We start from the raw sequence: 288,358 nt of genomic DNA on the forward strand, positions 1-288,358 counted from the left end.
TGACCAATTGAATAAATAAGTATACCTTATTTCTTAATGGCCAGAGCGGAAAGATTGCTCAGTTTGCTCCAAGCGACAAGCAACATTGTCTTGAATCTGTCAAGCTGCGTGGGACGTGAATAGTTAAAAAGTTTTCACAAGTGCGACATGGTACATGCGTAGAGAAATAGATCGACCTAGCAGCAGCGATGCCTAACTTATGTGGGTAACAAACAAAGCTTCCATATAAATATTTATTGTAGATGTCCCTCATCTTGTATAAGCATAGAACGCTACTTTGTCTAAAACAAGTGCTTGCCGCTGATACTATTTTGTGTTTATGAAAATGGCCCGTTTTTCGTTCATTCTTAGACGCAAATCATTTTGAGGTAGCTACAGAGTAAACGCTCATGTGGCATCTGGAAGCGTTTTCGACAGTTTTATTTTCCTTTCTGTTTTCGCATGTCTTCCAGGGCTTGGAGCAGGACTTGTTTTGATGTGCAACCTTGTGGAAATCATGCAGTACTTCCAAAGGTACCGTGGCATCGCCACCGGTCTTAAGTTTGTGGCCGACCCCACCAGCGCCATTGCGTTCCCAGCGTTGCTGTCTTACCTGAGGACCACGTATGGTTTCCGTGGTACACTACTCATATACGCAGCGCTCACTATGCACGTCACGGCATTCTCAATCGTCCTCAAGGAGCCCCCGTGGATGACGCGAGGCTCGACGGCAACCGTAACACCGGTTTCAAGTCCACCACCTAAGGAAAAGCGCCAAAATCACCGCAGCTTAGTTACGAAGATTCGGCATACTATGCAAAGCACACCGCCAGAGCTTCTGACGACCAGCTTCTATGCTGCCGTCGTGGGATCCGTGTTGCTGGACTACGTGAACGCCGTGCACTTGTCAACTCTAGTAGACTACGCCCTCGACAGCGGCGTATCTCGGGCGCACGCTGAGTTGACGGTTACCTACGCTTCAGCGCCTGAGATCGTTGGACGAATCCTACTGCCACTAGTCGCGGATGTGGGCCTGGTGAGCCGACCGGCTCTCGCGGCCGGCAACGTGGTGGCGCTGGGCGCCTTTCTCGCCTTGACGCCGGAGACCAGAGGCGCAGCACACGTGGTGCTGCGAGCAGCATCGTCAGTGGCTCTCGCTACGTTGATGACCATGAAGCACGTGCTAGTGGCCGACTACTTCGGCCCGGACGCCGTCGCCCTGCTGTCCGGCGTTTCTGGGGTCCTCCTGGTTCCCGTGCTGCTCAGCAACCCTTCCATTATAGGCCAGTGCACGCTCTTTCGTATTCCAATCATGTGCATACATTCCCTGCATAATTGCATGTAGCCATCTATATCGATACGTTCATCCTTAAATATACGTTCACTGCATTACAAGCACAAAAACAGAATGTGTGATGCCAGGGATAGCTGCTTACTACCAGACATTCTCTGTCTACTTACCCGCCATGGTTACTCAGTGGCTATTGTGTGGGGCTGCTGAGCACAAGGTCACGGCATTGAATCCGGGCCACGGCGGCCGCATTTCGATGGCGGCGAAATGCGAAAACCCCCTTGTACTTAGATTTATGTGCGCGTTAAAGAACCACAGCAGGTGAATATTTCTGGAGTCCTCTACTATGGCGTGCCTCATTATTAGAAAGTGGTTTTGGCATGTAAAACCCCATAATTTAATGTTGTTTTTCTTTGTCTGCTTTAGTCCACTTTGAGTCCGCCTACACCCATAGAGTGCCCAAGATGTCTTCCGGCTTGGACCAATAAACATGGGCTCGTGGCCATGATTGCAACGCGGTATTTTTTACACGTATATATACCAGGTATCATAAACGACATGGCATGAATGACATGGTAGACATAACATGCATGCCTCTCATGTGGCGTATCTCATGATATGAATATGAAGAACGGGACCGACGTAACTGGCATGATACAAGCGGCGCCTTTTCAGCAATACATTTATATGGCTTTCTTCTTGCTTCATTGATGTGCTTACTTTCAGTAGCACGCTCATGAATTAATCCTGAACACCCTGAAATGTTCATTCGAAATCGCTATTATTCCCGAACGTGAAGACACCCGTTCCTAGTACTTCCTTGGCGCCATAATTTCATTTACAATATACAAAAAAATTTTAGCGTACATGCAGACATGGTAAAATTGAAGACGCTGGTGGTACCTTGCGATCTGAATTGCCCCAGTTTCGAAGAAAAGAAATCAATGAAAGTGCTGTCTTTTTTCTGATATTCTTCTCGCGTAGCTGCGCTATACGAAATATTTTAAAAAAAGAAACATAGTATAGCGGCGCATTGAAGAGGCATGGACAAGAAGAGACGACACAACTGCTCTCTTTGATCTGAACCACTCAAGCTTCAATGACCCTTGACAAGCCCACGCACTCCCGCACAGACAGACACACAGTGAAAGAATTCCCGGGTTTTACCTACCGAAACCACAATTTTATTATGAGTCACGCCGTAGTGGGAGACTCCGAATTAATTTTTTTCCATCACGGGATCTTTAAGAAGCCCAGCTGCACAAAACACGGCGTTTTTATATTGCACCTCCATCGAAATGGGGCCGCCGGGGCCGGCTTTTGATCCCCGACCTCAAGCTCAGCAGTGCAACACCAGAGCCGCTAAGCCGCCGCGGCAGGTCTCTCTCTCTCTCTCTCTCGCACACACACACACACACACACACAAACACACCCTCTCTACCGCTATCGTCACGTTGAACGTGAATTTTGTAGGTGAAGGCATCTGGTCAGTAAATCAATACATGCTGTCGGAAACTACCAAAGCTTTCAGATTTGAAAACCTTGCTGTGTAATGAACGAGCAGAAAGAAAGTCAAGGGGTCCAATTATTATTATTAGTCTAATCAGAAGAAATCAAGAAACATTAGAAGGCGCTACGCGCCATTTTCTCTCTCTCTCTCTCTATATATATATATATATGTATATATATATATATATATATATATATATATATATATATATATATATATATATATATATATATATATATATATATATATATATATATATTGTAACGACGTGGGGTCGACGAGTATGCGGAGCAGCACCACCAAGCATTGCACTTTATGTGCCGTCCAAGGGAAATAAACACGTCTTCTTCGTTTGCCCCACATCACCTAAAAAACACGCGCTACTTCAGCGTCGTACCCATTGGCGTATACCCGCTGCATTATGGTTGTGCCAAGTATAGTTGTGTCATTTGCTCCCCCTTTAGGAAAGATCATCGTCCCGATGATAGAGGCTTGAAAAGCAGCGGTAAAGAACTGCGCATTCTTGTGAGTCCTCATAGTACGGCTTCATACGAAGCACGTGAACGACCTCGGGTATATGCCATCGGTGCTTTGAACAGTGAGAGCTGTCTGGAACGAATTCGTAGTTGACGTCACTGAGGCGTCAGAGAGCTATGTAGGGCCCGATGTATTTGCGCAGGAGTTTTCAGAGGGCCCACGCGATCGAATAAGTGTCCAGACCCACACTTTGTCGCCGATGTTGTATGTTACGGCTCTGTGCCGAAGATTGTAGCGTCTGGCGTCACAGTCCTTTTGTTCGGGATTCGCAGACGCGCAAACTGCCTAGCTGCCTCTGCTCGGTGTGTTATCTCTTCAGTATCCGTCTCGTTGTCGTCAAATTCATGAGGGAGCATTGCGTCTAATGTCGTTGTAACCTCACGGCCGTATACGAGACTGAAGGGTGTCTTGCGGGTGGTCTCTTGACGAGACGTACTTTACGCGGAAGTGACAAAAGGTAAAACATCGTGCCAGTTCTTATGCTCTACATCTACGTACATGCGTATCAGATGAGCCACTGTCCTATTGAGTCGTTCTGTCAGTCCGTTTGTTTGAGGCTGATACGCCGTTGTCTTCCGGTGGGCGGTACGACTTAGACGTAGAATGATATCTAATAACTGGGCCATGAACGCAGTACCTCTGTCCATGACGACTGCTGCGGGAGCGCCATGCCTTAAAACAATGGATTCCAGAAAAAAATGTGCCGCTTCTTCTGTTGTTGCCCATTGCAGAGCACATGTCTCGGCATATCTAGTGAGATAATCCATGGCGACCTTTATCCACCTATTACCAGTAGAAGACGTTGGGCTGGGGCCCTGAATGTCCATGCCTACTTGTGCAAATGGTGTGGCCAGTACGTCAGCAGAGTGCAGTAGGCCGGCTGGTTTCACGGATGGTGATTTGCGACGTTGGCAATGCAGACATGTCTTAACGTAACATTTACCGACCGCAGTAAGTCTCGGCCAGTATAAATTGTTGTGGCAGGCATGTAAGATTTCACGTCGAAGCGATGATGTAACAACGAGTAAGGAGTTCCTGCCGCTAGGCGAGAAGTTCTTCTTGTAGAGGACGTTGTGACGCAAGCATTACGATGTTCGCCCTCTCGCAAAGAGCCTCGGCATGCTGTTGGTTCGTCCTTCTAGGTAATCAATGAGCGGCAGCAATTCAGTGTCATTCCGTTGCTGGCCTCAAGGATCGGCAGTATCCACGAGTCCCAGAAAGACCGTGTCGTCATCGTCTTGCGCTGCCGGCTCAACAGAAGACCGAGAAAGGCAGCCGGCGCCTGCGTGCCGTTTTTCCGACTTGTCATCATCATCATCATCATCATCATCATCATCATCATCAGCCTGATTACACCCAACGAAGGGCATAGGCCTCTGCCATACTTCTCCAACTACCCCGGTCATGTACTAGTTGTGGCCATGTCGCCCCTGCAAACTTCTTAATCTCATCCACCCACCTAACCTTCTGGCGTCCCCTGCTACACTTCCCGGCCCTTGGAATCCAGTACGTAACCCTTAATGACCATCGGTTATCTTCCCTCCTCATTACATGTCCGGCCCATGCCCATTTCTTTTTCTTGATTTCAACTAATATATCATTAACTCGAGTTTGTTCCCTCAACCAATGCGCTCTTTTCTTATCCCTTAGCGCTACACCTATCATTCTTCTTTCCATAGCTTGTTGCGTCGTCCTCAATTTAAGTAGAACCCTTTTCGTAAGCCTCCAGGTTTCTGCCCCGTACATGAGTACTGGTAAGACACAGCTGTTATACATTTTTCTCTTGAGGGATAACCGCAAACTGCTGTTCATGATCTGAGAGTGCCGGCCAAACGCACCCCAGCCCATTCTTATTCTTCTGATTATTTCAGTTTCAAAATCCCGATCCGCGATCACTACCTGCATTAAGTAGATGTATTCCCTAACCACATCCAGTGCCTCGCTACCTATAGTAAACTGCTGTTCGCTTCCGAGACTGTTAAAGATTACATTGGTTTTCTGCAGATTAATTTTTAGACCCACCCTTCTGCTTTGCCATTCCAGGTCAGTAAGCAAGCATTGCAATTGGTGCCCTGAGTTACTAAGCAAGGCAATGTCGTCAGCGAAGCGCAAGTTACTAAGGTATTCTCCATTAACTCTTCTCCAGAATTACTCCCAATCCAGGTCTCTGAATACGTCCTGTAAACACGCTGTGACTAGCATTGGAGAGATCGTATCTCCCAGCCGGACGCCTTTCTTTATTGTGATTTTGTAGCTTTCTTTATGGAGGACTACGGTGGCTGGAGAGCCGCTATAGATATCTTTCAGTATTTTTACATATGGCTCGTTTACACCCTGATTCCGTGATGCCACCGTGACTGCTGAGGTTTCGACAGAATCTAACGCTTTCTCGTAATCAATGAAAGCTATATATAAGGGTTGGTTATATTCCGCGCATTTCTCTATCACCTGAGTGATAGCGTGAATATGGTCTATTCATGCGTAGCCTTTATGGAATCCTGCCTGGTCGTTTGGCAGAAGTCTAAAGTGTTCCTGATTATATTTGCGATTACCTTAGTAAATATTTCGCAGGCAACGGACAGTAAGCTGATGGGTCTGTAGTTTTTCAAGTCCTTGGCGTCCCCTTTCTTTTGAATTAGTATTGTGTTAGCGTTCTTCCAACATTCCGGTACGCGCGAGGTCATGAGGCATTGCGTATACAGGGTGGCCAGTTTTTCTAGAACAATCTGCCCACCATCCTTTAACATATCTGCTCTTACCTGATCCTCCCCAGCTGCCTTCCCCCTTTGCATAGCCTTCAAGGCTTTCTTTACTTCTTCCGGCGTTACGTGTGGGATTTCAATTTCCTCTAGAATATTATTTCTTCCATTATCGTCGTGGGTGCCACTGGTACTGCATAAATCTCTATAGAAATACTCAGCCACTTGAACTATCTCATCCATATTAGTAATGATATTGCCGGATTTTTCTATTAACGCATACATCTGATTCTTGCAAATTCTTAGTTTCTTCTTCACTGCTTTTACGCTTCCTCCGTTCCTCAGAACATGTTCAATTCAATACAAATTATACTTCCTCATGGCAGCTGTCTTACGCTGGTTGATTAACTTCGAAAATTCTGCCAGTTATAATATAGCTGTAGGATTAGAAGCTGTCATACATTGGCGTTTCTTGATCAGATCTTCGGTCTCCTGCGATAGCTTACGGGCATCCTGTCTTACGGAGTTACCACCGACTTCTATTGCACACTCCTTACTGATGCCCGTAAGATTGGCCTTCATTGCTTCATAAACTAAGGTCCTCTTCCTGAGTTCAAGCCGAATACCTGTTCTGTAGCTTGATCCGCAATTCGTCTATTTTCCCTCTTACCGCTAACTCATTGATCGGCTTCTTATGTACCAGTTTCTTCCATTCCCTCCATAAGTCTAGGCTAATTCGAGATCTTACCATCCTATGGTCACTGCAGCGCACCTTCCCGAGCACGTCCACATCTTATATGATGCCAGGGTTAGCGCACATTATAAAGTCTATTTCATTTCTAGTCTCGCATTCCGGCTCCTCCACGTCCACTTTCGGCTATCCCGCTTGCGGAAAAAGGTATTCATTATCCACATATTATTCTGCTCTGCAAAGTCTGCTAGTAGTTCTCGCATGCTATTCCTAGTGCCAATGCCATATTCCCCCACTGACTTTTCTCCAGCCTGCTTCTTGCGTACCTTGGCATTTAAGGCGCCCATGAGTATAGCGTATCTTCTTTTGACTTTAGCCATGGCCAATTCCACGTCTTCATAAAAGCTTTCGACTTCCTGGTCATCATGACCAGATGTAGAGGTGTAGGCCTGTACGACCTTCAATTTGTACCTCTTATTAAGTTTCACAACAACACTTGCCACCCTCTCGTTGATGCTATAGAATTCTTGTATGCTACCAGCTATATTCTTATTAATCAGGAATCCAACTGCTAGTTCTCGTCTCTCCGCTAAGCCCAGGTAGCACAGGACGTGCCCGCTTTTTAGCAATGTATATGCTTCTTGTCCTCCTAACTTCATTGAGCGCTATTATATCCCATTTACTGTCCTCTAATTCCTCCAATAGCACTGCTAGGCTCGCCTTACTAGATAGCGTTCTAGCGTTAAACGTTGCCAGGTTAAGATTCAAGTGGCGGCCTGTCTGGACAGGTCGCGGCTTGTATGCAACAATAAAGTCGAACTCTTGGAGTCGAAGACTCTAGCGTGCGAGCCGGCCCGAAGGATCTTTCAAATTAATGAGCCAGCAGAGGGAATGGCGATCGCTAACGACGGTGAAAGACGGACTATACAAATACGGACGAAATTTTAGAACTGCCCATACCACTGCGAGGCATTCTTTTTCAGTGGTGGAGCAGTTAGCCTCGGCTCGGGATTGTGTCCAACTGGCGTAAGCAATCACATTTCCGCTGTCGCCTGGCATTGTACTAGCACGGCCCGTAGACCGACATTACTAGCGTCTGTATGCAATATCGTCGGGGCTTCCTCATCGAAATATGCTAATACGGGAGGCGATTGCATGCGTTGCCGGAGCTCGTGAAATTTCCGCTGCCGTTCTTCACCCCAAGTAAAAGGCATATCTTATCGGGTGGGCTGTGTTAACGGCCATGCAATGCGCCAGAAATTCGCAATAAATCACCGATAATATGCGCAGAGTTCCAGAAAACGTCGCACGGCCTTTTTGTTTGATGGAATCGGGAAATTAGCGACGGTGGCAATTTTATCCGGATCAGGTCGGTCTCCTTGGCTACTGACGACGTGAGCGAGGAACTGGAGCTCGTGAAAACCAAAATGGAACTTCTCATGCTTCAAAGTGAGACCGGCAGAGCGTATCGCTTCAAAAACAGTTTTCAGCCTTCGTAAGTGTTCGTCGAACGTTGCGGAAAAGACAATCACGTCATCCATGTACACCAGGCATGCTAGCCATTTGAGTCCGCAGAGCGCAGTGTCCGTTAGACGCTGAAATGTTGCTTGCGCTGAACACAAACCGAAAGGGAGTACTTGAAATTCATAAAGTCCGTCAGGCGTCACAAAGGCTGTTTTCTCACCGTCTCTCTCATCCACTTCGATCTGCTTGATTTGGTCGTCTGTGTTGGACCTTACGTTATACTGGAACGCCTCAGCGAGGTCAACTATCGCATTGCACGCTTCACAAACAGTGAACGACACTCGTCCAAAACCGAAGTCACGCACGATGCCAACCTGACGCCTTACAATCCACGAGAGACTGAATGACTTGCCCACCGGGCTTCGTCTGCCAACAGAAAAATGTCACGAGTTTCGGTAACAAAGGGCAGAAGGAGAGCAAATTACAAAAAGACGGAGGGTTCTGAAAGAGGTTCAGCGGGCTAATTCTGGACCACACACGGAAAAACGCCAACCGTTTGCTTTGATCTGCCTTGCATACATAAGTAAACGGTTTTAATAATATATACAAGTATGGGGTTTTACGTGCCAAAAACCACTTTCTGATGATGAGGCACACCGTGGTGTAGAACACCTGAAATTTAGACCACTCGCGGTTTTTTAGCGTGCACCTAAATCTAAGCACACAGGTGTTTTCGCATTTAGCTCCCATCGAAATGAGGCCGCCGTGGCCGGTATTCAATCCTGCTACCTCGTCCTCAGCAGCATAACACCTTATCCGCTGAGCGACCACGGCCAGTTAAGTAACCGGTTCGCGCATACACACACACACACACACACACACATATATATATATATATATATATATATATATATATATATATATATATATATATAGTCATATAAGGAGAAGCCAACAAACACTGACACCAAGTACAACACAGGGGAAATTGCATGTGCTTAATAAATGAAATAAAGTAATGATAAATTAATGGAAATTAAAGTGGATGAAAAAACAACTTGCCGCAGGTGGGAACCGAACCCACAACCTTCGCATGTCGCGTGCGATGCTCTACCAATTGAGCTACCGCGGCGGCGTTTCCCCATCCACTTTCTTGGGTATTTATGTGTACTAGTAGAATTTTAGCAGGGAAGAAGTTTGGGCGTGTTGGTGGTATGCATTCAGACTGGGATACATAGCGCAAAAAAAAAAATTACACAGGGACAAGCAGAACACAGGACGAGCGCTCGTCCTGTGTTCTGCTTGTCCCTGTGTAATTTTTTTATTTTGCGCTATGTATCCCAGTCTGAGTACTAGTAGAACCCTGGGAGTGTTAGCCAGCGCCCCCACTCACAGACCTAGGCGGCGAACGTGGAACGTCTCTTTTGCCGCAGGCGTCACGAGAACGTGATCTTTTTCGGGTGAAGGCAACTGGTCAATAAACCCACATATGCTACCTGAAGGCATCAATGTTGCCGGATTCGAGACCCTCGTTATGTAATAAACGAGAAGAAAGGGGGTTGTTATCCGAGGGACCCGATATTTATTAGTCATATAATGAGAAGCCAACAAACACTGACACCAAGTACAACATAGGGGAAATTGCATGTGCTTAATAAATGAAATAAAGTAATGATAAATTAATGTAAATTAAAGTGAATGAAAAAACAACTTGCCGCAGGTGAGAACCGAACCCACAACCTTCGCATGTCGCGTGCGATGCTCTACCAATTGAGCTACCGCGGCGGCGTTTCCACATCCACTTTCTTGGGTATTTATGTGTACTAGTAGAACCCTGGGAGTGTTAGCCAGCGCCCCCACTCACAGACCTAGGCGGCGGACGTGGAACGTCCCTTTTGCCGCAGGCGTCACGAGAACGCGATCTTTTTCGGCTGAAGGCAACTGGTCAATAAACCCACATATGCTACCTGAAGGCATCAATGTTGCCGGATTCAAGACGCTGGCTAACACTCCCAGGGTTCTACTAGTACACATAAATACCCAAGAAAGTGGATGGGGAAACGCCGCCGCGGTAGCTCAATTGGTAGAGCATCGCACGCGACATGCGAAGGTTGTGGGTTCGGTTCCCACCTGCGGCAAGTTGTTTTTTCATCCACTTTAATTTCCATTAATTTATCATTACTTTATTTCATTTATTAAGCACATGCAATTTCCCCTATGTTGTACTTGGTGTCAGTGTTTGTTGGCTTCTCATTATATGACTAATAAATATCGGGCCCCTCGGTTAACCCCCTTTCTTCTCGTTTATATATATATATATATATATATATATATATATATATATATATATATATATATATATATATATATATATATATGTGTGTGTGTGTGTGTGTGTGTGTATGTGTCTACGTGTGTGTCTGTATCTATGCCTGTACGTCTGTTGTGCTGCTACACTAAACGCATTACAACTTATGCGGTGTACTAATATTTTTACGCAAAGACAGTAATATAAACGAAGTAACTGCTATTATTAATCATGTAATCATTTGAAAATGCCCCTAATATAAAAGCAAACGGGCTATCACTTTTCATCATAAAGGGACATTCACCTACTTGCTTGCAGAGGAGACAAAAAAAAGAAAAAGAAGAAAGGCGAGAGAAGGAAAGAAAGAGAAGAGGGCACACCGCAACACATCACACAGTCACACGCAGAATACAAACATTGCAGACGATAATCGGGTGTTGTGGTTGTTAAGGATGCAGGCACACATTTGTGAGCCTCAAAACAAGTTGAAGCATGGATTTACGGTAAGATGTCATTAAGCTCTCTGTGAACAATATTAAGCGTTGGAGATAGCATAGCAGCACATCGCGACAACTGTTTAACGTTAATCATTGCAGTAGCTTGTGTGGAAATAAGTACAGCACGTTCAGTTTAATCCAACTAAAGAGTAAATATAAGCTCTTTTAACGCAAAACACCTACCCTGACTGTGCGATTATAAAACCCTGACGTGTACCATCTCACAACACTACAGAAACACGCCATCTATCTCTCCAAAAACTAAAAACTGTAACGAAAGTGCACATTTCATTTTTCATCCTCTCTGTTTTACAAAGCGCTAATTTGTTATTGTTGCTATTATTCGCAGGACATTTTCGGGATGTCAGCGGTGCCTACGACAATCTCTACAGAATACTGGCTGGGATGGTGCTTGCTATGGCGGTCGCGCTTCTAGCATTCATCTGTTCCTCTAGAAAGTTTGTTTCACTACCCACTGACGATATTCAAGAGGACAAAATAACGTCAGTTGTCTGCCTCCTATGGGTAAAGCAGCAGTTATTGATGAAGGTGACAAAAACGCTATCCTAACCTCAGTCATTATGCGTACTAAACACTGTAGCTGGTTCACGCCATTCATGAGGACTGTGAATTTGGCTTCCACAGTCCATTTCGATTAACTTTTGCATACTTATTGAAATTTATTTTCCTGAATAACCTCCCACGCGACCCCGAGGTGGCAGAGCAAGTGGCCATAGCTATGGGAATGCTCGAGGACAAGTTAGAGGTATAATTGAGCGACTCTGGACCAGCCAGCAAAGCGTTCGAGGGAGGAGTGTATGCAACCAGGCGTTACGCGTCCTCCGCGGCGCTGATCCGAGCTCCCTCAAGCACCACGCCGTCATTTGGTTTCCCGTCCACCTGAGTTGGATCCCGGGCGCCACGCCCAACCTCAACGAGACAGCCCGCGACGATGCGCGCGCGGTTGCCCACCGCACCGTCAGCCACGGGCAACCGCGTCTCGACGAGTTGGAGCAGAAGAGGGACGCCACAGTAGCGTACAACGAAATCACTGAACACTTTTACTTGGGACGACGTCTCTTTCCACACCCCAAATTAAACAAGCCGCAGGCGCTAACGCTATGCTTGTTGCAGATGCGTACCTACCCCAATCCCTCCGCGATACACATCATCGACCCGGACGTCTACCCCGACAATGCGTTCCCCTCGTGTGGCGACACGGTGATACTCACACATGTGCTCTGGGAGTGCAGAAACGCGCTCCGCCCCACCCTACCTCAGTTAAGGGGGAGAAGACCTTACGAAGCCCGCTACTCCAAGATCAGCAATGAATGGGCCGTCCAGCAGCCCACGCAGCGGCCTCCAGGTACTCCCTGTCAGTCCCTGCGTGGGAGACGCCCACTGCGCGCTGAAGTGCGTCCTGCAGTACCTTTAATAAAGTTGATTTAATCCAATACAATCCTGCACCGATTAGGCATTTCTGACGCCGCCAGTGCGCATCCCTGCACCCGCGTTTTTCTATTCTCAAATGAAAGTAGAAAAAAACACAGCCTAAATGATAGAGGAACACCTGCTATTATAAAGTAAACTACCTTAGGTATTTAATGCCTCGAAGAGAGCATGCCACAGAGGACATATTACCTCAAGTGTGCGTGCTACGCGCTGCAATAAGAACTGTATCCACCATTACATTTATAATGTCCCCTCTGGTACGTACATGATCCCTGAGGTAAAACCATGCTAAGGTATTAAAACAGTATTGAAACTACCTATTACTTCTGATATGCGTTATCGCGATATGAGTTATCGTATAATCATTTTTCCTTGTTATATCAAACTACCCGGTCCTTGGCCAATCTCACAGAGTGGGTAGGTATCACAAAGATCTAGGGCGGGGGGGGGGGGGGGGGCATACATCTAGGAAAGCAAGCCGTTTTTGTTGTACGTGCCCTTGTCTGCCATCTTTGTTGCACCCCGACACTGGCGGATGTACTGGGTACGACCCGGTGCTCGGCACCCCTCCTGGAAGCCGTTCATCCAGCACGGATATTCTCCCGCACATCGCCAGGCCTGTGCATCATTTCAATCGTCGGTTGCAATGTCTTGCTCTCGAGCTCACACGTGTACAAGAACCTTCGTCTAAACGCTACCCATCGCCGCCCACGATTAACACCAGTGCACCAAGGAAACCAAAACCATAAGTTCGTCTAGCATGCCTCAGGTAACCCTTCTTCATCCACTGCTTCCGGATCGCTTTCACGGTGACGCCTGTGAAGACGTAGACCAGTTTGAGCGCATCGGCAAAATCAACGAGTGGAGTTCAGAACAGTAGCACCCGTCCTAAACTGGGCACGGAAGAGATGCATCGACATCATAAGTCGGTCGCAGGCCCTGGCGCAAGCACGCCATAATTACTGAAGACACGGCCAAATCAACTCACCAGAGCCTTTATCCTATGGCTCTAAAATAAGGGGAAGCGATACAGGAGCAAGTAACTAGAATGCTCGAAGACAACAAAATTGAACCGTCAGGTAGCGCCTGGGAATCGCCTGTACTTTTAGTCAAGAATAGGGACGGCAGACTGCGTTTTTGTGTCGATTACCGCCAGCTAAATCAGGTTACAAAGAAAGTTGGCTACCGACTCCCACGTTTAGATGACTCCCTCATGTGGCTTCGACACTCTCGTTAGTTCTCTTCAGTGGGCCTGAAAAGTGGATACTGGCAAATCGAGGTGGACACGAAAGACCCTGAAAAAACCGCTTTTGTGATGCCAGATGGACTGTAGGAATTTTAAAATTTTCCCCTTCGTTTTGTGCTATCTGCGCTCTACCTTTGAAAGGCTCATGGATGCTGTGCTTTCGGGGCTGAAGCGAAAAACCTGCCTAGTCTATCTCGACGATGTCGTCATGTTTCCTGGGAGAGGACTGCCAGTTTTGCTTCGAGGAACCACAGTTTCTTGGTCATGTCATCAGTCATGATGATGTTCATCCCGATCCTGACAAAATTCCCACAGTCACACAGTTCTCCATACAATCGGATAAGAAAGCGGTTAAGTGCTTTCTGTGCCTCTGCACGTAATATCGTCGGTTCATCACACAATTTGCACACATTGCGTAACCAATAACTCACCTCACTAGAGAGGACCTGATATTTGCGTCACTTGGAACACAGAAAGCTGCTTTTAATGAGCTGAGGCAACGGGTGCAAGCCCCTTGAGTACTTGCCCGCTTTGAAGAAGCAGCCTCCATGAAACTTCACACTGATGCCAGCAATGCCGGTCTGGGAGCAGTGCTCATGCAGTTGCAGGACGACGCTGATAGGGAGATTGCCTAAGCAAGCAGAACGCCCCTCACGCCCAGAAATCGATTCCACGGCAATTGAGAAGGAATTCCTTGCCGTCATATGGGTTGTTACGAAATTTTTGTCAGTTTTTACTGCCGTCCCTTGAAAGTTATCAGTGATCATCAATAACTATGCCGGCTGACAAACCTGTAAGGTTCTTGCGGCCGATTAGCGCGCTTGAGCCTCAGTCTGCAAGTGTACAACATGACGGTCATCTTCAATCGAGGAAAAGGCATTCCGACACTTATTGCCTCAAGCCGTCACGGATAGAGTCGACTACGTTATCTCATGAAGACGAAGCGCCATTCCTCGGTGTTCCCGATACAGTCGCCGTTGCACACCAAGAATGTGATGAGCCTCACTTGCTTGTCTAATTTTTTATACTGATGAACTCACAAGCAATGAACAAGTCCAGCGGGAGGTATGTTTTCAAACTAGAATCCAGTGGTTCCCGGCGCACATGGGAAAAGTACCGAATCCATATCCAACCGAAACAAGGCAGCACACGCCAAGCCGCGTGAGCTCGCGAACCACGCCGGCGACCGTCGTCCGTGGGACAGCACAAAAGACTGCTTGACCAGCTACAACGAAATTGCCAAAGCCTTCTGCCTGGCTCACGAACCTTCTCTCCTCCCAGCGACAAGCTGGACAGGCCGCAGGCGTTAGCCCTCAGACAACACCATACGCTCACGTATCCTCACCCGGCACAATACCACAGGCTCTACCCTGGCGCATACCCCACAAATATATGCACGGTCTGCCACACTGATATAGCCCCTTTAACTCATATGCTGCTCCGTGTTCTGGGCCGTCCAGCCGGCCCGCAAGGTGGCGGCGAGGCAGCAACTTGACGTCCCCACGCCAGAGACCTAAGGCCCTGTCGGCGAAAGCTCTGCAGGACTATAAATAAAGTTGTTACCAACCAAAATGAACACCCAAGGTGCCTAGAATTTTTTTCAACAGGGCTCTCATCGTTTTCTTTACGCAACGATGTTCTCTACAAAAAGAACTTCCCACCCATCGGATGCAGCTATATACTGGTCGTTCTTACACCGCTTCAGAGTAAAATACTGCAAGCTTGTCACGCCGAGGTCTCTTGTGGTCACTTCGGATACACGCGGACTCTGAACCTAGTACTACAAAGGTACTACTCGACAAGACTCACCACGGTAGTCAAACATCACGCACACATCGTATGCCTGGACTGCCAGAGGCCCAAGTCGCCCCCGGCAAAAGCAACCAGCCTGCTTAAAACCTTTCAGGTCCCATGGACACCATTCCACCAGATCGGAATGATCCTTTTGCGCCCACTCCTTGCGTCTAGTGCTGGAAGCCCCTACGCTGTTGTCACGACTAACTATCTTGTTCGCTACGTCGAAACAAATGCGATCCAGCCAAGCACAGCAGCAGAGGTGGCGCGATATTTTCATAGAGAATGTTGTGGTAAGACACGATGCATGAAGCATTCTAATTACCGACAGTGGAACTGAATTCACGGCAGAGGTTTTGCATACTGTCCTGATGCTCAGTGGAACGACTCACCACAAGACGATAGCTTACAATCCACAAACCAACGGAATGACAGAGCATATGCGAAAAGGCTCTTGAAGACGTGCTTTCAAATTGTGTGGATGTGAACCACAATAATTGGGACGAGATTCTGCCTTATATAACGTTGCTTACCACACCACTAAGCAAGAAACAACACGGACGTCTCCGTTCAGCCTTGCTAACGGACGATTTTGGAATCATGGCTCTCTCACGAATGCGATGGCGCTGACACGAATGCCGAAGCTTTACGCGGCGCATTGAAGAAGCTAGAAGCTCGCAAGGGTGTGGATCTGCCAACAGCAAGACTACAATGCAGGCCGCTACAATGCTCGCCATAGACCGGTGATCTACAACACAGGCGACAGAGTGTGGGAGTTGATGAGGACTCTTCGACATGCTCTTAAGGCGGTATTTCAGACCATATCTAGTATTACAACGCCTAAGTAACGTCACCTATGAGGTCGTCCCGGATAGTCCCTATTGCACGAGGCGCCGCCATTACCTGCCTGAACTTGCACACGTAGTACGCATGAAATCGTACGGCAGTGAACGACTGCAAGATATTTTCGAACAGTGACCTCCAGCATCGGAGCGATGCTTCTTTCGAGTGGGAGGTAAATGCCACGTATCCACTATGTCGACGACAGAGACAAGGATGGGAGCCTTCGTAGGCTTCGTCTCGTGCGCCTGCCTAAGATATTAGAAGACAAAGGAGCTCTTCGCTCGACTACTAAAACAAGCTATTTTGGTTACTAGTGTCGTCGTCTCCTATGTTCGTTGCACCGTGACAATATTGAGCCTCACAACTAGCTGGCATCTCCAGATACGAATATTTCTAGCATAAGTAGTTTTAATGAAGTGGCAAACGAACCGAAACTCATTATCGATGGTACGCCCCTGGACTCTGTGCAGGAGTACGTTGATCTAGGTCAGTTAGCCACAAGACGCTCTGACCATGAGAAGGGAATTGGCAGAATAATAAAAATGCGTTGGAGTGCATACGGCAGGCATTACGATAGTCGAACAGCGAAGCTGTGTTAGTCAGACCGAGTGTTAGACCGAGTGTTACACCATGCAAGTCAAACTTCGCAAGCAGCCTATATTGTAAATGTTCTGTTTCACCATTTTTCCCCCTCATTTTTGCTTTTACGAGCTTCGCGTGGTGGTTAGGCTTTAGGAATGCTCTTTTTTTCGGTTTTCTCAGTGTTTTTTATTTCGCGTGTGAGGTTTCCGTCTATGTTTGAGCTTGCTTTTTTCCGCGTGCAAGCTGGTGCAAGTTGGTGCAAGTTGCATATATATATATATATATATATATATATATATATATATATATATATATATATATATATATATATATATTCTTTTTTTGTACAAATGTCATACACGTTACCTCACTGCGTCATGCTTTTTACAAGCTTTACGAAATTCAATTTGGATTTGTTTTGAAGTGCTAGTGCACAATGCCAGCTGTTCTGCGGGTGACCCGGACCTTGTCAGTTTCTTGTCTTTTGTCTTAGCGCCCTCTTTTTGTTGAAAACAAATGAACTTTCACTCTAATTTACAAATTCAATTTTTAAATTAGGTCAGGGCATGTCTGGCCAAATGATCTGGCGTATATTATCGTTTAATGGTAAAAACAAAACATGAAGCTATGTAAGCGAGAACAATGCAATTGTGATCTTCTGGAAGAAGAGTCATAAATTTTTAAACATGTTTTACCATCAGAATGCGGAATCAGCAGTGAAATACAGGCAGTCGTCCTTCTTGATACAAAACTTTCTTTGCAACACGTTTTAGTAAACCAAGACATTTCCGAAGAGCCTCCCGCTTTAGAAAACCCTTGAATAATGTTGTAATTTGGCCCACCAAACAATACCACCCACCCAAATTCCTGTATCGGTTGAACGTACATGCGATAAAACGTTAATATACTTTCCCTGCGTAGCCCAGAGCGACATCTCCCAAGTTTGTTTATGTTGTCAACAGCCCGTATTGCCCTATATTTACCAAAATCAATGCATGTGATTTCACCAGCTCAGGTTTGCGCCATACATTACACCTAGATTTTAGATACATGTGACTTGCAGAAGTATTTACTGACGGTATTGGACAGAGATATTGACCGGTACATTCAATAGAACTACATTCAAGGAACTTTTGCTAATATTAGGCGACATTCGAATATCTGAAAACGAAGCTTCAAGCATTCCTATGTGTGACGGCAGTGATATTTGTAATGAGTGAATATCACTCGCAGACGCTAAGAGTGCTATGTCATCCGCATAGACATATACTTGTACGGTATTATGCAATTGAGCTTAGTAGAACATTAGACCTGTACAGTACCCAGAGCAGTCAGGTTGCCTCCATTCGAAGCAGTAATGAACAGGAAAAACTCCTCCTATAACTAGTGATGAGGTCAGGAGGGCCTTGCAAGACAGGAAATGAGCAAGAGTGGCAGGAGAAGATGGAATAACCGTCACTTTAGTTAAAGATGGAGGAAACATAATGCTTGGAAAACTGGTGGCTCTCTGTATTATTCCACAAAAAGGGAGACGTTGACGAGTTGAAAAACTATAGGCCGATTAACTTACTACCAGTACTATGTAAGATATTCACCAAGATAATTTGCAATATAATAAGGGCAACGCTGGACTTTAGACAACCAAGGGAACGGGCTGGCCCAAAGAAGGGATACTGTAGAATGGGTTCCATCCATGCCATTATTCAGGTGATCGAGAAATTCACAGACTACAATCAGCCTCTCGGTATGGCTTTCATAGATTATGAAAACGGCATCTTATTCAGTACAGATACCAGCAGTCATAGAGGCATAACGTAATCAAGTAGTACAGAGCGCTTACGTAAACATCCTGGAAAATGTGCACATAGAATCTACAGCTACCTTAATTCTGCCCAAGAAAAGTAGGAAGATACCTATAAAGAATGAGATCATACAAGGAGACACAATCTCTCCTGTGCTTTTCACTGCGTGCTTGGAAGAATCAGGCAGTTAAACTGGGCAGGCTTAGGAGTAAGGATCGACAGCCAATAGCTCAGCAACCTTCGGTTTGCGAATGACATTATTCTATTCAAGAATACTGCAGACGAGTTACAACAAATGATTGAGGACCTAAAAAGAGAGACTGCAACAGTGGAGTTGAAAATTAATATGCGGAAGACAAAGATAATGATGAATAGTCGGGCAAGGGAACAAGAGTTCAGGATCGACAGTCAGCCTCTAGAGTCTGTGAAGGAGAATGTTTCCTAGGTAAATTACTCACAGGCAACCCTGATCATGAGAAGGACATTCATAGAGGAATAACAATTGGTTCGATCGCATACGGCAGACTTGTCAGCTGCTTACTTGAAGCTTATCGTTATCATTGGAAGGAAGGCATACAATCAGTGCGTTTTCCCTGTACTGACATATGGGGCAGATACTTGGAGGCTGACAAAGAAGCTTGAGAACAAGTTAGGGGCCGCGCAAAGAAGGATGGAACGAAGAAGGGTTGGCATATCGTTAAGAGACGAAAAGAAAGTGGCTTGCATCAGAAAGCGAACGGGTATAGCCGGTACTCTAAATGACATTAAGAGAAAAAATGGTGCTGGGCAGGTAGTGTAATGCGGAGGCTAGATAATCGTTGGACCATTGGGGTCACAGAGAGGGTAGCAAGAGAAGAAAAGCGTAGTCGAGGATGGCAGAAGACTAGTGGGGCAATGAAATTAGGAAATCCGCCGGCGCTAGTTGGGAATCGGCTGGCGCAGGACAATGGTAATTCGCAATCGCAGGGAGAGGCCTTCATCCTGCGGTGGAGATAAGATAGGCGATGGTGCTGCTGATGATGATGATTAAAAAATACGAAAAAAAGGACAGCTCCCCGGCTAACTACTCTTCAGTGGTTAAACTTTTCCGTTAACTTCATCAAGGAGCAGTGCGATTCGCTTCTGTGTGGCCCCGCTCTAGAAAAGCAAATCCTGGCCTGTCCCGCGTGCCCACGACCGGGCGGGTGGTATAGATTTGCCGGTCCCGACGAGGTACTAGCTTGCAGCGCGACGAGTTCGCGTCCTCGCCGGACCTAAAATAAGGTTTCTTCACTCACTCACTCACTCACTCACTCACTCACTCACTCACTCACTCACTCACTCACTCACTCACTCACTCACTCACTCACTCACTCACTCACTCACTCACTCACTCACTCACTCACTCACTCACTCACTCACTCACTCACTTACTCACTCACTCACTCACTCACTCACTCACTCACTCACTCACTCACTCACTCACTCACTCAAAAGCCACGTTGGAAACAATAAAATGTTATACAATAAAATAAAATAAACAATAAAAATAAATACAACTCATGCTATTTAAAGCTTTAGGGATTGTGACATGCTCTACACTATCATATGCTTTACTTAAATCAATAGTCACTAAAGCTGCAAACTTCCACCTGTGTGTAGAAACCTTAATGCGCCTCACTAACTCGGCATATGAGCACTATTGGCACATACCACTCCGGGGAATTGGCCAAGAATTGGGTAGGTCAAAGTGGAAAGAGTTCCGATATTTATTATAGGCAAGTTAGAGTCTAAAGATAGAGGTTTGAGACTTTGTATGTTTTTATGAAATTGAAAATTGAACGACAACCACAAAAATAAAACAACTTCATTTGGTTAAAACAAAATGACTCGTAAAATTTTATATACAGCGTTTCAATCTCAGTGATCCTAAAAGAAAATCTTGGATGGCAGCACTAACTTTCCCGTCGCAACGCCCAAGTGTCCAGGCAGTCACAGGTAGTACATTTTGAAAAATTACATTTCATCTTAAAAAGCGCAGTTGGCTTTCCAAAGTGGGTTTTCCGAAGCTAATAAATCGTCGGGAAGAAATTGAAACAAAAATTACATTGTATGATCTTCCCTGCGCATATAACGAAAAGATATGGGTGCCAGACTAGTCCTGTAAAAATAAAGATAAGAAGAACGTATGCGGCAGCGAAGCGTACTAAGAGTTACTTCAATTTTGTGCGATTGACATAACTTTTCCAAGGGTACAATAGGTGTTTAAAGTCCGACTAATTTATTATAGATAATGCATAAATTTGTGGGACAGAGTTATAGATGGTACAGAGAGTGGTATTTAACCAGTTCTCTAGAACAGCAAATAACTTTGCGGGTTTGTGTAAGCGGTCTGAACGTCTTTTCACAATGAGAAAAAGTATGTCATCGGCATACACGAAAGTAAGCAGATAACTTGCGATGAGATGGAGCTCACTAAACATATTAAATAATTGTGGTGGTAGCACTACCCCCTGTGAAACTACTTTTTCCTGCTTATATGTAGTGGATGAAGAGACGTTTTGAAAGCGATAGAATTGTTTGCCACTTAATAATTGCGTAATCCATGCTTGTAGATATTTGGGCCGTAAGTATTCCGTGGTGCAAGGCTACTGTATGCCTTGGCGATGTGAAGTGCAACCACCAACACATGCATGCCTTGGCACCATGCAAGTTGTATACGAATTTGCAGGTCAATATGCGCCTAGAATATTGTGCACCCCGGCCTGAATATAATTTCACCTGGGTCAAAAAACGGTTTCCTATAAATATTATTCTTAAAGCGAACATGTAGGGTTGCTTCTATCAACTTTATCGAATTTGTTGTTAGGGCAAGTAGCGTTATGTTGTCCAACGTATAACGCTCTCCCGGTTTTTAAGTGCGTGAGCATGTCTATGCTTTCCCCATGAGAAAAGCTATCCATCCATTCGTCAGTTCATCCGTCCCGTAAAACGGTCGCTTTCAAGATAGGACCTGCAGCAGCGAGCGAATTCACGTTCGTGCTGTCTTTCGCTTCAACATTAATAAGAGGCGAGAACACAGCACTTACGAAGCTATTAAGACTCGCAGTACTCTTCCCTCATCACAATTCGCTTTCAAAAAAGGGGGGCGCGCGGCTCGCTTCAATGCGAAACTGTCTCCATCGTAGATCGCTTTCAAGAGAGGGCCCTCGCGGCGGCGCCATAAGCAGCCACCGCCAGAGTACGGTTGATCACGGTTCGTAATAGTTCCACTCAGATGGATAAAGCGCCAAAGAGCGATAACGGTTTATAATGATCGGAATGCCATTAGTGCACGTGGCGCCGCCACCTGCAGTAGTGTCATCGATTCACCTTGCGCCTCCGTGCGCAACAGTTCATGTCGCCGATGCGCTTTAATTTGTACTAGTCGGGCTACCGGAATAGGCGGCCTACCCACGAGTTCCACGAATGTTCTGCAAATAAACATGTTTTGAATCAATCGGGTAAAGTTTTATAACATCTATAATGACACCGGTCTGGCGTGGAGATGAGCAAGTGGCACAGTACTTACGCATACTTAGACAGCTCCCAGAGGTGTTTCAGCGTAGCGTTTTTCTTATGTAACGGTACAATCTTTCCAGTTTTCCATTCTGGTGAAATCCAAGCTCCTCTGACGAAATAAATTATGATGTTTAATGGATGTGTTTTCGAGACTTTATATAACACTTTTACTATGACCGAAGGGACTGCATCGGGGCCTGCCGCTGCAGTCAGAATTTTCCGTAAAACATTTCACAATGCGCCCACTAATATCGCCCTAAGTTCATCATTAATGGGGGAAGACAACGTAGGAGGCAGGAACACTTGAAGAGAAGCGACACTCCAGTCCTCTAGCATTAGCGTCTAGTGACTTCGTCATGTCTTGCGGAGATAAAACTAGATTCCACGTATGTAACAATTCCTTTCAGGCGGCTTTTCTTGTTTATAACCCACGAGCAATCATCATTACAGGAGCGCGAAAAGTAGTTATCTTTGCTTGAGGGAAACTCAAATCCAGCTTCTCGACTAGATCCTGAGAGACCAAATGCTTAATGCTTTTTCCTTAGAATTAGCTTCAGATATCGTATTCAATGATGGCTGTAAAATACTATGAAATTTACTGCAATATATGCACGTTATCGCTTGAGACACGGTAAATGTTACTGGGTGGACAATCTCAAAAATCACCGGAATGTCATCAATATTTCTGGCAGAGTCGACGGTCGACATAGAAGATGCGCAAGGACCTGAATTTGAGAAAGTCACATCTAGAGTAGTAAGCAGCTAGCCCTGAAACAAAAGTAGGATGGCCTGTATATGTCCGTCTTTCCCCGCATTCTTCGCGCTTAACCGGTGCATTGTGCATTTTGGAGGCCACGAGCAGGCTTCGTTGTAGCTCCACTAGATAGCGCCGACTCTTGTTAGGGAAGCGTGGAAGAGGAGTCTCCCCCCCCCCTCCCATACATAACTCGTATCTGCGGTCGCAACAAGTTGTGCCGCTATATCGAATAAATGCTAAATGCATTGCCGTCTACGGCTATTCGAGATAGGTTTTCCTAAATCTTCTATGAAAATGGGCAGCTTACGAATGCGAAAGCATTAGATGGCTCATGAGGCGGAAAATCTGGCGTCGGCGGCGCGACCACACGATGGTGCGAAAAGACTACAAACCCTACACTTTTGTTGGGAATCGAACCCACCTTCATTGTTAATTAAGGCGAAGGTAATTAAAGCACAGGCAATTAGGATGAAATGAATTAAGGAACTGGAACTGACGATCTTTGATGGCAGTTAAACCCTCGACTTTTGGTGAAGGTCGAACCCATGACCTTCGTGTTAAATAGGGCGTGGTTAATGAGGACACCTCATTTGGATATAGTTAATTATGCCACTTGTACCGACGACCGCTGGTGGGAGTCGAACTCACGACACCTGGTATTAAAGCACCGTGAAATAAGGTAGAGTCACCTAATGCACTCGAACCCACCTCTTTTGCTTGATGACGAGGCCTCAACCTTTAGTGGGAGTCGAACGCACGGCTTTTCGTTGTAGCATAATCTCTTAGCGTCGCGCGGTGGTCACAAAGCGTTCGAAATTATCCACGTAGGGATAACTAAGTGTCCCTTGAATTATTTTGGTGTCAAGAGCAAAGAAGGTAACTTTCTTCAATGCTTAAAATGAAGGGAACTCTTTAGTTTTTTTGCGTCGACGCTTGACCGCCGCGGGAGACAAGCTCAAACCATCTCACTTGCCATTTCTCTCCGCGTAGTCGTTGTGCAATGCTCGTAATGGGGCTGCAGAAATATGCGTCTCTTTCTCATCTGAAGCGCCTTTTTGACTTTTTGGTCTTGTCCCTGTTTTGAAGCGCCTTTTCCAAGATGAACTGGCACCAGCCAACAGAATTTGCAACTATTTTAAAGGGAATGAATGCTCTCAAGATGGGCAAGTTGGTAGCAAGCGGTTGTACTGATGTTTACAGCATATAATTGAAGAAAACATGCACGAAACAAAATATACGGAAAAAGGACTTGCCCGAACAATAACGTTCCATCCGGTATTTCTCAGCATATTGCGCGCTTTTCATTCAATTTTGCGTCGAAATTATGAATTGAAGCTCTAGGAATGAATCGTGTATTTCCACCTAGAAACCGCCACGAGAGCGTGGCACAGCCTTACTCTGGTTTGCTGCTGGATTTCCCGGCAGCAGCTGTTGCGCCTCCTTCCTTCTCCACTTAGGGAGTCTACAGCAACGGATACGGTTTATCTCACATTCGGGTAGGCGTTCCGGAGCCCTCTGGGCGTCCAACGAAGGAGGGGAAAAACCGCTCTTAGGCACACAAGAATACCCGCACACGAAAGTAAAAAGAAAAACGCAGCTGCTTCCTCTCATCCGTGGAGCCCACTTCGTCTAGAAGCGATTGTTAGTTGTACTGGCTTTCCACATCTACTGTCCATTTATTGTCTCGGAGGCTGTGGCAATCCCGCAAACGCGGCCAGCATTCAATCTAAGCGCTTCTTTCTGGTAATCTTCTTCATTCATCTGTTCCTTCTCGTGGTGGTTCTCTTCAGGGTTCTTCTATAGCCCAGTTTTCGGTGTGCTCGGAGCGTGCCGCCAGCCGGGTATGTTCGGTTGCATTTATATTGCAATAGCACTAATATGGCACTCCTGCTCAATTTCCGCCGTCGACGGCACACTCGGCGTTGGAGTCGCCGTGATGCACCGTGTGAAGTCCAAATACTTGAAAAGCGCGGCCGCGTGCTGTGCGCTTCAGGGGGGGAGCAAAAGCTTGGGAAGGTGAGCCGAGAACTATGGTAGCTCGAAGCGGCGGTGTCTTCTCGGGAGCGGAGATTTCAACGTGCTAGGAGCGGAGGGAGGAGACAGGTTAGTGCCCTTCTTCTCTTCTACTCGAGCTTCTATGGTTTACCTCGGCCGGGCGCGTCGTATCTTAGAGGCGATCTGCACTGGATTCGTAGGCTAATCCGTTCGCATATAGCTGATGGCTTCGTGTGCGCTGTGGTGTCTCGTGCCTTGTTCATGTTCAAGCAAGAGGCAACACGAAGGGGAATTCGCTCGGCGCTCCTTCCGCTCTTAATCCCACCAACATTCTGACACCGATCATCCGCGGTCATTGAGTGAATTGTGTTTGTGTTTAACTGTGATCGCGTGACAATGTGCTTGCTAATTTGGTTAATAACCGAATGGTTAAGCAATTTATGCAGCTTAGAGAACGACTCACCTTGCTTCGTAGATATATCTGAGAGTTTGTTATCGCAATCAATGCCTCGTCTGTCGGGCGAAAGTATGAATTTCTTTTAATACTTCACGTTGTTAATTCCCTCATGCGCTGTCGCCGAAGTCAGCTTGACATTGACGTCGTTCTCTGCACCCACATTTTTCATTACTGCTGTTATCGTCACTGTCGTATCGTTGTCGTCGTGGCACTGCCATATTACGGTTGTCGTGTCCTCATGACCATATTATAGCGGTCGTAGTGTGTATGGTCAGCTCTTCTTCTTTGCTACTCTCGCTACAACGCCAGTCCATTATCTCGATGAGATACCTAGCCCCGCGAGGCCTCGTAGCCATCTGAAGTACTTTAATTGTAGTAAAATAAAATTCGAGTAACCAACTCGGTATTTATTATTGGAATGAAGGATGCATATATAGGATATTCATAAAGGCAAATGTAATGTTACAGATGCCATACAATCTGGATGACAACCTACCTACCTTAATTAATGCTATGCCGATGTAGTAATAGCTACATGCTTTATTCCTCTCTCGCGCTATCACTCACAAGCTTTGCTTCTCTTTCGTATAATGTCAAAACAGGAATGAGATCCATGTGTCAGTTTATGGAGAAATGACCGGAAAGGTTACGCGGTGTTCATTAAGACTAACGTCATGCGCATAAGCTAAATATAGTCTCCAACGCGTAGTAATGGCCATCCTAGCCACATGCTGTGGTGTGATGAATATATAAAGGTATGACTTTACTAGATAAATACCGAAATAAATTAATGAAAAATGTAGAAGTGCACCGCATTCCCTCAGTCCTCAATATTTGGCAACAAATATTGGGTTTGGGTTCAGCTGCAACACGGAAAGAATGGTGATAGCCACAAAGACACGACCCACTGTTTCTAAGCCCAATGTGAAGGACACCAAACCCTAGATGGTGTGGTGACGGTGCTATGTGCAACCCCTGCTCGAAATCATAACCGGCTTCACGGAGCCTATCGAAACCAAGAAAACACGGACGCCGCGGCACAGAGAGTGAGATCGAAAGAAATACTGCAGTGGCGTTCGTAACGCACTGGGCACATCAACATTAGACGGTAGGTGAGTAATCAAATAGAATAACGCAACTTATCTGATTGTGAGAAGTTAAACGTGGCGTTTAAACAAGAATAGGCCTGGAGCACATGCTGTACCTCAAGTCGATTTAGATCTTGCTTTTAGGTAACGATTCCGCGCCACTGATGTAATCGCACAAGATGACAGCGAAAAAAAGCGGTGGGGTCCGACTGCATGAGCTATACCAGCGGTATTATACTTTATTGCCGCATGTGCTTATCAGAAACGGAATGTCTAAAGCTACGTCCTACGTACGCGTGAATAATCCAGCTTCTCGCCTTATGTATACGGTGTAATGGCGGATTCACAAGGAGAATGCCCTGCCGGAAACGCATTTCGTGAAACTTGCCTCGACATCCAGAATCATCATCACTATCAGCCAATTTTTTTATGTCCACTGCAGGACAAACACCTATCCCTAAGATCTCCAATTACCCAATTCTTTCGCTAGCTTATTCCAACTTGCGCCTGCAAATTTCCTAAATTCATCACCCAAACTAGTTCTCTGCCGTCCTCGACTGCGTCTCCTTTCCGTTGGCGTCCATTTTGTCGCTTTAATGGTCCACCGCTTATCAATGTTACACATTACATGGCCTCCAGAGCTCCATTTTTTCTCTTCTTATGTAAACTAGAATATGGGCTATCACTGTGAGCTCTCGGACCCCCACCGCTCTCTTCCGGTTTAACTTTACGCCAAGCAATCTTGTTCGGTGGCACTTTGCGCTGTCCTTAACTTGTTTTCTGGATTCTTTGTTAACATACAAATTTGATATTCGAATAATAATCATATTTTGGTTCGGGCAGATAAAACCCCAGGATTTATTTTACTTAGCGCAAATAGTATATGCATGAGGACAAATGTCTATATAGAATCTTCTCAGAGCAGCTACATTTGAAAAAAAATTACGTACTTTCAAAAACAAGAGATTCTAAGATGATTTGAACAAAAATCTACTTATGGTAAATTATTCTATTACTTCTATATGGCCTATTCTGCCTTACCTTCTTTTTAACCAAAAAACATATGAACAGCAGGTGTTCGCCACGCCCAAAAAATTGGTACTAATTGTTAAAGTGCATGGTATTTTTTCAAGCGAGAGCACAAGTTTTCTTTGCGATTGCTAGCCTATGCAAATTATTTTTAAAGTTCTTGAAATAATCGACTCCCGGACAGGATAACTAGTCACAAAGAGCCTCTTTTCATCTGTTTTCGTCCAAAAATTTGTGCTGATAAACACAACCTGAGTTCGCAATCGTTAATATATGCTGTTTCATAATGATGAATTTAGGGTCCATGGCTCAGGGGAAGCCACTAAAGTCCCTGTTCTGGCAGGTAAGCTCGTGGTTCTTGCTTCAAAAAGAGCTAATTGCTTCCACCTTCCACGGTTCAGGTCACTCTCTCAAGGAACAGGTGATTTTCTACGGTCTTGAAATTCATTTCTTTGGGTAGAATGGCAGTTTCAGGTTTAGTGGGCTTGTAGGAAGACAAGATCAATGTAACTTTGTGGTTTGAACGCGTTTGCAGGCTTATATTTCAGGAGCGAAGGAGAAAGACAGCTGACCCAACGCGACGCCGGAAAAGAACCGTGAGCCGCGGCTTCGCGTGCCACGACCAGGGGCCCTCTTCTCGTGCGGGGGCGCGCTATCGGGATCCTAGGCACCGCCCAAGGGAGGGCACTACAGCCAACCTCTCCCCCCCCCCCCTTAGACTGGAAGTCGAAACCGGACTAAGGGTTGGCTGTGGCACTCAAGCACGAGGTCAGGCGGCGACGCGAAGCTTCACAACCATGGCTGCCTCCACGTAACACGATACATTTTCATTCAATGCATGATGTTTTGTGCGCATTTGCTCTTTTGAGGAAATAAGTTATTCACAACTTACGTTTACCTCGCAAAAAAAATTGCAAGATAGAGAAACTTGGCTATTAGCAGGAGATGTCCCGAGCGAATGAAACATTTAAATGCTTGTTATTCAGCTTTCATTACAATACAGAGAAGGAAAATTCAACAAAGGTTCCCTCAGCATATTGACAGTCCGTCCGCATCCTAAAAGGGTAACTTTCCTTATTTGCATGCTCCCACCGACCAGAAGGAGCTTCATATTGCAGGCTATTCACACAGGCAGCTATTCTCCCGAATATTTAATTTCGGGAAGGCGTATTACGCAATTGCCTTTCAGGCCGGTTGAAAAGCACACAAAATACAGCAAGGGGGGTCATAGCGCTGGAAGTCACGTACAACTGTGAGACAACAGGACGAACTCCAACTTTCAACTTGGTGTTTATTTCCAGAAAACCGCTGTATTTGTAGGCTCGCACACTCAGATGGCCCAATCGCTGCACATAAGCACCAGCCGCTTCCACAACGACAGTTCACGTATAGTCAGAGTAACTGAAGAGGAGCTGAGCAGTTATCAGCGGTCCTCGCTGTCAAAGCAGCTTCAAGAACTTGTACCGTAACTTTATCAACATTTCTGTACAAAACAGAGTAATTCTTAAACGAGGGTTTACACCCACAAACGCAGAAATGCACAGACAGAACTATCTCGGTATCGCTTCAATTTTACAGTGGAGCTGTTAGAACCTCGCTGGGTTTATCTTTACGTCCGCAGCGTCGCCGAGCTGACAGAGAGAGATGAGAGAGTGTGAAAGCAGAGTATAAAAATGGCTGTGGCTTAGCTAAGGTTAAGCCCAGGATGCGAAGCATACTAGCCTTTATTTTAACGCGACAGCTTTAAGGAGCTCGTGTCGCAGAAAAGCCGGTAACACCGGCTTTTCTGCGACACCGGAGACGTTACTTCTGCGGGCACCGGAGACGTTACGTTCTCGGTTACCGGAGACGTTACCACTGAGCCACGAGTTCGATGCATCAAAACGGTAGAAAAGCGCCTCTAGTGAACGCGGTGTTGCCTTAGAAACGAGCTGTTTCTAAGGCTCAGGCGTGCGTCGCTTGTTCAGGCGCAAATTTCGTTGTCGCGCCGAACGCTGCGTTGCTCGACGCTCACCGCGTCCGATGCGGGGCGCGTAGTCGCTGCGCCGTAGCCCATTGTCTTACACCCCTTGGCGGGTCGACGGGAACACTGCCGCGTTCCACTCTTTAAGGCGAAGCTTAAGCGTCCGCTTTGCAGCTGTTATGACGTCAATATGGTAGCTACGTGGCCGCGCTCGGCGCAGCAAGGAAGAGCGTGGTTGTGCGGCTAGTATGCTTCGCATAAAAATAGCACTGCGGAGTATAGCGAGAGAAGGAGATTCTTGATGATGGAAAGGTTAGTGACGCGGCGAGGGCGGGTGGAGCCTAGCGGGGGAGAGAAAGCGGCGCGACGGGGCAGCAGGTGGTGTAATTTCAGTATTTTCCGATTAAAACCCGCGCACTCGCTTCAGTGGTCCCCTTTCTTGGAATGGCAGAAAATTATGCGTGACTCCGCTATCGCGAACATCAGAGACAAGTGGAGCTGGAGGAAGGCCATCGATAGTCACACTAAGTGGGAAGTTTGGCCCTACTTCACTGGCCTTCCTCCAACTCCACTATTCTCCGTTGTTTGCGCTAGCAGAGCCATGCATAAGCTTTTGGGATTTGTTTAACCTGTCATTCAGGTACCTCCCAGTCTGTCGAATGTAAAGCCTCCTGAACGGTAACGAAAGGCGATACACAACAATCTTTACGCGTGACACAAGAGGGGGCCGATGATTGTTTCTACAACTGCGCATTTTTTGGCGAATGAATCTGTGCCACAGCGAAACCTGAACAATGATTTAGGAGCGGGAAAAATCTACTGTAACCTTCTGTATAAACTTCTTTAGTGCGTGTGCTACGTTATGCAGATGCGGTACAACTATCCTTTATATATTGTCACAACTGATCATGTGCCTGTCATTCCCTCTTTTTGTGTTCAACGCGCTTTCTTCTACTGAAACAACTACATGGTCAGGGTAACCTGCGTACTATAGACGCTCTTTTTGTAAGTCAGAGCTTCTAGACTTTTTCTAGGGGCATCATTTCCGGACCACGTTGTCAATACGCAGGTTAGCGATTGCTGTTTCCGCTACCTTCGAATGAGATGAATGATGCGGACACAGCATCTTTTTGTCACGAGGATGGTATTCCCAACAAATATATTTCTTGAACAAAAAAATTCTTAAGTATAAAAACTTGATGGAATTGTTGACTCGTAATTCACCTGTTCTCATACACTGTCAAGACGGCGAGAAATAAGGTTAGCTACCTAATTTGGAGATTGAGCATAATCTAACATTCCTAGGCAATTGTCTACATATCTAAAGCTTGTCGTGATCCTCACTTCACACATACAAACTTCTATGAGCTTTTTATAATGTGCGAAAGAAATATCAATAAGTAGGGGTGCCAAACACGACCCAATGCGAACCCCCCTCTTTTGAAAATAGATGTGTCCATCACATTCCACGCAGGTTGAATTCAAATATAACGTAAAGAGTTGTGAGAACCCACTCATTGAAGTAGTAGTGATCCGTGTGCAATTGTCACCCTCAACGCATTTACCACGTGCTGTGACAGACAGCTGTTCTACTTCAGAGTGATTTTTCACAGACGAACGGAAGTTTATATTCTGAAGTGTTGCACCCTCCTTTGGTCACGCGATGTCCATCAGCTAAATCCTTAGGTCTGAGTGGCAAATGCAGGCACGCATTTAGATTTACGGACAAACTGGCTAGCCATATACAACTTCGCCGTAAAAAATTGGTGGATGCTTAAGCTTCACTTTAGAGAGTGAAACGCGATAGCATTCATAAATCCCTCACTGTTTCTTGCGCTTACCGGCAACTGCAGCACACGTAACGGTAATATTTACTGGGAAACGCTCGCAGCGAACGCTATGCACGAAGGCGGGCTTTCTGTTCCAAACGCGGCCGCTGTCATGGACCGCGACGCAACGGAGGCGAGCGCCAACTGGAAGTGTTTCAAGGAAGTGGGCGCCGCACTCCATGGACTCTGAGATATTGGCGTGCCGGCGTGCGCAAATGCCGGATGCCATTTCTGCTCTATACATTGTATAATCGCTGGAAAAGCAGTTTGAGTTTTCTCGCAGAAAAATTATGTTTTCTCGCATATTCAAATTACAATCCGAAAGATTTGTGTGCATGTTGTGTGTAAGTCATAGTTTACTATTTGTCTAGGTATTTTAGCTTGATAAATTCAATTAGTTCAGAGAATAATTTGCGTCATATGAAGGGCTTTGATAGGTGTGATTCGAGAATATGTTTGCCGAAATGACGCCGGACGTCGGCGCGGAGAGAGGATTTTCTGCGACACGGGCTACGTAACGCTATCGCATTAAAACGCCCAGGCCGTAAAAAAGAATCATCGGCACCTTTTTGTGTCATGCGTAAAGAATGTGGTGCGTCGCCTTCCGTTATTGTGCGGTAATGTTTACATTGGGTAGTCTGGAAGGTGCGTGAATGACAGGTTAAGAGAACGTAGCCAAAAATTTAACCGATACCGGAATGATTGTGTCGGGGCTTTGAATTGATTGTGGGTGTAAACCATTTTTTAAGAAGTGCTTTGTTTTGTATACAAATGTTGACAAAGGTACACGGCCAGTTGTTCCAGCCACTTTGATAGCGAGGGCCACTTACAACTGCATCATTTTCCCTTCAGTTGCCCTGACTATGAGTGAGTTTGCGTTCCTGGAAGCGGCTGGTTTTCATGGGCGGTGATCAGGCCTTCTGAATGTGCGGGCCTACAAATACGGTGGTTTTCATGAAGTAAACTTAAAGTGAACGCTCATCCTGTTGTCTCACTATTGCCCGTATGTTCCAGCGCAAGGACCCCCATTGCTGTATCTAACCAGCTAGCCCAAATAACCATACTTCTAAACGCAATGTAAAGAAGTGGTTTGTCAACAGCGCCCTTTGTCCAAAACCACGAGCAACTGTAACTCCCCTCATTTATGCTTATGTCGTGGTCATCTGGGGTCAGATACGAAATGAGGATTTTAGGTTCACGTAACATAAGTCCACGAACAGCGGCGTCCCTCAAGCCTTGTTATGTTTCATTCGCTTCGTGCTTTACTCTAGGGCATCGGCGATCGTCCATCGACAAAAGAAAGTGCAACATCACAACACATCGGAGAGAAATGGTTCGGAAAGCAGTGACGTTAAAAAGGACGAGGCTCTTTCGCTACCCTACAAATGCGCAGACAAAGAGAATGTGCGGGGCGATAATCAGCCCCAGCGCTGCCGCGAACGCTACAGAGCGCCCGTCCTGAGTGGGCACATACACCTGGCGCTACCCGAGACCATCGGCACTATTGGCGGCCGGCTACAATAAATTGTAGTTGCGGCGGCTTCGCCGAGTCAGCCGCCTACACGTGAGAAAAATACAGATCACGAAACAAAAACATAGTAAAAACAATTGAGAAGTAGCCAGAGTGAACACAATCTCAGAGGCATTATAACAAACAGTCACTAGTCTTTGGATAAAAAGGGCAGTCATTTTCAAGAAGCGCAGTTGGTCCTTCGGTATCCAAAAGCGCCGGAGCTGAGCAGGCCATGCAATGCGTAAGGTAGATAGCTGGTGGACGGTTAGAGTTACAGTCGTTGTCAAGCAAAAGGAATCGCAGTTAAGGATTTCATGAAACTAGAGGAGATGACGAAATGAGGAAATTTCTACGCGCAAGCTTGCCTCAGCTAGCGCAAGACAGGGGAAGTCACTAATCTCGCGGAGAGGCCTTCGCCTTGAAGTCGACATAAAAAAAAATCTGATGATGGTGACTCGTCACGTCGCCGTCGTCACGCTATCATTGTCATACAGTGATGATTAATTCGTATGTGACACCGCCACAGCGATGCCGCTGTGGTCTTTCAGTCGTTTTCACTGCAGCTTCGTGATCTGACTCGTCATGCTGCCGTCAACAGTCCTTCTACTCCGATCCAGTGGTCAAAGTTCTCTAATAGCTAGGACCACTAGATATGGGCGCTATAACGCTAAACTATTCCAAACTTTTGTTTTCCAATTCTGCATTCAGCCCTCCGCGATAGGTCAAACACTGTTTACGACCACCCCCACTGCACCTGTCTGTCAAGCGACGTCACGAAAACCGTAGCTTCCCATATGATATAACGTGTACACACAGATTATGTATGATTTAACGGAACAAAAGAAAAAATAGTTATTTCTGATTCGACACCTTTTCGCCATTCGCCATCGGCTATTGGTCAAAAGTTTTTGCGCCGCACCCACTTCATCTGCCTGTCACGCGACGTCACAAAACCGCAAAAGCTCCCCACGTCAAAGTGACTTGTACGCGTTAAGGATGCATTAATATGCCGAACAAAACTGAATTGTCTTCTGAATAGCCGCAAGCTGCCCCGCTCCGAAAGGAATAAGAGATGGCTGCCCGCAATCCTTCCGGCACTGGCTACTTCCACCTGCCGGAGAGCTTGGGTTTATTTGCGTATAATAAAGCTTCTTCAGTGGCCTTGTAACGTTATCGAGCACTTTCGGCACGTTTACGACGTCGCTCATCGAACTTTTCTTTGCTGGGGATCCTTTTTAGCGGCATTCTTAACTTTCCGTTGCATGCCGCCGCGATTTTCGACCAGCCACCTCAAGCTAAAAGAACACGGACCAGCCGCAGGCGCCGGCACCACCCTCTTCATCCGGTTATCGATTTTCAGAGCAGTGGCTTTGCCCTATCGAATCCCTCTACACTTGAGCGTGCTCCTCGCCTATTGTCAGCCAATTAGATAAGTCAAGCCGCTCCGTGTAAGCAATTTTATTCGTTTTGCAAGCAAAGAGAAGTGACGTCCTAAGAACTAGGAGAGCATTTCATTGGTCTGTTCAGGCAATCCCGCGGGTGACCGCCCGATGCTTGCGTCGGCGGTTACCCAATGTGACGTCACGAGAATGGAATAAAAACATATTGAAGTAGTTTTACGTTGTAGGTCCCATGTTCTAGGCTGTGATGCTGTCGTAGTCGCGTCGTTGTCATTCAAGCTTATTCACCCGACTCTCGTCATGCCTTCGTCGTAACGCTGTTGTCTTATCATTGTCGTCACTCCAGTACCGATATCCTGTCGTCGTCGTGCAGCCGTCGTCTTACAATCTTTTTCCATCGGCATGAATTTTTCTTCATCATTGTAATGCAATCATCCTGGCGTCATTCAATTGGATTATACCGCTCTTTTGCTCCCGTCATCTTCAGATAGTCACGCCTGCATTGTGAGACCGTCGACGTATTGCCATAGTGGTTGTGTCATTATGGTCACGCCACCTTCGTCTTCCGACGGTCGTCGTGCCGTTGTCGTCACATCATCGTTGCCGTACAGGTTGTGTGACACAGTAATTGACACTCCGTTGTCATCATAAATTATTCGTCATTGCATTGTCGTCGTCATTGCATATATTGCGTGACCATTGTCCCCAAGCTTTTGTCATGTCATCGTCGTAACTGCATCGCCGTCATACCATCGTGATGCATTCGTTGTCATACCGATTTAGGGATGCCGTCAAGGTGGTTTTATACGCATGAATGTAACTTCGACAACTCACTGTCGTCCTGCCATCGCCGTCAGGTTGTCATATTGCTATTGTGACCACTTACCCCTCGTCATCCCATCAAAGTCACGCAATCGTAGCAATGCCACTTTCGTCGATACTTCGCCGTTATTCCTTCTTCGTTATTTTGTCGTAATGATGGTGCGTTCATTCAACCGCCTTTACGCCACTATTTTCACGGCATCATCGTCATTGCGTCACCGTAACAAAGGCACTATCATGCATTCATTGTCAGACCGTCGTCGTCGTGCCATCTCGATCGTGCTAACCACGTCATTCCCGCATTTATGTCCAGTTATCGTCGTACCGTACTGGCCATCTCATTGTCCTCATGTCGCCGTCAAGTTGTCATCGCTAGGCCACAGTCAAAGTTTGAAGAACTACATCTTATTGCCATCCTGATGTTTTCGTTACACGCCTTTGTCATTCGATGGATATCATAGCCTCGTCATTCCATCATCACGGTGTGGGCGTCATACAGCCGTCGTCATGCCTCCATACTCGTGGTTCACTTTGGCATGCGAGTACCATAGTAAAGCGGAACAATAATGGAGTATGTGGCATATCGCTGAAGAAACGAAAGTTTGATAATTAGCACTAAACGTGCCTAACAAACATCCATTTAAGAATACAATTAGTCTGCTCGCACCATGGATGTCAATGATATTGTGAGTATCAGTCCAGCAATGTAGAACGCTATTTCTCTAGCTCAGTTATTTCTTCCTCATTTCTGCGTACATCTTTGGAGAGCCGGCATGGTTCATGGCCCGGATGCAAGTTGACGTCCCCGTGCCTCTACCGGGAATGGCGACTTCAGCGGCGGCTGCGTCTAGAAAGCGGACAGGCCTCCAGAGCGACACCGACGGCGATGACACCAGCCTCTACTCGCTCAGCAGTGAGGACTTCTCTGACGACACCTTCGAGCTTGTGTGGAGCCGCAAGGCAAAACGAAGAAAAATCACTAGGGCATCCATGTCTTTGAGCACGCCAATGGTGTTACCAACTCAGAATACCGCATAACTCGCTACCGACAACCTGAGGCGACTCAACGGACAGTCCCTATCGGTGCAACTTCAAGCGGTGGCGCCAAACAGATAGCAGACGTTAGATTCCACACACGGAAAAATGTGTTGGCTGTCGACATCACACATGAGACTGCGCTGAGAAGTTTGACTACAGTTACAGAACTAGGTGGCGTTAAGCTCCGCTCGTACATCCCCCACAACAGTGGTTCAGCTACTGGTGTCATCTACGACGTGGACGTCTCCATCTCCAGCACCGACTTGCCGATCCTAGTGAAGCCTGCCGTTGATTGCGTCACCATAGCACATGTGTATCGCCTCGGCACATCCCACTGTGTAAAAACTGTATTCAAGGGCGAGACTCTCCCTCCGCACGTCAAAGTGGGCCACTTTAGACACCCTGTGCGACCATTCATCCTAAGGTCACTGCAATGCCGCGATTGTATGAGGCTGGGACACGTGAGTGCCGTGTGCGACAACACGAGAGTTTGCTCACGCTGCAGACTCTTGTGCAGCCACGGTTCTCAAATGCACCAATTGCCTTGGGTCCCATGATGCTTCCTCGAAGGACTGCCCCAAAATGAAGAAGGAAAAGGCGATTTTAACACAGATGGCGAGAGACCATTCGTCTCGTCGGGAAGCTGTAGCGGCCGTTAGAAAGCGACGCTCCCGACGCCGACGGACTTCAAAGAATGCTGATACTTCTATGAAGAGTACGCCCCATCTGACATAACCTCCTCCTCTGCACCCTAGGCCTGGGGCAACTCAATCTAAACCGGACAAGGCCATGGCGGAGAACAATACAACTTGGTCCTCACTACTAAAGCAACAGCCAAAGCCAGAACAACAGCGGAAGTCACAACCGAAGCCACAGCTGATGCCGCAGCCGATGTCGCAGCCGATGCCACATTCGGTGGTACTGCCGATACCACAGCCGGAGGAGATGCCACAGCCGGAGGCGATACCGCAGCTGATGCCACAACCGGAGGCGATGCCGCTGCTGATGCCACAACCGCAGCCGGATCCACGTCAAGTGATAGAGTTGCGCACGGCTGTAGAGCGAACAGCGCGGGTTCCTGACAAATTGCCCGAAGACTGGCAAGTCGTTATGATGCTCCGGTCTCTGATGAATACCCTTCGAACACTCTTAAATAACCTGCACAATCCGTCAGCGCGAAGTGCAACGCAAGTGCTGGAGGCTCTCAATTCAGTATTTGCAACTCTTCAGTAAGCATCATGGCTCACCCGCATTATTATATTCGCACTGAAGTCACAACGGCTAGGGTTTAGTTTAAAAATATACTGCCACGCACTGCAACGTACTGCTGACGCCCACCGGATCCTTGGTCTTCACTGGTAACTTCAACGTGCATCACCAGCTATGAACCACCAAGATTGACGGCAGCCTAACATATCGACGGAGCACTTGCTTTGACTTGACTGATTTCCAAGCACTTTGCTGCGTGCACAGACAGTGTTCCCTCTATCCCGCTTTCCTCTTTCTGTTCCCCCTTTCCGTTCCCCCAGCGTAGGGTAGCAAACCGGACGCTCGTGTGGTTGTCTTCCCTGCCTTTCCTCTCTTTGCTATCTCTCTCTCTCTCTCTCTTTCTCCATGGTGCGAGCAGTTCTGCCGCAAAATTTGGGGTTAATTTTGTTTTCAGAAAGCGATAATGCTATATCTGCAGTCTGAGTTGTTGTCTCGTGGCTTTAGATATGGGTTCAAATAAACTCTTGAATGAATGGATGTCTGATTTTCCCTTTATTAATTTATCCATTTGTGTCCTAGAGTAGGTGCAAGCAGGAAAATGCTCGCACACACAAACACACACTGTCGCATGCGCCCCCATGCACGCAAACACACCTTCACACGAACGCTTTGTCGCACATGAACAAACATATTTTCTCACGTTCATATTTACACGTGTGCCCACCCATGCACGCACGCTTAAATCTTCATGCACGCATACATCCACACGGAAATGTGCGCATATACAAACGTGCCTCTAATTCCGCATGCATGCACACACACGAGCGCATGCAAATAAAAAAAACGGAGACACAAACACCCGCCCACGCGCGCATACGCGTACAAGCGTGCGCAAATGTACTTAAAGCATGCACATTTATAATCACTCTCTCTCTCTCAATAAGTGCTGGTTCCGAAAGACTTGCATCTTCTGACAGACATAACGGCAATCGCTTCACCATTACCACTCCAAGGCCAGCTGTAACAAATCGCGCTATAGTTCGAATGTGCCCTGTGCCGGGAGGATGCAAAACAATTTGCACCACTCGTGTAATTTCACTGCTCATCCTTGACCAAAAACATTGCTTTCACGCAGCGGCAATGTTGCGACTAAGCACCTTAAATGTCTATTCTTAAAAGTGCGCCGTCAGCTTTTCCAGTTGAAACTTGTCGCTACTCGGCAAATATTTTCAAATATACTTTCCTAATAATTGGGCCGATTCATTTACGCTTGTGCATTGCCGTCAAGTTTCATAGAATAGGGAAAAGCTAACATCCTGAATTCCTAGGTATGGCTAACCTAAGGTGGGCTATCGGTGTTGCTGTTTACCTGCCTTAAACGTGCCCTGAAATTAGTTGCTTCATCGTTGCAGAAACGTTACTTGAGACATGTAGTACGCATTTATTTCCATATGTTTATTTAATATTTATGTCCATCCGTTTTCATTGTGTCGGTAACTTATGATGTCAACGGGTAATGTTGTATCGGTGACGCGAAAAGTTTTCTCCGCAATGGAATATCTACAAAGATCAGTGAAGCTTCTGAGCCTCCCTTGCAGAAGGGCATGTTTAGGTCAGCAGCTTCAAAGGCATCAGATTTATTCAGGTCGATAGATAGCTTGAAGCCGCCATTGTCGAAATGCTGTATGCTGGTTGCTATTTAGGGAGCTGGCACCAATCCCGTCTTGCTCCAGAACACAGCATGTCCAAAATGCAAGCACATGCAAGCCAGTGCCAAAACCTGTTGAAAGGAACAACAGAAGTACTAACCAAGTTTATAAATTAGCCAAAAAAGCTATGAACTTATTTCTTTATGTCACTTACTGTAAATCTATCATGGGTTTATCTCAGGAAAGGCAACTACAACGTTAGGAGTAGCGAACAACAAAATAAATATAAATAGTGCTTAATTAAAGGAGTGTTATTGCAAAATTTTGTTCTTAGGCTGAAAAATTAGAATATGAAGACACCAAGACATGTTCCAGGTATGAATACAAGGTATGGTTACCTCGACGGAACTAACGTGAACAAAGAAGAAAACTAGTAACGTTATGTCATAAATAAGGTGTGATATACACGATAAACAGAAGGCACTCAGACATATAATGCGTTGTATAAAATCTCAGTGTTGCTTGAAAAGCACTTGTGGAGAGAATGAACAGATTTCTTTAAAAATAGTAATAATTTGTGGGTAACCAGGTATGCAATATTCTATACAAAGAGAGTGTTTAAAAGGAGTATGACTACAATGTTGATAACTACGAAGCCACTTAAAGAAAGTAAGGGAAAATGCTAGCCTTGCAAGATCATTGACAAAGCTGCAGGGTGCCTAGATTTTTTTCTATAGACCCAGAAAATGCATCCAATGAGCTACTGCTACTCCTATACTTCCTCAGGTTATTCTACTCGTTTGTCGATAAAGGAAAAGCATGGAATATACAACCAGTCCGTACAAATATGACATAGATTTATTTTTTTCATACATGTGGCTCGTGAGGTGTTCCAGGTCTGGATATGAGTATAGAGCTATCAATGTTAAACCGATTGTGAAGAAGCTGGTACACAAGTTTAGAACGGGCTAGTACTGCTCGGTTTGGTAAAGTTAAGATTCCAGCTTCCTTAAGCTGTTCGGTGCGCGAGTCAAATTATTCTTGCTGTATGTATGGCCTAGTGCTTTCTTTCTAACGCTTTCTAGTTTGGTAATTGGTTTTTAAGTTTACGCGAACCAAACATTTACGTACTGAAGGATTGCCCTGACGAAAGTTTTGTAAGCTATAGTTTTTGTAACGGGTAGCGATAGTCAGAAGTCTCTTCAAAAAAAGAAAAGGCTTTTCCCTGCACTGGAATTAACTTCGGTAATAGGTAATCCCAGTTCCATGTTACCACGTATGGCAAAGTTAACCAGAAGTACTTGTGTTGTTTAATGTGCTCCAGCGGTACGTCATGAACGGTAAACATACATTTCGATTTACTTTTTTTCGAGTGATTGACAGAACAGCAGATTTATTTTGGTAATGATGGTCATCTCATATTCGACACACTAAAGAAATAATGATTTGAAGTCGTTGTTTATAGTTATGTGATCAGTTTGCTAGGTTATACACAAATAAACAATTAAGTTGACCGTAAATATTATAATGTACACAATGATTTTTTTATTGTAGGTAGTCACCGAATATAAGAAATCATACTGTAACCAGAGCGCTTTCCTTGTGGTAACTACGGTGCTGAGAAAAATTTGTAAGAATACAGATTTCATAAGAAAATTCCCATACGATTATGATAATCCGTAATCCCAGTTTTGAGTGCAGTTATTCGTAATTCGCGATATACTGTAGCCAAGAATTTGATTCTCAACGACAAGGTCCTCCCGGCGACGGCGCCGCTAAAGGTGCATTCACACGACCGGACGGAGGAGGAATTTTCGCAGCGGATCGCGCATCACGTGACGCGCGCGTCATCAAAACTTGCCGCCCTCGCCTTGTCCGGCCTCCTCCGCTCGCGGTCCGGATTGAAAATGCTCGCCGGTATTTCCATCCGTCCGTTCGGCGGTCGTCTGGCCTCAATTTAACGTAGTCAGCGTCAAATCTGCCAACATTGGACGGGTTGGCGTGGCTACGATGGCGTGTTGTCGGCTTGATGCATCCGTGGCTTGATGCCACGTGTGTTTTTGTTGTGCAGGAGTCACCGCATGTGCTTTTGTTGTGGTGCAGCGGGAAAGGCGAGTCGTGGTTGCGCGCGCATTTCTATTTAGACCGCGCAGCCTGCGTGACCTCAACATGAGTGAGGTGCACAAGAAAATGCTAAGTGACGAAGCAACCGGTACTTTTTTTGCTCTTTTCGATGGATTCGCAGCGCTATTGAATGTAGAGCTCACCGCTTATGCAAGCGCGCAGCTGCGTAACAGGCTATGGCAAGAGATCGCTCTCGAAATGGCTCAGCGGCATGCAGGATCAGCACCTTACTCTGTCGGCGTGTATTATTAGCTATAACGTCATTTCTGGGATAATGACGTGCTGCGTAATCAAAAAATAAAGAAAGAGAGAGGGCAGGGCGCTCTGTCATTTCTGCGCTCAGCCCTGTCTCTCTTTTTTTTTTCTTTTGTGGTCAGCAGCATGTTACCAGTTGAATATGAACCATGTAGCCGAAACATTTACTTCATTTTTGGGAATGCTCTTCTAGATTTGACCCATTGTTTTCTTCATCTGATTGAACCTCTGCAGAGTTTCTAAAAACGGTTTTCGCGAACAAACGCCGCACCTTCAGGAATTTTCACCCAGAGGAAAAGCATCATCTCCTACAATAACCGGGGGCATTTGAAGATCCGGCGAACTTGCCACTTTTACGGTTTTGGGCCGTCCCGCATTTTATTTCATCAATTGCTTTTCGCAGAGGTGTTGACTGCCAAATTCCGCCATCACCTTGTGAACCAGGGGCGCCAATGTCCAAATAGCGAAACCTATAGTTCGCATCAACAAGCGCAAATAGCACTATGCTGAAGGTTTTATTGTAGTTGAAATACAAAGAGCCTGAATATTTGGCTTGATGATGCACACATGTTTTCCATCTATAGCACCAATACAATTGGGGAACTGCCACTTTTCTTTGATGTCTTGCATGGCTCTAGACCACTCTCCGTCAGTCTTGGGGGTCTTCAAGAATTCGTCTTTCAGCTCCAGGCAGATTGCCACACATGTCTCTTTTATGAGCTGGTTGACAGTTGAGTGTCCTCCCTGAACTGTCAGCTTAAGAGTAGTGCGTTTCTCCTATTAAAAAAAGAAAAACAAGAAATTGTTGGTTACGCTAAAAATTAACAAAGAAAGACAGAACTCCACATTCGAATAAAATATGCACATCTGATATTCACACTGGAATCTGTGTAAAGCGGATCTCTTATAAAGCGGCTATTTTCATGCTATAAAACTAAATTTCATACACACAGTTGCCTTTATTTCACCATATTTCCAACATTCCTATGCAACATGTTTATACGATGTTCATGCGCCATAGCATTTGCTATATCTACGCCGAAATACACGAACTGTTCATTGCGAGAGGTAAGGGCAGTCACGTCACAACGAAGATGCGTTTGTCATTGTACACACTGCATAGAGATGTAGGGCGCTAAAGAGTGGGTTGGTTCTTTTTTTTTCGTTTTATTCCTGCGTCCGCGGGCTAACGGAAATAAGTGCACGCGCACATTACACGCGACGTGAAGCGCGCACTTCCCAAGAGAGCGGCAGCAGTCACAGTCGAGAAAGCTAGGGGATGCCTTCGCTTTAAAAGTCAGCGCGCCTCATGAAAAGTGACACTTGATACTTGAAATTGAAGCGAACACTAGTGCTTACCTGCGGCGAGAAAGCGAAGAGTGATTTGAAGCCGTGTCTTCGCTGGCACAGATGGTCTCACGATGGTTTCTTGCCACTCGATTGTATGTTGAACGCGGGCGAGAAGTTCGAAAAACTGCGTGCTGCTGACGCGCAGTAGGCGCTTGTATTCGTGCGGATCACACTCGAGCAGATCTTCACAAAGCAAGCTCTGAACACAAAGTGTATTCTTCGACATCCGTAGTTTCTTCAAGCGTAATCGTTTTCTTTTTACAACCTACACCTAGCTGTCTTCACTCACTTCGAGTAGAACAGCCAACGCGGACAAACGCCGCCTCCGATAGCTGTCTATCTTGGAATGCGCACTCGTACCCAGCAGTTTGGCAACGTGCGTGGCGTTGGCGTCGAGAATAAGCACGCGGATTCCGCAAACGGTGCTCCGGCTGTGTGAATGCGACCTAACTCGGCTGCGCCGGATTCAAGTGATGACGTCACTATTTGTCCGCGGAGCAGGCGGGATTTTGCCCTCCCGTGTGTATCCACCTTAAGCTTCTGCTCGGGCGGCTCGTTTAGCGGCAGCGCCAGATGACGCATTTCTACCGGTTGCGTCACTGATTGTGTAGAAAGAAAGCAACGACACAGGAATGCGTGGCTTGCGCGGAGCGAATTTTCCAGCAGTGACGCCTCAGGTGAATTAGCGCATGCGGAGTGGGTCCGAAGCTAATGCAAGCCCCTTGTTTCCGCGCTCGCCGCATGCCTGGTCGCCGCCAGCATTCCACTTTTCTCAATACCCTTCCGCCATACTCTCCTCCTCCGCTTTCTTCCTCATGCTTTTACTTTGACCTCCTTCTCTGCTGTTGTCATCACGCTCACTTCGCTACAACCTTCTTTCATCTTCTGCTACCCTCCGCGTTGCGGTACATCCTTTGCTGTGTTCGTTCGTTCAGTTACGAGGGACAACGTCGACGCTCACCGCAGGAACGTGCGCCTAGGGGCTGCGTTCGAAAAGCCTGCAAAGAACTTTTTTGGGACTGTTGGTCATTGCTAGAAGCTGTCAATTTCGCAGGACAAATACGGAAAGAAGGCACATTCAGCTGTTATTCCCCGTTTATCATAAACGGAATTATCTGCGTCAAGCTAGGCGTACGGCGGCATGTGGGCAGTCTCGTGTTTCACCTGGTTTCCGGCCCCACACCTATATATATATATATATATACATACATATATATATATATATATATATATATATATACATACATATATATATATATATATATATACATATATATATATATATATATATATATATTCGGCTTCGTTACGCCCACTGCAGGTCAAAGGCCTCTCCCATACTGCTCCAACAACACCGGTCATGCAGTAATTGCGGCCATGTTGTCCCTGCAAACTTCCTAGTCTCATCAACCCACCTAACTTTTTGCCGCCCCCTACTACGCTTCCCTTCCCTTGGAATCCAGTCCGTAACCCTTAATGACCATCGGTTATCTTCCCTCCTCATTACATGTCCTGCCCATGCCCATTTCTTTTTCTTGATTTAAACTAAGATTTTATTAACTCGCGTTTGTTTCCTCACCTAATCTGCTCTTTTCTTATTCCTTAACGTTACACCCATCTTTCTTCTTTCCATAACTCGTTTCGTCGTCCTCAATTTCAGTAGAACTCTTTTACTAAGCCTCCAGAGTTCTGCCCTGTACGTGAGTACTGGTAAGACACAGCTGTTATACGCTTTTCTCTTGAAGGATAATCGCAACCTGCTGTTCATGATCTGAGAAGGCCTGCCAAACGCGCCCCAGCCCATTCTTATTCTTCTGATTATTTCAGTCTCATGATCCGGATCCGCGGTCACTACCTGTCCTAAGTAGATGTATTCTCTTACTACTTCCAGTGCCTCGCTACCTATCGTAATCTGCTGTTCTCTTCCGATACTGTTAAACATTACTTTAGTTTTGTGCAGATTAATTTTTATACCCGCTCTTCTGATTTCCCTCACCAGGTCGGTGAGCACGCATTGCAATGAGTTACTAAGCAAGGCAATATCTACAGCGAATCGCAAGTCACCAAGGTATTCTCCATTAACTCTTATCCCCAATTCTTCCCAAGCCAGGTATCTGAATACCTCCTGTAAACGCGCTGTGAATAGCATTGGAGAGATCGTATCTCCGTGCCTGACGCCTTTCATAATTGGTATTTTGTTGCGTTGTTTATGGAGGACTACGGTTGCTGTGCAGCCGCTATACATATCTTTCAGTATTTTTACATACGGCTCGTCTACACCCTGATTCCGTAATGCATCCATGAGTGCTGAGGTTCCGACTGAATGAAACGTTTTCTCGTAATCAATGAAAGCTATATATAAGGATTGGTTATATTCCGCACATTTCTATATCACCTGATCGATAGTGTGAATATGGTCTATCGTTGAGTAGCCTTTACCGAATCCTGCCTGGTCCTTTGCTTGACAGAAGCCTAAGTGTTCCTGATTCTATTTGCGATTACCTTAGTAAATACTTTGTAAGCAACGTACAGTAAGCTGATTGGTCTATAATTTTTCATGTCTTTGGCGTCCATTTCTTATGGATTGGAAATATGTTAGCATTCTTCCAAGATTCTGGTACGCTCGAAGTCATGAGGCATTGCGTATACAGGGTTGCCAGTTCTTCTAGAACACTCTGCCCACCATCCATCAAAAAATCTGCTGTTACCTGATCCTCACCAGCCGCCTTCCCCCTTTGCATAGCTCCCAAAACTTTCTTTACTTCCTCCGGCGTTACTTGTGGGATTTCAAATTCCTCTAGACTATTCTCTCTTCCATTATCGTCGTGGGTTCCACTGGTACTGTATAAATCTCTATAGAACTCCCAAGCTACTTGAACTATCTCATCCATATTAGTAATGATATTGCAGGATTTGTCTCTTACCGCATACATCTGACTCTTGCCCATTCCTAATTTCTTCAGGCTTTTAGGCTTCCCCCGTTCCTGAGAACATGTTCAACTGTATCCGTATTAAACCTCCTTATGTCAGCTGTCTTATGCTTGTTGATTAACCTGGAAAGTTATGCCATTTCTATTCTAGCTCTAGGGTTAGAGGCTTTCATACATTAACGTTTCTTGATCAGATCTTTTGTGTCCTGTGATAGCTTACTGGTATGCTGCCTAACGGAGTTACCACCGACCTCTATTGCACTCCTTATTGATGCCCATAGGATTGTCATTCATTGGTTTAACACTAAGGTCCTTTTCCTGAGTTATATACGAATACCTGTTCGGTAGCTTGAACCGGAATTCCTCTATTTTCCCTCTTACCGCTAACTTATTGATCGGCTTCTTATGTACCATTTTCCATTCACTCCCTCCTCAAATCTAGGCTTATCTGAGTTCTTACCATTCTATGCTCACTGCTGCCCACCTTGCCGAGCACGTCCAAATCTTGTATGATGTCAGGGTTAGCACAGAGTATGAGGTCTATTTCATTTCTAGTCTCGCCATTCGGGCTCCTCCACGTCCACTTTCGGCTATCCCCCTTGCGGAAGAAGGTGTTCATTCTGCGCATATTATTGTGTTTTGCAAACTCTACTAATAACTCGCCCCTGCTATTCCTTGAGCCTATGCCATATTTCCCCACTGACTTGTCTCCAGCCTGCTTTTTGCCTACCATGGCATTGAAGTCGCCCATCAGTGTATTGTATTCTGTTATGACTTTACCCATCGCCGATTCCACGTCTTCATAGAAGCTTTCGACTTCCTGGTCATCATGACTGGATGTAGGGGCGTAGACCTGTACGACTTTCAATTTGTACCTCTTATTAAGTTTCACAACAGCTGCCACGATCTCGTTAATGCTGAAGAATTCCTGTATGTTACCAGCTATATCCTTACTAATAAGAAATCTGACTCCTACTTGTCGTCCCTCCGGTGAGCCCCGGTAGCACAGGACATGCCCGCTTTTTGGCACTGCATATGCTTCTTTTGTCCCCCAAACTTCATTAACCCGGACTATATCCCATTTACTGCCCTCTAATTCCTCAAATAGCACTGCTAGACTCGCCTTACCAGATATCGTTCTAGCGTTCAACCTTGCCAGGTTCAGATTCAGGGATCAGGCCGGGATCAGGCCGCACTCCAGACCTGTTTATCCAATTTTGTGAACACGCGGAAATTTTTTTAAACCGGTAGATAATTGCGCGACACCGGGATTCGAACCACGGTACTCTTGCACGCGAGGCGGAGGCTCTACCTCTACGACAACGCTTCACACACACGCACCGCCCCCCCATGTATACATATATATATATATATATATATATATATATATATATATATATATATATATATATATATGTGTGTGTGTGTGTGTGTGTGTGTGTGTGTGTGTGTGTGTGTGTGTGTGTGCGTGTGTGTGTGTGTGTGTGTGTGTGTGTGTGTGTGTGTGTGTGCGTAGGATGTTAGGATAAAACCAGCATCTCCAGCGAAATGGGCGCTGCTCTACGAATTGGTCCACAGGATTACGCATACTTCTCTCGTTCATGCCTCCACTAGCGTTTTTGGACGGTTGGTGCGTCAGCAATGTTATAGCGCAAACTTTGTTGTAAAGTTCTTGGAATTGATACCGAACATAAGCGATCTGTCCGCTCATGCACATCAGTCTTTATGCGATCAAACATACGCCAAACAAGCATACCACGCTGATCAAGGACGTCGTTGTCTTGAAAGGGTTCATCCCAATGGAGACGGCCAATATCGCAGACACCAGGTACACAGTCGCGGCGCCATAGTTGAAGCAGACATACTGTGAGGAGAAAATGAAAACGTTTTATATACATTTTTTGGTAAGCATACATAAATAAAACAAATTGGATTAAATGTGATACAGAAACCATCGGCAATATTTGTCAACGAGACCTAATAGCGCCAATGAACCAGCGAGCGACATTCCCAACATTCCTGACCGCCATCCCAGCAAATCCGCTACGCTAAAGCATGTGCCCTCCCCTTCGGCGCCTTCTTATTTACGCCTCATGGTTCCATGACGAGCGAACCCGTTTACTTATTGCTCTCCTTCGTGTGCCAGCGTGAGCACTGTCAGCGCGCGACTGAACGCGTGCCTCCGCCTGCGATGCATTTTTCATTGGCGAGAATCGCTAGGGATTCTTCTCCGCCAAATAATCCACAATTGGCTGGCCGCCGCAGGGCTGCCAGCAAGACGGCGAAGAACAAGCGAGCGCAAACTCCCCTACTCATGTCTGCGGTTTTCTTCCTAGTGTTAAAAGCGCAAAACGTAGACGGGACACGAGATGAGAAGACGACACCACAAGACGACACCACACGCAGTTACATTACAGGGCTTGTGGTGTCGTCTTCTCGTCTCGTGTCCCGCCTACATTTTGCGCTGTTAGCACCAGGGCGGAAAACTGCCAAACCCAAGCTGCTATTCTAGCGATTTTCTTCGTCTTTAAGCCACGAACGAGCGACAGCGTGCAGCCCCTCCTTTCCGCCCCTGCCCGCTGCAGTACCTCACCCTCCCTCCAGCTTTCCTCCATCATCCCTCAGAATACGCACCTTTTCCCTTGGCGCGTCTCTTCAGCCTCAATCCTACAACTCCGACCTGTCATCGTACTACTGACTTACCACGAAAACTGCCAAAAGAACCAAAGAAAGCTTTTCGCTCTTAAATACCGTATTTGCACAATTCTACCGCGCATCCGGATGTAACATGCAGTTACATTACCGCCCAAATATCCCCCAAAATAACTTGGCGCTGATTCTACGGCGCACATGAAGTAACGAAACCTTATTCGACTCGTACCGTGTCGAAACACTTTCCAGGAAGATGAAAAGACGAAAGCCTTCGTTTTAAATCCTGCCACTGGGTTACCTCGACAAAAGGCGGTTGAGCAGAATTATTACGACAGGCGTACAATAAACTAGGAAATGGCGACTGTAGTCCAATCCATAAAAAGCAACGTTCCTTCGATGGCAGTGTGGACAGCTACCTTGCATTGCGCTTTCTATTTTTATAAAGAATCCACTTACTTTCATTTTGGGGAGAACTAATTGCGATTGTAACGCACATGTAAATTTGAACGCATTTTTTATTCAAGAAAGGTGCGCGTTAGAATCGTGTACATAAGGTAGCACAATATTTTAGCAGACATCGGCAGAGTGAAATACAGGAAAAGGAGTGACAGCATAAAATTTCTCCGGGTCTCGTAGAATACAGCAAGCGTCGACGAGGTGGCCCAACACTGTAATCTGCCGACGACCGAAGCGACACTTCGATGAACTCAATTGGAGCCCAGCCTCGCGGAAGACTTGAAGAACAGCTGTTAAGCGCTCAAGGTGTGTCTGAGATGTAGCCGAAAATATGAGAACGTCGTCGAGGTAGCAGAGGCAGGTTTACCATTTAAACCCTTGAAGCAAAGAGTCTATCATACGTTCGAACGTTGCTGGGGTGCTGCACCGAAACCCACCGAAGACCGTAGCCGAGTTCCTGACAGAGGCAACGATGATTCAGAAAACTTTAGAAATGCGCACTAGGCAATATAACCACCAAGTGCTCACACCTCAGTGCGCCATCCAAGCACTGGGCTCTGGTGAGCTCCAAGAGACCATCAGCGCCATTGTGCGCGAAGAACTGCGCAAGGTCTTGCCTTCGTCGAGCCTCAAGTGGCCTCGATCGCTGACATCATGAAAGCTGAGGTTTAGCGATCGCTTAGAGTTCCTGAGGTGCAACCTCAATCAACGCAGCCCTAGCCAGAAGCGATGACCTATGCCGCCGTCGCACGCCGTCAAGGTCCCCAACACTCCGCGACCGCGCCAGGGCCCTGTCACGCCACAATTCCTTCGTCCGCAGCCGCCACCACCAGCACGCCCACCCGTCGCCCAGCGCACCTACGTGAGGAAGACGCACATTTAGCGCGCACCCCACCACCGCCCGCTCTGCTACCACTGCGGTGAAGGCGGCCATGTGTACCGTAGATGCCCATACCGCGACTTGGGATTGCGAGGCTTCGCCGTCAACGCAACGCACCCGAGGGAAGGTGAACGGCCTCGTGACATCGCCGACTACCTCACCGCTACTCAGTGGAGCCCTCGATGACCGTCCCGTTCGCCGTCACCAGGCCACTACCTGTCACTGACCGAGCCCAGGGCCAGTCCGTGAGCCCATATCCGGAAAACTAAAAGCAGCAACCAATGGAGGTGCGGTTGCTCTGCGTCGAACTGACGAAGATCCTCCGCCGCCTACGAAGAGGACATAAGGACACGCCAACGTCACGACGAAGTCTGGAAGCAAAGAATAGACAGACGAAAGACCATCTGAAGACGCCACGCACCAGCCGCACGTCAACGCGACGTAGCCGTGATATGACGCCAAGGCCTAACTGTAACGCAAGACAAAGAACCACCGACCTCGATGGGCTTCTCGACGGCCACGAATCACCGCCTTAGTAGACACAGGAGCCGATTACGCCGTCATGAATGGACCCATCGCCGCCAAGTTGAAGAAAGCTGAGACTGCATGGGAAGGCCCTCAAATTCGGACCGCTGGAGGACACCTCATCACGCCGTCTGGAATCTGCACGGCAAGAACTACCGTTCCTGATCGGACTTATCATGCCACATTCGTTATCCTCCAACAGTGTTCACGAGACGTTATTCTCGGTATGGACTTCCTGAACCAACACGGCGCAATCATCGACCTGAAGTCGAAGTCGATAACGCTGTCGGAAGATCGAGCGATACCGCCGGAGAGCCGTCGTAGTCACCATGCCTCAAGCGTGCTAGAAAGTAAGTCAGCATCCCGCCTCGCTCTAGCATTGTCATTTCCGTGGGCACCAAAACACCTGCTGACTTAGAAGGCGGCATCCAAGGCGACCAACGTCTTCTGCTCGACCATGAAATTTGCGTCGCAAGAGGGATCGCCCGACTGCGCGGAGAAAAAACGAAAGTGTTGCTGTCAAACTTCAGCCAGGAGTTCAAGCACATCAACAAGGGCTCGACGATCGCATACATCGAGGAAATTCTGGAGACCAGCAATGCGTTTGTTCTCTGGGATTCTGCCGCATCTACCCCGACGACCGTAATTCCCGAGCCAGACTTCGACATAAATCCAAGTCTCCCTGTGAATAAGCAGCAACAGCTCAGAAGTCTGCTTCGACGATACAAAGACTGCTTTTCGATATCATCCAGAATTCCACAAACCGAAGCACCGCATAATAACGGAAGAGTGCGCTCGACGACTCCGCCCGAGCCCTTACCGTGTTTCGACGCGAGAACACCAAGCTATAAGACAACAAGTCGACGAAATGCTGCGCGATGACATCATCCAGCCATCGAAAAGCCCATGGGCGTCTTCTGTTGTCTTAGTGAAGAAAAAGGATGAAACCCAACGTTCCTGCGTTGATTATCGTCGACTGAACAAGATCACGAAAAAGGACGTATAACCCCCCCCCCCCCCCCCACGGATAGACGATGCATTGGATCGTCTCTGCAACGCTAAGCACTTCTCGTCGAAGTATCTCAAGTCTGGCTAGTGGCAAATTGAAGTCGATGACAGATGACAGGGATCGCGAAAAGACCGCCTTCATCAGCCCAGACGGCCTCTATGAGTTGAAGGTTATGCCATTTGGACCGTGTTCGGCGCCTGCAACGTTCCAGCGCGTGATGGACACGGTTTTGGCGGGATTGAAGTGGCACGCCTGTCTTGTTTACTGTGATGACATCGCCGTCTTCGCCGAAAATTTCGACTATCACCTTAGGCGGCTTGCGACAGTACTAGAGGCAATCAAGTCATAAAGGCTTACTCTGAAGCTGCAAAAGTGCTTCTTTGCTTACGATGAGCTTCTGTTTCTAGGCCGTGTCATCAGCAGATCAGGAGTCCGCCCCGACCCGCAGAAGACAGCTGTCATCGCAATGTTCCCACAGCCCATCGACAAGAAAAAAAGTGTGTAGATTCCTTGGCATGTGTGCCTACTACCCACGAAACGCAGAACCTCTTAAAAATTTCTGGAAACGGCTGTAGACGTATTGGGCTATGATAAGACTGAAAATAGAATTTCTTCTAAACATAACCTCAGCACTTGGAATATACTAGTATATATTCTATCAGCGGCAAAACCCACTACTGGTGTCACTAGAGTCTGTTTTGGTAGACACATTCAGAAGGTCTAACTCAAGAACGATCTTTTTGTCTAAAAGTGCATAAAATGCCAAACGACGTGTTAAAAGTGCGGTAGCCGTCTGCTGCCGGCGTTAGCGAATAAAAGACGCCACAGACAAATCGAACTCGTTGGAAGCAACATAAGTTAATTGGCTTTACTATTAAATAATTTCACACCAGAACTTCAACAATCAAATGCGTGTTATTATTTTCCATACGGGGCGCGCACACGACGTGAAACCAATCTATGCTCGCGCAGCAGGTATACTGACAGCAGCAGGAGCGAAATGCCGGCGTTGCACAAAGGTGTCACATAGCCACCGCGCTGCGGTTACTTCGGCGGCACAATCTAAATTTGTCGGACATCTCATTCTGTGCTGGAAACACTGGGAGGCAAAAAGTTTGAAAAAACGGCCACTGCCGCCCGCAATGTCTTGGTCCTGGGTTCATTATCTAGTTGTGCGTCATTCTAAGCCGTCCTGTACATTCATATTGGATATTAACTGTAGTCATTTAGCTGTGCTGATACTGTTTGCCAAGTGTTTTGCATCAGGGCTTCGTGAAATCGGCTGTATTGCGTCTTTTCGTCGACGGCTTACTACCACAATGGCGGGATCTGCGCTCGCCGCCTTCATGTCTCGGTGCGTCTTTGTACGTCGGACGTTCGGATAACACTTTTTCCGGTAAGTGAAATTGATTGCACTTCGTTTTTCGTCAACAATGTGAATATTTTTAGGTGTTACCTGCGACAATTCTTGATATATGGGCTCTTCTGCCCTGCGAGTTTTCGTGATTACTTTTATACGAGGGTTCTGCTTGTGTTCAGCAGTTAGCACTACCACGCTCCACGACTTCCGCAACACCAGTCAGAACATTGCCCTGCTGGTTAGTTTTCGTGGTTAACGGAGCACGAACCAACCGAAAGGAGTGCATTCGAAGACGACGCGCTGGCTGTAATGCTGAACCATACTGAACTCGCCCTATTTTGTGTCTTTTTGTTCTTGCGTGTGCGCGCGTGTGTGTCAGTGACTATGCAGTTTGTAGCGTTTCCACTTTATAGCAAAACAAAAATATAACTGCAATGTTTACTTCATCTCTACAATTCCAAATTAAATCGTCTGCTGATGTACAAATTTTACTTGTGTTTTGTTCTAAATCAGCAATAAAACTTTTAACCTAGTAGGTGCTTCATCTGGGAGAGAAGTCACGACAGCTTGGCATTTATTAATGAATGACTGTGACTGGGTAACCTTATTTGTAATTGCAAATCTGCCTTTCAACTGACTTGATGCTCTCTTATTTTGTTTCTTTCACTCTATAGATGGCTGGACATCCTTCTTGAACCTTGGCGCTAGCTGGATGACCGGACCTCATCAGGAGAAACGCTCAAGAAAGCGGAATGAGGGCTTGATCTCCTCGATTCCGCATGTTTACATTTCGTTCGTTTGCGCTCAATCACCGCGCGAGCCTTGGTGATTGCTTGCACTTAATCCCGTTTGCTCTGTTAATTATTTCGCTTGCAAGTGTGCTGCGTACCCATAGCGGTTACCTTGAACGAAGAATTCGTGTAAAAAAAGAAGGCTGATAGTCGCTTGAACCGAAAAACTTTCGACATAACGTCGCTGAAACGTGCGACCCTCACGGTAACTAAACATCTTGTGTATGTGTGTGGAAACGAGTGCGCCAACAGTCTTCTTGACACTGACTGTGTCTGTCGTGTAGCGATTACACGACAACTATTGTGTCTTGCGGTTCAATGCTACGAGCCAGTGCAACTGTCGTGACATTCTGAAGCGGCGGTATCGTGTCAGCGAGTCTCCTCGATCATGTTCGGGCTGCCAGAGCGATCTAATCTCGCGGCACACCAACATCGAGCGTAGTGTGTGCGCGTGGGTGAATGCGGTTGACTGTTCTCGTGAACCGTTTGACGTCACCACGTAAACTTGAATCATGACGCGCATTGTTATGTTTATGCCTTTTCGCCTCCGTGCACCACTAGAGCTCCGTAAGAAATATAGGGCCCTTATACGAAACGCACGCGGATTGGCCAAGCTATTACTGCACTTTGTTTTGCTGGCAATCCGTGTATTGGTTCTGGCGTTTTTCTTACGTTAATTTGCAGTTGTGTATTCTTCAGCAGTAAAATTAATGGCTTCGCCGATTATTGAAACATCTTCGAGTGTAAGGGAGACTTGGAAGGAACGAGCTCGCAGCTTTATGTAATGTAATTTGATATATTGTATTACACTTTATCATTTGATGGCCGATAGCAGTGGCTATGCAGAATTTGTTCTCAAAAGCAGAGTAATGCAGGCACTTAGGAATATATTTATCCACATATGCAATGCACCAAATACGATTAGGATATGCAGAGTTGGATGACTTTTTGGACATATTGTGAAGCGCAGTTGATAACGCACGCACAAACACAGGAAAGTATAAAAGTAGAATTCGCTGCTGAAATTTGCTAAAATGCGCACGTAACCCCATCCGGATATTTGTGAGGGAGTTAATGCACTTCTGCCCCACTATTTACTTGCATGCTAGGTCATACTGGACTTGCTAAGTCAGCGGGCTCATAATGCAGTAAAATCAATAATCTCCACAAACTTCGGCCGTCAACATTCGTGCGCATGAATGAAATACTATCGCGCCTCAGCGCACGCACGTGTATAGTTTCTCTCGCACCTTCGTATCGCTCTACGTTACTTCCCCCGCATAGTCGTGCAGTTACCGACGGTCCAGTCTTTCCGTCCAATTCTATGCGAACACATTTATCTTCTGGTTAGGTTTTGTTTGCCGCGCGGGATGCAAAATAACTTCTTGCCGTCCTCCGTCTGATCTCGGCACCCACCCGCACAGCAACAAGGCATTTCGGTCCTTCGCATCCTAGGTCATACTGAGCTATTCAGCGGGCTCATAACGAACTAAGATAAATAATCACCACAAATTTCGGCCGTCAACATTCATGCATGCGAGTGAAATACTATCACAGCTCGACACACGCACGTGTATACTTTCTGTCGCACCTTCGCATCCTTCTACGTTACTTGCCTCGCATAGTCGTGCAGTTAGCGACGGTTCAAATTCCTTCCGTTAAATTCTGTGGAACCACATTTTTCTTCTGGTTAGGTTCTGGTTGCCGCGCGGGATGCAAAATAACTTCTTGCCATCCTTCGTCCGGTTTTGGCGCCCAAGCGCACAGCAACAAAGCATTTCGGCCCTCCCGGAACGAAATTATCGTATACGATAATTTCGTTGCGCATTACTTTCGTTGCGTTGTACTATGCGCTGTTACGTTTTGGCCGAGCAGGGCTCCGAGCCGAGACAGGAACACTACGCCGAACGAAGAACGACGTTACTTTTTTCCGGCATAGCTGCTGCCGGTTGATACAACAAGCCACTACGGCGTGGCTGCGCTGGCCTTTTAACCAGCCTCGCCTTCACAAAGGGAGAGGGAAACACAACCCTCCTCACGAGCAGAACCATGCGCGACAGCACCTTATCTCACAGAAAGGCTCGCCGAGCTTCGGCACTTGGTGTAGGCAGACGCATGCGCGTGAGCGCAACAGCGCATTGCTATAGCAATGCGCATAGTACAACAGGCGAAATGCGCGCACTTCGCCCAGCGCGCAGGAACTTTCATGGCGGCAAAGGGGTGGAGCAAGGTCACATGTCACCGTTCAGCCTATCACTGGCGTTGTCGGCTGGATCAAAGCCTGTCAATACTTTGAAATTATTGAGGGACTTTAATCGGGCTCCACTTCAGACGCCTCGTCACAGCATTAAGCGCGTGCGGACGGGCAGTTTGCGCGTGTTTTAGGCTCGCTGGCGTTCTCCCTTGTCCGAATTAGTGATACCACGAGAAAGCGGTATCCACCTAGAGCAATAAGATTTATCGTGCCAGTTCGTTAATACTGAAAGAGGGGTAAACTGCACGAAAGGAAGAAACGAATACAGCGAAACGCAGAAGCTGCGTTTCTAAATGTCGAGTGTTTCTTCCTGTCGTGTTAAAGTTTCGGGCAGTTTAGGCTCACGAGCCTGAATATCTGGCCAAAGTGCGCGATTGTAGGATGATCTTCATGCCCACCGAAGCTTCTGACCACGCCAAAGAAGAGCTACGAAAAGAAAGATGAGGTCGGTCTTTGTATACACAAGCCAAAAAAAAAGAATCGGATTTTCATTCCGTGAAGATAATTATTAAGCGAAGCTGAAACGTGCGGCCCCTGTTTCTATCACTGGGTTAATCCCAAGGGTTCATTAACGTATTTCTCAGTTATGAGGTTACACACACAATCGGTTGCGACGGAGATAACGACGTCACTGACGGTATGCCCGCAGTGCGCAGTTGTCGCTTGCGTTCGATGTCACGAGTTTGCTCGGCGGCGTGGTTAGCAGCCTTCGCCTGCAATTTCACGCTTCTGATTCTTCGAAATTAAATTTCCTCAAAATTAAATTTTTCCGTTACGTAAGACTATGAGTGGCTCATACTACCTTAAGCAATGGCTCATACGCCCGTAAACGCGGCCTCCCCATTACGACGACAGAAGTGGAGTGAAATTCTACGCTGGAAATATGAACGGCCACGCAGGCAGCTGTGGAAGACGACGACGAACGCGGGAGCAGTGGCACGAGCGCGTGCCGTTGATTTCGCAGAGAGTTCCCGGTCGGCATGAGGAATCGCTCAGTTTCACGCCGAGCGAAGCGTCGCACTGCTGGGAGCACAGAAAAAGTGGTGCGCCGAACTGTCGACATCGTTCCGATAGCGGCTTATGCAGCCAGGTACGCAGCATGTCGTCATCAATTGCTGATATTCTTAAGAAACTCGGCGAAGGCTACAGTTCCACGGATGACATGCTTGCTTAAATTCGCTGTCAACAACGAACCACAGAATACACCAACGCTGCATCGCGTGCTTAGTCCGGCCCGCCCGCATAGCCGGCTAGTGAAGAAGTGAAGCCGGGCGTGACTGCAGCGGCACGAAGGCGCGGGAGGGTGGCGGTTCTGCGCCACGGCGCCGAGTTCTAAAACAGAAACTTGCCTAGTAACGTTGCGTTGGACCCTTAGGGTAACAGAACGGGTACCAAGAGACCGCAAGCGCAGTCGAGGACGGCAGAAGACTAGGAGCGATGAAATTGGGAAGTTCGCGGGGGCTATTTGGAATCGGTTAACGCAGGACAGGGGTAACTGGAGATCGTCCTGCAATGAAAATCAAACACGCTGCTGCTGCTGATGATGATGCTGGTCGTATCGTAATCGTCGGTGAATTTTTTAGATATTGTCTAACGTTACAGCTAGCATTGTTGCTGTGATTTATGATGAATCCGAGTATTCCGCCAAGGTCATCTTTAGTATCGGTTTGCCTAATAAGCTGTGTTGGCGGAGTGTTTGAAGCCCGCTTCGCCTGCGCAGCGGGTTGGCCCTGTATTGCACAATCTCTGGGATCGGCCCACGCATTCCTGTCCACACAACATGATACCGACGTAAGCCGGCCAAGGCATTTTTCCTGGAAACACATGCGGGCGATGCATACGGAGGCTAGAGGTAAACAGCGTCGCTGAACAACACATTTTAATAGTTTTACGTTATTTCGGTCCATTTTTCAACGATCGACGTATGCGCTCATCACTATCGTTCTGCCCGAGTGGAACTTGTTTTTGTGGGAACATCTTCGCCCAGTAAAGAGTTAGCTTCGTGACTCTTGTATACGGCTCTCTGTTCTTCACCGTCGAAGCAACGTGCCAATATAAGAGATAATTTTTCTGTTGCGTACGCTTCGGTTCAAATAAAGCGAAGAACTTGATAACTCGATTGGCAGTAGCTTGGCCCTGGCAGCTCGTTGGACAGTATATTTGTGCGACAATTTCGCGGAAATGAAATGGACAATTCTTTATTAATTACGCGTGTTCAATACTTGTGAGACGCACTTTGTCGTCTTCCTATGGCATAGAGTTTGACAACTTAGAACAGGAAAATGAGCCAGCCAAGGAGCGAACAAACGGGTGAACCCACGAAAAAAAAAGACGTTTTTCTTGCGGAGCGCCATACAAACACATCTAAACGTCTAAACATTCAAAAACATTATAGCTCAGTCGCAATAAAACTCGATATCCCAATACGATGCCCCCAGAGCGTAAGTTGATGCTCACTTCGCACCGATATTCAAGGCCGTGCGTCGACCCAGCTCCCACCGAACGCGCTTGGCTGGTTGCTCCTCTCTCCTTCCCCGAGCGAAACCAACCAGCGCTTCAGATATTCCTATCTTTGACTACATCTTGCGGTAGTTGCCGGCTGCATGACACGCAGAAATGACGGGGATAGAAAAAACTGACTTCAATCGTAGACGAATACATCGAAATAAAAATAATTCCTTAGAGAGTATACAACGTAAAAGTGCTCACGTATATGGTATTTGTAATGACGTAAGTGAACTGTTCGCTGATGAGTCCTACGCAGAGCATGTGCAGGCCTTGCAGGCTGTACGTGAAGGACGCCAGTTGCAGGACGCTCAGGTTGCTGTAGCTCGATCCTAGAGCACTGATCAGCAGGAAGAGGCTGGCCGCGAAAATCTGCGAGTAATGAAAAAAGTACAATGTGTTTATTTAGTTGTTTATTGTTGTTTAGTTTACCAACGCTTTACAAATGGCTTGGTCCAGAACATTGTTTCATTCATAAATAGGGCATCGAGTTTTAAGGAACGCCGATGAACGGTAGTTTTTGTGTGCTGGCATGCCCGTGTGGAATAAAGGTGCATGAACAGTTGAAACTTTATTTATTGTTTGTATAAAAAAATTAATGCAATAATGTGCGTAGTCCTAGACAGCTTTGATGTGACGAAGCTGCTAAACTTTTTCATCCAACTAAGTAACACACCCAAAATCAAATGCATACTACTACACAAAACAGGTGCCTCTTAATTGCAAAAGAATACAAACTAAATGTAGATCACAAGAATGTAGGGCTGTGGACTTTGTTTAATGGGAAAGCGGCTCGTTATATGTAACACCGATGTGGTGCTCTGTTATGTTCGATGCTTTAGCTAAAGCTGGCATCGTGACAAGGCATTATTTCCTGGCACTGTAAAACACGCTGTCAATTTTGCACGAGTTCACGTCTCATAAAACATTTTTAATGTTTATAAGAAGGCTTTACTAGCATGTGTGTCTGATACATAATAATATCATAAGAAGCCAACAAATACTGACACCAAGGAGAGCATAGGGAAAATTACATGTACTTAACATATGATGTAAAGAAACGATGAATTAAGGGAAATGAAAGTGCGCGAAAAAACAACTTGCCGCAGGTAGGGAACGATCCCACAACCTTCCCATTTCGCGTGCGATGCCGTACCGGTTGAGCTACCGCGCCCCGTTTGTGTAGCCTAATGTTATCTGGAACAGCGCAATAACTACTGCTTATTATGCGTACCACTTCGAGGGCGTTGAGTGCTCCACTGGGGGATGTCACGTAGGCACTACTGATACCCACTTGGGACCAAACGTACTGCAGGCTGGACGTATTCCCGGAAAGGATGTGTTGCAGTGTGTCAGCCATCGCCTCAGTTTGCTTCCTTGCTTTCTGTATGATAGAGCGTACCCACAACGAGAAATCGGCCAAGAAGCCGGTGTTTTAACGGGTAGCGCAAGGCGAACACTCAGTTGATGATGATGATGATACCTGAATTAAAGGCAGAAACCCGCTATGGGGGATAGGCCATGAATCGGGTGGTATTAGGATGATGATGATGATGATGATGATAATGATGCCCTTGATGAGTTTCATGCATACCCACTCACGGGGATCGGCCAAGAATCGGGCAGACTTTGCTTATGTGTTCAGATAATGAATTTTAAAATTTTATAACGCTGTTTCACAAGTTGAAGCAAGGAAATTTCAAAATAATTCAGTAAACTATCGCTCAATCAAGAGAGAATATTATATGTAATATAAATGAAGCAATAAAGGAGGAAGGAAAAGAACAATACGGTCAATAATGAAATTGGTTTGATTCAATAATGAATTTTCTAAGGCCATGCACACATTTCTGTGTTAGTGTCTAAGCACAGACATTCAGAAAGACAGCAATACCAGAATATTCAATGGCAGGCCGAACTCTTGCACTGTAATTTCAAGTGTCATTTTTCTCAGGCAGGAGAATGGCCGGCATTCCAGTAAGTAGTGTTCGATCGTCTTTAGTAAGTTGCAAAAACAGCTCAAAGGGGATATTGCCAGATCAGATCGGTGCATGTATAAATTTAGAAATGGGACTCGACAACGCAGTCTCGTTAATTTCCCTTCCGTTTGTCTTGTTTAGCTAAATTTCCTCCTCCAAGGAACTTGTAAGTGGCGTACTTCCTAGGTTGATTTAAGATTTGATTTTGATGTTACAAGGATGTACCTTCTTATCCTAACAGACGTGATATAATCCGTCATTGGAAGAAGGGTAAATACCGTTCTACTGATAGAAGCCTTGACCAAGCTGTCTGCCACCTTATTCATAAATATGCCGGGTGCAGTTTAGAAAATCATAATGTTCAATTTACTGAAAGAATAATGTTTTTTGTCTATTCCTTGCAATCACTGCCCAGTAATGGCAAACATAAGGGGTTAAAACACTGCTTGGTACCTACAAAACGGGATGAAATCCGCCCGACACTTAGCCAAAACCCCGAGAGCTTATTGTTGCAATACGAACCAGACGAACGGCAAAAACCTTTTCTCTTCTTCGTCGACGACCTTGTGTCGTGGTGGCTACAGGTCTATAATATCTTCTTATTTTGGTGGCACCCCACCACCTCGCGGAAAAGCGTTGCTCTGTTAGTCATGAGAAAAAAATGAGAAAAATAATTTAGGATTTAACACTCCCTAAAAAGGCGCCCTCGTGCATTCTTTCAAACAACGACACAAATAGGTTCCAGTAATATGTGGTGGGCTTGGTACGGTGGGCCTCTTCGACGCAATATATTAGAGGTGCGCATTCTATAAACTGTGGAAAGGGGCAGAGGTATTCGAGCTGCCATTGGAACTCAGTTATCTCACTTTACTTTGCGTTGTACTTATTATTGGGCCTGCATGAACTTGCGGGAGCAGCAAACATGGCATGGCCCTTCTCTAGCTTAAGAACTCGTTCTCAAAGCGCACATTTGTGCAAGCTTTTATTGGCACGCCGACAACTGACCAGCGCTTGGGTAACCACACCACTTCGCAAGTATAGGAAGTCGATGCAAGTGCGGTAGCATGAATAGTAGTTGGAAACAGAGGACTTCATGACGACAGTTGCAAGAAGTTACTTTCAGATTCCAGCTGTGTTACACATGTTCTGCACATCGGAACTGTCACGCACATTGGCTGCAACACATGTTCCCAGGCTCGGCGCAGATTACTGAAGCTATAATAGCTATTATCACGGTGTCATAGTGTAACGCTAAACCCAGGGTGTGGGAATGCGAAAGCAATATGAATTTGTACACATCCGAACGTCACGAACGCGTTCCTTCTATACACTCCAATCAGTCAAATGTGTATTATAATGCCCTGCAAAAGCAGCGGAGCGTGCGTACTGCTGCACTTTAAAAAGTTATACACGATAAAGAAGTACGAAGAAGAAAAATGTGTTATACAAAATAATGCGAGATAAGGAAACAGACGCAATTTGGGAACATATTCTTACGTGGATGCACAATGGGGAACCTATTTACAAGGTGTATTTATGAGAAGTAACAAGCAATGGTCAACATTCAAACCACCTATCAAGCAAGACACGTCGTCGTCCTCAGATCAGCCAGATGCCGATTATAGGTACGTCCCATTATGTCCAAAGGGCAACATCTTCTTCGAGTAGTCCGTAGCGCCTTCCTGGCGTCACTAAGGATCCAGAGCAGAGGACGGATGGCAAAGCTTGAGTCGCGAAACATAGATGACGTTACTGGACAAAGGGGCAAATGATGTAGTGGGAGTGCCGGACGCAGTCTCGTACGTGCTGTCGTCACTCTTCCAAGGACGCAGTATGGGCGCGTTTATCAAGAAAGGAGCTTTTCAGAAAGGCCCACAAGTTGGGAAGAGGTCCAAGTAACGTTCCGGTTCAAAAGCATGTCGGTGATGGGGCGAAGGACATATATTCACTATCAGGAATCTATGGCTTTGTGGTCAAAGCGATGTACGTGACTGCCTCAGGTGACAGACGCGCATCCTGATGCGAACACAAGTGCGTGGAAGTGGTGCTCGGAGCATCGGCGACTTCAGGCAGTTCCAACTGAAGGACGCCGGGTGCGCATTCGATGAGAGAGGAATGATTTGATAAAAAGTCCAATCCAAGGATAACGTCGTAAGGGCAGTTGTCGATCAAAGCAAAGAGAACAGAATTAGGGTGGCCGGCTATACTTAAACGCACACTACACATTCCAAGAACCACCAGCACGGAGCCATCAGCCACACGAAGCACTCGGGGAGCTGCTGGGGTGAGGACCTTTTTCAAACGTCTGCGTAGCCTATCACTCATCAAAGATACGTGGGCTCCAGTGTCGACGAGTGCTTCGACAGGTACGCCATCTATTTTAACGTCAATTACACTTCTCCAGGAATTCTCAGATCATGAAATGCAGGTTGCCATTATCCCTCACGAGAAAAATGTATAATAGCTGTGTCTTACCAGTACTCACCTACGGGGCAGAAACCTGGAGGCTTACGAAAATGGTTCTACTTAAATTGAGGACGGCGCAACGAGCTATGGAAACAAGAATGATGGGTGTAACGTTAAGGGATAAGAAAAGAGCAGATTGGGTGAGGGAAGAAAGGCGAGTTAATGACATCTTAGTTGAAATCAAGAAAAAGAAATGGGCATGGGCAGGACATGTACCGAGGAGGGAAGAAAACCGACGGTCATTAAGGGTTACGGACTGGATTCCAAGGGAAGGGAAGCGTAGCATGGGGCGGCAGAAAGATAGGTGGGTGGATGAGATGTTTGGGTGGGTGGATGAGAAGTTTGCAGGGACGACATGGCCACAATTAGTACATGACCGGGGTTGTTGGAGAAGTATGGGAGCAGCCTTTGCCCTGCAGTGGGTGCAACCAGGCTGATGATGATGATGACACTTCTCCTTGTGGGCACAGGCAGAGTATTTGCTGCAGTAGTGGGCTAAGCAGCACCACTTCCGACGGCTGCATTTCTCAGTTTTCAGAAAGGGTGCGGCCAAAAGTCGCAGGGTACGGAAGGCGACGTGGGTGCGGTGAACGGGATGATGGGCGACGCGCTTGCGGTGAACGAGACTGGTGTCCGCGCGGTGATGGTGACTGTACCACGTGTTCCTACCAGAGTTGTCGGCGCTGTTAGACTCGGCGGGAGACGAAACACTGCGGGAATTTCCATTAAAACTGCTCAGGTTGATCGGCGTGGGAGGTCTTGAGGGCCACGAGTTGCGACAGTATCTGGCGACATGACCAATGCAGGGACAAGTGAAACATATCGGCTGGTCATCCGCGGTTGTCCATTCAGTCGGGTTGCGATAACGCGGCGAGAAGCGTTGAGGTGGCGCGAAAATAGTAGAATGGTGTTCGTAGGCTCTGGGGTTGGGGACAGCACTGACAGAATTGAGGCCAATATTTTTAAGTTCCTGTAGAATAATGGCTGGCACGAGGGGGAATTGAAAAAAGGGTAGCATCAGGGTTACGCGAACAAGAAGCTTCGGGAGCCATCGCGTCCAGTTCACGTAGAGTGATTCGCACCACGTCCTCTGATAGTGACGCATGCTGCTGGGCGGGCTGATCTTCACACGTCGACGTTGCGGCAGTGTTGGGAAATCTGGCGAATGCGTGCAGGACGCGTTGGCTTTTGGCCTGCTCGAATTGTCGGCACTCTTTGATGATATCACCAACTGTAGATTATGGTTTGCAGATGAGTAGATTAAAGGCATTGTCAGCAATTCACTTGAGTACATGCCCTATCTTCTGAGCTTCTGTTATGTCGTGATCGGCTTTACGACAAAGCGCCAGCACGTCCAGGATATGCGAAACAGAGGACTCCGTGGGGGATCGGGCACGGCAGGCCAGTTCCTGTTTTGCGGCATTTTTACGGCCGGCTTCTCTTTTCATTGGTCCCACTGGGTCAGCTCCTCTTAATGGTTTTCGAACAGCACCTTTGCCGTGCCTCTTAGGTAGAGCAACAGGTTATCTACCATAAGCTTACGGTCCCATCTGTTGATTCCACTCACACATAGCAGCCGATTCCTCAACGACGGTGCCATCAGTCGCGCAGAATGTTCCAGGATCCTTGGGTTGCACAACCACAATCGCAAGGGACAGCGACGTAGCAGGAGATGGTGACGTTGGAGGCAGCAACGGCATTCATCTCGAATGCCCACCGTCATTCATGTTGAGGACGGTGATGCGACATTTACTGTGGTGCTCCGTTCCTAGCCGTTGTACCCCGCACCTCCCACCAATATGTTACGGGGATGTTGGGAGTATAAAACTGTATTTACAATGTATATGCAAGCAGAGTCAATGAGGTTAAGATGGCTAACTAGTAACAACGCGCAGCAGCCAGCGTCTCACGAGATTCTTCTTGTTCCTCTTCTATGCTTGCATAACAATATTTTGCACTTTTAGAAAACAAAACCCGTCCAAATTCCAGAATCGTATGTACATACATACGCTAAATTGTGATTAGTGTGTCACTTCGAATGCCAGAACACCGGTTACTGATTCTACGTACTATGCAGACTGCCTCGGGTCTCTTTAGTTGCATATGGTCTCTGTGAGAACACCAGTTGAGCTTTCCGGCATACGTGCTACTCAGGTACTTAAGCCACTCTACCTCGGGAGTGGGTCTTTCATCATATATTAAGGACAGATGTATCGGCACAGCAAGCATTTTTGCTTAAGTTTTGCGAAAGGTGCCGATTATGAAGACACGCCTCGAGAGTACACAAGGCCGGCACGTTTTCTTAAGTTTTGTGAATGGTGCCGATTAGGAAGCCATGCCTCGAGAGTACAAAGGTATGCTTGCAATGTCTGGTAAGCGGGATAGATGCCCCTCGCTGCCGCGAAAAATACGATGACTTCTTCATGAGCATACGGACGCACATCCTGACGCCTTGGAATTGAACGCAGTAGCTGGTTAAACAGTACAGCACAGTCCCTGTGGCTCCCCTCTTGTGTGCTTGTACTTTGTCGATTAAAAGGTACTTTATCAATAAATTATAAAAATAAATGGAAACAACAACAATATCTGTCTTCAAAACATTAAAAATTCCATGCTTGTAAAGATCTAGTACTTGATGCTATCACAAGCTTCCGATATGTTAGCAGTCACTAATGCCCTAAATTCTTTCTAACGCTCAGGAAGTTGAATACGACACTTCGGGTCTATATGTTGCACAAATAATGGAAAGACCTAGCCAGAAGTCTATCTGACTTAGGCTTAGCAATGCATTTTTATGTATATGAACTCCACCGTGTGGTGACAGACAATTCTTACAATGAGATTTACCCTACTAGCTACACGAAAAATGGGTCTAATACGGTCACAATTGCACCCAGTTTCTTGTTGTTTAAGTAGGGAAAATATTATGGTGGTTGCCCATTCTGGAAGAACATTAGAATTTCTTTAAATAGTTTATTGTGTTCAGAAAGTCCTTAAGTGAGATCGCCGAAAACGTTTTTAGCATCATGTTTTGGAATGCCACCCGGGGCTGGAGTAGAGCAAGGCAAAATGTAATCATATTTAAAATCTCAGGCACTGTGACTTCTTCAAATCTTCGATGATACGGAGAAATCTTCGATGAAATACGGAGAATTGGGCAATATCGAGGGCAAGCGTTCTTCTACAACTTACCGCAAAGAATTTAGTAATGATATTCACTCGTTCGATAGTCAACTTTCGCGGCCAATTGGATGTGAACACTCCTTTTTGTTGCTGGATAAAAAGTCATGACGCTTCTTGATTACACTAAAATTTGGCATTCGACGCAGTTCTTTTTTTTTAAGTAGCGACTTTGAACTTGCAATGTCTGCAGTTATTCAGGTGCTTGCTGTAAAAAAGCTTTTACGGAGTGTTTTTTCATCATCTATACTCTCTCGTGTAATCCGAACTCTATCAAAGAGAGGAAGTACTTTTATCCAACCTAACCCAGGCTTTTTTCGGAAGTTCTTAAAACAAAACAGACTCATTTGTCTGATCTCATTCGGCACCGTTATCTTCAAGGAGCTCAGGAATACTGGTCATTGACGGAAGTGCATAAGGGAGATTCTATAGAAATAGGAGGGCATACAATATCAGTGATGATAGATAGATGGCCACCGTTTTCGGTAGAATCGATTATAGACCGAAAGTGATAGAAATCCCCGAACTGGCAAATGCTAAATTCTACACCAATTTAGAAAGACCTTGAATAAACACAACTGTTTTGTGTTGCACCAAAAAAGAAGTAGATTATTGCCACTGTCCGACAAGCGCTCTCCACATGAGTGCTTTCGGAAACCGCATCACTCATGATGGAAATTAAAGTCGCCAGCAAACCTAATTTCTTGCATGCAGGTCTTGAGAGCAGTATAACGGTAACGAATGTCTTAAATGCCAGGGGAAAATTATACATCAAGTACGGAAAATAGTTACCAACCACGATTATTTACACATCTTGCTAGTATTTCACATTTTGCAGACATCTACCGTAACGACATTTTTGCTTTTAGCGTACTTTAGTCAATGCGAAGAGGGGCAAGTCTTTTGTAAAACGCAAAAGAATGAACAGTTTGGCGAGTTGGAATGGTAGCATATTCTTGGTTTATAGCGCGAAGCGACACAGACGATAACTAGAAGCAGACAGGACGAGCACTATTCCTCACCTAAATCATTATTGCAATGATCAACACATTTAACTGATAGCAAACACCGTAGCAAAAAAGCATCTCATTGTCTATAAGATATCGGTTAACAGAAGAACTTATCAGAATGTAGGGAAGCCATAAAAAAGTAAAGAAGAAAACGCACTGCTTGCGATGGACGCGTGTCCACAAGTTGTACCATCACCATACTCTACGAGATCACCTCATCCCCCTTCCAATTTATGTATCCCGTCGCATTGATCATAAGTACAAAGTTGGTATTTTGTCATGCAACACTAAAAGTTTTTCACAATCATTCCTGCCGCGAACCTCGCGTGACTGGAACCATCTCCCCGCCGAAGTTGTAAGCCTTATTAATTATGAACAGTTCCGTGAAGCCTTAGCTAATATTGTATATACAGGTGCTATTCAAACACTCATGTAACCAACTGTCTTTGTGTTCTTTTTGTAGTTACCACTCCCCCTCTGTAATGCCCTTGGCCCTGGGGGGTGTAATAAATGAAATGAAATAAATTAAATAAATGAAATAAATGAAATGTGCTTAGCAGACATTGAACTTCACTGCCTAAGAGTGTTATTGATGCCTTGCGAAGGCATGTCTCGCCTAATCATTTATTATGATATTCGCTTCGGCTTTGGCAATCACTTATATATTGTGATGTGTGGTGCGGGGCATGGGGCGGTGATCGAGACGGTCAGGAGCAGACGACAAGGAGTGCGCGCGCCGAGGCGGATTCCATGCTGGAAGAAGGAAAACAACGACACCGGAGAGCGTCCGGCACGAGAACGCGCGGCGCATGAAAAACAACAAAAGAAAAGCAAACCAATTAGAAAAGACCACGGGGTGCCAGGCAGCCAATCCGAGAATGCCTAATCGGCAAGAGAGAAGAAAAAGCGTGGTGCGCTGGCAGAAGGGGGGAGACGCAGAGGAGACGCAGGGGAGACGCCAGGGGAGTCCCAGGAAGCGACGGCAGGAGGAGGTCAACCACCGGAGCGGGCGTTGAAGACGGGCCGTCGGGTTCCGGACCCAAGCCACCAGGACTTCACCCGACCGGGGCCTCCTGCCAACTTCTTCCTGTGCGTCGCCCATCTACCTGACCGGGCCGCCAGCTCCTCAAGACCGGTGAGCTTCTGCACCCGTGGGCAGCACGAGAACAGTCGGGCTACGGGCCCCAGTTCTACGCCAGCTGCCCGGCCAGAACGCCGCCCCCGTCTGTCGTGCCGCCTGCTGCCCGAGGCCGGTGTTCGAGCTTCTGTGCCCGTGGGCAGGAGAAGAGCAGTCGGGCTACTGGCCCGAGCTGTACACCCAGCTGCCCGGCCAGAACGCCGCCGCCGTCTGCTCGTGCCCCCAAGCCGCCTGGTTTACCTCTCCAAACCAGAGCTGGCCAGCTCCGATCGCCCGGTCAACCAACTTAGACCACGACCTTTGGTGAGACCGGCGCCGCTCCTTTCACCAGCTTCTCGCAGCGTCGCAGCTTCGAGACTGTTATGTATCCCAGCCGTCGTGGCAAGCCCGGACTCGCGCACTACTTAGCTCCATACTAGCCCCGAATGTGTCTTGATGTGTGAGTGTTTTTTTAATGTTTGCTATTTTCTTCTATTTATTTTTTAGCCTTCTTTAGTTCCACAAAACGTTTGTGTGTGTGTTCGAAACCAACGGCTTTGTCCTCAAGTTGGCTCTCGGAGGCTCCGCCAAAGAGAACCATCAGAACCTTTTGAGTACTCGAACCTTTGCCCCCATATTAGGGTCATCACACACACACACACACACACACACACACACACAAACACACACACACACACACACACACACACACACACATATATATATATATATATATATATATATATATATATATATATATATATATCAAATGATCATTTCGAGAACGACTTAATTTACTGACACTCGTCCTGTCTGCTTCTGGTCTTCCTTTGTGAGTGCACTAGCTTAGGTGCACCTCTCTGTATTTACTGTCACTAAATTCTATCTCGATAGCTGCTTTGACAACAAAACCTGTCTTCAAAAGGGTGTCCTTAACGCATATTTTGTTGTTGAGTTGAGGTACAGAGCTTGAAGAATTAGCTTTACGGGATCTTGTGCGCTTAGGCGTCCGAGAATCCATTACATCCTCGTTGTTTTCCGAAATTGGTCCCGTACAGCATTGATTGTCTGGTTCCTGAGCTAAAGTTGACGGTCTGGTACATTCAGACGAAGAAGCTATTCCCGGCTCAGCCTTTAATGTTGCGAGAAGACGGACAAATGGTGAAATAACATTAGAACTCGCTATAGGACTGAAAATATCAGCTATTTGGAACGTCGATACTTGGGCAAGCGTCCTCGAGAGGCTTTGCGTAGTTGTACAATAGCTTTTGTCATCGCTTTTTTTGACAGCAATCGCAATAGCTTGGGGAAGCATCCTTGGACCTCAACAATAGCATCACCTCAAGCGCAACGTACCTATTCAATTACTTATACGATTGCAAGTTCCCTAAGCGTGGCAGGACCATTTGACAAGTTGGCAGGACGACAATCACAGAAAATATAGCATTTCTCTTCTTCGGATGAATAATAACTCAAATTTTTGCTGTCACCGAAAGCACGGCAGCGGGAAGTAGATCTGTAGCCCCTTAAGCTGAACGAAAGCGCCTACATCTGGCACAGTGTAGAAGGCGTGCAACCAGAGCTTCAACCTTATACATTAAACATCACGCTTTAAGTTCTCTTACGAGGCGTTGTCCAGGCAAACGCATATATGGCCGATTGAGTTGAAGTATACTTATTGGCAATAAATTGGTTACACTGGTACACAAATACAGCACCAGCCGTGAATTTCTGCTGGGGTAAAACTTATGTCAACATCTAGGATAACGCCTCAAGAGCGTGCGAGATAAGGTTGGCACCAAACACCTTACCACATGAGAAGCGAATGCTGGGTCAATTAGTTGTTTCTCCACCAAGTTCTGGTTTGAGGAGCGACTTAGTATGAATAGATTATTCGAATAAAGCAGAGAACTGTACTCTGAAATCTTTATTTCACAAATATGTTATTTGGCAGTTTTACCTCCATACGTATGCTTCAAAATAAGGAAAATGTGCACATCCCCTCGTTTCTAGCACGTCTACATGAGATGAGGGAATCCTTCTTTTGACACCTATTAAAAAGTCACCCATCACGAATTTGAGCACCGGTTGTCATGTTTTGTGCCACGTAAAGACAATGTCATATATTCCCGTCCACCAAGATATCGCAACAGGGACCTTACCCGTTTCACATTCGAGATACGACGCTCCTAAACATGTCTGTGTACATCACGAAAAAAAGTGGCATTGCCTTTGTATAAAAGAACGTATTGTGGAAACATTGGAGGCAATATTGAAGTAGGTGTCAAAAGGCGTTATCTAAGCTTGCTAGAAACAGCGATATGGCTACATTTCATTTACTATGGATCATACAAAAGAGAGATAGAAATGCAGATGAATAACGTTCGAAAATAAAATTCTCAGATCAACAGTGTGAGTGTTTCTTGAACATATATAACAACAGCCGGTCTCCTTTGCCGAACTGGTGAACTTCATTTATTTGCCGGAAGTATGCCAAGGCCTTTAGAAGTTCCGTCTGAATCACCTTCGGTTTCTCCATATTGACTGTCGGTAGTCATCACGATGATGATGATCGGTAGTCATCGGTAGTCTTCACGATGATGATGATGTGGTTGTTTTATTGAAAGAAAAAGGGGAGGGCAGTTCAGGGTGGTCAGATTCTTATTCCTGAATTCCGTTGGCTAAGGCCGCCGCCCTAGCTCTTTCAACGAGGGCTCACTGGTCCTCGAGAGTTGAGCTGGACAGGGCTGTCTCCCATCCTTCTCACGTTGGCTGTTGTATAGTTTCTAAAGCACCAATAGCCTGGCAGGCCCATACCATATGGTAGAAATCTGCTTTATGCCCGCAGAATTTAAACTCGGGCAAAAAGGATTATGGTTCAATAGCATATAGCTTGACGGTGTTATTAAATGACATGGTTTGTAACCTTCCTAAATTACCTTCTTCTGATTTATCTAATCTCTTGGCCGGGCCCGGCTATCTTCGTCATGATAAGTGCAAGTGCGGTAATACATAATTTATTATTGGAACTGGGAAGTCCGAATCTTCGGGGAGGGAGACGGAGGGACCCCGAGGGAGAAAAGCTCGGGTGGCAGCATGTGCACACTTATTTCCCTCTAAACCCTCGTGACCTGTGACCCAAATCAGCTCTTTCCTCGAAGCGAAGACCAGATTGTTTGAGGATCCTGCAAGCTCGCGGTGCAATTCGGCTCGTGTGCAATTTCTATATGCAGTTAGGGAGTCTGTAATGATGTATTCGGAACTAGGATGCGAAACCGCCATGGCGATCCCCACCTCTTCCAATTCTGCAATTTCCCTGTGCCGAACAGAAGGTCCATTGGTCGTCTGCCCTTGATGCACTACCGATATTGTGGAGACTCCTCCCACCAGACCCGCAGCATCCACGAAAAAGGCTCCTTCCAATTTAGAATAGATCTGGTCCATCTTCTTGGCTCTGGCCCTCCTCTTTGCCTGATGATATTCTGGCTGCATGTTTTAGGAAGGGGCAATGTCGCGAATCGGCCCCGCCACACTTTCGGAATGTCTTGTCTTGCCGTGTACTAAGGACAGCTGATATTCAAGTCCTCCAGTACCTGGAGTCCCTTCTTTGTTGCTGCCAGTCTGACATATTGACTTGCTTCATCATCATCATCATCAGCCTGGTTACGCCCACTGCAGGGCAAAAGCCTCTCCCATATTTCTCCAACAACCCCGGTCATGTACTAATTGTGGCCATGCCATCCCTACAAACTTTTTAATCTCATCCACCCACCTAACTTTCTGGCGCCCCCTGCTACGCTTCCCTTCCCTTGGGATCCAGTCCGTAACCCTTAATGACCATCAATTATCTTCCTTCCTCATTACATGTCCTGCCCATGCTCATTTCTTTTTCGTGATTTCAACTAAGATGTCATTAACTCACGTTTGTTCCCTCACCCAATCTGCTCTTTTCTTATCCCTTAACGTTACACCTATCATTCTTCTTTCCATAGCTGGTTGTGTTGTCCTCAATTTTAGTAGAACCCTTTTCGTAAGCCTCCAGGTTTCTGCCCCATAGGTGAGTACTGGTAAGACACAGCCATTATACAATTTTCTCTTGAGGGATAATGGCAACCTGCTGTTCATGATCTGAGAATGCCGGCCAAACGCACCCCGGCCCATTCTTATTCTTCTGATTATTTCCGTCTCATGATCCGGATCCGCAGTGACTACCTGCCCTAAGTATATGTATTCCCTTACGACTTCCAGTGCCTCGCTGCCTATTGTAAATTGCTGCGTTTTTCCAAGACTGTTAAACATTACTTTAGTTTTCTGTAGAATAATTTTTAGACCCACTCTTCTGCTTTGCATTTCCAGGTCAGTGAGCATGCATTGCAGTTGGTCCCCTGAGTTACTAAGCAAGGCAATATCATCAGTGAATCGCAAGTTACGAAGGTATTCTCCATTAACTTTTATCCCCATTTCTTCCCAATCCAGGTCTCTGAATACCTCTTGTAAACACGCTGTGAATAGCATTGGAGAGATCGTATCTCCCTGCCTGACGCCTTTCTTTATTGGGATTTTGTTGCTTTCTTTATGGAGGACTACGGTGGCTGTGGAGGCGCTTAGGTTGCTTAGGTGGGTCTAAATTATCTCACCTGTTGTATTGTGCACCCCCAACTCCAACAAGCGCTATGTAGATGTTTTGACCGACACTCCTAGGGGCTTCTTATGTCGTGCTCTGAGCATAACATCAAAATGATTTAAATCGCACCTCCTCATCCGGAGGTACACAGCCACGTACATAATTTGGCTGTGTATAAAGGCTTTCATCAACCGAGGAATGTCGTTCTCCATCATCCCTCTCGCCTTATTGGTGATACGTGTGATAATTCGCATTACTTTTTCGCATGATGTGCGAAGTTGAGTTATCATCCCTGCGTAGACACCCTTGTTAACCAGTAGCCCCAGGATACGCACCGTCTCCACTTCAGGGGTCGCAGCGTTGTGCACCCTAATTTTGACCAGGGCTTCATCTTCTCGTCTGCTCATGATTAGATGTGGCAACTTTTCCGGAGAGCAGCGCAGTCCGCACTCCTCGACATATTTTTGGACTATCGAAGTAGCCTCCTGAATCGCCTCTTCCATCTGCCCTAGGCTGCCCTTCGTCACCCATACCGTGATGTCATCTGCATAGAGGGCGTACCAAATTCCACCTATGCAATCTAGTTGTTCAGGCAAATTTATAAGGGCAATATTGAAGAGCAGAGGGGAGAGCACTGCTCCTTGTGGCGTACCCCTAGGGCCCATAGGGATTGGCTGGTACATAACATCTCCAATTTTTAAATGAGCCTATCTATATAGCAGGATATGTCTGAGGTGTTCAAAAGTGATTCGTCCACACTGCGTTTTCCGCAGGTTCTCCAGGATCTTTGAGTGTTTATCGAAAGCGCCCTTGAGATCCTGGGCTAAGATTGCTCTGTTACTACGTTTGTTCGGTGGGTCAATAACTTCCATCTTGAGCTGCAACAGTAAGTACGTCTTGCGTGGATAGGCGCTCCGTGAAGCCAAACATGGTGTTGGGCATGCAATGGTTTTCCTCTAAATACGCTGAAAGTCTGGCATGCACTGCTTTCTCCAACAGCTTACCGACACATGAAGTGAACGAAATCGGACGGAGGTTGTTATTATTTACCTCTTTGCCCGTTTTAGGGATAAAGGTGACACCTGCCGACTTCCACGCTAGTGGCAACTTGCCAGCTCTCCAACACTCATTAATATAACCCGTCAGTTGGGCTAGCATCTTCTTGTTCATGTTGGTGAGCAAGCGGACCATAATTTTGTCCCGTTCTGGCGTCCAATCTCTTCTCATTTCTTCTACTTAGAAGTCTCTGTCGAGTTGTGAATTATCTTTACCTTGATACTGCAACACAGGCTCGTCATCTTTGGTCGTACGCAAGTATTTGCTCGTCCGGGCTGCCACCAGGTGCTTATTCATACCCTCAGCCGTGGAGGGCTCTCTTGAGGTTCCGCTTCTGCTCTGCGCTCATCTTGCTCGGCTCGATGTGGCATCGCAGGAGTCTCCATGTGGACTTGATGCCAAGCCCGCCTCTCAATTAGCCCATTGTTCTTGGCCAAAGTCCACGCGTATTCCTCTGCTTGTCGTGTGATTTCAGCGATCTTGATTTTAAGCTTGTGATTGCATTTTTGCTTCTTCAACCTTCTGGTGAGGCCTCTCCTGGCCTCCCAGAGGTAGAGCAGGTGTTTGTCGACTGCCGGGTTATACTTTGAGGTATGCAGCGTTCTCGTGACTCTCTCTCTCTGGCAGCTAGCAGCGACTCATCCAATTTCTCATAATCTTCAATAGGCGAGGTGTGTTGAGGTCCCTTGGTCTTTTGAAAAAGTGACCAATCCGTAAGCCAGGTTTCTCCCCTGTGTTTATGATGCTTGCTTTAGTCTACCCGAATCCGGAGTACTTAATGATCACTACCTAAGGTTTCGGGTGCATATTGCCACTCTCAAGTTTTAACATTTTTGACTAGCGTTAAATCGGGGCATGTGTCCCTTGAAACGCTATTTCCTATTCTGGTAGAATGCTGCCGGAGCGTCAGAATAGTAGGAGCCATATCCGATATTGCTGCTGCCAATTTTCTGAGTTTTACGTTCTCGTTCTTGTAACCACAAAGAAAGCTCTGCACGTTAAAATACCCCACTATAATGAGGGGCACGGTTTTTGCAGCCTACTTCACTTTCCCGAAAATTTCGTCTAAGACTTCTGTCCTGTCTTTCCGGCGGCTGCATTTGTTAAGTACTTGTTAAGCATTTGTTAAGCATTTGGTGGTGGTGGTGGTGGTGATGTTGAAGCAGGCGGGGTTAGCCTTGCATACATAGCCGGTAATTGTTCCGCCTGATCCTCCATCGAGTTGAGATCAGGGGTGTGTCACCAGGTGTCGATGAGCCCCGTGTCTCACAGGAAGGCTATCAGCAGTCGTTGCGCTCTCTTCCTGAATACCGCGGGTTCTCCGGAGAAAACAACGTCTTCAAAAATCCTGTGCGCAAGACCGCTCTTTTGTAGGTTGTCGACCGTCACTTTTCTTTCTGTGTCAAACTGCGGGCATAGCCAAATGAAATGTTCGATGTCGCCAATGTCACCAGAGAAAGCAGAGAATGGGGAAGCGTGAAGCCCAGTCTTGAATAACCAAGCTGGGGTGTACGCGGAGTCGGTCCTGATGCGGTATAAAAGCGTCGCTTGTTCGCGTGTAAATTCATGAGTCACACAGGATTCATGTGGATTCTTGTGCATCTCTCTAAAGTGAAGGCGGATTGCACCCTTAGGGTTCTGAAAAGCTTTGGAACTTTCACTTTTGGGACACATGTCAGCGCTAGGCATGCAAGGGCGTCAGCTTCCTCGTTTCCATCAATTCCTACGTGTGATGGATTCCACCGAAACGTTACGTTAAATCCTTTGCTCGTAGGTCGTCAATCAGTGCCAGAGACTGCCTTGTATATTTCTCTAGAGGTAGGCCCCGATGTAATCTCTGTAATGCTGACTTGGAATCCGTCAGCACCATGACATCTGGTGCAGAAAAGGCCCGTAGTTTCCGCAAAGCCGCGGTGATTGCGGTGCTTTCTAATGTTGTAGAGCAAGCTGCGCGATCCAGTCAGCCAGACCCTGACACATCAAGGGATGGTATGCAGAATGCCGCTGCACAGCTATGGCTTTGAAACACAGTGCTCAAGTGGTCCAGCACAATAAACTTTGCTTCGGCTGTTGAAATGGTGCGTTTCCGCGGTAGGTGGGGTACTTTGAGGCTGCAGGTAACGTCCGAAAAAGACCATGGCGGGTCAAGGCGACTTCGCTTATGCCATTCCAATCCTAAAAATCAGAAGTGTTCACCCCCGCATGGAAATGTGAACGAGTTCTTGGTCTTAGCCGCCGGAGAAGTGCCGTGTCTGCGCGTGACTCGCCCAGCCTTAATAGCTGCATCACAAAGGCCTGAGATTCCAAGAGGCGGAATGGAAGAGACTCTGCCTCATTAGTGACTATCTTGTTTGAAGTCGCCGTTGGAACTCCCATCGCCAAGCGAAGTCCCTTTCTGTGCACTGCCTCCAAGTGCTCGAACTGACTCGATGATGGTGATATCAGAGGGAGGTGATAGAGAATGCGGCTTGTTATCAGTGCAGCGTTAAATTTAAGCATGGCTACAGGATTGTTTCGCCAATGTACACCTGCCAATCGACGAAGTACGTTGACTCTTTGCACTGATGCAGCCACAACACTTTTGACCACACCACGTCATAGTAGCTTGTTGTCGATGGTGACGCCCAGGAATCGAACATGAGTTGCACGAAGAAATAAATGCCCTCTGATATTCAGCGTCAGATGTGCTGACTTGCGTCTCACGCCCGGAAAAAGCATGAAGGCAGATTTTGCTGCAGATAAAGATGGGCCAAGCGTCGATAAGGGGCGATCGATAGCGGAGATTGTGACGTGGGCTATCCGGGCTAAACGTTTGTGTTGGTACCCCGAGATCCAAATGCAGATGTCATCTGCGTAGATAGACAATTTAACTGCCGTCCGGCCTACTTTCAGGGCATCTGGAAGGCTGGTCATGGCAACGTTAAAAAGCAAAGGAGATAGGACACTTCCTTGTGGGACGCCGAGAGAAATTCGTCGCTTGTCACTCATTATACTTCCGAGCTTAACTTGGACACATCGATCACTGAGAAATTCATGGATGAATCGAAGAGCATTTCCCGAGACGCCCATGGCTCGGAGTCCGTTGATGATGCCTGTATGAAGCACACAGTCGTATGCCTTGGCAACGTCCATAAAGATGGCGAGTGTGGAAAGGCCGTCTATGCGATGGTGCTCGATATGGCTTAGCAGATCCAAGACACTGTCCTGGACACTCAACCGTGGACGAAATCCGGTCATGCATGATGGCAGTCTATTTCCTTGCTCAAGATACCATGTTCATCATCATCATCATCAGCCTGGTTACGCCCACTGCAGGGCAAAGGCCTCTCCCATACTTCTCCAACAACCCCGGTCATGTACTAATTGTGGCCAGGCCGTCCCTGCAAACTTCTTAATCTCATCCGCCCACCTAACTTTCTGCCGCCCCCTGCTACGCTACCCTTCCCTTGGGATCCAGTCCGTAACCCTTAATGACCATCGGTTATCATCCCTCCTCATTACATGTCCTGCCCATGCCCATTTCTTTTTCTTGATTTCAACTAAGATGTCATTAACTCGCGTTTGTTCCCTCACCCAATCTGCTCTTCTCTTATCCCTTAACGTTACACCTATCATTCTTCTTTCCATAGCTCGTTGCGTCGTCCTCAATTTGAGTAGAACCCTTTTCGTAAGCCTCCAGGTTTCTGCCCCGTAGGCGAGTACTGGTAAGACGCAGCTATTATACACTTTCCTCTTGAGGGATAATGGCAACCTGCTGTTCATGATCTGAGAATGCCTGCCAAACGCACCCCAGCCCATTCTTATTCTTCTGATTATTTTTTTTCTGTAGACTGTATTTATTTATTCATTTATTTATTTATTTATTTATTTATTCATTTCCTCAAAGGTCTCTGTTGAGACATTACATGAGGGAGTAGTGTCTCATGATCCGGATCTGCCGTCACTACCTGCCCTAAGTAGATGTATTCCCTTACTACTTCCAGTGCCTCGCTGCGTATTGTAAATTGTTGTTCTCTTCCGAGACTGTTAGACATTACTTTAGTTTTCTGCAGATTAATTTTTAAACCCACTCTTCTGCTTTGCCTCTCCAGGTCAGTGAGCATGCATTGCAATTGGTCCCCTCAGTTACTAAGCAAGGCAATATCATCAGCGAATCGCAAGTTACTAAGGTATTCTCCGTTAACTTTAATCCCCAATTCTTCCCAATCCAGGTCTCTGAATACCTCCTGTAAACACGCGGTGAATAGCATTGGAGAGATCGTATCTCCCTGTCTGACGCCTTTCTTTATTGGGTTCTTGTTGCTTTCTTTATGGAGGATTACGGTGGCTGTGGAGCCGCTATAGATATCTTTCAGTATTTTTACATACGGCTCGTCCACACCCTGATTCCGTAATGCCTCTATGACTGCAGAGGTTTCGACAGAATCAAACGCTTTCTCGTAATCAATGAAAGCTATATATAAGGGTTGGTTATATTCCGCACATTTTTCTATCACCTGATTGATAGTGTGAATATGATCTATTGTTGAGCAGCCTTTACGGAATCCTGCCTGGTCCTTTGGTTGACAGAAGTCTAAGGTGTTCCTGATTCTATTTGCGATTACCTTAGTGAACAGTTTGTAGGCAACGGACAGTAAGTTGATCGGTCTATAATTTTTCAAGTCTTTGGCGTCCCCTTTCTTATGGATTAGGATTATGTTAGCGTTCTTCCAAGATTCCGGTACGCTCGAGGTCATGAGGCATTGCGTATACAGGGTGGTCAGTTTCTCTAGAACAATCTGCCCACTATCCTTCAACAAATCTGCTGTTACCTGATCCTCCCCAGCTGCCTTCCCCCTTTGCATATCTCCTAAGGCTTTCTTTACTTCTTCCGGCGTTACCTTTGGGATTTCGAATTCCTCTAGACTATTTTCTCTTCCATTATCGTCGTGGGTGCCACTGGTACTGTATAAATCTCTATAGAAATCCTCAGCCACTTGAACTATCTCATCCATATTAGTTATGATATTGCCGGCTTTGTCTCTTAACGCATACATCTGATTCTTGCCAATTCCTAGTTTCTTCTTCACTGTTTTTAGGCTTCCTCCGTTCCTGAGAGCATATTCAATTCTATCCATATTATACATCCTGATGTCAGCTGTATTACGCTTGTTGATTAACTTCGAAAGTTCTGCCAGTTCTATTCTAGCTGTAGGGTTAGAGGCTTTCATACATTGGCGTTTCTTGATCAGATCTTTCATCTCCTGTGATAGTTTACTGCTATCCTGCCTAACGGAGTTGCCACCGACTTCCATTGCACACTCCTTAATGACGCCCACAAGATTGTCGTTCATTGCTTCAACACTAAGGTCCTCTTCCTGAGTTAAAGCCGAGCACCTGTTCTGTAGCTTGATCTGGAATTCCTCTATTTTCCCTCTTACCGCTAACTCATTGATCGGCTTCTTATGTACCAGTTTCTTCCGTTCCCTTCTCAGGTCTAGGCTAATTCGAGTTCTTACCATCCTGTGGTCACTGCAGCGCACCTTGCCGAGCACGTCCACATCTTGTATGATGCCAGGGTTAGCGCAGAGTATGAAGTCTATTGCATTTCTAGTCTCGCCGTTCGGGCTCCTCCACGTCCACTTGCGGCTATCCCGCTTGCGGAAGAAGGTATTCATTGTCCTCATATTATTCTGTTCCGCAAACTCTACAGAACCATGTTAACCTCGTACAATATTAGTCTTTCCATCAACTTTGATACGCATGATGTTAGCGATACTGGCCGATATGAGGTGAGGTTTGGAGGATCCTTGCCAGACTTGAACACTGGCACCAACCATGCTGTCTTCCATGCTTCTGGGATCTCTCCTGTGCTCCAGATGTGATTAAACAGGTCCAGAAGGGCTTGTTTTCGTTCATATGGCAGATTTATCAGCATCTGATTGGTGATCAAATTGGGACCCACAGCACAGCGTCTTCTTAATTTGCTAAGTGCCAAATCCAACTCACGAAAGGTGAACGGCGTATCCATGGTATGGAATGCTTCAGACAACAGAGGGTTAGATACTCTTGCTGATCTGCCAGATGTGTATTCATCTGCAAAATCTTCTGCAAGCGTTTGCAAATCTTTTCCTTGCTTGAAAGCAAGTGCTTCGAATGGCCTGTGCAGGCGAATCTTTCCGGATAGGCTATTCATTACTCCCCATATCCTTGTCATGGGAGCAAACGCCGATAAACGACAAACGATAAGCAGCATCTGCGGCTGCAACAAGTTCCTTGCCTCGCAAATCTGCAGTCTTATCTCCCCAAAGCGAATGATGTGTGTTAAAGTCGCCACAGATTATTCTAGGAGAGGGGAAACTAATGCAAAGGTCCTTTATTAACGCCTCCATGGAGACCTCCCTGAGCGGACTTATATACACCGACACCACACTGAGTTTTCGTTTTCCTAGGCGCACTTCCACAGCGGCGACCTCCAAGAAGGTAGAACAAAGGTCTTGCATTGGTAAGGTGACGCGAGGTATTTCTCGCTTGATGTAGATCATCGCACTTCCATTTGCAAATGATGGTATACTCGGATTTCCATGTCTGATGTACCCTGGGATCGTCGTTCCATCTGGGAAACCGGCCTCCGATAGGGCTAGAATTGGTACAGTTATGTCTCGAAGGAAAAGGCTGAGTTCATGGACCAAGTTGGCGAGAAATTGGCATTATGCTACTGAGGGTATGTGGAAGTAGAGCAGAGTATTACTGACTCAAGAGCCAGCACTGCTTCCAGCATATCCTTCGTTGAACTAGCAGGCATCTTCGCGACGTGGTAACATAGTGCCGTGATCAAAGCGCGTATCACATGCTGGCAGTTTTCCTGCTGACTGTTTCCAAGTGGTACTTGAGGTCGGTTTACTGCGGCCGCATAGGTGCGTTTTTCGGACTCTTTTCGAACAGGTTTCGCAGCGGCTGTGACCATTTGCGTTGGCTCAATAACTTCGTTTATTGGTGGGAAACGCGGGAAATGAGATGCGTACTCTGTTTCCAAACCAGTTAGTTGTGGAACTCTGGATGTCTTCTTTGTGTTCGATGGTGCGCTTGCACTTATTGGACTTACGACTTACGTACGTATGCCCCTTTACTAGAACGACTGTAAGGGAGGATACGAATGATGATGACAAAATCTATTCATTAAGGGATGGCGCGAAGGCCTATAATGGGGAATAGGAAGGGGAGGGGGGAGGCGTACTCAGAGCCGTCCAAGAAGCTGCGCGTCCTTGGCGAAAGCCAAGAGTGAGTCCAGAATGGCCCTATCGGAATCCATCGAGCCAGTTGCCGGTCTGATCCACTCCTCGTAGGACGACACTCGCACCGCCCTCAGGTGGTGGTCCCGCTGTTGAGCGTGTCGCTGGCACTTCCAAAACAGATGGGCTGCGGATGGCCGTGTAGCCATGTCGCAGTCAGGGCACCTGTGTGGCGTCTGGAGCGCTTCTTGGTCCGCGGAGGCTGCGGGATGGCCGGGTTCCTGCGATGGAAGGGAGTTGGGAGACGGAGATGGAGGGCGTCTTTCCCGGCGTGGCCGGTACTGTCGCCACCGCTGCAGCACATCCGGTGTGAGGACGAAGCCGGAACGGAGCCTATGCAGCAGCACCTGCCCCGACCTGGGAAGACCCGCTGGAAGGGGGTCTGGGTCTGAGGGCACACTCGCACGGAGTTCCCTCTTGCGTCGGTTGGCTGCCGCTCTCAGAGCTCTGTCTGGGTCATACGGGGCTCCATTTGTCGTGTTGCTTGCGCTGGTTGTGAGTGCTTCTGAAGGATCCCGGGAGACGACGCGGTTGGAAAGAAGGGCGCGCGCCGCCTCCTGGGCTCTCTCATTTCCCTTGATGCCCTGGTGACCAGGGATCCAATGAAGTGTTGCAGTGACCCCGTGGGCCTCCGCACGCCTGAAGGCCTGCTTGACGAGGAGTACTACCGATGATGATGTGTGGCGCGACTTGCAGGCATGCAGCGCATACTGAGAGTCGGTGTATATATCGATGTGTTTTGCTTGCGTGGTGCTTGAAACTCTATCTAATGCCCAGACTATTGCGCGGAGTTCAAGGTCCGTTGGGTCGTCAGCATCAGCAGTTGTAAAGGTAGAATGTGTCTCACAAGAACCCACTACGTGGTAGGCGACTGCTCCCTCGCTGGTGCGTGGGTCGAAAGCTGCGTCAGTGTACACTTGTTCATGGCTTGGCGGTGCGTCTGCCAATGTCTGCACATGACGCACAGCAAATGCTGCTCGGCGGTGCGCATGTTGGGCACCCATGTTTCGGGGCGTTGGTGTAGTGTCGACGACAGCAATTTCATCCCACGGTGAGATGTCGGATGGCAGTTGTGGCAAAGTTGATATATCCTTTCCCATGTAGGCCAGTAGAGTCCTGCCTTGTCTGGTGTGCTTCAGGCGTTCCTCGTGTCCTGCCTTCGATGCTTCGATGGTTGCACGGAGGGTAGGCAACTTCGCATAGCGATGTAGCTCCTCGACACGTGTGTGTTTCGGGAGCCCTGTGATAACACGGAGAGCTGATCTGTGGAGTACCTCTAGCTGTGTCCAGTGCCGAGCCAGCAGGTCATAACAGCGCGCTCCATATATCGCTCGGGATGTCAGCAAAGCACTAACAAGCTTTCGGCATACGTCGGTACCAGCACCGCCCATGCGGAAACAGATTCGTTTTATGAGGTGCAGAGTGTTATGCCATGTCCGACGAAGGTCTGCGAGCCACGCATCCGCTGTGCCTTTGTGGTCAATAGGTATACCGAGAACGCGCACTGATTTTTCTGCTCGCTGCAGCGTTTTGCCTGCGAGAGTGAGCGTGAGGGCTGCTTCGTCCTGCGTTGAACCTCGGATCACCATATAGGGTGTCTTCTCTGGAGATGGCCGCATGCCAGTTTGTGGCAGGTAGTGGTCAATAACGTCAAGTGCCGCCTGCAGTGTCTCCTGCTGCTCATCAATTGGTCGTGATGCAGTCCATAACGTGATGTCATCTGCGTAAATTGTGAAGCCCAGTTCGGAAATAGCCTCCAGTCGCTCAGCCAGGCCTATCATAGTCAAATTAAAGAGGAGGGGTGATAGTATGGAGCCTTGTGGGACTCCCACTATGTTTGGGTAAACCTTCCCGGCGTCTTCGTCTACCCGTATGGAAAAAGTGCGATCTTGAAGGAATATAAAGACATGTTCTATTTCAGCATTAAGTTTGAGGCCTATATTTGAAACCGTGCTGTCATTATGTACAAGTATGCAAGTCGAAGTGTTATTTTTATGCATATTGTACGACATGAGTTTAGCTGCCACCTTAACGTCCTGTAACGCGATTGCATCCGGCCTCTCATCTACAGAGTCCCCATACTGTTGCAGGGATTCCGGCCTACGTTTAAAACCCCTGCAGTTTGATCGTAATATTGTTAACTTCATTTGATAAGCCATATTGCAAACTGGAAGATGTCATTCCTTGTTCTATGCTCAGGTCAAGCTCTTCATCAGACGCAATCTGCCTGGTGCCTATTTCTCCTGTCAATCTGGGTGTCTTAGTGCACGAGCATTCAGCGAATTTTTTTTACCTTACGGTTGATTCTAACCTGGTAAGCATGGAGTTTTGAGAGATGCGGCTCTAAGATTTTATGAATTTTCTGCTGTGTCATTCTTTATAAGTTCTGCTCAATTATTTTTGCTTGGCATCTCTTCAATTCTTTCTACGCTAGCCTGTAGGCTGGGTAGCATGCGACATTCCATTTTCTCTATTTCCTCCCGCATTCCCTTTTCCATGCTTTCCATGCATGCACTGAATATCTTTGTAATTGCGTCCACATCTGCGCGTGTCGTACACTCCTCTATCGAGGGTGCAGCCGCCAACGCTACGCCGCCGCCCGACGCTCCTTGGCCGGTTTCTAACATGCGAGGGGGTGACTTAGTTGCACTACCTGACGGCAGCGGTGGACGGTTGTCCTCCTCCATCGCCTGCGCTGAGGGTACCTGAAGTTCTCTAGAGTTTCCTGGATAGTTAGCTGCCGTCTTCTCTCTAAATTTTTGTATTTCTAGTTTGAGCCTTTCGTTCTCAGCCCTAAGTTTCTCATTAGACACCGTGAGGGGAGGGGAGGCAACCACCCATGCCCAGCTCACCTTGTTGCTGCTCCTTTTGTTTCCGGGACAGTGTTCTGGCTCAGGTCCATCGCGCTTGCCGGTTGGATGACCGCCTCCCCTAGGGCCCCCTCTGAAGGCTCCCGCACGCGGTCGAGGCCAAGGGGTCCCCTCTACGTACGAAATTGCAGATCGGGGGCTTCGCTCCCTCCAGCGTTCCGGGAGTGACGTTGCCGATCGGCTTTTCGATTAACGGGCCGCCGCCTGGCTTCAGTTCCAGCTCCGCCTGTTCTGTACTTTTTTGTGCCCTCAATTGACCCCGTGGCATAGGGGCACCCGCAAATGAGGCAGCTTCTCCCCAGTATTAAACATTGAAAGGCACCTTTCGGTCCTCGAACGTGATGGCTGCTATGTTGGTCTCTCTTAATTTTTGGACTCCTAGTACTGGAGCCTCTGGCGAAGAAATGGGTTAAGTAATATTCGCTTCACTGGATCTGGGATCACTTGAACAACAACACGGCTTGTTTTGTTCGATGACTTGAGGTAGGCTTGAACCACTCGGGCCTGTCCTCCAAGTCGAACTGTCTGATCGAAAGGACCTCAAAATAAGCTGGGTGTTCTTGATGCCAATAATAATAATATTCTGGTCCCAGGCCGGCCGAATAGCGAGCGCCTGCGACCTCCGCGGAATGCCGGCCGCAGCGTACATCGCTTTCCCGATCTGGTTGTCGCACTTAAATTGTGCGAGGTTTAGAGTTCCCTTTGGCAGGCTGATGATCACCGCATGTTTCGCTCCAAATTTGGGCATAACTTGTGGCTTCCAGTGTTCACATTGACCTTGCTTGCCAAGAGCCGAAGCGGTGACGTGGCCGTCACTGCCGCCACCTTGACGTTCGGAACGGGTGCGCATCGAGGTTGCTCGCTCCCACTGTTCTAGCTTTTCCTTGGTGGTATACTCCGTAGTTTCATCAAAAATGGCGTCTCCGCGGTTGAAAGCTCCATGTATCGCATGCTGTCTAGGTCGTAGCCCCGTACGAGAGCTATGGAGAGCGCGGGTGGCGCGTCCGCGGCTCCCGCGCCTATATATATATATATATATATATATATATATATATATATATATGGGGCTCGCGTGGTCAAAGAATAAATTCCCGTAGAACTGCTAAAAGTAGACCCACCTCCATAAGAATGGCGTTCACTGGTTCCTGGTGACTTCATGGATGTAATGCAACTGGTTTCGGGCGGTGCTTCGTGCATATGGGAACGTTGCCCCTACCTCTGCCGGTGAAAACTCGAGTAGTAGCGCCTCGGAAATGACCGAAAGTAACCCCGGGGATATAATATGGCGTGGTGGGGATATCGATGTACGCTGGTGTTCACAAAGTTAAAAGCACCCAAGCGTAATTGCTCAAACGGAGAAAGAGCTCCACGAAACAAGAACCTAATGCATAAATTATATACCACCGGACACTTGATCGAACCCCCAAAGCAGGTGACGCCAATACAGAAACTGAACACAGAGACGGACGTGTCACCTCGCAGATCCCAGAGATTCATCGCTTCCACAGACTTCCACAAACAACGACGAAATCAAGTTCACGGAAACTTTCTTTTCCGTGAAAGTAGATTCTTCACGCTACTGAGAATGTTTACTACAGCCAAAACTGAAGAAATCAATTGAAAACTTACTGAATATAGTATTGCGCCTACTATAGAGCCACGGTTTTTCATTCGTGTGCCCTATCGTGTACTGCTACTGGAATTACTTTCTGCCATTTTCAATGGGGTTATTATCATATAGTCGGGCAATTACCGCCCAGTTTATATTCTATAGATTCGCAAGGCTGGACCCTCCCTCTAAAATTATGACAGAAAATTCTATATCAACTCTTGAATCACGCCGAAAGCCGCTGACGCTCGAATTCTTTTCGCTCCTTCTCAACAAGAAGCTTGCAATAAAACCATCACGGCACACAAGACAGTATCATCCTGACTCACTAACACCCTATTATGCTCGAACTGACGCGTGTAAGTTTTCTTTTTTCCCCGAACAATATCGGACTGAAACGACGGTTTACAGACACAGTGTGACTGAATATTGTGTAAAGTTGTACTTCCGTGTTCCTGATTGGTTCACTATTGTTTGTGTCTATTCTATTGCCCCTCCACTTGGACCGAAGGGTCTGCAGTATGTACTACATAAAAAAAAATAAATTAAATACATAAATAAGATACTTCACAATCAACTCGTCTTAGGTATTCGACAATGCGTATAACGGAATAGGAATAATATACAAGCTTTATAACACCCGATGTTCCGTAATAAAAAGTGAAATTTCGCCTTTTTTTAACACATCCTCCGATAATTTGTTTTGGTATGGCTTGGTTTCTCATTTACACATTTGTCTGTATTTTTTAGTATCTTTGCGTTCCGTGTCTCCTTGCAGTATTTGTTGCTCTATATGCTCCCTCCTAGCACACCGTTTCAGTCCTAGCTCACTGTTCCAGTTCTAGCTTCAGAAGTGGGTGCACACCACAGCTTAAGACAGTCTTCACATCACGCTGATGACGTGTGCATAATGAATAAAGTCAATGAAGGAGAAGAAGCCCTTGGCGTAAGCAAGCGCGATTCTGCAGTCCTGGTAAGTGATTTGCTATTCCACCGGTTTGCCTCCCCTCTGATCTCGATGGCGCGACAATTTCCAATGATGCTTCCTTCAAACAACCTTCCAAGTTGGCAACTGTAGTGATTGCTTGCCATATGGACACGATGCTACTTGCGACCAGGCAGAGTTCCGCGCTCCCTCGTGTTCTTCAAAGGGGACCTTAAAGGAAGAAGTGTTTTTCGAGCAAGCGCTTAAGGATTACAGATTTCATTTTCAGAAAGCATCTCTTATGGGCTCGAACTGCCGTGAGTACGCGAACAGGTTGCAATTTTAGCATTACTTTACGCAAATAGAAAATTAAATCTCAATCAACACTTCTTTATTGCTACTCACGACGACTGCGAACCATTCACCGTCGTGCTGCCGATAGAACAGGACAGCGTGCGTTCTTTTCCTGTATAAGTGACACTTTGTAATATCCTGTTTGGTTCATTGCAATAAGCATTTTTATATGCTGCTTGCCGCACTTCTGATGTCAACTGGGGAACACAAATCATGTTCTTCTGCAATGGTTAAGCTTACCTGAAAAAAACAACCTTCCTTAACGTGGTTGCCTAAATATGCCAATCACCGAAAAATGCAATTTTTGGTATTTTGACATACTCGACCTGATTTTGAGGTTGAACAGTTTGATGCTCTGTGCTATTTATTAGGCCCTTCCTGGTTTCGGAAAGCTGGTGTGCATGCTGTCTTGGTGACTTATTTTCGACTGAAACGGCTCCTTTTTGAAGCTTTGTACATAAGATGCCATTCGTTATCGCTCCGCAATTATCCTGTTATAAAGCCTCTTATTTGTTCACTTTTACCAAATTATCCTGCCAATCTTCTATTAGACTAATTTTACCTGTTCTATCGTGAAAATTAAGGAACCATAGAAAGCAACAGCTGTGATTACTGCAACTATACTGCATGATGGGCTTGTTTCTACCTATCCATGACAGAGAACAAATCAGCACAAAACCACTGGAACGAGAAAAACAACTCGACAGCACAAGCGCTGAACTAAGTATGACTTTTTTTGTTACACATGTATTTACATATACGTGCGGCTGAGGATAAACAAAAAGACTATATATATATATATATATATATGAATGCATTATGCTAACTGAAATAAAAAACGAAGCACGAAATGGACGAGCGCACCTGTATGCAAGGACGGGCGTCTAAAAGCAAGATAGAGAGTGTGCACAAGCGCGCACCCCTTAACGAGCATTAATCATCACAACAATTTCCTTTTCTCCAAAAGCTACGGTGGCTTGGCTACCATAGTGGTGGCCTTCAACGGCAGTAAATTACGTCTCCTATATTTGTTTTGTCAATTGTGCTTTGTTCTCGTACCTTTCAATTTATGTCGACCTAAATGGGCGTTGCGAAGACACGTCCTGGACTGCACGGCCAGGTGTGATCCTAGTTGCTTCGTGACACTGCGCGAATGCTTCTCAAGACCAGGTTTTCGCATGTAAAGAGACCTGTTGGTGGCTTTGCACATTGCGCATCCTACTTTTAAACATACATTTCCGCAATACACATGATCTTGTCAATTGCGTGTTATATTTTTTGGTTAATATTGCGATACCATTTAAACGGGCGACATAGGCGCATTCATGCCGTCGCCGCGGCCACCGCCGTAGTCATGCTGTTTCGATGCGCAGCTACCGTGCGAAGCGTTGGATGTTTTTGAGAAGGGTGGATTTCGTTAGCTACGAACACGACGAAGCGCGATGCAGGCACTGTGAAGGCTACGCCTAATCACCTCGGTGGCATAGCCATGGGCGTTATTCCCCGGATCACTATTTTAAATTTTTTTTGTAATTTCGCAAGATGGTTCTGCAAATTCCGCTGACAGGATTCATGGCACTTTGGGAACATAGTGAGCTTGGCAAAGGCCTAGAAATTTGTGAAAGTAAAGATATTGACTAAAGTGATGATCTGACAATACGCCCTCCCTTCCGCTGGTGGCGAGAGCCCTCTAAGTACGCACACTATGATCAGGCTTACTTTCCGGCTAATGTGCATCGTATGCCCTGGTGTGAGCGATAGCGGCAGTAAAGTCAAGCTGAGTTCATCTAATACGTCACTGGATCCTAATTAACACCCATGGTTTCACATCACTATCAGTCCGTGCACCGTCGTGGAGGCAGTACGGCTATGTCATCTAGTATACACCCCAGGCAAACGGGAATTGCATTACGAGCCCCGATTTATCCCCTGTTGCTTGGTAGGCCAAAGTTTCAAGACGAAACACATAGAAAAACTCAAAGATGCAGCCACGGCAACAGTTTTCCTCTTTTCCCGTTTTTTTTTTGGATGTACGAGGGGGGAAACACCATGCCACTTGTCGTTTGCTATGCACTCGACAAGGTCGGGCACCCGACTTTTTCAGCAGGCCCTAGCAGAAACCAAGACGCTTACATTTATTTTGCCACATTTCCCAGGGGCTAGTGGCTGCCTTACCACAAGGACACCCGTCAATACCTTCTTTTCCGATAAAGTCATTAGTTACTCACTACATATTTTTTTAATCCTTCAGATCTTCTTTTAAATACCCTTCTGCTTCTGATTTTCTTGTCTAGCTCACAGTATTTGATCAACGCATCTCTGTTAAAACCTAGCTTTTATCCTCCATGCTTCGCGAGGCAGCTCGCCATGGCACACGGCTTTTTTGTTTCGGCGAAACATAGACAGGCAAAAGAAAATGTGGTTTATTCATTGACTTCATTGCGATAGCATTTAAAAGGACACTCCAGGTGCGGTTCTGTTGCATCGTCACCATGAGGTTCCGTATAAAGTCCATAGGCGATAACACCGTCACCAAGCGCGGTATGCTGTATGTGCGTGTCAAATCAGGCGAGGGCACAAGACGATCGCGGCTCAGTCTCGCGCGCTCGAGGGATGAAGGCGGCGAGCAAACGCGCCATCTTCCGTCGTGCGAAAGGCCGTGCAGGGATGCGAGGGACGGGGCTGGCGGCGGCGTTCTGCTCCGGCCGCAAGTGCGTACCTAGGAGCCGGGCGCTAGGGCCCTAGATATGATCGTCGCTAGGGCCCTAGATCGTCGCGATTGAGCCGCGACGATTGCGGCTAAATCTCGCCCACCGAATGGTCGAGAGTGGGGAATAGGGCTGCTAATATCGATGAATGTTAATCGATTATTCGAATAAATGTACCCTGCAAAAAGGATTGTACTTCATCAGCGTACACCTTACACTTAACCAACTTAACTGATTAGGCCGCGGTTCGATAAATTGTTTTCGAGTGCTCAACAGTAGTGGCACGAAAACTTTAAATTGAACTGGAATGGCAGCGCACAAGAAGTGACTGCGACTGTGGTAGCGCGACTGCTTTCCCGTGTGCGACCGAGAGCTTGCTCTCTTCCCCCACGCCACCTGAAGCCGCAGGCTTCAAATGCATTCGCAATTCGAGGCATACTATAGCAACCTAATACTTGATCGTCTTGCTACTACCAGTCCACTACAGACTTGGAACATCATGCGCGCCGGTTCGGAGCCTGTATTTGACATAGCGGTGGAGTTGATGTCGATTCCAGTAACTCTATATATAGATTCACTGGAATCCATGCTGTAGTGTGCAAGCGTCTATTCCCGCATGCTGGTTATGTGCCCATTCATAGAACCTGTATGTTTCACCCAAACATCTCCCCCAATTGACATTCCGTCATTCTGTCGGAAAGAACATATGGTTTATTATCCTAAACCAGCAATTTTCTTCTTCCTTATGCGCACTGCAATTTCTTGCATATCTTAGTAGATATTAACCTGTAATTATTGCGATTATTTTATTGCTTGTTTAACTGTAGTGTACATGGATTCACTCGTGCCTTGCATCTGATTTAATTCTGCAGTAAGCGCCTTTTTATGACATATATTGTTTACATTTTCGAAAGCTACTGGATCCAACTAATTTAGTCCTTAACGAGGTAAATATTATCCTTTATCGAAAGCTTCATACAGTTGTGTTTCTAGCTTGCTTCCCCCTCTCAATCACTAAATTAGGTTCCTAACAAATTATATAACTGTGTTTCAAGCTTTCTGAAAGTGTCTGGCGAAAAATTAGATGAATAACTTAATCGATAACAAATCCTGAAGCGAAAGCGAATAATTGATTAAAGGCTAACGTGGTGAATGATTAATCATTAATTGAATAAAAAGTTGTTGTTTCGCCCGAAAGGCCCAGCTATGATTCCAATACCAAATTAATGGACAGCTATACGAAGTAAGGATTGTGGTTTTATCGACCGTATGAACTTATAAACATAGGTACACTAAATAAGCTAACACCCATAGGGTCAACACGTGCACAAGCAAAGACGAACACATCTGACTCGATGACCGCGCAAACACAATGTTAAAACGTTCGCGGGAGGAAACGAGGCAACAGCAGCGATCGAAGTGGCGTTCGTCTTTTGATCGCTTCAATGAAAAATTGGAGGACGCTTAAGCTTCGCCTTCAAGAGTGGGACGCGACAGCGTTCCCGTCGACCCGCCAAGGGGTGTAAGACAATGCGCTACGGCGCAGCGATCATTTACGAGGCGCCCCGCATCGGACTTTACACCCACCAATCACGCGGTGAGCGCCGAGCAACGCAGCGTTCGGCGCGGCAACGAAACATGCGCCTCAACAAGCGGATCAAACCAAAGAACTCGGTGTCTCGGAGGGGGAAACGATCTACGCCAGCCAAACATCGTGATCGGCACGGACAGCCAGGCCGCGACGCGCCTCGCACCGGTCCCCGCACAGCCCCAATGCGCTCAAACGAGACGAAGGTGAGAAGCGGGCGAGTGGCATGCCACCTGTCGGGGCAGCACCGTACATTGCGAGCAGAGGCTCTGCTGTGTTTGCTGCAAGATGGCTCTGCGTGCGTGGTAAACGCAGAAGAAATGTAGCGGTCACGTATCTCGCTACGCGTTTAACTGCGACTTCTGTAATTTTCATGCTCATATTTACCGATATGCACCGCAGTATAACTTTCTAAGGCTCGTTTCTAAGGCAACACCGCATTCACTACAGGCGTTTTTGTCCCGCCTTCAACCATTCAACTAATGGCTGAGTGGTAGCGTCTCCGTCTCACACTCTGGAGGCCCTGGTTCGATTCCCACCCAGACCATCTTGCAAGTTGCTTTTATTTATGAATTGCCTTCCCGAATTTTTCGCTCACGGCCAACGCCGCCGACACTGGTTTTTCTGCGACACGAGCTTCTTAACGCTGTCGCGTTAAAAGTGAGCGCCGAGAACACACAGCACGGACAAACCTACGAACCTCCGACGCACCTAGACTCTGCCCCCAACGCAGACCTTTCTCCAGATACGGCCGGGCGACCGCGCGCAGCCGCCACATGCGCAGTTGCAGCCAGGTGTATCATGCCGCCCCTCCTCCTTCACTTTTCCCCCTCTCCCCAGTGGCTCCCGCACGCCACGAGACAGCGCGCTTCGTGCCCACTTTCGTCTCATTCGCGCGGGCGAAATGGAGCCGCTATCGTCGGCTCCCCTCGCAAGCCTTCAGTCGAACATAAAGTGTAGGGCGCGCGGCCACGGTGTTATCGCCCTTGGACGTTGTGCGGGACATCACGGTGATTCCGACGGCGGAAATGCGCTTGAAGTTTCCGTATAGTTGCTGTCGCAATAAAAGTTAATCGACCATCCCTAGCGGAAAGGCAATGCTGGAGAGACAGGGGACGGTTTAGACTCTGCCAACAAATGCGCACTTTGCACGGTCGCGCGTGGTCGCACGCGCCATATCTTTGAAAGGATCTGCAGATGGCTCAAACGTTTGTGCGCGCTGTGTTCTCGCCACTCTTGCGTTGAAGCGATAAACCGCCCGAAGGACACTTCGCTCGCCGCTGCTGCCGCGCATGCTCACACCAATGTTTTGACAGCGAGTGTCCGCGCCAATCAAGTGTGATGCGTTCATGTTCGCTTGTGCGCGCTGATACCATGCTGCTAACTCAGTAAGTGAACGTTTCTAAGTTTATGTGCTCTATAGAGCTACTACCTTACTATTTGTAGCTGTCGACTAACTTGATATTGCAATCGGCACTTCGCCTTCCGGGCGAAACTGCAACTTCTTTATTAGCAACCTATGACATTTAGTTATGTACAATTGAGTATGTCATTACTCAGTACAAATGGGGGAACTCTGTACTGCGATCATACATACGTAAGGTAGCTTCCTACATATTCTCATAGACAGGAAAATACTACAGAAGCCAAGTTTTTGCTGTGTACAACACAACTCTACCGAAGTCATTGTTCTCACATTTATTTATAAAGAATCAACAGCTTATCAAGAGCCACAGATCTAGACCTTTCGCATTTAAGTAGACAGTTCTTGTTTTATTCCGTACAACGAGTATACTTGATAGTCAAGGAAAGATACTATGCGTATTAAATTTTCTGCATAGCTTTCCTTGTGCTAATGTGACAATACATATTCACCAAATTAAATTGAAATTGTCTACAGTTCCTTTTCATATTCTGTTGTTTCGCGATACAACATGCAAAACCAGTACAGTTTCATTCAGAGATGTAACATTACTAACAAGCTATCATTACAAAAATCCTCACAAGCATATTCCAGACGTTTCTTAAAATTTGTATATGCACTTTGTTCCATTATCATCTAGGCATAAATGACACATTTGCAAGGCAACAAAAAATATCACCTATTTTTAGTCGATAAACAGTAAATGCAGGAGAAGAATGTGTCAATCGGTGGTTAATGGTCAGTTGAGATTGAGTAACGACAGGGTGATGTACGATGGCATGAATGAAGGCTTACTTTCGGGACATGGACGCTTTCAAAAGTACCTTTTATGGGCTGCATTCAATGCATCACGGCAACCAGCTCAGAATAATTTTCTTAAAGTGTTTCTGAAGACCTTACCCCAAAACGCTGAACGTACAGTCGCCCAAATCTTTAACTGGTGTGCGGGAGCGGCGACTTTTCCGTGCGTCAGCGCCGTTTGACGGGGCGAGGCTGGAAACAGTCTGAGGCTAAGCGCATGCGGACAAAGCGCGCTCAGCTGGGCCCATCGTCTACTAGGCTGTTTCCAGCCTCGCCGCGTCATACGGCGCTGACGCCCGGAAAAGTCGCCGCTCCCGCACACCAGTTAAAGATTTGGGCGACTGTACATTAGCACTTGCTTTAACAGAGCCCATGGACTCAGTTTCGTGCGACCTGTTTGAAACATAGGACAGCTGTTATAGCTGTTTTTTTAGTTTAATCATTACCTGGAGGTAATTTGTCAGGATAAGTTGGATGTCGACACAATGAGGAGGCGAAAGTACTTCAACTTTTCTAGAACGGTTGTTTCTGGCACAGCATGCTTCTACCCCTGTCACAATGGGAGTTTTAATCTCATTCGAATCAAATGGCATTCGGTGCAACGGATATCATTCTCCCGCGGTTGTGCTACACTCGAAAAAATTAATGTCATTCGGTGGCGATATCAATGGCGATCATACCGAAAACAACGCGGCAACTAACGTAGAACAAGGCAGTTATAAGGTGCTTGCATAAGCAATCCATATATTTCAATACATTTTTGAGACGTCACTTCACTGAAAAAAAAAATATTTTAGTAATGCGTATAAAAAAGTTGTTCTATTTCAGACTATGTGGCCACTATAAGCTAAAACAAGGCTTAGCCAAATGAGTAGCATAAAAATTGAAAAAAAACAAAATGGCTGACATGGTGACGGTGGACGACAACGCCAAGATGCAGGAGGTGAAGCGATTAGTTGCTGCGTAATTTGCATTACGAGCAAGGCGTAATAATCAGACGAAGCGATTAGACGTTCTATGGCCGACGAGCAGAGTGGCGGCGGCATGGGCGGCGGCCAGACGCTGCTGAGCTGAAGAGTAAGAACATTTTGCGACAGCCTGCCACACAGATTTTGTCTCTTTAAGTAACAAGTCCAATAAAACACGCAAACGTTATTATTTCTATACGCTTATGGTTTTCAATTTGCAAATGCTCTGTCCTGTTTTTCTTTGTTTCTGGGGTTGAGAGTACACATTCGCTCCGAGTGCGAAGCCGAATGAGTTTCTCGAACTCATTCGATTGCGGAAGTCATTCCGTTCTAATGGCAATAAATATCGCTGTGTAAAAACCGAATAATGTCATTCTATGCAAATGCCATTCGGTTCGAATGACATTTGAATGCCCAGTGTGAGAGGGGTATTACGTTGCTTATTAAGGTTATTCATGGCTTTGCCGGATGCAGCCTCCCCACACGCACACATACACACACACTTTTGCCATATTAATGACAATACTGAAGTGAGGAGTTTCGAGCAACATTATTACTGACACAAATTTACCAAAGTAGGCTCAGGAAGGTTCTTGCCTACCAACATCCGTGTGTGGTAGCTACGTAATAATTTTCATTGAGGAGGGTGCAATTTTGGGAGCATTGACCTTCGTATGCACAAAGACAATACGCTGCACGATGTTTATGCAAATATCAATATGTGATGAAATATTTTGTAAGGACAAGCTATTGAGGAGACCACCTTAAGAACTATGAGAATTGCAAAACAGAATAAAACATCTGTGAGGAAATGTTTCCAAATTTTCCAGCTTCTGGAGCTTTCTTTACGCAGCGGACTTTCACGCTGTTTTTTGCGATCCAGATTGATGCATTTATGTAACGCATAAGCCATGCATAGCAGAAGAGCTGAAGCAGGTCTGTGCGATACTTATTAGAGAAACAGATTTCTTATAGTAGAATGCAGTTTAGGTTATATTTCAGTACAGTGGTCACACCACTCAATTGCTTGACCACGCCAAGCTGCTCTAGAAAACATTTCTCCGTGTCCTTTTCTTCCTCTAGCGAGTGTAGGTACAACTCTGGGCTCACATGATACATCAACTCCTCTAGTGCATGCTTCCCCCGTGGTAATATTTTCGCAGCAGGTTATCTTCACTGACTTGCGGTGCCTTTTATTGCGATAGTAATTATAAGGGCACTCCAGGCTCATTTTTCCCGTTGGCGTCGGCGTTGCCGTCTCTGCGACGTGCTGTATAAAGCCGGCATGGCGGCTCCATATGGTGCGCGCGAAGGCGAAAGCGGAAACAAAACGCGCCGTCTTCCGTCGCGCGAAAGACCGTGGGGGTGGGGGGCTTGTAGGCGGGAGGGAGGGTGCGGCGTTGTGCCCCGGCAGCAACTGAGCACTTCGCGACCGGGTGGACAAAAAAAAAACTGGCGATCGCGGCTCAATATCACGCGCAATATGTGGAGGAACACGGGAACGCCGCGCGGGAGAGGGGAAGTCGGGTGTGTGCTTTGCGCACCATATCTTGAAAGGGATCTGCGGATGGCTCGTACTTTTTTGTGCGGTGTTCTCGTCGCTCTTGCGTTGAAGCGATATGAGGCCCGAAGGTCACTGCACTCATTGCTGCCACCACCCTTGCTCAGACCAGCCTCCAGCGCATTGCAGCGAGCGTCCGCGCTCATCGAATATGGCATGTTCATGTTTGCTTGTGCGACTTGACACCATGTTTGTTCAGTTAGTAAGCGAATGTTTCCAAGTTTATACTGCCAATAAAACTGCTACCCCTACTGCGTATAGCTGTGTACTAATTTGCTGTCGCAATCGATGGTTTACCTGTTTCCGACTTTATTTCTTTCTTTCTTTTTTTTGTCTCACCTATCGCATCCCCTTGGCCCTCCCCAAGGTACAGGGTAGCCAACCGGAGATAATCTCTGGTTAACCTCCCTATCTTTCCTTTGCCTTTCTCTCTCTCTCTCTCTCTCTCTCTCCAACTTTTTTCTATCATTGCTGAATCGTTTGATGACGCCTGCGGTGTCTGGTTCGTATATCTTTGCCTCGGCCTCGGTGCGGTGGTGTAGAACTTGTGAAGAAAGATACATCATTATATCGTGTTGGCCTGATTAGCGAAATTTCGCCATAGTTGCAGGCTCTGTCAAAGAATACTACGCACAGGCAGGCAGCACAAGCGCAGCGTGCTGTCCATTCTTAAGTGTAATGTTCCATTGTAAAGCGAATTTCATTGGCGATGAACGTGTGCCATTTCACATCGCTTCACATTTCTGGAAACACGACAGGAAAAGCCTGTATATTATCAAATTTCTAGCTCACGTGAACAAAAACGATCTTAATATGCTGTTGAGGTACCTCTAAGAATTTAGGGTTAGGTTCAGGTAGCTGTTATCATCATTAAAGCCAGCGTTGATACAGACAGAATTTCATGATATGGTCACTTTTATCAAAAGTAGCAAGAGACGGCCAGCGTTCGCATATGGGATATTTTCAATCATTGTTTGTCACACATATGCAAACTATTCCACATAGGACATGTGATGACGCTGGATTATTTTATTGTTAAAATCATAACGTAATAACTTTATAAAAACCAAGGAGGAGACAGAAGTACCAGATCTATGAAAAGCCGACAGCAAAACTAGTGTGCGTGCTTGGTTTTTCCTGGCCGAATGCTTCCGGAGCCACCAACCGCACTTCCCCACTGCTGTCTGCAGCAAGACCATACGGTTTCGGCAAGGGGAAAACACGGTGAACTGGCCTTTGGCTGGAGTCTATGAAAAGACAGAATATAGCGCTACAGGTATTCATATTTGCTCAGATGACATGCAATAGTTTGGGGAAACAGCACCAACATGCGTAGAATTAACGGGTGCAATTCTGTTGGGCTTTAGTGTCCAATTTGGGGTAGTTGAATATCAGCCCACTTATTACGTGAACTGCTGATAAAGAATTAAAATTTTTCCTCTTTTGTTGAAAGAAAGGCTGGGTATAGCTTCTTTCTGCACTGAACTTGGCTACTTATTCATCAATGAACAATGAACTGAAATTTTGCGGCTCTCGTTGTGGGAGTCTATTCTGCTACACTCACACACACACGAAAAAAGAAAGCTCCATGCATCGTTGCTGAACACCTCGGACTAGCGAAAACGAAGCAGTGCAACCAAAATAGTATTTTCTATCCATGCAGGCCAGTTTTCAATATATTTGTTAACAGGATTTCAACTAGAAATATGCCCCCAAGTTTCAAGTTCTAGAGCTCCAAAACTTTCGTGTAACATATTAAGCATTGCGGGTTTATCAATAGCTGGCGGAAAATACTGGCCATCAGTTTGTTAGGCTAGTTTTCTTGATCGATGAAAGTTTTGGAATCATATTGTTACAAGCACGCGAGCGTTCGTCGTTTGCGTCGGGGCGCCCGCATTCATCGTCCGCAAGAAACACGCAATATGCATTTTTGAATATTGTTATGGATTACAAAATTTATCATTTTATTTACTTTGGCTTCATTTCTCTGCAAAATCTCGGTCACAGGAATACTGACTTCCGATGCTTTACAGCTGCTGGGCAACTGAGAAATGCAATTTTTGCTCCCACCAATTTTCGCTAGAAGACGGCAAACCAAACTTAGGGAGAAAACGGCAGCACGCGGCAAGAACTGTCTTCGCCCTATCGTTTGCTGTAACGCCAAACGCGGCGCAACGTATTACGAACGAGGATGCACTCATTGTCCGCGAAAACTGTTCGGCTCTTTAGTTTAGCCAATAATGGGGAGCATCGCACCCCGAACATAAGTAAACGATAAAGAAAAACAAACAAGAACGCGGTTTCTAGGCGCTCGCGGAACATATTTGGCTGCGTAACGTAAGGAGGCACCCGGCGCCTCATGATCCGACGTGGGAAAGACAGCGGTCGCCGTGCTCATGGCACTTGCGCCGTGTCCTTTATGTAAATACAGGAGGAACGGTTTCGGTACAAAAAAAAATGTACTACAGAAGCACAGGTTCGCAAGCAATAATAACTTGTTTTGCTTGGCTTCATCGACTGCGGATTGCTCTTCCACTCCAACAGTCGACAAAGCCGACCACAACAGTCTTGTTTAGGCCGGGTCGTCGTAGTTCTTTTTTTGTGAACTGGACCGAGCAGAGGAGGTGGCCGTTGTACAAGGCCGCCCACTCTTACTATGAACAAAGCACAGTAAGAGTGGACGATGCTGTACATCTTCCCCAATGTCAGCCCCACCAGGACTCACCATTCAGCGTAATTTCGCCATAAGTCACATCTGTAAAAATATGGACAAAGCACCGCGCGGTCGTGATTAAAGAACACCTAAAGGGAAACTAAAGTTTAGAGTACGAAGAAGAGATGAAAAAAATTCTGTCCTTCTAGGCACAGGTTGAAAAGTGAAGCGCACCTCGGTTGTCGCGCATCTAGCTCGAACTTCATAATGTAATTAAAAGGGGAAACGCTGACTACTACGTAACTGATATGTTTTTTCTTTTTCTCTTCGGCAGTGTTGGTGAACATTCAGTGGTGATAATATAGCGACCAGAAACTGGTCACTGGAATACTTTCCAGTGCAACCACCTTGTGGAGCAAGCAGTCACGTACCTTCGGAAAATATACATAGCAAATTTTCTACTCATGGGAAAAATGAAGAACAACCATTAGCATATATCAAAGCGCGATTTCGATTCCACGTCAGCTAGTATCCATCGGCTCATCAGCAACTATCAACCAATACCTTCAGTTTCTTACAACACTGCAGGAAATTTGGGCCACACCAAACCGAAAAAGATGTTCACAAGAAAGCAACCCCGGAAGATCTTTCGTTTCATCCTGTATATAGCTGTTTTGATAAGGACGATACTCGTTTCTTTATAAAGACTGCAACAAAAATGTACGCTTGCCCGTTTGCCCTTGGGAAAGGGGGAAAAATTTCGCTCTTCCGTTCCTCCACGAGTCGCCACACCACACAGCCGCGCAGCATGCCTTCTGCCCTATCCTCAGTTTTTCCGACATTGCCGGAGACTTCACGGGCACATGAAAAAAAAAATGTTCACCTGCAGAATGTCCGAAAAGAAAGACGTGCATGTGCGTAGAAAACAGCCGAAGCGGTATTAGTGAAAGCACCATTGTTTGGTGCAACAAATAAAGTGACGAAATAAACATTTTGGATGCCGAAAAACGAAAATAGCCGAAAGCATATTTTATTTCTGCACATAACTATATCACTTAACATTATTACTGTGTAGGTTGAAAACATAAGGCTACATATACAAACCTTATGAATTTTCCTTTGGCTGCCAGTGATATGGCGACTACTACTTTGATGATATCGAAACAAGCCCTAGTGTCCAGGCACACGTGTTACACCCGCAACGCAACTTCCAGCGCTTCTTATGACGCAAGAGCCGTGTAAGAAGCCTTGTAGCTGCCGGGGGCACTGTTACTTCTGCGAGGTCGCAATGGCCTTACGTGCAGGCTTGCGTGAGGTAGTCGGAACAGCGCATAGCTAAAGCACAGAGGAGCTCAACAATAAACCTTGCTGTCGTTGTCAATGCTTCAGCGATCGGGCAAAACTGCTATTTTTTTACAAGTACATTTATGTATGCCTCGGTTCATTCCAGAATAAACAACTTGTTGCGAGTTTAGCGCTAGTGATGGGTACTTTTTATTTCTCCCCATGATGTCCTCTCTTTCTTTTACATAAGCATGGACACCAGGGCGTTACCCTTCCTAGCACGTGTAGCTTCTGTACATATATAGGATCAGTCGAAAGCAAAAAATCTAATCTTTTTTCCATGTTTGGTTGTGCCTTGTCCATTTGATTGTGTAATGGGAATGCCCACGAACTAGTGACTTGCTGCAGAAAATTGTAAACACCAAGACTTTACTCGTGTCCTGCTATAGTGCACCAGTACGTCTTTAAGCCATAGCCAATGCTTTTTGTGACAAAAGCATATATTCCTTCAAAGCTCTAAATTATCATAAGTGATGTTAATGTGTACGGAAACAAAAATGAAATGAAAAAACAAGGAAGTATAGAGGTGTATTTTAGTCAAAGAAGCGCTCGTTTGAATAAGGTGTGTATGTCTAATATGCTCGCGGGTGCCACTGGAACTGTATAAATATCTACAGAGCTCCTCAGCCACTTGAACTATCTCCTCCATATTAGTAATGATATTGCCGGCTTTCTCTCTTAATGCTTACATCTGATTTTTGCCTCATCATCATCATCATCATCAGCCTGGTTACGCCCACTGCAGGGCAAAGGCCTCTCCCATATTTCTCCAACAACCCCGGTCATGTACTAATTGTGGCCATGCCGCCCCTGCAAACTTCTTAATCTCATCCGCCCACCTAACTTTCTGCCGTCCCCTGCTAGGCTTCCCTTCCCTTGGAATCCAGTCCGTAACCCTTAATGACCATCGGTCATCTTCCCTCCTCATTACATGTCCTGCCCATGCCCATTTCTTTTTCTTGATTTCAACTAAGATATCATTAACTCGCGTTTGTTCCCTCACCCAATCTGCTCTTTTCTTATCCCGTAACGTTACACCTATCATTCTTCTTTCCATAGCTCGTTGCGTCGTCCTCAACTTGAATAGAACCCTTTTCGTAAGCCTCCAGGTTTCTGCCCCGCAAGTGAGTACTGGTAAGACACAGGTATTATACACTTTTCCCTTGAGGGATAATGGCAACCTGCTGTTTATGATCTGAGAATGCCTGCCAAACGCACCCCAGCCCATTCTTATTCTTCTGATTATTTCCGTCTCATGATCCGGATCCGCAATCACCACCTGCCCTAAGTAGATGTATTCCCTTACGACTTCCAGTGCCTCGCTGCCTATTGTAAATTACTGTTCTCTTCCGAGACTGTTAAACATTACTTTAGTTTTCTGCAGATTAATTTTTAGACCCACTCTTCTGCTTTGCCTCTCCAGGTCACTGAGCACGCATTGCAGTTGGTCCCCTGAGTCACTAAGCAAGGCATTATCATCAGCGAATCGCAAGTTACTAAGGTATTCTTCTTTAACCTTTATCCCCATTTCTTCCCAATCCAGGTCTCTGAATACCTCCTGTAAACACGCTGTGAATAGCATTGGAGAGATCTATCGCCCTGCCTGACGCCTTTCTTCAATGGGATTTTGTTGCTTTCTTTATGGAGGACTACGGTGGCTTTGGAGCCGCTATAGATATTTTCAAGTATTTTTACATACTGCTCGTCTACACCCTGATTCCGTAATGCCTCCATGACTGCTGAGGTTTCGACAGAATCAAATGCTTTCACGTAATCAATGAAAGCTGTATATAAGGGTTGGTTATATTCCGCACATTTCTCTATCACCTGATTGACAGTGTGAATATGATCTATTGTTGAGTAGCCTTTACGGAATCCTGCCTGGTCCTTTGCTTGACAGAAGTCTAAGGTGTGTCTGATTCTATTTACGATTACCTTAGTAAATAGTTTGTAGGCAACGGACAGTAAGCTGATTGGTCTATAATTTTTCAAGTCTTTGGGGTAAATGAATACATCTACTTAGGGCCGCTAGTCACCGCGGATCCGGATCATGAGACAGAAATAATCAGAAGAATAAGAATTGGCCGAGGTGTGTTTGGCAGGCATTCTCAGATCATGAAAAGTAGCTTACTATTACCCATAAAAAAAAGTGTATAAAAACTCCATCTTACCAGTACTCACCTATGGGGTAGAAACCTGGAGGCTTACGAAGAGGGTGCCACTTAAATTGAGAAATACGCAATGAGCTCTGGAACGAAAAATGATGGGTGTAACGTTAAGCGGTCAGAAAAGATTAGATTGGGTGAGGGAACAAACGCGAGTGAATGACATCTTAGTTGAAATCAAGAAAAATAAGTGGGCATGGGCAGGACATGTATTGAGGAGGGACGATAATCTATGGTCATTAAGAGTTATGGAGTGGATTCCAAGGGAAGGGAAGCATAGCGCGGGGCGGTGGAAAGTTAGGTGGGTGAATGAGATTGAGAAGTTTGCAGGGACAACATGGCAACAATTAGCATATCAGCGGGGTAGTTGGAGAAGTATGGGAGAGGCCTTTTCCCTACAGTGAGCGTAGCCAGGCTGATGATGGTGATGTCTAATATGCTCCGCCTGTACATAAGCATGAGTTCATCTGGAAATTAAGACATATCTTTAAAAAGAGTACAGTGGGGCTCCAAGAACATGCCCCACAGTAACGCCACATTTTTTTTAATTTGCAGCAATAATTTCCTGCCCCTTGATCGTGGCAATGGCCCACTGGGATATTTCAATTACGATGGTGGCATATATTTTCGAATTCTCAGGCAGTCAAATGCACCAGAAAGCATGCGCCTTCTGTTTAGACTCAAAACCTTCAATGCAAAAAAGTATAGGAGTTATAGTGCAGTCAAGATGTTCAGTGCAGCTACTCTTGACGCTTGACCTCTATTGCCTGTTGCAGTCGGTCGGCCTCAAAATTGGCGACATTCATTTACCGGTCCTCGTGTCAACATCGGCTATATGAGGGCTACGTTATGATTAGAAATCTAAGATTGCTGCTGCTCGCTGAGAAACGTGGGTAGATATCTCGGGAATTTTCGGCAAACAATTGACGCCCTCTGGTTTGTACTTTCAGGAAGAGATGAGTGAAACCACATTCGAAGATGCACTAACCGAGACCCGAGAAGGTGGGCATCATGCTGAGGAGTTCTCTACGGCCACTGCTGCCATTTTGGCTCTTGCACAACCCACAACCTCAGCTGTTGACGGGGTGAATTACGTAGACACTGCTGTGGATGGGTACAAAGTGCAGAGGCCGAAGTCCCAGCAGTGCCCGACCGTCCGCCAGTGGGTAGAGTGCGCTTCAGCCTTGCCAGCGACAACCAGACTAGGATGGTCACGTCGTGCAACTGCTCCGGTACGTTGGCCAGTGGGCTCAGTCAGCATACGTGGCAGTGGTTCAAGTTGTGGGCAGTAGGAGCTTGTAAAGAAATGTCCGAAAAAGCTGAGAGGATTTTCGTTCAAGTAGTGAGCCGAGCTCATATGAATCTTCTTTAATCTGCACACTAGAATGCCTTTCTATGGTAGCCTGTTATGTCCGAAACGGCAACGAATTATATATGAACATATTTATGGTAAAACTATACCTTTTGTTTGAGTTATGGTAAAATTATGAGTTGTCGTAAAAACTAGTAGGGGTGTCGCTTGGGTTAATCATGGTTCCAGTAACCAACCTCGGCTGCTGCAAGTAACGGTGGCAACAAAAGCTGATATCACGCTTTGTACATTTCAAAGGCATGGTCCCAAAAGAACAAATTTGACCATAATGAAGTGAGCAGCTGCCAAGAAAGTCACCAGTGAAATATCATAATGGCCATTTTTAAGAATATTCTCGTTGCGAAAAATTCCGCTTCCGGAGGTGTTCCATAGAGTGTCCTAGTGATTCTGATTTGTAAAGTGAACAGAAAATTGCTGCAGTAATGAATACATACCACAAACAATGAAACTGTTTTTACGGCGAAGCTGTATATGGTTAGCCAATTCGTCCGTCCGTCCGTCTGCCGGTCGCTCACTTGTACGCCGAAAACTGTCCCCGCGCGCCGCGTCGGCGGCGGGCGCGCGGGCACAGTCAAGCTGAGGTGGTTAGGAGGGAGTTGAGAGGGAGGGCGAAGGAAGAGAACTTGTGGGGGAGAGGGCACGGCCACATAGAGTGCATCGATGCGCCCCTCCCCCCCATCGTTCCCTTGATCCATCGTTCCCTTAAGTACATTGTTCCCTTAAGAAGCCTTTAGGCAACAAGAGCACAAAGTGCTGTCCAAGCTTAAAAAAAACGCCCTAACCTACGCTCTTGAAAAAAAAGCTTGCTAACGTGCCATTCGGCCTATAACTTAAAACTATTCCAGTATGTTTTTATTCCAATATTCTGACATCAAATTTGCGTAACCGCCGACGTAAGCATCGGGCGGTCACCCGCAGGGTTGTTTGAACAGACCAATCAAACGCTCTCATCGTTCGTAGGAGGTCGCTTTTGTTTGCTTTAAAAACGAATAACATTGCCTCCACTGAGCGGCTTGCCTTAGCTAATTGGCTCACAAGAGGCGAGGAGCGCGCTCAAGTGGAGAGGGTTTCGATAGGGCCGAGCCACCGCACTGAAAATCGATAACGGAATGAAGAGGGTGGCGCCGGCGTCTGGAATTGGTCTGGTTTCCCTTACTTTGCTTGCGGTGGCTCGTCGACAATCGCAGCGGCATGCAACGGAACCTAAGAATGACGCTAAAATGGATCCTCATCAAAGAACTGTCGGCAGAACGAGGTCGTAAAAGTGCCGATAGTGCTGGAGAACGCTGCACGTCCACGCAAGAAGTCTTATTACACGCAAATAAACCCATGCTCACCGACAGGAGCGAGTAGCCAGTGCGTGAGCGATCGGCGGCAGCCATCTTTTATACCTTTTGAAACGGGGCAGCCTGCGGCTATTCAGAAAAAATTCAGTTTTGTTCAGCATATTAATGCATCTTTATCGCGTACACGTCACTTTGACGTGGTGAGTTATTGCGGTTTCGTGACGTCGCATGAGAGGCAGGTGAAGTGGGCGCAGCCCGAGAACTTTTGACCAATAGCGGAGGGCTAATGGCGAAGAGGGGTCGAATCAGAAATAGCAATTTTTCTTTTGTTTGGTCAAATCATGCATAATCCATGTGTACACGTTACATCAGATGGGGAGCTATCGCGGTTTTCGTGACGTCGCGTCACAGAGAGGTGAAATGGGGGTGGTCCAAAAAAGTTCTTGACCAATCGCGGAGGGCTAATTGCAGAATTGGAATAGAAATGTTTGGAATAGTTTTACGTTATAGCGCCCCTTGTTTCCGAACGTATGCGGTTCACCGCAAGCGGTAGCGCATTTTATTTGATTTGATTTGTTGATTTGTATTTACACACACACACAGACACACACACACATGTACAGAGGAGTGGTAAATGGAGGTGGATGAGGGAAAAAAAGCCGCAATGACGTGGCTTGAGGTAACCTCACCCCCTTAAGTAGAATATGGCGGCATGCGGTGACAGATCAAGCTCCATATAAATTACATTTATATAGTGGCCATAAAACACTGCAGTTATGCAATAAATGAAAAAACAGTGAAGCATCTCCACAATAACGATGCAAAACACACTTCGGCATTGAAATAAATGATATAGACTTGATAACCTAGACAAAAAAAGAACATAACATACATTATTAATCATTAACAAACATGCTCTAATGAGGTGAAAGCAACAGAGTTTTAAATTCTGACAGCGATAAATCCTGTAAATTGTAGCCTGCTCTGTCATAAGAATTCAGTAATCTTGGAAAGTTGTTACACAACATTTGACAACCGTAGTTAGTTCTTGAACACGGAACCTTCCATATTTTAGGTGTACGAGTTGAATAACGGTATGAATTGGCGGATAGATTTGCTAGCTCTACAAGTAAAGTATTGTTACGTTTGGTACTGAAGTAGTACTCGCGTAATAGCCTGCATTCATTGATGTTATGGGCTGTAGCAATGTTGTATTTCTCGAACAGGTTTTCAGTATGGGCGGCAAACGGTACAGTAGCGATGACACATATTATTTTCTTCTGCATATGAAATAATTTACTCAAGTTACATTCAGTTGTGGTGCCCCATACAAGATGCCTATAATTTATGTGAGACTCAAATAAGGCATTATAAATTAATAATTTTACACAGACGGGTGAAGTATATCTGTAGCGATTTAAAACACCTGCTATGCGGCTAAGTTTTTGAAGTACAAAGCTTACGTGGGCGTCCCATTGCATAGTACTTGTGAAGTGTACCCCTAACGCCTTTGCAGAAATAGCAAGTTCAATATTTGTGGATGCATAGGCGAATGTTAGATCTGGAGGTAGACTCATGACTCTGGTATGAAAAATTACGGCTTTTGTTTTTACCGTATTTACTTTTGAACAGTTATCAGTGGACCAGTAGGATAGGCTGCACAAGAAGTCATTTGCCATAGTAATTAACTTGGTGGAAGAACCGGACGAGATGAAAACGCTTGTGTCACCTGCGTGAATTATAAATTTCGCCTTTTCGTAGATGGAAGTAATATCGTTAGCATAAAAGGTAAATAGAAACAGGCCCAAAAGGCCATCCTGTGGGACACCACAAAATCTTTCTTTGGTTACCGATGTATTGTGGCCTACACAAACAAACTGGCGTCTGTTATTAAGATAAGACTTTAATAATTTAAGTCTAATCCTAATTCCTAATCCTCTAATCCCTAATTTCTCTAGTTTGTAGAATAAAATGTTGTGAATAGTATGATAAAACGCCTGTGATAAAACGACAAATATGCGTACTTGTAATAGCTTATACTCGAAGTTCTGCAATATAAATTATTTTTGATGGAGAAGAGCTAATTAAGTCAACCTGTTTTTACGGAAACCATATTGAGCATTTGAAATTATCTTGTATTTTTCACAGAATGAAGACAACTTACTTAGAATAATTTTTTCAAGACCTTTTGAAAAAAACAGAGGATAGAGATTGGGCGATAATTTTTTATATCTAATTTATTACCCTTGTTAAATAATACTACTACCTTAGCAACCTTCATAATTTCTAGAAATACGCCTGTGGAAATGCACAAATCATAAATATGTGTCAAAATAAGGGCTGTATTATATATCACAAATTTTATAGGTTGAATCTGTAAACCATTGGCATCGCAGCTGCGAGATGTTTTGAGTCTTAGGTATACAGAACATACATCCGAAGGCATAAGTTGCTGAAAAAAATTGTGTTTTTGTTTGGAGTAGTCTGCACATAGTGCGGCATGGGATGACTCAGGTCAGCATCTGTGTGTGAGAAATAATCATTGAAGGCGCTTGCCAAATTCTCCTTTATCAACAATCTACCGTTTAAACTAACTTGTTCAATTGGATCACCCCTCTGATTTCTATTCATACACGCATTTAGTCTATTTCATAGTTTCTTTGAGTCATTAAAACAAGACGAAAACATCTTCAGAAAATAAGTATCACGTGCTTTCCCTAGCTCTCTGCTTAATTTGGTACGAAACATATTGAATGTTTTTAAGTCCAGAGGCTCTCATATTTTGATAAATTTGGCATATAGCTTGTCACGCTTCTTCATTTTTTTACAAAGAGCATTCGTTAAGCATGGCTTTGTGAGGCATTTTTTTCTGCTGTTAACTTTGTAAACAAGATGTTTTTTTATACACGGCAACAAACCTGCTAAGAAAAATTCTGTACGCTGATTAAGCATCACGTTCCTGTAAAACGTCATCCCAGTTAATTTGCTTCAGCTCTGTATGAAAAGATGTTAGGGTATCCTCGGTTACTTTCTCGAAGGTTCCGCTTTTGTCTCTGTGCGAGGTGCCAGCTATTCTACTTTTGACAAACATGCAAATTGGCATATGGTCACTTATAGTACTACTCAAAACAGCACTTATGATACACTGAGGAGAGTAATTCGTTATAAACAAATCAAACGTAGTTCCCGCATTTTCTGTTATTCTAGTGCTGGAGTGAATTGTATTTATACAGCCATTTGAAATGAATACTCTTTCAAAATCGGACCGGCGTACCATATCCGCGCTAATATTTACATTAAAACCTCCTCCAATAATAACTTTCACGCGCTTTTCATTAGCAAATAATAGATCATCAAAAATTTCAGGAAAATGGGCACGAACACCATCAGGAGGGCGGTAGGATAAAGCAAAGAGGTCTTTTTCTTAATGAACACATAGCACTTCGTAATCACTCGAACTATGCGAAAACATAGGAAGTATATCACAAGGTATATGGTCAGACATTGATAGGGTCACGCCTCCCCGCGTCTTGTTAACCTATTAAGGTAAAATGTTTTCATCTGCGGAAGCTGAAAAAATGATACTGTCATTCGTATACCAGGTTTCACTTATCACAACAATGTCACGCAGCTTATCTATCCCCACAAGAAAAGCTTTCCAGTTGTTCTATTTTGCTAGAAACGGATTGAGCGTTAATATGAACACAACTAATTCCCTTTTGTTCAGCTTCTACGTGGGCAAATAATTCTTGTTTAGAAAGCGACCCTAAGTGACTCATGGTGCTGAAAAAAAATCAACAGCAAGGACATTAGTAAGCAATTCAAAGTAAGAGTCGAGAGCTCATCCTCGTGCTTAATGTCTACAGCCTGGGCACCATTTTCCTTGCGTACAAGCACATGCCCATTCGCGTGCCATGCATACTTATACCCGGAAGGTTTTGCTCATTCCTTAGCGGCAGCCAGAAGCTTTCTGGATCGAGTTGTCATGTTCTCGGCAATGAAAACTTTCATCGAACTATCTCTGAGTGATCGTTTCTTAGCAAACCAGACATTTCGCAGTTCCTGACGCGCGAAGCGCACAATAATGCCGTGGGTCCTGCCCGACCTAGCTAGTAGCCTGTGTAAAGCCACAATGTCCGGCTCCGATAAACATTCGATGTTAAGTTTCTGTGCTATTTCGTTCACCTGAGATAACAACTTCTCGCCCTCAGTCTCAGGAACTTCATGAATTTCTAGGTTCAGGCACCTGCTGTGCCATTCAAGGGCGTCAATTCCATCCCAAAGCTTACTAAGGTTCTCAGGGGCTCGAGCCCCTTCCATCTTTCCCACCCTACGCTTCACAATGCTGATGTCTTTTTCGCGACAGTCCAGACGTCTCTTAATTTCATCAAACTGATCAGACAGCATTTGGATAGGTTACTCAATGCCACTTACTTTATTTGGCAAGTCCAAAAGCAAATGAAGCGTCTTATCCAATTCTACCAGCTTCACCATAATTTCCGGATCTCTTACCTGACCCTGTACAGGCGCGACAGTTTTGCCTCCTTTCCCTTGACATGTCTCGCACTTCCAGTTTTTCTTGAAGGCTCCTCGTTTGGCCTCATTCACGCCCGAACACTGACCAATATGAAAACGAAATCCGCAGACGGAGCACGTCAGAACTGAGCCACGCTCCCGGATAACTAAACGGCAGGTGCAACATCGGGACATTGTAGGCAGCTTTTACGTGCAACCACAATCGCATGCCACCCAGCTGCGGCGGTCGGCGAAATGGTAGCCGTGATAGCCGACGACGCGGACGTCCTCGCCCTCAGTGGCGCGTGCAGGCATCAAGGCACCTTACGGCCAGCTGGATCGACGAGCGCCCGCGCGTGCCGATCTAGGAAGCAGTGCAACACAAGCGGGTCAGCATTCCCCGCTCGCCTGATGGATGGCGCCAATTAGCTATGCCCCCTAAGCGGCGGAGATTCTGGGGCCGGGCCGAGCGCACCAGGGTTGCTATATTAGCCTATTATTAGCCAAATTGGGCTACATATTATGCACGTTGCTGGCGAAAAGTTTGAGTTTGCTATATGGCTATATTTGGCCTATTTTTGTCTTTACTACTACTGAATACCGAGGACCACGTAAGTCTGCTAATTTTTGAAACGCCGGTTTACAAAAACCGATAACTCATTGCTGTTAGAACACAGACATGCAGCCGATCCTGAAGGCTGTTTTAGGCACTGTAGGCGCTGGGAGCAGGGCGTTAGGTTATGGCTGCCATGTTTATGTCATTCCAGTGCCAAGCTCTCTTCTTTTTGGCGTATTTTCCAGTTATGATAAAAGGAAAAAACTGCATTTGATATACAGAAGCGGTGCTTGTAGTACTGTTACATTCATATTTTATTATTTTTGAAAGCATTGCAGAACTGCTTGGAAAAGATTTCGTGCCGATCTGTAAATTGTATTCCAGAGACGTTGCGGAAGTAACTTTCGTCATTTTTTCAAGAGAAGATCGTACACCTCGCTATAACGTAAAGCTATCCCAAGCTTTTCTATTGCAATTCTGCACTCACACCTCCGCGATTGGCCATAAACTTTTTTCGCCCACCCCCACCTCGCCTGTCTCTCGTGAGACGCCACTAAAACCACGCTGATTCCCAACCTGACATGACGTGCACACAAAATTGTGCACGATTCGACCGAACTAAACAAAAATAATAATTTCTGATTCGACACTTTTTCACCATTAACCATATTGTATTAGTCAAACGGTTTCAGGCTGCACCCACTTCCGCTATCTGTCACTCGGCGTCACAAAATCGCGACACCCCATTGTGTAAAAGTGACATATACACGTTAAAGTTGCAATAATAGGCAGAACAAAACTGTATTTTTTTTCTGAGTAGCCGGAGACTACCTCGTTTCAAAAAGAGTAGAAGATGGCTGCCGCCGCTTGCTCAGGCACTTGCCACTTGCACCTGCCGGACAGCATGGGTTTATTTGCGTATGACAAAACTTTTTCCGTGGCCGTTTAACGTTATCGAACCCTTTCGGCATGTATACGACATCGCTCAGCCAACTGTGCTGTGCTAAGGATCTGTCTTAGCGGCATTTTAAGCGGTCCGTTGCACGCCGCCGCGATTTCATTCAAGCCACCGAAAGCTAAGTAAGGGAAAGCGGACCAATCGCAGACGCCGGCACCTCTCTCTTCATCCGCTGATCTGTTTTCAGTGCGTTGGCTCGGCCCCATCGAAACCCTCTCCATTTGAGCATCGTCCTCGCCTTTTGCCAGCCAATTTGGCAAGAAAAACCGCTGATTGTAGGCAGTGTCATTTGTTTTGAAAGCGAACAAGTGATCTCCTATAAATGAGGAGAGCGTTTAATTGGGCTGTTCAGGCACTGCTGTGGGTCATTGCCCGATGCTTGCGTCTTCGTTTATGTAAATCTCACGTCAGGAGATTGGAATAAAAACATATTGGAATAGTTTTACGTTATAGGGCCGCAGGTCAAACAATCGCCATAAGAATTCGCGCCCGTTGCTGGTTGACCGGCGGAAGGAGCGCCAGCGGAGAACGAATGCCGCATGCATAGAGCGCTGAAGAAGACAGAGTAGCAGCAGACTGGCGTCCTCGACGTTGTTCAAGTACAAATTACGATGGCAGACAGACGTATTCTGACAACGTGTTCTTCAATGTAAATGCGTGCAGTTATCCGGTATCAATGGGTGCCTGTTCCCTGTCAAAAAAGAAAAAGAAAAAAAATGGCTATGGCTTAGGTAAGGTTAAGCCCAGGATGCGAAGCATACTAGCCTTTATTTTAGTTGTTGAACCACTGTTTAGCCTGGTGAACTGCTGTTGCTTGGCTATATTTGGTTCGGCTAGACGAAGAAACAACTCATGCATTACTTCTTCGCCTTCAAGAGTGGAACGCGACAGCGTTCCCGTCGACCCGCCAAGGGGTGTAAGACAATGGGCTACAGGGCAGCGACTACGCGTCCCGCATTGGACGCGGTGAGCGTCGAGCGAAGCAGCGTTCGGCGCGGCAACGAAATGTGCGCCTGAGCAAGAGACGCACGCCTTAGAAACAGCGCGTTTCTAAGGCAACACCGCATTCACTAGAGGCGCTTTTGTACCGCTTTGAAGCGTTGTACTCGTGGCTCAGTGGTAGCATCTCCGTCTCACAATCCGGAGACCCTGGTTCGATTCCCACCCAGCCCGTCTTGCAAGAGTTGAGCCAAAGCCACTTCTCCTCTGTCGTGACGTCACGGTGTCACGTGATTTCATGGTCACCGCCGCGCCTGAGGAGCTGGGTTGAGCCCTCGTAATATGCTTCGCATAAAAAAACTGCCAACAGTTTGGCCGACTCTTGTTTTAAAAAATGCCTCGGGTAAAGCTAGGCGCGATTTAACGTTAGCTCAGAACGTGGCTCAGAAATAGCAACAACGTCATGAGCAAATTGGAAAAGAAATCCTTTGGCTCATTGTCACAATGAGTGGCGTTCAGATACACGTCTGATTGGCACTTCCCACTAGAATTTTTTACGTACACCTTGAGGCGAGTGTTGTGCTGGTGACATGCGGCGGAGTAACTCCGGAGCCGGAAATACATCACCTGCAGTACATCGTCAAACCTTTTGGCTATGTTTTAGCTACATTTCGCTGACTAAACATTTGGGTGTGGCTTATTTTGGGCTACATATTGAGATCTTTTGGCTATTTGTTTTTGTTTAGCTATCTGGCAACCCTGGAACGCGCGCGCTGCAGTTTCTCTCCGGCTCTGCAATGGGTAGGCCACGTGTCATACGTGAAACGGAAAAGAGCTCGTGTACACCATGCCGATGCCGCAGACCTGGCACAAGAACAGGCTCATGCAGCCGATTGCAAGCAGCAAGTGCGTACTGAGGATCCGGCAGCCTATGAAGCCGTCGTTTAATGAATCATCGGCATTAAGCCAGTGATAAACACCGAGCCGCGCGTTTCAGCTTCGCTGGTTAACCATCTGCATGGAGGGCTTGGGAGGTGATTTTTAAAACTTGTACTTTACCGTATGTTGAAGAATGCACTTTGTCTGTATTATAATATACAAGTGCTAGCACAATAGACTAGAAAGAAATTGTAAGGTATAAATCATAAGCAAAGGCGCTTCTTTTAGAAGGAACATAATGCATACTTTGAATATGCGTTTCATGGCACTCGCTGTCGTTCCAGTTTCGATGTCGGCAGTGAGATAGCTATTGCGCTTCACTTTATACTGCGATATCCGTTTGTGTCGACGTACTACATACTTCGTCACACATAATAAAATTGAAGGGAAAATGGTGCTGGAGTTGATAATCGATCTTCCATGTCCTTCATTTGTGCGTACGGCTTCACTAAAAGATGTCACAGTCACCTGTGTCTTTCGCTGTATCAGGGCCCGCGTATACCTGAGTAACCACCACTCACCATCGACCTGTACCAGTCACCTTGCTTGACACCGGCTACAGATGGTTTCTACTTTATATTATTTATTCACAACACCAGAAAACACATCACTTGGGCACAGGGCGAAATACTATGGCAATCTAGCGTACGAAGCAATGTTATTTGCCGTAGTTCTGAAAATACAAATTTACGCCATCCTGCCAATGCAAGTCAGCCCGTCGTTATTCCATCATGAGTGGATCCATCGCAACAGAGTTGAAGAAAGTTCAGACTGCATGGCAACGCGTTCAAATTCGGACAGTTGGAGGACACCTAGTTACTCCTACTGCAATCTGCATGGCAAGAATTACCGTTCATGACCAGACCTACCCTGCAACCTTCACTATCCTCCAACGGTGTTCACGAGGCGTCATTCTCGGCGTGGACTTCCTGAACCAACACGGCACAATCATCGACCTGAGGTTGAAATCGATAACGCTTTCTGAAGATGAAGCGATACCACCGGAGCGCCCTCGTAGTCACCATGCCTTGAGTGTGCTCGAAGATCAAATAAGCATCTCGCCTCGCTTCGCATCAGCATTATCATTTCAGTGGGCACCGAAACAACCGCAGACAAAGAAGGCGTCATCGAGGGCGACACACGTACACTGATCAACCGTGAAATTTGCGTCGCCAGAGGGATCGCTCGACCGCATGTAGGAAAAGCAAAAGTGATGTTGAGAATCTTCAGCCAGAAGTTCAAACAAATCAGCAAGGGCACGACGACCGCATACGTCGAGGAAATTGTGGAAACCAGCAATGCGTTTGTTCTCTCGGATTCTACTGCATCTACTCCGACGACCATATTACCCGAACCAGACTTCGGCATGAATGCAAGTCTCTCCACGCACTGCGTCCTGAAGTGAATATTATGTTGTTTTTTTCATAATTGATCTTAATCACGTAAATAATTAAGCGAAATATAAAAAATACTATAAGAAGAGCCACATGGCGGCAAACCAGATGCCGTTGATTTCATTCAGCTGTGGCTAACCACTTTTTTCAAATCTTTGGCTCAATTTGCGGGAAACACCCTGTAGGTATACGACGAGTGGCAGACGGTTTCACAACATACACCCTATCAGAGAAACATAGTGAAATGACGTGTGCAGGAATATTTAGCAGTGGCAGACGCATGAGAAAACACATGCGTGCAATCACGTGGAAAGCCAGGCTAAAGAAAGGAAAGGAGGGAGGGCAGTCGACGTACACCGCACATTGATACAATGCCTTAAGTAGTTTCAAAAAATAAATCAGTGGCGTTGCAGACAACCGTCAAAGCAGGAAATATATTTCATTCCCTAATGGTTCGGGGAAAATCTAAATTTCTAGAGGCTTCACTATCGCAGTAGTAATCTTTAGGAAGCTTAGAGCTGCTATACCGGTTTGATCAACAGGTAAGTGGTTTAGTATAAGTGTCCTTGTCTATGGTTAGTTTTCAGTGCTAAAGTATATACCTGTACTTTAATCATTCTATATACCGCCATTTTGGTAGGGTAACTAGTTCTTCTGTTTGGAGTACTGCACTTGGTGATGCATACCGGCTAAAAGAATTCAATGCAGATCTTATCACCTTTCTGTGAAACGTTTGTGCCTTTTTTATGTTAATATCGCTATGTGGATCGCAGACGGCCCACCCATAGTGAGTAATTGGAAGGACGGAAGTTTTGTAAGCTAGTAGCTGAATCTCACGGGGTGAACTTTTAAAGCAACACCTCAAGTAAGTAAGCTGCTGCGTGGCTATCTTTTTTTTTCTATCTATGAGACGTGCTCATTCCAATCTATGTCCGAACTGATAACTACGCCCAAGTATTTGCAGATTGTGACTGTACTATTAGACAAAAGTACACCCTTTGGGGTGTATATTTACCACACAACAATAATCGTAATCTGCCTTGCTTGCGCTTGCTTTCTTGAAAACACCGCGCCCGCTACATTCCTGTCGAGATACGCTGTCATGCTGATAACGCGCATGTCTTTCGTGACTTAGACGTACCGGGCTCGCAGCGTTAAAGAAAGGAAATGCGGACAAGACAGATGACGATTATTGTTGTGTGGCAAGATACGACCCAAAGGGTGTAATTTTGTTTAAGTGCGTAGGTGTAAAATTTGTCCATCGAGTGTATACGGATTGTGTAACGGGTGTCGTTTCCGCGTCATTGTCATTACAACAGTATTTTTCGTGTTCGATTTTTATTTGCCGTACACTGTACCACGATTGCACTGTAGACAGCAAGGTACGTAACATCGATTTGTCAGCGGGACTACGGATTTTCTTATCTGCAACACAATCGTCAGCAAACAAATTTATTTTCAACTGGCAAGCCCTACGTTATATCATTAATAAATATTGAAAAAATAATGGCCTAAGCATTGATCCCTGTGGGATTCCGGAAAGTGCAGTTTTTTTTTTTTCAAGTGAATGTGTTCTGTCGATTTTTTCAGTTTGCCGTCTTGAAGTGAAGTATGCTTAAATCCAAGGTAGAAGGGAGTAATTTTTAAGTATAGGCTTGAATTTCTCATGAGTTTGGTGTGAGATGCTCGATAGAATGCTTCCTTGGAATGTAGAAAAACATATCAATTCTCCCCTTGTTCATCCAGAATAGCTGGGAAATCATGAATGGTTTCTAAAAGCTGAGTAGCGTTTTAAAGGCCTTTCCGAAATCCCTGATGCCTGGGGTGAACAAAAACATGAAGTTTAAGAAAAAGTGCCTACTGCTTAAAGATAATGTGCTGAAGAAGTTTGGAATGTGTGCATTGTATCGAAATGGGTCGGTATGAAGAAACCAGGGATGAGTCTCTTCATTTTGTTATGGGAACAATATATCTAAATTTCCAGTCATGAGGCAACTCGGATAGGCATAACAAAGCATTAAAACTCACACATAAGAGTTTCGAGCACCACTCGGGAGAGGGGATAAGAAACGCGTTGGCTATTTCATCGACGCCAGAAGATTTTTTTTTTTTATCAATGTCAATTGAATGTATTAGAACACCTTCTCCTATTATTGTAACCACAGTAAATGGGGGAAAGCTCTCCAGGGCCGAAAATATGGGCCTTCTGTGGTACATACCAATATTGTGATAATGCTGTGAGAATCATTGCTGAATTTAGGTATAAACTTGCATCGCTTTACATTTTAAAGAAGAGCTTTCTTTGCCTACTATTACATAGTTTAGCCTGGGTTGGTTGCTCGGTAGCTTGTCGGCTTCTTGCCAGTCAGATTCGCATTCACTTGACAAAATGGAAGGCCATACGGGGCTGCAGTTCGACCCTCGCCCCCTTCACCCCTTCCCCCCCCCCCCCCCCCCCGCGCGCGTCAGACCGGTGTTGTGGCCATGAGGTCAATGGCGCATGGAAAGCGCGTCTCCCATGCAAACACCAACTAGCACTCTAAGATGGTCATCACGTGTTCCTTATGATGATGATGATTTGCGTGCTATGACACATACCCAGGAGAGGGACTTGACGACGAACGGCCGGTACATATAATGCCTTCTACATTCTAAAGAAAAGTGGCACCCATTGAGATGTATATTTGCCACACCGCAATAATCGTCATCTGTCTTGCCCTCATTTTCCTTTCTTTAACGCTGCAAGCCCGGTACTTCCTAGTCACGAACGGCATGCGCGTTATCATGATGACAGAGCATTCTCGACAGGAATGTAATGAGCGTGGCGTTTTCACAAAAGGAAACCGAAGCAAGACAAATGACGGTTATCGTTGTGTTGCAAATATACACCCCAATGGTGCAAATCTCTTTAGTGCACACTCTAAAACATTTGCACTTCTTCAAAATTTTAAGGAAAACGCTGCGATCGCGACTTTTCTGTCGAGAATCCTCTGTTATGCTGATATTTCGCTTGCCGTTCGTGACTAGGAAGTACAGGGCTCGCAGCGTTAAAGAATGGAAATTCGGACAAGGCAGATGATGATTATTGTCCTTTGGCAAGATACGACCCAAAGGGTGTAATTTTGCTAGGAGTGTAGCTCTTTGAAATAGCTGCCTTAAAACGGTTGCCCCTTTGGGGTGTATATTTGTCCTACAACAGTAATTGTCATCTGCCTTGCTTGGGTTTCCTTGAAACTCGGCGCTCACTACTTTCTAGTCTAGAATGCTGTGTCATGCTAATAACGCGCATGTCATTCGTGCCATGGAAGTGCCGAGCTCGCAGCGTTCAAGAAAGGAAATGCGGGCAAGACAGATGACGATTATTGTTTGGGCATAAGATACAGCGCAAAGGTGTAAACATTTTTCGGGTGTATATTCTAAGACGTGTGTTGGATCTGCACATTTCTTAAATCTTCCTTGCGAGGTTTTTTTTTTGTGAAGACCAACCGGCAAGTTATTAAAATATACCTCTCAGCATTTACTCTTTCTCTCTTACTTATGCAGAAAACACAACTCCCTGCACTCACATCGAGATACGCATTTTGCGTATGGATGTCATCTGTTCTACCGACGACGTTGCCACTCGCCAAAACCATCAGAAGGTATGTGAATGGTTCTACTGCACTATTTTACAATACGCTCAAACTGAAGAGCGCAGCACACCAACACACAAGCAATCTTTTTTTTCCTCTCACACTTCAGCAGACTCCACAAAACATTCCATATTCAACCACATTGGTAGCCATCGTATGACCTCTGTCAGGAAGCATACAGAACGGTAGCATTGCGTGACATGTAGCGGGAGCGAACAATGCTGCGCAGCGAAGGCGAGGATGTAGTGCTTTTAAGAACCGGTTCGAGCAACATGGGGTCCACATTTGTCGATTATAAGATCGCTGAAACTGATTACTTGTAGCAATGTTCTTAGGTAAGATAACTAACCCATTTTTTTTTATTCGCTAAGTTCCCTGTATTTTGTTAGTACTATTGTATATTAGTCCTCCCTCGCCCCATAGTTTCTACTTCTGGACCTTTTTTTGTTAACCTTTTTCACGCAGATATCTAATGTGTTATTGATCAATAAACCGAAACCGACATTTATCACTACCCAACAACAAGAAACACCAACAATAAAAAATAAATAACAGAAGATAGGTAACGCTTCTAAACAAAACCATCTGTCAAAGGCGGCTACGGAAAAACTGCATATTTTTTCCCCAGATAGCTGCTATGCGACTGGAACCTCTCGAAAGTTTTGCACGCTAGTTTTCCCAACTTTGCGGAAAACGTTCGTCAGCTGACTGAGTTTATATATTACTGAAATTGGTCAATTGTAATTGACATTAGGGAGACGAATTTTTAAGGGCTTGTGCCTGTTTGGGCTAAATGAAAAATTCCTAAACGCTCGTTGCTGGCCGACAAAAAGCGTTATACCAAACACTTCCCTTCACTTCACTTTATTTCCTTAAAGACCCCACAAGGGGGTGTTACATAAGGGGTGGGGTGTACAGAGATGCTACAAATGCCACAGGTTGTTAACGAGACAGGTATATGGATACACTTTGAATAAAATGTGATGGACAGGTGATTGAAACAATGTCGTGGGGAAGGCCATTCCATTCTGAAGCTGCGCGGCAAAAAAATGATGCAGAAAAAGTAGTGGTGCCGGAACGGGGTCGGGTGACTTGAAGTGGATGGCCCGTGCGGGGGGATGTGCGAGCGGCGGGAGCGATGTAAGGTGGATGGCTGAAAGAACTGTGATAAAACTTGTGGTAAAGTGATAGTGTGGCGATCCTGCGGCGAGACGAAAGAGTGGGCAGACCAGAGTCATTCTTAAGGGATGACACGCTGATATCATATGAATAAGAAGAATGAATGAAGCGAGCAGCACGATTTTGCACTGCTTCGATAGCGTTAATCAAATAGACTTGGTGAGGGCTCCAGATTGGTGATGCGTACTCAAGTTTGGGTCGAATTAGCGATTGGTAAGCCAAAAGTCTTACGTGGTAGGGTGAGTGACGCAGATGACGTTTTAGAAATCCTAATGATCGGTTAGCCGATGAAATGATATTCGTGACATGGGTGCGCCAGGAAAGATCAGGGGTTAGTGTTATACCAAGGTATTTATAGGATTCACTTGTTTCAACTGGTATGTTAGCGATTTTATAGGGAAATTGGAGCGGGTTTTTGCGGCGGTGGAAGGAAACTAATTTACATTTGTTAGGATTAAGGGTCATTAGCCAGCGGTTACACCAGTCGAACACTTTATTAAGATCATTCTGTAGGGCTGTTTGGTCAGATATGTTAGTTATTTTGCGGTAGATAACACAGTCGTCAGCGAACATGCGGATGTTACATGATAAATTATTAGGCAAGACGTTGATATATATTAGAAATAAAAGTGGGCCGAGGACAGATCCCTGCGGCACGCCGGACGTTACAGGGAGCGAGTCAGACTTGACATTGTTAAGGGAAACAAACTGAGAGCGGTTAGTCAGAAATTGGGCGATCCAGTTTAGAACGTCCTGTGGCAGATTTAGTTCAGAGAGCTTCATTAGTAGACGCTTGTGTGGTACTTTATCAAAAGTCTTGGTGAAGGCAAGAAAAATAGCATCTGTTTGTAGGTTAGTGTCGAGGTTAGCATTTAGGTCGTGAAGAAAAAGGGCTAGTTGGGATTCGCATGAGAGGCCTTTTCGAAATCCGTGTTGAGAGGGATTAAAAAAGCTGTTAGAATCAAGGAACTGCATGACCTGAGAGTATATGATATGTTCCATGAGTTTGCAGCACACACTGGTTAGAGATATGGGGCGGTAATTTAACGGACAGTCTCTGTCACCTGCTTTGTGAACTGGAATGACCTTCCCACACTTCCAGTCGTAAGGGAGAATTCCTGAGGAGAGTGACTGGGAAAACAGTAGCAGTAAAAATTCGGCAGATATGGGCTTAGTGTTTTTTAAGAGCTTGGAATTTATTTCGTCCGTAGAAGATGACAATTTCATTTTTTCAATTAAGGACAAGATACCAGAGAAACTAATGCTTATGGGTGGCATTTCAGGTAACCTAGCGGAAAACAGTTCTGTTTCAGTAGGGTTAGGGTCATTTGTAAAGACAGATGAAAAGACTATATTAAATATATTGGCACTTTCTGAACAACTTGCTTCTTGACCAGATTGATTAGTAAGGATAACAGGAGGGGTGTCATGTGGGTTTAGAATTTTCCAGAAACGTTTGGGTGAATCAGCAAGAATTTTTGGTAGCTCAGTGTGAAAGAATGAGTATTTAGCGTTGCGCACTTCTGTTAAGTATGCTTTTTCTGCAATGTTGTATTTGTCCCATGCGCAAACACTGTTTATAGTCTTGGCGACACGAAAAAGACGTTTCTTCTTGTTTTCAAGCGATTTTAATGACTTCGTAAACCAAGGTTTTTGGCGGGTGGGACGGAAAGTTACCTTAGGGATGAAGTCATCAGCTAATCGGTTCATTTCGTTTTTGAAGAGTGACCAGTTTTCGTTAATAGTTCGTTCCCAAAAACCGTCTTGAAACGATGGAAAAAAGGCATTGTGTTCGCTAATGATGGCCCCATAGTTCCCCTTGTCATATAGTCGAATTGTTTTCCTGCAAGCTTGGCGTATTTCGGGAACAAAGGCAAAATTAGCATGAATTACTTTGTGGTCACTTATTTCTTTTAGAAGTGTTATAGAAGACAGGCTCCCTGGATCTGTTGTTAAGATTATGTCAAGAATATTGGCGGTATCGGAAGTGACTCGTGTAGGTTGTGATATCAGCTGAGTAAGATTAAAGTTTAGGCAAACGTCAAGAAATTCGTTAGCTTCTTTCGCATTGGGTGCTGACGAGGTTAGGGTCATCCAATCGATATTCGGAAAGTTAAAGTCTCCAAAGAGAACAACGCGAGCATTACGGTATTTGGTCGAAAGTTTGGTTAAAATATTGTTAAGTTCGCGTGAAAAATCTGGATTGTGTCTAGGAGGCCTGTAGCAAACACCTAAGAGCACCGACTGTGGTGCGGAACGACAGATTAACCATAAAATTTCAAGGACACAGGGTATTTTGATAACAGAGCACGAAAGCTGTTTGTTTGCAGCAATCAGGACGCCCCCGCCGCGTGTGCCGAGACGATCCTTTCTAAAAAGATTAAAGTTGGGCAAGTCGGATAAAACTTCGCCATCGGTGACGTCAGAGGTCAACCATGTTTCAGTTAGAATAAGTAAATTGCTACTGGATGAAGATACAAGGCTTGACACGTGGTGGCGTTTAGAAAGAAAGCTGCGAATGTTTGTGAAAATAATCGAAAAAGAGAGATTAGCTTTGTGACCAGGAACGGAACTATTTAATGATTTGGGGTGGGGAGGGGGTAGCTATGATTTTTCTTCGACAGTTTCGGTTGCATCGTCGAATACGTAGCGTTTGAAGCCCATAAATAATGTTTTATATCGTAAAAGAAAAGGGCCAGATTTTTCTTTAGCAAAAGCGAGAAGGTGCTTCCGTGCGTTCCGAACGTGAGGCGAGAAATCTTCCCCAATGCTAAAATGTGTATTTTTGAGTTGAGAGCCATTAGCGAGAACAGTTTCCTTGGTTTTAAAAGAGGTAAATTTTACTATTATGGGGCGGCACCGGTCTCGCAAGTGGCGACCAAGACGGTGGGCACGCTCTATTTCCTTAGATTCGATGGCTACATTGAAATGGTCCTTGCAAAACCCAGTGACTAGTTGCTCAGACTGAGTGTTGGTCTCGGATGGTGTGTCGTCCGCAATGCCGTAAAACAACAAGTTGTTTCGTCGGGAGCGGTTTTCCATGTCGTCCAGACGAGTCTCCAATACCGAGACCTGTCGAGTAGTCTGGGAGGTGGTGGTTGCAACGGCGTCTAATTCCTTTCGAAGCGTTTGAAGCTGGTGGTAGTGCGATTCTAAACTGTCGATTCTTTTGCCTAGTTCGGAAATGGTTTTATCGGTGCTTGAGAGCTGGCTCTTTAGGCTCTGCACGTCTCCAATGAGCTGGGCTTGACCAGAAGACAAGCCTTTTAGTTCATTTAGTATTTCATTTAGGGTGGGGGGTCCTGGGTTAGTTTCAATGTCTCCGGATAACATAAGTAGCACAGAACAAACACTGTTAATACAATCAGACATGATACAAACACAGCACTGAGGGCTCGGTACCTGGAAAAGGCATCTATTGCTCGATTGTGTAGCGAAAATGCGACAATGGTTACTGACCTGCATGGTGAACAGAAGTGGGTTAAGCCGTGTCGTGGCACAGCTACCGAGCCCACAGAGCGCGCCCGGCTGGCGGGGATGATTTATACGCAGTGTGCCTGATGAAGTCGATGACGGTGTGACCTTGAATTCCTCTTCGAGCGTCCAGTTTCCAGGTTCCAGCGCCGCAGAAACTACAGTGACCAATGCTGGAAGTGGGCGCCAGTTGTCCACGGTGACGAGGCTAGCCGGGAAAGGGTCATGCACGTGGATGGCTGATACCGGGCCCAGAAGAAAGGGGACCAGCACGCAGGAGATAGCGCAAACGAATTCCTGCATGGTGAACAGAAGTGGGTTAAGCCGTGTCGTGGCACAGCTACCGAGCCCACAGAGCGCGCCCGGCTGGCGGGGATGATTTATACGCAGTGTGCCTGATGAGGTCGATGACGGTGGGACATTGAATTCCTCTTCGAGCGTCCAGTTTCCAGGTTCCAGCGCCGCAGAAACTACAGTGACCAATGCTGGAAGTGGGCGCCAGTTGTCCACGGTGACGAGGCTGGCCGGGAAAGGGTAGTGCACGTGGATGGCTGATACCGGGCCCAGAAGAAAGGGTACCAGCACGCAGGAGATAGCGCAAACGAATTCCTGCATAGTGAACAGAAGTGGGTTAAGCCGTGTCGTGGCACAGCTACCGAGCCCAGCTGACTGGGCTCGGTAGCTGTGCGTACGAAGTTTCCTTGCTTCCGTGCAGATTTCATATTTAGAGCAAATGGGGCACACGCATTGCTGGACGTGAGCTGAAAGATCGGATTGTGTAGGTTAATTATGGGCTTTTAAAATTTCAAAAGGATGCCTGAATACTATTTACGTCGCAGTTTTTATTCGTTCTGCGAAGCAAGCATAGTTGCTTTTACTTGGTCCAGGTTGATGGCCAGGTTGATGTAGGCGGCCATGTTGATGTTATATTCCTTGATTTCAGCAAAGCCTTCGATAGGGTCTCTCATTTTGGTTTGATAACAAAACTAAGCAACTATGGGTTTCCACCTAACATAGTAAACTGGATCTGTACATACTTGAGCATGCGCAGACAATTCGTCGATGTTGAGGGCCATTACTCTGGATGTCTCCCCGTAAACTCGGGAGTGCCGCAGGGAAGCGTGCTCGGACCGCTACTTCTTCTAGTATATATTAATCACATAACAGCATGCATAGACGATAGTGTGAGTATTAAATTGTTCGCGGACGACTGCTTACTTTACAAAGAGATTAAAGATGCCAATGATCAAGTGATCCTGAATAAAAGTCTTACTGCGATTTTAAGAAACGGTTTTTATGCGCATTACCAACAAAAAACACCCTCTAACATATCAATACACTATTAATCTATCCGCCGTCTCTGAAACAGACTCTTTTAAATATTTGGGATTAACTATCAACAATCGTCTAACCTGGTCGCAACACATTGATAATGTTTGTGCGTCTGCTCCACGTAAACTCGGCCTACTAAGACACAAGCTGAAACATTCCCCTCCATCCGTGAAACAGCTGGCATTCAACACACTCGTAAGGTCGCGATTAGAATATGCTTGCCTCGTCTGTGACCCATTCACGAAAACAAATATTAAAAAACTGGAAAACATAAACAGGCTTGCCGTCCGCTACATATATAATTTTTATGGACGTTATGACTCCCCCTCTCAATCGATTAATGAAAATAATATTGCCACCCTAGAATGCCGAAGAAAGGTAGCACGCCCAACATTCCTTTTCCGCCTTTGGATAAGGGAACTACAACTTGGTCATACACCCTGTCTCCAGCCGCTACCAGCTAGAGCTACCAGAAATTATCACCCCGACAAGATAACCCCTATTTTCGCGCGTACAAATTGCTTTAAATATTCTTTCTTTCCTAGAACAATAAATGATTGGAACTCTCTGCCGACCGATGTATTCCTGTCCAATAACATATTACATGCCATTGAAAAACTGCATTTCAAATAAACGTGTGACCGCATGAGTACTTTAATGCGTGTTAGCATGAAAAAAAAACAACCTGTGTAAACTGTTACTGTAAATATTTCTTTCCTTTCAATTCAATCCCTTGCATTGTATGCTTGTAGAATGTGTTTTTCTGTATTTATATCATCCTTCAATGTACCTCATATGATTCAATGTATTTCATATTTCATATGCACTTCTTTTCTTTGAACGCATTTAATTACATTACTGTATGAACATTTTCCCTCCTGCCTGGGTCACAAGTTAGCCTGCAGTATTCTGTAAATAAAAAAAAATAAAAAAAATATGTGAGGCACGTTCTTAATATTGTGGGCATTTCTTATGCCCTTATTCATCGTCTGCATATGATTATCATCACATCGCGTTCTTCGCCTTCGTCGCTTGTGGTGACTTATCTTGAGATTGATCTGTGCCTATAGTGTTACCGGTCCGCCATGACGTGGGGACCTATTAAAGGACCGATTAACTGCTACGTCACACGCTGGGGAGGTTGCTCCTCGGTCCCCCGTCCTCTTCTTGCCCGCTCTATCTCCTGCAGCTTCGCTCAGGTCGCCGTTTGTGCAAGCTTCCCACCATCATGCCACAGGACGAGCCTTCCGGCACTTCTACATCTACAATCTTGGCTAAGCCGGCCGCAACCTCTCCTTCTTAAATTGTTAGTGGGCCCCAGCGCAACCCCCATCTCATCGATGGCCTTCGTGAGGAAGATCGAAACAATTGGCTCAACAATTACGACCGGGTGATTGCTGCTAACCGTTGGAACGAGGCGCTGAAGCTACACCACGTATCCTTCTATCTCACGGGCGTGGCGAAGACTTGGTTTTTCAACCACGATATCGACTTCATTGACTGGAGTACATTCAAACAGCGGCTCGGACAAGCTTTGGGTACACCAGTGGTTCATTCCGCCCTCGCAAAGAAGACACTCGGCACTCGCAAGCAACAACTCGGCGAATCCTTCGTAAATAGAGGAGGTCCTCGCTATTTGTCGACGCGTCAACGTTTCCATGACGGAATCAGGCAGAGTAGGACACATATCCAAAGACATTGGGACAATAGCTTGCAATGCGTTGCTGGTATTGCTTGCACGTGCCAGCGCCTTGACGAAGTCAAATGTGTCCGATTGCTGCCGAACGAACCTGGAACGAACCCTTGGGCTTTTTGCTCGCAATGGTCCACGCAAGCATACGAGAAGAGCTGCAGTCTCTTCGCTTCTCGGCAGGTTCGATTCTTTCCGTCGCCTCAACTACCATATTGCGTGACGTTTTCACGGAGGAGTTGGCGTCCATGGCTGGTAGTGCGTGTGCGGATACTCTACCCCACAGGCCCCTATCAACATATGCGAAAATACCCGCGGTTACCCCAGCCTTCGTTACATCGATGCCTCCAAAACATACGCCGGACCCTTGGCTTCGATATCTACCAGCGCACTTACCCAACCTTACCATCCGCCAATCTGTTACGGTTGTGGATATTGTAACATCGTACGTTTTTGTCACAAGTGTCAGCAAGCCAAGCGTTGCCGATTTGCTGTATACGAGCGAAAGAACTTTTCTGATGGGGCCACTTTTCACCGCCGTCTTTTGCTCCGCGTCTCAGCCGCTCTCCACCGCCGCCTGCAATGTCCAAAAAGGCTTCTAGCTGTCGTCGTGCTAGACGCCGCTTGCCGTCAACCCTTCGCCGCTCTACGTCGCCAATTTGACCAGCCTCTCAATTTGCCGACAGTCAACAGTAAAGCTAAATTATGCAGCTTTTGGAGGAAAAGCTGCATTGAACGACAGGACAGAAATTCCTCTAGCGTGTTCGCATGATATGCTATCTGTTTTAGTGGAAGGAGTACAGGAGGAAGTATTAATAGGCGCTGGTGCTATCTTGTCAATTACTCACCTTAATATGTATTCGCGTCTCGGGAAAGTTACAACTCCATTTGATGAACCTGCACTACTCCCTGCTAAAGTGGACGCCATTCGACCTTCCGCCAGGTGCACTGCTCGTGTCTAATGCTGATGGACATCTGCATTATGTGCAATTTCTAGTGCTAAGTTTTCGTGTGCAACAGCTGGTATTAGTATTGGATTTTTTTTTCTACAGCGTGAGCTTCCATTTGCTACCAGCAACGTGTTCCCGACATGACCGATACCGCCTATTCGCTTCATGCAGATGACGCACCACTTCGTTTGCTTGCAATGGTTCCGCATTTGTCTGTGCTACATAACCGACATACGAAAAAAATCTGATTCCAATGGGCACTACGTTGGCTTGCGTCACTTATTCATAGCCTCTCTCTGTTGTTTCCGTTGAAGCTGCTTCCTCTGCAGCTCCTTCTCTTGGCCGTTCCTCATCTCTCTATGCCGTTGCAGCTGCCATCAGTACCGACCTGTCTCCTTCGCAGTCAACACAGTTGTTTCCTTTACTTAAAAAGCATGAAGCTTTGTTTGACGCCCGTTCCACTTCATTGGGATAGACTTCCGTCACCACGCATCGGATAGGCACAGATGGCGGGTCCGTCATTCACCGTTGAGCATACCGTGTATCCCTAGCCGAACTGAAAGGCATTGATAAAAACGTATATGACATGTTGCAACCGAAAATAATACGCTACTCCGCTAGTCCTTGATTATCCCCCGTCGTTCCAGTTCTGAAAAAACAGCTGTGTGTGGTTTTGTGTAGAATACGGGACACTCAACATGATCACGCGCAAGAATGTCTATCCTATGCCGCGCATAGACGATGCCTCGGATGAGCTACTGGATGCCGAGTACTTCTTGAGCTTCGATCTGCGTCCAGGCTACTGGCAGATACCTATGCAATGAGGATGATAAAGAAAAAAAACAGTGTTTTCAGCACAAGATGAGGTATACGAGTTCAGTGTAATGCCATTCGACCTCTGAAACGTTCCCGCAACATTCGAACGCATGATTGACACCGTTCTGCGTGGTTTGAAGTGAAAGACCAGCTTGTGCTATCTGGACGATATTGTTCAGTTCGGTTCAGTTCAGTTTTAATACCTTAAAGACCCCTTTGCTAGGGGTATTACATAAGGGCTGGGTACAGTTAATAATGCAAACAGAAACACAGGTATAGAGAAAAATTTGTACAAGAAAGCCCCGTTTCCGCAAGTGCATAAAAACCGAACAAATAATGCGTGAAAAAGCAGGTTATCGATTAGCCAAGAAAGACACATTTCCAAAAAACTATGTAGGGCAAGTGATTGCAGCGACGTGGTGTGGAAGGGCGTTCCAATCTGATGCTCTCCGGGGAAAAAAGACGAGGAAAAGTATTTGCGTGGGAGCGTGGGCGTAAGACTTGTAATGGGTGCTCAGTTCATAGTGATATGCGTGCGGGTGGTGTGATATATCGCTTGTGAAATAAGCAACTGTAAAAGAACTTGTAAAAGAGGCAAAGGCTGGCAGTAGCGCGGCGACGCGCAAGGTGCTGTACATCGGATTTTGCTCTTAACGGTGATACGCTTACGTCATATGAGTAGGATGAATGGATGTATCTGACGACACGGTTTTGAAAGGACGCGAGCTCGTTAACTAGATAGATTTGATATTGATTCCAGATGGGTGATGCGTATTCAACTTTCGGTCTGATAAGGGATTTGAAAGCCAGGAGTTTTACGTTCTGCGCGGCGTCACGCAAGTGTCGTGTCATGAAGCCAAAAGTTTGGTTAGCTCATGAACGTATTTTGGAAATATGCGCACCCCAACTGAGATCACGAGAAAATGTGACGCCCAAGTACTCAAATGATCCTACTGATTATTTGGGTACGTTTACTATTGTATAAGAGGACAGGAAAGGGTTACGGCAGCGGGTAAAAGATATATGTTTACATATGTTGGGATTCAGAGTCATCAGCCAATCTTCACTGCAACACTGCACGTTGCTAAGACTTTGATGTAAGGTGTTTTCGTCAGTAGCATTAGAAACATGATGGTAAATCACGCAGTCATCGGCGAAAATTCGTTTCTTACCATCAACCGAAATTCGTTTTCTCATCAACCTTCTCGCAACACTTGCAACGTCTGGACGAAGTTTTCACGTGCCTTGCCAGCGCTGGCCTATAGCTAAGCGCAAAGAAGTGCCATTTTGCCAGAAAGACAATTCGGGTCTTGGGTCACATTGTGAGCAAGAACTGCATTTGTCCTGGTCCTGACAAGGGTTCAGTGGTTCTCCACTTCCCCGGCCCAAAAAGGTCCAAAGATTTGCGCAGCTGCCTTAGCCTCAGTTCTTATTTTCCCCGATTCATACGAGATTTCGCCTCAGTAGCGGTGCCTTTGCACAAATTGCTCTGTTCTGGTGTTCCCTTTGATTGGTCTCCTGAATGCGAGTCGGTGCTTACCCATGTAAAAAACCCCCTCACATCTGAACGAGTACTTCGCTAGTTCGATGAAATCGGACCCACACTCCTGCATACGCACGCTCGTGGTCACGGCATCGGTGGTATTGTCCTACTGCAAGATAAGTTTTTAGTTGAGAGTGTCGTCGCGTAGGCAAGCAGCGTACACACAAACGCCGAGTAGAATTATACCATCACTGCGCAGGACTGTCTAGCTGTGGCTTGGTCGGCACAGAAGTTCGACCTTATCTTCACGGCGACCATTGCACCATCATTTCGGACCACCACGCCTTATGTTGGCTTTCCACTTGTCTGGAAGCCTTGTTCGCTGGATTATCCGTCTGCAATATTTGAACTTGACTCTCACTTACTGGTGTGGCACGAAACACCAGGACGCAGATGCGCTTGCTCGCTGCCCGATTCCTACGGCACCATGCCATGGTTTCACTACTACTTTCCGCTACAAGCATTCCGACGGTCCTTCCACACCTCTGTTGTCTTCAACCGCTCTTAACCAGATTTCATCGCATGATAGTCGATCGCTCATATTTCGCCAACTTGCTGACTCTTACTGTCGACGCATGCTAGATCACCTTCAGGGAACTTCGCAACCGTCCAACGCTCGCCTTCGACCACAGCTGACGCAATACAAGATCGAGAACTGCGTCCTCCACCGCCCTGTCTATCACGCTGAATGTCAACGCTGGGGGCCCGTTCTGTCTCGCTCTCTTCGCGTTTATATTCTTCACGCCTGTCATGACGGCAGGACTGCTGGTCACCTTGATTTTCAGAGAACATTGGACCGCATCAAGCTTTATTTCTACTGGCCTGGCTTATCCGCTGGTGTAGTGAGGTACGTAGCTTCCTGTGGCTTTTATTAGCTCCGAAAGCTAATTAATTATGGGGTTTTACGTGCCAACACCACTCTCTGATTATGAGGCACGCCGTAGTGGAGGACTCCGGAAATTTCGACCACCTGGGGTTATTTAACGTGCACCTAAATCTAAGTACACGGGTGTTTTCGCATTTCGCCCCCATCTAAATGCGGCCGCCGTGGCAGGGATTCGATCCCGCGACCTCGTGCTCAGCAGCCTAACACCATAGCCACTGAGCAACCACGGCGGGTAGCTCCGAAAGCTCCCAACATCATCTCAAAGCGAAGAGTTGCAACAACTCCCATGTCCGCCGGTACCATTCGAAGTCGTTGACATTGACCTGTGCGGTCCCCTTCCCATGACACTCACCGGTAATCGATAGATAATAGCAGCCGTCGACCACTTGACACTTTGCGCCGAAACAGCTTGCGTGACTTCGGCGTCGGCTTCTCAAGTGGCTGCATTTATACTTCAAGCATTATTCTTGCGCCGCGGTGCTCGCCGTGTCATCCTGAGCGATCATGAAAAGGCATTCCTATCACAAATCGTACGCGAATTGCTGTGAGTCTCTGGCTCCCGCACTCCGTCACGCTGTCACGCACACCGCGTCGGTGGGTGGTTCAGAGGCACGAGTAAGAGAGGAAAAGCAACGGGAGCAACTCGTTTTCACCACCCCGTCAAATGTGCACAGTGCCATCTGGAGGGCCCTGGCCGTCGCCACTTTAGCCACTTGACAGCTACAATTATCCGTGACTCCCCTCAGAAGCATTAAAGAAACTGAGCGATTCCTTTCAATTAACGTGCGAGGCCAGAGGAGGCAGAGGTGGAACTGTAGAGAGGAGAAGAGTAGAAGATGGAAAGGGAGGAGTAGAGCCAGTTCCCATACAAGGAAGGGGGGGGGGGGGGTGACGTGAGAAGCCAAGAAAACCCCACTACTATAGGACAGCGGTTGCAGGGAAACATGATAAGCTTTTCAAGGTACGATACAGTACATTGCTGCTATTTCTGAAAAATGACCGTCACGCAAATATGTCAAGCGGGCAACTTACGCAGGGCGCGCAGAAGCAGAACCGCATTAATTCAAGTAGGGTCCAGGAGACACTATGGAAGCGGTCGGCCGTCAAATCAACACTTCTGTGCCTGCCGCATTAGCTTTTCGGCTGTGACATTGCTAGAGGCCGTGGATTTGATCCTAATCGTGGCAGCCGCATTTTGATGGGGGCGAAATAGAAAACGCAATTTACGTGCGTGCACGTAAATTGTGGGACATGAACATCTCAATGTCACAATTATTCCGGAGTCCACCACTACGGCTTGCCTCATAATCTGAGTGTGGTTTTGGCACGTACAGCCCCATAATCAAATTCAAGCTTAATACTGCTGACCCAATGCGATGTGCCATGTGAGGAAATGACAACGCTCAACCCTCTCGGAGGTTATTTATTCATTATTTAGTCAAATAACCGAAAAACCCGGGCAAGCATTACATAGGCGGGAGGGGGGGGCGACAACAGTAAGTATATGCAACACAGCATGACGATGTGTACAGAACTCGTTCACCGTTAGCTACATGTTGAAAAACAAAACTCAAAACATAGAACAGATAGCAACACGCATGAACAAGCATTCAATTTTTACAGGGAGTAGCGTTAGTATATATATATATATATATATATATATATATATATATATATATATATATATATATATATATATATATATATATATATATATACACAGAGGCTCCACTCAAAGAACAACGATAGCGGCGAACACACTCGGCGGTCGTCGAAATTCTGATCAGCGGGTCAAGAGCGTCGGCTTATATAAATCAGCCGTCGAATGTTTTAGAGTAATCGCTGGGACCTAAGAGTCTTCCACAAAGTTCAACATTATTCGCGTCGCGCATACAACCAATCATATTACACAATGTTGGGTGACAGACAGCAGATGGAGCCATCGATAACATGCCAGAAACGTTCGATACTTCCGGGAGAATCCGGCGCTGTCCCACAACATTTGTTAGGCGGTGAAACACTGTCGCCCGATAAACATAAAGAAGTACACGTGTCAATATATATATATATATATGTGTGTGTGTGTGTGTGTGTGTGTGTGTGTGTGTGTGTGTGTGTGTGTGTGTGTGTGTGTGTGTGTGTGTGTGTGTGTGTGTGTGTGTGTGTGTGTGTGTGTGTGTGTGTGTGTGTGTGTGTGTGTGTGTGTGTGTGTGTGTGTGTGTGTGTTGTTACGTCCAAGCGCGTAAAAGGGACGCGGGGATCAAGAAGAGAAGCGAAGAGGAAAACGATGACTGCGCAGTGGCCTTTCCTGTAGTTCGTAGCCTGCCGTTCCTGCTCTTGCACGCCTAAATAAACCCATTTTCCCCACGCTTGTAACAAATTCGTGGACGGTGCGGACTACGCCTCCTAATCGCGGAGCCTACGCTGCTACAACTTTGCCGAAGCCGTCGAATTGCTGGACTTCCGCCACCCTCACCCCACATGCCTGAATACGCCTGCTAGATTCCTGAAGCATCTGACGCGGCTTCAAGGCCAGCACCTGGTCTTCCGTAGCAATACTACCGGGTGCCACTCACTTTCGGAGGAAAAGCCGGAGAAGATGTCGACGAGTGGCTCACGAACTACCGAAGGGTGAGCCAGCATAACGGTTGCAACTCGACCACACAGTTCTCCAATGTTGTGTATTCCCTTACCGACACAACGCTCGTCTAGTATGAGAATCACGAAGTCACGCTCACTTCATGGGAGCTTTTCGTCGAGGATCTCCGAGCGTGTTTTGGAGACTCTAGCGCAAAAAAGAAACGCGCTGAACAGACGCTTTCGCAAAGAGCTCAGATTCCCGGCGAGACCTGCACGATTTATATGGAAGAAGTGCTGAAACTCTGTAAACTAGTGAACATCTCAAATGTCTGAAGATGACAAAGTTGGACACTTGTTAGAGGAATAGCCGAAGACGACTACAATTTTTTGATCGGCAAGGAAAGCGTGTCTGACGTCATTCGCCACTGCAGGACCTTTGAGACGCTGAAGATGCGACGGATAATACCGAAGTTTCGTCGCCTGGCTAATGTCACAACGGTGGCAAGTGTAGACCCGATCTCGTGTGTTGACCTTCCATCAACAATACGGCAGATTGTTCGCGAAGAGTTGCTCTATCGGGTAGAGATGTACCGTTGCACACCCGGCATCGCTGGTGCGTACTTACCACCCGAGATGAGAAACACGGCCGTTTCGACCGCATGGCAGCCCACGGTTCACTCAGCGACCGTCGAGTATAGGTCTACCCCACAAACGAGAGGGACCCTGAGCTATCAAGATCATCACTACGAATAATACCCTCGCCGCTCGCACGCCTCCCGGCGGCAAGTTCCTAGCCATGATGAATATGACATACCTGCTGGCTATGCAGTCGGCAGCAACATGTGTGAATACGTGGAAGAACAGCGAAATTTGTGGCATCCGCTGGTGTGTTTCCAATGCGGTGTCGCGGGCCACATAGCGACGTTTTGCAAACGTCGCCCAACAACGTGGAATGGTAGATCCGGGTCTTCAACAAGGACCGCACTTCCTATGAGGACATTCAACAGTCGTACGCCACCTCTTGGTTATCTGGCGTCGCTCCCGGCAACAATAACTGGCAGAGAAGCTTTCGGAGCCGCTCGCCGGCATCTGACAGGAGTTTCACGCCACCGCGATCTTCTCGTGCACCGCTTTTACGTCAATCTCCATCGCAAGTGCGCCGCTCCGCCTCGCCTTCACAACCGGAAAACTAGCTAGCGTGGCCGATGGGGGTGAGGTCGCACGACACGTGCTATCGCCAGAAATTCCACCTGCACTTGCTATGATTAAGAACAAAGTGCATGTACTTGTTGATGGTGTTCCTACAATGGCTTTAGTGCATACCGGGGCAACTGTGGCCGTAATGAGTCTCGGTTTTAAATGTCGGTTAGGGCACAAAGGTGTATTTCCGTGGGACCAGGCTGCAACGTTTTGTGGAATGAGCGGCGAGCCGTTGCGCCCCGTTTGTGTGTGCACTGCTGAAGTATCCTTGGCTGGTGGAGTTTTCACGACGGAGTTTGCAGTTACTCCCCGATCGACGCACGAAGTGATTTTGGGCATCGATTTTTTGCGACAGTGTGGTGCGACCGTTGATTGCCGCACGGGGGAAGTTTGCGTCGATGGTCATGTTTCGTCCGGGCTATTATAGGAGACTTGCAGTCAAGGTGAACTTTGTGTGTCTGCAGATACTATTGTGCCTGCGTCCACCACTGTGTGCATGTCCGTTGTATGTCGCACTGAAGTTCCAGACAGTTTCGATGCCTCAGTATAACCAATGCATCTAAATTGCGTGAAGAAGAACGTTTTTGTAACTCATTATGTGGTATTCATCGGCAACAGGCGTTGTGGCTTGTGAACGGCTAACTGCTTGGCAGAATTCGTCCTGCTTCCAGACGGCTTGAAAGTCGCCTACGTTACAGAATACACGTCTTCGTCCGTAGCCGTACTAACACAGCCGCCGTGTGAACCTGCTCACCTTTGCCACGTCTCTGACAAAAAGCTTCTGTCTCTGAAAAACAAGTCGCTCTGCAAAAGGGAGTGCCATACCTTGGTGGATATGCTTTCTAAGCATCTGTCAGCGTTTGACTTTGCGCAGCCGGACAAAGCGTTCTCGATTCCCGAGTCACGAACACGCCATACTATCGATACGGGATCTGCGCACCCGATCAGGCAAAAGCCTTATCGCGTGTCGCCTAACGAGCTCAAGATAATCGGACAACAAGTGAGTGACATGATGAAAAATGGGATAATACAAGAGCCCTCGAGTCCTTGGGCAGCTCCGATCATACTTGCCAGAAAGTATGTTTATTATTAAGTTTCTTCTATTTTTATGCGTTGCATACTACAATCACTCAGTTCCGCTCTTGGGCGCGGCCGGGCAGCCACCATTGACCTTTAGCGCAATCTCGTGACCTGACATCACGACAGCCGGAGGAAAAGCTGGGCCCCAACTCGCGCAATGTGCAACGCATTCTTGGCTTAACCCTGCTAAGCCTGGCCATTTTTTACCACCACAACAATCCTACACTGTTCGATACGCTATGCCTCGCTGAAGAGGCTCGGAGACTTGCGCGTCTGCTGACTTTGGCATCACAGGAAAACTCCAAAGCCCGCTACGACGCACGACATCGACCTGTTACATATCACCCTGGTGATCTCGTTTGGCTTTGGACTCCCACAAGGAAACGCGGTTTGTGCCGATAGCATCTGGCAAACCACGATGAACTATATATTGTCATCGAGAAAGTCAACGAAGTGAATGAAGTGAACGCCTCACGAACACTAGCAGACGTTCTGCTAGGACACAAGTCGCGCATGTCGCACGGTTGAAATCTTGCACGCCACGACAAGCTAGCTGACTCGCCCAGTGAGCTTTGTCTGCGAGGAGAGGTATGCTACGTCCAAGCGCGTAAAAGGGACGCGGGGATCAAGAAGAGAAGGGAAGAGGAAAACGAAGACTGCGCAGCCGCCATGCCTGTTGTTCGTAGCCTGCCGTTCCTGCTACCACATTTCCCCGTGCTTGTAATTATACATATATATATATATATATATATATATATATATATATATATATATATATATGTATGTATGTATTGGATGCAGGTTACAGCTCAAAGTGACGTTTCAGGCTTGTTATAAACGCCTCGTAATCAATGACAGATAAAATGGTGCCAGGCAGAATATTCCATTGACGGATGGCGAAGACGACAGGCGAATGAAGGACGAGATTAGTGCGAGCAAAGATGGATACGACTTAGCTGGTTGTCAATGCGTGGCAATATGCGATGCGCAGGCGTGATATGGGACTTAGCAAGGGAAGAGTGCCTGCGATATAATTTAAGGAAAATGGATAGAATGGAAAGTATTCTACCCCCCGTATTCACAAACGCACCTCGACTTGACCCTCCACTCGAAATGCTCCTTGAGGGCGGTTTTTCATTTCACAAATCGCCCTCCACTTGAAACGCGCCTTGAGTGAAGGAAAGCTCGAGCGCTTTACTCGAGAATCTCAAGGTAGCCTCGCAACTACCTTGAATCGCTCCTCGAGTGAAGTTAGTGCGTAAACATGGCTGCCTTGCGATCTGTCGCTCGCCTCGTCAGCATTTTCCGATGGACGCCAGTTGCCTCCGTAGCTTCTCTTGGGTTAACCGTGCTGCGCATTTTCGAGGGCTTCGTTTTAGGGACCGTTGCAGTCCTCTGGAGCGCTTCGGCACCGGAATTATTCCACTGCAGCGCCGAGACAGATCGGCCGTCCTGTCAAGAAGACTGCGAGCTAGCGCAGTGATTGTCGTCTTACTCCGTGCATGAGCCAGTTGATGACCTGCAGACTGGTATTCTTCGTGCCAGTGCTCCGAACCTACTATCGGCGTCAGTGCATTCACGTGTTTCTTGCGGCTCATCGTAGAAAGCCGCATCAGTTCAAGCACGGCGCGATACATAACTGCAGCGGACTTCGAACTTGCAAAAAGAAAACAGCTACGAAGATTCCTGTCACCAGTGGGTGTGTTGCCTGTGTGCGTGTGTCGCTTGCGCGAGCGCCGGCCGTCGGCGCTGTTTGTACTCGGGCAGATCGTCACTGCCTACGCTAATCCAAGGACGGCGAAACACACCGCAGCAAAGCGAGCATCTTTGTAAACGAGCAGGTGCGTTCACTTTAATTTTTGCAATTTTCTTTAATTTGATGCGGCTAGTTGCGCTAACGAAAATAAGAAATGGACTGTAATTTCGCGCGGACTGTGTGCAGTTGGTGCAATGTAAAGTCATAAGAAAAAATTACGTAATCCTTGCTTCAAACCATTCAGTTTTATTAGCTTGTCATCCCTATGAAGACCCAAGCTCAACGAGGAAGTCAGCAACCATGAAATGGCATTCAGAATTATACCTGCACACACACAAAGGTTAATGTAATGTTTTGTTCGAATAAAAGAGACAGAATAACAATACAACAGAGTAGAGTTTTTTGCATCACATTATTTTTTATTCCGATAAATAAAGGTGTAGCAATGTAGTGACAGCACCTAATACAGACAGTGCTAGCAAGTGGTAGCAGATATATCTCGCACACCTTTATTGCGAACATCCTAGCTCTCTATAGGGTTCATTATGTAAGTGTTAAATCGCTGTTGTCGGTCTTGCTGAGCAAGCGGTAGACCAGCTGAAAAATGTTTCTTTGCAAATAAAATAAATAAAAACAGTATGAGCTAATTATGGTAAAAAAATCGTGCTCTAGAACACAAACTTCTTAAACTAATGTATTATTACGAAATGTAAACTGAAGAAAACGAATACAGTACCTAAGCTAGTTTCATGGACCTTCTTTAACATCGTTGTATGTTTATTACCAACCCCTTCTCTTTGCAGGAACCAGGTTGCCAACACACGCACGAAGAGCAACTGCCTTTCCAACTGTGCTGTGTGTGCTGCGCTTGCATTGGTGTGCAAGTGGAGGAGAGGTCCAATTAATGTCCTGCTGCACTGTAATAGCCGTCGAAATATTCTGCTTAAGACACCTATCATTTTTCCGATATCCTACCAGCTCAAACGTCACCACTAAAAGCAGTTTGACTGCATGTATTTGCCTTCATAGACACGTTGTAGCTGAAGTCACTGTATTTTTCATCCAGATGGCCTTTCTTCAGTCATACTTATTAAGTCAGTATGTACCCCTTCATAATTTCTGGTCAATTCAAGTGCCAATTTTTTTTCTCAAACAATAAATTAACATTATTCTCGCATTTTTGTACTTTCATAGTATGCAATGCAGCGTGAACTCTGATCCTACAAACAGAAGCAGTAATGAAGGACAAGAAAGGAGGTTGACCGAGGGGCGCGATTTTTATAATCATATTATTAGAAGCCAACAGGCCAAGTCACCAAAGACAACATAAGGAAAATTACTTGTACTTACTAATCGAATTAAAGAAATGATAAATTAATGGCAATGAAAGTGGATGAAAAAACAACTTGCCGCAGGTGGGAAATGATGTAGTTCTAGTAGTAGCAGTAGTTAGTTCTAGTAGTAAAATATAAATACACAAGAAAGTGGAAAACGGTGCCGCGGTAGCTCCATTGGTTAGAGCATCGCACGCCTATGGCAAGTTTTCTCAACCACTTTCATTGCCATTAATTTGTCATTTCTTTAATTCAATTAGTAAGTAGAAGTAATTTCTCCTCTGTTGTCTTTGGTGTCTTCGCTTGTTTGTTTCCAAGGATATAAACAGAAGTAGTAGTACTGCTGACAAATATATTCTAGAACAAAACACCATCTCTCTTCAAGACAGTAGTCTGTAGGGTGCAGCCACCCGACGGCATGCAGTGGTAAATTCTTGTAGAATATATGCTGTTTCTACCCTGCTTCTAGCTTCAGCTTAAGATAATTTATGATGGCCCGAACAATGAGTTTCTTCCATTGGATGCGGATGACAGTTGGCTTCAATGGGGCTTGCAGAACTTCAGCAATTGGCCGAGGTACAACACCCAGGGTAGCAGCGTGTCTTGTGGAATCCCAAAATAGGCCAAATGGTGATGCAGACTGTCACAATGGCAATGCTGGAAAATACAGTATAGAGCGAATTACTACCGTTATTTCAGAAAAGCTGAGATCAACCATCAAAACTATGGCATATTTTTAATCTACACTTGCTCATGCTAAAGTAGCTTCAGCATGCCACAAAATACTGAAGTGCTGGCTACAAGTACTACGAAAGTGTTGCTTCACAAATTGTGCGCAGCAAAAAGATCCTGTCGCAGCTGCAAAGCACCACGGGCAACTGATGACCTCGCCCATGATATTCATGCGATTTAAAACAAAAATTATATGACAGCTGAAGGGGAATAAAAAATTAATTCGATTTCATTGACATGGCTGTTTCATGTTTGTGGTTCTAAATAACAGGGTGTCCATTTCGCCATTTTGTTAATGTGGGGACACGTAACATGAATATTTTTACAAAGTTTATAAAAATAAGCACAGACTAATTACCGGGTATGCTAGTCAAGTACTTCTTCAGCACCTCGCTTCTTTCAGGGAAGCGAGCTGGTGCAATTCCAACAGGCAGGCACCATAACTATCGATGCTTTCAGGTCTGCCAGAAGCCTTACTGCGCAGCACAGGCGTTGATTTTTTCATCAGCTGGTCCTTCCAAGGCCCACATCCTGCACCAGAATGCCAAAACATTTAAGTAGACAGGGCGCTCGCGAAAGCCCAGTTTATGGAACGTGCATCAGCTGCTACCACATAGCACACTGAAAGAGTTAGGACGAAAAAACAAATGGCGGTGATGAAGCATTGACAAGTGAATTTTCGGAAGATTAAAACATTGCGTAGCGTATACACCAGAACACCGTGAATTCAAAGGGCGCCGCCATATTGATGAGCGCCGGTCGCGCCATCTATCCCAAGCGCCGCGAAGTAGCAGGCCTGGGCTGCCACGCCGGGAGATGCGACCCGGCGCGAAAGCGAAACTTGGGCTTTTTAGCTGGGCGGAAGGCGTGTTTCGCGTTTTTTCTAACCTGTCATTTTCGCTGTCTGGATTCAATCAAACTTCAAGACCTCATGCAAGTCCGCAATGGCCACACTGAGTGCTGTGCAGACTGCAGAAGCGAATACATCGGGTAGGTACGCTATTACGTTTGTACAAACCGCGCGCTATATGCTAGAACACGTGTGAGCTTTTTGGCACGTAACCTGTGAAGGAATTTACAGCACTGTGTTGGTGCCATATATTATTAAAGCACGCAGAACACTGTCATCTGCACTTTCAGTTTGGTCTTGTTTGTCATGGTGTCTACTGGGTTGGCCGCGTTTGGCAACCAACTGGCGAGGTCGTTTGACTGCCCGGTTAGCAGGCGCCTGCCCTTCACCACCTGCACATTGAAAACAAAATAGATGTTATAGTAAGAAGGGCTGTAGTTCTTTCCCATGCCATCACTGTTGCGAAGATATAAAGTCCTCTCAAAATGAAATAGAAAACACACCAGGCCAATTGTATCGTGCAACCACTTAAGAGTACTACATTCAAAACAAAAGCCTAGAGCACTCGAACAAGCAGCATATGATGCTAAACCTGCACTCATTGGAAAACGAGGTACTACAGTAGTTATAATTTTCAACTACATGTGCAGTCAAAGCCCGTATAACAGGGCGAGCATGACAGATGCAGGTGTTGTACAGTTGCACAAACCACGACAGGGCGCGTAAAATTACCATCCCTACTTAAAGCTGCATCATCAGGACCCCTTTGGTACAAGACAACAACCGCACCTGCATTCCAAGAAATTAGCCCCACCAACTGCAGCTACCTGGTACTAGACCTGTTTCGCTTGTGCGAGGCCATCGGATTGTTGGCGCTCCTTTAGAAAAGAAAACAGTAAAAAATGAAAAAAATAGTGAGAACGATCAAAATTTTGTTACAAAATACAAGAATAATTAAGCACCTTATTTTCCTCGCCATATGAACGAAATATTTTGCGCTTTGCCCCGCATAACAGCCCGCACGCAGTTTAGAGCTCAGGAGGCTCAAATGAATTCGTTACGAATGACACCTGCAACACCAGCTCGTAAAGGTAGGTGCGCTGCAAGAACACCTTCGGCGACGAGTAGTCGTCGTTCACGTTTTTGTGGACGCATGCTACGTGACGAGACTTCGGTTTACTTTCATTAGCAATAACGCTCACCAGCAAGGCCTACAACTTGTCGTTCACGCTTAATGGTCATTCCGTGCACCAGCTGCAAGTACCGCTAACCGCAAACTCAACTGTTCCGCTTAACCGTCGGGAGCTCTGCCTGAATGAAAACACGAAAAGGCTTGCCTTTTTGTTATAGCCAAGGCGAAGCACCGGCGCGGGATTCTGCTCTGTAGGCTTGTTGCCCAGAAAGTGCTCGGAGCAAACCTGCGTGTTACACGTATTACGTTTGTAGGGCGCAAAATTGAACGTGGCACCAAAATATACACAGATCGAATACTCACTCGTGCATTTTCACTGGGTTGGTAGTTCTTCCTATTCACTGCAGCTATCTACCGGTGGCGCAGCTTGGCATTCTTCGTTGCGGATGGAAATCGGTGCAGGCAGAAAACACCGCACCGGCACGATTCCCTACGTGTGTTGTGCTCTTCGCAAACAGCGCTAAACAACCTGCTCCTTTTCCGCTGGTTGTTTTGGCATCCGAACACGACGCAATGATGCCCAGATGACTTCTTCTACTTTGGATCTGTGTGAACGGGCACATTTCCGCACTTTGGAGCCCTAGAGCTGGCGCTTGCCATGTCTATTGGTAGCCGGCGAACACACTTTGGCAGCCCAGTCATCGGTCGACCGGGCAACCCGGGTGCGAGAGTATGCGTTCGGTTAGCCTGGGTGCGAGACTAGCGTGTTCTGGTCTATATGTGAGGTGAGGAAGCACAGGAAATGCAGGCACCAGTGCTGGTTCGTTGACCATATGTGCTACAAGTTGAGCAAGCCGACTGACCACCACGGCTTCTAAAACAAAGTACAGGACTCAAAAGTTGCTTGTTTTTTTTTTCTACCTGCCGTAGCTACGCACTCAACCATATACGCATTCTGCCACGTGTATACTATAACTGCTTCTCCTCTACCGAAAGATTTCAAACGCGATACTGGAATGATCGTTGGATGCAGGCGCCGATCCATACCTTCTATATTATCGCTTAAAAAAGCGAAACCAACAACAGATTGTCGTGCCGAATCTTCCACAAGTTACCATTAGCAAAAAAAAAATAATATATGTTTTGGACAAGCTTATGCTGCCTCGAATATATTTCAGGTACTAATTAATGCCCGCAGCATGAGCAACTGGAGTCAATCATGCTTGTGTACATCTGAAACGGCTTATCGACAGCGCAGCGGCAACCTCAAGAAAACCGCATTGACATACTATGCTTCCATGAAAGAATGGCTCACTCACCCATATTTTCTGTCCTGTTGTTGCTTTCAGCAAACTCACAGTACCACTCGGTCTTGAAGGCAAACAAAGCTGCCCGTCGACCGTTCCATCTGTGGCCTCAGAAGTCATTCAGGCTCGGTCACCATACGCACAACGAAAAAATCACCCATCATAACCGCGATTATCAACCGCAACGTCAGTCACCAATGAAACACTAGGAAAAAAAGAGCAGCGGACAACTGCCGGCGCAAATTATCTTGGTTCTCAGCCATACGCCATGCTCTCAGCTGTTGAGATGCGATTAATGCCAGACCTCAAACACAGCTCCCGCTTGATCTATCAGTCGAGCGCTCACAGTGGCAGCGTTGCCGTGCTAAAGTTGTGCATTGCGCCGTGTAGTTGTTTGATTAGGAAGACGAATGAACTGAAACACATATTTGTCTTAAATAATGGGTCTTTTAAAAAGCACATTGAAGAATAGTCTCGATATCAGACGCTTTTCTCGGTCGATACACTTCACTTGAGTCGAGGGCGCATTTTCAAGGCGTTCCTTGGCGGAGGAAAGGTGAAGTAGTGTTCATGAAACACAACGGAGCCTTGAGTGAAGGAAGCCCCGTCGCCTCGACTTGGCTGAGTCGAGGAGGAGCTTCAAGTGAAGGCGTGTTTAAGAATACGGGGGTACGTCTTTCAAGAAAAGGTATCTTGAGAGCTTTCTTTATTTTAGTCCAACTTGTCGTACGCGAGTAGTTCTTTGATATGAATCGAATGGCATTATTTTGAAGAGACTCCAATTTTGTTATTAAGTATGCCTGGTACGGGTTCCAAATGAAAGAGGCCTAATCCAAGTGCGAGCGCACTAACGTAGTGTATGCTAAAATTTTTGTGTCTGCATTAGGTAAACGCAGATTGCGTCTGAGAAATCCGAGTGTTTTAGAAGCTTTGTTGATAACCGTGTCTATGTAAATGTTCCACGAAATGACGGATGCTAAATGGATACCTAAATATTTTATGACAGGTACTGATTCTACGGTCATGCTGTTTAGAGTGTAGTGTCAAGGTTGTGGGTCAGATGTTATGGTAATCCTCACCAATTTACTTTTAAAGTGGTAATTTCCGTTTCCCGTTGCATGCACTAATTGTTAATCCTGTCTATGTCCGACTGTAACTGAAGTGAATCAGAAGCCTCATTAATTTGTCTGTATATCACGAAATCATCTGCAAACAATCTGACTGTAGAACTCTGAGTATAGTTTGTCATTATATAAACTAAGAATAATATAGGTCCGAGTACCGACCCTTGTCGTACTCCAGATTTAACGTGGGAGAGGGTTGATGAATGGCCATTAATAAAGACTGAATGGTAGTAATTGGCCAAAAAACTTCTTAGCTATAAAATAGCCTTCGAATTAATGTTCAGATTGTCAAGGTTTTTTATTCGACGTTTGTGCGGTACATTATTGAATGCTTGGCGAAATCTACAAGTATGGCGTCTATTTTAGAAGCAGCATGGACAGCGCAATGAAGGTCAGTAAATAATTCGAACATTTGAAATAAAATATGGCCCACAAAACTCCTCAAGCAATGACCTCTCCCTGTGTGTTCTGTGTACTACGCAGACAAGCAACAGTGGTGCAGGTAAAGTAACATTTAACATCAACTCATCACTCTTCTCTCAGCCTAAACGTTGAAGAAATTAAGCTTTAGCTGTCAACGTCACCGATAATTATCATTAATCAAAGCATCCAGCATAGAAAGCATCGCGTTCAACGATTCCCAGAGCACGTGGGATCTGCATAACTTTGTTCTTCCCTTGATTACAACCGTGCTAAACAATTACTTCACCATTTTTTTTCTTTTCGGGTATTAAAGGTTCTCAGTTGGTATCTCCTGTGTCCTCGCTGTTAAAGACAGTGACCGACGTCCGTTGCATGCGGTTGATTGATCCAAGTGTTAGGTTGGAGCTAGCGCAAACCTCTGCCTTATGCGTTCTCGCCTTCTTTCTCTACAGTTTTGAGCACACCCGCACGTCCAGGTTCCACGTGTGCACTTCCAGAAGGTAGAGATGATGCTCAGGATTTTGTTTACGGTGATTAACAGTACTATCAGGATGGACCACGTAATACCGTCTATTCCTGGAAACACCTTAACGACACGGCTGCTCTTCCATGTCTGAGGCGGCGCCATTATTTCTTCCACGACAATAACTTCAGGCTGTTAGTTTAAACGCACCATCGGCTTGGTGCGTGGAACAGAGCGTAGAAACAGGAAGTGTCCCTTCTTCCTCCGTTTCCAACGCCGTCGAAGAAGCTTTTCTGGATGCCGGACTCGTCATTGTAGGCAGCTGCATGTAGTGGTCCCTCTCAGAGATAAAATTGCAATCCCTTCTCAAAATCGTCGAGATGGTGAAGTCGATACCACGGTTCCGAGCACTGCGTCCCTTTATTGTTTTGTTTTCTTACTGCGGTGGCGGTAGGAGGAGGAGTGATGATTTTGCCGCGCCGATTTCTGTTTATCCAACACTGTGTTCACTATGTAACTGGGATGCATGTACTTCTCAGCACACAGGTCAGCTGGTATAGGGTGACTGGCCGTTGACGCAAGATCTGCGAGCGTTGAGCGTTGACTGTTTTGCTCTCGTGTAAGACTGTAAGGGTAGCTGAGCGGTTCAGCAACTGGTCTCTTGGGCATCCTCGTCAACCGTGACCTTTGTATAGGTCATGACTCAGGTGGCCTCGCTCTCTTCTAAGAGTGTTCTACGTCACACTCACTGGTCCCTCGGCGGTTTCCGTTCAGCCTACTCTCTTGCTCAGTGAAAATGCTGTTTTCAGCAATGGTTGATTTCATCGTGGGCCTGTGGTTGTTCTCTATAAGTCTGAACAAATGGTTTACCTTGATGCACCGTATTGGCAACTCGTTCAGATGTCGCTTGTCGTCGTGGCAGATGGACAGTACGGACTCAAATCTTGAGCACGGGCTGGAACGAGACTGACTGGAGTCGTCGACGCTATTGTGCCGGCGTTGAGGCCGGCTTCTGTTGCGACTGCCTGAGCCTAGATAGAAGTGGCATATTCCTTTGCGGCGTGGTCACAATCATTGCACATTACAAAGCAGGGATAGTCCTTTGATGCCGAACCTGCGGCCAGCGCTTATGGGGTAGACAAAATTCCACGGTGGAATTTTTCGGCAAGCACCTTGAACGGGAGACCTGGCTCTCTCCTCTGCCCTCGACTTGCACCTGAACGAATTTCCACCTTGTCTTGCCGCGACCTCGGAGTAGCCCACTCATCGGCCTCAGTTTCGTTCATGCGTTAACGGCAGAGAATATCGATATCTCCCGCTGGCGATCACATAAGGCCACGAAGTATGACCAAGTTCTGACGCGTGGACTCTGAGGCTGTCGAGGCAGTCTGTATGAAAGTGCACCTCCTAGTAGAGTTCTTGCAGCTGCGATACTTGAAAAGAGCAATCAACGGGCACGATGGCATGCAACCTCTTAATAAAGTCATGGACAAGCGTGATTGGGCGACCGAATCTCTCTCGGAGGATCTTCATTGTTACCGGGTACCTGGCCTCCGCAAGGCACACAGTTCGATTGCACGCTTCGCTGTACTGGTTAAGCATGTTCTTAAATACGAAAACATGTCTATGTCCTTTCTTTTGCAGACAGCGCGAATAACGGGACACAGAAAAGAGACACACGACACAGTCACTGAGCTTCAACCTGCATCCCGTTCTTCGCGCTGTTCGGTAAAGAAGGTGTCCGTACGAGCAAGCCTGACTAGCCGCTATTCTGAAGTTTTCTATGCCGGACAGCTCGCGGTTGCTATGGATCCTGGCCTCCAAATGTTCCCAGAAGCCCTGCCACTCGCGAAGTTCCCCGGAAAAAAGGGGTACCTGTAGTTTCGATAGCGTAACTCGTTCTATCGGTGCTCGGGAACTTGCTTGCATGGAGACATCTTGTGTGGCGGCTTCGTTCAGAACGCTTGGGTGGCTCTGCCCCGGGCCCATGCAGTGGAATTCAGATAGAACCCGACCCGGCTCATGGTGTTGCGAATCTAGTCGCGGTACTCGAGAGCTGCGGTGGCTTTCGCCTCGTACTCGTCAATGTCGTTCATGAGGTTGGCAATCTTCTCTTTAAGCGCTGCAGGCGCAGAGCCCTTGTCCTGCAGGTCATCCAATATATCTTTCAGGTAGTGCGGCAAAGGATGCTCGGTTGTAGTGCTTCGGTAGCGGAGGAGATGAGCCTTGTAGCAACGGCTCAAAGCACGCCCCTGCTGCGTCGCAGTTGATCCATCATTGATGCAAGATGCCAGTCCTCTCCCGCCTTTCGGCATCAGAGACTACGTTAAAGAGATACTCACGTCCTTTGAATGCGCTTGATTGATCGAACTGCTTACATAGCGCTAGCGCAAGCCTTTTCAACACTTGGTAAATGAATAAAGGCACCTTGCTCATATTTGTGAAATATTAGAGGCTTGCTTTTGTGTGGACGAAATTAATTGTGCGTCGACAATACATGAGCATCAGATGAAAATTGCGCATGCCATTTATCCAGACCGTATTAGGTGCGTATTACAAAGTTCACTCTGGAAGCTGCTTTCCTGTTGTAATTGCAAGCAACAGAAAGATCACTTTTAGTGACAGTTGGGAGACGTTACGGCCAACGTTCACACGAAGTAAAATTCGGAATACCTTGGTTGAAATACTGTCTTTATAAAATTATTTAACAAGTGGTCGAAACTGTTATGTACGGGGAAGGCTTCAAACGGATCATTCATATAGGGCCAATGTTTAAAGAATGCTGTTCATTTACAGGCTACACGAATTCCTATTCCAACTATCTGCAACATATGCAGCTACCATGTAGATAGAGAAAACCAACTAAATGTTAATTGCCTTCGAATAGAGATACTGACATTAGTTGTTTTGCTATATGCTTCATTGCATAATTACTCTTCATTATTTCATCAACTTCTCAAATATTATAAATGGATGAGAAGTGTAAATAAAGAAATTGTGGAGCAACATGAAAAAATACCGATACAGCTTTCTGTTGCTCAATGCTACATAAGAGTGCTTTTGTAGGCATGAGAGTAGCCCGCGATTACACTCAAAATCGTCCCGCGACGGGCCGTCGCGGCGCTTTGTTTGTACTCACGGGCTTCTTTCATGCTTGGAAAAACAATTTTATGCAGCGCGTATTGAGCAACTGAATCCTTATCGGGAGTTAGTTCTGCATACTGCTACAAAATTTTCTTAATGGTAATTTTTATCGAACTATAGTATATGAGAAGTTGTATAAGGCCAATTACGTAATTCAATGCAACGAAAATTATAATCCGAATATGTGCAAGCGATGGCAATGAATATTACCTTGGTGTAGTCCACCTGCATGGCTTCTGCATATATTTAAAGTTTGGATAAAGTTACACCTGCATAACATCCAGCTTTCGGAGGTCACGGCTGGCTTGTGTAACACGACGGTTCCAATGGGCGCGCAGTCATTCGCCCAATGGCTGATGGATGATGATCATGTCGAAGATCACCTGATGTTCCTGATCAGCGTCGCCTTCGCGGGCAGCATGATAATGGCGCTCACGTTCGCCTGGCTCGAGGTTGACGTGGCATTGGCGAACGTGTCCTGGCCGCTCGCCGCGCCCGTGGTCCTGTTGCTCGCCACGCAGAGCTGCTTGTGGGGCCTGGCGGCAATCTACGCGCTTTGGTAAGCTCACCATTGGCGACTAGTTCGGCTATAGACCGTTTTTTCGTAGGCGCCGCCATATTGTGAACGCAGTGGTGCCGCCTATGAGCAGCGCCATACTGGCTTGGGTGAAAGAGGTCTTTTGCATGGCAGGTATACGCTCGGCGGTAGGTTCTGGCATTTTTTTCCATAGTCGTGCGGTCTATTTAGTATGACGTGCGTTTTCTACGTGGTAAACGGTTCTATGAGGCGTGCTGAAGTGGTTAAGGCGTCATGGCCTGAACTTCTGCTGGCGTTGAGGTGGATGGAACACGCAGCGCGATAAGTGCGCGCATATTTGAGCCTACAATCAGCCTCGGAGATCAATTGTGTATTTCTGAATGTTCCAATCATTAACGTGACCTTATTTCAGTATTATCCTCTATTTCTAAGCTGCGGTTTAGGAGCCATGAAACATACCAGACGATCTTAACAGCGTGGGTACCATTCTAGCTACGATAGGAGCTGTACTGTTATACTTTGACAAGCGTTCAAACTGTTCGCTGCAGGTTACAGTGTGTGACTACTTGGTTGGATGGACTAGGTTTCCACCCATGAATAAAATAGATTTGGCGAGTAATAGGAGCATACCTTACAGTCTGAATTAAGCTTGTCCAGCAAAGCGACCGTTTACGAACTGCGCGAGCGTCCTATTTAAGTAGTAGTAGGTGCTTGATTACAGATATATTTGTTCTATATAGCGCGTGGTCCAAGCATACGGCATCAGCGGTTATATATTTATAAACGTTGTGCGTCATTAGCCCGTTTTCTCTTGCTTTTTAAAGAGAATGATAACCGAATTTCTTTTTTCGGTTTTGTTCGTTCAGTTCTCTACGACGCACTCACACGTATTACGGAAATTTTGCGCTCAAAAATAGCCATCGCATTCTTTTTATGTGAGCCCTCTCATATATTATGGCTGTATAAGGCCACAAAGGCAATGCTGAAGCACACAGCTTATATATGTATCGTGCTGGCTCACCAACTGCAGTGATCGCTGTGCTGAGCAGCGCCATGGGCCTCATGCAGAAAGGCTAGCGTAGACATATAGTCATTTCAAGCATACTAGACTTGATATGCGTGAGAACGATGCCAGTGTATCACAAATATTTGATAGCGCCTGCCGCTCAGATGTTTCGTGGTTGCCTTAGGTTGGCCGTGCACGAGCATGTGCTCTTATATTTTATGTTTTACTCCCTACGCCAGTCGATCAGACAGTGAGCTGATTTACAATTTATTGCTGGTAATACAGAGACGCCGGTCTTCTTTGTTGAATTAAAATCGATATTAGCAAAATAGTAAACAACACATACACGCACCGCGACTGATAATACGCGCACACCGCGGCTGATTTTGCGCGTCACATTTTTGTGCCCCCAAGACATATTGCTGCCTACAGTAGTTACCGATGCACCGAAAGGCTTCCCTGACGCCCTTATTTGAACGAACATGGCGTAAATTTCACAAAGTAAGATCTAAAACATCTCGAAATCGTTCCGCAGCACGCAAAAGCATTACTTTCAAGCAGCGCCGCGCCGGATCGCCCAAGCCAGAGAGGAGGAAAGGCTCTCCGGGCGCCCTATCCTCCTCGCCCGATGAAACGGTCTATAGCTAAGCGTTACTAACTGGTCTAGCCACCTCGAGTAACGGGAACTGAATATTAGAGGTGCGGACAAAGTGCACTCCTCCTTGCTCAAGCGGGATACTGCAAATAAATCTTTCAGTGGCCTAGAAATTCGGAGATTTCAGATAAAGCTTCTATTAGCCCCGCAATTCAGCCCTGGAATTAACCTTACCGACAAAATCACCCCCACCATCGCTAACCAGGGGGCTAATAGGTAACTTTTTGTAGCCATTTTACCTATATATTTCACTTTCCGAATACACCTAGCTATATAAGAACCATTTGAAGTCTTCTGCTAGTTTTATGAATGGGCCTTTTCCCCGAATGAAATCTTCTCTAGTGGTGTGAACTTCGGCACAACCCAATCAACAACTCATTTGTTTCAATCTGCCAACGAACAGTGTTCAGCGTGTCTACCAAGTTCACATATGGAAATTCCCTGAATTTTCCTGGTTTTCCCTCCGTACCTTTGCAAAATTCCCCGAGTGACACAGAACTTTGTTTTATGTCAAGACGGGTTGGACATCGTGTGGACTGATGCTGTCACTCTCTAGTAAGCATGTTAAAAATTAGTAAACGACTTAATCTAGTTACAATAGTAAGGGGTACTGTGTATTCTCTGAAAAAAGAAAATAGAATGGCAGGGTTAGTAAAATGCCCAGCGAATATATTACCAAAAATGGTAATACCCATTGAAAATTGAGTCGAACATTCTCAAGTACAAATAAAAAGAAGATGCATACAGCAGCAAATATTTTCGAACTTGATGTATTTCTCTGAATTTAAAGCAAGCTCATCGGTATGAGTTCTGAACATTGTCACAAGTGAGATCCTTTCTCAACAGCTGGTAAGTCAACCTCTACTGTCCTGCGATGCTCTCAGCCCGCGCACAACGCTTGAGTGTTGCATTTCACTGCTTTAAAGTGTTTATTTTGGTTTGGCTAAGAGACACTGCATCTCAGCGTCAGCCAACACTTTGTTTTTTTAGCTGAAGCTCCTTCAAAGAAGCGGCGGCACGCCTCCTTTCCCATGCATAGGTTCTTTCTGTTCTCATCATCCTTCCGCCGCGCGTTTGCCCCACGGACCAACTGAAGCGTTCTTTTAGCAAGTTGTACAGTCAAAGTCCGCTTTTTCGGACTTCCTAGGGGCCGTGAAAGCGTCCGAAAAATCGGGCAGTTCGAAGAAACTGCCCTTAACGGCTCAAACTGCCACAGGAACATCCGAAAAAGCTCTGAAGGCCTGCCAGTACACCTATTAGGTATATCGGCGCTTGAACTGTGACAAGAGATGGCGGGTTCGCGCGTGTATAATTAAGGAATACTTACTGTGTTCCGTGACAATGGCCCCTTCCCACGATTTTTATGCTTCGCCGAATACTTTTGCGTGTGCTTCACCAAGTAACATTGCTAGATTGAGGTGAAGTTGGCTTTCGGCAAACGGCATTATGCAACGCGGTGTGCTTTCCCCAGCTTTGAAGCCAATCGCGAGGACCACAAAGGCGTAGTCTGTGTAATTTCTGACAGCGGGCGCCTACATGGCGGTTGGCGAACGGGCGCTCACGCGTAAGGGTTTTTACCTTTACGACTACCGTGTACGCCCACCGTGTACGCCGACATTTCTTGGTGCAGCTAAAATAACAATTACAGTTACAAGTTCAATGAAAAACGAGGCACAGAATGGCAAAAAGCTTACTAGCTAATGTTGAAGCAGTACGTCAAGAGCATTGTCGCGGTGGTGACTATGGCTGCCAGCGGACCTGCGTGCTAGAACACCGGTTCGAGACAGCAAGTTAATCAAAATGGCGGTCGTGGTGGCTTTCATCAATGCCGTTTCATGCTGCGATCATGGCGAAAAGTCCTGAAAATAGGATGGCGATGGATTCTCGCGGTCGAAATTTCAGGCATTCTTATACATTGACTCTATGGGAGTGCGGGGGGGGGGCAGGGAGTGCATGGCGGGGCCGCCAAGCCGTCGAAATTATCGGGTTTCCGGAATGTCGGCCGTTGACTGTACACTCGTAACGTTTCTTCTCCGTTACTCGAGCCAGCATTGCCGCGACTTTCCTTCCCTTTCAACAAAATTACAGCTAATTTTCCCTGATAGAATCACATATTCCCTGAGATTTCCCTGAGTATTTCCAAGCTATTCAAGATCCTTGAGAATTTTTAGTTTTCACGATTGGTAGGCACACTCGGTTTTGTCAGTTCTTGATGTGGCTTGAAAACATACTAAAATTTCCGATGCAGCCTCAAATTGGACCCTTTAAGGGGAAGCTTTAGTTCGTGCCCCATTCCGATGCGGCCTATTCAAATACATGTAAAACGCACAAAAGCTTTTCTGAGATAACCCATGGAACAATTTTAACCACATTTGTCGCATTTGAGGCAGAAAGTTAAATTTTAGTGACTATAGGAAGCAGAATTTCGCTTAAGGGTTTAAATGTTGTTTAAAAAAATTTAAAGGATTCGCATGTTCAAAAAAGATAGACGCACGAAGTTTATGAGTTAGTATCTCTGCATCAAGAACAGATATCGCGGTTCTGTAAAAGGCATCTATTAGATCAGTCAAGGCAATCTTACGTGAATTTCTTGCGTTGTGTACACGGATTCTGCAAAAGCTGTATTTACATATTACTAATTTTATTTTTATATTAATGTGCAACATACCAATTTTGCCCGCTTTAGATGTACTATTAGGCGCAATTCACAGAATTGTGACATAATTTTTGCTTGCTTAGTTAGAACTGTAAACTTGATAGTTGTGTTTTTTGAATATTTTTGATGTTTGCCAATTCTCAATAAAGATTGACAATATAAATCAAACGTTCAAAACTAGCAGTCACTAGATTCAATGTTTTTTCTTTCAAATGCAACAAACATCGTCAACTTTTGTGCAGTGGTTGCCGAGAAAAATGAATTCTCCTTTTACACGTATTTAGATAAGAGCACACGAGCTAATGTTTCCTTTTAATGCAACTCCACATTATTGGTCCCCACATTAATCTCCAATGTAGGCTGGTATGGGGGACCTTATGGATAGATGGACGTATTCAAAGTTACTAACGATGTCCGCCACCGCGGCGAAGATATTCATATTTGTAACTCTTAAAACCTATTGCTGCATCACCTAGACACACTGCTGAGGGTTTTGTGATCTTTCAGAAGATAATTTTTCTGTCAAAGGCGATTACCAGTAAAAGAAGATGCAGAATTTGCACGTGGATGCCGAGGTGGGTCTGTTTATCCTTTCAATCCCGAATTTCCCGTGACAAGTGTCCAGCACTCAGGGAAAGAGCGACCGAAGCGAAGAGCTGCCAACCTCCAATGCCGGTTCTTCCCTCGTTTGGATAAAACGCTTACTTAGATTCTTTTAAATTTTTTGTAAAAAGTTGTTCGTAAATTGTTTGTCAATACGATTTCTCAAAAGATAAATTTTTGTTTGTATAGGGAAAGTATTACAAATATTATAGCTGAAATTTGTTTGTAAACACGTTAAAAATGTGATGACACCTAAGCACTTTGAGCTGTTAATTCCAAAGACGTAATGTCCAATTCAACGGCGCTGAGTGGTGCTTCGAGTTCTGCCTTGCGAGTAATCTGCCACAGCGGCGCGTGATGCCCAAGCCAGCAAGCCTGTGGTGGCGACGCCGCATGTCAAGGTCGCAGCGACTGCCTCTCCCTTCACACAACACCTGGCGTGCTATTGTACAGCTTGTGTTTCCAAGATCACCGTCGAGGCGCAGCTCGTGATGTGGCATCGCAGCCAACGGCAATGCTAGTTTTGTTGCTGTTTCGCTGCTGCAGACGACAGACACTTTCGCTTAATGGGCCATTTGGCAATCTTGCATCGATATTGGAATACTGAAGTCACCGCACTCAAGCTGAAATGATATCGAAATGCAAATTATTTGCTAAAAAGAATTGCTCTTGTTTAGTTTTCAACAATCACGAAAGAACATGACAGCACGACTATTTTTGCTGTTTTCCAAACTTGTATTGTAGGCAGAGCAGGGTGTCAGAATTACGCGAAAATTCTTTTGAAGAAACTTGGGCAACGAACGACCCATGCAGGATGTAGCAATGTGAAAAAATGTGCCAGTGGACAAAGCCATTGTAAATTGTGGTAATTTTTTTCGCATGCCGCGTACTATGTGCTCTCACGTCATTTGCAGCGAATCGCGCAGGGTAGGCGGCAGCCAATTTATTATTTTCTTTTGAAAGGAAACAAACACATGATAATTGGTACTCTGTCCAAGGTTCCTTTGCCTCTGGGTGGTTCTTGGTAAATGTTGGCATACGTGTGCATATAGTCGGTGGCTGAGCGCTACGGCCACATTGTGGTGCTCGGTGTTAGGATACGTTTTCTGTTACCGCCTTCCACCCAGAATCCCCCGTGCTTCGTGCTTTTTTAGTGTTGCAGCAGACGTTTGATTCGCCAATTGCAGATAACGTAACCCTTTCACTCGGAAAGCACAGGGATCGAAAATACAGCTAGAGGTACGAACACTGGAACTGGAGTACGAGTACTTTGTTAAAGAGCCCTGTGCATCTGCCGCCATTGAACTTGGCAACATGCGCGCACTGCGCTGCGGTACAATCAAACGTCATACATTGCTAGCTAATGCGAAGGCAATTTGCAGTAAGTGACATAAAAACACTGCTCTTACGTCAGCCGTTGCATTGTTTCAATGTGTCAGTGCCCAATTTCTCTCGATATGGACAAATACTCCCTTTCTCTAGACAACGCCTGAAGTCTCTAGATATAGAGAAATTGCACTATATTTGGCAGCACTAAGCTAGGGGTCACATGGGATAGGTCGTGTATAGATAACTGCACAAAACAGAGTCTTTGGTGTGATTCAATTGCAACGAAAAAAAAAACAATGACTAGGCCGATTTGAAGCGGTTTATGTTCATTTACTAAACTAATTTGAAATATAAGTAGCTGATTTGCCAACCTAAAATATTTTACAACTATCTGCAAGAAAGATTACACTTTCATGCCCAACTCAGCAGTAATTCCTTTGCACAATTGCTTATTTCTTACGCCCGTACTTTAATTTATAATTTTGTGTGGGAGAAGCGACCGCTGAGCAAGGAGTCACTTTTAGTTTCAGCGGTTGTTTATGTCTCCCACCACTAGACAATTCATTGGCGGTCGCCAATTATAAATGTTCGCACTCCGTTTGCTCCTACGCCTACATCCCGACCCGACACGCTGAAAACAGTAGTAACGGTGCTGTCAGTTCTCAAATGACAGCAGCCTCATGTAAATTTACGAATAATGTAGCATGGTACAGTTTAAGGTGCAGTCACTGCATCGATGAAAATATCTCAAGGAAGTCAACCTAAACCAAAAACAAATATTTTTCTTTTCTATTTCGTTCCAGAGTTCGACTTTCGGCACTCGCAGGTCGGATGGAAAATCTAGAGCGTCCGTCCGTCCTTTTGACGGTGGTCTGTCAAACCATAGCAGCGTCAAGCCAGTCCACAATGGCTTGTTTGTTGAGGCTCATTACGCTAGCCTATTGGTGGGAAATCACACTTGCGATCTTGCAGGCGTTCTTTTTTTTTGCTTTGCATTCTTGATTTGCCTTTGATGGACACGTGCTATAGTCGAATTACACGGCCTGAGCATCCAGCGCTGAAACTTCGCGTGCCAGGAGTAGTGCCTTAACACTGCGCCCCGTGAGCGGAGGAGACAGCTTTCAGTAGCACGTGCTGCAATTTCATGTCCGCATATTCAACGAACATCTTCAGACACGTGCGTCCACCTTCTGAAATAACAGGGCTTCGACGTGTAGAACATAAGAGAGCATGCGCTTCTCGCAAGACGCATGGCCACAGACTGAGCTTGGCTCGACGCGTCGTGCTAAGGCAGTTGTTGACAAAGGCTCACACGTGTTTTTCTTGAAAGTGACGTGCCATATTCGTTGCCTCGTGGCATCAAAATACTTAAGTTGCGAACTCACTACCTAGCGCTTGCTAACCAGCGCGGGTTCCACATGTCAGCTGGCGCCATGAGCGACATCCAGCGAACAACACTCTCGGCTCTGGCGCTTCAGCGACATGCATAAGCGTTGGAGTCGAGTGTAGGCATGGCAATTGCGCAAGCACCATCGTGCCGTGCAAATGTAACCTTGCCCGATGGCACCTGCATGAATTTATTACCGGACTGTTTAGCCAATAGGGCAGGCTAATGGTTTCTCCCAGATGTAAATCCAGCTTTGCAGGTGTCGCAGGAGCTTTCGTGCTTTTTTGTAATGGTATGCTAAAGAAAGCACACAGTCTGATTGGTCTAGTGACTCGGGCTTCCGGCGACCATCATGGCAAAGCCGCCTACTTGTAAAGCCATTCTATCACTTGGCCGTTGAACCGGGAGTAGCCATAGCGTGCATTAACTCACTTTATGTAAAATCGTAATAGTCGGGCAAATATAATGTATATTAGTTCGATAAAGCAGGCCTCTGTTGTGTAAAAGCAAACAGGGGAGGCATTCTGGTATAGCCTATAAGGTGTTCCCGATGGCACCGTTCGTGTTTTCTTCCTTCTCAGGCTTTACCCGAAGGCTTATCTCCGATGGAAGAGGGAGCCACCGCACCGACGGACTCATTCAAGTGCCAGGCGCAGGAACCGCCGTAGGCGTCACAGAAGGCGGCGCTACAGCGAAAGAAACAGTCCGCAAATAGTTGACCGATGGCCACACTCTGCAAGCAGTTCAATGCACACTCACAGCCTGCAGACAGTCTGAACTGACAAGGCCCGTTGCGTTCGTATGCACCTTGCAGTGAACTACTGCAACGACAACAGCGTTCGAACAGGAAGCTTGATTAAGTGTATATGAAGGTGCCCAGGAAAGAAATCCTTATGGAAGTTGTTATCAGAGAAATCGCGAGACAGATATCTCAAGACATATGACATTGTTTCGATGCAATCTTCCTGAACAGTTTCCACATGAAATGTTACATCAGATTGAACACCCCATTCAACCGATGTATATTTGTAGGATAGCGTAGTTTTTTTGTTAGTGCAATAATAAATTATTGAATTTCTAGAGCGGTGTTTCAATGTTAAAGGCAATGGGGATGCGCACGAAACTATGTCATGTATTGATAATTGTGCAGGCTGACACGTGTACTTCTTTATATTGCTCCGGTGACCGCTTTTCGCCGGCTAACAAATGTGAAACGCTCGGCGCAGGACACACCTGCATGTAATCGGAATGTTTCCAAATGTTATCGATTCTTATATCCACTGTCTTTTTTCACCGAACCTTGGGGACAAATGGTGTCGTACCTTCTGGATGGCATATGGGCACATGCCCATATGCGATTATGCTGGAACTTTCGAAGAGTCATGGATAAAAGCCCACGTGCTTGACCCGCAGATCAAATACAACATCACCCATTGCGCTTGCCGCGTTCCTTGTGATTTGGGCTATTGTTGGGATGAGTGTGGCTTGTTGTTTCTGGACAAAGCTTCGCCCAATAAAGAGTTGGTTTCACACAACTTTTGATATTGTGTTCTTCACTCACTACGACGTGACATCTGGTGAAGGTGTTTGGTTGTGTAAACGTAACCCCCTGCAAGCCCAAGCCATGGTGACGTTGGCGATCTCTTCACGGACCATCAAGCTAGCTACTGGCTGGAAAAATTCCTGCCGGAGCACGGACTTCTGCCGGAGAGTTTCCGGAAGATCAAGACCAAGCCAACAGCAGAAATCACCGCACCCGTGTTTACTACCATCATGCCACAACACAGGGAGCCACTGTCTATTCGCGGTTTATCGACAGAAGATCCCGAAAGCTCGCTTGACACATACGAAAGGGTCGCGACGTTCAAAAAATGGACCTCTCAGGACATGTTGCGCCATGTGTATGTCTCCTTGGAAGATGCCGCGAGGACCTGTTTGGCGAACCGGGAGTCAACCCTCACCACATGGCACTTGTTTCTAAAGGGTTTCTGCCAACCTCTAAGAGCGTCACGTGCAAAAAAAGGGCAAAAGCTCTCTTTGAAGCCCGAGTGCAGCTCGTCCACATGAATACTGCCTGTCACACGGGAGATACAGCCCGTCAATTCCGCCATGCTGGCGCCAATATGCCTTAGGAGAAGAAAGTTCGTTTCCTCATTTGTTTCATTTCGTGATCGCCGGGCTAATTCGAGATCCACCGAAGATCGTCGCGAAATTTTTATCAGAAACAATTGCCATCGGAAAGACAAAGGAAATGTGTACCAGAGAATACGATCATTAAATGCTTAAGCCTAAATACGAGTTCAAAGCACTTGGTACCGATGACTTGAGTGAGAGCATCCAAAAAATGTGCTCGAGGAGCTACAGATGATGTTTGCAACATTGCAGCGTTAGGTGACGCCCATCACTGACCTTGTGCGAGAAGAAATTTCGTGGTCATTGGGAGTTCGCGAAGTGCAGACAGGATCACACAGCCCTCAAGCTGAAGCGATAACGTACGCCACCGTTGCTTGACGTCCCGGTCACCTTCCAGCCCGCGCCAGCGCACTGTCATGCCGCAATTCTATCCCCTCGAAGGAACGTAGGAACAGTGGCTGTATGGGTAAAGGTAGACGGGTAGACGAATGTGTAATTGCCACAATGACCTCGCTGTATGTAATTGACTCCCCTTGCTCAGGTGTTTGTACTCCTGGCGGAATTTGTCGACATTACTTTTGCTCTCCCTCCATGCAGTCGAGCGATTCCTCTGGTGGCGCAAGCTTCACCGTGTAGCAGTTGGTGTTGGTCGCCTTCCCCGACACCTTCTACGTCTGCTGCCATTTTTGTGCCCCCTAAAACGATGATACTGTAGCGAGGCAGGACATTGACTTGATCTTGAAGCACACTCAAGGCATGGTGACCCATATAGCTTTTCAACGATATCACATGGTCTTCGGATAGAGCAATCAACATGACTTCAATTCAATGAGTGAGCCGTGTTGACTAACGAAGTCTGTTCGGAGAATTACCTTTCGCTAGCGCTGCTGGGGGACAACGAACGTCGAAGGGTATGTCCAGTTATGAACTCTAATTTTTGTCGCGAAGACTACAGTCGGTGTTCACAGCTGTCCTCCAGCTGTCCGAATTAAAGGTGCGTCCCATGAAGTCCCAATTTTCTTCAACTTGGCGAGGAATATTCCATTCATGACGGAGTATTCGGCTACTCTGTCTACAAGAGCGATGATTTCGTGGCCGTCGAGAGGCACGTCGAGGGCGATGGTTCTTTCCCTTGTGTTGCAGTTATTGTGCGGCAGCATGTCTCGGCTGCGTGTCTTTGTTCCCGTGGTATTACATCGGGTCATCATGTCCTTGGCTGGCGTTTTCCTGCCTTAGAGCTTCGTTCGCGGGGAGTCACCTCATCGTTGCTTTGTTGGGAGGTGTTCTTTTAAATCTTTGTTGGCGGCACAGGGTCTTCGGAATTTCGACGAAGAGCAAGAGCACCTCCGTTGGTTACTGCTTTTATTTTTCTCGATATGAATTTACTGGTCGCCCACGGCCTGTTGCTCTGTGCGGTCAGCACTGTGGTGTTAGGCAACGTCCTGGTGAAGGCGAGCGGAGAGGACGTCGGGGACTCCACTGCACTGCGGCGGTGTAGTCAACGATATGATGAAATTCTGCCCTTGCCTATACGGCAGACCCTTCATAGTCCTAAGCGTCCCCCATGCAGTGTGTTGGCTTGCAAATTTAATGGAACCTTGAGCATGCTTCACACGATGAAGTTGCAGACTCCAAGAATTTCACATCAGTGAACTCTAGAAGTCCGGAAGGAAGCACTATGATGCAGACTGCATATCACGCGCCTTCATTCACTCGCCACCGCAAGTGGACAGAGATGAAGACGCTTTCCTGGGATCAACAAGAGCGAAAGACTTCGCCGAACAGCAGTGAGTACACCCAGTGCTGAAAAGACTCGTGGAGTACTTCGAAGGCAACGCCGACGTTTGTCCCAAAGACATTTAGGCGAAACTTGTCTTCGTTTTCCCTGCACTACCACGTCCTCATAAAGAAGAACTTCTCACCAGTCCTTGTTAACTACCTTCTTGTTGTGCCCTCTGCACGGCGTTCAGAAGTTCTGCACGTCTTACATGAGGTTCTGATGGCTGACGATTTCGGATCCTCCCGTACGCTATCGAGCATTCAAGAGAACTATTACTGGCCACGCCTCAGCGCCGACGTTGCCCACTACGTCAGGACATGCCGAGACTGCCCGCGACGGAAGACATCACAATAAAGGCCAGCGTAATTGGTGCAACCAATCGAACCACCATAGCGACAATTCCAGCAGATAGGAGTGGACTTGTTGGGGCCACTGTCGACATCCACACCAGGAAATAAGTCAATGGTCGAGTCTTACCACTAGCGCACCGAAGAAGCCCGACAGCTCGCGCTCCTGCGTATTGAGATCCAGCTGATAGGGTTCCGTATCAAATCCAAGGAAGATAAAATCTTCGCCGGGCACCGCATGCTGTATGTGCGAGGGAAGGCGTGCGAGGGTGATCCGGCGAAGGCGGCTCAATCTCACATGCGCGAGCGAGGAATGCGGACCGGGAGCGCGGCCTCTCCTGTGGAGCGCTGCGTGGCGGTGAGGCGAGGGAGGGCGATGAACTCCTCCGACAGCCGACACTACAATCTTCGACGGCGCTGCTTGAAATATCAAACCATCGACCGTGTTTGAGCTCGGACACCGAAGCGCCGACGAGACTTAGTGATGAAGCTATGCGACGCTATTTCGGAGCCTACGAGATCATCAGACCTATTGCGCACTGAACAATGAGGTCGTGCCAGACGACATTTCGAAATCAGAGTGGCGCCGCGCACGACTTGACGTTGTGCAGGTGCTGTGTATTAAGCTTTTTTTTCACCCGCTTACGAACTTCAGTACTTAGTTTTTTGTTTGTTCCGTAGGACGCGTTCTGCCAAATATTTCCTAGAGCACAACTCTTAGGCGCCCGTTCCAGCGGTGAGCGTTGGCGTCGGAGGCGTAACCGAGCGATCGAGCACAGCGAAAGACGGAAGAGCGAACACGGAGCAGAATATGAAAGACGCGAGCCCCATACGGCGGAGACCACTGATTGCAGTCCCTTCAATGACGTGCGCGCGGGAAACTGGTTTCATGCGTACTACCCCAACAACCAGTATCGCACCATATCGTCTGCTCGCGTCAGCTCTCGCTCGCACTTGTTTGGTTTGCATTGTTTGATATCTATCGTGCTTGTTTCGATTGTCACAGTTTGCGATTTTTCTAATCCGATCGCACGCGTTAAGCGACTTGTTTATAACATTCTGGAAGCCACGCGCACACCCGCGATTGTGCTCGAACTTCGACGAGTCATCTATAAAAGCCTACGCGCTCGACCCGCAGGCCAGATTTCCGACGATCGCCGACTCTGCTGATCGCTATTGTTGTGCTTGAGATTTAATTGATTTGTTTCTAAGACACTCGTCCAGATTTGCCTCGGCACTCAAGGCCTTAAGGGCTTTGCTGAAGTTTTTAAGGACATGCCAATTGTGCGGCCGTCTTTGAGTGTTGTAGCACGTAGTATCGCGTTATTGTGTGAATTTTCTGGTTTCCATTTTTCCCCTCTTCTCCTTTCTTCTTTTATTCCCTTTACCCCTTTCCCCAGCACAGGGTAGCCAGCCGGTACTTACACTGGCTGACCTCGCTATCTTTCTTCCCCTTTGTTTCCTCCTCCTCCTCCTCCTCGTTGGTTTGCTAGATACGAGTTCACCCAATGAAGGGTTAAATGTTAAATGACAGTTTCGACGCTGTGTTGTTCTCTACTGTCACAACCACGTGACAAAATAATCGTAATAGAATATAGGGTCAGCTAGTTCTTTCTGAACCATGTGCGGCGCAATCGGTGAATGTGCTTCGTCATCGGCGGTGTTTCGTATGCCACAACAGCTAAATTAGCTACCCGAACAAAGACTCATCCTGGTCTCGCAAACTCCGCCGCTTCGGTAGCAGAGGTAATTTGCTCCATCCATGAGGACGGCGGGAAAGTAAATACGCGTAATACGCGCCTGCGTGCCGATTCAGGACGCTGCGTTCTTTCGCCGCCTCCTCTCAACTCCTCTCCCCTTATCCTCCCAAACCTTCGACTGTCTCTGGGCCCGCGCGCCCGCCCGGCGCCAGCTTTACCCGCTGCATGGAGTTTCACGTTTCCTTACCTGCTGTTATCGGGAAGCGCACGCTGATGGGCCTGTGCCGGAGAGTGAAGTTTCGTCAGTTTCGTGGTCCTCGATAACTGCAGGCTTGTGCTCGCGATGTTTCAGCCTTTTCACGACTCTCACCGGTCGTGCATCGTGAAGTCCTACAGGAATACCTCAAAAACAAGCCCTGCAAGGTTCTCCCGGGTGACTAAAGACAACATGTGAGCGCAGAGAACGAAGGACATAAGAAGGCGCGTGTACACGAAAACGACCATTGTCAACATGTGTGTACCATGAGTCTCCGGACGTCGTTGCGCATTCATTGTGCTACACTTCCCTCTTACCACTTGTGAAACCTGACAAATAGAGGTTCCTCCTCATTGTCACTTGGTCTATGACTTGTGTTTTTCTGTGCCAAGTCTCTTTTGGCAGCTTCAGTAACTCGCCCAGCTTTCCATTCCGCTCTCACTTATTTTTTGTGTGTCACCGTTCTAGAAACGTACTAACAGCTCATATTCCTGTTCGTGTTTATGTATTATCTCACTAATTGCCGATGGAAAAACCGTCCGAACAACCTTCATGTGTAGGCATGATACGCTTTCTTTTTTCTTGACAGCATGAGCATTGCAAGTGTCCTATATGCAGATTTATGCAGTTAGTGTTTATTGCACAAAGGAGTGCCCAATAGGTCTGATGTAGTGCCTTAGGTGACATAATAAACGAGTTTTCCGCCAGAACCACAAACACAAAAATGAGACAGCATGGGCGCTTTCGTGTGTGTGTGGTTTTCGTACAAAACTTGTATATTATTAAAACGGACGTTTGGGCGAGTTGGTAAGACATATTTCAAACAGAAGAGCGCGGTGTTCACGGGGACAAGCAGCGCTCGTTCGTGTCGTTTCTCCCAGATTGTCCCCGCGCACACCGCGCTGTTCTATTTCGTATATCATGCCGGTTAACCAACTAGCCCAGCAGTTCACTTTCCTTAACTTACGTGATTTTACTGCTAAGCATTGCATTCGTGCTGAAAAAAAAAAGTGTTGTTGGCTTATTTCACGTGGTCTAAGATTGAGGAATAGGCATTTCTGCGAATGCTTTCTATGTGCTGCTGCAAAAGCTGACTACCTCCTGCTCTTCCTTACCATCGTTACTCAAGCTGCAGCCAAGTGGACAATAATCTGATAATGTGCATTTCCGTTTTTAGTACACGGTAACTTTTGTTCTGTCATGTCTTCTTCATTTTGTTGAGTAGTAATAAATATGCCACGCATTTTGTATACTTTTGTGCGGATATATAGGTAAGTTCCTTTTTTTATGGTTGTCAATGAAACAATCTAAGCATTTTACTCTAGTTTTTGTTATTTAGCTTGTCATTGTTTTTGCCAATACCAGTGAATTTTCCTTTTCGTTAGTTGGGATGACTATGTCATACACGTCGTCCAGTTTTGTACAATATCTCAGTGGGTATATGAGAAGCTCTAAGGGCGCATAGCAGCAACACTTCTACACTTTGGTCTTGAGGGCATTATATAACATGCTTTTTTTATATTTGTGTACATGCAACAGCCTTCGTATTTTGTGGAGTTTTATTTTATTAACTTTTTCCATGAAATTTATGAGGCTTTACGTGCTAAGACCACATTCTGGTTATGAGGTATAAAGTTTGTAAACAGGGATAAGATGCCTGAGAAAGGCTGGCCAACGTTTCGATACGATGTCCTATCCTCGTCAAAGGACCTATGTTCGATGGGAAGACCTATCTTCGCCTTTGACGGAGATAGGTCATCCTATCGAAACGTTGGCTAGCCTTTCTGAGGCACCTTATCCCTGTTTACAAACTATGTACCACAGTGTGCTATTCCATCTGTCAGCCGCCTTCTTGATTTTGGACTTTCTGATTATGAGACACGCCATAGTGGAAATTTTGACCACCGGGTGTTCTTTAACGTGCACCTCAATCTAAGTACACGGGTCTTTTCACATTTCACCCCCATTAAGATGTTGCCGCCATGGCCGGGATTCCATCCCGCAACCTTGTTTTTTGTGGTTTTATGTCTGTGAACATTCATGTAGTTTTGTTGTCATGTACATGTCATGCATTTTTCACTTTTGTTGATTTTCCCAGTGTGTATGATACCAAGTTATGCTAAAATCTTTGTTTTTGGAAATGGAAGTCAATAAACCAAGACCGAAGATCTGTTGTGTTGGAAGTTGAATTTATATAGGTTCTGGCATAGGCTGGCATACTCAAAGTATGGAAAACATTGCGTGCGTGCAAACACATAACGAATCCACGGGGCACCACGCGCCAGTTCACAAGGCCAATCAATGTCTGGCGTAGCGGCAGCGCGCGCGATAAAAAGAATAGGCACCGTGGACAGGCACAAACCAAGCAAAGTAAAGGTGCGCGGGGCATAAGGAAGGGGCGAAAGCGAACGTAGCGTGTTGTCATAAGAAAGAAAAAAAGAAGAAAAACACAAAGAGCTAGGGTGCGGAGGCGCCGCGCAGCTGCGGTTCCTGTAGCCATGACAACGTAAAAAAAATTAAGGGGTTTTACGTGCCAAAACCACTTTCTCATTATCAGGCACGCCGTAGTGGAGGACTCCGGAAATTTTGACCACCTGGGCTTCTTTACCGTGCACCTAAATCTAAGTACACGGGTGTTTTCACATTTCGCCCCCATCGAAATGCGGCTGCCGTGATCGGGATTCGATCCCGTGACCTCGTGCTCAGCCGCCCAACACCACAGCCACTGAGCAACCGCTGTGCGTACAACGTAAACCATCGCGCTCAACGCCATTTTACCAAAGTGTCGGCCTCCTGCTAAGGCTGCAGCTGACGGGGACATTGGCGCTAGCGTCTAAAGAGTGTCAGCTTAAAAACAGCCAATGGCAGCCATGCGGAGATTCACCCCTGGGGCTCAGCGCCGGCGCCCAGAGTACCCTGTCGTTCAGGATCAGCTTCTTTTCCACATATCTCGCGAAGAAAAAACACTTGCACTCAAGGTTCACATTAGTGAGTACCGTAATAATCGATGACTTTCTTTCGCTCTAACGTTTATTAGAACCATCGGGACGATGCTTCTTTAGGATGAGGGCATTTACACGTGTAGTTGTTTTTCTTGCTCCGGTGACCGCTTTTCTCCGGCTAACCAATATTGAACCCTCGTTGCAGGACACGACTGCATGTATCTGAACTTTTCAGAATGTTTCCCACTGTTGTATCAGTTGTCACTTGGCACCGAACCAACACGCGTTAACAAAAATCGGGTAATTTAATATGTAGAGAATTTTTTGGTACCGTAAAATAAATTTTCTGTGAATGATTCATGAGAGACAAGCGTTAAAAGAAAAAGAAAACCGAAATTTTCTGTTCTCGATCTGCAGCCTATAGAGCGAGTCAACACTAAAATATAGCCGCTCTAAATTATTGTAATTGCATCAAAAACTATAAAATAAAATTTTAGTTTTTTTTTCATACACGCCTTTCCTTCCCATATACTACGCACGACGCGCTGTTTGCGGTAATGCTTTGACGCCCCGTGCCACAATCAAGATGGCTGCTCTTCATGTCAACGCATTTCAGCACTGCTCCATTTCTTTCGAAAATCGTAAGAGATGAGTTGTTTTTCTTTCAAGTACATTACAAACAACACACAACGTATTCTTTTACCCAATGTTTTCCACGTGCTCCTGACATACAACAGGACTAAAATGTAGCCTGCAAGGAAAGTTCAGGCTTACAGTGACAAAATTTAGCAACTACGCGTCCCGACATTTCAGCGTAGGTAGCGCTCTGTGAGGCAACGTCGCATTTGGTTATTAAATTTGACTTTTGTTTTTTTGTTATAGCACACCTAAGGGCTAGCAGTGGGCTTGACAAATGTACTGTTATCTATTCTCGCCTTTTAAGAATGTATTTATTGTTGCTGTGGATGCGAGAAAAAAAACGTATGTGTGTGTTCTCAACAAAGCTCAACCAGCGACGTTAGCTCTTAGTTACGATCAAGTTTCTGGTTTATTGAAGTGACCAGAATTTAAGATTTTTTTCTGTTCTGTAATATTTCATTTTGATGCTGGCACAGGAACCCGCCGCATATGAGGCCACATGGCCGCCAGTATTGATTTTATTGCTTCGTTAGCTGCGACTCGAGTGTTTTATTGTGTTACCTTCAGGAAATGATTTCGCCTGGCCACGGACCACGTCGTTTCATTTTGAATAAAGTGAGCGGGAACACTGGACTGCGCGGCATGGTGTACTATCTTCGCATTTTAAAGGCACAGTGCAGAAGGTCATAGTACACTGAGCAGCGGAGATATGCTATCGTCACGCTCGCGGCTGCAAATAATTTCTCGCACGTCGTCTGCTAACTCCACTCCCTGACTCTGACAAAGATTAACTAAATCTATGATTTGCGGACTGCAAAAATACGAAACAAATGGTCAAAATATGCATGAACTGAACTCCAGAAAAACACTTTGTAAAAAAAGTGAAAAGGCAGCAATGTGTCATTGTTGCACGTAACTAATATACAGTTAACGTAACGTGTCCGCCGCCTTAAATTATCAGGACTATTTTCTACCTTGTCATATTCTGCTTCACACTGTTACAAAAATAGCTGATATGTGACTCGTTTTCAGCGTGCTATTGTCGGCAATATGAGCGGGAACACGCGAACACGTGGCAAATAGCCTCGAAACCGAGTTACAGCGATACGCGGATGCCGCAGCCTAAACCAGAGAGGAAAGGGGGGCGCTCTTTCGCTAACTGTTGGCACTCCCACCCCACCTGCGTTTGTCGAAAACGACAGCTTACGGCATATTTCTGGCCACCGACAGCCGGTAAGACGGTTACGTGCGCAGTGACACTCAGCGAGTCATTTAATTTTCTGTCCTGCTTTTCCTTTTCTTTTTTGGAGCGCAGCTATTAATCGCCTATTCCTGCGTTTAGTGTAAGCTATTTTCATATATGCCCCCATAAAACTTCATGTATATCTCATGGACCGCATCATGTCACGCGTTCCAAACAGATGCACAGATTTCCGAGGGAAGTAGCTCTCGAATGTTCACGCTTCAGAATAGTGCTGCTACATGGCCACGCTTCGGAGCACATAGTTATCGGTAACCGCCATATCCAATAGCTTTATCAATGTGCGCTGGCGATGCGATGTTCCGCACATTGTATAAACAGACGCATGGTGGCAGTGGCAACAGCTATTAGAACAGCGTCCTCCTTTCCACTTTGTTTCTGACGGCGGCCTCCGCATGTCGCCAATAGTTGGCTTCGAGGCTATCTGACACGCGCTTCTTTGTTCCCACTCATATTTATTTAGAATCTCAGAGTTGCCACATTTGGCAATAAAAGTAGCCTCTAAAAGTAGCCAAATTGGCTACTTTTAGAGGCTCCTGGTGACCGAAAATTTTGCTTCGGCGACTTGGCTACTTCCTGGCTACTTTTGGCAGGCGTAGTCGGTATAAGTAATGGCCGAATCACGCCCCCCCCCCCCCCCCCGACGGCACCACCGAAACAACAGCCCCAAACGCCAGATATACAAGGTAACGTTTTTGTGTCTTGGAAACTCGGGAAGCAAATTCAAGAGCTGAAAGTATATCATAGCCGCCACATTGACAATGGGCCTCGGTGACTTGTCATCGTCGGCTGTCCATTATTGAGATGGCTAATATGTAACGCTCGTTGGGTGACATCAACGCATCGGGCAGTCGAGCAGCCCAAGCCCAAGCCCATAAAAAATATAACTTGGGTCTTTAGTGATACTTGTTTTACCATTAATACATAGCAAAACAAATAATAGGCCTAGGATACTTCCCTGACGGACTCCTGAGGTGATATTCTGGTAAGTAGACACGTGGTTTCTTATCGCCACGCACTGATATCGTAGGTAAGATTTTAGGAGGAGCACTGCGATTCCACGAATACCATATAATTCCACTTTTTCGAAAAGTATTTCATGGTTTATCCGATCGAACGCCTTCGAGTAGTCTACAAATGCACCGATGCAGAATTCTTTGCTTTCAATGGAGTCAAGAAATAATTCTTTTTGCTTTAGAAGAGCTGTTTCTGTGTACCTGTTAGGTAGAAAGCTAAACTGCGATGAAGTAATCAAGGTAAATTTCATGCAAAGCTTCATTAGTCATTTATAAATTACTTTTTCCAAACCGCTGGAAAAAATGAGTAGAATCGAAATTGGCATATAGTTAGCCATGTCATTTCTGTCATCACTTTTAAAAAGCATACTGACTTTAGCTACTTGCATCAGTTTCGGAAAGCAACCTGAAGATATTGATAAGTTATATACATAAGCCAATATTCGGGCTATTATTTCAACCACGTGTTTAACTAGAGTTGTCGCTATACCATCAATATCACGTGCTTTGCTGTTCTTAAGTGAGTTAAATCGGGCACATATATTGGCCTCATTAGTTGGTTCGAGATACATGCTAGAAGGGTTGCTATCCATGGCATGTTTAGGCCTACCTGACCTTTGCGGACCTGACACAACATCTCTGAGAAACGTATTAAATTGTTTGGCAAGCTCGAATCCCTCAATACCACTCCATGATGGTTTAGCTCCGTGACTGTTGCCGAGACTGGTGTGCGATTTAGCAGACTGTTCAGCTAATTTCACATCTGCGCACTGTCCCTACATTGCCCTTTACTGAACTGATCATAGAGAAAAGAGCGCTTTTCATTTTTAGAAAGGTGCTAAACTTATTACGATATTTTTTATAAATATCGAGATCTTCTGCTCATCTGGTCTTAAGAAATTTTTGGAACAATCTTGCTTTCTTTTTTTATTCTGCTCAGGCACTCGCGGTTTATGCACGGCTTCCGGGTTTTGTTACATTCTCGCAATAATTTTCCCTAACCATGTTCGAAATAAGTACGTTTGAAAGCCGAAATGTAAGCCTCGTATGCGGCGGCGGCCGTTAAAGAATGGTAAACGTCAGTCAAATTTTCCCTTTCAAGGGACACGTAGAAGGCGTTTAAAGTTGTAGGAATGATATTTGGTACCGTCTTTACATCGTTCATTTGCACATATGTAAGCTTCTCTTCAGCCCTGATAAACAAATAAATGGGTAAGTGGTCACTGATATCACAATTCAGGTCAACAATTGTCAAACTTTCGGTATGTATATTTGTAATAAGGAGGTCGATGAGTGTCTGTGTGGGATGTAACGCGCGTTGCCGTATCTTTTATGATAGCGTGACCAGATGAATCTACTGCTTAAAAAAGTGTTTCGTTAATGCGGTAAGACTGCAAAATATCAATGTTTAGGTCTCCGCAAAAATTTGTTTCGCGTTTGTCGAATTAACATTATTTAGAAGTTTTTGAAGGTATTCAATGAAATGTTCGATTTGTGCCTTCGGTGGCCGATCCATGACAGTGAAAATATATTCGCGCGATAATAGTGTCAAACATTCTATGTCCTCGGATATAACGGAAAACTCGGTATCTATTTCACATTCTAGCTCACGTTTCACGAGAACTTCTAAACGGCCACCTTGCTTATGTTGTCTAACAAGAAAGAAGCCTTGATAACCTCCACGGTTGAAATTTACAGTATTTCCAGAACACTATGTCTCTGTGAACATTATCACATCGAAATTGAAAACAAATTCATCCAAGAAAACTTACAGTTCATCCTCCGTGTCTCTCGGGGACTGCACATTTAGGTGAAAAGACGTACAAGGGTTTTTAGAAAGGTGAAATACATTATTAACGTATTCTGGGGACGTAGCCATTGCAAAACCACTGAATACCAGAAAAAATATGTGCAGTTGACGCAAACTAATTAATCCTTTCTAGATCACGCTCACTGCGAGTGTGCACAATTGGCGACGTTTCATCTTTCCTGGCCGAAATCTTGCCAGTGCTTCACCAAACAAATCACCAGTTTTTCTCTCTCTTTTGCGCAAGTGCCATGTCAAGAAGATGCTTAAGCGTTGGACAAAGGTGCTCGTTAACATACAGTGGTGAATCAGGGGAAAAAAACCCGGTTCCTGAGTTGACAGGCGTGATTTTTTTTGCTTTTTATAGGACTGAATCGCGTTTGGTACGGCTCTTAAACTGCACAATTATGTTTGGGATGGCATCAACATCCATTGCAGGCAAACGATCGCCCACAGCAATGTCTGTTTCCATGATAGTTTCATTTAAGATCACACTAATTTTGTACAAAGCCTCAGGAAGGCTTTCACTCTCAGTCAAGGGTACACCTTTTATCTGGACATTGCGGTTTCTTGAGTACTGCTCAGACACAGTACACGGTTCTCGAGTTGAGAGACTTGCTTTGATAGCGCAGAGCAATCACTTCCAAGTTTTGTGTTAATTGCCTTGAGCTCCTTGTTTTCTATCGCGATTTCATCTTTTTCATGCCTGACCTTTTCGAGTTCGGCATAACAGAACGCATGACTTGTCTTCAGCTCTCAAAGTTTTTTTCTGACTTCGCGTTCCAATTTAGATTTGATATCTGACATTTCCTTCCTGAGCTCCTCACGAAGTTTGACGGCATCAGCCATAACAAACACAATACAAGAGAACATACAAGCACTGGTATCGGCAGCAGCTAAATCATAAAACAGAGTATTTTCTGTACTAATTATGGAAAATAATTCCAACTTGCAAATATGCAAAATAGCTTCAGCAGGTTGTCGGGCTGCCCTCACTGCTGCCAAGTGGTTGCGGCTCGAAGTTGTTCGAGCCGCAAGCTTGTTCTTCCACCTGGTAGGCTTGACGTTTCTAGCAGTCACATGTAGTCACTGCAGGTCAGCCTTGCACTTGCTGATATCACGGCGTCCCTTAAGCAGCTTGTTTAAACAGTGGTCCAAGTTGCATATATACAAAGCAGATTCAGAAGGTTGTCGGGCTGCCCTAGCTGCTGCCAAGCACCACGCGATTGCCCACGCGACGGCGGATGCCTAGGCCGCCGGCATCTCTGCGCATGCGCAGGCTGTCCTCCCTCCACTTTCAGCCCAACGGTTCCACTGCACTTCCCTCCTCCGCTATCGCAGTTTTTCGTCCCCCGCTACGTCTTCGTTTTCATTATTTGCCGCGCACGTTCGCTCGATTAGGCCACACCGTCGGACAGTGCCGACGGTCGCTGCAAGAAAGGTCGCCTAAGAGCTAGGTTCTAAAAGGGGACTACGAAGTTCCGCCAGATCTGTCAGTACGGGAAGGGAGGGAGGGGGGGCTGTTTGCGTGAGACCGGTGCCGAAGGGGTGTGTTGCTTCCACCGAAAGGCTATAAAGCTCCAGACGTCCGGCATACGTTGAAACCCCAGGATATCTGTTTACAAAGACATGGCTAAGCCATGCATGCTTATACGCAAAATGGTCCGACTCCCATGTTCGGTGGTCGTTATCGCCACACACCAATCACCTGCGGACGCAGACGCCCTGGCGGGATATGCCTAACAGCACCGTACCAAAATACGTGTCGTGAGCCGGTGGAAAGAAATATTGTTTATGTCAATGTGCGAATGCCTAAATTTAGGGAATCAGAATTTGTTTATGTAGAAGGTCGAACTTGAGCGACCTTCGCAAGGTTGTTTGAGATGCAAGGAATGTTTGATCGTATTTTTCACAACACGATCAATGAAGGGATGCTACTCGTTGTAATTATACTAAAAAAGGGCCATGGCACGACGGGTATTTAGGTATATATCGGAGTACCTTCCAGCACGACCAAGGTAGAGGACTGGCTTAAATTAATTCATATCAAGCTATAGTTTTTCGCGATAAGACAATGCTACAAGGGAATCGTCACTTGCTTTTTTCGTTGATGTTGTCGACTTCGAGATTCTATTCTTCGAGAATACATTCTCTGCCGTGGTGCTTTTCGAATGTTTATTGTCAATTGACCCGTTACATTTGAGAACGCGGCTGTTGCATCAGTCGACAATGTTGTAGAAATTCAAAGCTTTTGTTTTCTTGAGGCAAAGCGCAAAAAAAAAGAAACGGTACCAGAAGGCAACGAAGACACAGCGCAGTGTATTTGTTTCTTTCTGGAGCCCTCGTGTTCTTTCGCGTTTTGCCTCAAGTTATGCAGTACCAACTAGCCGACCAGTCTGTTCTTTTGTTTCCTATATTGCACCATCATCATTCGCAATAACGAAGCTTTCATGGAAAAAAAAAGAAGACGCATAGAAGTGCGCTTCGAAGCCCACGGTTGAAGCGAGCGAGACATTAAGTTCCCGGATGATGGTCCTGTAAGTGCTTATTGTAATGCCACTCTGTACAATTGTATTGCTGTGAATCGCGTTTTAAACTATTTGAACCTTCTGCATTGGGTCTGAGGTCTGCCCAGATACGTCAAAACGCTCATTTTTAGAGAGTTTATATTCGCAGTGTCGCCAGCCGGATGATGAAAGTGCTGATGGTGCTGATAATTTACTAGAATCCCCTTGGAAACGGCGCGGGGTCAAATCGTCACCTAGATTGCTTTAGTTATTCAGGTGTGCTATGAATGCTTTTCCTTCTAGCATTCTTGTATAATTTTCTTTAATTTTCTCTATCCACCTTGTACCGCTGCCTATGCATGTAATGGATCTGTCTGTATGAGTCTCTTCCCTGTTTTTCTTTTCTGCCAATACTTTAAACGTCTCTTGCTTATTTCCAGTTCTGACCAATTCATACCTCCGTCTAATTTAAGTCCAATCCATAGGGAAAGTCATACATTACGTACGGGCCTCGATAGGCGAATCCCTTCGCATTCCATGAGGATGTATGGGGTGGTGTCCGAATTTTCGTTGCATAATACCTATGTCTTACCTAAATGCGAATATTTGCTCAGGTATTTTTTTCTTCTTAGGCAACCAGTTCAAGTCTCAAATAGCAGTGCACTTTCCTTCATGTCATCGGGCAAATTTTCAGTTGTACTTTTTTTTCTCATTCATGTAAATCTTCATAGTCTTTTTTTTTTTATTCCCATTCTTTGCATCCGATTCATTGTCTGTGTTCCTCCCACGCACTTTCTGATAACCCGTGGTTGTCTATGTACACTTTCAATTACGCGGTACTTGGTTGCTAAATTTCTTGACCTCTTTTTCCATTCTGTGTCCGCGATTCTAACGTACAGATACTTGTGCACTTTAGCCGCCCATTTATTTTTATCCGTGTTCCTCAGCCTTTTTTCAAAACTAGCTTTGCTTTGCGGTTCTCTGGATTCGAGCAAAGACAGACCCATGTCCTCTTAAACTGCCTCATTTGTGGTTTTGCCTTGGGCTCTCAAAGCCAACCGGTCCACCGATCTTCGGTTACCTTCCACGCCCGACAATATATCTCATTTTAGGCACAAAATAGCATTTGTGAACATCGGCGTTTGCACCATGACTTCTATGCAGATTCCATGTGCCGCCTTATGCTTATTGATCCTCAAAAGTGTCCTATGTATAGTGATTGCTGCATTCCTCTTCCCTTTTGTTTTGAGATTATCTTTGTGGGCGCGTGATTAAGTCCCTCCTACGTTTATGTGTATGCCTAGGTATATATTTTGCTTCACTATGGGTACGACTTGCTGTTGAATTGATATCACGTAATTACTCGCACCTTCAATAAAATCATTAATTCCGATTTCTCTGTGCTAAACATAACACCTAGATCTGTCATTGCTTTGACGCATAGGTTGGCCAGCGTTTGTAAATATCAGGCATTGTCCGCTAGTAGCACTGTGCCATCCATATACATCGTGCAAGCTCCTTCTCTTGCAGCATTTTTCCATTATTCGTGCATGGTAAATTAAATCCTAACTGACTGTTTTCAAGTTTTCTTTTTGTGCATATAACCTAAAGTGTGAACAACGACGCAGACAGAGGGCCTCATTGCTTCAGCTCTTGCTGAATACGCAACACTTCGTTGCAATTTGGGCATTCTCACACAACGTTTACTCCGTTGTCTGCATATATGTCCCTGAGCAGCTCCACGAAATCGTAAATGTGCCTTCGTGCTTGAGAATACCCTATAACCACCCCCTTTCAACGTTCTCGTAGCCTCCTTTAATGGCAAGAAATGCTGTCCATAATGCTCTACTCTGAGCTACTGTATTGTCTGTGCATTGAGTTACACTAAAATTATTATCGTCTAAGTGACTGTTTAGTCGAAACCCAACATACAGTTCCCCCAGTACATCCATTCTTTCTGCCCATTTCGACAGCTCTAATATTAAGGCTTCCATTGCCATTCTTTATATCACGGACGTTACTGTAAGTGGCCTGTACGAGCTCGTCCTACCCTTATCGCCTTTGCCTTTGCAGAAGAGGGTCATCTCGCTTTCATGCCAAGCAGCTGGAAATTTCTTCGTTTTATTCACTTGTTCAATGGCATTAATCAGCAGTGCCTTGCTCTTTGAACTGAGGTTTTCGTTTAGCTGTATTAGGATTTCATCGGGTCCTGCAATGGTGTTATAAGAGATATTACCTTCTGCTTTTAAATTTAAAAGCTTGCTATGGTAGATATTGATATCTGAGGCTTCTCTGGTGATGCTAGATCTGTTTGGATTTGAGCTATTCTTTCTTTTGTGCCGAAGTTAGCTCTAACAGTGTCTTTCATGTACCGCTGCGCATCATCTTCTTTGAAGATGTAAACGTTTTTATCCATTATAGCCGACTGGAAATTTTTGGTTGGAGCTCCACGTGCTCTTACAAAGTTCCAGAATTCGTGCGCAGTTGTATTTTCTGCCAATGTTATCCCTTCAACCTTAACTTGTGTATTTAATTTTCTCGTGCATGAGCTCACTAGCCACCCTTTTCTTTCTTCAGTAATTGCTCCATCTAAGGAGTACCTATTTCTGTAATCCCAACTTTTCGGGCTTCTCAACGATTCCTAGACACCAGCTTGCGCTCTTCTATAGCTAGCTTTACTACCTTGTTACAGCACTGATGTGGTTTCTTCTTTGCAATCCACACGATTTTTTTTCCTTGCGCTTCTCATCTTCTTTTGCATAACTTCTACCAGTTCGTCATATTCCCATACTAATGTAGGAAACACCTCTATTTTCTTCTCTGACCACTGGCATGACCGCAGTCGCGCCAGGTCGCGCTGCAGAGCAGTGATTGTGAGAAATGCTTCAAGGATTATCGCGACAGCGTTTCTATAAGCGTCCGTATGCGCAGGCGTTTTTGCCTTTTTTTATGTGTTTTATAGGGACCAAGTGCGTGGTTTTGATGTTTGGACACGTATCTACGCCAGGGAATATAGCAATAAAAACCAACTGGATGTGTTGCATAGGTCACTTCAAGAACGCAGCGGCAAAGTCCCGATTCCCTTCCGACGGACACGTGTCATCACAAGTTGATGATGAAGATCTTCAGAACGGTTCTTCGCCATGAAGCATCATCTGATATGGTACGATTCTTGGTCGGTAGGCTGAAGGAATGTATTTATTTTCTTTCAGCGCCTGTTACCCGCACTCAGCACAGTACGTGGATGATGCTCAGTGTCTCGCTATATTTACCGCAGATAAGAGGTTCATCCTCCATCAACTGGCCAAAGTGTCTCTAATATGTGTGGCCTATTTTAAGTTGCTAGACAGTGATTTCAGTTCACCGTATTTTCGTAATTGCAGGCCAATTTCTGAAATGCAGCCTAATTAAATGCAGATTATTTGACGTTTCACTGTTTCAGGTTCGTTGTCAATGGCTTATTATTTATTTTACTTAGCCCAAAAATCACATGGTAGGAACGGCTAAGGAAGTGTTGCTAGATTTCTTTGCTATGGACCTGAACGTTGCATCTGCAACGATGTCGCCTTCGATGCCTCTATGACATGACAGTCAGCATAAAACAATGTTTAAATTAGATAAATATGTAACACAAAGCAACAAATGAAAATTATTTATTACAACGCTCTCGCGTTTATGCGGTGATATAATATCTCCCATTTTAATGTCTAAAATTTTACACATGCATCTGCTGTGATGTTGCTTGTGTAAGGGTGGAAAAGGTCGGATTACAAAAATGAGGTATCCACTCCTGCATCTGTACGAAATTCAGGACTGGATTGCATTGTCTGAAGTTGTAGATAGTTCTACCTTATGCGTGTCTCTGCAGTATGTTTGTGACCTCTACAAACGATGTTTTCTGCTCTGTGACATGTCACTGCCGCGGTGGAGCTATGAAACTACGTCCACGCAGTGGAAAACTAATTTCTTTACTGAGGGGCCTAACACACAGACAGAAGCGCTCTCTCGGTGTAGGTCGGCTACGAAGGAGTGTGGCTGGGGTTATGTCGCTTATTGCTGAAATATAAGGGTGTTCAATGTTCCTGTGTGCTCTCTCAATATATGCGAAACGGATATATTACCGTTGCAGATGAAGAGGCCACACAGTGGACTATACGTATTTTCTTCTATATTAGACACGTCTTAAAGGCACCAGTGGCGAGACGGATACCAATATTTACAGGGTCTAGGATTTCACACAATAATAAATTATAGCACCGTCACCCAAACGTTAGATGACAAGACTCTTATGCAATTACAAGATGCATTTCTCATGCCTACCCGTTGTTCTGCGCAACAGAAGTTTTAATAGGTTGGTTGTATTCGAGTATTTCGTCCTCAGATACTTAAAATCAGGGTTAACAGTGAGCTTAGAGTCCAGAACAGTTCCTATAGATTTATGTTCCCTGCTCACACAGAGCACATCTCCTATGATTGCAACACTTGGGACACGTTTTTTCGCCTCCCTTGTTTGTAAACATTACGCCAATGGTTTTCTTGGGGTTTACCGGCATGTTTTTCTTGACTTTTGCTGGAAACCCATTTTCATTCTCCCAACCACACAATTTATTTCATTTCACCCGCCGTTCAGATAGCAAAGTTACATAATTTAGAACCTGTCTGTACATCGTCAACGTATACGGAATACAATATTGTGCTTCGAATGACTGCATCAACTGCATTCATGCTAAAACAAAGAGTGTGCGATTAAATACGTGGCCTTACAGTACACCAGTCTCCTGGATAAAGAATCTAGACAAAGCGTTACCCCCTCTTTCGCTCGATATGTGCTCGGGCTAGTAGCTTTCAACGATACTCAACGTGTTAGAGCAGAACGCCCCGTGCTGACAGATCTCGTACAGTTTCTAAACATCAAGTAGTATGTGTAGCATGTTTGTCTGTGCTTTCACAATGTATGTCTAAAAATACAGATAAGAAGTGTTGACAATGAATGAAGGCAACTCTTATATTTGTCGCAATGCGGAGTAGGTGGTTTGTTGTCGATCTCCCTTCCTGATACCACACTCGTATGGGTCGAGAAATTGTCTGCTCCTAAGAAACTGCAAGAGGCACTGATTTGTAATATTCACGAACTTGTAGATGGGGCTTGTTATTGCTGTCGGTGTTTACCTAGTGCATAAAGACGGATTCTTGCCCTCTGTAGGTGTTGTGATTATCACAGCTTCTTTTCAAGCAAAGAAATGATACCGTGATAACGACGTTGCGTTGAAAAGAAACAGGATAGTTTTCTGGGTTTCAGTGTCTATGTGCTTCATCATTTCTTAAAAGAAGCCATGCGATCCTGGAGAAGGTTTACTACAGGAGTTCTGGATGCCTGGAACTCTCCTAAGTTAAGGGGCCTGATGTATGCGTCATTTGGGGCGCATTACTGTGCCAAAGGCTGTCCTTGTCGTTGTTTGTACCTAATAGATGTTTCACAATCGTGTCAAGGACTAGAGGTGTGTTAAAAAATTAAGCAGGTCCCACGCACGTAGGACGAAGTAAGGGAAGCTTTCTGGGCTTTTCGTTTGGATTGGTGATTATTTGCCGGTAATTTTGACGAAAAATGTTTAATAGCCTCCTCGATCACCTGCACCGGTGCGCACCGGGGCGCCTTGGTGCGCACTTTCATCCTCGATCAACTGCACCGGTTTGCACCGACCATCCTCGATCACCGGAAGCGCACCCTGTTGGGGCGGCTTTCCGTTGCCCGTCTCGCACCGAGAAAATCGGCGGTGCGCCGGGGGCCAATCCCAGCAAGCACTGCGGGACGCGCGACGCGCGCGCGCACAGCTGACTGCAGAACTGCAGACGCTCTGGCCCGATAGCTTGCTGCGGTTGCAACCGAGTTGGCGGAGTTAGCTAGAGGAGATGTCGGCAATGAGAAAGGAAGCGCCAGTAGTTGCCGCAATGGATGAGCTTTCTTCAAGTTTGTCTGGCAGCGAAGACGACGTACATGCTGATCGACCTCGTCCAAAAACAATGTGGTGAAGAGCGACCGAAAGTGGACAGGTTCGTTCAACGGATCGTCAGGATTAATTATAATATCCATTTGTGTTTGCTTGCAACCAGGTATGTCGGAGCGCGCCATTTGACAAGGTTCGAGCGCTTGCCGCGGATGCTCAGCACCTGCAAACAATATAATGTGCGCGCGCGCGTGTTCACACACGTTTTGCGCGCCAGGGGTAAAGTGGCGCTGCATGCAAGCAGCCTGCACGTGGTGCAGTTTTGTCCTCGATGTTGATCCCCCGCAGTGCACCACCACCGCGGTGCAAAGCGCACCTTTTTGGTTTCGGGGCAATCCCGGGGCAAGGTGATCGAGGACGCTATAAGCTAGTCAATATGTAATCTGATAGCCAAGATGTGAGTTGATGTAAAAGGTCACCTTGCGTGCACCACTATCATTTGTCTATGTAGTACACAGAACACACCACGAGACGGCTTTGCTTAAGGTGATGTTGTGCGTCGTTGTTCATAAGTTCCGAGAATGTTAGCATTGTCTTTGTCTTAAGCGGGGCATTGCATCGTGGCAGAAATGTTAAACTGATCGAAATGTGGGGCTGTGTATGCGAAACCCGCAATCGGATTATGAGGCGGCGCGCCGTAGTTGTGGTCGCCGGACTCCTGGGGCTTTTTACATGCACCTAAGTCTAAGTACACGACCATTTTTTTTATTATTGTGGCCTCGTCGAAATGTGGCTGCCACGGGTGGGTTTCAACCAAAAACTTCGAGCAATGCCTTAGCCGGTAAGCTACCGTGGCGGACACCGCAGGACTGATTTGACGTGCGACCTCTTGCGCGGTGTCGCTCAGACGCTACGGTTATTTCATGCAGATTTGCGTCAGCGCCATGCGTAACTTGTACACTTGACACAATAGCATGGTATTTATTTTTCAGAAATAGCACCAACGTGCCATTCCTTACCTTGAAGTTAAATTTATCCGGTTAGTCTGCAACCGATGTCGTGTGTAGTAGCAGCGTTTCCTCGCCCTCTCTAGTCGCCACTGCGAGCGGAGAGTGACACGGCTTACAAGCGATCATGAAGCTGTGGAAGCCAGCATTGTGAATCCGAAACCGAACATCCCTGTGCCGCGGCCTCGAAAAATTTACAAAATTGAAAGAGCATATTCTGATAATAATATCCTTGCGATTCAATGTGAACTTGGCAGCTTTGTTCAATATAGCACTACCCGAAATGTGGATGAATTGTGGTGTAATTTCAAACATAATATTCTGCACTTAACTGACACTTACATAGCTCAACAAATACTTTCCATAAAACGCAGAAGGTCAAAGCCGTGGTTCACGAAAGAAGTAAAGACACTTATTAACAAAATAAATCGTATGTTCAGAATCGATAGAGAGCAGAATAACTCGCCTGCTTTTTTGAGACTTGAGCAGTTGAGCGCGGAAATAAACTCTAAAATCAAATTATCAAGAATACAGACGTTCTTCCTTTCCTTGGGCCACGAATCGCAAGTAATCCAAAATATTTATGTAATTTAGTTAAGCCAAATAATAAAGATGAAGCCGGGATCCCACCGACAACAGTTGAAAGTAGCATTCTTATCATTGATAAAGACAAGTCAACCTGCTTTAACCAATATTTCGCTTCTGTTTTTTAGGACCCGACCCCAAGGTTTACCCAAGTTTCCGTGGGTGCCATTTCTGAGATCACGCCTGATATTACAATCAATAGGTCCAGTATTCTTAATTTTCTTCGGAAGCTACAACATAAATCTGCTCCTGGCCCTGACGAAATACTGAAATGTGTTCTTAAATCTTGGGCAGACATCATATTTGATTATTTATCCGTACTGTTGGCGAAATCTCTGGGCACTTCTGAGCTTCCCAAGCAGGGAAAATAGGAAATGTAGCGCTTATTCATAAGAAAGGATTGAGGGACAGCGTCTCAAACTACCGACCAATTTCTTTAACTAGCGTTCCTTGTAAGAACATCTTTAAGGGGCTGCGCAAGATGACGAAGACAGACCGCAGGAACACACAGGACAGCGCTGAATTCACAACTAACTTTATTCGAAAGCATACACAAACTTATGTACTACAACCCATAGCCACGTGCTCTCCCATCGATAGCGTCATTATTGGTGCGCAGGCAAAAACGAAAAATCCTGTAAACTAATGCTACATTATGAGGCGGTTTAAAAATCTAAATTTATTGTCATAAAACTTTGACGGTGGCATGCTTACACAACGCGATCCTTTTTTCCTGATATATTATTGCTCAGTGCGGGGCGCACTGAGCAATAATATATCCGAAAAGATAACCCGAAAAGATAACTAAGTAGATGTGTCTGTATAATGTATTCGCTGACCATGCCAGTCCCCCACATGACGACCGACGAGGGTGACATTGGCACCAGTGGCGTCACCATAAATTTCTTCCGGGAAGGGGCTCAAGTCGCAGCTCGGCCTCCTCCTTATAAGATTTGTCGAAGCATCATATACACGATTAATAACTGCATTGCCGTTGCCGAAGATGCTGCAAACGAATTCTTGAACGCTACGCACTGTCAAGACAAGTAAAATATGTAATTTGTGATAACAGCGCCGATTGTCAGCTTCCTTCGCCTGCTTTCACTCGCACATAAAGCATACGACGCGTGGCGACGGTGTTATCGCCCTCGGACATTATAGGGAACATCTCGGCGATGGCAAAAATGTGCTTGGAGTGTCCATCTAATTGCTATCGCATAACAACAGCCTTCCAGAGCATTTATACGTCTACTCAGGAGTACCCCAAGGCTCGGTTTTAGCACCTTTCTTGTTCCATTTTTGCATTGATGATATGCAATTTTGCATATATGAATACATTTTTTAGAAGACAGTTGTGTGCTTTAGACATCTGTAAACAATTTGGATCATCAAATCAGACTTCCTAATTCTCTAATAAACATACAAGCGTAGAACTTGATATACGGTATCAAACTGAACGCTGTTACAACAAGATGTGTTGAAGTCACTAATAAAAAAAAACAACCCTATAGGTTCACATACAAACTGGACGGAAGTTAAATTTCAGTGTACAATGAGGTGAAATATTTAGTAGTCACGCTAACAAGTAATATGAACTGAGAACCCACACATTATTTCAATTTGTGAGCGAGCTCTTAGACAATAATTATTGTCCTTCCTCATAAGAGAACCGCGTGACGCTGTCCGTGAGTGTTTTGTGCGCCTACTAGGCTTAATAGAGCGTATCTTTGCTCACTGTTTGCAATCTTTGACGCTGCTTACATCAAAAAGCGCAAAAAAGAAACATTTGTACCAGCTGTGTACCAGCTGGTCCAGCTCATGAACAGCAGGTTGCCATTATCCCTCAAGAGAAAAGTGTATAACAGCCGTCTATTACCAGTACTCACCTACGAGGCAGAAACATGGAGGCTTACGAAAAGGGTTCTACTTAAATTCAGGACGACTCAACGAGCTATGGAAAGAAGAATGTTGGGCGTACCGTTAATGGAATAAGAAGAGAGCAGATTGGGTGATGAAACAAACGCGAGTTAATGGCATCTTCGTTGAAATCAAGAAAATTAAATGGGCCTGGGCAGGGCATGTAATGAGCAACGAAGATAACCGATGGTCATTAAGGGTTACTGACTAGATTCCAAGAGAAGGGAAGCGTAGCAGGGGGCGGCAGAAATTTAGGTGGGCGGATGACATTAAGAAGTTGGCAGGGACAGCGTGGACACAATTAACACATGACCGGGGTAGTTGGAGAGATATGGGAGATGTCTTTGTCTTGCAGTGGGCGTAGCCAGGATGATGATGATGATGATGATGATGATGATGATGATGATGATGATGACCAGTCGGTACTGGTACCGCTGGCAACCCATTGGATTTTCCACTGGGTAGAGACGACCACCACTAGGGTGCTCGGCAGCTTGTTGGGCTTTCTCATTTCTAGAGAGGCCGCTATTCAGAGTCTGCGAGACATCTCGGCGGGCCTTCTACAACAGAAAATATTTTAGTGCAGCATCGCTTGTGGTGGCACGAGGCAGGTGAGAGTTCATGTCGGGTACCTATACCTACCTGGTGCAAGCACGCTCTCAACCAGGTGCTCAGCAAATACGGTACTTCAATGATTTAGAAGAATACTCATCTGATAGAAAATTGCTCGCAAGGGACCGGCAGACAACCGTTTTACATTTGCGTCAGGCTTGGTTTGTCTTGGTTCATGTACAGCAACCATAGCAGTCTGCGTGAACTTCTACCAAGCAACACACCACTGGAAAGACGGACGCTTGGCCAAATCGATGCTCCTACCCATTTTATAAGTCGCTGTGTGTTTGGCTTTGGGGATTGATCAAAGCACCCACCACAGCCGCTGGTTCTACCCATTGGGCAACGGCTACCAAAATATACAGGCATGCACTGCCACAACAGAGTTGAATCGTAATAAAATCACGTTTCTGGGCTTTTTTGCCGATATCGTTACATGTCAATAGTGTAGCAATGTTCCTTTCACGTCTGTACAAGTCTAATTACTGCTCTTAGTATGTGGTATTGTAACAGCAGACCTGCGTGGATTCAGCCTTATACAGAAGAAGACAATCACCATGAAATACTAAACAACACAGCTTTATCCCAAGAAGACACTTTATCTGAAGCCTAAACCTAACAGACATTTCAAGATACAAACTGTTACGCACACACAAAACAGTAATGCTGGAAAAAGCTACGTTTTTAGTCCTGCAGTTTATCAATAGAACTTCGAATACGTATATTTGTCAGCACCGATGGCATTATCGAATTCCTATATCTTGTAGACGTTATAAAAGTTGAAAGGGTACAGCAGATCTTACCACACGTAATAAATTATTAAGACGATCTGCGCACTAGTTTATTTACTTGGACCCATAGATGCACATATGAATTAGGTATAGGTTACTTTTGCATTTCTCACGTTTCGTAGTTCACACCAGTAGTTACTAAATTTCCTTCTCGCGCGTTTTTTCCTTACTTTTGTTGTTTGCTGGTGCGTAGAGCACGAAAAATGATGTGAAGAATTTTTATGTGCAACAGCTGACGCGCACAAAGAAGGGTATAGGCAGCGAACAAATTCGCCAGCTCAGCGTTTTGTTATCGTTACTGTTAAGAGGTGCGGTCAGATCGTTGATTTTATTTCATTAACCTTTCTGGCGTGTTCAACTGTGGAGGTTTACAGAAATCCTTTATGACGGACGCCGCCAAACGAGTGCTCCTCGTTATCTTACTGAATGAAATTATTAGCGCTCACCGGCCTTCAAGGGACACTAAAGGAAGATACTAACTCGACGTGGACTGTTTAAGTACCATTGCAGGAACCTTGAAACGCGTGTTTCGTTCGAAGAAAACATTCAGTTTACAAGAAAATTGCGTATAAAGAGTCCGAATACCTCTAACGCAATTAAAATCTCCCGTCACCCAAAATTGGAGTGGTGACGTTGCGTACGGCATCACCGCGCTTTGGGGCCATCGGTGAGTAAAACAGCGCTCGACAGACGGCGGTACGGTGTTCTGCACAAAACGCAAATGCCCGGCCATGGAGAAAGTCGAGCCACGACCGATTGGTGGATTCGCCACTGCAGCTGCTTTTGGTCAAGAGGCGCGCGCCATTGGAGGATCCGGCGACATCGCATGGAAGTGGAATTTTCTGCTACTTCAGTTTGTGCGAATTTCGCGAGCCAGCAAAGCGCAAGCATCACAACGCGATAACTGAACTACTGAAACGTGAAAGCGCGGGCGGCACAGAGTCGAGCGAAAACGAAACCTTTCGGCCGCACTCGTCATTGTCAGGGAGCATTAGGCGTTTTGTGAATCAGTTCCTTTTTTGTAAAGAGGATATAGAAATGGGCAACTAGCATTTTGTTTTGTCCTATAATGCATTACAATGATGTTTTTATAACGAGTGGTTGAGTACTAGCGACAGAATTTGAATGAGGAGTGTCTCCGTCACCGGGCAAGTATTACAATGATGTCCTATAATGATGTCCTATTCGTACGTCCCGGGGAATCATGTCCAGTGTTTACATTAATACTCGATTACTAAGGCTCTATTCACGATAATATTGACACCTTAGAGATTCTGGAGCACAAGTCCATCACTTTAGATTGACTTAATATTTGCCTTTAGTGTCCCTTTAAATGCTAGTGATTCAAAAGCTTAAAATAAAGCTGCGTGTTGCTTTTCTTTATCGCTTTATGGGTGGCTTCTTCAAGGTACAAAGGAGTAGCTCTAGCCATCTATGAAAATGAAGGTTTCTTTGTGTTCAGAAAAAGTTTATTTCAACGAGAGACGATACAAACAATGAGTCACAATCACGGCACAATTCTACCTGGACAATAACATCTACAAAATCGAAGCATTGTATAGATGGCACGTTTTCAAAGCACTGTCCGAGTCTTCACTAACATATAATCACATAGACCTACGGAAAGGCACAGTTACACATAAACTAAATGTCACATGTGCAAAATGATGTTCCTTATATACAGTATACACAATGCTTCTGTGCAATGATGATTTGACAGAGACACTTTACATAATTTTGAAGTTATGTGTATGAGATTTGTATATAAAAAATGATCGCATATACGAAAGCACACATACACAGAACTCACGGGGGCCTACTTTCTATGTGCAATAAATGAATGCTTCTGATGGCCTGGCTGCAAGAACCAGGCTTGACGAAAATTAAGTCGTAGGCGTCCATCAGCCACCGACAGGAAATGGCATGATCACTGTTGAAGGAACTCTTCTTCTCTAAGGAAGAACAACTCCTCTGACAGAGACGACAAGAGCTCGAAGTGGAGCCTCCCCAGAAGTGGAAACAGAGCGCGGCGACGATGCCCCGCGGCAACTGCCTCGCACCGGTTACGCCATAGACAAAACGCCGCCGCAGCAATTAGAAATCGCGCAAAGCGGCCACGTGAGCAGCGACCAGATGTAATAAAGAGGTTAACTCCAAGGCCACGTATGCGCGGCCCTCCGAAATATCCTGGCAACGACGTGTTGAAGCAGCACATGTTTATTGGATTCCTGAAGGGGGCAATTTGGGACGCAGCGAAGAAGGGACTACGCCCCACCTTATAGCCTGTCACAAGTTGGAACCATTTGCCACTCTACACGGTACATAATGTCGCGTAGGTATCCAGACAGAAATAACGCGTTATCGCATCCCACGACACATTGCTGGAACGTGCGAGTCGCGCTGGGGGGTCTAGAGGAAGCAGTAGGGCTGGCATAGTATCTACAACATGGTTTTCGAGAACGTCTACATCCGGACATGCCTGTTTTTATGTGGCGATAAAATGCCACGGCCGCACAGTAAATGCACGTGCGTTTAACAGTTGTGCTCCGCGATTTATGTGCATGCCCGGTAACATGTAACGAATTTTCGTGCCACGGAAATAGCAGGCGAGTTCACGCGCAGGACACGGATCATTCTGCAGCAGGCAGAACAGAAATTGAAGAGCAAGCAGCCGGCAGCGGACACACATGGATGGGAACGCAAACCCACCGCGAGAGCGTGGTTGCCCAAACTCCGCATGACAGACCAGTCCTTGACTACCCAACCAGGAGGAGGAACCAAGAAGGGACTGCAAGGACTTAGTAAACCGTAATGGTGGCTGTAAAACATTACAAGCTTACCACACTCGGCCGCAAAATACAGACTGTGCTAAGTACCTACTTTCTAATAGGGGTAAATCATACCCTTGAATATCTTGAATATTTAGCCTTACATCTTCAAGAATTGAGACCCACACAGAGCCTGATATGCCATCATAGGTGTAATCAAGGCCTAAAATACTAAGCAAATCGCTCTTTTGAACACGGAAAAAAGGAACATGGGCGTATCTGTGGAGAATCAATGAAAAAAGAATGACATTTTGAATAATTTAGTGCAAAACCTGAAATATTTCCGTACTGAGTGGAAATTCGAAGGCCACGGGGTATGCTATTTTAGTTCCTGAGATATAATGTGATGTCATCGGCGAAGGCTGTCACCTTCCCAACACCACTACCAGGGAGTGGGAGAACGCATACGTAAGGGTCTCTCACTACTGAGCGCAGAAACGGCTCAATGCTGAGCACAAAGAGTACCGGGGATAGAGGGCTCCTTTGGCGAGCACCACAAGTAAAGGGAAATGGTACACTTTCACTACCATAAAGGAACAGTCTACTTCGGATATTTGAATAGGCGGTCCTAACAAGTTTAACAAAATTAGACGAAAAGCCGAACGAGATCCGTACACTAAACATGTAGCTATGTTCAAGGCGATCGAATATCTTTTCTTGACCTAGTGAAGCTAAGATACCACGTGCTGACCTGGTCAGCATGCATGTCATTATGGGCGCTATAACGTAAAACTATTCCAAGCTTTTCTATTCCAATTCTGCTATCAGCCCTCCGCGATTGGTCAAAAACTTTTTTTGGACCACGCCCCCTTCACCTGTCTGTCAAGCGACGTCATGAAAACCGCTACACCTCCCCATCTGAAATGATGTGTACAGACGGACTATGCATGATTTGACCGAAAAAAAGAAAAAACTGTTATTTCTGATTTGGCGCCTTTTCGCCATTAGCCCCCGGCTATTGGTCAAAAGTTTTCGGGCTGCACCCACTACACCTGCCTGTCACGCGACGTCAAGAAACCGCGAAAACTCACTGCGTCAAAGTGACGTGTACGCATTAAAGATGCATTAATATGCCGAACAAAACTGAATTTTCTTCAAAATAGCCATGGGCTGCCCCGTTCCGAAAGGAATAAAAGATGGCTGCCGCCGAGAGCTCAGGCGCTGGCTACTTGCACTTGCCGGAGAGCATGGGTTTATTTGCGTGTAATAAAACTTCTTGCGTGGCCGCGTAGCGCTTTCGAGCCCTTTAGGCACGTTTACCATCTCATTTTGCCAACTTTTTTTTGCTGAAGATTCGTTTTAGCTTCATTCTGAAGCTTCCGTTGCATGCCACCGCGATTTTCGACCAGCCACCGCAAGCTAGGTAAGGAAAGCGGACCAATCGCAGACGCCGTCACCGCCCTCTTCATCTGGTTATCGCTTTTAAGTGCACTGGCTCTGCCCCATCACATCACTTTCCACTTGAGCATTCTCCTTACCTCTTGTCAGCCAATTAGATACGACAAGCCACTCAGTGTTGGCAATGTTATTCGTTTTTCAAGAAAACAAAAGTGACCTTGTATGAACGAGGAGAGCGTTTGATTGGTCTGTTCAGACAAGCCTGCGGGTGACCGCCTGGTGCTTGCGTCGGTGGTTACGCAAATTCGACGTCAGGAGATTGGAATAAAACATATTGGAATAGTTTTACATTATAGGCCCTATGTCACGCATAACGTACGAGATAGTGAGTATCTCTCTGCCAGGGACTGAGCATGCTTGATGGTGTCCTATTAAGAAAGGCATCAGGCTTCCCAAGCGTCGGGTGGTAACCGCTGTGAAGGTAATGTAGTTCATGTTGAGAAGCGTCAATGGCCTCCATTCCACTGGACGAACTGATGATGGATCGTGCTTAGTTATCAGCACAATACGACCGTTTCGAATACTAGACGGGAGTTCAAAGTTTTCAAAGCAGCGACTGATAACAGATACGAAAGTGGCGCCTATATCTTTCCTGAACGTTAGATAAAACTCAACGGGTAGCCTGTCTGGCACTGGGGCCGAGCCAAGCTTCATGGAAGATAATGCTGCCTTCACGTCTTCAGCTGATGGTCGTACACAAAGACGGTCAGCAACCTCAGGTGGAACCTGAGGCAGCTCGCTAAGCATTGTACGAGATCCTCGAGAGCCAAGATCTTTTTGCATAATCGTACGCGCCAATATGTGTTTGCAATATGTGTTCAAAAAAGCGAATAATCACGCGCGGGAGGTGACGTAACAGGAAGTACTCTTGGGGCCGCAGAAGACAATGCATCCGGCTGCCTATAAAGCGAGTTTCTTGCAAAATGCAGAACTTCCGGTTGCGCACACGGATTGCGTCTTCAGCGCCAAGCAGCAGCTGACAAAGACTATGCTGTGGTGAGGCGTTGGAAACTCATCCGTAGCTCTAGCTGCTATGACCGCATCAGCGGAGTCAGTTGATTGACCCGAAGGGCAATACGGAGTTTCGTGGCAGTATCAGGAAGCTCTTGCGACATACCTTGTCTGAGTGCGCGTCCTTCAACAGAACAATGCAGACACCACTGTACCTTGAGCGCGTCCCATGACTCTGGGTTAGATATAGGAAACAGAGGCGCGCAGGTCTCTTGACAAACAAGAGCGCGAGCGCGCTTCAAGTAAAACGCAGATGTCTAGACGCGAAGGTTTTACAGATGAGGAAGCAGGGAAGCGAATTTCAAGTATAACTGCTCTGTGATCTGATATATAAACAGGGAATGAAGGTATCGCATCGGGTGACACAGTGAGCTTAATAGCTTGGTACATAAGCACGGTCTAACCTGCTTTATGACACGCCGCGTCAGCACGTGCAGGCAAATAAAGAACCATGACAAAGTCGTTATGTATCCAGCAACTAGAAGTGCTGGACGAGGCGACGCAACTCCCGCGCGTTCCAATCAGGACGACCCCAGCTGGGGCCTTGCATTTCTGCTAGTTTGTAGTTTGTAAACACAGTTTGTGGAAGTGAATGGTGCGACATCCGGAGCGTTGCCTGTAACGTCAGGAGTCCCTCAGGGATCGGTGCTGGGCCCTGTCCTTTTTCTCAGTTATATAAACGACATTGCAGACCAGATTAACCCCGTTATCAAAGTTCGACTTTTTGCAGATGACTGCTTAATGTACACCGCAGTATCCAGCCGCAATGACCAGATAGTCTTAAATTCCGCATTAAAAATAATTAGCGACTGGTGTAATAAGTGGAAAATGAAAATAAACTACAGCAAGACTAAGTATATAAGGGTAACCAAGAAGATAAAAAATATACACTCCTTCGATTATGAGATAGATGGTAAGGTCGTAAGCCACGAAAATCACATTAAGTACCTCGGAATTACCATATCCAGTGACCTCAACTGGAAAGCACACATAACGAACATATGCTCATCAGCTGAAAAAAAGCTCTGGTACTTGAGGCGAAAGTTAAAGCTTGCTCCTCAGCAAACTAAATTAGCTGCATATTTAACGCTCGTTCGTCCTACATTAGAGTACGCAAGCGTCGTGTGGGATCCGTTTAATAAAACCCTGGTAGATCGAATTGAAAAACTTCAAAGAAGAGCGGCAAGATTCATCTTGTCAAAATATCGTTCAACGGACTCCGCAACTGAAATGCTTAGGAAGCTCAACCTACCGCCACTTTTCGAACGCAGAAGGATAGATAGACTGAAATTTCTTTACCTGATTCGCCATAACTGGTTTAACCTTAATACACAGCAGTACATAAAACAGCGTCTGTCTCGAACAGTACGAAGCAGCAACCTAGAGCAAATTCAACCCATTCCAGCACGAATAGATACACACAAGTACTCGTTTTTCCCCAGAACAATAGAGGAATGGAACGCGCTACCGCCTGAATTACTAGCAGTAGACAATGTAAATAAATTTGAAACCACACTAACAAAATTCTTTACTTCGGCTAGAAGTACATAACTACTGCTTTAAATAATGATACTTGTCTTATGTTCCTGGTTCTAACACACACGATAATTCCAGCGGCAGTGGTACAATTAATACCACCCTACTGCAATTTGTTTTTGCTGCTTCTTGATTTGCATTGTGCATTTGCCTGTGTGTATGCCTTATTTTGTCTATTTTGTCTGTTCTACACTGCGGCAGTGCTGCTATCTTGTATTGTTTGTCTTGAAACCACCCTGTAACGGCCTTCGGCCAACAGTATTGTTAAATAAATAAATAAATAAATAAAACGCAGTTTAAATCCCAAACAAGCTGGCACGACGTGAGGACCGTCTAGGAAATACACGTCCAGATCACGAAAAAAATGCTGGAGTTAATGGCCTGCGCGGGTCCATATATGCACAAAATCCGTGGCCTAAATTAAGGCAGTACACAATCAAATGCCAATATCCATCCTGTCCTATAAAAAAATACATGATGATCTCACAAGAGAGTTCTGTTGAAAATGATACCAACTCCACTGGAGCGTGATGTCGCGGAAGAGAAAAAACAGCCTAGGATAAAAGTGCGTTTGAAAGTAAGAACCTGTCGATTGGTGAAAAAATGTGTTTCTTGCAAACACAGTATGTCACAGTTTTTAGCGCGGGCCACGGTGATAAGTTGACTGTTGGTCTAGTTGGTCGTCCATATTTTAAGTAGTGGCTTAGCGCGAACAAAACCGCGGAAACAAGAAAGACGGAGAAGGACAAGCGCTTGTCCTTGTCCGTCTTTTTTGGTTCCGTGGTTTTATTCGCGCTAAGCCACTACTTCAAACACGGTGATGATTTCCGCTTGTTTTATAGGACTTCAGAACTTCTCTGCATCTAATAAAATAATGTTAAGGGTGTCAGCAATATTTAATTAAAATCATCACCAAACTGACCTGGTCGTGTTGTTAAAGTCGGCGCCCAGGGAACAAGTCCAGGGGATATGCAGTAGACACCTTACTTGTTCGACCCTCTCGAAGAAGAGTTTTTTGGGGCCGCTGTAACTCGGCGCGGCGAGATCCGGGCAGCCGTCTGAGCCAAAGGCTAACGCATGGGCACGCTTTACGTCTCGTGGGGCCGCCATTTCTATGTCGAGTCCATCCAAGCTTGGCGAGAGTCCAGCGCTGCTATCAGCTCCGATGCTGAAGCTCTATTCTGGTGAGGATAATGACGGTAGCGGTAGGGCGGCGGGGTTGATTTCATCACGGCCGACAAGTTCGGCAGCCGGGGGCTCATTCAGACGTAATGGATGTGGCCTGGTAGGTGGCGCAATTGAGGCGGATGAAGTCACAGCAGGTTATGTAGGTGTATCCACTGTAGTAATGGCAGGGCCAGGTGTTTTATCTATGTTTAAAACCTCGATGCGATCAGTAGGACTGATGGTAGCCGCCAAAACGTAGGCGCTGTCAGCCGCAGCATGCGTGTTCTTCGCTGCTTGGAAAGCCAGCGAACATGGCCTTATCATGGTCTTCTTTTCCGGTAGAGGAGGCCGCCGAACAGGGCGCGTTGTGATTGCCCGAGCTGAGGCTGAATCTTATAACGGTTCGGAAGGGAACCAGTTCACATGTACATTGGCCCATCTGACTGGTCAAAATATTGCTTTCGTCAGAGGCCGTCAGAGACAGCGAGGGAGCTCCCCAAATTACGATCACGTCACGCATCTGTCAATCATTCCCAAAGCGAACCCGTCTTTGGCTAAGAGTGGAACCGGCGAAGGGGTAGTCCGCTTTGGGCTCAGTTGCTGTGGCTTAGCTGTTGGCTCGCGACCCTAGCTGTGCGGCGCGGCTGCGCGCGCCGGTCGCGTGACCTCGAAGACGCGGGCGTCGCGCGCGTGTCCATTGGTTGCTGCGGAGGCTATTACTTGCCTTTTTCGTCTGCTTGGCGTTGCACTCTCGGTGTCTACCACGGCTGGAAGTGCGATACGTGTTCGAAGAAGTGACGGATAATGAGTTGCAGCGCTCCTGTCGGCCTCCTTAGTAGACCTTTTGCAGCCTACGCTATCAATTGGACGAGACACGGGTGCAAGTGTACCAGTGGTCATTCCTCATTCCACGCAGAGGAAGGAATTTTACGCTGCTGTTCATCCCCACCGGCCTGCAGCTCCCAGAGGTCAGTTGGATGCGAAGCATTCATCGGAATGGCCTAGATCTCTGCTGCAGACATTGTCCACGAAGTTGCTCCCGTAATTACTGTGTTGGCCGGTAGAAGGGTTGGGTCAGCGTTCCCGTGACCTTCGCTTCAAAGCCAATGCTAAAGACATATTTGCATGTTGAGATCGAATTCCAAGTGCTCTCGCCAGCGTGAATAGTCCGCAGATAGCCGTTCAGCAATCAGAAGGGTTCAACGTAGGCTGATCCAGCACTTCCTTCGTTAGGCTGATAAAATTATACAGTGAGGACGGGACGGTATTGTCGAGATGTCTTATTTGGGTGGCCTTTCTTCTCTAGTTCGGGAGTGCCGCACTTTGTTCAATTTCACGGCACATCATGCACCGTCAGCACCACACTCTTCGATTTTACTACGCGCAGGAAATGCAGGGCCCGTATATCGTAATGCTCGATTTCAAGTTCCATTGCTTTTTCTATCACGCAACGCGCCGTGGGGAAGATCGCAGGAATAGTGGTAGCGCAGCGGCGAGCGACTCATGTCTGAGATGATGACGAAGGGCGAAAAAAGAAGGAAAATTTATACAGTCGGCTAGTAAAGGGGACCCTGAGAACCATTTCATGGTTTTGTTGTGCTCGTTACTTAGGAAGTGTTGGCAGTGCATTCATGTTGCGTGCAGCGTGCAAGCTCCTGGTAGTAGACGACATAGCGCTGCGCTCTGCCAACTCATTTACGCTTGCGATACCGTCTGTCGGCTGCAAATGAGAAAGAGGGACATTAATAAATTACTTCATCATTGCGTAAACGCCCGGCACCACACGTTTATACTTTAGAACTTGCCGTATAATATTTAATTATTATTTTACATTTATTTAGCTAGTAGAAACATTCTGGAGTTTCTCAATTGGCCCGTCATATAATGGCGTAGACTTCAGAAGTTGCACCCTCTCATATATTGGTCGCGTCCTCGCCTTCTTTCACTACCGGCTTGGGAGTGGCACATTTAGTGACGTAGGCGGCGAAGTGAACGGTTGGTTTTCCGAACCTTTATAAGATTCCGCCCCTGCATGCGTCTTCTTTTTCACTTGGCGACGCTGGTTGATGTGGTGTCAGGGCAATTTCTTTGCTTACGGTGTCACGCATGGTTGGAACTGCAGCGGACGCCAGTAGTAAGGGGGGAAAGACTGCAGTCGCAACGTCTGAGTACCTGTATGAACGCCGCGCAGGGCACGCGACCATATGGTGACCATCCCCTCAAAGCCGACGAGGACGGTCACATCCGTCGCTTTGGTGCAATGAATAAAACAACGGCCACAGAACGCTGCAGTGTACTGTGCACGGTAGTGGCCGCTGGATCCGCTCCGACGATACACACATTGCAAACCTCGGTAGTCAAACGTCACACGATGACGACATACTCGCAAGTAGTTGGGGACCGGGGTTGTTGCACTCATATCCATGCGAACGAAGTGGGTGCCCGTGAGCACGCCAGGTCGTCCACTAATAGTACCAGCTTTGACAGACAGAACCTTGCGACGAGATGTAATAAACGCCCGGACTATGGCTTTGCTCACAAACCGTGTAGCAAGCATGGCGGAGAGCATTACCGTCATTGCGACCTAGATGGGTGTCTAGGCTGCTGTCGTTTTCTTCTGCAGAATTACTCAATGATCAAGCAAATTAACCCTAAATATTTTCATTGCAACAAATATACGTCGTCAATATTACAATTTCTTTATTAAAATAAAGCTTTCTAAATTTTCTACGCTTACGTTCCTAACCAAAGGACCACAATTGCGAGTACACTTCTATCGTGCCAACGCGAACAGCCTCACTGAGGCGATCACAGCGCCTGGACAATGACGCCTATTGGCATACTATGACACATACGAGAAGGAAGAAGTGGCAAACAAGCAGGCGGTACATTCACAGTAACTAAAAAGAAGTAAAGAAATACCAGATAGGCAATCTACACCTGCAAGTACTGGTAGGCGAAGAAGAAGATCTCCACTCGGTGTGCAATACGCTTGGTATACTGATAGTTGTAGTCAAGCTTGTCGTAGCTTTCGTGGTTAGGAATGACCACCAAAAAAGATTTCGACAAGCTCCGGGAGAACGTCGTCGAATACCAGAGCGGTGAGCCAGGGGAAAGCACGAATGTTCCCTGCGCTGCTGCCACAGAAGAGTGCGAAGCACCAAGAAAGCTCGGTGAGTGATCTCGGCGCATTGAGCGCACTCATCCCACCGTATGGTTTATTGCAAGTTTAGTGGATACAGTTTTACCAATTGTGATGACGTGGCTACCTTCAAGGCACTACTATTCGTAATATTATTTACAATATACGCCTCAGAAAACGAAGGTGGGGTTCCACGTAGCACTGTTCCTCTGGAAATAAGAATTGATTTCGTGAACCAGAACGATTGGAATAGCATAGCGATTCGCTTGATGTTTTCGGACTGATACCGCGAGAAGCACGTTAGTCCTGTGATACCCATTTGTAAACATTATTGTGCTTTCATCGCTGACCAGTGCAAATAATTCACTTTCAGCCCCTTTTTGCTAAATAACTTGTATGCCATATAATACGCGGATTGTACGCAATCGTAGAGTTGATAGACAATTATTCGACACCTTATTAATGCTACCACCATCAGCTAATAAAGTTTTACTGAGGAAATTTCTGCTTAACCTTTACAGGTGAACATCTAGCGAATACGTAGTCCACGGCATATTTAATTCTTTCCCCTGAGTACGTTTAACAAATATTCTATTAGAAAGTGCTCGGCCACACAGCTCTGATTCCGCTAAAAGCATTTAACATTTCTAAAAAATATATATATCAAATATGAAAGGGTAAGTCTAGTGAGGACAAGAAACCTCAATAGAGACACAGCAGAATAATTTTTCTAAGAATTTTCGTTAGGGGAAAAGAGGGGGCAATATCGTTATGGAGATCAGCCAAGAAAATATACCACAAAGGTGGGCGGGATGTAGTGACTCCTCTGCAGTCGCCAGGCGGTAGAGCGCTGCAGAGCAAAATAACAATATTCGTTCGCACGTGTGTTAGCTGCATAATAATGGCATAAAACGACAGTGCTTACGAAATATTAGTCATATATACATGGTCTTCTAGCTTTCATGATCATCATCATCAGCCTGGTTACGCCCACTGCAGGGCAAAGCCCTCTCCCATACTTCTTGAATTACACCGGTCATGTACTAATTGCGGCCATGTCGTGCCTGCAAACTTCTTAATCTCATCCGCCCACCTAACTTTCTGCCGCTCCCTGCTATGCTTCCCTTCGCTTGAAATCCAGAGCGTAACCCTTAAAGACCATCGGTTATCTGCCCCCCTCATTACATGTCCTGACCATGTCCATTCCTTTTTCTTGATTTCAACTAAGATGTCATTAACTCTCGTTTGTTCCCTCACCCAATCTGCTCTTTTTCTTATCCCTTAACGTTATACCCATCATTCTTCTTTCCACAGCTCGTCGCGTCGTCCTCAATTTATGTAGAACCCTTTTCTTAAGCCTCCAGGTTTCTGCCCCGTAGGTGAGTACTGTTTTAGCGAACACTTTCAAAAATTCTTAAAGGTCGTCTGTGACAGATAGCACTATTCTACTTCATAAGGTGGTCTACTCGAAACGGCGCCCACTAATTGCACCAAAATTGGAATAGATTGTCGACGAACTAACAAAAGACCAGGAATTAGGTTACTAATTACCTTATAGCCCATATTTCCATTTACAAATTCTAGCCATGGAGTTCGCAAGGCGGATGCACTTTGAACGAATTCTTAGGTTGATGCCAGTTTCGAAACATTAATTACCGAACTCTGCGGAGAACTGCATTGGCTTTCCAGTTACTTTCGCGCTTAAATGCATGAACCGACATTTGTTAAGTAACTGCAACGCCAGTGCATTTCTCCCTAAACACGGGAATGAATATCTCGAAACTGGTGTCATCTTGAGAATTCTAGTGCATCCACATTGCGAACTCCACGGCTAGAGTTTATAAACTTCAATACGGGCCATAGGTAACTAGTTAAAATCTTAATTTGTGAAGTATTTAAATTTGTCGATTAGTCATTTGACATTTTTGTGCAAGTAATGTCGGCCGTTCAAGTAGACCAGCTCATAAAGTAGAATTGTGCTATCTGCCACACGCAACCTTCAAAAATTTTGAAATTGTTCGATGAAACACCCGGTGTGTCAACTGAAAACTGTACTCGCAGCACTCTTATAGGCAGGGCATCTTTAGTATTCTACCTAGGATGTAGCCGCACACCAGATTTTGGCATTGCAAACAAGTTCACTACGTAGATGCTGCGGTGACAATCTTGTCTGGAAAGTATTGCAACAATGTACGCATAGAAAACCCCTGAAGACGGGAAAAAAAACCTGGAGCTCTTAATAAGGCTTACCGCGTCCCACGCTAATGGTGATGGCAGATGCATGACGCTGTCGAGTCTTTCTCATTTGGCCTGCGACGCGCAAACAGTTAGCAGCAGCCGTTGTAACTCCGAGACTGCAGCGCGTGAAACGCAGATAGCGCAAAATAACCTCTGGTATTGAACTGCGCAGTAACAAAAATAAATGTTTGTAAGATTGATAATGATGATGATGTTGCTAGTACTGGTGACGATGATGATGATACTACAGGGTCTCGGGCGCGCAGATCGCAATAAAAGAGCTGCGCCTAGAACAGTGCAGAGGAATATTTTACTCGCCTGGATCGACCACAAAAGTAGCTTGGGCTGCTGCCCGAGCACCACTACGTGGTTTCAAATGTGGGCTAGCCCTGTTCCGCCCATTAAACCTCAAGCCTAAACAAAGCTTCGTACAGTTCTTGCTCTCTGTGAAGTTGCCAGCCGCACACATATTACTTGCTAGAAACGGATTTGAGCGTCAGGGTATATCAGGTCGTTTCTTAGTTGTTGACAAATAAATGAACAGGTACGTAAGAAAGATAACGTCCCCTTTATTATGCATTTGTGTTGAAGTGTCATATGAGCGCCCGTGTTAGCTTGGCTAAATAGGTGTACGGCAACAGAGCGAATGCATAATATCTAAACACAACCAGCCATTTTCTCTGACTTTCAAAAAAATTGTGAATGCAAACCACAATGCGAAAACTTCCACAAGTAAACTTCACAGGAATATAAATTTATATACGCGGGCTGTAGGAGTTCAGAATTCTATAGTACACTACCACGAGATTATGAGTCGTTGAGACGGCACGTATTGCTGCACAGAACAAGTCATTTTTATTTGTTTGTTCAGCTTCACTAAGTATACAGTTTAGGCATTCCCGTTTTGTGATGGGAGTGAGCTCGGGCTTCTGTACTTTTTTCTCGACATGTAAGATGTTTACCTGAGTACATACAGGCTGTAGACAGCAGTTTCTTTATTTTTTATGATTCCATACTTCTTCGTTTACCAGTAGATCCGTTGAACCACCGTATTGCTAGAAATGACAAATATAAGGCAGCGCAGTCTTATGCATCAAACTTTGTTCAAAAGGAAACAGCATTGTGAGGTGAAAATTTTCTTGTTCTATATTACTTCGCACATCCCTTCTGCCAACGCTGCAAGGTTTTGCAGCAGCTGCATTGACACGAAGTATTTTAGGATGATTGACAGTTTAGAGACTCAGTTAATTAAGCCATGTTTGACTAACCCCGGGGGAATACTACATTATATTAGTAAACTCACTTGAACATAGAACGAACAAATGAAGTTGAAAGCAATGGCGAGATGCACTAAGCCCAATCACGTAATTTAGTCGGGGAATGATTAATCCAGAAGGTATATTTTACTATGGTAATTAAATATTTTCAGTTTTCAAAAGAGCCGCCACGGGCGAGGCAGGCAGCTCCAAGCGGCCAAGGGAGGACGTCAAGCACGAGCCACTTTCAGAAGACGGTGATCTGTGTAAGTGCATGTGAACTCATTGACAAATTTAAGTCCTCATGTTCGACCGTGGCATGTCTAAATTCCTTAACTTCACATTCATTTTTGCAGAAGCGTGCGTATATGGTATGGTTGATTCTCAAATTCAGTAGCAAATCAGCGCCACGAACTGTGCATGGACAAGTGGGACAGTCTTTGTCACGTCCGGTTCATTGCGCTGTATTTCCTGCTATTGCTCAGGTTTCTTAATGCGTTCGTTACCGCGATAAACAAACTCATTGTCGGTGCTTTTAGGTTTTAACATTTCAATTCAGGACCTACTAGTCGAAACGCATAGTGCGATACAGAAAATCATAACCTGATCACAAGTGTTTTCAATGAATGTGGAGTAGTCATAATTGCTCGATTAAAAAAAGACTATGTTCAACATTAAAGAAGCACTTCAAGGAACTTGAATGAAAATAATATGTAGAAATTTTTAGCTTAATTACTGAGAAAAAAGAAAACAGAAACATACAAACTGTGCACCCGGATTCTAGTTACCAACTATTGTAAGTCGGATTACAAAAAATTTGCGTAGAAACTTTTTTGTTTACTTCTCTGCGTCACTACTAGCAATTGTGATGGGCAGGCTACGCGGGAGAGAAGTAGCTTCCTAAATGTGAATACAGGTAACTTTCTCTTGTGCAGGGAGCATTTCTTTTTACTCATTGTAGCAGGCCCCTGGTTTGTTTTTGCTGAATTCTTTGGGCTCGCAAAGCATTAGTTGCCAGGTCAGAGAGCATGCAGGTACCTCTTCAAACCTAATTATTGCGTTCGATGACCTTTTATGTGCAAAGTGCGCGCTCAACTGCTGATGGAGCCTCCACATGCTTCCTTCACATTCTCTGCAAAGCTGTAAAGTAATGTGGACTATAATATGGTAGTGTAATGAATAAGGGCACTTGGACAGGCGGTGTTCAAAATGGAAGAGATTAGAAAGCTTTATTCCAGGTGTGCTTGAAAGTCCGTCTGTAATCGAATGCGTCCTCATATACGAGTGAAAACCCACACGACGGGAAGGATTCCTCGTAATAGTTCGTACATAAGCTGAAGGAACGTTGATGCAGAATAGCAGCCTACGATGGGGAAAATAAAGTAACACTTGATAATGTACGAGCACAATTATCAACATAGCACGCAGTAATGAGGATCTACCATCTTTGGCACATCGTAAAAACAGCCTATACGTCGGACCGGAAAATTGACAACCCTAAAAGTGCTTCTGTGTTTTTCGCGCTGCTGTCCATTAACATTTACCTTGCCGAGATGACCAAAGCACAGAAATTGCTTTTTTTTTTAAGGGGCTGGAGGGGCCAGTGCTAGGAGCAATGGAGGTGAGTTTCGACGATACACCGAGTAAAAGTTTTATTTTGCTACACTACCCAGTCTGCCAAAAATTGCCAAATTTGATATTTCGTTAAATTTCACTCCTTAATAAAAATGGTGCATGATCTTCTAGTTGAATACTTCCAACAGAAATACTTAACAACGAGTAGAAGGACTGTCAAATAACTTGATCGACTTACTTGATCGAAATACTTGAAGTGCTTTGCAGCAAATAGCTTGCATCGCTGACTGGAATAACTAACAACTATAAAGTACGCCTGATAACTGCAAATATAGAAAAGGCACTGAATATAACATGCCGATGACTGACTGCACAAGACGAAGCGCAGCCCCGTCCGTCTACGTCCTGTCTGTCGTGTGCGGTTCCATTCGGTATGGATTCCGAGATGGTCGTTCGCGTATCCTGTCAAGAATCAGTGGCGAAATCATCGTGGCTGGGTTGATATGCAACTGCACGCGAGCGTGTGGCCATCCCATTCTTTAACAATAGGCAATTTCATTCGGGCGCGCTCAACAGCTCTGCGTGCGCAGGGGACCCTAGGAAACAGCACTGCGCAGGCGCTGTGCACAAGAGCACGCCTGGCGTTCTGCGCGCGGCGATACGTAGTGGCCGCTGCAGGCAATAGGGGATCTGCGTGACGTCTTCGCCTCCTTTTGCGTGCCCACACGAGCAAATTTTTTCGAGCTGAAGGCGCGTGATTTGGCTACTGCAGCTTCGGGAGATGGCGTATGGCGGGCGCTCAGCAGCAACCGACTGGAAATCGCGCGTGGCAATACAGAATTTCAGTTGGGCGTCCGCAACCACCCACGTTCGCAGCGCGCGAAGTTGTGCGTACGCAGTGACGCGCGTGCGCGCGAAACCGCCATAGTTGGCTGGAGGCAAAAAGTTGAGAAGGGGATTGCTCACTTGCACGCGCAGGAGCTGGTAGTGCGCTCCTAAGCACCGCCATATGCCAGCTCCAGAAATTCTGTAGCGAATATTAGCCACTACGAGGTCAAAACACAAGCAGGAGTCATATCTTCGGCAAGATCCATACCAAAAAATGCACTCTCGTGGACACGCGAAAACACACGAGAACGTCCTGCAAAACCCGTAGGGCCTGCAGCGGACTTTACGCAGCTTTTCAAAAGCTGCGGACGCACGCGAGCGACCGTCCATGCTCCTGCGCGCTGCGCATGCGCCCTGTCGCCTCCACTTGTTTCCTGCGTAACCAGAGCTCCTCGGAACGCGCAACTAAAATTGTCTATTAAAGCGTATAGCGTTACTTTCGCGTAGTCATGATGCAGCATGCCTTAGCTGTGCGCGAGCTGTTTCGTTTTCTGATTCCACTACGGAACAATAATTTTGCCTCGCAAGTGAGTTAGCCCGAATCGCCTATAGCGATGTGATGTGTATAAAATAATGCGTGCCGGCAGCCGCCTATTCGTACTAACGTGATAAAGGTGCTGCCACCTGTAGTTCTATCTCGCCCTCACACTGTATCCACTTCCTTTCGTGCGCCTTTGTCGTGTAGCGTTCTTCCTACTTTAAATAAAAATTTGTAAGTCGAAATGCAATAAAATACATTTACTTGGAGGCAAGATCTACTGTTTCCTGCCTACTATTGCTTCATTTCTGAAGAATGGCCAATATTTTTCAGTAATCGAGAGCCAATGCCAAGGCGCTTCGATCAAATTAATGGACAGTGAGAAACAATAATTATCGTGGTTAAGCAGCAGATAATAAAATGGGAAGCACAGCTCCATAAAACCACAGACGTGTTTTACTGTGCAAAAGCCACATGACTTGCTGTTTCTAGCAATGACTTTTGGGTGACGATAGTATTTTGCTAGCTTGTCCAACAGACAACAAAGACAACAAAAATTCGGGATTGTAACTCATGGCTCGGAAAACACGGGGAAGAGGCGCAGTAAACATGACGTCGGCTTGAAAGTTTTGACAAAACGCCAGCGACGTTCCAGCTCTCGCACATAGTCAACATAAGAAACGCAGACACTAGAACGGAACGTGGCAAAAGGTAGTGCCATCGCAACCATGTACGTTCCTATGTAAATGGGCGCGCTCAAGGTGAACATTATATTTTCACCTCCCTACATACGTGGTAGCGCGCTTTCTTACGACACATAACATGACTAGTACGTATTTTTCATGCACCATATCTAGAATTCTAAAATGGTGCTTATTGTCGTATTATAAAAGCACCGAGAACCGACGTCCGCTGTTGCCACATTTAAAAGCTACGCACGCCTTCAACTAAACACGGTTTGCCTTACATAGTCAGAAATTATGGTACCAACTGCACTAACCGTGTCCTGATTTAACTGAACCTTGTTCATCACAAGTTCCTGCTCAATTAACCAGTAGTTGTGTGGACATCTGGGGCAGTTCTCTTCGTTTATGCGAGCAAAACACTTTATTGACATCGCGGTCTGCGCTCACCTTGCAGCTCATTGAAGCGCACACCTGTTTTAATTACCACTATTGCTGAAGCAGGTGTGCGTCGCTCCTACTTATACAGGTTGTCCCAGCTAACTTTAGCCAGAGTGTAAAAATATGCAAATCCCACGTAGCTGGACAGGAGAAGTGCGATGTTCTTTACCGTCACTTGGAGATACACCGAATATTTTGTTCAATATGCCTGATTAGACAAAAACCTTAATTATTTAATCAGCTTCTCAATTGTTGTAATTATAAAAAGTGTCAATGAGAAAATTGTAGAGCGGCAGAAAAAACTCAAGATTCATTTTTCTCTTGCTGAATACGTGCTACATAAGTAGTTTTTCTAGCGTGAAAGATACGTGCAAATACACGCAAAACCACCACGCGTGATGTCGGTTGAGGCATTTTGCGTGTTTTTGCTGGCTTATTTAGTGCTCGGGAAAACACTTTTATGTAGCACATATTGAGCAAACAGAAAGCCCTATCGGGAGTTTTTCATGTCACTTTACAATTTTCTCATCGACACTTTTCATTAAAAATCTCTGAATCCGCGCAGGCCGCCAATGCAAACAGACCCTGGCAACATTTACCACCCGAACTCTCTCGAGTTAAGGTAGTTTAGCTAGAACCTTTGATGAACTATCCGGCATTGTTTGCAATATCATTGGCCTTAGTAAGAATAAAAGAAGTGGTGAGGCTTATACAGTGCCGACAAATGACCAGGTCTTCTGCAATAGAGGACTTCAAGATAAGAAGCAGTACGCAGAAGCATTCCTAATCCACATGTGCATCGCGGGCAACAATGACGAATTCTAGAGCATTAATGAAAGGCTAGCAGTATTCATAAGAAAACTGAATAACAGGTATAGACTAAAGGCAGCACAAGCCACGCTCCAACCTCCTGTCATGATGGTGATAATACATCAGTTTTATGAACATGTTGAATGATCGATGAATAAAGTGCAAACTCAGTATACTGCAGTAATGGGTGACTTTATTGCTAAAGTGGGGGAAAAGGAGGCTGGTGAACAAGCAAGTGGCAACTGCGGCGTCGATTCTAAGAACGCTAGAAGAGAGATGCTAGTAGAATTCATGGAAAGAAATAAGCTGCGAATAATGAGCCCCTCTTTCAAGAAGCTTAGCAACAGAAAGTGTACCTGGAAAAGCCCTAAGAAACAAGAAATGAAATTGATTTCCTATACTTTTGCGGATTCCAACATTGCGCATGATGTAGAATTGTTAGATAGGGTAAGTTGTAGTGATCATAGCTTAGTGAGGGCTCGGATTCACCTCAATCTCAAGAGATAAATAATAACATTGTTCAAAAGGAATCCGGCCAACCCAAATGCCTCAAGTGTAAAAAATTCAGTCAAATTCAGGCTGGACTAGCAAACAAATATGGAGCCTTACAACACGGAAATAAAGCAGACATAGAGGTTATGAAGGAAACCGCAACGGGGCTGGCTTCAGAGGCAGCAATTGAAGTGGGAGGTAAAGCACCAAGGCAACCAGTAGGCAAGCTCTCCCAAGTAACAATATACATAATAAACAAACGACGAAAAATGAGTCTTCAACTCAACAGTGATTCAACTCAAGAGTGATCAACAAGGAGGAAATAAGCGATATTCGAAATTATAACGTGCGAAAGACTGATGAACCCCGAAAAAAATGTACACAGGATATAATCAGTGAGAAGGAAACTTGGCATAGGACGAACCAAGGTGTATGTACTGAAAGGAGGATAATTTCAGTAGCAATCGCGAAGGTATAGGTATATTAATAGCAGCGGAATGTTCTATACGGACCAACGCAGTACCCAAAGGAGCCTCGATGCCTCCATTCGAAGCAGAATGAACAGGTTGCAGAGACTCCTCCTATAACAACGATTGCGTTAAAAGGGCCTTGAAAGGCATGAAACTGGGAAAAGTGGCAGGAGAAGATGGAATAACCAGCGATTTAATCGAAGATGGATGAGACATAATGTTTGTGGACTTCAAAGATCCCAGAGAACTGAAAGAATAGCAACATTATACTAATCGACAAAAAGGAAGACATTAAAGAACTGAAAAAGTATAGGCCCATTAGCTTACTCCCAGTATTATATAAAGTATTCACCAAGATAACTTCCAATAGATTAAGGTCAACACTGGACTTTAGACAACCAAGGGAGCAGGCTGGCTTCAGGATGCGATACTCTACAATGCCTCACATCCATGTGATTAAGCCGGTAATCAAGATATCCGCAGAGTGCAATCAGCTTCTCTATATGACTTTCATAGAATACGAAAATGCATGTGATCCAGTAGAGATACCAGCAGTCATAGAGAGATTACGTAATCAAGGAATAAAGGGCGCCCACGTAAACAAGTGTGAAAATATCTGCAGAAAAGTAGGAAGATAACTACAAAAAGAGGGATCAGACAAAGAGACACCATCTCTCTATTGCTGTTCACTGCGTGCTTGGAAGAAGTATTCAAGCTAATAAACCGGGAAGCCTTAGGAGTAAGGATGGACAGCAAATATTTTCAGCAACCTTCAGTTTGCAGATGACGTTGTCCTGTTCAGCAACATTGGAAACGAGTTACAACAAATGATTGAGGACTTTAGCAGAGACAGAGTAAGTATGGGGTTAAATATTAATATGCAGAAGACAAAGATAACGATAAATAGCCTGGCAAAGGAACAAGGGTTCTGGATCGCCAGTCGGCGTCTAGAGTATATGATGGAGTACGTTTACCTAGGTCAATTAATCACAGGGAACCCTGATCATGAGAAGGAAATTTACAGAAGAATAAAAATTGTTTTGATCGCATACGGCAGACATTGCCAGCTCCTGACTGGAAGCGTACCATTATCATTGAAAATGAAGGTGTACAATCAGTGCATTTTATTAGCGATGACATAGGGGGCAGAGACTTGGAATGAATGAATGAATAGAATTTATTGATAGGAAAGACAGACAGGTCGACCTGAGCCAGTGCGCTCTAGTCTGCTACTCTGTACTGGGGAAGAGGGAAGGGGAGTGAAAGTATTGGGATGGATGATGATGATAAGAGAAGTGGTGAGTGCTTATGTACATGAGACAGTTGCCTCGCTAGAGCCGCTCGTCCAGCTTGGTGTCCTGCAGGAACTTCAACAATGCTTTTGTGGCACGCATTGAAATTGCAGTGTCAGGCCATGGACCGAGAATAGCTTCCTCCAACAGTAGTTGTCTGCCAACGTTGGCTAGGAAACTCTAGAGACTTGGAGACTAACAAAGAAGCTTGCGAACAAGTTAAGGACCGCGCAAAGAGCGACGGACCGAAGGTTGCTAGGCATAGCGTTAAGAGACAGAAAGAGGGCAGTTTGGATCAGAGAGCAAATGGGTATAGCCGATATTCTAACTGGCATTAGGAGAAAAAATGGAGCTGGGCAGGTCGTGTAATACGCAGGTTAGATAAGCGGTGGACCTTTAGAGTTACAGAATGGGTGCCAAGAGAAAGGAAGGGAATTCGAGGATGACAGAAGTCTAGGTGGGGCGATGAAATTAAGGAACTAGCAGGCGCTAGTTGCAATCACTTGGCGCTGGACGGGGTGATTGGAGATCGCAAAAGAGGCCTTCCTGCTGCAGTGGACATAATATAGGCTGCTGATGATGATGATCATGTACCAACTGCATATGCTCTGGTAATTTTTGAAAAATACAGACAGGATTAGGTCCTGTTTAAGATTTTAGCAATATTTTGCCGGATTTCGAAGCGGAAAATTGATTTTTAAGGTGCAGCGAGAAATTGGAAATCATGTTGCCTGATCTTGCGGAGAGCTGCATGTTTAGCATCAACATTTTATCAGCTGCTAAGCCGAGTTACAACGCCATAATGTGTGTCTCAGTTTCTGCGACTGGAACGACGAAAATCGGGCAGCAGCAAGCGTCGCAATCCGATTTTTACGGGACCCATTTCACATAGATGCTATTTCAACAATACGACCGTTGCCATGTCCGGGGTTGCTTGGTGCCAAGTGTTGTGGCACATGCCTGCTTGTTTTGAGGACGCAATGATGGTATCTGAAGTTTAGTGCGATGATTCACAGTGTACCTAAACAGCAGTGGTTGGCAGCTGGTTATTTAGCACTGTGTGTTGTCTCGTGGGCCTTCTGTGTCCGGGTTGTTCTGCCTGCGCTACAACAACCTACAAGATGACCTATCAGCAAATTCATATAGCTACACTCACCGCATATGCAGAGTTCGCAATTCCACTGCAGTGAGGTTGCCGTGTCATCCCAATCAAATCATCGTGCTACCCGTGCTCAGCGTCAACTTATGGAAAAATTATCTGTGCATTTGCTCGTGATTGCGCATAAGTGGTTCTACCTCCTAACCACATCCTTGCACGAAACGCAACAACAAGTACCAACCAGAAAGCCCATGTCTTCTCCTGAACGAAGGGGCTAATCATCTGTTTGTGATTACTGAATGTGAAATGGAAATTGTGTTGTGAAAGTGAACCTCTGGTCTAGCCTGGTTCGTCCGTCGCGGTGGATGTGCTGTGAATATATATACGTGTGCTCTATAACTATTTCTAAAGGCGCAAAAGCAACACATGAATTTTTATGAGCAGCTACCGTCACTTGTGCAGATACCTGCACGTCACATCATAGCATTCTAAAAGCATTCATCATAACATCATTGCATTTTAACATTCTGGGTTATGTCCTGAGCATTTGTTCGCATCCTCGAGTGTGCGTGTTTGTATCAAGTTCTGATGTTGCAATCGCCGTGATGTACGCATTTGTAAAAATATGTTGCAATAAAGTAATTTATTGAACTTTATTTCCAAATCTACAAGATGTCGCCACGCAGTAACGATGACATTATTAAGCAAAAAAATTCAGATTCATTGCACGATTTGTAATTTATGCGAAGTGAAGTTTGTGTCGAGTGGCCACTGGTGAGGTAACTCCGATATATACAAGTGTCCTTATTTTCAACAATCCAATTTGTGATCTTCTTCAAAGTTTTTTATGCAGCGCATAGGTCATACCTTAATGTCACGTAATCTTTATGCACTACACTGTTCACGTGCTATACCAAAATGCAAACGGCAATGAACGTGCATGCAAGCTTCAAGAAATAAACACAGTGTCGTTTGTTGAGGGAGGGATGGTGAAGGTTCCTACGGCGAAATGAATCACATGTGCTTGTGGATATATTTCTTTATTCATTTATCTACCTCGCAAGCTGCAAGGTTGGAGTATTAGGTGAGTGAGAATAAAAAAAACAGACAGATAGATTTCTTCCTCTCAATACAAAGTACACAATCAGAGAGGACGGAAGGGAAAAAGCTGCCAAATGGAGCTTGAGGACTGCCTACGTCCCACAGAGCAGTAGTGGGGTAAAAAAAAAAGCAATGAGATAGTTTGTAAAGAATACACAACCACAGGATTCATATCAGTAAAAACATTCTCAATATCCGTAATCTACTCCATAATTGTGATTTTGCACAATTAACGCAAGTGCACAAGTAGACAAATTCATGGCAATTCCCATTACACAATTCTAACGCCAGCGTAGACAAAAATGACCCCAAATACAATTCATTACAGTCCCTTACAATGCATTGTCAACCAATTACACAGGTTAGTTATACGGTCGAATGCTCGAAAGCAGTTATGGATTCTATGAATGAATGAATTTATTGAGAGGAAAGACAGAGAGGTCGACCTGAGCTAGTGCGCTCTAGTCTGCTACTCTATGAATTCCATGAAAGTTCGTGTAGAAAACAACCTAACAGAAAGATCATTATCTCGGAGAATATTTCAATAATTCGACGTATTATACGATAAAGATTGTGTCTGGTACTTGGTGCGACTCAACGGTAGGGTCCACGATATAGGGTGCCATACGTCATACGCCGTAGTCGTAACCGCTCTCGCTACTGAACCGTCGCGTCTTTCCCACATCACCTGTGTCCTCCCATGCTGATCATTCCCCTGCGCCGGCCTCAGAATCAGACCTCTACTCGGTTCGTCCGCCTTCTCCTTAGCTCAAAAGCAGCTGGGCGATGACTCTTTGTACATAATTAATTGGGCCAAACGGGGGCGCTTTCAGCTACTCCAAGGCCTGCCGCTGTCCTTCCTTGGACGTACCTGCAAGCTATCCGCTTTCCGTTCGGAGCTGGCACTTCACTCGGCACCACTTCAGGGGCTCTCCCACCCGCTTCACTAGGCGCAAATTTCACTCCCGCAGGCATGACGACGCCACGAGCGCAACCTACGCGATGCCTTCAGTGACCACGGCAACCCCGATGCCATCAGCATTCGAGATTTTACCGCAAGCAGCAGCAGGCGAGCCTTCCGATGTTCTGTGCTGGCACCTTCCGCGGATGCATGGCCTACAGAACTTTTACAGGAACCAGCTCTGCCATCTGGTTTGTTCAGCTCGAGCATCAATACCACGTCTACATCGTGAGTGACCAACGCTCAAGCTATCTCCATGCAAGTTCCGAGCTGCCAGACGGTCTACTTTTGGAGCTTTTACTTCTACAGGCCCGGGCATCTACGAGCACCTGCGGCAGGTCGCGAATTCGCTCTACGACATCACTGCGACTGCGCCTCCATCACTAGCTACGCTGCCGGTGCTGCTTGGTAAATCTCTCGCAGATTACGCGAACCCGACACTACCAACGACAACATCTGCCCACTCTACCTGGACCGTACCTTTGAACTTTATTTCAACCACGCTTCGCACTAGGAGGCAGTGGGAGGGGGACCTCGCAGGGACGCGACTACCGCCTCCAAAGCAGACGAAAGAGAAGATTGGCTCACGGCAGCTAACGCCAGACTGAACACGGGAGCCGCCTCACCTGAGCGGCCGCTAAACAATGGCTGGCCGGCGTAAATAAATCTGGGCTAAGATGGCTGCGTGTTCGCGCCACCTGCCATAGTTTCAATATCGGGCGCCTGTGCTAGAGGTTTTGCGCTCGAATCTTGGCGTCGGATAATTTTAGTATAGTTTATTTAAATATTTATTGCGCAGTACATTGTTGAAGATGACCAGTTTACAAAGTCACGAAGCCATATAAAGCCAGAAATTCGAAGTTTAGGCAAATCCATGCACTTCTCATAATTCTCATCCTGTCTGAACCGGCCCCATTGCAGCTTCTGTGCACACTAGCACCATCGTTTCCTCCAGTAGCTATTGTATGAAACTATATGTCCAAATGGGTCAACGGTGCGCAGTGCAATCTGCGCGGCGGCGTTCCTTTCTGAACAGCTTGGCCTGATTACATGCTAATGGAACCCGCTGACTGAATTAATCTGATCTAATATTGCCCTCCAATGCCACATTTTTTTTCTATTTACTTCATAGAAGCGCAAATTGGCATTAAACGGGGGACTGGCATTCAGCCACACAGTCGCTGTTTCTTCAATTTCTCGGAGATTTGTGGGTGCATTTCGCTGGCGTTGCGTCTTCTCCGTCAATATAAATGCGCCTGTTTTCATGTCGCATTCTCTCCAAATCTTGAACCGGTGTTAGAAAGTCTGCGTTTCTGTACAAGAAAGTTAAAACAGCAAGGTTATGCGCAATCTACATTGCCAAATAATGCGTAGTCTTCGTTCCTATCCTTTCTCTTTCTTTCTCCTCTGTGAAATGCAACCAGTTAATGAGTTCACCTGGGCAAGCTAGGCTTTGTTACTAAAACTACGTCAGTACAACAATCAGGTTGCTTCCTACCAGAATATTTTCATCGCCCTCGGACAGTTACGCGCACGACAGCGATTTTCGAAAGTTGTAATTATTTGAGGAGCTAAATTCACAACGTATATTTGTTTCGGGTAATACTGGTTAATGCCTTGCATCAAGCTAACGACACCACAATGAAGATCATAGCAAATTCTAGCAGCCGCCTTCCCACTCAGTGGTATGACATTCTCCGTCCAGAGACTGCCGTGTCTACATAATCGCCGTTTAATACCCTACGGTAGCTTGCCTCGCAGCAGCGAACCAATGTACAAAAGCGCATGATTCAATTTTGAGGCAAAAGTATTTCACCATAGTGAACAGAATCACATTGTAAACGAACATCTATAGCCGCCTAACCACTACGTTAGAGTCACGAAATGATCGCAATTATCGTAATTCAGTTATCCTATTATAATGCGCATGACGCAATGTTTGTCTATTTTTTATTGAAAATGCCTCAAGGAGCCTGTACCAATGGTTTCACATGAGGGGTGGGCGGAGTCGATGGATACAAAGTTAGTTTATGTGTACAAAGAGAAACTCAAAGGCGGCATTGAACTGAACAGGGTTGACGTGAAGGATGATGTCAGAGGGAAAACTTTTCCAGTCGATCCCTGCTTTCATAAAGAACAATGGAAGGTACGTGAAGGTGCCACCACGGGGAGGGGGGAGTGGTTTTGAAGATTAATATGCAGAAGACAAACATAATGTGAATAGCCGGGCAAAGGAACAAGAGTTCGCCATTTCCAGTCAACCTCTAGAGTCTGTGAAAGAATGCGTTTACCTAGGTGACTTACTCGCAGGGGACCCTGATCATGAGAAGGAAACTTACAGAAGAGTAAAAATCGGTTGGAGCGCATCTGGCAGACATTTTCAGATACTGGCTGAAAGCTTACCGTTATCATTGAAAAGAAAAGTGTGCAATCCATGCATTCTACCGGTCCTAACGTATGAGGCAGTGACTTGGAGACTTACAAGGAAGCTTGAGCACAAGTTAAGGGCTGTTCAAAGAGCGATGGAACGAAGAATGGTAGGTGTAATGTCAAGAAACAGCAAAAGCGCGGTGTGGAGCAGAGAGCAGGCGGGGATAGCCGACATTCTAATTCACACTAAGAAAAAAAATGGAGCTGGGCAGGCCATATAATGCGTAGGTTAGATAATCTGTGGACCATTAGGCTTACAAAATGGGTTCCAAGAAAAGGCAATCGCAGTCGAGGATGGCAGAAAACAAGACGGGGCGATGAAACTCGGAAATTCGCAGGCGCTAGTTGGAATCGGTTGGCTCTGGACAGGAGTAGTTGGCGATCGCAGGGAGAGGCCTTCGTCCTGCAGTGGAAATAAAATATGATGATGATGATGATGATGATGATGATGATGACGGCGACGACGTATTTGTGGCACCTTAGAAGCTTTAGCGCGCCAGGCAGGGCTTGTAATCGCACAGGCATCGCCTATACTGCCCGTATCTAGCCGATCCAGTACAATTACACCACTCTATGGTTTGAGCACTCATAATGTATTGCCATTTTATTATTTGCTTTTAGTCTGAGAAGACTTCAGATAAAGGGCATGTGCTGTGAATGGCATATTTCGTGACTTTCTTGCGGGACGCCATTCTCAAAATTACGCGGAACTACTTAGTAAGTAACGTAAGACTTTATTTGAGTGACAGGGTGGTTAAGTAGTAGAACACTCACATACGGCATGTAAAGGCATTCAGCATGCGTATACCTAAACATACACTGAACCGCACGGCAACCCTGACGGTGACGATCACGGCAAAAATTCGCCTGTAGCATCCTTATTGCTATCGCAATAATACAAAAAATAGCCGTTCCGCCCAAAAGGCGAAGCACCAATTGCGATAGCAAATTAGTAGATAGCTGTAAGACGTAAGGACAGGAGTTTTATCGGCCGTATAGAGTTCTAAACATTCGCTTACTAACTAAAGTAACAATGACAGAAGGTTTAAGTTTGACTCAATGACTCAATCAGGACGTAGAAAGCAACAAACACACAGACCCAGGGTTGTCTTTGCATGTCTGCTTCTTCCTACGTCCTTGTTCAATCGTGCTTACCCATTCTATCATGGATTCAAACCACCTAACTCGTCAACGTGTTCTAAATGAATTAACCAGCACAGCGTCACGCGCGCATAGGTAAACATGTACACATGTCGCTCATTGGCAGCGGCAGCTGTCTGTGAAAACTGTGGAGTTATGAATCATGGTAGCAGTAGCGTGCCAATTGACCTCCGTGTATCTGTTGATTCACCACGAACGAAACCTCGGAAGCACAACGCATCCGAAGCTACCGGCACTACGCGCACTGTGCCGTCATCGCAGATCGTTTTTTAGATGCGGCCCGTGTGGGCGTGCACTTTCACCCGTCAGAGACTGCTTTCAAGACACACGAGCGCCGGCAATACGTCCTTATGGCTACCGCCAAGGACGTCTACTACGTCGTCAGCGTCTCGCGTTGTCAACGCCGTACTAGACGCCGCAATGTCTCCACTCTGTGTGGAGCGGCGGCGTGGAGGACATCGAGGCGCTGTGCCGCCTCTATGAAGAGACAGTTCCCCACCTACCTGTAGCAGTTGTTCTTCCTCTTCCCCATCACCGACCTCCGGACGTGCACCTCACCTTCAAAGGGATAGCCAAGCGGAGAGCACCAGCCACAGCCCCGCAGCAGGCGGCAGCCTGCAAGCTCCAGGAGGAGTTAAGACGACACCTGCTGGTGCTCACGGATGGTTCAGTCCTCACCAGCGAGTCGGCAGCAGCGGCGTGCCAGTCACAGGCAGTGTCGGTTCCAGTTTACAACGAGTTCTACTGCAGCTGAGCACGCGGAGCTGCACCTGAATACCGACCTCCGTGCTGTGCATCCTCCCTAGCAGCAGGTGGCGGTGGTGTGCGACTCTAAGCCAGCGCTCCAGGCCCTCGTCAACCCATGGCAGGCAGGACTTAGAGTGCTGCTGCTTGCCAAGTTAGCGGATCTAGCCACCGCCGGAATCCCAATATACTTCCACTAGCTGCCCTTACGTGTCGGGGTAGGCGGTAACGAGAAGTCGGATACCTACGCCAAAGCCGCCGACCATGATGTAGTCCCGGTTACCAGAGCGGTAGCGGCTTCGTACTACACGAGATATCAGCTACGATGCCTGTCCTCCTCCATTCACCCGGACCCCAGAGTGGCTAGTGGCAGGGCCCCCAAGCTGTTTCCAGAAAACGGCCTCTCCAGAAGAGAACGTTCCCCGCTCCTGCGCTTGCGGACTGGCTGCGCCTGCAATGCGGCCCAGCTGTATGCCAAGGGCCGCCTCACGTCACCTGCGCGCAAGAGGTACGGGGACCTCGAGACTTTAGATCACCTTCTCTGTGCCTGCCCATCCTTGGCGCAGGAACGCTCCAGAGTGATGAACACTTACAAACGCCCCGGCATTCCAGTGGCCACAGAGAGTGACCGTTGCGTCCCCGGCTCCCTGCGCTACGAAGACTGCCGGAGTTCATAAATTCCAATGGAATACACACTCTGTGAGCGCCCCCTACAATGCTGGGAACTTTACTGAGGACTGCCACCTGTCGCGCATAGTGGCTATTATGCCACATCCTCCTTCTTTCTCTATCATATTTCCCTTCCCACTCCCTCTCCCCTGACGATGCTTCCCCATGCTCCCTCACGGTTTGCAGAATCAAGCGTCTGTCCTCTCTTTAGATCACTATCGTCGTCGAGACGCCCTAGCAGCCGCCGGAGAAGAACGCCCCTCCTCCTGCTCCCGACTCCCATTGCCTCGCACGCCACAGGAAAGCGCACGTATCCGGGCCGCGTTCCTCGCGCGTACGAGAGATTGAACCGCGTGCGCCGGCTCACCCTCACACGCTTTCATTCATGGGTAACCTCACGGCCACGGCGATGCTACGACAGAAATACGACTGGAGTGTCCATATAATTGCTATCGCAATGAAAAGGTTATCGTCCATACACTAATATTTAGATTGGAAACAATTCTTAAGAGAAATTTGTCACGGCGCGGCTTCAGTGGGCTGTTTTAGGGCTATGTGAAGTCATCAGGCGCTATTTTTGCACTCTCTCATTCACGTACAGACCCACACACGCACCCACGTAAGAACACCCTCAAGCTCCCCCCAACACACACGGTGCTCACTTGTCTGGGGATGCCGTGCATGAAAAAAAACGTGGGGTTTTACGTACCAAAACCACTTTCAGAATATTAGGCACGCCGTAGTGTGGGAATCCGGAAATTTCGACCACCTGGGGTTCTTTAGCGTGCACGTAAATCTAAGCACATGGGTGTTTTCGAATTTAGACCCCGATGAAATGCGGCCACCGTGACGCGGATTCGATCCCACGGCCTCTTGCTTAGAAGCCCAACACTATAGCGACTAAGCACGGTGTGTGTGTGCGTAAATTCAAGTGACAAAGCTGCGCATAATTACTTTGTGGAACCACGAAGCACAGCTAAATCACAGGAATTTTATTTGTAAGTCCCTTTACTTGAACTACTCGATCATTTTTAACTCCCCTTCCTCGTCTATTAGGCGTCCCCCATTATTCGCGGATGTATAAAACCAGAGACGCGCCTGGAGTGGAGGTTCGCCACAGATGACTTCGCTCCGCCCCCTGCGTACAAGTGGCAGCGGTCGTTTGAAGAAGTGATCAGATGGAGGGGTTAATAATGGGAGCGAGTTTAATCTTTCCGATCGGAACTGTGTCATTACGCCCATTGTGCAGGATCGTGAAATAGTGCTCACAACCTTTGATGGCGGGAAAAGAACTGCCGTAGCGGGGCTCAAGAGATCGACGAGGCGTGTCAACACCGACAAAACCTTGATGATGTTTGCAAGTCTGAGGGTAGGAAAGTGTTGTGCTTTTTCGTGTGAGCTGAGGTTAGCGATGCGTGCATGTTTTGCGTGATAATGCATAGACGCTGGATGAAAAAGATGAAGCCAAAACATTAGGCGTAGACATGGTGTTGACGAGGTCAACAGGCAAACGGAGGACGCAACCATAAACCACCTCATCTACAGAGCAAGCGCGTTCTGTTCGGAGTGCTGACCGAAGGCCGAGCAGCACAATTGGAAGGTTCGATACCCAATGCGTCACGGGATGCCGAACGGCGAGTGCTGCTTTCGCGTGTCTGCGTAGCCTCTCGATGATGCCGTTGAATGCAGGATGGTAAGCAGTTCTGCGAATTCGCGCACAACCCCGAAGGGATGTTACCGGCGTGAATAGGGCCGAGTCAAACTGTCTGCCTAGATCAGTGGTCACCGTTGATGGCCTACGAAAACAGCTAATTCAGGTTGACAGAAAAGTATGATCGACTGTATCCGTCCTTATGTCCAGGCTGTTTCAGGCTACCATGCGTATCGATCAATTCACGTAAGCAAGTACATATAACCACGGCTTGGTGTTAAATGGTCAACAATGTCCGAATTATTGGTGTCGAAACGAGCATAGGAGACAGGGAATTCGCCCAGTGGAGGCTTGGTATGTCATTGCACCTTGATGCACGGTGTACAAGTGTGGACCCAGTCGCGTATATCAGCACGTATGCGCAGCGGCCAAACGTAACGTTCGGTGATAAGGTGTTGCGTAGCACGTACGCCTGAATGGCAGATTAAGTGCAGTGTATCAAAAACAGCAGGACGAAGAATAGCAGGAAGCTAAATTTGGGTACAGGTAGGTAAAACATCGCACCACAGGGAGACGTCGTGTTAGGGAACGTTGACTTGCTCCAAGCAAAGGGATATAGAAAATCGGAGTCATGGAAGTTTACCATCCGATGCTTGATCCATCGCGAGTGGAAACAAGGAAAGGAAAGGTGGCCTGAACTGCCGTGCCTTTGATGGTAATAAAACTGAACGCGTAGGGCTAGTAGGGCTGCCTTTGACGTAGCGTATGTCTTTCGTGAATTCAGCATTAAAACAAGACGCCGGAGTTCTCTAGGAGTTCCGGCATAACGTAAACGGCCTAACGTAAAGCTCGAACAAGTGGTCTGTGCTCCGTAAGAATTATAATCGCCGCCCTTCCAAGAAGTGCCTGAAATGCTTCACTGCGAGATAGGCCGCGAGGAGCTCCCGTCTGAAAGTGATATATCGGCGTTCAGTGTCGCGTAACTTGTGGGAAAAGAAGGAGGTGGGAGCGCACGCATCAGTAATCCGATGACTAAGAGCGGCTTCCGCGGCTTCTGAAGAAGTGTCCACCATAAGGCTAGTGGGAGATGTGAAGGGTGACGCAGCAGGGTGGCTTCTGTATGTGCTGCCCTTATGGTGGCGAAAGCTTGATCAAGGACCGTGTCCCAAGGAAGTGCGGTAGACTCTGCTTTCGAAATGGAAAGGAGTTCTTCAAGAGGCTGCACCAGCTTGGAGCATGCAGGCCTGAAACGATGATTAAAATTTGAGTCCGCGAAAGCATCGCAACCTAGGTGTGAACGTTGGGTGGCGGTTAGTCGATGATGGCCTGACCACTGTAGGGCACCGGAGTGATTGGTAATTTGATGTCTAAGAAAATCGATCCCTGGAACCCCAACTGACATTTATCAATATTCATGACGAGATCGTAATGATGAAATCGAGTGAAAAGTTGACCAAAATGTACTTTGCAGGCACATTTGACAAGCTGCCATCTAGCCCGACAGCTCGAGGCCTGTATGATGCCAGCCTGCCACCGCGATAGAACAATCCCAGATATCGCGTCTGCCTGAAGCTCAGAATTTATAGATATGTTAAGCTAGCGCTTGCCACTTCATCTTCTGCTACTAATCGGATTCGGATTACGCAAAACGTGCCTGCCATTTCTTTTGACACATCTTGCAGCATTCATCGGAGCTGACCTCTGCGAGGGATCCAGCTCGAAGCCAGTGCGACAGAACGCCAAAAAGGAGCCGCCTTCAGGTGCCCATCCTCTATGTGAGTGCATGAGTGATCTTTTCGTTATTCGCTACCTTCTGGCATTTGCGATAACTAGCCAAAAATTAGTTGCGCAATGGCCGAACTTCTAAATACATCGCAAATATGCTTAGCACGCTGACTGGATGAGATAAAAATAACCAGCCACGCTGTATATAGCAACTGATTATAGAGAAAGGGTATCACCATGAGCGCGTTGATCTGTTAGCATTATGCCTTTATTCAGCAACCCTTGAAGAGCCTCGAAATTTCTCTATATTGGTCAGGTGGTGCGTAGCCGCAAAATACCCTTCTCACATCTCTGTCTCTATGCATATTGTCACGTGGTAGTGACGTTAAGAACACAGTAGCAATACTGTGATAGACAAAACTAACTTTTATTGGGCGAACCTGTGCCCACAAAACAGGCTACACTTATAGCACAATGATAGCGGCGAACACGGTCGGCGATCGTCGAAAATCTGATCAGCGGTTCAAGCGCGTTGGCTTTTATACACAATCGTCGAATGTTCCAGACTAATCGTTGAGACCCGCGTGCCTTCCATAAAGTTCTACATCACTCGCGTCAGGCGAATAAATCAGATAACACAAGGTTCGGCAACAACAGACTGCGGATATGAGCATCGATAACTTTCCAGAAACTTCGGATACATGGAAGCGCGTCCCGCGCTGTGCTATAAGATTTGTTAGGCGGTGAAACCTTGTCACCCGATAAATATAAATACACGTGTCAATACCCCCCTCTTAAAAAGCATCGTCCCGATGCTACAAAGAGAACGAAACACAAAGGGACACTTATTAAACATAAGGAACAAAACAACGAAAAGAAATAAAGTCCAAAGGTCAGTTACGCGAAGTCCCAAAGTTCGTCAACGCTGGTGGTACGGCTTGAGCCGCACAACGTGGACAATTTCAGGTCGTGAGCGGCGCCGCTGTGACAGCGAAATGCCGTCTGGCACGACCTCGTAGTCCAGTGCTCAATACGTCGGATGATCTTGTACGGTCCAAAATAGCGACGCAAAAGCTTCTCGCTCAGTCCTCGTCGGCGTATAGGGGTCCAAACCCAAACACGGTCACCGGGCTGGTACTCGACAAAGCGTCGTCGGAGGTTGTAGTGTCGGCTGTCGGTCCTCTGCTGGTTCTTGATCCGCAGGCGGGCGAGCTGTCGGGCTTCTTCGGCGCGCTGGAGATAGCTAGCGACGTCGAGATTTTCCTCGTCAGTGACGTGGGGCAGCATGGCGTCGAGCGTCGTCGTCGGATTCCTGCCGTAAACCAGCTTAATCGGCGTGATCTGTGTTGTTTCTTGCACCGCCGTGTTGTAAGCGAATGTTACGCACGGCAGGACGGCATCCCACGTCTTGTGTTCGACGTCCACGTACATCGCTAGCATGTCGGCGAGGGTGTTATTCAGCCGCTCCGTAAGACCATGCGTCTGCGGGTGGTAGGCAGTTGTCCTCCTGTGCCTTGTCTGACTGTAGTTCAGAATGGCTTGGGTGAGCTCCGCTGTAAAGGCCGTTCCTCTGTCGGTGATGAGGACTTCTGGGGCACCATGTCTCAGCAGGATGTTTTCGACAAAGAATTTCGCCACTTCGGCTGCGCTACCTTTCGGCAGTGCTTTAGTTTCAGCGAAGCGGGTGAGGTAGTCCGTCGCCACGACGATCCACTTATTTCCGGTTGTTGACGTCGGAAAGGGTCCCAACAAGTCCATCCCGATCTGCTGGAATGCTCGGCAAGGAGGCTCGATTAGCTGTAGTAATCCGGCTGGCCTTGTCGGCGGTGTATTGCGTCGCTGACAGTCTCGGCATGTTCTGACATAACGGGCGACGTCGGCGGTCAGGTGCGGCCAATAATACTTTTCTTGTATCCTTGATAGTGTCCGGGAAACTCCTAGGTGTCCAGTGGTCGGATCGTCATGTAGGGCGTGCAATACTTCTGGACGAAGTCCTGACGGTACAACAAGAAGGTAGTTGGCGCGGACTGGTGAGAAGTTCTTCTTCACGAGTAGATTGTTTTGAAGCGTGAAGGAAAATAATCCGCGCCTAAATGCCCTGGGGACAACGTCGGTGTGCCCTTCCAAATATTCGACGAGGCATTTTAGCTCCCGTCTGCCCGTTGCTGTGCAGCGAAGTCTTCCGCGCTTATCATTCCGAGGAAAACGTCGTCATTCTCGTCGTCTTGCGGCGGCGGGTCAATGGGGGCGCGTGATAGGCAATCGGCATCGGAGTGTTTTCGTCCGGACTTGTAGGTGACAGTGATGTCGTATTCTTGTAGTCTGAGGCTCCACCGCGCGAGTTCCTTTATATTCGCTAGCCAACACAACGCGTGATGGTCACTGACGACTTTGAATGGCCTGCCATAAAGATAAGGGCTAAATTTAGCTGTAGCCCAAACGATGGCGAGGCATTCCTTTTCGGTCGTAGAATAGTTGCCTTCCGCTTTTGACAGCGACCGGCTAGCGTAAGCTATCACCTGTTCGACTCCGTTTCTCCTCTGGGCTCGAACGGCACCGAGGCCTAGGCTACTGGCGTCAGTATGGATTTCTGTATCGGCGTACTCGTCGAAGTGCGCAAGTACCGGCGGCGACTGCATGCGTCGTTTGAGTTCTTCAAATGCGTCGGCCTGCGGTGTTTCCCACTTGAACTCGACATCACATTTCGTTAGATGTGTTAGCGGCTCCGCGATGCGTGAAAAGTCCTTGACAAAGCGCCTATAGTAGGCACACATGCCAAGGAATCTACGCACTGGCTTCTTGTCGGTGGGCTGCGGGAACTTTGCGATGGCAGCTGTTTTCTGGGGGTCGGGGCGTACTCCGGATTTACTGATGACGTGGCCTAGGAACAGAAGCTCGTCGTAAGCGAAGCGGCATTTTTCTGGCTTCAGAGTGAGCCCTGATGACTTGATGGCCTGTAGTACTGTCGTAGGCCGCCTAAGGTGATCGTCGAAATTTTCGGCGAAGACGACGACGTCATCCAAGTAAACAAGGCAGGTCTGCCACTTTAGTCCTGCTAATACTGTGTCCATGACGCGCTGGAACGTTGCAGGCGCCGAACACAGAACGAATGGCATAACCTTGAACTCGTAGAGGCCGTCTGGCGTGATGAAGGCGGTCTTTTCGCGATCCCTTTCGTCGACTTCTATTTGCCAGTAGCCAGACTTGAGGTCCATCGATGAGAAGTATTTAGCATTGCAGAGCCGATCCAATGCGTCGTCTATCCTTGGGAGGGGGTATACGTCTTTCTTCGTGATTTTGTTCAATCGACGATAATCGACGCAGAAACGTAGGGTTCCATCCTTTTTCTTCTCCAGGACAACAGGGGATGCCCACGGGCTTTTTGACAGCTGGATGATGTCGTCGCGCAGCATTTCGTCGACTTGTTCTCTTATAACTTCGCGTTCTCGCGGTGAAACTCGGTAAGGGCTTTGGCGGAGTGGTCGAGCGTACTCCTCGGTGATTATGCGATGCTTGGCGACTGGTGTTTGTCGAATCCTCGATGTCGTCGAAAAGCAGCCTTTGTATCGTCGGAGCAGACTTCTGAGCTGCTGTTGCTTAATCACTGGGAGACTTGGATTAATGTCGTAGTCTGGTTCGGGAACCATGGTCCTCGGGTAGATGCGGCGGAATCTGAGAGGACAAACGCATTGCTGTTTTCCAGAATTTCCTATGCGATCGTCGTGCCCTTGTTGATGTGCTTGAACTCCTCGCTGAAGTTTGTCAGCAACACTCTCGTGTTTCCTCCGTGCAGTCGAGCGATCCCTCTTGCGACGCAAATGTCACGGTCTAGCAGTAAACGTTGGTCGCCTTCGATGACACCTTCTACGTCAGCGGGTGTTTCAGTGCCGATCGAAATAACAATGCTGGAGCGAGGCGGGATGCTCACTTGATCTTCGAGCACACTCAAGGCGTGGTGGCTACGAGGGTTCTCCGACGGCATCGCATGGTCTTCCGACAGAGTTATTGACTTCGACTTCAGGTCGATGACTGCGCCGTGTTGGTTGAGGAAGTCCATGCCGAGAATGACGTCTCGTGAACACTGTTGGAGGATAACGAAGGTGCCAGGGTAAGTCCGGTAGTGAATGGTAATTCTTGCCGTGCACATTCCAGTCGGCGTTATGAGGTGTCCTCCGGCGGTACGAATTTGAGGGCCTTCCCACGTGGTCTTAACTTTCTTCAACTGGGTGGTGATGTGTCCACTCATGACGGAGTAATCAGCCCCTGTGTCGACTAAGGCGGTGACAGCGTGGCCGCCGAGAAGCACGTCGAGGTCGGTGGCTCTTTGTCTTGCATTACAGTTCGGTCTTGGCGTTGGATCACGACTGCGTCGCGTTGACCTGTGGCTGGTATGTGACGTCGTCAGGTTGTCTTTCGTCGTCGCATTCTTTCCTTCCAGACTTCGTCGGAACGAACGGCGGCGTGTCGTTGTGTCGTCGAGGTAGTTTTTTCGGCGTCTTCGTCGGCGGCGGAGGATCTTCGTCAGTTCGACGAACAGCAACCGCACCTCCATCGGTTGCTGCTTTTAGTTTTCCGAATATGGGCTCGCTGACCGGCCCCGGGCTGGGCCAGTGTATGGTCGGCGCTGCGGCGACAGGTAGCGGCCTGGTGATGGTGAACGCGACGGTCGTCGAGAGCTCCACTGAGTAGCCGCGAGGTAGTCAGCGATATCGCGAGGGCGTTCACCTTGCTACGGGCGCGGAGCGTTGACGGCGAAACCTCGCAGTCCCATCTCCCGGTACGGACATCGTCGGTAGACGTGACCCGCTTCTCCGCAGTGGTAGCAGAGTAGGCGGTGGTCAGGAGCACGCCAGATGTCCGTCTTCCTCGCGTAGGTGCGCTGGGCGACGGCTGGTTGTGCTGGCGGCGGCGGCGGCGGACGACGAAACTGCGGCGTGACAGGGCCCTGGCGCGGTCGCGGAGGGGGTCCTTGACGGCGTGCGACGGCGGCGTAGGTCATCGCTTGCGGCTCACGCTGCGGCGATTCAGGGGCTACTCCAAGTTGTTGTCGGAGTTCCTCACGCACGGCGTCGGCAATCGAAGCCACTTGAGGCTGTGATGATGGGAACAGCTTTTGTAGCTCCTCCCGCACGACAGCTCGGATAGTCTCGCGTAGGTCGTCGGCGGCCAGTGACTGAACTCCGGCGTAGTTTGTCGAGGTCGTGCGGCGGCCGAATTTCCGGTTTCGCATCTCGAATGTCTTCTCGATGCTGGTGGCCTCGTGAAGAAACTCATCGACGGTCTTCGGTGGGCTTCGTACCATTCCGGCAAAAAGTTCCTCCTTCACACCACGCATCAGCAGGCGGACTTTCTTCTCCTCGGGCATTTCAGGGTTGGCGTGGCGGAAGAGACGGCTCATTTCTTCCGTGTAGATCGCGGTCGTCTCATTAGGTAGCTGCACCCGGGTTTCCAATAGCGCTTGGGCTCGTTCTCGGCGTACGACGCTTGCGAATGTCTGCAGGAAGCCGCTTCGGAAAAGTTCCCAGGTCGTTAGGGTGGCTTCTCGGTTCTCGAACCACGTCCTGGCCGCGTCTTCCAATGCGAAGAAGACATATCGCAGTTTGTCGTCGCTATTCCAGTTGTCAAACGTAGCGACTCTCTCGTGCGTCTCAAGCCAGCCTTCCCGGTCCTCGAAAGTTGAACCACGGAACGTCGGAGGCTCCCTGGGCTGCTGTAGCACGATGGGCGATGCCGGGGCTGCCATTGGGGTGGACTTGGTGGCAATCTTTCTGATCGTCTCAGGCAAAAGTCCGTGCTCCGGGGTTAGTTGTTGAAGACGGCGGCTTGCTCGATGGTCCGGGACTGCGTTGGTGTTGTCTTTGCGTTCCGGGCTTGGATCACGGCTTGTCGGGGGCGTCCGGTACATGGACCAAAAGCACCTCCACCAGATGTCACGTGGTAGTGACGTTAAGAACACAGTAGCAATACTGTGATAGACAAAACTAACTTTTATTGGGCGAACCTGTGCCCACAAAACAGGCTACACTTATAGCACAACGATAGCGGCGAACACGGTCGGCGATCGTCGAAAATCTTATCAGCTGTTCAAGCGCGTCGGCTTTTATACATAATCGTCGAATCTTCCAGACTAATCGTTGGGACCCGCGTGCCTTCCATAAAGTTAATTAAATTAAATTATGGGGTTTTACGTGCCAAAACCACTTTCTGATTATGAGGCACGCCGTAGTGGAGGACTCCGGAAATTTCGACCACCTGGGGTTCTTTAACGTGCACCTAAGTACACGGGTGTTTTCGCATTTCGCCCCCATCGAAATGCGGCCGCCGCGGCCGGGATTCGATCCCGCGACCTCGTGCTCAGCAGCCTAACACCATAGCCGCTGAGCAACCGCGGCGGGTTTTCCATAAAGTTCTACATCATTCGCGTCAGGCGAATAAATCAGATAAGACAAGGTTTGGCAACAACAGACTGCGGATAGAAGTATCGATAACTTTCCAGAAACTTCGGATACATGCAAGCGCGTCCCGCGCTGTGCGATAAGATTTGTTAGGCGGTGAAACCTTGTCGCCCGATAAATATAAATACACGTGTCAATATACATTCTGTGCACACGTCCTTGTCAGTGTTTTCCTGGATGGAAAATGTTCTTATGCAGAGCCTATTGTGTGGCCCTTATAATGGCTTCACAGGCTGAATTAAGCGGGAAATAAGTGTTGTGCCTCTGAAAAGCAAACGCAACTAGATATATGTTTTAGCTCTTTTGACAGAGAACACACAGGGACAGTTTGTACAGACGAAGACGAAGCGCTCATGTGTGCTAAAAGCTGAAATTGAATACCAACATGTCCAAACAAACATTCTTTCAAACTACATATATAATTTATTCATTCCTTACAGTTAATGGCGCAACTCTCATGAGAACCATCTTGATTTTTCCATATCGCACCATTTTCCTCACTGAAGGCTGTGATGAAGGCTCATCTTAATTCATAACGTAGTCCTAAGGAAATGCGTTGGTGGATTAATTTGTAAGCATCTTCGAAAATGACAGCAATTCTTCTTTGCATACAGTCATAAGCACCCTCATCCAAATGGATTGCTTGCAGAAAGCGAAGCAATAAATAACAAAGCCAAAATGTGATTCGCTTCTAAGCGCTTGAAACAACTATAAAGAATAGAGTCCTCATAAGCATAGTAAATGGAAGACACAGCATGAATAAGCAAATCACTTTTCTCACAAGACGGACGAAGATGCTGTGGTGATGCTCGAGACAATGGAGCGATGGGTGGACGAGCATGATGCACGAGGACATCTTGTCGAACAGTTTCTTTTTTCTTCTGGTGCTTGTCTGTTGAATAAAAAGGAACACACATATTACTCTCTTGCAAATAGAACCTATTCTTCCATAGACCTTAGCATATTCTCCCCGTCTGTACTGCCTGAACTTGAATGGGAAGTTACCGACAACCCTTACGGCAGCGACCACTTCCCTATACTGCTAAGATCACCGAAAGAAAATGAATATCCACCACACGCTCCTAGATGGAAGATTGAGACAGCTGATTGGGAGAAATTTCGATCTCTGTCTAGTATCTCATGGGCTGACCTGTCTTCGTTAGGAATTGATGCTGCAGTCGAGTTCTTTACAGCGTTCATAATAGATGTCGCATCTAAATGCATATCAGAAGTAAAAGGCTTGGCCTGCAAACGGCGTGTCCCATGGTGGAACGGCAATTGTAGGATCGCTCATGAAAAACAGAACAGGGCGTGGGGGTTGCTACGCGCTTCTCCCACTGCGGATAATCTTAGTAACTTTAAAAAAGTGAAATCCCTAGGCAGGCGAACCCGCCGACAGGCCAGACGAGAAAGTTCGCAGAAGGTTCTATCGAGTATTAACTCGTTCAGAGATGAGCCCAAAGCCTGGAACAGGGTCAATAGGATAAGAGGACGACAAGTATATGCACTCCCTTTGGTAAACACAGAAGGCGATACCCTACAAGATCAGGCGGACTCACTTGGGGAGCACTTTGAGAGCGTGTCAAGTGCCAACCATTACTCGCAATCCTTTCTGAAATATAAACAAATAGAAGAATGTAAGCCACTCATGAGAAAATGCCAACAGAATGAACCATGCAACTGTCCTTTTAGCATTGCCGAGTTGAGAGCTGCCTTGAGCGCATGCAAGAGCTCTGCACCGGGATCTGACAGAATCACCTATGAAATGACCAAAAACTTACATAAAGACACCCAAGCTACTAGAAAGAAGCCATTGTGATCCCGGTTTTGAAACAAGGCAAAGATCCTTCCTCAGTGGCAAGTTACCGCCCGATAGCCCTGACAAGTTGCTTTTGTAAGGTATTTGAAAAAATGATCAATCGCCGTCTCGTGCATCTCCTAGAGTCCAGTAAAATGCTTGACCCATTTCAGTGCGGTTTTCGGGAAGGGCGATCTACAACCGACCATCTTGTGCGCATCGAAGCAAGCATTCGCGATGCCTTCGTGCAGAAGCAATCTTTCTTATCTGTATTTCTGGATATACGAAAAGCGTACTACACAACCTGGCGGTGCGGAATCCTGCGCGATCTTTCCGCGCTAGGTATCCGCGGCAATATGCTAAATACTATAGAGAGCTACCTAGAGAACCGTACATTTCGAGTGAAAATAGATCCTGCACTGTCGCGTACATTTATACAGGAAACTGGGGTACCCCAAGGAGGCGTGCTCAGCTGCACACTCTTCATCGTGAAGATGAACACGCTTCGCACTTCATTACCACCAGCAATCTTTTATTCTGTCTACGTGGACGACATTCAAATAGCTTTCAAATCTTGTAACCTCGCAGTCTGCGAGAGACAGGTACAGCATGGCCTGAACAAAGTCTCAGTGTGGGCAGACAAGAATGGATTTAAGATCAATCCTAACAAAAGCTCTTGCGTTCTTTTTACAAGAAAGAGAGGCCTGGTTCCGGATCCTTCCTTAGAACAGTGTGGACAACGAATACCTATCAGCAAAGAGCACAAATTCCTAGGTATCATACTTGACTACAGACTCGCTTTCATTCCACACATTAAATATTTGAAAGAAAAATGTCTAAAAACCATGAACTTAATGAAACTTCTATCCCATACTACATGGGGTAGTGACAGGAAGTGTTTAATGAACGTATACAAGAGCCTAATTCGGTCTCGATTGGATTATGGTGCTGAAGTATATAACTCTGCCGCCCCGAGCGCGCTAAAGATGCTAGACCCAGTCCACCATCTAGGTATCCGTTTAGCCACGAGCGCTTTCAGGACAAGTCCCGTTAAAAGTTTATACGCAGAATCGAACGAGTGGTCACGTCATCTCCAGAGAACATACATCAGCCACACATATTTTCTGAAAGTGCACTCTAATCCTCAACATCCGTGTTATAATACCGTTAATGACATGACATGTGCTACACTCTTTCATAATCGTCCCTCCATAAGACAGCCTTTCTCACTGCGTGTTAAGGAGCTTAGTCATGAAATGCTTGTTCCACTCCTCGAGCTTCGCCTAATGCCTCCAGCTAAGCTGCTACCTCCTTGGGAGTGGCAGATGATACAATGCGATATATCTTTCATGCAAGTCACAAAACACGCTCCAGAGATTGAAATACAAATGCATTTCCGGGAACTCCAATACAAACACTCCTGCGCGGAGTTCTACACAGACGCATCGAAGTCACGCGAGGGGGTGTCCTATGCAGCCGTCGGCCCATCCTTCTCGGAATCCGATGTACTGCATCCGGAAACGAGCATCTTTACGGCTGAGGCCTACGCACTGCTGTCGGCTGTAAAGTATATAAAGAAATCAAAACTCGAGAAATCAGTTATATATACGGACTCCCTAAGTGCTGTGAAGGCCTTAATGTCATTTTCTAAGCACAAAAACCCAGTCATCAACGAACTCTATTCCGTCCTATGTAAAACGTATATATTGTCACGGCTCACTTGAGACAAGAGCGGAGAGCGTTATTTTAATCTTGACAATTAGAACAAGCGTTCAGTGTTCGCTTCTTCTTCTCTAGCACGCTCGCTTGCCCCCACGAGGTCGTCGTCCTCGTCGTCAGCGTGGTTGGGCACAGATGGCGTCGCGGCATTTGCCCCCCTTCAGAAGGAGCATCGTCCCGATGCTTGGCGGGTAGCACCCGGTGTCCAGCCCACCAGCAAGTGTCCATGTCATTCAGCCAAATAAGGTTTCATGCGCACCACGTGCACAGTCTCAGGCAGGTCCTGACGGCGCCTCGAGCAGGATTGGCTGTCAGGAATGACTTCATAGTTGACGTCGCTAAGGTGTCGTAGAACCTTGTACGGTCCGAAGTATCGGCGCAGAAGTTTCTCCGCGAGGCCTCGGCGGCGCACTGGAGCCCAAACCCAGACTCTTTGGCCGGGCTGGTAGACGACGCATCGATGGCGTTGATTGTAACGTCGCGCATCACGGTCTTGCTGGCTAGTTATGCGAACGTGTGCGAGCTGTCTTGCTTCTTCGGCGCGCTCTGTAAAATCTGCGGCGTCATTCTCGGAATCGCTGGAATCATGAGGAAGCATAGCATCTAGCATTGTAGTCACTTCTCGACCGTGGAGGAGTCTGAATGGCGTCATTCTTGTTGTTTCTTGCCGAGCCGTATTGTAAGCAAACGTTACGTAGGGTAAAATTTGGTCCCAGTTCTTGTGTTCCACATCGACATACATGCACAACATGTCTGCAATAGTCTTGTTGAGGCGCTCCGTAAGTCCATTGCTTTGCGGGTGATAAGCTGTCGTCCTTCTGTGTGCTGTGCCACTGAGCGTGAGCACAGTTCACAAAAGTTCAGCCGTGAATGTGGTTCCCCTGTCGGTTACGATGACCGCTGGAGCACCGTGCCTAAGGACGACGTTTTCGATGAAGAACTGCGCGGCTTCGGCTGCTGTGCTGCTCGGAAGTGCTTTGGTTTCTGCATAACGCGTAAGGTAATCTGTCGCAACTATGATCCACTTATTTCCTGCAGTTGATATTGGGAATGGGCCCAAAAGGTCCATCCCAATTTGTGCAAACGGTGTTTCCGGCACTTGAACGGGATGTAATAGTCCGGCAGGTTTCGTAGGTGGCACTTTTCGTCGCTGACAGTCAAGGCACGTTCGAACGTAGTGCTTCACGTGTGTTGCGAGCCATGGCCAGTAGTATTTCTCTTTGATCCGTGCTAATGTTCTTGTGTAGCCTAGGTGGCCCGACGTAGCTTCATCGTGACAGGCCTGCAAGATTTCACTGCGGAGAGTTTTAGGGATGACCAGTAGATATCTCTTCCTTGTTGAAGAGAAGTTCCTCTTAAAAAGAACACTGTTGCGCATGCAGAATGATGACAAGTTCCTTGAGAACAATCTGGGCTTGTTTGTGGTGCGGCCTTCTAAGAAATCAATTAGTGAAGCGAGCTCGTGGTCATCTTGCTGTTGTTGAGAGATGGTAGCTGCACCAACAACTCCTAAAAAGCCTGCGGATTCGTCATCATCTCGGCCTGACGACTCTATCGGTGATCTGGAAAGGCAGTCGGCGTCTAAGTGCTGTCTTCCCGATTTATAGACCACTGTCATGTCGTACTTTTGCAGCCGTAGGCTCCAGCGTGCCAAACGTGCAGATGGATCTTTCATGTTGGTCAACCAACAGAGAGAATGATGGTCACTTATGACTTGAAATGGGCGGCCATATATGTACGGGCGGAACTTGGTAATGGCCCATACTACAGCCAAGCATTCCTTCTCTGTGGTGGAGTAGTTCGACTCGGCACGTGACAGTGTTCTACTCGCGTAAGCGATGACTCGCTCAGCGCCGTCTTGCCGCTGAACAAGGACGGCACCTAGACCCACATTGCTGGCGTCGGTGTGGATCATTGTCGGCGCATCCACGTCAAAGTGGGCAAGAACAGGCGGAGTTTGTAGACGGTGCCGCAACTCGTTAAATGCCGCCTCCTGTTCTTCGCCCCACATAAACGGGACATCTTCTCTGGTTAGGCAGATGAGCGGTGAGGCGATGCGTGCAAAGCCCGCAATAAATCGCCGGTAATATGAGCATAGGCCCAGGAAGCGTCTGACTGCCTTCTTGTCCGTAGGCCTTGAAAACTTTGCGACGGCTGCGATTTTCTCAGGATCAGGTCTGACGCCTGTGTGACTTACAATGTGGCCCAAAAACTGTAGTTCTTGATAGCCAAAGTGGCACTTTTCAGGTTTTAAGGTAAGCCCAGCGGACCGTATGGCTTGAAGAACTGACCGTAGCCGACTGAGATGTTCATCAAATGTGGCAGAATAAACAATCACATCATCTAGGTACACTAAGCAAGTCTTCCACTTAAGGCCTGAGAGAACAGTATCCATTAGTCTTTGGAACGTGGCTGGGGCGGAGCACAAACCAAAAGGAAGAACTTTGAATTCATAGAGCCCATCAGACGTTACAAACGCAGTCTTTTCGCGATCCCGCTCATCGACCTCTATTTGCCAGTATCCACTTTTTAAGTCCATCGATGAGAAGTAACGTGCTTGCCGTAGCCTGTCGAGGGAATCGTCGATGCGTGGTAAGGGATACACATCTTTTTTCGTGACCCGATTGAGCTTGCGATAGTCGATACAAAACCTCAGGCTGCCATCCTTCTTCTTAACGAGTACCACGGGCGATGCCCAAGGGCTTTTCGACGGCTGGATAACATCATCGTCCAGCATTTTCTTGACCTGCTGCTGTATTGCTTCACGCTCTTTCTCAGCCACGCGATACGGATGCTGTCGGATGGGTATTGCTGTTTCCTCCGTAATGATGCGGTGTTTCGTCAGTGGTGTTTGACGCACTCGGGACGTTGTAGAGAAGCAGTCTTTAAAATGGTCAATCAGTTCTCTGAGCCTCTGTAACCAGCATGTCATCATATGCTGGGTTCCCGGTCATAGGGGCATCGAAGGCAATGTTCTGGCGGACCAGATGGCCACATCAATTGCATCGTATTCTGTAAATCCTACCGCAGCAGTCCCTGTCACAGATTTGAGGCCCTACTTGCGCAGAAAACTGCGGAACTACTGGCAACGCTCGTGGGGCATGGAAACAAATAATAAAGTGCATGTAATAAAGCCACAATTAGGTTTCTGGCCTCCTGTAATAAAATCCCGCCGGACAGATGTCCTATTCTGCCGTCTAAGAATAGGACACACTTTTGGCACACACAACTTCTTACTCACGGGAAACGAGACTCCAACCTGTGGTAGATGCGGGGAGAGGCTGGCGGTACTCCACGTCCTACTGGAGTGTCGGGAAGCCGAACCCGAAAGAAAAAAACCTTTTCCCTTAGCATACAGGCACCACATCCCCCTTCATCCTATATATGTTACTTGGTCCAGAGCCACTCTTTGACACCAACGCCATCTTAGGTTTTTTGAAAGATGTTGCGCTGCGTGTTATTAGCCCCGCACGTTCGTAGCGCTTCCTCTCTTCAGACGATGCCACTGCGATAATTATTTTGAATAGCACATGCCTCTAGGCCCTTGTGGTTCAAGGGCTCTGGCGAGGCAGTAGTGCTGTAAGCAATTTAACGTCTCGCTTATTTTAAGCAATGCATCATTCTTTTACGATGGATTTTAATCTTCACAGTCTTCGTCATTAGTCATTGCCATAATTTTATAGCACGTAGATTTTACGCACTTTACAACGACTATTTTTAGGCCACTTTACAGCCAAGTCACATCTTCCATAATACATCGGTAACACCACCATTTGTCATGGCGCCCTTTTGCCGAACCTGGCCCTTGCGCCACAAAACACCACACATCATCAATTTGATGTCGAAGAAAATCGATCCCTGAAACCCCAACTGACATTTATCAATATTCACTACGAGATCGTAATGACGAAGTCGATTGAAAAGTTGACCAAAATGTACTTTGCAGGCACATTTGACAAGCTGCCATCTAGCCCGACAGCTCGAGGCCTGTATGATGCCAGCCTGCCACCGCGATGGAAAAATCCCAGATATCACGTCTGCCTGAAGCTCAGAATTTAAAGATATGTTAAGCTAGCGCTTGCCACTTCATCGTCTGCTACTAATCGGATTCGGATTACGCAAAACGTGCCTGCCATTTCTTTTGACACATCTTGCAGCCTTCATCGGAGCTGACCTCTGCGAGCTATCCCGCTCGAAGCCAGTGCGACAGAACGCCAAAAAGGAGCCGCCTTCAGGTGCCCATCCTCTATGTGAGTGCATGAGTGATCTTTTCGTTATTCGCTACCTTCTGGTATTTGCGATAACTAGCCAAAAATTAGGTGCGCAATGGCCGAACTTCTAAATACATCGCAAAAATGCTTAGCACGCTTACTGGATGAGATAAAAATAACCAGCCACGCAACTGATTATAGAGAAAGGGTATCACCATGAGCGCGTTGATCTGTTAGCATTATGCCTTTATTCAGCAACCCTTGAAGAGCCTCGAAATTTCTCTATATTGGTCAGGTGGTGCGTAGCCGCAAAATACCCTTCTCACATCTCTGTCTATATGCATATACATTCTGTGCACACGTCCTTGTCAGTGTTTTCCTGGATGGAAAATGTTCTTATGCAGAGCCTATTGCGGGACCCTTATAATGGCTTCACAGGCTGAATTAAGCGGGAAATAAGTGTTGCGCCTCTGAAAAGCAAGCGCAACTAGATATATGTTTTAGCTTTTTTGACAGAGAACACACAGGGACAGTTTATACAGACGAAGACGAAGCGCTCATGTGTGCTAAAAGCTGAAGTTGAATACCAACATGTCCAAAGAAACATTCTTTCAAACTACATATATAATGTATTCATTCCTTAGACTTAATGGCGCAACACTCGTGAGAACCATCTTGATTTTTCCATATCGCACCATCTTCCTCACTGAAGGCAGTGATGAAGGCTCATCTTAATTCATAACTTAGTCCGAAGGAAATGCGTTGGTGGATTTCTTTGTGAGCATCTTCGAAAATGACAGCAATTCTTCTTCGCATACAGTCATAAGCACCCTCACCCGGGTGAATTTCTTGCAGAAAGAGAAGCAATAAATAACAAAGCCAAAACGTGATTCGCTTCTAAGCGCTTGAAACAACTATAAAGAATAGAGTCCTCATAAGCATAGTGAATGGAAGACACAGCATGCATAAGCAAATCACTTTTCTCACAAGACGGACGAAGATGCTGTGGTGATGCTCGAGACAATGGAGCGATGGGTGGACGAGCATTGACGGGCACCAGGTTATTACGCACAAATGTATACTCGATAGGACCTAATTGCGTTTTGTTCGGTGCTGCTTGCAATTCGCTCAGCCCTTAGCGGAAAAACTTTCACAGCAAATACCAGCACGAGGGGACCGCAGCTTGGCGTAAACATCGAATCAAAATCCCACAGAGAAGTCGATTTATTTATGTAACGTAATTGCTTTCTCTACATTTAGACAGCTAACTTGTAACTCATTGCTGACTGAATAACCGTTTAATTGAACGTCGTGCTGTTTACATCACTGCTAACTAAAATCACGATATATGCTCGGAGAAATTAGATCAACGAATATAAGCAAACGTAGAAAGTCGTCTAAAACGCAGTGAGAGGCGTGTTTTCAATAAAAGCATTTGTGTGAGCTTTCTCCGCGGAATTTCACTTTTGCGCTCACGGAACTGCGGGACAGCAAATAGGACGCTGCCAATACAAACAACATGGACGTTGGTTTCCTCACTGCTTTATCACAATTCTGGTCTAAATCATGCGCACACCAAGGGGGCTATAACATAAAGCTATTTCTAACTTTTCTATTCCAATTCTGCAATCAGCCCTCCACGATTGGTCAAAAGCTCTTTTGAACCACCCTCACTTCGCCTGTCTACATGCGACATCACGAAAACCGCGATAGCTCCTCATCTGATATAATACGTACGTACTGATTATGCATCTTGAACCAAAAAAAGGAAATCGATATTTCTGATTCGACGTCTTTTAGCCATAACCCTCGGCTTTTGGTCAAGCGTCTTCTGGCTGCACCCACTTCAGCTGCCTGTGATGCGACGTCACAAAACAGCAAAAACTAACTACGTCAAAGTGACGTGTACGCGTTAAAGATGCTTCAATAAGCCGAACAAAACTAGATTTTTTTCTGAATAGCTGCAGGCTGCTCCGTTCCGAAAGGAATAAATTATGCCTGCCGCCAATCGCTCAAGCACTATCTACTCGCACCTACCGGAGAGTATGGGTTTATTTGCGTACAATAAGCCTTTTTGCCTGGTCGTGTAACGTTTTCAAGCACTTTCGGCACGTTTAAGACCTCGCTCAGTCAACTTTTCTTTGCTGAGGTACCTTTTTAGCGGCATTCTTAACGTTCCGTTGCGTGCCGCCACGATTTTCGACTAGTGACGTCCAGCCAAATAAGGGAAAATGGACCAATCGCAAACGCCGGCACCGCCCTCTTCATTCTGTTACCAATTTTCACTGCACTGGCTCGGCCCCATCGAATCCCTAGCCTCTTCAGCGTGCTCCTCACTTCTTGTCAGCCAATTAAATAAGACAAGCTGCTCACAGTAGGCTATGTCATTCGTTTTTAAAGCAAACGAAAATGACCTCCTATAAGCGAGGAGAGCGTTTGATTGGTCTGTTCAGACAACCCTCCTAGTCACCGCCGGATGCTTGCGTCGGCGGTTACGCGAATTTTACGCCAAGAGATTGTAATAAAAACACACTGGAATAGTTTTACGTTATAGGGCCCCAAGTTACCAAACAACGCCTAGTATGCCTGCCTTGCGTTCCTCCTTACATAGAGAACGTTGTACTGTGGCAGAATATAGGCATCGTTTGTTTCACAGTGGATTCGTTAAAAAATGTCTTAGTTCTGCTGTAGTAAAATTGTCACTGTGACACTCTGTATTTTCAGTATGCGACGACTGCAGGATTGACTACCCCGGTGACTGCCCCATACATGGACCGCTAACACACATCAAAGACACTTATGTAAGAAAGCATATTCGTATCATGATGAATATTATTAACATTACCTTAACATTATCATTGACATGCAGCGCTAATAAGTGCAAAAGGTTGTGCATCACCACCCGCTTCGCCCATTCATTATGCACCGCGCTGCTTAACGTCGGCAGCGGCTTCATTAAAATCAGCTTGATTTAAAATATGATATGCGTTTCTCTTAAAATTTGTCTCTTCGTAGTAGACACAGCCACACATTCTTCAGAATGTGCTGTTGAATGGCCGAAAACAGGGTTCGTCTAGGACTTCGCACAGCGTGGCGCCTACACGAATACCGTGAGATAGATTTCTTTTTTTTTTCTTTTTGAAAGTGAGTTTGTGTTTCGGTGAACCATTGCAAAAAAAGGGTGCCACTGTTTCTGTGAACAAATGCCCACAGCACCATTTTCAACGTTTGCGCAAAAGCTTTAAACGTATCAACAGTTCTTATTTCTGCATTATTTGAATGTTAACATATATAGGAACAATGCCCCATTTTAGCCAGGGCTGGGCAAAGATACTTTGCATTTGCATCATGATACGACACGAGATACTTGGGCAACAAGTATTCGCCATGGAGATACAAGATACTACCGCAGTTATCATATCCGATACGATACCTTCCATTTGTATCATAAGATACTTCCATAAATTCTCAAGTTTCTTATTATAGATCTAAGTAATGTAGCAGAAAACGTGTATGCGCAAAAATGCTTGCTTGAGAGTTTATTAACTCCGACCACTATTCTTTTATTTGAATGAAATATCTGTTAGTATCTCGAAATATTTGTCTTAATTGCTCGAAGTATAATATTTTCATTCCGAAACAATTTATTGGGGTAGCGTTACTTCCTTAATAACAAAACTCTTTATACGCTGCGCTTTGAGCAGTTTTTCCTTGTCGCTTTTCTAATTGATTGGAGGCGCTGCTCAGATTGCCGTTTAGCTGGCGTGTCGCCATCTAATTACAAGCGCATTAATAAGAAGCCTCTGCACGATGGCGCAAATAACGCTCCGCTGTTCAACCTTGTCCGCAAACGTATTACCCTTTACGCAATACCGGATCACCCTACATGTGTACAGCAGCAAGAGCGCTCGTAGCGGCACTTTTTTCTTCAGATTTTTTTAAAAATTTTTGATGCATCGTATTGCAGAGAACACATAAAAGAATTATGACCTTTCATATTGTACTTAGACACCGGCGTATAGCGTTCGTTAGGGACATATTCGTTAAAGTGCAATCCTTTTACGTTTTTTTTTTATTCTACGAGAAAACTTGCACAGCCCCAACACGTTTCACGTGTATTGCAGGGGCACAAAGCGTCCCAGGATACCACCACTGTTCACACTGCTGCCACTCCTAGCTCCGATATCCTGGCGATTTCTAACAGTGAGAAACTTAAGGGTGAACTAAAAAAAGAAAAATATACCTAAGCAAGATATAACGGTGGTTCCGTATCACACAAACACAGTGAAAACGTAGAAACACGATACAGGCGGCACCATTAATAGTTATGACAATTAGGCGTGAAGAATTTTTAACTTACCTGTTAAACTGCACAATAGTAAGTTAGCGCCTGTGGAAATTCAGGTGGCTTAGCGAGAGAAGAATCGGCTTGAGAAGCGGAGTACAGCCGGCGTTTATAGTTCCGTCCAGTGATGTTGTGATAGCAGTATCCTGTATCTTACGATGCACAATACATTCTTTCATATATCTGAAATACAGATACAGATACACGTCTTGTCATACACGTATGACAGAAATAAATGATACCCAAAAAGTACCCCAGATACCATCTGAGATAAAAGTATCTTCGATGTTGCCCAGCACTTCTTTTATCTCAGTACTTCAGGAACCAAAACACTGTGTGGAAAAACACAGGATTCGTTCGTCGGGGTCTGCGCGGCAATGGCACCTGAAACCATGGCGTTCTATGGTCCATGTTTTGTTTTGTGCGATACGTAAGAAAAAACCACAACTATATTAACAGCAGATGTTCCAAATAAACTGCTAATATGAATTGAATCATAGTAAAAAATCACATTTACCTTTGTCCTCAATGCACGTAGTTTCACTAAGTGCACTGACGTGTTAGTCATTTGTCTCTCTTTTGTTTTCTGACTTCACGGTCTATCATGGAAACGTTGCTTCTCAGAAAGCACAAGCGTGACGATCAGCGACCGTACCACTAATTCTCAGTCAGCGAGAAAACCCCCATAAACAAGAGTAAACAATGCCAGCAAGTACAAAGAAAGTGCCACGAGTAAGCAACGCCGACGCACTTGAGCTAACGTATCCTTCTGCGAAGGCGTCGCATGTGATAATAGAGATGGCATTCCCTCTTGAGCTCGTGAGCAAAGTTGGCTTACGCAAGAACGTCGTACGCCAGCGTTATACTGGCCTGTTAGCCGGCATATTGTTACGTTGCAGAAGTTATATATAAAGATGTATTTACAATATCTACACGAGAGACAACGATGCATAAAGAAGACGGCTGTTGAGAGCGAATCTGCCTCTACACGCCTAATCGTCTTCTTCTGACTGGCGCCACTCTCGGTTGCACCGTAACATAGCCCCCGCCTGTATAGGCGCCGTCTTAACACAAACTATAACGGAGGTGAACTCGCATCAATGTAAGGTTTCAGCCAGGACACATGCACAACGTCCGTGGGGACACGCGATTCCAGCGGAGTGGTCTCATAGCTGACATCGCCAGGCTGAAGCAATATCGTGTAGGACCCTGTGTAGCGCGGCAGCAGCTTTTCAAGCAAGCTGACGCAGCTACATGGTGTCCATAGGACAAACGATCTAGGAGGAAATCGAATGTCCTGATGTCGGCTCTCGCACCTCATCTTCTGCTCGGCCTGAGACTCAGTGAGCCGGGAGCCGGCAATCTGGCGTGCCGTGTTAGCGCGGGCTAAGACGTCTTGAGCATATTCAGTGGGAGTGCTTGTCGAGGAAGGAAGCACTGTGTCGAATATTAAAGAAGGGTGGCGGCCCATCAGAAGGAAAAAGAGCAATAACCCAGAGGTCTCGTGACGAGACGAATTATAGGTGAAGGTAAGGAAAGATAACATGCTGTCTCAATCACTATGGTCGTCAGAAACGTACATAGACAATACCTTTATATACTGGGTGTTTCAGCAAACACATTGAAAAATTTAAAAATTGCCTCAGCCAGATAGCACAATTCTAGTCCACGATCTTTTCTGCTCGATCAGGCGAACATTACCAGCACTTAAATTCATATGCATATTCGACTAATTAATCAAAATCGCTAATTAAGTTTATAAGTGCTTATCTGTTGGCACTTATTACAATCTACAAATTCTAGCCTGGAGTTCACAATGCTGATCCACTCGGACGAATTCTCAGAATGACACCATTTACGAGATAGTCATTCTCTAACATTATCGAGCATGGATTGGCGTCCCAGTTACTTTCGTGCTTCATTGTACAAAATGACGTTTCCATAAGAAAGTGCCATGACGAGACATTTTTATTAAAAGTTTGAAATGTGCATATCTCGCAAATGCTGTCATCCACACAATTGTTTTCATGTGGCTGTGCCGTGCAGTCTAGCATTTCTAAATTGCGATATGTACCATAAGATAATTAGTTAAAATTTTAATTATTACATAAGTTGAGATTAGTCAATTATGCATTTCATGTTTTTTTCGATTAGCTCAATGATAGCATGTCACAAGGCACGTGTCAAAGTTCCCGCCTGCAGGCAGAACCAGCAGACGCACTCGCAAGCGAGACAGGGTAGTTCCTAACACCGGCCTCAAAGAACGTTTGTCGAGTCTTACATGTGAACAGAGAGTCACTGGCAGCGGAGCAAAAGAATGACGTTTTCCTAGTTAAATTGCATCTAACATCTAAAGAAGGGATCGCTAGGTGCAACGTGATGATGCAAGGTAAATACGGCTTGTTATATCGGCACCACAGAGACAGAAGGGCCAGAAGTCTACATCAGATAGTCATATTTACTAAGCAAGCATAGGGAGGAGCTTTTGGGTCTATGTCATGGGAATGGGTGGTCTAGCGACATAAGCATAAACCTAGTGAAAGATTGCTTATGGAATAGTACCAGTCTGTTTCAAAGAAGTGGAAATATTTGTGAGATGATGCGACGCCTGCCAACGCTCAGTTAGACCAGGCGAAACATAGAAAGCTCCTCTTAAGGTACTGCCTTTGTTATCAGAATCCTTCAGACGACTTGTGAGAGACAGGGTAGGGCCTCTGCCGAAGACCAAGTCGTGGGACAGGTACCTGTATACCATATACTTAATGATTCAAATATTCACGTGAAGGAATGCAACTCGCTGACTTCACTGCATTGTTTTACCCCATACCCCTTCCCCCAGTGTAGGTTAGCAAACCGAACGTGTGTCTGGTTAACCTCCCTGCGTTTCCTCTCTTCTATTTATCTCTCTCTCTTGCTGCCTTGTCATTTGCCCTTGCCGAGGTTGAAATTATTATGAGTGCCTCCGTGCACGCGATTTTTGCATGCTACTCAAAAAAAAAGAAAATTGTGACGACCCCACAAGGCCATGTCGTCTCGTGGGGATCGAACACCTCGTCGTATTGACAACTGGCAAAAGCCTACGAAGCAAACGGGAAAATGTGCGTCACATTGTCACGTGGAGTGACGTATGAAGAACACAGTAGCAATACTGTGAAAGACGAAACTAATGCCATCTTCGACTGGTCGTTTCTGAGCGCTCTGGAGCGCTCTCGCGAGCGGCGTTGTCTTCGGCTGGTTGAAAGAGGGTGCCCGCCCTGCGTTCGGCTGGTTCTTCTCGATTGCTCTCCTCCACCTTCGAGCGCTCTGAGGCGCTCCGAGCCCTGTCGTCGGAGCAGTCGTCGAAATTGAAACGTCATCGCAGAGCCGCGTTGCTGCTGTTGGCGACGGCCCACCGTAACCTAGGCAACCTCGGCCACTGCGACGAACGCTCGTCCCGCCGGCGCGTCCGCCGGTTTTCCCGGCAGCGCCGGGAGCTTTCGATAAGCGAAACATCGGACGTTGGTAGTAGTCACGTGGTTTAGCATCTGCCATTGCCTCCTCCGAGAGCGTGTCGCACGTTTTGCTTGCGCGCTCGTCCTCTACCTCTGAGCTCGGGGAACGCCGGATCTGCCCGACTCTGCTTCGGGGGATGGAAGCGACCAGCCGAAGATAGCATAAGTTTTATTGGGCGAACCTGTGCCCGCAAAAACAGGCTACACTTAAAGAACGGCGACAACGGCGAACACAGTCGCCAATCGTCAAAATCAGATCAGCGGGCCAAGTGCGTCGGCTTTTATACAGCAGTCGTCAAATGTTCCAGACTAATCGTTGGGACCCGCGTGTCTTCCATAAAGTTCTACGCCATTCGCGTCACGCGATGAAATCAGATAACACAAGGTTCAGCGACAACAGACAGCGGATAGAAGCATCGATAACATTGCAGAAACTTCGAATACATGCAGGCGCGTCCCGCGCTGTACGATAACATTTGTTAGGTGGCGAATCATGGTCGCCTGATAAAGATAGGCAAGTGCACGTGTCAATATGCTGCGAGGCGTGTTAACGAACGCATAGAAAATGGAGAATGCAATCTGTCTGCTGTACAAGTGTTTTTATTCTCCCTTCGCGTACCTACTAAATTCCACAACCCACGTCTCGGTGCATTGCAACTTGTTGAGCTAAACGCCATTTTCTAAAGTAAACCGACGAAATAACTCTCCGTCTAATTTTGACGGAAAATTGTAGCAATCGCTGATACGGTGCGAATGGGCGATCAAGCGTTTGGTCACAGCCGAAAACAGGAAAGTCGTTACTGCGACGGCGATTTTCGTCTCAAATGACGGAAGTCACACTTCGGGTGCGACGAAATCGCATCATGTGAAGCAGCCTTAAACCGCACTGCGAAGCAGTCAGGGGTCATCGAATGCAATCGGGTAGTTCCCCTCTTAAAGGCGAACCTCAAGCGTCCTCCAAATTTTGATAACTATTCCATCATACGCAGTGTACATGCATATGTATGTATGTATGTATGTATGTATGTATGTATGTATGTATGTATGTATGTATGTATGTATGTATGTATGTATGTATGTATGTAGGTATGTATGTATGTATGTATGTATGTATGTATGTATGTATGTATGTATGTATGTATGTATGTATGTATGTATGTATGTATGTGTGTGTATGTATGTATGTATGTATGTATGTATGTATGTATGTATGTGTATGTATGTATGTATGTGACGGTTCAGCTTGTCGACGTGACCAAATCGAAAGGCGCCAAGCTTCACAAGTCGCTCCCTAACCCACGATAAATTCTTAAGGGGAACGTTCAGTTCGGGCTAGGGAGCCTACATGCAAGCTCTGTTTTAGGGCGGCGGCAGCCTTTGTAAGGGTACTTGCCGCCGCCTACTGAATTAGTGGGTTAGACTTGCCGACGAATTATATGATGTGGGAGTCAAAATGGTGAAAGACCAGCCAACAGACCAAGTTTCCCGCAACCTTTCGTGACGTGAAAATTATTAACTTTTCTCAATAAACTTTGGCTTCAGCAGCCTGCGACATATAGCATTCTACGTTTTACTTAAACAGGCTAGTAAGCGCAGCCTTTATGACAGCACACGCTGGAAAACACCCTGTATATATTACGTTCAAGTGCAAAGCAGCGGCAATGCATAATGCAGCTCACATTCCTGGCGTGCGGTAATACTACCCCGTGCACGCCTGCACGCTTTATAAGTTGTTGCTTTATACGTGTCGCACGACATAAAGTAGAAAAGAAGATAAGTTTAATGTGCTAAAATAAAAGGAAAAGGCAACTAGTATAATAAATATGTACGGAGATTTTGTGTGCGCATTGGTAGAAACGAAATCAAAGAAATTTATTCGCTCACGTGCCAGCATGGATACATCAGAGCGTGACAAAAAAAGACAAAAACAAAAGCAGGAATGCGCTCCGACTTCTAGCGAGATTGGGAATCAAAATGACTACTCACAAAATTCGAATGTAAATATCGCTCAAAGTTTTGGCATTGTCACCCCCCTAAAACAGCTTCCCCCATGTAGGTCCCTATTTCAGGCCTTACGGCAATGCCGCCTACTCAAATGCCTTTCAAATGCAGAAACACTTTTCTAATGGAACTTGTTATACTTGAGATAGGTTGTTACATTCTAAAGACTGTTGGAAACGGAATTTAGTTTTAGGGCCTGGATTTTCTCATGACAGATTCAAAAAATTTGTCAGTTTGAAAAAAAAAATATAGTAGCATGAAGTCTACAAATTCGTAGCTCTGTACCTAGAACAAATATCTCAGTTCTGTGAACAGCGTCCATTCGACCATCCGAAGCAGACAGATTTCATATGTCAACCTAAATGTTATATGATTGTTTTACATTGTTTGCAAGGGTTTCGCAAACGTTCTACTCGCAAGTTAGAGGTCTATATGAGAGCCATGTATGATAAATAAAATTCGTCCGCTTTAGGCGTATTATTATGTGCAATTTATAGAATTTTGATATCATTTTTCATTGCTGAACTACAGTTGTAAACTTCATAGCTTTCTTTTCTGAATATTTGTGATTTATGGCAATTAATATAAAAACATTTCCCCACCTAAATGAAAAATTGCCAAACAATCACTAGACTTTACCTTTTTGTCTCAAATGCAACGCCTACTCATCAACTTTGGTGCAGCGGTCCCTGAGAAAAACGATTTCTCCTTTCCCAGTGTATTTAGATTGGAAGCCCCGAGCTAAAGCTTCTTCTTAAGCTTGTCAAGGCATGCGTCCGTGGCGTAATGATTTCAATATCTGGCTTTTGCACTAGAGGTCCTGTACTCGAATACTGCTGTCGGGTAATTTTACTATTGTTTACTTAATTTTTTGCACCGCAGTACTTTGTTGAAGATGACAAGTTCACAAATTAATAGCCTTTAGCGCGCGAGCAAACGTACGGCACGAGAGAAGGCACTCAGAACACAGTGCTACTTTGTTGCGTTTACAAAGTCACGAAGCCGTTTGAAGCGAGAAGGACGAAGTTTAGGCTAGTCCATGTACTCCCCATAATTATCATGTTGACTGAACTGCCATCATGGCAGCTCCTGTAGTCACTAGCGCCAGAGTTTCGTCTAGTAAATGTTGCATGAAACTATATTCTTGAAAGAAGCCGTATTCCACGTCGACGCTATATACTGGAAAGGAAAAAGAACTTAGGTGATGCACGGGATAAGCATAGCTGCTGAGGACGATGCGTTTCCAAAAAAAAGGCGGCCTTGAGTTCTTTCCGTCCGTTTAGCTTGTCAGGATAGAAACCAGAGAATACCGACCACAGAAATATTTTAATGCATTTCTTTCTGATAAAGAGGAACGACATATTTGATGATTTGTGGTTCGGAAAGATGCGTTCCTTTTTCTTCTATCTTTTCCTCAACCATGCTATAATAAATCGATGTTACTATTGGGCGTCACTGACAATAAGCGTTGTTGTGCCTGACTACGCGTTGGATATTTTGTGTACACACTCCCTAACCATCGATTAATGGGATGGCATGTCAGCTTCTTTGTTGCAGTTGAGAACTGATTCTCTGTGACCAGTTGGCAATACCAGTGTTCTCTCAGAACTAAATCTCTTTTTACTTATTTAGCTGAACAAAGGCACGTAATCGTCATCGTAAAAGATATATGCCGCAATCAAACCGAAAGCAGCTTCTTTTGCAGGTGTCCATTGGGGATCCGCAGCGGGCAAACAAAACCTTGCCCGACGGCCTTTCCATACGTCGCACGACGCTGAAAGGCACTCAGTATGGCGTGTTCGCCACGAAACCGCTGCCCAAGAGAATCTTCTTCGGGCCTTACGAAGGCGTGCGCCGGGAAACACTGCAAATGCCGGAGACCAGATTCCTGCGCAAGGTACGGACTCAACGTAATGAACTATTTACTGCTCCTCAAACCATAAAGCATACCTTTATTGCGTGCTGATGTAGCGAATAGTCTTCGAAGCAAAATGTCTGCACTTGAGCGCGAGCTCGCCAAGTTCACAACGAAGCTCCAGTTTCGTGACATCAACTTTTGTGCCGCACGTGTGCGAAATCGAGAACGCAGCATGACGTTGGTCCCACTGCCCTTCCTTGGCATCGTAGACAAAATTTAAAGGGACAAGAAAATATGCAGAGGCCATGTAGTACTAAATGCGACGGAAATGCGTTAGGTTTACGTGGCACCTTTTTGATGTGCCGCACACATGGTTTAAACCGCCTCAATTATCATCATCATCAGCTTACGTTTAAAAGACACACACACACACACACACACACACACACACACACACACACACACACATATATATATATATATATATATATATATATATATATATATATATATATCAGTGGCGTAGCCAGAAATTTCGTTCGGGGGGGGGGGGGGGGGGCTCACGTTGCTACTTGGCCTCCTCCTCAAGAGGAAGCTTTATCTCGGATGCTCCTATCTAAATACATGTGGAAGGAGAATTAGTTTTTCTCGGCAACCACTGCACAAAATTTGATCAGGTTTGTTGCATTTAACAGAAAAACTTAAGTTCCACTGTCTTCTGGTTTCGAATTTTTTTATTTAGGTTGTCAGCTTTTTATTCAAAATTGGCACAAATCTCAAATTTTCAGGAAACTAAACTATCATGTTCAAAACTCTGTAACTCAAAAATGAAATATAATATCACAATTCTGTGAATCGCATCTAATAGTACATATACAGCGGACAAAATTGATATGTTACAAATGGATCTCAAACAATTTAGCACTATCGAAATACGGCTTTTGCAGAACCCTTGTGCACCACGTAACTAATTCACGTAAGATAAAAATGGACATACCGAATTTGTCCGCTTTGACTCTTATAATAGATGCCATTTGAAGAACCGCTATATCTGTTTTTGATGAAGAGCTTTTAATTTGTAAACGAAGTGCGTCTATTTCTTCGCACTTTCAAATGTTTAAAAATATTTTAAACTAAATGCAGGCCCTAAATCGAACTTCCGCTTCCAACAGATACTAGAAGTTAACTCTTTCAAATTCAACAAAGTTCATTAAAAGTGATCCCGGTGTTATCTCAGAAAAGCGTTTCTGCGTTTTACATTTATTTGAATAGACCGCGTCGGAGTTGGGCCCGAGCTAAAGCTTCATCTTAAACAATTTGTCGAGAGATCAGATACATGAATAAAAACTGCATTGCCATTGCCAAAGATGCTGCAAACGAATTCTTGAACGCTACGCACTTTCAAAACAAGTAATATGTGTATTTTTAAAATGAAAAGATATACTCGTATGTGCCAGAAATTGTGCTCAAAATAACTGATATCAATGCTTCCATGTTTTTCGTCTATTTAATAAGTAAAGAAAATATCACACGAACCTTAGAACTATATTAGTTCGCAACAAGCAAAGCAGTTCATGCCACTGATATGAAAAATGTAAAGGCCATGAAATTAACAAGCTGAGGACAAATATGTTAATGAAACTTTGTGATTCAACTGCCTTGTTTACATTTTTGTACATATGCAACGGCCAGTGAAAGATCTCAATGACGCTGTCATTTTTTCCAATGTATTACACAGGAGCAGCATTCACCGGTCGTGTATCCTGAGTAATTGCATCGAAAGTATTGTTCCAACAGAGAAGAGAGCACCTATATAAAGCCGTTCTGCAAAATATACGAGGGCGAGTCAAATGAAAGTGATCCAATGCAAATATATCACAAACGGGGTACTTAATTTAAAAGTAGTCTTCAAGAGCATTTCGACATTTATCCCATTGAATAACGAGTCGGGTGATTTCCATCTCACAAAACTCCTTAGGTTGCTGCTTCAACAAATCTGCAACTGACTCTTTCACGTCATCGTCCGACGCGAATCTGTTTCCCTTAAGCTGTTTTTTGCATTTGCCCCAAAAGGTGGAAGTCGCAAGGCGACAGATCTTACCTGTATGGCGTATGTCGCAGCGTTTCCCACTTGAACTTTGTCAGTTTTGTATTACCCACTTCAGCGACGTGGGGACGGGCACTGTGGAAAAATTGAAAATTAAATTAGGGGGTTTTACGTGTGAAAACCACTTTCTGATTATCAGGCACGCCATAGTGGAGCACTCCGGAAATTTCGACCACCTGGGGTTCTTTAACGTGCACCTAAATCTAAGTACACGGGTGTTTTCGCATTTCGCCCCCATCAAAATGCGGCCGCCGTGGTTGGGATTCGATTCCGCGACCTCGTGTTCAGCAGCCCAACACCATAGCCAGGTCGTGGAACAAGATGAACCCATTCGTCAATTTTCCGCGTGGTTTGTTCTTGATTGCACCGCGCAGCCGATCCGGCCTTTCACAATGTCGGAAACGATTGATAGTCTCTCCGGCTTTAGAAAATTATATCAGTAATAGCCCCTGACGATCTAAAAAAACATAGTAAACAACACCTTTCCGGCGGCAATGACGGCCTTTGCTTTTTAGGGGGGCGGTGAATTCCAATGTTTCCACTGTAAGCTTTTAAGAGGCTCAATGTGTTCTCACGAATAAAAGACAAAGTAGAAAAAATAAATAAGAACGTAGTTACCCTGACTGGCTTTAGTGTCTTGACATGGATGCTTTGGCGTACGTGAAAAAAAAATGTCGTGGCATCGAATCCCGGCCACGGCGGCCGCATTTCGATGGGGGCGAAATGCGAGAACATGGGTGTATTAATATTTAGGTGCACATTAAAGAACCCCAGGTGGTCGAAATTTCCAGAGTCCCCCACTACGGCGTGCCTCATAATGAGAAAGTAATTTTGGCACGTTAAACGCCATAATTTAATTTTTATTTTTTTTTATGCGACATGACGGCAAAAATGAACCACCACAATGCTTCGTCTCATCGTATCTCGCTGCGTGTTTTGTCAACTTCTCTGAAAGTGTGTTGATTTCGCTTGCCTCGTTGTATGTCAAGTCAATGCACCTTTGGCGTCAATTGTTTATAACAACATTAAGCCCACAATGTTCCGGGATTGAACATCTAAAGTACGACTTTGGAAATATCAATACATATTTCGCATCAAAAGTTTATTAGAACTGTATACCCATAAAGGGTCAGAATTGAGATCCAAGCGCTCCCGATTCCGCGGCCTCAGCGAGATGCCGCGACAAGCCCGCCTCCCGCGCCTTTGGAACTTTCTGCTCGGATGGAGCTCTTTGTGTTGCGATATGTGACTCCCGGTGCATGGGCGTTGCCGCGAAATGCAGCTCGATTTCTCAATGTTCACGCTAAAATGTTTGTTTTTTTGAGCGTCAAAAGGACATTCTAGAAAAAATCAAGCATGATTTCCGGCGCCGTGGGTTGTTTTGGCCGGCGGCGCATGGAGAGCACGAAAAAATTTCGGGGGGGGCTGAATCCCCATAGGCCCCTCCCCCCCCCTTGGCTGCGCCCCTGATATATATATATATATATATATATATATATATATATATATATATATATATATATGTATGTATATATATATATATATGCACACTCTTCTAAGCCCTCCTATCTTCTCTCTACCGATATCACCTGACCGGATTCCCGTATTTTACAAAGTTACACATTTTTTCCGCATTGACATCCAGTAGCGTCTCAACTGCCGATTATGCAGTAGTTTCAGAGATTTATTTTGGCAAACAAATCCTGGTGCGTGATAACGTGACTGCACAAGGAAAGTGTTTTTCGACGACACACTGATGAGTGAAAGACGGAATTACTAATTCCTTACTATCTCTTTACTGACCCTCTTGAATATTGCAACCACGCTATAGTAAAAAGGCAAAGAAATAACAATGCTGGGCGATGAGCCTGCAATGGTAACTTGTTTAACCATTATTTGACCGCTTTGTACGTCCCGGCATCTTCTACGTTCGTCCCTTGTTTCTCCTTTTCTTTTCCTTTATTTTAGGCACTGTATGTTGCCGTTTAGTCAGCGAAACGATCCGCCTGTACAACAAGAGTAAATACAGCGCTATTTAGCGGCCTAGAGCCGTCCCCTTCCTTAAAATAAAGGCTTTATTCATTGATTCATTCATCTGGCTCCTTTTATTGCTTTAATGTAAAGGTTATTATTTTTATTTATTTATTTATTTATTTACACATGCCGGAGGCCAACTTGTTGGCCCAAGCGCGAGGGGTTGTAAACTAAATGGCAAATGAGTAACAGACAATTTATAACAAATAAAACGTCAGATAATACAGTACCAAAAATAAGAAAAGCTTAACAAAGAGAATGATCGCATAAAAGTACGTTCCGGCTCATTTACACAGTTATGTGTAACCAACCATAACCAACGATGCTGTCCGGCAGAAAAATGCACTCTTCTACAGTTCTCAGAAAGAAACTGTACTTGTGCGTGTTAGTCCTACCAAAAACAGGACGTAACGAATGCTGCTTCGTATATCTTGTTCTTCTGGTGCTAGTCAGCATCAAACACACGGGTGAAGTTACATTAAGTTGCCCAGAAATGTACTTATTAGGTAGTGTTAATCGGCGAACTTTTCTTCGTGTTTCCAATGTTTGAATGTTGTTTTAGTATCAATAAAGTAGTTGATGAATCTTTCCTTATAAATTTCCCATAAATACAGCGTACAGCTTTGCTCTGAACGCAACCTAATTGTTTAATGTATTTATTAAACTGTGGGTCTCATACCACTGCGGCATATTCAAGGTCCTTATACAGACATTAGAGGCTGTGATTTTTGTTCTGATAGGCATCTTTCAGTTTTCTTTTCATCACCCACAGTTCTCTTAAAGGCGGTGTGGTGGTGTGAAGGATGGTTATAGACGAGGTAAGTTTATTAGCTAGCATAATGCCTTGATACCTGCACTTCTCAAATTTTTCAATAGAACTATTCGCTAATACATGACTGCAGGGCGTCGAACCGGAACCGAAACTGAACGGAAAACAGGAACCTAACCCGTACTTTTTCCGCAATTTTGGAACTGAACTAGAACCGGAACTAATCGAAGGAAGCATTCCTAACCAGTTCCGGAAACGGAAATTTCGAGCACAGAAGCCTCGTGGGGGGGGGGGGGGGGCGGGGCACTGAATAGGGCGCTTTATTTGCTCGAAACAGTGTTGAGAAGAAAACCGGGACACGCTGCAGCCACGACATGATGCGGCAGCATCGTCCGGCCATGCTCTGCACTCATAACCCGCACCACGCTTGCGATGTGGACCGCACAGATTGGCGTCGAGAGCGCATTTTCAGGGCTTAAGTACATCCTCATCTAACGAGGTTGAATCTTCCTACCCTTGACGACCTCCTCTTCCTTCGCTCTTTTTATTCTGCTAAATAAAAATTTTCAGCATGGACTCAGCCCTCAAGAATATGTTTGGTGTCACATTATGCTTATTGCTAATCGTGCAATACAACACTGCACTCGAACCTAAGAGTGGTCGCGGTAAAAGAGGCGCGGGAAGGTTGTTCAAAGTGCTTGAAAAGATAAGAACGGAACAGCATTGAAAAAAAAACCTAATAACCACGCAATAATTATGCCATACATCCAATAAAATTCTGCAGGACAATTTTACGCCAAAAAAATGTCCATTAAAATATCCGAAACATATGCGTTGTGTCCGCTCGAAGTAGAAGAAATGCACAGAACTGATGAAGGTAAAGCGATCAATGAGCATGCGAATATATTTGCTTAAAGACCTTGTATTTCGCAAGAGGGGGTAGTTTATTCTCCTTAACAGAGATTAAGAACCGATGAATATGGATAGAATGTAGCATGAGTACAAATACTGAATTGCGCCGTTTGCTTTTATATTTCAGGTTTCCTAGCTCCTTTATTCCCGAGCATAAATTTCATTTTTCTTTTCATTTATATGCCTTAAAGACCCCACTAGGGCATATTATATAAGGGGTTATTACACAAACCGTTTGCGGCTCTTCAAAACTGTTATTTGTTTTTTTTTATTATACTGATGAATCTTGCATATGAAGATAATTTTACCACTCGGCCAATAGCACCACTAAATATTATGCTAATCCGTAGTTCCACAGCCCATCAGGTTCTCTTCTTATTACTAGATTCAATTTATAGTAATGTACATAGGATATACTATCCAATGGCGTAGCCAGAAATTTCAATTAGGCGGAAGGTGGAGAGGCCGGACTCACGTTGCAACTTGTTCTGCTCCTCAAAGAATTTCTCGAAGGAGCTAATATATGAATAATAACTACATTGCCGTTCCCACAGATGCTGCAAAGTAATCTTTGAACGCTATGCACTGTCAAGATGAGTTATGTACGTATCTTTTCATAAAAGAATGCACTTGCATGTCAGAAAAATGGTGCCCGAAATAACTGATATCACGGCTTCTACATCTTTTGTATATTGAATAATAAACAAAATATTAGGCGAACTTTAGAACTATGTCAGTTCGAAACCAGCAAAGCAGTGCATGCCGCTGATATGAAAAATGTAACACCGTGAAATTAACCAGCTGAGTTCAAACGTTTCAATAAAACTTTGAGATTTTTCCCTGGCCGTTGCATACGTACAAACATCTCAGCAAAGTTCTTGTATGACAAACTTTTGTTAAAACATTATGACGCTGTCCTTTGTTACAATATATTACGCAGGAGCAGCTGTCCCCTGTAGTGCATTGTGAGTAATTGCACCAAAATTATAGTCGCAACAGATAGCCCATATAAAAAGCAGGGGTTTTGCAAAATGTACCAAGGCAAGTCAAATGAAAGTAAGCCATTGCGAGCGTATGACACACAGGGTACTTTATTTAAAAGTAATCTCCATGAGAATTTAGACATTCGTCCCGTGGGCTAACGAGTCGCCTGATTCCTGTCACATAAAGGTTATTGGGTTGCTGCTTCAAAAAGTCTGTAACTGACTCTTTTACGCTATCATCCGGTGGAAGTCTCAAGGCGACAGGTCTGGGCTGTATGGCGGATGTTGTAGCATTTCCCACTTGAACTTTGCAAGTATTCTGTTGACCTCATCAACGACTTGGGGACAGGCATTGTCGTTGACGCATTCGTCAATTTTCCACGTCATTTTTTTATTGCTACACGCAGCTCATACAGCGTTTCACAATATCGGAAACGATTGATAGCCGCTCCATGTTTAATAAGTTCCATCAGTAATGACCCCTGACGATCGCAAATAAAGGCAACAGCTTTTCGGTGGAAATCAGGGCCTTCGCTTTTATTGGGGGTGGTAAACTCAAATGTTTACACTGCAAGAATTGCAGTCTTGTTTCAGGCTCGTGATTGTGGCACCATGATTCGGCCCCGGTGACAACTGCAGAGAAGTCGCCACCCTCATCGTGATACCAGATCAGATGAGTCAAGGCCGCGCCGAACCTCTCCATCATCTCGCGATGGTTCAACATCTTGGGCATCCATTGCGCACAAAAGAGCAGATAAACTAAATGTTCGTGAATAATAGTGTGAACCGATCCGTGACTGATGTCCACACGCCCTGCCAATCCATCGATGCTTATCCTCCGTTCTTGCCCGATCACCTCATGAACCTTTCCAGTTGTGTTGGGGGCGATTCCACGGTGTCTTTGGTCCGGTTTTGTATCGTCTTTGCGACTTTCACGTCCTTCTTTAAGCTGTTATCTCGAACGCTTCACAGTGGCAATTGAAATGCAATGTTCAGCGTACACTGCTACCATACGGCCACCAATTTCTGTTTGGGAAACACCTTCAGCTGTCAAAAATCTCACGACACCAGGCTGTTCCAACTTTTGGAACGTTCATTATGTCATGCAACCATGTTCAACCCAGTGTATGAGAACACTAAAGAACATTTATCCTCACACCTGCGTCTCTCTTTTGTAAATGAGAGACGTCTGTGTGCTACGCGCATGCCTCAAAAATAATGAGCCGAACCATTCTTGCATAGGGTGGGTTGGTTCCATTTCATTTGACTCGCCCTCGTTCATTACAAATGCAAGGATACAATGGAATATAAAAATGCGAAGATACAGCTTTATAAAAGGCAAAAAATTGTCACTAGAAACAAAGTTCTATACACCTATGCACAAAACCTCGCAACAGGGTATTTGAATATACGTATGAGTTGCCAATAAATCAACGTTTGTAAGAAAAAGCCGCTGTATGTAATGCGTCAAACTAAACAAACATGTTCGGCAATCACACATTCACAGATCCCAGATTCCTAAGGACCGCACCCCTCCCTCCATTCCCCCGGATGTATCGGGCGCCACGGAAGGAGAAACGCTTCCTCCCCGCTTTTCTCCCGTGCGCACACAAGACTGAGCCACCATCGTCGGCTCACCCATGCCACCGTCTCTTCCCACTACGCTTTCACTCGCACATACAACAAGCGGCGCGTGGTCACGATGTTATCGTCCTTGGACTTTATAGAGAACATGAGGCCGACGGCGACGGCAGAAATGCGTCTGGAGGTTCCATATAATTCATATCACAAGCACACACACACACACACACATATATATAATATATATACATATATATATATATATATATATATATATATATATATATATATATATATATATATAAAGGTATCCGGCAACTGAAGCGTCTCGTGGCCCATTACTTTCCGCAAAGTAAAAAGTAGTAACGAAATCTAACTGTCATAATGCGGCACTTCATTGCGCCGCAACAATGTCTTTATTTTTTCTTTCGTGGGGTTGGAGCAGCGAATTTAAACAAAGAACGCTAAGGAAAGCACGTTGGCCACCATCGAATGCTTACTTTGGGCACCTAATGTAGCTACCGAAGGAATATCGAAGGAAACGTGACACGCTTGGTCCACAGAGAACCATACGCATACTGTTGGTATCCTAAACCGGCGGGACAAGACTTCCCGGAGAGGTTGCGCTCAAGCGAACGTGTTTCAATCCATCGTGTCCCCAGACTGATGGCGGCAAGCGACCATTTTTTCATTTATTCGTCTGCTATCGAGAATGCGTCCGAAACTGCCAGACGAAAATCCAGTCGGTCAGACAAAGACGAGCGCGTCCCCAAGGGCGCCGCACGGTATTTGGGCAACACGAGAAAAACGCATGTGCTCTGGCTCGCTATGTCAGCACGCGGCGAGCGAGAGCAAGAAAATTGACGAGGCTCAATGTGTCCCCGTGAATAAAAGTCAAAGCAGAAAAAAATGAATAAGAACATCGTTACGTGTGCTCGTTTTAGTGTCTTGACATGGATGCTTTGGCGGAGGTGAAAAAAAATGATATTCTTTTCTGTGACATGACGGCAAAAATTAACCGCCAGAGCGCTTCCTCTCGTCGGAGCTCACTGCATGTTTTGTGAACTTGTCTGACACTGTGTTAATTTGGCTTGTCTCGTTGTATGGTCCGACATAGGACGCTAGAACAGTTGATACACTTTTTCGTCAAATGTCTATGGCAACGTTAAAACCACAATATTGCGGAAGTGAAAATCTAAAGCATGACATTGGAAATGTCAAGGCACCTTTTGCATGAAAAATTTATCACAACTTTATACCGATGAAGTTTCGGAATTGAAATCCATGTGCTTCGTAGACCCCGCGGCCTCTCCGAGATGGCGCGACGAGCCCGCTTGCCATCATAACGCCCTTGAAACTTAATGCTCCGATGGGGCACCTTGTATTATGTTACTCCCTTTGCATAAGCGTTGCCACGAAATCCAGCCCGAGTTTGCAATGTCCGCGCTGAAACATTCTTTCGTACGTGAAAAAGTCATTCTAGACAAAATCCAGAATCTTTTTGGCGCTTGAGGTTGCTTTGATCGGCGGTGCCTGACAGAAAGAAAAATAATTTTTTTTTTTTGTGGAGGGCAGGGGCTGAACGGTGCAAACGCGGGCTAACAAATTTGAAGTCTAACAAATGTAAACTTGTGTCCTGTCACTGCCGTAGCGTCCTCAATTTATTTATTCACTCATAAATGTTCCAATATAATCATTTCAATCATTCAGTTATCTCGCATTCAATCTGTCTTATGATCTGTCCTGCTGCCTGCGCACTAGTAACATCATTTCATCTGCTAATACGTCACTCGGATTTCCTAAGTGAAAATTTCGTCATACACTGCAACATGACAAAGTTATGGCCTAAAAATGTTTCTTACGATTGAGACTTGAGTACGAATCTCTTAACTGGAACCCGCATCAAAGTTATATGATCAAAGCACTCGAGTCAGTATGAAACGCTACTGGGTTTATTCATTTTATTGCGTCAACAATCACAAGGATACTCCAGGCGCATTGCCACCGTCGTCGTCGGCGTGATATTCCGAATAAAGTTCAAGTGCGATAAGATTGTGACCTCGTGCCGCACGCTGTGAGTGCCACTGAACGTTTGTGTGGGTGAGCCTAGGATGGCGGCTCGATCTCACGCACAAGGTAGTATGGCGGGGAGGAAGTGCACCCTGTTCCATTGTGTGCAAGGCGACGGGAGGCGAGCAGGTTTCACTCCGGCGGCTGCTGCGCATGCTGAATGCGGGCGCGCGCGTCGTATCCTGACAGCCATCTGCGATGATGTCATGCATCACATGATACGATTATCCGAGGCAGCACAAAGGTGGATTAGGTCGCTGCTGCTGCCGCTTTTCTTCTCGCCACCACTGCGACAGCGGCTGTCTTCCTGGCAAGGAAACAAGAGTTCAGGAGTGCCAGTCAGCCTCCAGAGTATATGAAGGAGTACATGTATCTAGGTCAATTACCCACAGGGGACCCTGATCACGAGAGGGAAATTTACAGAAGAAAAAAAAAGTGGATTCTACTGGTGCTAAATTGTGGGGCAGAAACTTGGAGGTTTCCATATATACTCGAGAAAAGTTAAGGACCGCGCCAAGAGCCATGGAACGAAGAATGCTAGGCGTAACTTTAAGAGACAGGAAGAGAGCGGTATGGATCAGAGCGAAAGGGGATAGGCGATATACTAATTGACATTAAGAGGAAAGAAATGTAGCAAGGCAGGTCATGTTATGCGTAGGTTGGATAACTGGTGGACGATTGGAGTTACAGGATGGGTGCCAAGAGAAGGGAAGTGCAGTCGAGGATGGTGGATAACTAGATGGGGTGAAGAAATAAGAAATTTTCAGGCGCAAGTTTCAATCGGTTGGTGCAGGACAGGGGTAATTGGAGATCGCAGGGAGAGGCCTTCGTCCTGGGGCAGTGTACATAAAAGCTGCTGCTGCTGCTTGCTGCTGCTGCTGCTTGCTGCTTGCTACTGCTTGCTGCTTGCTGCTGCTTGCTGCTGCTTGCTGCTGCTTGCTGCTGCTTGCTGCTGCTTGCTGCTGCTTGCTGCTGCTTGCTGCTGCTTGCTGCTGCTTGCTGCTGCTTGCTGCTGCTTGCTGCTGCTTGCTGCTTGCTGCTGCTTGCTGCTGCTTGCGCTTGCTCCTGCTTGCTGCTTACTGCTGCTTGCTGCTTGCGCGTGCTCCTGCTTGCTGCTGCTTGCTGCTGCTTGCTGCTTCTTGCTGCTTGCTGCTGCTTGCTGCTGCTTGCTGCTGCTTGCTGCTGCTTGCTGCTGCTTGCTGCTGCTTGCTGCTGCTGCTTGCTGCTTGCTGCTTGCTGCTGCTTGCTGCTGCTTGCTGCTGCTTGCTGCGGCTTGCTGCAGCTTGCTGCGGCTTGCTGCTGCTTGCTGCTTGCTGCTGCTTATGGCTGCTTGCTGCTTGCTGCTGCTGCTGAATTTAGCAAGTGCATTTTAGGAGATTATATGACTGAGAAAACTGCTATCGTTACTTCCTATGGATATCTAATTATTTGCTGCCGCCGTCGATGCTCTGCCATTCGTGCGAAACGGATACTGTCTTTCATATTCATACGGTATTGCTTTTTCATCATTGAAACGCTTGCTTTCCGTTGTCACGTTGCCGCAGTCTCTCGCTCTCGCTCTCTTCTTGCGATTCTGCTAATGATCCACCGTACCTCGCAGCCCCTTCATACATATCTCGTGGCATCGGTCATCAGCCTCGATTTCCACATGAACGTACCCCATTTTCAAGCATCATTTTTATTCGCGCTGCAACAGACTAGAGCGACCTTCCACACGTTACCACAGCCATCACAAGTACAACTGCCTTTGCCGTAACTATTGCAACCCATATTGCAAGTTGCAAATTCAGAGCGACTGCCTATGCTTCGTTTTCGAAACATCTGTTTTAATGCGTATTTGATTATCTATCCTTTATGTAATACCTTTGAAATGGTTTTTTTGAAAATAAAGTGAAGTGTTGCGATGCCACCATCACGAATAACCAATAAGCCTGAACTTCAATTATTAAAAAAAGAACAGTGAGCGTTGATTTGAAATTCTCGTGGAAAAAGCCCATTTAAAATTTGCACATGCCGCTTATATCCCGTGGGGGACACTTGACGGAGATTTCACAATACCTGGATAATGACATTTTGAAATTAACGGCATCATCTCGCGCTTTTTGTCACCATTCAGAGAAACGAAGTATTTCTGCAGCGCTTGTAGGTTCAATTCACTGAAGATCCTGGGCATTATGGGCCGGTCACTTGCAGGTTCACACAGGCACCAAGGGTCGCCAGGTAGACGGCCGCCCTCTGGCATTGTCCAACTGGATGCGTTACGTGAACAGCGCTCCGGCCGGGCAGGACCCCAATTTGGTCGCCTTTGAGCGTGCCGGAGCCATTTATTACAGAACGTGCAAGGCGGTGGGAGCATTCGAGGAGTTGCTCCTTTTGGACGAAACAGCTGACACGCGAAAGTCAAGTGCCTCAGGGACGCAGAAAAAGGGTGAGAATTTTTCTGCAGTTTGCGTTCGTGTGTGGTGCTGATAAAGTGCAAATTATACTTATAACTATAATTATAGCACATGTGTGTCCTATACGAGCTCGCAGACTCGCCTGACTAACTTTACCGATTGCTGCGCACCTCTTTCATATTTAACATAACAGATTAATAGGAAACAGATGTGCTTGTTCAAGGTGCACGCCTGTCCGGCGCAATTATTTTTTGTCGCTGGTGAAGCACAAATGTTTAATAAAGAAACAATCTACACGTGATAATTGTACCAGCTGCTTTAAAAAGTTCTTGCCAGCTGCATGCAATCTGAGCGACTGATACATGAAAGACATGGAAAGCTTCAAACGCACGTTTTACTGCTGCTCCTTAAGAATCTAATATGGCTGCAAGTTTTTATCTTCAAAAAAATGTTACGCGTCAAATGCGGACGAATTTTTATGTGTCCTGTTTGTTGCAGGGTATAAAATTTGCTAATACCATATACAAAGAAAGGCAGTTTCTCTGGAATATTCATTGCAATTCCTCAAGGTCGCTAATCTTTGCGTTTTCTTTTATATTGTTTTCTGTTCCGCGGAGCCAATGGCGAATTGAAGCGCAGGATCGAGCTTGGCGTTCTTGTACATAACGCCGGGCATTCAGTAAGCGCACAATAGGCAGGAAAAACGTGACTGTAGCTTTCTGCTGTGCTTGTTTGTAAGGGTCTTCACGTTCGAATCAGCAAGCGCAATGGCGGCCCACTGGCCGCGTTATAGTGGGCTTTTTTTTTTCTTTTCCTTGTTTAGTCCTGCCTCCCCCCCATTCAAATAATTAAACAAAATACCGCGTGCACTCTCTCCGAATGAAGACCCTCATTTTGCTTTACAGCGAAGCTCTTTGACATCTTAGGCGTCCTCGACGGGAACGAGCGAACGAGAAGAGTGAAAGATGAAAGAGTGAATGCTGATCGCAGCGGAACATGAAAGACACCGATAGCGAAGAGAGCGCTAGGCGGAAAGTAGAGGAAGAGGGTGCAGTGTGGGGGGGGGGGGGTTGCTCATGATGTGAAAAGAGAATGAGGAGGTTATGGCGATAGGCGTGAGAAGAAAAGCGCAGTGTCGCGGTAGAGGGGCTCTGCAGCGAAGACCGCTACAAGATGGCGCTAAAGCAGCCTGCCGTCGTCCATTCACCTATAACGCCATCGATGAGACATGCGACGAACGCATCCACTGACACCATATGTGAAAACAAAGGGCTGCACGACAAGAGACCAGTCTGCGGCGGCTGCAGTTCACGTCGCCCACCCGCCACCCACGCGCTCAGGGATGCCAACTCGAGGGACTCATCCCTAGATATGAGGTTTTCCATGTATGTTTAGGGACCTAGCGTCTTTCTCGATCTGTACGAGAATTTTTTAAGGACGCAGTTATCTCGCCATTTACGATGCTATGTATATCGATAAGTGCCCTCGCAGACTTTACCAAGGTTACCGGAATAAGCGTCTTAACTCTCTAGGGCTACCAGTAGAGGGGAAGGAGCGCACCCGTAGTAGCAGTCACCAGAAATAGCGGCGCTATGGTCAGTCGCGACTTCTTTTAATTCTAGCATCGTAATTGGAGAGGGTGGATCAGGTGTCGCTGTTCTCTTGACGGCTGTATGGGCAAGTCGTGCGGCGGACCTGTAATTCAGGTGGTTCTAGCAACACAGTGTTTCTTTTTTGGCCAAAGAGGGCGTTCAGCGCGACTGTCTATGTTTCGTTTTTGAAACCCTTGCTTGCTTCCCTTCGCAAAAGAGGGCGAAGAATTATCGCGGTTGGTATTACAGCTGCTCCGCAGCGCTTGTACAAGCGAAACTTCTCAGCTTTTTTTTTTTCATTTTTATCTATCGCGCGCTCGAGAACGCAGGCTTGGCAGTTAGCAATATTTCTACTTTCTCAGCACCTGATACGTTATGGTTCCAGGAGCTCTGTATGCAGTAGAAGCATTACCAAAGTAAATGGCAACTTGTGGAATGGGCGGTGACGAGCAAGGTTAGCCGAGTAAAAAAGAAAACAATTTATTTTATCATTCAACACGACATATAAGGATGTGAACAGAAACGCGTACAAGTGTCTGCGGCACCGTGAAGCACAGCATCCTCACTGTAAATAAATTTTCGGGGTTTCTTTCGCAATCTACTAATTTTTGGGGTATCACTCCATGGACAATAGAGCAGACTGAGTTAGCAGCACTGCAGACGCTGCCTCTTGCGATCTCCCGATTAGGAAGGCAGTCCCGACACTCTTCGCTGCGTTTGCACTGTGCCGCACGAGACATTGTCCGTGCCAGCTGCACTACTCACAGCGTTATCTTTCTAATATAATCGTAACACAAAATATTGACAGGGAGACTTCTTTGACATGTAGAGCTGCGCTCAAATTTAGAATGCAAGGATAAAACTGGAGCAACATGATTGATCTTAGGAGCCTTTAGGCATGTCAGTATAGTCGGCATTCTAAAATCAGTCGTTAGTATATACATATATATATATATATATATATATATATATATATATATATATATTTATATCTATATATACTAACTATATATACTATATATATATATATATATATATATATATATATATATATATATATATATATATATATATATATATATATATATATATATATATATATATATATATATATATGTCCTGATGAAGGCCGGTCCCCGGCCTTCATCACGAAACGTCAATAAACCGCTTCATACGCGCGTCTACTTCACTGTGAATATTTACCCGTACCCAGAACTGCTTTTTTTCTGGTATATATATACTTATATATATATATATATATATATATATATATATATATATATATATATATATATATATATATATATATATATATAGTGAACCGCATAGTAATGCGGTTTATTGAGCAGTCAGAACGCGACCGTCTCAGTCGAACGTCAGACACCGAGAGCGCGAGCACCTCTTCGTCGGCGGGCTCATGATGATAGTGCGTCCATAGGGCGCGCCTTCTTCGCTACAACTGCCCCCTGGAGAAGCAAGAGCCATCCTGGTGACTCAAGGAGAAGCGCGGACAAGGGGGTTGTAATAGGGTTTAAGCCTCTGGACGTGCACTGTCTCGCGTCCGCGACGCCTCAAGTCAGCAGATGGCGTTAGCGGCTCTACGACGTAGCTGAACGGCGTCGTCTGTTGTACGACGTGGTAGGGACAGTGGTAGTGAGCGAGGAGTCTAGAGGATAGACCAGGGGTGCTTGGAGGTATCCAAAGCCAGACTAGTGAGTCCGGCTGGTAGGCGCAGGGAGGTCGGTCATTATCGCGACGGAATTTCTGGCGGCTCTGGTCTTCCGCCGGCAACGAACGGGCCAGCTGACGGCATTCTTCGGCATACTTGGAGACTTCAGACAGAGCCGTGTCCTCTTATGGGTCAGGCCGGTAGGGGAGAATCGTTTCGACTGTACAGGTAGATTCACAGCCATATACGAGAAAGAATGGCGAAAATCCCGTTGTGGTCTGTGAAGCAGTGTTAGAGGCGTACGTAGCATATGGCAAAGCAAGGTGCCATTTGGTATGATCCGATGTAATGTACATGGATAGCATGTCGCCCAAGGTGCAATTGAACTGTTCTGTAATGATAAGCTGTAGTGGTGCGATGGACGGTATGGCACGCGGTCAGAAGGGCGTTAAGAAATTCGGAAAGAAACACACGCCCTCTGTCATTCAGAAGTTCCCGTGGTGCCCCATGACGCAGTATGAAATGATGCCGGAGGAAGGACGCAGTGCCATGGGCTGTCGCTGTTTGCAGTGCTGCGATTTCTGCATAGCAGGTGAGGTGGTCGACAGCGACAATAATCCAGCGATTGCCAGCTGATGTGCAGGAAAGAGGACCGTAGAGATCGATGCCGACGCGGTCAAATGGTCGGTACGGACAAGAAATGGGCTGCAAAGCACAAGAAGAACGCGGGGCAGAAAGCTTGCGTCGTTGGCACGCTGTGCACGAGCGAATGTACTTTCGCACAAAAGTACACATGCCACGCCAATAAAAGCGGGAGCGAGGCCTAGTGTAAGTCTTGAAGAGGCCGGCATGGGCGCATTGCGGGTCTGAATGGAGAGTGGAGCATACATCTGTGCGCATATGGCGGGGGTCTACTATAACCATTTGCGACCATCGGAAGCGTAATTTCGACGATAGAGAACACCATCCCGTAACTCAAAATGATAAGCTTGCTGGCGGATAGCGCGAGAAGGGCGTGTTGTTGAAGTGTCCGAAATGCAATCCATAAGTGCCGCAATCCAGGGATCATTGCGTTGCTCCACAGCCATGTGTACGTGCACAGGCGACGAAGACGCCGATTCAATGACTGAAAGGCAAGTCATGTCACTAGGTGTGGGCGACCGAGAGAGAGCATCCGCGTCGGTGTGTTGACGGCCAGACCGGTAAATGAGGCGTATGTCGAAGTCTTGTCACCGCAGAGCCCATCGCGCAAGGCGGCCAGACGGATCTTTTAAAGTCGATAACCAACCTAGAGCATGCTGTGGTATAAACTTTTTTAAAACAGGGTTGAAGTGCCTCAGACAGGCTGGCCAACGTTTCGATAGGTGGACCTATCTTCGTCAAAGGCGGCCTCGTCATCCTCGGCGTGTTAGTTTTAAAGGGTTAGTGCAGTGACGTCACGTGCGGGTGTTGTTGCTGGCGGCTGGTTTTAAAGAGAGAGATTACAAGAGGGAACAGGCGCTGTCGTCCGACGTCTGTGAGCCTCATTCTCAAGACGAAGGGACAAGAGCGTGAGAGTGGGCACGCGGGGAGGAAAGAAAAGCAATAGAAGCAGAAAAAAGGGGGAAAGAAAAAAAAAAGCAGGGGGGTGCCAGGGCCGTACCAAGACACAACAAAGGGGGCGCCAACGACTCCCTCGGATTACCTCCTAACCGTTCGCATCCCCAACACGCTCCCAAGCCCCCATACTTCTTAAAGATTTCATTTTTCTCTTTCTTTTTCTTTCACTCCCCCCCCCCCTTTGTTGTGTCTTGGTACGGCCCTGGCACCCCCCTGCTTTTTTTTTTCTTTCCCCCTTTTTTCTGCTTCTATTGCTTTTCTTTCCTCCCCGCGTGCCCACTCTCACGCTCTTGTCCCTTCGTCTTGAGAATGAGGCTCACAGACGTCGGACGACAGCGCCTGTTCCCTCTTGTAATCTCTCTCTTTAAAACCAGCCGCCAGCAACAACACCCGCACGTGACGTCACTGCACTAACCCTTTAAAACTAACACGCCGAGGATGACGAGGCCGCCTTTGACGAAGATAGGTCCACCTATCGAAACGTTGGCCAGCCTGTCTGAGGCACTTCAACCCTGTTTTAAAAAAGTTTATACCACAGTGTGCCATTCCATCTGCCAGCCCCTTTCTTGTTTTTGGACAACCTAGAGCATGGTGATCTATAACGACGTCGAAGGGGCGGCCGTACAGGTAGAGTCGGAATTTTCCAAGGGCCCAGATGATAGCCATGCACTCCGTTTCGGTGACGGATTAGTTGGATCCGCTTTCCTTAGTTTACTGCTTGCGTAGGCTACTACGTATTCATCATGCCCACTTTTTCACTGTGCAATTACGGCATCAAGTCCTACGCGGCTGGCGTCGGTGTGGACTTCCGTGGGGGCCGTGGGGTCGAAATTGCGGAATACGGGAGGCGAAATGAGCAAACGCCGCATTGTTTCAAAAGCATCGTCGCAAGCTGTGGCCCAAGTAGAAAGTCGTGTGTGGCCGCGAAGCAGCTGAGTGAAGGGAGCAATGATAGAAGTGAAATTCTGGATAAAACGACGAAAGTAGGAGCAGAGCCCGATAAAGCTCCGAACTTCCATCTGGGACGTGGATTTCGGGAATTCGGCGACGGCGCGAAGTTTGGAAGCATCAGGTAGTATGTCATCTTTCGATACGTGTCCAAGTATTGCAAGCTACTTGGCTCCAAAGCGACATTTCTTCTAGTTGAGCTGGAGGCCTGCCTCGGTGATGCACTGCAGGACTTTTTCGAGACAGTACAGATGTATGGGAAAATCTGGAAAAAAGACGACGACATCGTCAAGGTAACTTAGGCGTGTATTGCATTTTAACCCGCGAAGGAGATTGTCCATCATTCGTTTGAATGCTGCAGGGGCGTTGCAAAGCCCAAGCGGCATAACGTTGAATTCATATAGGCCATTTGGGGTCACGAAGGTTATCTTCGGGCGATCAGCAGGATTCACAGGCACTTGCCAATAGACTCAGCGTAAATCCAGCAAAGAAACATACTTTGCGCCTTCCAAACAATCCAGAGCATCGTCGACGCGCGGTAGAGGGTAGAAGTCTCTGCGAGTTATGTTATTAAGACGGCGATAGTCGACGCAAAATTGAATTGGGCAATCTTTTTTTCTTAACCAGGACTACAGGTTATGCCTAGGGACTATTATAGGGTTGAAACACTCCACGCTCAAGCATTTCGCTTACTTGATTTTTAATAACACGGTGCTCCGCGAGTGATACACGATAAGGCCTCTGGCACAGTAGTGCGTGGGTGTCTGTGTCGATCTCGTGACGTACAGTCGATCTGCGACCTAGTGGAGCTTGTTGACAGTCGAACGTAGATTGGTATTTCCGTAAAAGGCTGAGAAGCTGCGAACGCTGCGTAGGGCTCAGGAGGGCATCTACTGAGCTATGAAAGCCGTCTTCCGTAGGCTTGGAACAAGCAAAGCTATAAGTCAACGAGTTCACGTCTGAACAGGTGTGTCAAGAGGGGCGTCAAAGATGGTCACTGAGTCGGCAGGCTGAAGACGTCCAAGGCACTCGCCACGACGTAAGACGAGGGGCGTGGCCTTAGCGCTGGAAACTAGCAGTTGCGTGCAGCCATCACTGACAGTTAGGACAGCGAAAACTGTCGGCGAACAAAAATGTCCGATGGTATACATAGGGCAGTAGTATCAGTGGCAAAAGTAGGGCAGGTATTCGCAATCACTGGAGAGTGCAGAAGGATTGTGGTGTCTTCTGTAACGGCCAGTTTGTCACCAAAATCGCCAAAGTCCTGTATACGGGTATCGGGAAGCGGAGAAAATTCAGCTTTGGCACGAGAAAAATCAATGATGGCCTGATCATCGGAAAGAAAGTCCCACCCCAAGATGACGTCGTATGAACAGGATCAGAAGACGACGAACTCGACGGTATACGTGTGTCCTTGAATGACGATGCGGGCGGCACATGCGGCAACAGGGGCAATGCACTGGGAACTTGTTGTCAGGAGTGACAGTGCAGATAAGGGCGTCATTACTTTTCGAAGCTTGCGGCAAAGTTCTTCCGTAAGTACTGAAACCGCGGCGCCTGTGCCGACTAATGCCAGTTTGGTGAGTCTTTCTACAGATACTTCGATTACGATCGTCGGAAGAGAGTGAGGCTTCGTGTGGTTCGACTGGAACGCAGTTCTAGCCTCTTTAACTGCAGTAGCTACTTTTCCTGCTCCGACGGGGCAGGACGCCGCCGCATGGGGGTAAGGGAGCGGCGACGAGGGGATGGCGAGCGATGATCACGGGCAGAAGGAATGGCGTTGCTCGTAGACGGCAAGTGCGAGTCATTTGGTGGCGAGAAGGAAGAAGCTGGCGAAGTGTAGGAGAGGACAGGTTGATCATTACCTTGAAGCCATAAGCGACGGCAACAGTGCCGTGCCACGTGACCAGGGATTCCACAGAAGAAGCGTACGGGGTGATTGTCGGGTGTACGCTAGGGTCCCGTGCTAGCTGGTGATCTGGTGGTGTACACTGGAGGGATTGGACGTGGCGGTGCAGCAAACGGTCTACTGAAAAAAATGATGGAGGTGGTCGTGCTGCAACCTCGGCGTAGCTTAGAGGTACAGGCAATGGTGGCGCTGCGGGAGGGGACTGAATAGCTTCGGAAACTTCTTCCTGGAGCATCTGACGAAACGTAGGAGCCAAGGACGGCATAGGCACTGAGACGGCGGTGAGTAGGGATAGCTAGCGGGCGACTTCGGAGCTCATAAATTCCTTGATTTCGCCCTGCAGATGGTCGTTGTTAGTCACAGCAGCTCCTCTTGCAATGGAAGTATCGGGGACTGAAGATCATCTAGTGAGTAGGCATTGTCTCGTGAGTTCGTCGTAGTTTTTGACAAAGTTCAGCGACTTCGACAACGGTGCGCGGGCTTTTCGAGAGGAGCATTTGGAATGGGTCGTCTTCGATGCCCTTCATTAGGTGACGTATCTTGTCAGACTCAGCCATCGATGGATCTACGCGCTTGCAAAGGTCCACAACGTCTCCTATGTACGTGGTGAAGTTTTCACCGGGTTGCTGGGAATGGCTGCGCAAGCGCTCTTCGGCACGGAGCTTCCGCAGCTCAGGGCAACCGAAGACTTTCGTAATGCGCGCCTTGAAATCAGGCCGGGTGCTGAGGTCGGATTTGTGGTTGTGGTACCACACGCTAGCGACACCTGTGAGATAGAAGCTCACCTAACTGAGCTTCGCAGCATTGTCCCATTTATTGTGGGCACTCACCCGCTCATACGTCGAGAGCCAATCTTCTACGTCGTATTCGCCGGAACCGCTGATGATCGGAGGATCGCGTTGATGCACTGAGCCAGGACAAACCAATGTTGGCGATGCCGGAGGTGTTGTTTGGCTGGCGTCGTCAGGCATGATGGCCGGCAGTGTTCGATTACGTAGTTCCAGGGTGGTTGGGGAAGCACTACCCAGTGCAGCTCCACCAAATATACAATGCGGTTAATTGAGCAGCCAGGAACGCGACCGTCTCAGTCGAGCGTCAGACACCGAGAGCGCGAGCCCCTCCTCGTCGGGAGGCTGATGGTGATAGTGCGCCCATAGGGCGCGCCAGTCTTCTTCGCTACAGTATATATATATATATATATATATATATATATATATATATATATATATATATATATATATATATATATATATATATATATATATATATATTGTCACAGTAAGGAGTGAGAGGTCGAACTCGGTGTGGTAGGCAAAGCCTGCGAGCAGTCAGAGGCTTCCCCGAGCATAAACCGCTGGTGGTGCGCCTGACTGGTTGGCACTTCTTTACATTCCATACGCTCGAGAGGCGCCGGGCTAAACGGCGCTTTTTCTTCATTACATTTGTCCCCCGGAGAAAGAGGTGCCATCCTGGCGATCTAAGCATAAGGTAGCATAGAGGTATTGTAGAAGGGCTTGAGCCGCTCTACATGAACAGTTTCGCGACCGCGACGGCGCTGGTCTCAAGGCGGCGACACAGGCTCGACGACATAGTTCACGGGGGAAGTTTTTGCTACGACACGGTAAGGTCCATGATATCGTGGGAGCACCTTAGAAAAAAGGCCGGGAGCTAAAGGTAGAACCCATAGCCAAACCAATGAATGGGTAGGGAAGCTTGGGGGGTCAAAGCCCACCACGACGAAGCTTCTAGTGTGTCTGATCTGCGGTGGTAACACAAGGGGCGAGTTGTCTGCATTCTTCAGCATGCTGCGCAGCTTGAGATACAGGGACACATTCTGATGAATCAGGCTTCGAGGGTAGAATGGGATCACCAGAAACATCAACAGAAATATGTCACCAGAAACACATGCAAGTTGCTCCCTGTATTTGTCTCAATTAGCAACTTAGCTAACTTTAGAGCCGCGCATATGGAAGTCGGCCATAAACATTAAAATTGAATAGTGATCACTTCCCATGCGGTCAGGTGCAGTCGGCCACTTCACATGAACGTCAGATGAATGCAAGGTTAGCTCTATAGATGTGGCTTAGGCTGGAGGCCGGAAGAAAGTGGGGCTTCCATCATTGGCCACGCACAGGTCCAAGCTATCGATAACTTCTACAAATTTGCGTCCGCAGGAATCTGTGTTCCTGTAACCCCAGACAGGGTGATGGGCGTTGAGGTCACTGCAGATAATTCGGGTCGCTGGGCAACGGTCGCAAATCTGCTGGATAAACCAATCAATTGCTACCTTCTTCCTCGGAGACACGTATACGGATGCAACAAAACGAGTCCGGAAGCCGAGCCATATCCTCACAGCCGCTACCTGAATACTATCGGTGCAACGATCGGTGACGCTTAAAGCCACATTAGGAATCTCTCTTCGTATGTAAAGGGTGGCACTTCCTGCGGAAAATGACTTTATGCTGCAATTCTGGTGACATATCCAGTGAAAGAACTCCCGCTTGGTAGGCCAGCCTTCGAGAGGGCCAACACTGTAACACAAGTTTCTTTAAAGAATAATTTCAGTTCTGCTGAACGACTTATAATCCCACCGCAGTTGCATTGCATAATAAACGGCACTTTTCGGTGATTTTTATTGCACGAGGTTGAAGAAAACTAGTCATAATATAGTGTAAAGTTCACTGCGAAGGCGGTAATCATGGACTCAAAGGAATGAACGAGCTGTAGAAAGTTCTTCATGGTGCCAGTCTGAATCGCTTGAACATGTGAACGCAAGACTTCAAATAAAACTCGCAGAAAATCCGACAGATCCCGATTGTTTAGCTCCTTATTTTGCTGTACGCACTGCCTCAAAATTTCAACAAAAGCTGCGGACTGGGACCGACTGTTGGCCACTGCAGCTGGTTTTTTCATCGCTTTTGAGGCAATGGAATGTCCTCCGTGTCGATGAGTCTGGCTGTGATCTGGTCTCTGAGGAACTTGGACACTTTTTGCTGAATCAGATCGAACAAGCGACTCGCCCACAGAGGACTTTGCCGTCTTGCTAATGTCAGGTCGCTCGCTGACGTTGCTTGTTACCACGCCACGAACTTCCTACTCCAACGCAGGGAACTCAACTTCCGACTCTTACGCAGGGAACTCGTCACTTCCAGGTATCGGCTTCTCAGTAGGTTGTGGTCTGGGACCACTAATGAAGGACACTGGACGGTGTAAGGCGCTTGCACGGAAGGGGCAGCCACCTAAACTTGCTGGATGGTCGCCTTCACAATAAGAGCAAGTAAAATCTTCCCTGCAGGCTTTGTAATCGTGGGCGCCACCGCATCGTTTGCAACGTTGATCTTTGATGCAAACTTTGGCTACATGCCAAATGGTATCGATGGTGCAGGAAGGTTCGCGGCCATACAGCAAGAAAAATGAAAAAAAACAGTGGTGGCTTGAGTGGCAGAATTATAGCCGAACGTGACAAACGGAAGCACAGCGTCCCAGTTGGAATCGTCGGGCGCGATGTACATGGCGAGCATGTTCGCAAGAGTACGGTTGAAACGCTCCGTCAACCCGTTCGTTTGCGGATGGTATGCGCTAGTGGTCCTGTGGATGCAGTGACACTCCTTCAGAAGCAACATCGCAACTTCAGATAGAAAAGCACGGCCTCGATCACTAAGAAGTTCGCGAGGGGCTCCGTGACGAAGAACAAAATGCCGCAATATGGATGATCTAACGTCTTGGGCAGTGGCAGATGGAAGTGCTGCGGTTTCTACATAGCGTGTGAGATGATCCACAGCGACAATAATCCAGCGGTTTCCAGCCCCAGTACAAGGAAGCGGACCGTAAAGGCAGCTTCCGACATTATCAAAAGGACGGGACGGACAAGAAAGCGGCTACAAAAGCGCGACACTGGAAGTAGCGACCGACTTTAGGCTCGGGCAGTCTAGGCAGCAGCGAACGTACTTGCGTACAAACTTGTACATGCCAGGCCAGTAATACCAGAGCCTAAAGCGACTGTAGGCCTTTAACACGCCACCGTGTGCACATTGGGAATCAGTGTGAAACGATGCGCATAAATCAGCCCGAAGATGACGCGGTATTACGAGGAGCCATTGCCGACCCTCGGGAAGATAGTTGCGACGGTAGAGGAGTTGGGCGCCAACAACAAAGTGATGCGCCTGCCGCCGTAGCGTCCAAGATGCTGTAACAGCGGCAGGATCAGCGAGAAACTCCAAAAGCTAAAAAATCCACGGGTCTTTGCTCTGCTCAGAGCGCATGTCGTCGATGGCACGTGCTGACAGGATGAAGTTGAGTGGGCAAGGACTGTCCGTGTCCGGTGAAAGGGTCGAGCGGGAGAGACCGTCGGCATCGGCGCGCTTGTGTCCAGAACCATACACTACCTGGATGTCGTACTCTCGCAAACGGAGCGCCCAGCGTGCGAGGCGGCCAGTGGGGTCTTTCACTGAGGAGAGCAAGCATAGCGCATGGTGGTGCGTTCCTACATCAAATTGGCGGCTGTATAAGTAAGGTCGAAATTTCGTAAGGGCCCAGAGCATGGCTAAACACTCTTTTTCTGTAACAGAGCAGTTTAGCTCCGACTTTGTCAGCATGCGGCTAGCATTAGCAACGACGTATTCCTCAATAACACGTTTACGTTGGGCAAGAACCACCCCAAGGTCGACTCCACTAGCATCTACATGGACCTCAGTTGGGGCAGCGGGGTCAAAATGGCATAAAATAGGAGGAGAGGTGAGCAGATGGCGAAGGGTCGTGAACGCGTCATCGCGTGCTTTCGACCAGGTGGATATGGTGTTGTCTCCAGCTAGCAGTTGATTCAAAGTGCCGGTGCTCATAGCGAAGTTCTTCACAAAGCGGCGAAAATTAGTGCAGAGGCCGACTAAACTGCGCAGCGTCTTCTGGTTGGCGGGTTTGGAAAACTCCGCAGCTGCATGGCGCTTTGCAGGATCCGGAAGCATGCCTTCTTTGGATACGACGTGGCCTAAGATGGTAAGCTTACGGGCAGCAAATAAGCATTTTTTCATGTTGAGCTGCAGGCCAGCCTTGGTAAGGAAGCTTAATACCTCTCTGAGTCGTTGGAGGTGAGTCGGGAAATCATGTGAGAAGACAGCGACATCATCTAAGTAGCACAAACACGTATGCCACTTGAGACCGCGCAAGATGCTGCCCTTCAGACCCTCTAATGTATGGGGCTCATTACATAGGCCGAATGGCATGGCATTAAATTCGTATAATTCGACCGGGGTGACGAAGGCAGTTTTCGCGTGGTCAGCTTCTGCCATGGGGACTTGCCAATATCCAAACCGCAATTCCAAAGAGCAATAGAACACGGCACCTTGCAAACACTCAAGAGCATGGTCTATGCATGGTAGGGGATATACGTCTTGGCGCGTAAATTTTTCAGCCGTCTGTAATTCACGCAGAAGCGAATAGAATCGTTTTTCTTCTTTACAAGGCCGATTGGCGACGCCCATGGGCTATGGGACGGCTGAATCACGCCACGCCGAAGCACATCGCTCAATTGTTCGGCGTGGACACGGCGTTCAGAAGCTGAGACACGGTAAGAACGCTGCTGGAGTGGGGCGTCTGAACCGGTGTCGATGCTGTGCGATACTGTGGTGGTGCGGCCGATATAATGTTGATGGCAGTCGAAGGAGGTGATAAATTTGCGTAGCAAGCTGATAAATTGAGCGCGTTGTGTGGTTGTCAGATCACCGGATATCGACGGATGGAAGCACTCCAACGGCGCTCAGTTGGCACTGTCGAGGGCGGCGAGGGACGGGGGCATCGAAGAGCATTGAAGAATCCACAGTTTGCACGTAACCGAGGCACTCTCCACGATGCAAAGTTGTCGGCAGAGAAGACACATTGCGCACACACATGACACCGATGCCAGTACTGAGGGAGATGACGGCAAATGGCAATGAAAGGGAACGGCGACGTACGAAGATGTCACATGGCGTGAATAGCACGGTTGCATCACGTGCTGATGCGCAAGATATGGAGACGACGGTGACTGACTGAGGCGAGATATGACTAACTTTGGCCGCAAGCATTTTTGTAGATGTCACAGGATCTTGGTCTATGGCTGCATCGGCAACAAAAGACAACTCCACCTCGGCGCGGGCGCAGTCAATGATGGCATTGTTTGACGAATAGAAATCCCAGCTTAGGATAACATCGTTGGAGCCGGTCGGCAGCACAACAAATTCCATAACGTGAAGCGAGTCCTCGATGACAACACGTGCACTGCAGGCTCCGAATGGTTCGACAGGCTGTGCGCACGCAGTACTGAAATACACTCCGGAAAGTGACGTCGTTACCTTTCCTATTCGTCAGCAGAGTCCTGCGCGTAAAACTGAAATTGCTGCGCCCGTATCGACCAGGGCGAATGTTTGAATCCCTTCGAGGAATATCTCAATGACTTTGCAGGGATTATTTCGAGGCCTTTGGCAAATCGAAGGGAGCGCAGTCCTCGCCTAAGGAACTGCGACACTTAGTTTCCCTGAGGTAGGGGGCTTGGCCGGCGTCTCATCGGTGCGATGAAGCGGCACCGTGGGGGTGGGGAACGAGGAGCATGGTTGAAAACAGGGGTTTCATCCGGCGGCACAAGCGAATGTAGCTGTCGAGGGGCGTAAGTGCTCATGGGTCAGCGGTTATAAATGTGCAGCATACGGCATCGACAAAAGTGGGGAAGGTGTCCAGCGATACCCCCATGGTAACAAATTGGGCGGTAATCCGCAGTGTGCGAAGTATTTGGATGACGTGGTAGCTGTGGTGCAGGCAGGGAGAAGGGATTGGGGGGCAGTCGCGCAATAGATTGGAAAGGTGGACGTGAAGCGAAGGGCGGCATTGCAGCGACGTCAGCGTACGTCAGGGGCACCACGACGGTAGGCGGTTGAATAACAGCTGGCAGGCACTCGGTGACTTGCTCCTTGATGACGTTCCGTAACCCCGGTGTCAATGGAGAGTGTGGTTGCGCGTTCTTAAAGGGCACGAGGGAAAGCTGCCGAGCAAATTCTTCTCGTACGAACTCCTTTATCTGGTGCATTTGAAGCGAATCGTCCACATCTAACGTCATAACTGAGGCAGCGGAAAATTCTGAGGACAAATGTCGTGTGACTACTCGCTGCCTTCGAAGTTCGTCGTAACTCTGGCCCAGTGCAATGACGACAGACACTGTGGTCGGGTCGTGTGGCGGGCGCATGTGCCAGTTCACTTCTGTGATTAGTCAGGGCAATGCCGCCATAAGCATTTAGTCTTACGAATGGTCACAGCTAAAGCCGAAAGTAAAACTTGAGGAAACTTAGTTCTCTTGTCGATAAAGTTAGAACGCGATGACTAACAATCGGTGTCGTAGAGCAACGACTTACATGCGAATGTGAGCAAATACATAGCCATGCCCCTATACCCGTGATCAGCGGAAGTGTACAGCGACAGAATGACTAGCGTTTGACTGAGACCACTTAAGTTCGCTGCGTGTTTGTGTTTGTTCTAGCAAGAGAGAGTGATGTCAGCGTAGGCACTGTAGAAACAACGGTGAACTTAGTCCCCAAAAAGCACTCGGAGACCGCTATATTTAACGACAGCGCCGTGTTGAAGAACGCTTGCGACAGTAGCTACAGAAGCGCGCGTGCCAGAAAAGGATAGATTGGCGGCTTACTGTCAGGCGTATTTGGAAGCCACAGCGATAGGCACACACTTTGCGAAAATGTACAGGGTGAAATGGCCGAGTGGTTTGAAAACTAACTAATTTAAAGCGCTCGTATGGTCTGTAAGGAAACTCAGAAGAGAATCAGGTTAGATGGACGATCTTTTATAAGTCTCGCAGAGTTAATATGTGGCGACATAACGACGCACAAAGTAGCATGTGCCAGCCCAAAGGAATCAGCGTGCGCTTACTTGCGTGGCACGCCATGCTGGCTTGCCGTCAGGGCATCGTAGTGTTGCGCCGTAATGGTTCAGCTTTCGCCACAAGAATCTTTGAGTTTGGTTTAGGCAAGTACACGTCCGTTTTCAACTCCGGCGCATCACTTCACACACAGCGAGTTGCCTGCACGTCATCGCCGTCGCCCCGCCAGCATCAGGCATCACCGATGCCATAGACGACTTGCTATCGGGTACGCCTTCGGTCACATCATACGACGACCTGAAACGCGCAGTCCTAGAGCGTCTCCAGCCATCGCGGTAGAGTAGGCTCCAACAGCTGCTCTTGGGGGAACTCGCCGAACAACGACCATCACAACTCTTGCACCGGTTTCGTCAGTTGCTGGTTGGCCACTCCAAAAACGTGAGCCAGCTTCTCATTTTTTCCGAGCTGTTTTTGCGGCGCCTCGCAGTGTCCGCATGTATGGTGCTGCGCGGTTCCTACGAGAGGAAACTTGATCGGCAAGCTGCACTCGCTGACTACATATGCGACTGCTGGTCGCCGGCACAGCTACCCATAGCCACTGCGACAGTCTCAGAGCAGGGAGACCGACTCTCGCACTTGGAGGAAACAGTCTACCACCTTAACAGTGCACAGGAGAAGCTGACGATGGGTGGCAGCATTGACGACAAACTTAGGCTCAACCATTCGCCTTACAGACTCGCAGCGCACCTAGAGACCTGCCACGGCATTTTTGCTGATACCACCGTCGCTTTCGTGAACTAGCAAGTCGCTCGAGCCAGCCCTGTTCATGGATGGGAAACGCACCGGCCACTCGCTGACGGCGGCATGCGACAGCGGCCCTCGTGCAAGAGACTTATTCTTCATAGTCAGCCGCATCACTGGCACCCTACTCCTCCTTCACATCGGAGGCCGAGCTGTCTATCGTTCCCGCCACGGCCGCAGATCACCAACGCAACAAGTCCACACTTGCACACTCCGGCACTTGCACAGATTGGTGTTTGTGATCGCCGATGTCAGCTTCGCCATACTGGGAGCGGACTTACTCAGCCATTTCAACCAAGGTGTCTATGTTCGAGATCGGCGCCTAAAGGATAACGTCACATTTCTCGATGTACTTGGCCTGCAGTCAAACCTCACCTCATCTGGTATCCGTGCGTCTCGGCTGGTCTCAACCTAAGGCAAGGCACCTGCTGTGTACCCCCAACTCGCGAAGCCCCAAAGTAATCCGCTGCCCATAAAACACAAGATGACGCATCATATCACCACCTCCGGCCCACCTCTGACCACACGGCCACGGAGGATCGCTGGATGGAGATTGTAGGTCGCCTGCCATGAGTTGGAACACATGATTAAGCTCAGCGTTATTTGTCCTTCCTCTAGCAATTGATCTTCACCTCTTCATCTGGCTCAAAAAGCAGGACAGTCTCGACTGGCGGCATTGGGGTGATTACCGAGCTTTGAATGCTGTCATTACTCCGGATCAATATCCCCTTCCCCTCATACGACACCTAGGCGCTCGTCTCGCAGTAACCAACATATAAGACAACGTTTTCTAATGTGAATACAGCAAAAAAGACCAGCAGGCAGCATACAGCACAAGAGAGCAGCAGGCAGCGTGTCTTAACCAGAGCAGCTCAGGCAATCTCGAGCTCGCGCCTCCGGGTGACTCGCGATGTGGCTGCGGCGCCGGGCATTCCTCTTCACTTCAATTGCCCCCCACAGGAAAAGGAGCCATCCTGGCGACTCATGGTGAACATAGAATCATGGGGTCGTAATACGGCTTCAGGCGCTGTACGTGGACGGTTTCACGACCACGACAGCGTTGGTCCATAGGTGGCGCGACAGGCTCGACAATACAGTTCCCAGGTAATGTCTGTGCTACAACACCGTAGGGTCCTTGATATTTGGAGACAAGCTTGGCTGAGAGTCCAGGAGGAACGGGGGGAACCCAACGCCACACAAGGAAGTCCGGAAGAAAGTGACAATGCAGGTGATCATCGTCAAGTCTACATTTTTGTTTCCGTTGATCGACGGCTCTAAAGGAACGGGCGAGCTGAAGGCATTCCTCTGCGCGGCGGGCAGCTTCAGAGAGGGGCGTACATTCGGATGAGTCGGGTCCGTGCCGAAGAATGGTGTCGAGGGTAGTTGAAGGTTCGCGGCCATACAAGCGGAAGAATGGGGAGAAGTTTGTGGTCGCCTGTGCTGCAGTGTTGTAGGCGAACGTGATGAAGGGCAAAATGAGGTCCCAAACAGTGTGATCAGAGGCTACGTATTTGGAGAGCATGTCGCCAAGGGTGCGGCTAAATCTTTGCGTGAGACCATTAGTTTGAGCATGATAGGCGGTGGTGGTGCGATGAACGATGCGAGATTCAGCAAGGAGCGCGTTTATGACTTCGGAGAGGAAGACACGTCCTCTATCACTTGAAAGTTCGCGAGGTGCACCGTGACGGAGAATAAAGTTTGTCAGAAAAAAGGATGCTATATCGCGAGCGGTGGTAGCGGGCCGAGTGGCTGTTTCTGCGTATTGCGTCAAATGGTCGATGGCGACGACTCTCCAGTGGTTCCCGGAAGCCCTGCTCGGAAGGGGTCCATACAGGTCAATGCCAATGCGATCGAAGGGCGTGGCAGGGCGCGGGGTTGCTTGGAATGGACCAGAGACATGCTGAGCAGGAACCTTGTGGCGTCGGCACTGAGAGCAAGACCGAATGTACTTGCACACAAGGGGGTACATGCCACGGGAATAAAACCTGGAATGAAGCCGGGTGTAAGTCTGAAGACACCCGCATGTACACACTGTGGATCATTGTGGAAGGCAGCACTTATGTCACCACGAAGATGTCGAAGTAGCACCAGCAACCACTTGCGGACGTCAGAGACGTAATTCCGGCGATAGAGAAGTCCATCCCGAATTTTGAAGTGAGATACTTGACGGCGCAAAGCTCGAGAAGGTGAAGGAACAGTCGATGGGTTTGAAAGGAAGCGGATAAGAGTACAAATCCAGGCATCCTTGCGTTGCTCCGAAGCCATGTCACAGCCGGCTGGGAACGAAAGTATTTGGCCAATGGCAGAGAGGCAGGCATCGCTTTCGGTTGACACGGGCGAACGGGAAAGCGCGTCGGCATCGGTGTGGCGGTGGTCAGACCTGTAGACAACGCGCACGTTGAAATCTTGCAACAGCAAAGCCGAGTGAGCTAATCGACTTGAGGGGTCCGTCACCGTGGACAGCCAAGTGCATGGTGGTCTGTAATCCCGTCGAAGGGGCGGCCATAGAGGTAGGGCCGAAATTTACCAAGTGCCCGGATTATGGCCAAACATTCCTTCTACGTAACGGAATAATTCTTCTCGGCTGTGGTGAGGGTGCGGCTTGCGTATGCAACGACGTACTCGTCGAGTCCAGATTTGCGCTGCGCGAGCACAGCGCCGAGTCCAACATCGCTTGGCGTCGTTGTGTACTTTGGTTGGAGCTGTCGGGTCGACGTGACGCAGTATAGGCGGCGAGGTAAGTAGACGACGCCACTCTTGGATGGCATCTCACAAGCGGACGACCAGCCGTAATCGTTCAAGTCACTCCGTAGAAGCTGATTCAAAGGAGCGGTGATGGACGCAAAATTCCAAATGAAGCGGTGAAAGTAAGAACACAGGCCAAGGAAGCTGCGAAGTTGTGTTACGGAGGAAGGTTTGGGAAAATCAGCAACTGCACGGAGCTTGGCGGCGTCAGGAAGAATACCGTGTTTTCATACTACATGGCCAAGGATGGTGAGCTGACTTACGCCGAAGTGGCATTTCTTCAGGTTGCGCTGAAGGCAGGCGACAGCTAGGCACTGCAACACTTCCTTCAGCCTACAGAGATTGGTGGGGAAATTGGGCGAAAAAATAATCACGTCATCTAAGTAGCACAGGGACGTTTTCCAGTTGAGACCACGCAAAAGTTTGTCCTACATACGCTCAAATGTTGCGTGGGCGTTGCAAAGCCCGAAAGGCATGACACGAAATTCATATAGGCCATTTGGTGTTATAAAGGCCGTTTTAGGTTGGTCTTCGGGTGCCATGGGGACTTGCCGATAGCCGCTGCTTAAGTCGATAGCAGAGAACTCCGCGCCTTGGAGACAGTCAAGGGTGACGTCAATTCTCGGAAGAGGGTAAACCTCTTTACGAGTTATTTTGTTAAGACGACGGTAATTTACACAGAATCGTGTCGATCCATCCTTCTTTTTAACAAGGACAACGGGAGATGCCCAGCGGCTGTCTGAAGGCTGAATGGCTTGAGCATGTTAGCTGCTTGGTCGTCGATAACACGGCGCTGTGTCGCAGATATGCGATATGGTGTTTGTCGCAGCGGCGCACTGGTACCCGTGTCGATGCAATGACAAACAGTTGACGTGCGGCCCAAGGTAACATGCTGGCAGTCGAAAGATGAACGGAACTTGTCGAGAAGGCGTAGAAGCTGGGCGTGTTGAGAAACAGTCAACGTGTCGGCGATGGAGCTATGTAAAACATCGGGCGAAGTCGGCTCCTGCGCGGGGTTATAGGTCACCCCGGCGACCCCATGAGTGGTGATGGGACCAGTTGGCATGCCAATGATGGCAGCAGGGTCGACACATTGGGCACCGCCAACGCACTCCCCGCGAAGCAAAGTGAGAGGACAGGATAATCGGTTGGCGACGAGCAATCTGCTGACGCCGGCATGAACATCCAAAAGAGCGAAAGGCAGCGGGGAGCATATGCGACGAGCGAAAATTGCAGATGGCGTAAAGAGTGCGGTGGCATCAGCAACAATGTTGCATGGCACTGTGGCAAGGGCAGATGAGTGCGGTGGAATTGTAACGTCTTGGGCAACAAATACTTTATCTTCAGGTTCACGAGTGTCAAGGAGTGGGGCATTACACAGCGTTTGAAATTGCACTTCAGCACCAGACAGTCGATGACGGCCTTATTAGCGGAAAGCAAGTCCCAGCCCAAAATAAGATAGTGGGAACAAGAAAACAGCACCAAAAACTCGACGATGTAGAGGAGGCCGTTGATCACAACGCAAGCAGTGCACGCAGCTACAGGCGTGGTGCGGTTTGCACTGGCAGTACGAAGTGACACGTTGTACAGGGACGCCGTTAGTTTTCTGAGCGAACGGCAAAGTTTGGCACTAATAACTGAAACCGCGGAACCAGTGTCAACGAGGGCGAGTGCAGTGACGCCGTGCACATATACATCAATAACATTAGTCGGAGAAGGGAGAGGCCTTGGTCTGTTCGTGAGCGACGCAGTTCTTGCCTCTGGAACTGCGACAATTAGTTTTCCCATTCCGGCGAAGAAGGACGATGGCGCACCAGCGAAAGCGCGCGGCGTCGAGGTGATACCGAACGGCGGTCAACAAGACGGCGGTGGTCCGAGTAGGAAGACATCTGGCCGGGGCTCTGAGACGCGGAGGATGGGGGGTATGGTGAAACGTATGGTGAGGCGTCGAAGCTACGGCCGTAGGACGTTGCACGGCGATGACAAAATCGTGCCACGTGGCCAGGTACACCACACGAAAAGCATAATGGCTGGTGGTCAGGAGCGCACTATTGTCCACTGCTGTACCGCGGCTGAACGAAGTGAGGAGGTGGACGCAGTGGCACGACCGCTGGAAATGGCGCAAAGGGAGGTGGTGGCCACGCGAGAGCCTCGGCATAGCTGAGAGGTGCATTCACCTCGGGAAAAGCAACGGGCGCCGGCACAGGCGGAGTCTCGCGGGCAGAAGGGAGAGCTGCGCACACTTGGTCCTGGATGACCTGGCAAAGGTTGGCCGGCAAAGCCGAAGGTGGTGGCGTAGCTGAGGACAGCAGCGAAAGCTGACGAGAGACCTCAGCACGAACGAACTCTTTTATCTGGCCAAGCAGGGAGTACATCTCAGGAGCCGCGGTCATGCTCGCGAGGGTTTCGTCGGACGCAGGGAGGCGCCGCGGGAGAAGGCGCTGTCTGCAGAGCTCGTCGAAACTCTTGGAAAGCTCAATTACCTGGGAGACAGTGCCTGGGTTTTTTGAGAGGAGCATATGAAAGGCATTGTCGGAAATGCCCTTCATGATGTGACGTATCTTGTCCGCCTCCGCCATCGTCGGGTTGACACGCAGGCAGAGGTCGACGATGTCCTCTATGTAGCTGGTGAACGTATTACCTGGTTGCTTGGATCGGCTTCGTAAGCGTTGTTCTGCGCGAAGTGTGCGCACGCCAGGGCGGCTGAAAACTTCTGCGATGCCGGTTTTGAAGCTAGCCCAGGTGCGGAGATCGGCTTCGTGGTTTTCGAACCACAGCTTGGCGACGCCCGATAAATAGAAGATCGCGTTGCCGAGATTTAGGGGATTGTCCCATTTGTTGGTGTTGCTGGCGCGTTCATACGATTCTAGCCTATCTGCGACGTCTTTCTCATCCGTGCCGCTGAAGATATCAGGATTCCGCTGATGCTGGGCACCGGCACATACGATGGCTGGAGTAACCGGTGGAGAGGTCGTGCTGGGGTCGTCAGGCATGACTGATGGCAGGGTTCGGGTGCGCAATTCCAGGTTGGGGAAAACCGTAGCACCTTCGCCAGTATCTAATATGAATACAGCACAAGAAAGCAGCAGGCAGCGTACAGCACAAAAGAGCAGCAGGCCGCGTGCCTCAACCCAATCAGCTCAGGTAATCTCAAGCTCGCGCCTCCCGGGTGACTCGCGATATGGCTGTGGCGCCGGGCATTCCTCTTCACTACAATTTATTTAATTGATGAGCGCGTACCGGCAAATTCCTGTCGAACCTAGCGACATTCAACAGACAGCAATCATTACTCCATTTGCCTTATTTGAGTTTGTCCGTGTGCCTTTAGTGCTTGAGTGCTTGAAGAATGCGGCGCAAACTTTTCAAAGTTTCATGAATGAGGTTACGCGTGGACTCCTGCTCATTTTAGTCTACCTTGGCCACATTCTCGTTGCAACTCACATATACGAAAAGCACCTTCGCATTCTATTTGAGCGACTGGATGAACATGGCCTGGTCCTAAAGCCCCAGAGATGCCTTTTCGTAGTTGAAGCCCTGGATTTTCTCAGCCATCGCATTTTACCCCAAAGCATCAAGCCACTGAAATCATGGGTGCGGGCATTCCAAGACTTCCTCTCTCCAACCTCCTCCGAAAGGTGCGCGAGTTTCTGGGCCTCACAAGTTTTCACAGCTGCTTGTTACGACCCTTCACGCAAGTTCTCCAGCCGCTCACGGACCTGCTGCGTCGCGACTCCAAAAACCGCCCACCTTCCACTTGTCCTCGGAACATAAACACTCCTTCCAGGAAGTGAAAACGTGGTTGGCGACTCCGGTGTTGCTGATTTATCTCTTTCCCGATGCCCCAACTAACCTTATGGTAGACACGTCAACCACGGAAGTGGGTGCAGTATGGCAGCAGCACGATGGCACAGACTGGAGGCCGCTGGGCTTCTCAAACCGCGTGAAACCTGCAGAAGCTCGCTACGGCACCTTGGGGAGGGACAGTTTTAGCCATGTATAGCACTGTCAAGCATCCCCACTTTTTTTAAAGTTGTAGCTTTTGAAGTCTAACCGACCACAAGCTGTTCACCTCTGTTTTCAAGAACAATTGTTTCTGGCACTCAGAACGTGAGCTTCAGCAACTTTCCTTTATCTCCGAATTTTTCGTGGACCTCCGCCATGTCTCTGGTACCGAAAATCATGCAGCTGAGGCACTGCCGCGGACCGGCGCTTTGCCTGCTGTCCCCGTGGATTTCCAAGTTCTAGCCTCCGCCCAACAAAACGGCGCCGAGCTGCGCCAATAGCGGAAATGGGCTCGTCGTTCGAGTTTGCGGACATTGGTTGCGGACAACATTGGTGAAGTGCGACACATCACAGGCAGCTCCTCACCCTTGCCTGCCTCATCAGTTTCGGCGGCCAATATTGGATTCGCTGGACGGGCTAAGCCATCCCGGTATCGGGGCGACACAGATGCTTATCATAGACCGCTTCGTCTGGCCAGGAATCAACAAAGACTTTCGAAGCTGGGCAAGAAGGTGCCAAGCCAGTCAAGCCATCAAAGTGATCCGTCACACGCGTTCAGTGGTGCAGCCGTTTCCACTACCGGAGAGCCGTTTGGACCACGTGCATTTAGACTTAGTGGGGCCCCAGGTACCTCCTTCTAAGATCTCAGGTAACTCCTCAATAGTTCCGATCGCTATCAAAGGTGGCCTGAGGCGACGCCTCTAGAAGACGCCATGGCCGAAACAGTGAGACAAGCATTTGTTACTACATAAATGTCGCGGTACGATTGTCCTCTGCGATATAATACAGACTGACGCCAACAACTCCAAAGTTCGCTCCTTTCTGTCCGGGTGCGACTGCTCGGCACGCGCCTTCTTAACGCCACGGCTTACCACCGGCGTGCACACAGCAATGGCATGGTCCAGCGTCCTTTCCTACAAATGAAGGCGTCAGCGACCGCCACACTCGACACACAGCACTGGGTGTAAAGGCTACCCCTTGTACTACTTGAGCTGAGAACAACAACCAAGGAGGAGCTTGGAGTCGGCGCAGCCGAAGATGTTCTATGGATCAGCAACGCGCGTTGGTGGCCAGTTTTTCTGCACCCAGCAATGCACTCCACCAGCGGCCACGCAGCCCTTAGGCTACATTCGTGGCTCGATTTGCATCGACATACACCGTCACGTAGCCAGTGTTTAATTTCCCAATAATGGACACAACCACGCATGCCTTTCTGCGCCACGACTCCATCAAGTCGCCACTGACTTCTTTCTATGAAGGCCCCTTTCATGTGGTTCGCTGTCTGAGAAAACCTTGAAGATTTACATACATGGCAATGAAAACCGAGTGTCGTGCGACCGCGTGAAACCAGCCTATCTTAATCATTATTGCCTAATTCCTTCCACCAATCACCACCTAAACCTCTGGCATTCTAAGGGGGGGGGGGGGGGAGGAAGTTGTAACGACTATCTGTCCCTTGGTAGTCTCCGCTCCTTGGAAATGCAGTTTGCCGCGCCGTGAGCGTCATTGCCCTTTGATCCCCTCACCGTGCCTCAACGTGGGGGTCATTGCCACCTTGCTCTTCTTACGGGGGCGCCATTATAGCGACTCGGCAAACCTGCTTTTCCTTTTGAATAGAGCCAGTGAACACTCCGTTGTCAACCTGTCGAAACGTGTATTACTTGCCTCCGCTAGACCGAGCTCCCAACACCATATATTGGCTGGTGCGGACAATCTTTCTCGTGTGGTACATTTCAAAGCGGCGAAGTGTGGCGAAACTTACTCGCTATTTGGAGATCGCGAGAACCAGCCCGTGGGTTGCGTATGTGCGCGATTCACACCAGCTGCCGCCGACAAATCTACCAGACCAAGCCTGCTACCCTGGCGCCATCTCGTAGTCATCGTCGCCGTACCCACCTCTCCGCTTCCCTCCTCTTTTATTTCATCGCCCGCTGCCATCCGTGTTCACCTTCATCTTTCCTTAAGCTCGTTCACTTGGTTACGCCGTTGACGCCACTGACAGCGACGCTCCCCGCAGGTACGGGAGCCTAAGAACTGCCTGTTAAAATGAGTTGGATGCCGTGCAACCGCAAGCGCCGAAAATGAGAGTGAAGGAAAGGACGAAAAAAAGAGTAAAATCATGACGTATAGCACGTTATCGTGTCTACCTCTTGTATCTTCGTCCCATGGGCTTATTGCAGCATTGCTGACGTAGTCGTCGTGTTTCATTTTGATACGAACCATTACCTGTTCACAGGAATGTGTTATCGACTTGATCTCGAAAGGTTACTCACAGACGAATAAAAAGCTGGTCGAGCTACTGAAAGTGTCAGTGAGAGTTATCGTTATTAAAAGTTATTCGCACAAATTTAATATCCAAACGCAGATTCTCTTCGGCCACGGGAGGTATTTTCCTGCACTAAATGCGGGGACTGCTTCTCTTCGCAAATGTACCTTGAAAGACACGATCGCCATCATCACACCGAGAGGCCGCAAGGCGCGCACAGCTGTTCTACATGCAGCTACTCCACTAACCAAAGGTATGCGACAATTCCTCCCCAAGTAAACAGTGCAAGCGCTACCAAACTAACAAAAAAAACGTGTAAGCCTACATGCTAGTTGTTATCACGCATACGTCAAGAACGTATTTCAGCTGAGAGAAAAACTCTTCGGGCTCGACAGCGTTCGAATTTGTTAGTGATGGTGGGGTTTCAAGAAGTTTCTCTTGCGAGCACATTTTCCATATAAGGTCATCATTCTCTAGTCATGTGGGAAGAGACCATGTATTCAAACTACCTAGCAGCCTACATCCAGTCTCCCGGCAACTACTACAGAAAGCTCAGGAAATGCCTGTGCTGCCCATGACGCTGTCAACACAATGGAAAGAGAAGTACCAGATGTTCAGCCAGGTTGTAAACAGCTGGAGTGCAGGGCTGAATGATCACTTGCCCCTTTTCCCCCGAAACAGGAATCAAAGCTCTTCGTACATGTAACTACTTTGCACATAATAGCACAGGAATTATGTCCGATTCACGCAATGAATAAACAGTACACTTTCTCTAATTTGCAAGGTCACCTTGAGGGGAAAATGTCCAATACCGACGCTCCACAAACTTGTCCTGAACTCAGCGCTAGCCATCTGTTCAGCAATGTACGTGATTATTTTGGCACCCGCCATGGTTGCTTATTGGCTATGGTGTGGGACTCCTAAGCATGTGATCGTGGGATCAAATCCCGACCACGGCGACCGCATTTCGATGGATCCGAGATGCTGAAACACCCGTGTGCTTAGATTTAGGTGCGTGTTCAAAAACCCAGGTGGTCCGGAGTTCTCCACTATGGCGTGCCTCATAATTATACCGTCGTTTTGGCGCGTCAAACACAATGATTTAATTTTATTTTTTAATGGTTTCACCACTAACATTAAGCGAAAAATCTGTGTTAAAGAGAAGTTTCCATGCATTGCACCAAGGAGAGTGAAGCTAGCATGCGACAAATTTAGTAAAGAGGTGCTCCCAATATATCTCTATCAGGGAGACCTTAACAACACTCCTTGGCAGAGCAGAGGGTATTGAATTCTCAGAAAATTTTCACTGTCCAATAAATGAAGAGAAGCTCACAGCTATCACGGACCGGGTTTTATACAAAAAGTTCAAACTAATACTCAAGGAGGCATGCATTCATCTTTCGTTATACCAAATTGCATTTGAAATCGCTAACTCAATCGGCTGTGCTCGGAAGAAACGTGAGTTAGTAGGCAGGTAGTTTACTCTCGTAAACTTCGCAAAGCACAAAAATCAAACAGAGACCACATTACTCCGGCGTTCTAGTGTTCGGATGCGAGCGTGATCTTGCAGTATTTTGAAAAGAGAAAATTTTTGAGCCATCGCTGAATGAATTGGTGCTGCTTGAAAAGGAAGGTATTCTTGGCCTTGGCAGCTACATTAAGGCGGCAGTCGTAGGAATCATCGGAGACAAACCTGGTTCGAATTTCATGAGTGGTTTTTCAGAAAGCTATAGCTCGGCGAAATTCTTTGGTTGGTACTGTCTAATCAGTTGGAGTTCCACAATCAGCGTTACTTGCGCCGAGAGGCAGGAACACCAGCTTAATACGACCACGCTGCTCGCGTGGCTGAGGATAGCGGCGTGCCGTTTGAAGGAGTAATGTTTTGGGCGGTTTTCAACAGTCGTCAAAATTTTCGTGGCTACGATCTAAGGCTGCCACCTTGCTTCTGTCACTACCTCTTTCGAGGTGTGTAATTTTATGGCTTGCTCTTCTTCCTGAAATATTACGCGGAAGAAAAACAGTGGTTCACTTTCGATTACGTGAACTACATAGTATTCAAGTTAGTGCACATAGGAATGATGCACTTAGCAAGTATTGCGCGGTAAATGCAACTGCAATGAAATTAGGCTGTGAGGCTGTGAAACCTGAATGTTGACCCCGCCATGGTTGCTTATTGGCTATATTGTTATACTGCTAAGCACGAGGTCACGGGATCGAATCCCAGAAGCGGTGGCCATATTTGGATGGAAGCGAAATGCATAACGCCTAGGTACCGTGCTTTCGGCGCGCGTTAAGGTACCCCAGGTGGCGGAAATTAATCGAAAGTCTCCCACTACGGCTTGCCTCATAATCAAATCTAAGCGTAAAACCCCAGAACTTACCATTTAAAACCGGGTACTGCCTTTTCTTCTTCCTGTCATGATTGGCCACAGGACTGATAACAGTGATGACGCAGTGTGGCGAGTAGATTTCCACGACACTGAGGAATGTAAGAAACATAGTGTGTATGCCCACGGTAAAAGAGGAAAACGCATCACACTTGGCCATCCTTAGGGAGCAGTACTTTGAAGAGAGATGCGAGCTTTCTCCGTCAGAGCCTTTAATACTGAAGCAGACCACTTCGTGATTTACAATACAAGATAAACTTTGGCCGACGTATAAACGTATGGTCGCTTCGTTTCGAGATGAAACACGCTTTCTCAAAGACAAGAAACATTATTTGTAGCCCGTGTTGTCTTGAGTACGTTATTCGCTCTATTCTTTCTTAAATCAACCGCTTTTATGAGAACCTTTTATCAACTTTGGTTCCGGCACAAATTTATCTGCCTATATGGTTGAAAAATGATCATGCGCCTACATAAGGAGCACTGCAGGGAAGGGATACCCCGTTGGTATTCTTCCTTCCTTTTCTTGGTAGTATGGTTAATATAGTACCCATACATAAGGGACATTGTTTCACAAACACGTATACAAGATCAGTACTGAGAACCTTGGATGTGTAAGCACTGTACAATGAAATGCATAAAACACGCTGAAATAAGTTTTATTGCTATGTTGCTTCTCAAACGGCGTCAGCAAATATTTATTAGCTCTACCGTTTAGAGGTTACGAATATGTGATGTGATAGCAAAATATATCGAGTTCTTATGAACAAAATATTTCCAAAACGTTTCACTTTGTTGTCACAGCCTGTCGTGTACTCCGCCCCTCCGCAGCTTCTTACTAGCTTCTACATTAAAAGAAGCAGAGTCAGAACACGCATTGCAGGCATCTCTCAAACCACAATAAAGAATCGCCTCATATGTTTGAGCCTTTCAATATGAAATTACGCTTCACCGTGTTCACGCTGCTTTTATTCCATTCAGTATTAGGCCGGAAATTTCTGGCACCATGGTACAGCGATGTTTCAAACACAAGCCTAGAGCTGCGCGGCCGCAACCGCTAGTCATCATGACTCCAGCTACATAAAAGTAATAAAATGAAGAGAATTGAAAAATTAATGGTATGTACATGACTACCCAACTGCGGCCGCATTTCGTGGGGGCGAAATGCGAAAACACCCGTGTACTAGATTTAGCTGCACGTTAAGGGGACAGGGTAGGTCCTATTCTAGCCATGCATTTTAGGCTATGTTTGTGACCCTTTTTCTCATGATCTGCTGGGGTTAGAACAATAATCTTGGTGGCATTGTAATCAGCAATGTTAGGTAGTTTTACTGAACCAGGATTATTTGTTTTTAGAGATTAGATTTTTTGTTTTCATTTTTTTACTGGACCCACCAAATTTTAGAGCCAAAATCTGCAGTAAATAGCCTGTAAACGAAAATCCCCTACAAGAATATTTAAAATCCTGGTTCAGTAGGCTTTCTGTAATGTTTGCTGAATATCTGGAAAATTTTGTCGCCCTAGCGCTTGTAGTTTCTGAAAAAAAGGGTCAAATGCAGCAAAATTTGGTGTTTTGAGATAATTGGCTTTGAAGTGGAAGAAAGAGCTTTATTGCAATATAGGACTATAGAAACAAATTCTGGCGCATTTTTTCAATAGCCACCAGCCAGGTAGTCCCCTCCATCATCAACACTTCTTTTCTGAGCTAGCTGCCTAGTTTTCCCGGCCTGCTTAGTTACCAGTCGTGCAGACCTCTCTGCAAAGTACACTCGCCGCCGGTCAACTTCGCGCAACCACTGGACTGTGAACCGTCCTGGAGAAACTCCAAATGACCTCAAAATGTCGGCTCGAGCATTGCTGCGGTCATTAAAAGTTAGCACAGCATCCATTGTCACTATTTTCGGCGCCTTGAGGCCAAGAAAGACATTGTTCGGAGCGCGCTCCCATACAACCTTGTTGAACGCCTCATTCGCGTTCTGAGTTTTTCCATGGAAACATTTCTTGAGAAGCTCAGGCTTTGAGAGCTGCTGAAACACCGGCGTTCCGTTTCCAGCGTTCCGCCGAGCGCGAAAGCTTCGATGCAGACGCGCACGTGGTGGCCGTGGTGCCCACTCCTGGATTGTGTTGCAGACAATTGGGGTCATTGGAGATCAACTTATGCCGGTTTCCGTGGAAGAGACGTTTTTTAAAGCACTTCTTTGGCTTCGTCATTGCATTACCGCTAAATAACCAGCAACAAAGTATAAATAAATTCGATTGTCCGCGAAAACACGCCAAAGCACGCGCAAAACGCCCCGCGTTGCGAGTAATCCAGCTGCGTCTTAGGATTCGTTTGACTAAGCGAAATGTGCTAGCTATGTTTTCACTGTTGCCAAATGAGTGACAGCCATTTCGCTAAACGTGAAAAAAAAAAATAGGCGGTGAAAAAATTTTTTTTTTCAGTTTAGGAGAGGCAAAGTTCCCGAGCATGTGGGAAAGAGGGCGTGGCTGGATGCTGCCTAGGTTTCGAAAAATGTTGATTTTGAGGTAAATATTTCGCGTAGGCGCAAATGAAACACTGGGCCATGTTAAGGAAAGAATAGAGATTTTAAATTACACAAAAACAAAAAGTCGATTTTTTTCGGAAAATTTGCCTACCCTGTTCCCTTAAAGAACCCCAGGTGGTCGAAATTTCCGGAGTCCTTCACTACCGCGTGCCTCATAATCAGAAAGTGGTTTTGGCACATTAAACCCCATAATTGAATTTAATGACTACCCAACTACACAAAAGTTCACAGACAGCGAAATAACCAAAAACGAGGTCGCGGGATCAAATTCCAGCCACGGCGGCCACATTTCGATGGGGGTAAAATGCGAAAACACCTGTGTACTTAGATTTCGGTGCACGTTAAAGAACCCCAGGTGTTCAAAATTTCCGGAGTCCACCAGCACGGCGTGCCTTACTATCAGAAAGTGCTTTTAGCACGTAAAGCTCCACAATTGTATAAATAAAATAAAATAAAACTCCAGAAAACGCGAAGGCCGTTTCATGTATACAAATATAAAGAAACAAGACATTTATATATTGCCCTAAAGATTTAGGTGTACAGGTGCTTCTGATATGCGCACTGAGAGCTCCTGATCTACTCATTGAGCTATTGTACAAAATTGGACGACGTGTATGACATAGTCATAACTAATGACAATGAAAATTCACTGGTAATGACAAAAACAATGAGACGCAATATAACTAAAACATAGAATAAAATGCTAAGATTGTTCTACTGAAAGCCATACAAAAAAGAACTTACTCATATGCCTGCACAAAAGTATATGAAGGGCATGACATATATATTACTACTGAACAAAGTGAAAAAGATATGGCAGAACAAAAATAACGTTGTACTAAAAACGTAAATATACATTGTCACATTATTTTGCACTTGGCGACAGCTTGAGTAACGGTGGACGGAACAGAAGGTGTTCAGCTTTTGCAGCAGCACATAGAAAACATTCGAAGAAATGCCTTTTCCTCAATCAGACGCCACGTGAAATAAGCCAACAACACGACTTTGTTTTCACCACGAATGCAATGCTTAGCAGTAAAATTACGTCACTTGAGGAGATTGAACTGCTGGGCTAGTTGGTTAACCGACATAAGAAACGAGCTCTGCACAAAACTACAGGCACAAGAGAGCACCCGTGCTGTCTCCTTTTTTGTGCTTGTGGTTTTGGCAGAAAACACGTTTATTATGTCACGTAAGCCACTACGTCATACCTGCTGGGTACTCCTTTGCTTTACATACACGAATAGCAAAAAAACTCCATATAGGACACTTGCACTGCTCATGGTTTCAAGAAAAAAAAGGTTATCATGCCTACACATGAAGGTAGTTGAAGCGATTTTTTCATCGGCAATTACTGAGATAATACATAAACACGAACACGAATTTTTCAACTCTTAGAACGTTTCTACAACTGTGACACACAGAAAAACCAGTGAGAGCGGAATGCGGAAAGCTCGGCGAGTTACTGAAATTGCAGAATGAGACTTCGCACTGAAAAACACAAGTCATAGATCAGGTGACAATGACGAGGAACATCTATTTGTCAGCTTTCTCTACTGGTAAGAGGGAAGTGTAGCACAATGAAGGCGCAACGAGGTCCGGAGACTCATAGTGCGCACACATTGACAATGGCCGTGTTCCTGTACACTCGCCTTCAGATGTCCTTGGCTCTGTGCACTCATATGTTGTCTTGAGGCAGCCGGGAGAACCTTGCAGGGGTTGTTTTTGAGGTATCCATGCACGACTGCACGATGCACGAGCGGTGCGAGTGGTGAAACGGGTGAAACATCGCGGAGCACAAGCACACGGCCATTGAGGACCACGAAACTGACGAAACTTCACACTCCGGCAGAGGCACAGCAGACCACGCTTTCCGATAACAGACGATAGCGAAACATGAAACTTCATGCAGCGGGCTAAGCTGGCGCCGGGCCGGCGGGCGGGCACCGAGGGAGTCGAAGCTGAGGGAAGACAAGGGGAGAGTTCAGAGGAGGGGCGAAAGAGCACGGCCTCTTGGAATGGCGCACGTGCGCGCGCTTATCTTAAATGTTGTGCAATGGAAGCGGATTTACTTTCCCGCCCTCCTGATGCATGGCGCGAATTGCCTCTGCCACCGAAGCGGCGGAGTTTCCGAGGCCCGATCTCGTCACTTCGCGTCGTTAGAATGAATTTGCAGGCTGGGCAGTCGATGCTCGCGCGGTACAGTTAAAGAATCGGTCGAGTGTACACATGGTCCCACTACACATCGTGGAGATATGGGGCAAGCAGCCATATCTTCAAGTTAGATTCCAGCTGACATTGTAAATGTCGAGCGTCGTGCCCACTACATTTTGTGTTAACTCAGGTGAAGTTAGGAAGCAAGTAAAAACATATGAACTGAATTGTAGCCAAAGTAAGCTCACCTAGTGGGAATTTGTCCCTCAATGATCATCGGTTGGCATTATTTTTGTTTAGTTAAGTGAGTAAATGGCTATCGAAACAATTGTGCTGATACCTAATTGAGTGCAGAGGAAGGCAGGTAACTGCGATGCGTCAATCTGGTTTCAGTGGCGAAAACCGCCAGCGGCTGCAGCACAGGCTTGCAGCGGGCAGTGTAACCAGCCATGGCCATCACGTAGTCGCAGTGCCTGCCGCCCCTCTATGCTGTGCGCGGCCTTGTCAATTTTTCATGGTGTCCCTCCCTGTTTCTTGGCTCCTAAATGCCGATAGCGTGACTGGCTGAATACTTGGTGGCCTGCGTTTGTCCTTTTCTCGCATGTTCCTAGATGGCGGCTCGACCAGCACAGCTTGACTCACACGGGAGAAAGGCCGTACGTGTGCGAAATATGCAAAAAGGACTTCACATGGCGCACCGACCTCAATGTCCACTTGCTGGCCCACACTCAAGAGAGGCCGTACGAGTGCCCAGAGTGCGGCGAGCGCTTCAACTGCCCATCTCACCTGCAGCGCCACAAAAAAATGCACTCGAGGGACCCACGACCGCACGTCTGTCCCGACTGCGGCAAATGCTACGCGAGAAAAGACTACCTCAAGGTGCACTTGCTCACCCACGTGGCAGAGCGTCGGTACGAATGCGCGGAATGCGGCAGGAAGTTTGCTGACCCGAGTAACGCCAGACATCACTACCTTTTCGTGCACGCCAAGCAGTATCCGCTCTCATGTCCGCATTGCGGTAAGGGATTTGCAAGTCGGCGTGACGTACGGCGACACGTACGAGCGAGACACGATGGCCAAGAAGATTAACTGCAAGGCTGGCACGACTGATTTCAGGATTGGCGTCGCAGCAGGCAGTGCATGCCCAATAAAATTTTCACCACAAAATCGGGACGAACAAAACGCTTTCAGCAACTCAACTGAACGCACGGTAAGAACAGATGTTTACTGTGCATTTGCCCATTGGCATGAAATCACACTGCACAGAAAAAGGCAACACAGGCGAATAATGTTTGACGTCCATTTGACTAAATGTCACCAAAACTTTCAAAGCACACAATTTCACACAAAGATGAAAATTCTCACATGCTTTAGGCAGTCATCTCGGCATATTATTTTTCCTAATGTCTCTTATTCGAAAGTCAGGATTAACTATGCTCTCTAGAGACGAACACATAGGAGCAAGTGTCATTGAACAGCTAGAAATGTGTTTTAAAAAAAAGCTCATTAATTTTGTGAGAAGCCTCTCAACGGATATACTCATCTGACAAGAAAATAGTGGTATAATAACATCCATCATCAACATCAGCCAGTTTTATCTCCACTGCAGGACGAAGGCTCCTCCCTGCTATTTCCAATTACCCCTGCCCTGCGCCAACCGATTTCAACTAGCGCCCGCGAATTTCCTAATTTCATCGATCCACCTAGTGTTCTGTCGTCCTCGATTGCGCTTCCCTTCTCTTGGCACCCATTCTGTAACCCTAATGGTCCAACGGTTATCTAACCTGCGCATCACATGATCTGCCCAGCTCCATTTTTTCTCTTGATGTGAAATAGAATACCGTCTATACCCGTTTTCTTTCTGATCCAAACCGCTCTCTTTCTGTCTCTTAACGTTATGCCTAGAAAGCTTCGTTCCATCGCTCTTTGCGTGGTTCTTAACTTGTTCTTTAGCTTCTTTGTCAGTCTCCAAATCAGCAATGGTAAAATTCACTGACTGTACCCCTTCCTTTTCAATGATAATAGTAAGCTGGCAATGTCTGCCGTATGCGATCCAGCCCATTTTTATTCTTCTGTGAATTTCCTTCTCACGATCAGGGCCCTCTGTGAATAATTCACCTGAGTAAATGTACTCCTTCGCAGATTCTAGAGGCCGACTGG

The 288,358-nt window shown here is 46.5% G+C and overlaps 3 protein-coding genes and 1 long non-coding RNA gene across 12 annotated transcripts; 2 read left to right on the forward strand and 2 right to left on the reverse strand.

Moving 5' to 3' along the window:
- Positions 1–452: 452 nt before the first annotated feature.
- LOC135897905 (uncharacterized) lies at positions 453–122,391 on the reverse strand. 3 transcript variants are annotated; one of them, XM_065426596.2, is made up of 4 exons: positions 121,977–122,391; positions 58,280–58,447; positions 47,400–47,507; positions 453–1,306 (listed from the first exon to the last, which is right to left on the reverse strand). In XM_065426596.2, exons 1-4 carry the CDS (start codon positions 122,292–122,294, stop codon positions 1,163–1,165), a joined length of 738 nt encoding a protein of 245 aa, XP_065282668.1. In that variant the 5' UTR covers positions 122,295–122,391; the 3' UTR covers positions 453–1,162. The 3 variants fall into 3 exon arrangements, with proteins under 3 accessions (XP_065282668.1, XP_065282670.1, XP_065282669.1); XM_065426598.1 differs by lacking the exon at positions 121,977–122,391 and adding an exon at positions 59,310–59,544; XM_065426597.2 differs by lacking the exon at positions 453–1,306 and adding an exon at positions 38,888–39,115 and having other exon boundaries at positions 121,977–122,386.
- LOC135897863 (uncharacterized) lies at positions 41,860–42,998 on the reverse strand. Its single transcript, XR_010563174.1, has 2 exons — positions 42,723–42,998; positions 41,860–42,140 (listed from the first exon to the last, which is right to left on the reverse strand). It is a non-coding gene; the product is annotated as an uncharacterized lncRNA (long non-coding RNA).
- On the forward strand, positions 86,144–155,581 carry LOC135897907 (uncharacterized). Of its 2 annotated transcripts, XM_065426600.1 has the most exons (5): positions 86,144–86,230; positions 102,698–102,979; positions 117,250–117,347; positions 146,672–146,892; positions 155,089–155,581. In XM_065426600.1, exons 2-5 carry the CDS (start codon positions 102,955–102,957, stop codon positions 155,282–155,284), a joined length of 540 nt encoding a protein of 179 aa, XP_065282672.1. In that variant the 5' UTR covers positions 86,144–86,230; positions 102,698–102,954; the 3' UTR covers positions 155,285–155,581. The 2 variants fall into 2 exon arrangements, with proteins under 2 accessions (XP_065282672.1, XP_065282671.1); XM_065426599.2 differs by lacking the exons at positions 146,672–146,892; positions 155,089–155,581 and adding an exon at positions 136,628–137,088 and having other exon boundaries at positions 86,150–86,230.
- A 37,008-nt stretch (positions 155,582–192,589) lies between these two features.
- Positions 192,590–287,380, forward strand: LOC135897902 (histone-lysine N-methyltransferase PRDM9-like). 6 transcript variants are annotated; one of them, XM_065426586.2, is made up of 10 exons: positions 192,599–192,865; positions 196,502–196,594; positions 197,917–197,949; positions 214,956–215,048; positions 229,128–229,220; positions 231,906–231,982; positions 240,712–240,915; positions 253,526–253,760; positions 279,214–279,367; positions 286,810–287,380. In XM_065426586.2, exons 1-10 carry the CDS (start codon positions 192,736–192,738, stop codon positions 287,285–287,287), a joined length of 1,590 nt encoding a protein of 529 aa, XP_065282658.2. In that variant the 5' UTR covers positions 192,599–192,735; the 3' UTR covers positions 287,288–287,380. The 6 variants fall into 6 exon arrangements, with proteins under 6 accessions (XP_065282663.2, XP_065282658.2, XP_065282659.2 ...); XM_065426587.2 differs by having other exon boundaries at positions 192,603–192,865; positions 240,724–240,915; XM_065426591.2 differs by lacking the exon at positions 279,214–279,367 and having other exon boundaries at positions 192,590–192,865; positions 286,810–286,973.
- Positions 287,381–288,358: the final 978 nt, after the last annotated feature.

This window comes from Dermacentor albipictus, chromosome 2, assembly GCF_038994185.2.
Source record: "Dermacentor albipictus isolate Rhodes 1998 colony chromosome 2, USDA_Dalb.pri_finalv2, whole genome shotgun sequence".
Taxonomy (NCBI): Eukaryota; Metazoa; Arthropoda; class Arachnida; order Ixodida; family Ixodidae; genus Dermacentor; species Dermacentor albipictus.

Bases quoted from the DNA above. Each gene is read 5' to 3' on its own strand.
- LOC135897905 (XM_065426596.2), bottom strand. From the start codon at position 122,294: ATGCAGGAATTCGTTTGCGCTATCTCCTGCGTGCTGGTCCCCTTTCTT. The intron at 47,508-58,279 runs GTGAGCACTTTT...TTCTCCTCACAG, and splicing joins TCATTACAAATACCATATAC to TATGTCTGCTTCAACTATGG. The intron at 1,307-47,399 runs GTATGCTTGTTT...GCAATTATGCAG, and splicing joins CGACGTCCTTGATCAGCGTG to GGAATGTATGCACATGATTG.
- LOC135897907 (XM_065426599.2), top strand. From the start codon at position 86,168: ATGAATAAAGTCAATGAAGGAGAAGAAGCCCTTGGCGTAAGCAAGCGC. The intron at 102,980-117,249 runs GTACGTTGGCCA...TTACTTATGCAG, and splicing joins CACGTCGTGCAACTGCTCCG to AAAACACAACTCCCTGCACT. The intron at 117,348-136,627 runs GTATGTGAATGG...TTCTCTTTGCAG, and splicing joins CTCGCCAAAACCATCAGAAG to GAACCAGGTTGCCAACACAC.
- LOC135897902 (XM_065426586.2), top strand. From the start codon at position 192,736: ATGACCACCAAAAAAGATTTCGACAAGCTCCGGGAGAACGTCGTCGAA. The intron at 253,761-279,213 runs GTGAGAATTTTT...ATCCAAACGCAG, and splicing joins CTCAGGGACGCAGAAAAAGG to ATTCTCTTCGGCCACGGGAG. The intron at 279,368-286,809 runs GTATGCGACAAT...GCATGTTCCTAG, and splicing joins AGCTACTCCACTAACCAAAG to ATGGCGGCTCGACCAGCACA.